Raw genomic sequence first — 288,358 nt, forward strand, 5'->3', positions numbered from 1 at the left:
AAAAACTTTTATACTTTACATGAGGGGACCTAGGTTAAAATCACAATGATGCTATTAATAAGATGTGAGACCTTGGCTAAGTCACAGCTTTCCTAGGACTCTATTTCTGTCAGTTGTGAACTGAAGAAAGTGGGTTGGAAAACATTCAGATTCCTTTCAGTCCTCACAAATCCCATAATCAGCCTGATGAATTATATATCACACAATTTCTTGCCTGAGTTCATGTGCCATAACTTATTACTACATTCCATCTAATACCTGAAAAGAGTGAATGAGTCATTGTTTATAATTCCAAAGAACAAGAATACTTGACCTTGTTGCTTATGCTCAACACCTTTCACACATCTGAATGTACCAATTCTTGCATTTCATCATCAGATAGCCCAAAACCATTAACTCTATAGCAGGAAAATATTTGCCATCATGGTAAAAAGCACATGTTATCACAAAGCTTTGTGTATTAAAATATCATTTTTGAACCACCAAATCTTGCTTCCTTGATAAATGGTCTTCAGAGTAATACTTATAAACTGTAAGTATTAGGAGGATATAAAGAGAACATTTTATTTGAGATGATACAATTATTGACATCTTTTTGAAAGAGGTAAATATGAAGCCAGATCTTGAAGAAAGTTATATAGACGGCAGCAGGATGAAAGAGAAAAAGGGAAGACACTCCATGGTTCTAGAAGAGCAATGACAAAGAGTACATACGGTGAGGAAGACTGCATTTTGTGAGGTGGAATGGATAACTCCGTTGGAGATAAATGAAGTTGTATGTATGTGATGTTTAATAAATGCAAGTTGAGATACCATTAGGATAGATAAAAGCCATCTACTTGCTCCTTAAGGGAAATAGTTGATTCAAGTAATGTTTAAAGAAGTCTGTTTTGTTAGTTGTGTGGTGAGTAGTCTAAAGAATATAGAAATTAGAAACAAATGATATAACCAAGAGCTACTTAACATAGTCAAGGAATGAAGTGATACAGCATTAGACTAGGATAATGACTACAGAAATGGAAAAAAGTGGTTGAAATCCAAAAAACCCAGCAAGAAAGAATTAATGACTTATGAGAACTGATTTGACATGGGAAGCCAAATAAGAAAAAAAAAGAAGTAGGAAAAAATTAACTACCAGATTAATGTCCCAGAGAATTAATTGGACAGTTGAGTCATTGAAAATGGAGTATAGAAGGAAAAAGTTTATTTCATTAAATTCAGAGCATAAGTGTCCCACTGAAAGTATAACTAAATGAAAACATCTAGCTAATAACTAGCTATAGAAGACTGGTGAAAGGTCAGGGTTTGTGCATCATTCTTTTATTTGGTAAACATTTATTAAATATTTATCAGATACTTTTTATGAGCCAGGCACTGTGCTTGATGCCAGGAATAATGGATAACTGGCATAATCCCTGTACTCTAGAAATTTTGTCTAGTTGAGAGACAGAAAATTACCTAGCTACTTATAACATCTTATAATCAGAATATAGCGTCTTGTAACCAGAACTATTATATAATCAACAATATTCAATATGAGCCAGGAGGAGATGCCCATAGTCCAGATGACTATGTGAGTGTGGAAAAGAAATTTGAGATGCTGCCTGGAAGGAAATTCTTTACTTCGCTTAAAGGACAAGTCAGAAGGAAAATAATATAGGGAGTATAACGTATGTATAGCTATTAGGTGGATAAATAAAAAATATTTACAAGAAAACAAGGGAGTACATTATTATCACTTCAATTAAAAATTGTACTAGATAGTCTATCCTGTGAAATAAGGAATGTAAAAGAAATAAATTACATAAAGATTGTAAAATAAAAGTAAAGCTATCATTATTCACAGGGAATACAATTCTGTGTAGCATAAACTAAGGGACTACATACAAAATATTAAAACTACTAAGTCAATGTAGCCAGTTTACTACATTAAAAGTCAAGGCACATAATTATGTTTATATACTTGTAGCAAAAATTGGAAAATAAAAATTTTTAAAACAGTATTGTTTAAAATTGCAACAAAATGTCAACTATGTAAGAATAAATGTAATAAAAGATGTGCAAGCCATTTACATTGAAAGCTATAAAACAATGCTGAGATAAATTCAAGACCCAAATAATAAAGAAATATACCATGTTCATGGATTAGAGGAATCAATATTTTAAATATGACAATTCTTTTCAAATTGATCTATAGATTGAATCTAATCACAATCAAAATTCCAGTGAGATTTTGCAGAAATTGCTAAGCTGATTCTACAATTTACACGGAAAATGACAGTAGTCTTGAAGAAGAAGAATAAATCTTGCTCTACAAGATCACAAGACTTTTATGTATCTAAAGTAATTAGGACACTGTACAAGGCTAGAACACTGGAACAAAATAGAAAGCCAGGGAACAGACCCACACATATGCAATCAACTGATATATGGCAAAGGTGTCACTGCAATTCAGTGGGGAAAAAGATGGTCTTTTCAATAAATAATGTTGTATCAACTTATCTACATTTAAAAGGATGAACTTTAAATGATTTTTCATACCATACACCAAAATTAATTTGAGATTCATCATAGATCTAAATTTCAAATGAAAACAGAAGTTCTACAGGAAAACATAAGAGATAATCTTTATAAACTTATTCTTAAGATTTCTTAAATGGGGCATTAGAACACAAGTCATATATGAAAAGATGAAAAAGGTTCATGTTACTAAAATTAAAAATTTCTATATATTCAACAAAGAACTCATATCTAAAATATATAAAGAACTTCAATTTTTAAAAAAAGCTAGACAAACCATTTTTTAAATGTAGAAAGACTTAAATAGCTACTTCAGAAAAAAGGATATCCAAATGGCCTACAAACAGATGCAATATGCTCAACATTGTTATTCCTTAGGGAAGTACACATTAAACTAAAATTAGACATCACTATATGCCCCCTAGAAAGACTACAATAAAGACTGATATCAAATATCGGAAAGTAAGTGGAACTTTCATACCTTGTCAGTGAAAGATGAAATTGTTATATCCACTGGAAATATTTTTGGCAATATCTACTAAAGCTAAACATTCTCATACCCTATGACTCAGAAATTCCATTCCTAAGTATGTGCCCAGCTGAAATTATTGCTTATATCACCAGAAGGCAAGAATGTTCATAACAGCCTTATTCATAAGAGCAAGAAACTGGAAATAATCTACAGATTCGTCAACAATCGATTGGAAATGTCCATCAACAATAGAATGGATAAATAGATGGTGCTATGTTCATACAATGAAATAATATTTAGCAAGGGAATAAAAATAAACTACTGGTACACACAGGAAAATCAATAAATTTCAAAGACATAATTTTGAGCAAGAGAAGCCAGACATATTGCATGATTCCATTTATAGGAAGTTCAAAAATAAGCATAACTCGTCTTTTCAACAAGTTATGCTAGAACAATTGGGTATCCATATGCAAAAAAGAAAACACAGAAGAAATTCTTTGTGACCCTAGAATAGGCAAAGATTTTTTTAGACATGACACCAAAAGCACAATCAATGAAAGAAAAAAATTTATAAATTGGACTTCACCAAATTACAAGCTTCTGCTCTTCAAAAGACATTGTTAACAGAATACAAGAGAAGCCACCGACGGGAAGAAAATATTTGCAAATCCTATATCTGATGATTTACATTCGGAATACATAAAGAACCCTCAAACGTCAATAATAACAAAATTTCTAAAAATGAGGGAAGAATTTCAACAGATATTTCACTAAAGAAGATATATGGATAGCAAATAAGCACATAAAAAGATGCTAACATCGTTAGTCATAAGAAAAAAAAATCCAAGTAAAACCAGAACAAAACCCACCTATTAAAATAGCTAAAATTTTTAAAAATCAAATACAATAAGCATTGACAAAGATGTGGAGAAATAGAAATTTTCATATACTACTAATAGAAATGGAATAGTACAACCACTTTGAAAAAGTTTGACAGATTCAGAAGGAATGGTACCAGCTCCTCCTTGCACCTCTCATAGAATTCGGCTGTGAATCTGTCTGGTCCTGGACTTTTTTTGGTTGGTAAGCTATTAATTACTGCCTCAATTTCGGAGCCTGTTATTGGTCTATTAAGAGATTCAACTTCTTCCTGGTTTAGTCTTGGGAGGGTGTATGTGTCCAGGAATTTATCCATTTCTTCTAGATTTTCTAGTTTATTTGTGTAGAGGTGTTTATAGTATTCTCTGATGGTAGTTTGTATTTCTGTGGGATCGGTGGTGATATCCCCTTTATCATTTTTTTTTTTTTTGCGACTAGTTGATTCTTCTCTCTTTTCTTCTTTATTAGTCTTGCTAGCGGTCTATCAATTTTGTTGATCTTTTCAAACAGCCAGCCCCTGGATTCATTGATTTTTTTGAAGGGCTTTTTGTGTCTCTACCTCCTTCAGTTCTGCTCTGATCTTAGTTATTTCTTGCCTTCTGCTAGCTTTCGAATGTGTTTGCTCTTGCTTCTCTAGTTCTTTTAATTGTGATGTTAGGGTGTCCATTTTAGATCTTTCTGCTTTCTCTTGTGGGCATTTAGTGCCATAAATTTCCCTCTACACACTGCTTTAAATGTGTCCCAGAGATTCTGGTATGTTGTGTCTTTGTTCTCGTTGGTTTCAAAGAACATCTTTATTTCTGCCTTCATTTCGTTATGTACCCAGTGGTCATTCAGGAGCAGGTTGTTCAGTTTCCATGTAGTTGAGCAGTTTTGAGGGAGTTTCTTATTCCTGAGTTCTAGTTTGATTGCACGGTGATCTGAGAGACAGTTTGTTATAATTTCTGTTCTTTTACATTTGCTGAGGAGAGCTTTACTTCCAACTACATGGTCAGTTTTGGAACAGGTGTGGTGTGGTGCTGAGAAGAATGTATATTCTCTTGATTTGGGGTGGAGAGTTCTGTAGATGTCTATTAGGTCCACTTGGTGCAGAGCTGAATTCAATTCCTGGATATCGTTGGTAACTTTCTGTCTCGTTGATCTGTCTAATGTTGACAGTGGGGTGTTAAAGTCTCCCATTATTATTGTGTGGGAGTCTAAGTCTCTTTGTAGGTCTCTAAGGACTTGCTTTATGAATCTGGGTCCTCCTCTGAAACTATTCCAATCAATAAAAAAAGAGGGAATCCTCCCTAACTCATTTTGTGAGGCCAGCATCATCCTGATACAAAAGCCTGGCAGAGACACAACAAAAAAAGAGAATTTTAGAACAATATCCCTGAGGAACATCGATGCAAAAATCCTCAATAAAATATTGGCAAACCGAATCCAGCAGCACATCAAAAAACTTATCCACCATGATCAAGTGGGCTTCATCCCTGGGATGCAAGGCTGGTTCAACATACACAAATCAATAAACGTAATCCAGGATATAAACAGAACCAAAGACAAAAACCACATGATTATCTCAATAGATGCCGAAAACGCCTTTGACAAAATTCAACAGCGCTTCATGCTAAAAACTTTTGATAAATTAGGTATCGATGGGACATATCTCTAAATAATAAGAGCTATTTATGAAAAAACCCACAGCCAATATCATACTGAATGGGCAAAAACTGGAAGCATTCCCTTTGAAAACTGGCACAAGACAGGGATGCCCTCTCTCACCACTCCTATTCAACATAGTGTGGGAAGTTCTGGTGAGGGCAATCAGGTGGGAGAAAGAAGTAAAGCTTATTCAATTAGGAAAAGAGGAAGTCAAATTGTCCCTGTTTGCAGATGACATGATTGTATATCTAGAAAACCCCATCATCTCAGCCCAAAATCTCCTTAAGCTGATAAGCAACTTCAGCAAAGTCTCAGGATACAAAATCAATGTGCAAAAATCATAAGCATTCTTATACACCAATCACAGACAAACAGAGAGCCAAATCATGAGTGAACTCCCATTCACAATTGCTTCAAAGAGAATAAAATACCTAGGAATCCAACTTACAAGGGATGTGAAGGACCTCTTCAAGAAGAACTACAAACCACTGCTCAATGAAATAAAAGAGGACACAAACAAATGGAAGAACATTCCATGCTCATGGATAGGAAGAATCAATATCATGAAAATGGCCATACTGCCCAAGGTAATTTATAGATTCAATGCCATCCTCATCAAGCTACCAATGACTTTCTTCACAGAATTGGAAAAAACTACTTTAAAGTTCAAATGGAACCAAAAAAGAGCCTGTATGGCCAAGTCAATCCTAAGCCAAAAGAACAAAGCTGGAGGCACCATGCTACCTGACTTCAAACTATACTACAAGGCTACAGTAACCAAAACAGCATGGTACTGGTACCAAAACAGAGATATAAACCAATGGAACAGAACAGACCCTTCAGAAATAATACCACACATCTAAACTATCTGATCTTTGACAAACCTGACAAAAATGAGAAATGGGGAAAGGATTCCCTATTTAACAAATGGTGCTGGGAAAACTGGCTGGCCATATGTAGAAAGCTGAAACTGGATCCCTTCCTTACACCTTATACAAAAATTAATTCAAGATGGATTAAAGACTTAAATGTTAGACCTAAAACCATAAAAACCCTAGAAGAAAACCTAGGCATTACCATTCAGGACATAGGTATGGGCAAGGACTTCATGTCTAAAACACCAAAAGCAATGACAACAACAGCCAAAATTGACAAATGGGATCTAATTAAACTAAAAGAGCTTCTGCACAGCAAAAGAAACTACCATCAGAGTGAACAGGCAACCTACAGAATGGGAGAACATTTTTACAATCTACCCATCTGACAAAGGGCTAATATCCAGAATCTACAAAGAACTCAAACAAATTTACAAGAAAAAAACAAACAACCCCATCAAAAAGCAGGTGAAGGATATGAACAGACACTTCTCAAAAGAAGACATTTATGCAGCCAACAGACACATGAAAAAATGCTCATCATCACTGGCTATCAGAGAAATGCAAATCAAAACCACAATGAGATATCATCTCACACCAGTTAGAATGGCCATCATTAAAAAGTCAGGAAACAACAGGTGCTGGAGAGGATGTGGAGAAATAGGAACACTTTTACACTGTTGGTGGGACTGTAAACTAGTTCATCCATTGTGGAAGACAATGTGGCGATTCCTCAGGGATCTAGAACTAGAAATACCATTTGACCCAGCCATCCCATTACTGGGTATATACCAAAAGGATTATAAATTATGCTGCTATAAAGACACATGCACACATATGTTTATTGCAGCACTACTCACAATAGCAAAGACTTGGAACCAACCCAAATGTCCAACAACAATAGACTGGATTAAGAAAATGTGGTACATATACACCATGGAATACTATGCAGCCATAAAAAATGATGAGTTCATGTCCTTTGTAGGGACATGGATGAAGCTGGAAACCATCATTCTCAGCAAACTATTGCGAAGACAAAAAACCAAACACCGCATGTTTTCACTCATAGGTGGGAATTGAACAATGGGAACACTTGGACACAGGAAGGGGAACATCACACACCAGGGCCTGTTGTGGGATGGGGGGAGGGGGGAGGGATAGCATTAGGAGATATACCTAATTTAAATGACCAGTTAATGGGTGCAGTACACCAACATGGCACATGTATACATATGTAACAAACCTGCACATTGTGCACATGTACCCTAGAACTTAAAGTATAATTAAAAGAAAAGAAAAAGTTTGGCAGATTATTTAAAAAGTTAAACGTAGTATATACTGAAGCCATTCTTCTCTTAGATATTTTCCATGAGTAATAAAAGTATATATTATGTTCATTGCAGCATCATTTGCAATAGCCCAACACTGGAATTGACTACAATATAAATGGGTAAATGGGTTAAAAAAATTGTGGTATATCCATACAGTAGAAGCCTACTCAGCAATAAAAGGAATAAAGTAGAGATACATACTGTATAATAGATGGATCACAAGATAATTATATGAATGGAGAAATCAAGTAAAATAAAAGACAAACTGTATGATTCTATTTATATAAAATTCAGCAAAGTGTAAACAACGGTTGATACGGTGCATAGTCTATAAGTATGTGCCCCAGAGGAAAGAAGCTTGGGAGGGAGGAATGATAAAGAGGCCTGTGGGAACTTTGGGGAGTGATGGATCTGCTCGTTACTGTGATTGTGTTGATGTTTTCACAAGTGTATATATATCAAAACATCAAACTGTATACTTTGAAACATTTATTATTTACCAATAATGTCTTTTAAAAGCAATTAATTTTTTTTAAAATAGGCCAAATTGCTACTCATGGTAGTATAGTCATGTGTCACTTAGTGATAGGGATACATAAGGAATGTGTCCTTAGGCAATTTTTTTCGTTATGCAAATATCATAGAGTGGACTTACACAAACCTAGATGGCATAACCCACAACACGCCAAAGCTATCTGGAGTAGCTTATTGCTCCTAGGCTACAAACCTGTACAGCATGTTACTGCACTGAATACTGTAGGCAATTGGAAGAAAAGTCACTAGGCAGTAGGAATTTTTCAAGTCCGTTATAATCTAATGAGACCACTGTTGTTCATGTAATTTGTTGTTGACCAAAACATTGCACATGATTATATTTTCTCAGAAGAGAGCCTTCTGATGTAATAGGAAGTCTTGCATAGTTTGACGGAGTTGTCTACAAACACAGAGACACACACAAATTAAGCTGTATACTTCAGATTTGTGCATTTTACTGTATTTAGGTTGCATTTTACTCTATTAAAACCTTTTTTTTAAGTAATTAAAAGACCTAAAACATTGAGTGTAGAGTAGAGAGCCTAGAACCATGACTAACCTTCAGGAGACAGAAACAAAGAAAAGAAGAAATGACAGAGCAGGATATACAAAAAGATGCAAAAACAAATCTTTAAAAAAACAGGAGGAGCAAACCTGGGGAGCAACAGTTGGATTTTACTCCAGCAACGTAAATGAACCCATCAAGACCACATGAAAAAGCTGGCACTGTTGTCTACACTCCAGTCATAAGATTACTCCAGGATACATTTTGTTAGCCTTTTCTTTCACTCTGTATTGCCATGCTTTATTATTTTTTTTTAAATCCCTTCTCCTTTTCTATCTAATTCTGCTGGATTAAACACTAAACTTGTTTTCCCTTTTGGCTCGGTCCTGTTCCATGGAGTCTATCTCCCCTGCGTAGGATTCTGGTCTTTATCTTGTGTGTTCATGCAGTAATACCTATAGAAAGGGTGATCTCTTCCACACAGCTTACCATATTTCTATAAGACACTCCTCAGATGGGATTGGTGTGGTCTCTTACCTGCCACTTACTGTCCATTGTGTGGGATAGCAGGAGTAACAGGTGAAGGGAAAAGGGAGCAAGAAAGGACAGTACATTAAAAATAAGAAGCAGCTAAAATAGCTGTGAATAAAGGAGTAAGAACATTTGACAACTGGTCATTAGATTTGCCTCAGGGCCTCGGAATAATCTAGAAGAAACCAGCAGCACAAAAGGATAGATTACAAAATATTATGGTAACATAGGATGATAAGTAGAAATATTCAATGCAATTATGTAAGAAACTCATACATTTTGGAAATATTTATAGAGAAAGCAGAATTAGGCGAAGGATTTTTATTTAAACATGTAAAGGTCATGAATAGGAAGAAGAGAATATTTGAGAAGGAGTTAGTATAATTTTTCCTCTAGGTTTCCAGGAAATAAATTAGGAAAAGAAGGGGGTTTATGCCTCATTTCAGCCCCACCCAATTTAACTTCCAGCATAAAATGAAGAGAAACAATTTTTGTGTCTTCCAGCTTTGTTTTCACTGTACAAACCTATAGTGTGTGTGTGTGTGTGTGTGTGTGTGTGTGTGTGTGTGTGTGTGTGTGTTGGAAGGTGTCCAGATAAGCTTTGTTGCCATGAAACTTGAGAAAGGAGGTGATATGGGTCAGAGATAGCCACGTTGAGGGTGAACAATCTCAAAGCTGCTAGAGAGCAAGTCGATGTTCTGAATATTGAGTACAAAGCAGGTAACAGGGACTTTGTGGTTCAAAGCAATCGACCTCTCAGTTAATACAGAAGAAACCAAGAGCTCAAGGCACATAGTACTGGAAGTTTACATGCTCACTGAGAGAGGAATCCCCAAAGTGAGCAATATTGTAGCACCTAGATAATCTGCACTCTGACTTCTTTAAAACTTTGTGTTGAGTGGGTCATGCTGAGCCCACAGGTGCATGGGAGGCAATGGCTGCCAAAGGGAGAATAAAGAATTATGGAAAGTTGTTACATTATTTCATATATTTCATTCTTGGTTACCTTCCAATCAAAATTATCAGCTTTCCAAAGATGCATAAAATGATATAATATGATTAAAGGCTTTAAAATTACAAGGTTAAAAAGTCATCACACATTTTAATTGGAGCATATGTGAAATGCCCCTTTCTAAAGGTAAAAAATTCATATATAAACATCACTCTGATGCCCAAGTCAACAAGACAACCTAAGACTCCAATCCAAGAATTGTGATTAAGGTTTTATATATATATATATATATATATATACACACACACACACACATATATACACATATACATACACATATATACATACACATATATATATACACATATACATACACACACATATATATATACACACACATCTATATGATATCCATAACACACATATATATGTATATATATGTATATCAAGCATGCTGGTGAATCTAGTAATTCCTATACCATAAACTCAAGGCAAGAAGAAAGAAGCTGCAGGAGAGCAAAGAAGACAAGGAAAAGCTACATATTCTAGTTGAGATGGTCTTCAAGGATTCTCTACACCCCACAAAAAACCTGAATCCCAGTATTTACTCCTTTGTGTAGTCCCCCTCTCCTTGACCCCAGGTTGGCCTTGTGACTCATTTTTGACCAATACAATATGGCAAAAGTAAGCTTCTAATGCTACATTACAAGTCTTGTTGATTTGGCTTGAGTCTCCTAAAACTCTAACCTTTGAGATGCTTTCTTTCGGAATCCAGCCACCAAGCCATGTGCATAGTCTGTATGTATGTGCCCCAGTCAACGACTTCATCTAATCTCTCAGATGAAAGCCAGTATCAACTGCAACCCACTTGAATGAACCAGCTCAGAAATTCCAGTCCAATCTTAACTCCCACATAACATCAACATCCAATGTCATGTGGAACACAAGTACTGCCCAGTTGAGTCTAGTTAACTTACAGAATTGTGAGACATAATAAAATCGTTGTTTAAGCCACTAAGGTTTGAAAAATGATCAATGAAAATGAAAATGATTGCAATAATAAACAACCAAAATGACTTATCAATCTCTTAATGTGATGGTGTGCTAGTTAAATATTACTGTGTAAATCACCACAAAACTTAGTGATTTTAAAAAGTAAGTTATCAAACTTTTTCTTAAAGGGACAGATAGTAAATATTTTAGTCTCTGTGGACCATAAAGTCTCTGTCCCAACTAATCGACTCTGCCGTTGTAGGGTGAAAGGAGTCATAGACAATACATAGACAAATGGCTATGGCTGTGTTCCGATAAAACTTTATTTACAAAAACCGACAGCTGGCTTATGGGCTTATAGTTTGTCAACCTCTCTTTAAAAAAAATAAGCATATTATTGCTCACAATTCTATAGGTCAGATGGGTGGTTCTGCTGATTTGAGCCAGTGTTAACTGATCTCAGCTTGGCTCATTCATGCACCTGCCATTAGCTGGCAGGTTAACAGGGGGCTGGCTGGCCTATGATGGCCTCACTTACATCTGGTGTTTTGCTGGCTGCCAGCTGGAGCCACAGGGGTAACTGGGCCACATGTCTCTTATCATTCATCAGGCTAGCCCAGGCTTATTCACATAGTGGTGGCAGAGTTCCAAGAGAATGAGTAAAAGCACACAGACCTTTTGAGGGCTAGACTCAGAATTAGCACATTTTCACTTCTATCCTATTCTGTGGACTGAAGTATGAGCAAGTCATAAGATCAACCCAAATTCAAGTAATGGGGAAACAGACTCAACCCCTTGATGGAGGAGCTATAAAGTCATCATGCAAAGGGCACGGATATGGGAAGGTGTGAAGAATTGTGGAACTTTGTGCAAATCTTGAGACTATTAGTATGTGAGTTGAAGAGCTAGCCTTCTAAATGGGAGTTGTTCCATTTCATTTTGTAAGTAAAGAAAAGGAAGCCCAGGTAAAGGAATTGACTCACCCAAGTCATTCTTGTTAGGTAGGTCAGCTCTGGAGACAGAAGAATAACTCGCTAATTGTGTCAGAAGGTTGTGGTTTCCTGATTCTTTAGAATGTCCATACAGGAACTTCAGGGTTTCCTAGCACAACTGTGAGAAGTTTCTCTTCTACACACAACCCTTCTCAGATGCCCTCCATACCAAAGTCTTCAATTACAGTAAAGAAATGTGATGATTAATATTGAGTGCCAACATTATTGGATTGAAGGATGCAAAGTATTGTTCCTGGGTGTACCTGTGAGGGTGTTTCCAAAGGAGATTAACATTTGAGTCAGGGGACTGGGAGAGGCAGACCCACCGTCAATCTGGGTGGACACCATCTAATCAGCTGCGAGTGCAGCTAGGATAAAGCAGGCAGGAAACAGCGGAAAAGCAGACTTGCTGAGTCTTCTGGCCTCCATCTTTCTCCCGTGCTGGATGCTTCCTGTTCTGGAACATCAGACTCCAAGTTCTTCAGCGTTTAGACTCTTAGACCTACACCAGTGCTGTGCAAGGGGCTCTCAAGCCTTCGGCCACAGACTGAAGGCTGTACTGTCAGCTTCCCTCTACTTTTGAGGTTTTGGGACTCAGACTGGTTTCCTTGCTCCTCAGCTTGCAGATGGCCTATCATGGGACTTCACCTTGTGATCATGGTGAACATATATTCTCCTAATAAACTCCTCTTCACATATACATCTATCCTATTACTTCTGCCCCCTTAAAGAACCCTGATACAAGGAACAATGAAGATGAGAAATATTTATTATCCACTCAGATCCCTAAGAAAAATTCCTTATATCCGGAAATTCCGTCCTTATTATACTCTAAGAATCTTAATGCCTAATTTAGCGTATCTTCAACCTAATATGTCTCCAGACATCCACATCACTTGGCCACATGCCATAAATACGGAGTGGCCTGGTAATAATAGGTCCAGTGAGAATGACTCTTACTCAAACAGTTAAGCCAAAGACTTGCTGTAAACATACTTAGAATGAGGTGGCTACAGGCTACAAATTACTCACTAGCTGCCACAGTTTTGGGCAACATCCCTACTAGTCAGTTCATAATCCACAGGGACTTATGAGAGAATGTTCAAGCTAAAACCATCCCTCCTATTTTCAATTGCTATGCTGTTGGAAAAACAGAATTATCTTTCCCACCCTGATTTAATGGTTTCTCATAATGATACTGCCCTGTATTAAGTTCAATCTCCTATTCACCATTTAATAGCTTATAAAAATAAAATTTTCCATCCTGCTTTACCCTATGGACAGTGCTGACTTAAGCCAGAGCATATGTTAAAAGAAGCTCATCCCTGACCCCAGCAACCTATAATTTGTCCTAAAATGTGATCTATACCCTACTTGGCTGCATTTAATTAAGCTAATAAGTTATTCTAATGTTTTGTTTATGTTCTTATGGCTCAAGAAACTCTAAAATGCCTTTGTGGCTTACTTGTAAAGTAGCATTCTAGTATTTTTATCTCTACATCAGACATCTCTTATGTAATTCAAAACTTTCAAGAGTCAACCCCGAATTCAATATTAGGCACCAAAGCATCTCCTAAACATAACCTGAAACTAATTCCCATGCCATGCCAATAAACTGAGCTATAAGACTCCAACGTATGTAATTTTCTGAAATTAGACTCCAGTCATTCATCATTTCTTTATGGCTTCAATGGTGATGCTCTAGCATCACCATTCACCTTCTGTTCTCTCCACACACAACAACCCACACATTAATTGCCGAAGCCTATAGATTCTACCTTCTTCACTTCTCAGCAATAGTTTTCTTCTTTCCACTACTTTTACCCCTACTTAAATGAACCTCTGGTCTAGGCAAACTCTGTGCCCCTGCTCATGGCTCTTCTTTATAATAAAATATCTTCTTTCACCATCTACTTCTACCAAAGTCGCACTTACACTGCAATATCACTTGCTTTTGTTTCCCTGACCAAATCTGATTTCTCCATTTATAAAACCTGTATCTTCTTATGCTTCAATTACAATAGAATTATTGTCTATATATTTTGTATGATCATTATTTATATATTTGTTATAGAATGTCCTCTTTCTGTACAGGAAGCTAATTTTCATCTAACTTAAGGTATGCCTTTAGCATTTTGACATTGACGTTTAACTTTCTAAAGCAAGATCTGTAAGGGGCCCCACAGTAATGCTTCATCTTTTCTGTTGATATAGCAGCAGTTTTACCAAACACAGCAATAAAAGCCTCATGGGGAAGTAGAACCCACATTTCCATAATCATGTAGGAAGTGTAAAAGCAAAATTGTTAATAGCCTCCCCGGAGTTTAAGCTCTTGTTATGATGCCTTTCATAATTTCAACATGGTTTAAGAGTAATGAAATATCTCAATTCAGATTTGAAAGCATGAAATACAAAGTAAGGGTGATTTAGTCATCTCTTTCAAAGCCTGGTTTTGTTAGCTGTACAAGTTTCTTTAATATGTAACCTGATTACAAGACAGCATGAAAATTCATTTCTAAGTTAGGTAGTACTACCATGCATACATTATATAAAAGCATTATATAATGCTTTTAAAGCAACTCTGCACAGAAATATCAAGTGCTATATCTATTGTTTTACATCTCTTTTTTTTCTTCAGTGTAAGATAGGACTTTTTTTGACCAATTCACTAAATTCTTTAATAAAAATGTTTTATTTGGTCAGCCAAATTACTACACATTTTTCTGAACTTCTGATATCTTTACATGTGCAGAGATGAGAGGCAGGAGAAACTCAGTGGTCTCATAGTATTCTCAAAATAGAAATATTATAATTAGAATAATTAACTTCTAGAACAGCAATATCTAAACAAAATCCAAACAAAGTTTGTGCACATGCCTTTGGGTACATATTTTTCTGCTTGACAAATGTTTACTTTAAAAAATAACTTTGTTCCCAAATAGTGACTAAAATCAAGTGTACAGGTTTGATGTGCATGACATAATTAGGTTTGTACCATGCCATAGTTGCTTTCATTTATTGAGTGCTTACTCTGGGCCAGTCATCATGATATGCTCTTTCTACATTTATCTCACAAATTCTAAATCTGATTCTCTACTAGCATTTCTTCTCTCAGAAAACGGCATCACCATCTGTCCAGTTAGGCAGGCAAGAAACGGCCTTGTTGCCTCCCCTCTCACAACCCTTATATTCAATTCACACGTTCTGTGAATTTTACCTGTTCAGTATATCTAGAGTTCATCCACATCTCTCATTTCACTGCCATTCTCCTATTTCAAACCGAGATCATCTCCACCTCAACCTACAGAAAGTGCCTATTAACTAGTTTTCCAGCATTTACTCTGGGGTTCCTCTTATCCACTCAACACCCTGAAGTGGCTGCTCAAGTCTTTGCCTGTCAAGTAGGGTAGTTTGTCTTTTTATTGTTGAGTTAAAGAAGTTTTTGTTTGTTCTGGATACAAGTGTCCTTTTCAAAATGTACAGCCAGTTTCTGGCACATAATAGGAACTCAATCTTTCTTGTCAAATAGAGGAGTAAATGAACCCCTTAGAGCACATATCGTTCCAGTTTATGGCCAAAGAAACAGATTCTCAGAGAGGTTGAGTTACTTGCACAAGGTCACCCAACTAATGAATTGAAGAGCCAAGATGTGAAACCAGGTCTATATGATCTAAAAAACTGAACTCGTTCCACTGCGCTATTCTGATTCCCAGTTCACTGTCACAAAAACATTCCTTTAAGTTTATTGAACTATTTTACAAATACGTATCTTTGCTAACTGCTGAATGGGGAAAGGGGGAAATGTCAAGAGTGTGTAAATGAATAGAAACATAGATGCTATCAGTAATAGAAAAGTTATGCAAAGCGTATATCTTATTGTGATTGGATCTGCAGCCCTATCATCTATCTGTCTATCTATTTATCTATCCATCCATCCATCTATATCTATCTATATACCTACCTACTTACATACTTATTAACATATACCTACCTATCCATCAACCACTTTATAATCTATCTATCTAAAAGGAGAACTATCTATTTATAAAGTGTATGGTCTAAGGAATATCCCATTTATCTTGATAAAAGAATCTAATCTTTATTAAGCATATGTATCAGGAATAGTTTTTTTTGTTGTTTTTTTTTTTTTTGACAGAGTCTCGCTCTGTCGCCAGGTTGTGCCATGGCGTGATCTCGGCTCACTGCAAACTCTGCCTCCCAGATTCAAGCAATTCTCCTGCCTCAGCCTCTCGAGTAGCTGGGATTACAGGCGCCTGCCACCATGCCCAGCTAATTTTTCTATTTTTGTTAGAGAAGGGGTTTCACCTTGTTGGCCAGGATGGTCCCATCTCTTGACCTCATGATCTATCCGCCTCGGCCTCCGAAAGTGCTGGGATGACAGGCGTGAGCCACCGCGTCCAGCAGGAATAGTTAATTTTTACAGTTCATTTTTTTTGTTGTTGTTGTAAAATTTGCCTTTGGAAAATGCATACATTTTAAGTGTTCAATAAGATAAGTTTGACAACTGCATGCAGACGTATAACACACCTCACTATCAAGGTAAAGAATATTTCCATCACCTAGAAATTTCGTTCATCCTCTACCCAGTCAAGTTAACCCACCCCAGAGGCAACTATTTTTCTTTATTTTTCTATCATAGTTAGTTTTGTTTGTCCTAGAATTTCATATTAATGAAATCATAGCAAATATGCTTTTGTGTCTGGCTTATGTATCTAGAACTAATTTCCTTGAGATACGTCATATTGCTATATTTATCTGTCATTTATTCATATGTATAGATTAGTAGTATTCCGTTACATTTAATGTTGTAGAAAAAATATACCACAACACTTGTCCATTCACCTTTTGATTGAAATTGGGGTTATTTCTGGCTTGAAGATATTAGGAATAAAGCTGTTATGAATCATTTGAACAAGTAGTTTCACGGACATATGTTTTTCATTTCTTTTGGCTTAATACCTAGGAATAGAATTCTAGGTCACAGTGGAAGTGTAGGTTTAACTTTATCAGAAATTGACAAAATTTCTTCCAAAGTAGTCGTACCATTTTCCACGCCCCCTAACAATGTATGAGAATTCTGCCTGCTCTATATTCTAACCAATAGTTTATGCTGTTAGTATTTTCCATTTCAGCCATTCTAGGAGTAAATAGTGGTATCTCATTTAGTTTGTAGTTTGCATTTCCTCAATGATTAAAGATGCTGAGTACTTTTTCATGTGTATATTGGCTATTTGTATGTCTTCCTTTGTGAAGTGTTTGTCTCAAGCCTTTGCCAGTTTTTAAATAGGAGAGTTTATCTTTTTATTAATGAGTTCTAGGAACTCATTATATATTCTGAATACAGGTCTTTGTCAGATACATGTTTTATGAATATTTTGTGGCTTGACTAATCTTGTTTTTTAATAGAGACTTTTGCTGAGTAGATTTTAATTAAGTATAATTTTCAGTTTTTTTCTTTATGATGATTGCTTTATGTGTCTTGTCTAAGAAATCTTTGCTCCTTGCCAAGTTTCAAAAATATTCTTCTATGTTTTCTTCCAGAAGCTTTTTAATTTTATCTCTAACATTTAGTTCTATGAGACATCTCAAATTAGCATTTGTGTATTATGAGATAGAAATCAAAGTTAATTATTTTCCATACATTTTTCAGTTTTTCATTGGTTGAAATGACTTTTCTTTCCCACTTTTTTCTTTAGCACCTTTGCCAAAAATGAATTGGATCTTTTTCTGGACTCTCTATTCTATTTTATAAATCTATTTTAACATCCTTGTGCCATTCCCATACTATCTTAATTAATGTAGCTTTATAGTAATTCCTTAAGCCAGGTAATGTATTTCTCGTTTTGTTTTGTTTTGTTTTGTTTTTGAGACAGAGTCTCGCTCTGTTGCCTAAGCTAGAGAGCAATGGTGCTATCTCGGATCACTGCAACCTCCGCCTCTCAGGTTCCAGCGATTCTCCTGCCTCAGCCTCCCAAGTAGCTGGGACTACAGGTGTGTGCCACCAAGCCCAGCTAATTTTTGTATTTTTTTTTTAGTAGAAACGATGTTTCACCATGTTGGCCAGGATGGTCTCTATCTCCTGACCTTGTACTCTGCCCACCTTGGCCTCCCAAAGTGCTGGCATTACAGGTTATCTTTTTTTTTTTTGAAGATTGTTTTTATTTTTCTGGGAGCTTGGATTTCCATATATATTTTATAAACATCTTGTCCATTTTTGTTATAAAGCATACTGGCATTGCATTCAATCTACAAATTAATTTGGGGGAGAATAGACAACTTACTACTATTAAGTGTTGCAATTAATGGACATGGTATAGCTCTGTATTTATTTAGATTATCTTAAATTTATATTAGAATTTTTATTATATTTTATTGTAGAGGTCACACATATTTTTTGTTTTATTTTTTCGTAAGTATTAGTGTTTTCAACAATATGGTAAATGGAGTTTTTAAAAAGCTTGTGTTCTTATTATTTGCTGTTAGTATTTAAGAACTATAATTGAATTTCAAATACTGACTTTGTGCTTTGCAGCCTTGGGAAATTTACTTAATATTTCTAGTAATTGCTCTGTAAACTCTTGAGGATTTTCTAAGTAGACAATTGTGTCTTCTGCAAAGAGGGACAATTTTACTTCTTTCTTTTCAGCATTTATACTATTTCTTTCTCTTGACTTATAGAACTAGCTATGACTTCCAGTTTCATGCTGAATATAATTGATGAAAGCAGTAATCCTTGCATTGTTATTCATCTAAGGTGAAAAGCATCTAGTCTTTAGCAATTAAATATGTTAGCTGTGGATTTCACATAGATGTCCTTTTATAGGTTGAGGAAGTTCTGTTTCTAGTTTGCTGGATATTTTATTTCAAATTAATATTTATTTTTATCAAATATCTTTTTCAACAAACATTGAAATAATTATATGGTTTTGTCATTTATTCTGTTAATATGGTGAAGTACATGCATTGCTTTCTCTACGTTAAAGCTCGCATTGCTGAAATAAGGCCCCTTTGGTCTTAACATGTTGTCTCCTGTACACATTGCTTGACCCTATTTACTATGTTTTGCAAGAATTTTTGCATTTATGTTCTTGAATAGTAGTTATTTTCCTTTCTGAAAATATCTTTTTCAGGTTTTGTTATAAAGATTATGCTGGCCTCATCAAATAAAAAGTTAGTGTAATCATTGTATTATTTATTCATTTAGTGAAACCATCTGGGTCTAAAGTTTTCTTCATAGAAAATTTTAGATAATATATTGAGTTTCTTCCATGGATGTAGTGTTAATTGGAATTTTCTATTTCATCTTGTGTCATTTTTGGTAAGTTGTGTTTTTCAAGAAATGTGCCTATTTCATCTACATTGTCAAAATGGTTTGTGTTAACATTGCTCCTAATATTCCTATATTTTCTTCCACATCTTTAGGACCTACACTGAAATTATCCTCTTTTATGATTAATATTAATAATGTATGTGTGTTTTTTCTCTTTCTTGACCTATCTTGCTGATATTTATCAATTACATCAATATTTTCAAAAAAACAAAGGTGATCCTTCAACTGATTTCCGCTTTTCCTATTATCTTCTTATCTTGCTCACTTTCTTAAATGGTAGAAACTTAGGAAATTAAAATTGCTTTCAAAGCACTATTATTTTTCAAAATAAGCATTTAAAATTATAAATGTTTCTTTACATGCTGCTTTAGTTCTATGCCACAAATTCTGATATGTTGTGTTTTCATGATTGTTCAGTTTTAGTATTTCTCATTGTCCCTATAATTTCTTCTTTGACCTGTAAGTTATTTACAAGCAGATTGTTTAATTTACAAGTTTTGGGACTTCTCTTTATACCAAGATATTGTTGACATTTAATTTAATTCCATTGTTGCTCAAAGATTTTAGTTTGTTGAAATGTAGTGAGATTTATTTTATGTTGTTGAGTTTTGTATTAAATAAATGTTAAGCAGGTTAAGGTAGTTGATAGTGTTGTTCAGATATTCTTTACTATTTTCTTGTCTACTTTTACTATCAATTATTGAGAATAGGATACTGAAATTTTCAACTATGATTGTGAATTTGTCTCTTTTCCCTTTTGTTCTACAAATTCATGCTTCACATAGTTTGACACGCTATTAAGAACATATATATCTACGATTGCTCTGTCTTCCTGATGAATTGAAATTGATCTTTTAATCATCAGGAAATGTCTGTCATGTCAATGAGGCTCTATTTTTTTTCAGTCTTTTTTCTCTCTGTTCTTCAGATTAGATAATTTCTAACAATATACCTTCAAATTCACTGTCCCTTACTGCCATTTTAACTCTGCTATTAAGTCTACCTAGGGATTTTTTTTTACTTTCTTTTTTTACTTCTTTTATTGTATATATTTTAGTTGTACAACATGTTTTGATATATATGGCGAAATGGTTATAAGAGTCAAGCAAATGAACATATCCATCATCTCCTATAGCTACCCTTAGTTACCCCTTTTTGGTGGCAAGAGCACCTAAAATCTACTCTCTTAGCAAAAATCACAAATACAATAAAATTTCATTACCTGTAGTCCTCACGATGTACATCAGATCTCTAGACCTGTTCATGCTACATATCTGCTACTTTGTATTCTTTGACCTACATCTCCCCATTTTCTCTGTCTCACTCTCTCACCCCTGGTAACAACCATTTTATTTCCTATTTCCACTTATTCTACTTTTTAAAAAAGATTCCACATATAAGTAAAATCATACAGTTTGTTTCTCTGTGTATGGTGCGTCTTGGTGTGTGTGTGAGTGTATCACAATTTCTTTATCCATTCATCCATTGATGGACACTTTGATTGTTTCCATATCTTGGCTACAGGAAATAATGCTGCAGATTAACTTGAGAGTGCAGATATCTTTATAAGGTAGTGATTTCAGTTTCTTTATCTACTCAGAAGAGGGACTGCTCAGCCCAGTAATTTTTTTCTTTTAAATTTCAATTATCATGTTTTCAGTTCTAGAATTTTCTTTTGATTAACTTTTCATAGTTCCTAATTCTCTGCTGAGATTTCCTTTCTGTTCATTAATTATAATCACACTTTACATTTAGTCCTTAAACACATTGATAATAGCTATTTTAAAGGCCTTGCCTACTAATTCAAATATCTAGATCATCATAGGATTTGTTTATAATGACTGATATTTCTTTTGACTGTGGGCCACTATTTCATGTTTCTTTGCATGTCTAGTAATTGTTTTATCATCGTGAATGATATGTAGTGGAGAGTCTGGATTATGTGATCTTTCTTTAAGGGATGTTGAATTTCTTCTGAAAGGCAATTAAATTATCAGCAGAAACTTTTGGTCTGTTAGGTTTGATTTTACTTTTTGTTATGACAGATTTATTCCAACTTTAAGCTTAGTCCTGGCACATGCTCCTTACTCTAGGGTATGGAGTCTCAACTGAACATCTAAGTCTTTTAGCAAAGTCTTTTTATGTTGGCTGGGCTGAAACCCCCAAATCTCCCATCGATGTATCAGAAAATCTCTGCTGGAACTCTTGGTAACTTGTCTTGTGCACATGCATCTCAATCATTTGCCAACAACATGCAGTAAACTCCTCCACAGACTTTTAGGCACCTTCATCTGTGAAGCTTTTGCCTTTCAGGTAACTTGCTCAGCAAATTTCAGGAACTGAGATAGCCTAAAATTCCAATCTCCTTCTCTGCAGAGTGAGACAGCTATTCTACTTAAGTTCCATAAGCCTCCTCTGTGGCAGGACAGTGCCTGTAGGAAAAGCTGGGGGTGATCATAACCATTTCTAGACCTCATCTCATATTTTTTTTATTTTTTCTCAAAAATTACAATCTTGAGCCAAGTGCAGTGGCTCGTGCTTGTAATCCCAGCACTTTGGGAGGCCGAGGTGGGTGGATCACAAAGTCAGGAGATCGAGACCAGCCTGGCAAATATGGTGAAACCCCGTCTCTACTAAAAAATACAAAAATTAGCTGGGCGTGGTGGCAGGCGCCTGTAGTCCCAGCTACTCAGGAGGCTAAGGCAGGACAATCACTGGAACCTGGGAGGCAGAGGTTGCAGTGAGCCAAGATCACACCATTGCACTCCAGCCTGGATGACAGAGCAAGACTCCGTCTAAAAAAAAAAAAAAGAAATTACAATCTTGAACTACCTGTTGTTCAATTTCTAAATATATTTGCCACATTTATTTAGCCTAGTGTTGTTCTTTTAGGTAGGAGAGCAAGTCCAGTTTCATTCTGTCAAGATTGCAAGGGGAAGATGCCAAAGTATAACCCTTTAAAATATATACAATTCACTATTTGTTATACATTATTCTATTAGCTGCACGTTTCTCTTAACCACTGCTTCAGCAAATATACAGTAAACTGAAAACTGAAATTACAGATGGTATACTGAGACATTTTCTTGTTAACTAAGTGTGCTTCAGTCTATACAAATGCAAAATGTAGAAGTTGGAGAAAAAAAAAAAGCTACGTGTGTTTCCTGGACCTTAAGATTCATGGCAAGAAGGAAAGACTGGAGGAGTTGGCCCAGACAACAACTCTACTATCTTAAGTGGTAAAATCAAAACTAAATTCTAGGACATACTTCAGAATATTTCTGTATAGATAGGAGAACATTGTCCTGGCACATGTGACCTTAAAGTTAATTATGGGAATACCAACCAACCCTCCAAACAAGCAGCGTGTGCCACCTTTGAGGCAGTTTAATTGAAGACCAGGCTTTTGAGAAGAGTCAGACAAATTTATATGTTTTCTCCAGCTGAAATTTCAGATTGCTTTCTCCATGAAAAGAGAAAGAACAAAGTATCCTCTAACAAAAGATTTTCCCAGAGGTATCACAAAACCTAGATATTCATGATAATCCAACTATGATTTTTGATAATCTAAGTATACATTAGAGGCCCAAATGTATGCAAAAGATAAAACAAAAGGAAATAAAAGAGAATATTAATAGTTTTTCAAAAGTTAGAGAAAATATCCTAAGAAAAAGGTAAATGTCGATTATAAAGAACAATTGCTGAGTTTCAAGTAGTAATATAGGGATAACTATTTGAGCATCATAAGAAAATGTGAGGGAGGAGAAGAAGGAAGAAGAGAAAGGAAGAGGAGGAGGAGGACGAGGAGGAGGAGGGGTTCTCTATCCCTAGTTTCTATATAATGGCTACTGTTCTAAGCTTTTCACCTAGATTCATTAATTTAGTCCTCACTGCAACTCTACAAAGAGGCGTTGTTAAAGAGGCGAGCTGACCGCCAAAGGACCCTATTTCCCCTCTTTAGTGTAGAGTTACTGCTGGAGGCAGCTGCCCAGCTAGGACTACATTTCCCTGTTCCCTTATATCTAGGAATGGGATGTGCATTGTGCTTGCGCATGAGGTGTGACGTGTGTCGTTTACAGACTGTAGCTGTGTGTATCAGTTCTTTTCCCACAATGTCATTCCCCTTCCTCAGTAAATTTGGAGGCCATATGTGAAGATGATGTAACCAGAATATGGAAGCAACATGGGTCCTAAACTACTAATTACAGAGGATATACTCAAATAGGAATACTTATGTTGAACAAGTACCAGATTTTATTTTGTCAGGCCATTGAGAATGTGGGATTTATCAGTTATATCCACTGGCATTACCTTAATAAATAGAGCAATAAGGTGACAAATCAAATATTGTATCTCCATTTTACAAAGAAACTGAGGCACAGGGAGAAAATACCATCAGTAGTAGAATAAGGAAATTTTCTATTTCATTTAATTCTGCAATTAATATAATTTTCCAAAGCATAGTCAAGAGAAATAGTGAACTCTACCCAGTGACCTGATTTTTCATTAAATATAGAAGTTAATAAAGTCTATTGTCCTCTATATAAATTGTTAAAAAACATGTTGGTTCATTGGAACAATTACAACAAAAATGATTGAGTAATACAATGATTAGCTCAGTAATGGTGTCTATAATTTTAGAATTAACATTACAAGTTTCTTTGTGTGTGAAATCAGATGCGTGGGTTGGAATGACTCAGGTTGGGATAGAAAGGCTGAGCTGGTGGCAAAAGAGGAGCCTAACTCACAAGCTTGGGCTGAATGAGCCCAAACAGAGTTTAGGCACTGGCTTTGAAATCACTCTTACAATTCTGTCCAAGGGCCAAAAACAGTGATTAGAACCTGTATATAAATATGCCTCTATTCTAGGTTTTTTGGTACTGTTTCTCTTTCTATATTAAATATTAAACACACAAAAAAACTTAGAGAATATGTTAGCGAAGAGTAAAGACGTCAAGGACAATGAGTTCTAGTTTACAATGAAATGCAGATTTCCCATTAAAAAAACAAATATTTCATTTCCAATTAAACAGGTTAATACTTAACAGAAAGAATCCCACTAAAAAAAGCATCCAGTCCAAACTATTCTCGAGTACTCTGTCCACTGCACTTTGTTGATTATTTATTAAATACATTTTTATGCACTTTTATTCTTTGCTACCCTGTCCCATATTGTTCTCCTACAATAGGTTTTTACAGATCTAAATGCGATTTTGCCTTCCACAGTATGTGTTTTACATAAGAATTATGTAAGTATTTTACATAAGTATTATGCTTATTCTTATTTTAAAATAAATCAATGTTTGTAGATGTGATTTTATTAAATAATTGTGCCACTAAAATTTACTGGGAATTTGGTCATTTAGTTCCCTGTCCTTATCCCATGGTTGGTTGTTTGTTTTCAAAGTGTCTCTTATTTTTTAAGCTGATGGTTGGACAGAAATCTCTGTGAAAACTCAAGTTTTCACTAGTCATTGCTATTTTTTTTTTGTGGTTGTTTTGTTTTGATTTTGTTTTTGTTTTTTGAGATAGGATCATGTTCTGTTGCCCAGGCTGGAATGCAGTGTGGTGCTGCAACCATAGCTTACTGCAGCCTCAGACTCCTGGGCTCAAGTGATCCTTCTACTTCAGCCTTCCAAGTAGTTGGGATTACAGGCACCCTCCACTGCAGCAATCTGCCTTTGCTACTATTTCGGTACTAACATGGTTATAAATTCCCATTTCCCACCAATGTTGCTCTAAGCTTTAATTTTTTGGACATATACAAATAATCATATAATTTGGGAAAAAGACAAAAAGCTATTTAAAGGACATACAACAGAAGAATAGCATAGGTAGCTAATATCCAAGTAATTCCCAACTGTCATTTCTAAGAGTTTCTTAAGGCAAAAGATCACTGAGGCCTTGAGACCTGGGGGAACTATGTAATCCAAATTGGCAGAAAAAAAAGTATCTCAGAAGAGAAGAAGATTATATTTTATAATTTCATTCAACAAATAAGATATTGCTCTTAGGTGTCAAGACCTGTCCTAAGATCTGGGGAAACAAACTGTGCCCTGCAAAATATGCTCAGTCAGTGGGACATCAGTGGGCACATTTTCTTATCTTGCCAGAGCTCTTGGTGTTAGAAGAAGCCTTGATTAAGACAGATATGGTCCTGCCTTCAAGTAGGTTGGAGGAAAGGAGATAGACATTAAATAAATAAACAAAACAATATAAAGGCACAAATTGTGGCAAGGTCTGGGAAGGAAACATACAGGGTGCTAAGAAAGAATTACAGGGGCCAAGTGAAGTTTTCGTAATGTTCCTCATCACTTCTCTGGTGAAGTGATATTCAGGCTGAAACCCAGTGGAGGAAAGGGAGTGTGGCAACATGGAAATGGGAGGTGTGGTGGACAGCCCAAGCAGAGGAAACACCCTGCATCAAGTTTCTCAAGTTGGTAAGAACCCCATGACAAAGAACCTGAAAGAAGACCAGAGTGACCTCAGTGTTTATCGGGTTAGTCCAAAACTGACAATAAAAGTACAACATTTTTGGCAGAGCCCTAATGTCAAGTATATTACTCTTCCATTTTAACACCAACTCTTCCAACTTCTCATTTTCTGTTAATTCCTTGGCTAGGTCACATTTTTCTTAGAAGCACTTGGAGGCAATGTGTTTTGTGAGTGGGGGCACCGGTTCACAAATTCTGTCTTATTGCAGATTGGAAAGCCCTCTAAGAACAACACAAACTAAAGCACAGCAGGAGCCCCTGCTTAAGAGCGTAACCTTGAGTCCCCTGCAGCTCACAAATTCTGAGGTCCAACAGGGGCCTAATATGCAAGAAACCTCAGAGGCACATGAGAAAGATTTTCCCTTCTAATGGCAGAAAGAGTTGAAGAGGTCAAGTTTGGTCCATTGAGATCATAAGGAAAGGGTAATATTGAAGTCTACCAAGGCAGGTCCTACTAACATCATCCCATAGTTTCACTTTCCTCACTGGAGACTGTGCCTGTGGAGAGGCCTGGGGTAGGGAGATGGCTAAAATAAAATAAAAGAGCTGTAACAAAACTCCACTTAAGATATAAGAAGAGTCACGGGAAACTCAAAAGTCCACATTTCCTTCTTTAATGTTACCATCGAAGTCATGGGAGCAGAAAAATGTGGGCGTATATTACCATGGCCACTTGAATTGGAGGCAGCTATAGGCAAATGATAAGGAGAATAAATGAATAAGCAGCTATAATGTGCTAGGCACTGTTCCAGGCTCTAGGTGTAAAACTGATACAGTCCCTGCCCTTACAAGATAGGAGAGAGCCACTAATCAATAATTATGTCAATACATAAATACAAACTGTGACAAATCCTATAAAAGAACTATGTAAAGTATCAGGTAATCCTGTTAGTTGTGTAGCTTTGGACATGTTACTTATTCTCTACAGGCTGCAATTTTTTAATTCTCTTTGTCTTTCTGTTATGGTAATTAAATAAGATAATGCATATAGACCACCTACCATGCACTTGGTCTGTAATAGACTCAGTTAATGGAATCTATTATTAATATTTGGGAAGAATATGAGGAGTCAGCAATTATTCAGGTTGTGGCTGATTTAGAGGATTGTTCTTTTGAACCTTGTTACTATGATCCTATCATGACCCAATCTCATTTTTGTCTGGGGAAACGTAAATTGCCCTGATATTAATGGATGCAGTAGCTCTCAAATTTTTCTTTATATAACCCCGTGGTTCCCCCACCTTGGAGCACTAGAAATGGATACAGATCCAGATCTTTGGACAACTGTAGGTATTCTACAACTTCTCAAGGTAACAAACTAAAATTTGATAACTTAGGTTGTGTTTCAAGTCTACATCAAATGGTCCGTTAGCAAATTGCATACTCACTTCCAGAAAGTATTTGGAGTTACAAAACTAATCTTACTGGAACAAGGTATTGAAAACACATTTAAACTGAATATTGAAGTGCTTTTAAACAGATATACTGTGGGGTTTTACCACATGCATTACTTGGGAAATGGAAAATTGTCAACACTTTTTTAGTCTGTCTTGTGGGAATTCATCCAGCCTCATACTGTGCCTATCACTTCTCATTAAACAAGTGAAAGAAACCCTATACCTTTATAAATTGTGCATTATTCTTTAAACAGATGTGGCAGCCTTGAACTAGCTTTAAGCTATCTTCAAAATATAAATCACAAAAAGTAGAATGTGAGTGCAATATATTAATCACAACACATTGAATGTGAGAACACCTCCAGTTTCTCTTTTTTTTTTTTTTTTTTTTTGAGACGGAGTCTCGCTCTGTCACCCAGGCTGGAGTGCAGTGGCGCAATCTCGGCTCACTGCAAGCTCCGCCTCCCGGGTTCACGCCATTCTCCTGCCTCAGCCTCTCCGAGTAGCTGGGACTACAGGCGCCCGCCACCTCGCCCGGCTAATTTTTTTGTATTTTTAGTAGAGACGGGGTTTCACCGTGGTCTCGATCTCCTGACCTCGTGATCCACCCGCCTCGGCCTCCCAAAGTGCTGGGATTACAAGCGTGAGCCACCGCGCCCGGCTGAACACCTCCAGTTTCTCTAAACCAAATCAAAGACTAAAAACCGAAATATTTCCACAAAACAATTGCACTGTAAGAAACAGGCTAGCAAACTAGCTAGTTTTGAAGAAGAGAATGGCCTTAGCCATGAGTCCTACCACAAAATGCCTACTTCAGTTCCTGGCACATAGAATATGCTGTGTTCTTCTTGCTCCATTATTCCTTATACTCTAATGACAAATCCAAATGTCTATACAGGTTTTACTTGTGTACATGGCTTTGTTGAACTACCCATCCTTATATCCCTGCATTCTCCAGATAACTGAAACATTGACTTTGAAATTGATTTGGGGGGCAGGGGAGTAAGGAGCATTTTTTAAATGTAAAAGTATATCCTGTTTTGTTTTTTTTTTTTAAATATGGTAGTTTGAATGTTATTTGAATCTTTCTTCATGAATCAGGCTATTTTTATGAATATCATATCCTGAACTGTGCAGTACCTTTGGGGATCATCAATTTTCTTATCTGTGCTCTATCCAAGAATTCTGGAAATCTATTATGCAAAATGCTATTTCCTTATGAACCACTGCATTTTTAAACATAAACATACCAGTTAGGTTATTTTTTTTATTCATAAGGCTATAGGTAATGCCAATTCATATGCAGACTATGACTAGATAAAATAATTTGAGCCAATGATGAAGTGCCTGGGTGAGATGAAGTACCAACCATACCACCAAATGCTCTCTATAATATTAAGGGAAAAAAAGGCCTATTTTTGGCTATAAATCCAAGGAACAATGTCTTCCCTCTTCCCACTTCTATTTGGTGATCATTAATCTCATTCATTTACTATTTTCCAATGTTAGACCATTCAGAGATGCTCATTAGATAGGTAATTTATCCAGTGCACATGAAATCTTTGAAGGCCAGCTGCCATATTGGAGCCAACCAATAAATAAAAGTTAGCCAACTAGCACAAACTTTATCAACCCACAGAATTATTTTCCTAACTTCCCATCCTCTTGAGCTATACAGGCAATTCTTTTTTCTTGTAATATAAAAGAAGAAAAAACAGAAAAAGAGAGAAAATAACCAAAACCAAACAAGTTAAAAATTCTCCCCTATAACAAATTGGTCTCAAACACATAAGCAAGTAGTTTGCAAAACTGCCAGTGGTTTTTTTTCTTTTCTGTTATTTTGTTTTCTTTTGTATTTATATCTTTAATAAGTGTTGCTGCAAAAATTGTACAGGCTATTTTCTCTTTTAGAACTCTTTGGTTACCTAGGGCATCTGCATAAAACATAAGAGGGTATTTAGTTTTCACTCATGTTGAGTGGCAGCAAAACTTTTCTAACAGCTACACTTTGCAGAGCAGTTGCAGAAAATAATTACCAGGTCCAGCAGACCCTTTATCCTCAGAAACCAGCCATCCAAAGTCCCACTGAAAGATCTAAAAATTTTTAACTTTCATTCTGAATAGTCTCTTTGGATGCAAACCTTCTTAAAGTACACTATGAAGAGTCAGTTCTAAGAGGCCTTCCAGTTATGAAGTGAATGAGGCAAATTATTACTCCTAAGCTTATATTTCTCTGTTAGATATTATCTCATATCCTTACCTAAAGTCTGATTTATACAAATTGGCTCACTTTCTGAGGATTTGCTTTTATTTTTAATGCAGCTTTTCAGTCAAACTTCACTTTCGGTGGAAACACATTTTTGATAGCCAGGGCTGAACATAAAATTCCATTATTTAAGTGGCAAAGAGTTGGTAAGTCAAGTCCACCAGGCCTGTGGTAGTAACTTACTCTGTTTGTGGTTTCTACTTTGTTAGACTCTGTGGAGCCATGAATCTATCTTGTCCTTAAAAAACTGAAAGAGGGGGCTTTTAAAATGAATGTAATGCTAAATTTATGTGCCCCAGGAGCAGCATATGAGGGCTTCTGGACTGATTAGACCCAGATGTTGGTAACAATGTTAGTGTTATGGACCAACTGCAGGTGTGGGAATAGATCCCCTTCCCTGGGACCCTCAGCAATCAGACCAGTGGTTTCTTCTGGCTCTCAGTTTGGAGTTTTCAATTAACACTACAATGGTATTGTTGTTCTCCAATATTAGATCGTATGTCATGTAAATGAAGTTGAATATACAGTTGAACTTGACAAGGTGATTTAGGCCAAGAATACATGTGTTCAGTATTATAATTTGATTGAGGTTAAATAATAATAATAAAAAAGCCCTGACATGCTATAAAGTTTTTATTATTTGGCTTATCAGTAGATTTTCACATTATACTTTCATAAAACAGAATGTCATTTATAGCAGGGCGAGACGCTTATGAAAAGGGAGACACAAACCTGCTTATAAGGGACTGAAATGATTAATTCCAGATTGGAGGCTTTTATATAGTCAGTATGGCAATTGGAAGTTCTCTGAGTGCTTTTTTATTTGCTTATTTCTATTTTCCAAAATTCTGTCTTAGTTCTTTATCCTCTCCCTTAATGTGAGTGATCAGTACCTACATAATCACCCCCATTGGTGACAGCAGCAGTGTTTGGGATGGTTCTGAAATATTATTTGGCTAAAGCAATGAATCCAGCTCATCTTGACCAGGACCATATTCCACTGTCCTGTGGGTGCCATGATGCTTGGGAGAATAACCCAGCTCACTAAAATGTATTATGATAGCTGTCATAACTTTGAATTAGATTCTAAGCTTCTCAGGGCAGGAACCTTATCTGTTCAATGTGTTTATAAGTGCCACAGAACTGATTGTCTCATTAATAAATACCAATAAAAACAACTTCAGAGGTCCATTTTGTACTTCATTCGTAGAACATTTATAATGCTCATTAATGTTGATGGACCATGCACAGTACAGAGCTCTCCCATTTTACTTATGCCTTCGTTTGTTGCTGCAATCTCTTAGAGACCAGACCACGTTGTAAGTCAGCTCAGTAAAATGTACATTGGTGTGCCAGCACCTAGGGAAAGCTTTATGTCCTACAAATGCATGCATTACAAATTCAAGGAAAGACAAAGCTCATTTTTTTTCTGAGGGCACTAATAAGCTAAAGCTGATGGACTAATTCTTTACAACCAAATGCCATGACAACTCAGAAGCAACTTCTTTCAATGAATGATAAATAACTGTAAAAATGAAGTTAGTTCTGAGAGTTAAACCTAACCTCTCTGTCAAGATCAGAAATGGTGAACAGTATTCCTCTCTTTTTATCGCAGCCTATATTTTGGTACACATAGTGTTTCCTCTTTAAATTTATGAATTTTTTCACTATAGCTAGGAACATTGATCCCTGATATAATTACAAAGTCTGTGGCAAATTACTAGTGAGTCTCAATTTGCTTATCTGCAAAATGATCATAATGTGAGATGGAATGAATGAGCTAGTAATCTCTGAGGAAAAAGTCAAGCGTTCTTTGTGCATGAAATCTTTCAAGACACTAAAAAAACTCAGTCAGTCCAGCATTTATTCAGCAAATATTGAGGGTCTATAATGTGCAAGGTACAGTGTAGGACACTTGGATACAAAGATGAAGAATGCACAGTCCTTTCCTCAAGGAAAGACAGATGCCTAAACCTAAGTGCCACAAAACAATTCAACAACAAAATTAAGAAATGAATCAAACACCTATGACTGTATGATTTTTAAGGCTGCCCTATTTGTTCTTAATACAAAAGAGACTGTAAATTGAAGCATTTACGTTGTGGAAAAATGTGATTCCAGTAATGTAGTGAAGGACACTGTCAGCACTGATTAAAACAAATGAAAAGGTTTGACATGGCAAGTGAAGATGTTAGGTCACTGACATAAAAGAAATTCTTATTCCTTACTGTTCCAGGACGTTCTAAGTATACTTGTTGTTAATTTTTAAACTTAATTTTTACCTAGATATTCCTCTCTAGCTTTTCCTAGGGTCCCATCAAATGTTTATAATCTATAGAGCACACATAACTGTCCCCATGTGCAGTGATAAAATGCAGCCCATTGATTTTTCTGCCAAGTAGGTAGAAGAGTTATGAATTCAGTTATTTCATATTATATGACCCCCACATTACAGTAATGTACTCTTTCCCCACCTCCAATGGTGTCCAAAAGCATGAAGAAAATGAGAAGTAATGATGTTAGTGACTTAAATTGCCATTCCAAAAATAATGCACTGTGTCACTTAACTTTCCAGGGCAGTTTCTAGAAGCTAACACATTCACTATAATGCAAAGTGGAAGCATGCTGCAAGTAAACATTTTTGCTACAAAGAAATCAAAGGGTACACTGGTTTAAGATAGTCTGTATTATTTTCAAACCACTTTCAAACAAACAATAAACAATGACTGTCTATGAGAAACATCAATACGCAACTAAGGAACTACTTATATCATAGACATGTCATTGGAATCTTAGTATATTTAACAACACTTCAACAAACTATTCCAGTATTACTCGTGACTCTATAAGGAAAGGTACTATTCATCCTGCATCACTGATGAGAAAACTGAGGACAAATTAGCAGTGCAACTTATATATCGCCACATCGATCTTAAATTGACTAAGAAAGCAATGAGAATTGTAAATGCCCCACATTCAACATTTAATTCACTGTTGCAAACACCTTGTGAGCCCCCTCAGAGTAAGCCATTGTACTATGTACTTATAGAGTAGGACATAAACATGAAGAAAATCTTGTCTACTTTAGGGAACTCAACAAAAAAATTACTCTAGACATCTAAATGTTAACAAGGTTTGGGGAACTCTGATAACATGTGAGGCATCTTGAGCCATCTGTTCTTCATGATCGGAATCTCTATGAAATGCTGAGCCCAAGGTCTACCCACATATTACCTGCAGTGTTTCAAGGTGAGCTGCCTTCAGTCAGTCACACAAATGGTTCTAATGAGCTGGTGCTGCCCACCCTGTGGTTAGAAAAGGACTCTTGTCTAAAACCACAGGCATCAAGTACCTGTTTAAGAAAAGCAAGTCAGCATTTTGGATCTTTATTATCATGAACAGAACTTTTGGGCCCATGATAAAATCCAAATTCAGTCTTTTACCTTATTCAAAATGTAAAAAGACAACCTATTTCATGAGCTATATATATCAAAAGTGCAAGCAAACAATCACAATTTCTTTAAAGGGATTTACAGATATGATCTATTCTTCCCCAGAATAGATATGCAAAAAGGGGTGACAAAAGCAAACCTTGCATTATAAAAAAGGAAGTGATCACACTTTATTAGTTGCATCTGTTCCCATAAGAAGAAAAAGTGACCACTTGGTGGTATCAAGAGTCTCAAGCACCGTAAAGCTGAAACTGGATCCCTTCCTTACACCTTATACAAAAATTAATTCAAGATGGATTAAAGACTTAAATGTTAGACCTAAAACCATAAAAACCCTAGAAGAAAACCTAGGCAATACCATTCAGGACATAGGCATGCGCAAGGAATTCATGTCTAAAACACCAAAAGCAATGGCAACAAAAGCCAAAATTGACAAATGGGATCTAATTCAACTAAAGAGCTTCTGCACAGCAAAAGAAACTACCATCAGAGTGAACAGGCAACCTACAGAATGGGAGAAAATTCTCACAACCTACTCATCTGACAAAGGGCTAATACCCAGAATCTACAATGAACTCAAACAAATTTACAAGAAAAAAACAAAGAACCCCATCAAAAAGTGGGCAAAGGACATGAACAGACACTCCTCAAAAGAAGACATTTATGCAGCCAACAGACACATGAAAAAATGCTCATCATCTCTGGCCATCAGAGAAATGCAAATCAAAACCACAATGAGATACCATCTCACACCAGTTAGAATGGCGATCATTAAAAAGTCAGGAAACAACAGGTGCTGGAGAGGATATGGAGACATAGGAACACTTTTACACCGTTGGTGGGACTGTAAACTAGTTCAACCATGGTGGAAGTCAGTGTGGCGATTCCTCAGGGATCTAGAACTAGAAATACCATTTGACCCAGCCATCCCATTACTGGGTATATACCCAAAGGACTATAAATCATGCTGCTATAAAGACACATGCACACGTATGTTTATTGCGGCACTATTCACAATAGCAAAGACTTGGAACCAACCCAAATGTCCAACAATGATAGACTGGATTAAGAAAATGTGGCACATATACACCATGGAATACTATGCAGCCATAAAAAATGATGAGTTCATGTCCCTTGTAGGGACATGAATGAAACTGCAAATCATCATTCTCAGTAAACAATCGCAAAGACAAAAAACCAAACACTGCTTGTTCTCACTCATAGGTGGGAATTGAACAATGAGAACACATGGACACAGGAAGGGGAACATCACACTCCGGGGACTGTTGTGGGGTAGGGGGAGGGGGGAGGGATAGCATTAGGAGATACACCTAATGCTAAATGACGAGTTAATGGGTGCAGCACACCAACATGGCACATGGATACATATGTAACAAACCTGCACATTGTGCACATGTACCCTAAAACAAAGTACAATAAAAAAAAAAATTCCCCAAGAGTAGGGAAATAATTTATTCTTAAAACTTTTAAACCATTGATCCATTCTTCTGCTTTCTAATGGATCTCATATTACATCTCACTGGTGAAAAAATTCTCTATACTCAATCTTGCCTTTCTTAGATGGTGGTAGGTGAGGAAAAGAAGAATGAACTGTCTGAGAAGCTGCAGTTGTTCTGTCCCGGTAAGTACAGGAAGAAGAGTGGATGGACCATCCTCCAACAAGTAGAGCACATCCATATAGCCCTGAATATGCAAAAACGAGCATTAAATAACACAAAAATATGGGCTGATGGTAACTGAGAAATAAGTAGATTTGAGCAAACAAAAACTGGGCTTCTGCCAAAGACGATCTACAAAGAGGTCACTATACATCCATAGATTATAAGAAGGAACTTTCCAGCTCTTTCATATTTAGAATTAGAGAAGTCCAGTAAATACAGTTTGCACACACTTGGAAAGAATTCAACATTAAGGTGGTTGAAGTATTGTGCAGATGTGCAGATCTTTGAGAATTTCTTGTATGTACACATATCTGTATGTAAAAATTATGAAAACAGATTTTTCTGGGAGAATATAGAAGAAATAAAAACACTGGGCTCCTGGGAAATGAGACTAAACAATTGAGTTGAGGGAGTAAAACATTCACTTAGAAAAAATACTTCTGTGCTATTTAATTTTTTTTTTTTTTTTTTTTTTTTTTTTTTTTTTGATACAGGGTTTCACTGTGTCACCCAGGCTGGAGTACAGTAGCGCAAACATGGCTGACTGCAGCCTTGACCTCTCGGACTCGGGTGATCCTCCCACCTCAGCCTCCCAAGTAGCTGGGACTACAGGTGTGCACCACCACCCTTGGCTAATTTTTGTATTTTTTTGTAGAGACGGGTTTTTGCCATGTTGCCCAGGCTGGTTTCAAATTCCTGGGCTCAAGCACTCCTCCTGTCTTGGTCTCCCTAAGTTCTGAGAATATAAGTGTGAGCCACCGTGCCTGGCCTGTTTGATAATACTATATTTACATATCTAAAAAAATAAATAATTACCAAATTTGATTAAAACTAATTGTGCCTGAAGACAAAAAAAAAAAAAATAGAGACAAATAACACAAGGAAATCTACCTCTGAGCCTTGAAACTAGTTTTAATTAGGGTCTTGGACACATGGAATGATTTTGCCCATATGATCAGAAGGGTATATCTCTTTAAAATAGGATAATAATCAATACTGGTTTTTCCATCCCTAGCTTCCATCCTTCTGTATATGCAAGCAAATATATCCAAATAAGTATTTGGATTCTGTACTATAAGTATAATAGTACTTATTAATACAATATTGTTTTAAGATTAAATCAAAGAAACAATTTGCAGAAGTTTTCATCAGAAATTGTCTTTAAAATCTTTTGTTTTGTCTTCTCCTCTTCCTTTGGTTGATTTCTCTTCTTTGTCCCACCCATTTTGATGTTTGTTCCCATCCTTGCCATGCTTATTTTCTCAATCCACAGCTCCTTCCTGGGCAATCTAGTTCATTTGATGTCTTCAGCTAGTCTCACATATGTCAATGACTCCTAAATCTATAACTGTTACCCCCAAATTCTCTCCTGAACACAGGATGCAACTTCTCTCAGTTAATTGACTGCCTCAACTTTGATTTCCTGCATAATATTTAGTACACCTAAAACTGAACTCATCTCTTTTCCTATTTCGACCAGCGCCATTAGTAATATTGTCATCTCCCAGTCAGATTTAACTTCATTATCTAATTCTTCCTCTCTCATTTACCCTTAACATCCAATTCTGTCAATACGATCTCTAAAATGTCTCACAAGAAAAACAAAATAAAGTCCCATCTTTGTAACTGCTTTAGTCCTGTCTTGTCTAGTCTCTTGCAACAGATTTTTTTTAACTCTCACCTCCATCTTTAATGCTGTTCTCTTAAGTTTTTCTTCCTCAATGCCACTATATATTGAAACTCTCTGTTAAACAATCTTCAAAGGCTCCTCACATCCTAGAGGATTAGCATAGATCCACCCTCTCCATGCTGGCTTATGTCCATCAGTCTGTGTTTTAGCCAAACAGAACTTCTTGCTTTTTCCTTAGACTATGCCATTCACTTTCATGCCTTTGCATCTTTCGTCTTCAGCTTCTTCAGCCAGAAATACGACATGTTCCATAGGGTCACATAAGGTGATACCTTTTTCTAGGCTTCACCTTCCTTCTCCCACCTGGGGGCAGTGCTGTGTCAGAGGTGGGAGAAAGAGCCAAGAAAGTGAAGAAAGACCTATTGTCAACTCATTGCCAGGAAGTGTTTTGTCAAACAATGCCTAAAACGTGTTAGACACCATGACAATTGTTAGTCAAAAAGTTGAATAAAAGTCACAGGTGTTTCTGAGGACTATCCAGCATAGAGGAAAAAAAGACATAAAGTTGGAAAATAAACTGTCATCTCTTTGCATCAGTAGAGCTGAGAAATAATGACAGTGGTCTCTGCAGACTCCGAGATGCCATCATTTTATACATCTTACTCATATAGGGATAACTAAATGTAATTGTCTGATGACAAGAGCGGGATTGTTCTTTGTAGTTAATGCATTCTTATGAGTAAATAAAACACTAACCAAATGTTAAAGTAAGCATTCAGATATAAATAAACTACAAAGCAACAGAAATAAATTATACTTAAATAGAGTGAATTGGACACATGGAGTATACCCACTGTAAACTCACCCCTAAGAATACTGCTAAGCCAAGCCAGTCCAAGCTCATTTATCCTAAAAACCATGTGGTACAAGTACACAGCACTCAACAATAATACTTCAAGAACCTGAGCAAATATATGTTGCTTCTCAGCAAAACCTTTCTATATTAATGCTTCCCTGGAGATGAATTTTGTCTCTAAAAAAATTAGAAAAAGAAAATATTGTTTGGCCCACTATGTTTCCAAGTCAGTGAGTATGGGTAACTAAAAGGATGAAACAACAGAATAAAAAAGCATTTTATTTCTGAAGGCAAATCAAATAGGTGTGCATACTAAACAAGAAGCAACGATACCTTTAAATTTGTGAAATAGCCTGCGTTGGAAACATCCCAGCATCACTACCACCACATGCTACATACCTTTGAGAAGTCTGCAAATAGGTGTCTACCTTCAGAGATCTATGATGAAAAAAACTCCTTTTGGTGGCCAATATTCTTTATCTGTTTGCATCTACCATCCAGGTGTTGTGGGTCCCACAGAACTCCTGGATGAAAGCCACTCAGAATATTCCTTATAACTTCTCTTGCCTTTGAAAGCCAGGATGAAAGTGGGAGCAGTCAGGATGATCCAGCTGAACATCCAGAAGGAGAAGGCTTGGACTCTACTTCACGTACACTTCAACTCCTATCTTGCTTATTTCACTCACCAGTCATTTCCTCCTGTGGCACTGCTCACAGCTCTCCAGGCTGCACTATAGGGTGATGGAAAAATACCATGTTAGTCTCTGTATTAGTCCGTTTTCATGCTGCTGATAAAGAGATACCTGAGACTGAGTAATTTATAAATAAAAAGAAGTTTAATGGACTCACAGTTCCACGTGGCTAGGGAGGCCTCACAATCATGGCAGAAGGCAAAAGGCACATCTTACACGGTGGCAGACAAGAGAAAATGAAAGCCAAGCAAAAGGGGAAACCCCTTATAAAACCATCAGCTCTCATGAGACTTATTCGCTACCACGAGAACAGTATGGGGGAAACCACCCCCATGATCTAATTATCTCCCACCAGGTCCCTCCCATAACACGTGGGAATTATGGGAGCTACTATTCAAGATGAGATTTGGGTGGGACACATAACCAAAACCATATCAGTCTCCCTTCTCTCTGCCATACTTCAGGCTCATATCCCCACTCCTACCCAAGTCCAAGCTAAAGACTGTCAAGAAACACAATGTTTAATGGTTGGAAACCAATTCCCTATGGAAAACTGTTTGCAAATGTTGCCCCAGTTTTCCAGATTCCTAATTGTGACTTTGCAGCTACACTCTTCAACTTTTTTGCCCCTACTTCCCCTCTCCTTGAATCTGGACTGCCCTTGTGACTTATTTTGACAAAAAGGGTCAGTGAAACTGACACTGTCATAGTACAGAGCCTAGGCCTCAAGTATCCTTGCTTGCCTTCTCGCTTTCTTAGAAGCTTAGTACTGCAATGAACATAAACCCAGCTGACCTGCTTGCAGATGAGAGACTGTAAAGAAAAAAGCTGATTCAGTCCAGTTGTCCAAGCCTAAGCCCCAGACACATGAGAAAGTCCAGCAGAATCAATAAACCTGCCTTGTATGTGACTTGCCAGCCAGAATGCAACTCTCCTCTCCACCCAAAGACTCATGAGCTAAGTAAATGCTTACTGTTTTATACTGGGTTGTGTGTTATGGTTGCTTGTTACAGTGCATATTGTGGCAGTAGATAGCAGATACACTCTTTTGCTAAGAGAATATACTGACCTGGAGCCATCAGTCGAAGCACTCTTACACTGGCATAGACCCCCTAAATTATCTGTGAGTGCAACAGCAGAACTCTAGTAATAATAGCCATACACAAATCAAAGATAAGCCCAAGAACCCACAGCTAGGTCCTGGGGCAGAGGCCGATAAGGCAGGAGGTAAGCCCAGATATCAGGGTTTAAGGCCAAGAGTTGATGATAGGAGCCACAAGATGCAGACCAGGCAGAGTAAAATAACTAACCCAGTCAAGAATTATATCACAGCTTGAATCAATAGGGGAGGAGTCAGGATTCAAGTCTGTGGTATAAGTCAGGAAAAAGGATCCGTCTAGGGCTATGGAAGGCAGTTAACATAGTCACGAACCCCAGGAGTTCTTCAGTTGCAGCAACTAGTGTAATGCCTACACATCCCAACCGCCCAACAAATGTGTTGAATGAATTAACGAGTGACTGCAGTAAACTTATGACTTAAAGCTAAGTAATCCAAGCACTGCCACTGAGAAATTGATAGAAGGTTGATCCACAAGGACAATGAATGGTATAGAGCTTTTGGAAAGTGAACTCTTATGATTAGAGTGTTTATAATCATTTATTTCATAAAGTTGACTTTTTATCCCTGGACCTTTCGTACAAGAGGAATTTAATAATGTTTATTGAATTGTATTGTAGGGTATAATGGTGTAAAAATGTTCACTTCATTTATTTTAGATATCATGATATGATTGTGAGGGGTTATCCAAACTATCACCACCGCCATCACCTTCCTGGAGCAAGTGCAGTTTCTTGATACTTCATGTATTCGTGTTCGACTGCACTAGGATCTCAGCATAAAATCAGAGTAGATGTCCCAAGGAAGCTACTCACAGTCTCCCTTCAGGTTTGCCTTCAACAAAGCCCCACACTTAAAAGTATCCCCAAAGATTATCAAGAGGTCCTAGTTCCAGAAGTGGAGGTGAACAGAACCTGAAATTGTTGCTTGTTCTTAAATGGACATTCACCAGGTGGCACAGAGTGACTTTATCTGGATACTGGACAGACATGATTTCATGAATTTTGCACTTCCAAAATGCTAAAATACTATATTATCAACATAATTGAAAGGTAGAATTGAATATGTGCATCGATGAGATTTCGCAGACTATCATTAGGGGATATGCCAGCTGAAGGTTCCTTTACACAAAGGGCAGTGAGGGGCTGTCTTCTGCCGGTGTTAGTAATTATCCAGCTTTGATGAGTAATAATGCAAACAGGAAGGCCAATTACAGTCCTGGGATCATCAGTTGTAGAACTTATGATCCTCTGTGATAGGCTTCCTTAATTGATTGACTTTTTTCACGCAGTAGTCAAGGACCCAGGGAAGCCTTTTCACAATAGCTTTTTGTTAGTATTAAATGTGCCTTTTTCAGTGGCATAAAATGGAAAGTTTAACAATATGGTTTCAAGTAAAAGAATCGGCATTTCTGAACAATAATGCTGATAAAACACCTATCATTTTGTTTTGTTATTTTCTGCCAACTTACTATGGATAACACAATTAGTTCACCCAGGAAAAACATTATCAGGTTTCCATAGACATCTAAACTTCTAATTATATGCAACATCCTAAACATCAACCTCTAGAACATCTCGATATATAAAAATGTGGTATGGACTTTATGTTCATTGGATAATTTTAAAACAATCACCTAGTATAAATTTCACTACTCATTTTCTCTTTGGGTAGTTTTAGGAATGATTTTGTGTTTATTGTTTCTTGTAATACTATTTGTGTGTGTGTGTGTGTGTGTGTGTGTGTGAGAGAGAGAAAGAGAGTATTTAAAGCCTCACACATACTACATTCTGTAGCACTTTAGAAGCATCTCCAATTACTAAATTACTTTTGTAGAAATTAAGAAAAATCTTTTTATCATTTCCTTTGTATTTTGCTATAATCCAGCAAGGATTAAAAATGCTTAGTTAGACTCTCTTACTAAACTGTTTTAATAAGTGAAGTTACATTAGAATGCCTTGACTTTTCAAAAATGGACTAGAAAGTTTGTTTGAAAACCCATTCTTAACCATATTTGATTATTATTCTTTCCCAACTTAAAATCCCAAAGTGTAAAATACTCAAAATGGAGGAAAGTTAACAGGAGTATGGGTCTACATCTGTGTATTTTTCTAATTTTTGATTCATGTCAGGAAATCTGAAAATTGCTTCATCAGATTTTCATAAAAAGGAAATAATTCTGCCAAAATTGTAGCATTATGATATAAATGTGGGTATTGACAACTTGCGGGGGACTCTTTGAACATCAATCTAATTAATTACTTATCTTCTTGTCATAGCGATCACTTACTCTTAGGTGCCCTAACACAGAATTGCTGGGAGGGTTGGACAATGGAGAAAGCCAGAAGATTAAATGTAGCATGAATTTATGGAGGTGAATGATAGCACTTAAATGTGCCTAACCCCAAAATGTGAAATATTCTGAGCGTCTGATGACACATCACTAAATCAAGACATAAAGTTCTGATCTAATTATGGACTTGACTTTGAACCTAGACAGAAAGTGACAGAGAGACAGTGATAGAAAGAAGATATGATGGGAGTGGGTTGAAGAACTGGGAGAGAAACGTACAGATAAATCTAAAGGCAAGAAAATACATATGCATCATAGTAAAGTACCCTTTCAACCCAAAATTACAACAAGAAATAACATTACCTGATTTTAAATTTTACCAATATTAGAGTTCTCTAGTGAAATACAACCAACAGGATAGACAGACAGATTGGCAGAAAGACAGATAGATAGGTAAAGAGGGTTTTTATTATAGGAATTGACTGATAATCATAGAGACCGAGAAGTCCCACAGTATGCTGCCTGCAAGCTGAGAATCAGGGAAGCCAGTGACGTAATTCATCTGTCCAAAGGCCTGAGAACCTGTGGGACCACTGGAGTCTGAAGGCCCAAGAACCTGGAGTTCTCACCTCCAAGGGTAGGAGGAAAAGGATGCCCTCCTTCAGAAAGAAAAAGCAAATTCACCCTTCCTCCTCATTTTTGTTCAATCTGCGCTCTCAACACATTGGATGATGCTTGCCTACATGAGTGAGGATGGATCATTTTTACTGAGTCTACTGATTCAAATGCTAATCTCTGAAAATGCTACCCACCCCTCACAGAAATGTTTTACCAGCTAAGTACCCCTTAACCCAATCAAGTGGACACCTAAAATTAACAATCACAACCAGTTACCCCTGCTTCCACCCATGCTGACCAGTATTTTCTTATGATAAGAGTCAATTGAATGCAAGTGGGCAGGACGAAAGGGCAAAGCTAGAAACTTTGATAGTGCCCACACTAGTTAAGTACACTCTGCTTAATTCAATTTGGTAATTAACTTATTAGTGTCTCTCTTGTGTTTGGTGCTATGCTTGGTAAATAGAGACAAAGTTAAATGCCACAAGGCCCTTGACCTCAAGGAATTTGTAGTCTAGTGAGGGAGAGACACACTGAAACAAATAAACAAATATCCATGTGATACAAGCAATATCAGAATCACAGAAGTGAAACAGACAAAGGAATGAGTCATTCTGTCTAGAAGGGAAAGAAAACAGGAACTACCTCCTAAGCAAGGTTTTGAAGAATGAATATAAGTTCAAAGACAAAATAGGAAGGGACTGCTAAACGGATGGAACAGCATAGGCAAAAATACAGACACAAGGAGCAGCAGGGTGTGGGAGACAAGGCAGGTGGAAATTTTGAGTTCATTACATAGGGAGAGATAAGAATTGTGATGTGACCAGCCTTGAATTCTACGCCAAAGAACTTGCTTGGATTTTATCCTGTAGATAATACCCAAAATGGGAGGAGCTGAAACCTGGAATCAACAGGGTCAGTTTTGCCTTTTAGAAACAATGCCCACTACAGGAAGATGGACCACAAAGTTGTAAAAACAGAAGCATAGAGACCAATAGGAGTCTCTGGTACAGGAAAACGTCCTTAAGTTCCCACTTCACCAATTGTGATTATCTAAGTGGAGAACTTTCTCCTTTTTATAAAACAAGAAAAGGCTTACAAGGTAACTCATTTTGAGACCGATTTTTCAGATATGTATGCCTTTTAAAGATTTGGATCTGCATGAAAAGAGGAAAATGGTTATTTTAAAACAAAGTGATTGTGACACTTAAAGGCATCATTCATGGTCACTATTGCCTGGCATATAATAGGCACTAAACATTTATCTAATTAATTAATTAATTAATATAATTGCCCTTCATATTGGGTCTTTTTTGTATTATTCACAAATCATCCTTAGCAATTTGACATTTTAAATAAAAAACAGAGTTAGCTTAAAATACTTAAAAGTAATCAAACTGAATTTATTTAAATTTTTTCTATAAATCAGACTTTTATTTAGTCAGGCTGCCCTTTACCCCAATTAATCCAAATCAGTGAGCTTTTACTGTAATTGAAAGTTGTGCATACTTGCCATTTCCGCTGACCCTCTAAGAGCCTGTAATGGCAATTGGAAAATTTCCAAGGTGCTGGTACCTTTAGTTTCTCCTTTACTCTTCTTACAGACAATAGAAGTTTGCATTGTCAAATGTAAATCTTCTCTGAAAATGCCCCCTCATATCCTCAACACCTCCTTTAGAAGTTTTGCTATTTCTTAATACTGACTTTACCTAACAAATCCTTAAATGGATTTTATGTAAGCTGCTTCTATTTACCATCTCCATTCATTTCAACCACTAGCCACGGGGCCTGAGACCTGAGTCAGCCTCAGCCTACCTCTCCCTCACTGATGCCATCAGTTGTCAAACCTTGTTCAATCGACTACTGAAAAGCCTCTCAAATCAGTTGTTTCTACTTTAATTCTCCCCTCACTTCCTAACTTTAAGCTCTCACTATTTCTTGCCCAGATTGATATAACAAACCTCTTTCTAAAGGCTTCCCACCTCCAAATGTCATGGCCCTCCAATCCAGCCAGAACCAATGCCCATTCTGTTTCTTCTCTCACATGCCCATCTGATTGGCTCTCCACTATTCCCAAGCCCAAATCCAAGCTTTTTAGCATGAACCAAATGGCCTTTTACCATGTCGTCCCCAAACTCTTGTTGCCTATTTTCACACCTTTGTTACTTTTGCACATGTTTTCCCCACTGTGTCAAATTACTCTCTGCCTGGCACCCTTCTTCAACCAGCAAACTCACATGCATCCTTCGAAGATAAGCTTAAGGGCGAAGGAACTGTTATATACTTGTTAGGAGCATGAGCATCAGTGCACTTAAACGTAGGTGTGAATCTAGCACTGACTCCAGCTGCATCCCAGCTCTACCACTTCCGAGTTTTAGGACCTGTGGCAAATTACTCAGTCTTCCTGAGCCTCACTGTCCTCTGTAAAAGGAGAAACATTAAACAGCGCATTGTTGTGAGAACTAAATAAGATTGAGTCTCTGAGGTGCTCGGTCTAGTGCCTAGAACGTAGTAACTGTGCAGTAAAGAATGGCTTATTCGTATTTTACAATTTCATCTCTTCTATGAGTTTCTCTTCCAGCCAATCTTCATTTCCTTAAGATAGAATTGATTGATTCTCATCTTGTGCTCTCAGAGTGTTTTGTATCTACTTCTATAGAACTACCTTATTGTAGAATGCTTGTTTCTTTAATAATAATCATGGTTAATCATTTATTCAGTACTTTTAATGTGTGTCACTTTTGTAAGCCCCCTACATGTATTATCAAATTGGACCCTCAAAAACTCCATGAAGGAGGTATGATTATGAAATGCATATTAGTGATGAGGGAACTGAAGCCAAAAAGGATAAGCCACTGGCCCAATGTTACTCTGCCAGGTGGCAGAACCAGAAATTGAAACCAGGCAGCCTTGCTCCGAACATATTCCTTTAACTACTATTCACATGGGAATATAAGCTCCTTGAGTACAGAAACTGTGTCCCTCACATCTCTATGTCATTAGCACATGCACAACTTCTACAGACAAGAGGGGTTTATTATGAGCGTCTGAAGAGCTCTTGGAACAGAATGTCTGGCTGCCTCTGACCCAAGACATACTGAAAACCCAGCCACAAAGGTCATCCATTCAAACTTGGTTTGTTCTTCCGTTTCCATCTACAGACTCAATTCCTCTGCTTTGGTCCAAGGGAAGTTCAGGGAATCTTATAATATTAAATGTGGTCCAGAGTCCTGCCCGTCTACAAAGGAGGCAGTGAAGAGAAACTTCTGTGAGTTGAGAAGTTACTTCTAAAGATATGGACTATACCCAGTGAGCGTTCAGGCCTTACATGTGTTTTATCACGTGGATGAATACAAAATTGACAAAATTGTAATTGACAAGTTAGTCTCAAAGGATGCTGTGCTACTGTAGAGAATATTTTCCTACTTGGTAATTTTCCAAATTTAAGAAAAGAGCATTCTGGGGAAAGTATAACCTTCATATTTACATTCAGAGGGATGGGTATAAACAACCAATTTTTAAAAAATTATTTAGTGGGAAATAGCATGCTTGTGAAATGTTAAGTTTTTACCACCTAAAATTACATTACATCTGATATGGGAATAGGATGGTATATAAAAGCCCAGATACACATTTCATCATTTCATCATCTATTTCAGCTAGTTGTGCTCCTACCTCCATTTATAAAGTAGGCAAATATAAAATTACCCAGGATTGCTCTGTGTAGTTAGAAAAAAAATTGTGAGCATGTATATTTGGGGCAAATTTGTATCTGTGTTGTGAGCATCACTCAATGAATCTCTAGTTTAAACACACAATGCCTGCACACTTGCTGGGTCTGAGGTCGTATCATCAGCATGTACACATCCAGAGCATTTCATGAACTGTATGATGTCGGCAGGTCATTAATAAAAACTGAAAAAGTAAAAAGCCCCATAATTAGCTCCGGAGGTAACTTTGAATGTAACATTTTCACCTCAGACTCAACACCATTAAACAAAATGACTGGGGTTTATTCACTAATGTAGCCTGAGAACCATTCCACTGTAGTTAAACTTTGCCAAATTGAGGGACACTCAAATAGCAATATGTTGTGATTCATCGAATCAAAGGCCACAGACAAATCAATAGAGATAGTTGCTGCATAAAAAATGATAATGAACAAATGTAACAATATCACCAAGGTTACCTTGAGAAAAGCAAAGAAGTGGTTTAAAACCTTAAAACCATCACTAAAAATAGAGTCAATATATCTGGCTTGAATGAAAAGCTCATTGTTTTTAGCAGATTTAGGAAAAACCAAAATAAGGTAAATAAGTAATCACTGGGAGAAAATTATTTATCAAGGTACAGTGTAAGGGTCTGGTCTTTTAATAGTATAAGCAACCTGAAATGCAACAGACCTGCTAGCAACAGGTTAAGAAGGGCTTAACATGGCCATTATGAAGAAAATTCTGAGGAACAGAAACCTATTACAACAAATCACTGAGTCAATATAGATTCACATTTAAAATCTTGAAGGCACATATTAGTCAAATACAGATAAAGAAATACAGGATGTGAATTAGTCTAATTCTTTTCTTATTTTAACTCTATTTGATTATTTATCTTTGAACAAAACCCAACCCCTTGAATAGATTATGATGCTTACCTGAATTTCTCAAGTGCCTCTTTGGACAATTTGTTAGCATAAAGAATGCAGTAACAAGTTATCAATAAGCAACTCTTGTTGCTTATTCAAATAAAAAGCATTACACTGATGTACACTGAAGTTGGTGCTTTAGACAGTTGGTGGGAAACACAGCCATCATATTTTTTCCAGTGGTAAAAGTCTAAAATCATAAAGCTAGAAGCTGCCTTTAAGATTGTTTAGTCCAGGCCTACCATCAATCGCTTTCATCTTTTATAGTACCTGTTTCTCAATGTTTAAATATTAAATATCCAATAATGTGCTTTTCGTATTTACTGTTTTAATGAGTGAGTTTCAGTAAGTATTTTTTAAACATTATTTTAACAGTAACAACAATGGCAAATTTTACCCAATATTTAAACATTTTTCTAAACTACAAAAATCACTGTATGAAAAGCAACTATATCATAAACTAAATAAGCATCTTTAAAAAATAAAGATTGAACTTAAGGTTCTTCAAGAATCTGAATGTTAAATTCTTAGAAAAAGGCCACAAGCCATTAGATTAATATCTTCTCAGTTGTGAGAGTAGCCTTCTCATGTAAAATAAAAAATATCAATAATTTGCTTTGTGTTTGAGCAACACAGAATAAAAATAATTTCCTACCTTAAAAAAGTGTATACTAGAATGCTTTGATTTTGAGCCGCTAAAACAATATGCAGCTTTTGGAAATAATTATTTTATTTAATACACATACAAATATGAATTTCTCAACTATTTTACCTCAGAATCTCAGTTCAATAATCACATGGGTATAGTTTTAGGGAATTCATACCCCTAAACAGTCCTAAACAGAAAAAAGAAATGTAAAGACCTTCACAGCAAGAATAGACATGTTTATTTAAAATCTCAAAATAAAAGTTCTATAAATGTTATGAATCTGAATGATGATCCAAACGACGACCATAGTGAAAAGTTACAATTCCAGTTTATGGCATGGTTTCTATTCATCATCACAGAATCTGGGATGGTAAGCTTCCTTTTGTGTCGACAAACAGTCAAAGGTTATCTAATAGCTTCCAAATTATTGATAGTTTTTAATAGAGCCCAATTTAGAAAAGAAACCCTTTCATGAGGACTTTCTATTTTAACCTATGAAATCTAAAGAAGATGCAAGGACAGTAAGAGAGATAGACAAGTTTGTTACAGTGTAGGAAACAAAGACAGTGCTCTTGCACATGACTGGCCAACCAACCCTTGACCTGAGCAGGACCACCTGAGCACACAGTTTATTGAACTTACTAAATTTTGCCTTTGAAACTAATGCTTTTAAAGGATGGACTCCTAACCCATATTGCAGAGGTTCATAAGCTGGATGGCAACCTTGACGGTGGTGGTTCTTAATCATTAGAGAGACACAGACCCCTTTGACTACCTAGTAAAAGCCTCAGAACCACTCTCCTAAACATAAACATGCAAATCCACATTTTTGCACACTATTTCAGGGGTCAAGGACCACCCCACTTCACCCACTGATCCATGTTCTAGGCTGAGTCAGCAAAATTTGAAAACTTTCTTTTCAACTGAATATTTATTCTAACTACCATGGCACTGGAATGACATTTTAAATGTGTACTGGTTTTCATCAACATAATTTCCTTCATTCCACTTTATTTGCTAAATACATAAAGAAATGATGGTGCCAGGTATTTTGGTAAAGGTTCTTTGTACAATGACACATAAGCATTATTCTATAGATGTGACCTTTTTAAAAATATACCTTCCCTGGCATTGTAAATACATAATCTCATGGAAATAAAGAGAATCATGAGCAGAAAGAAAGTAGAGTTTGGTAAGTTTCACTTAATACCTCAGGTCTTGCAGATATTAAGAAATTGGTGTAAATTTTAGAGTATGGGCTGACTACCTATCTATATTAGTCTGGCTAGGCATAAAATGTTTTCAGTTTAGCTAGAAAACTCTTGTAGTAAACCATAATGTCACTACAAAGAAGACTCTTTCCCTGAGTTTCCAAGTTTTCTAAGCCAAATTATAATAGTTGCATCTACATCAGTAAGGTTTATATAATCCTCTCTCTAACTTGTGGATTCCAACATCCACAAGAAAAGGGTAGGCAAAGAATCTTTCACATCCAGTTCCATCTGTGTGAAGATTAGATAACCAGCAGTAGAAGCTACCAAAATCTCTCGACTGAGAATTACTGAGGACATCATTCTAGCACTAATGTCATTCCAACATAGATGCATTACTTCCAACAATCAACCAAAAATTACCTATTGTTTCTGTGCTAGACATTGTGCTTAAGAATAAGTTGATACCAATAAAACAATTAGGACAGTCTATCCATTGTTAGTACTCAACAAATGTTAACTATTATTATAATCATTAATGTTTTTATGGTTGTACAAATTCAAATAGCTTCTGCACTTAAGGAGCTGTAGTCTAGTAAGACATTTAAAATAGAGCATGGTAAGATTATGAGGGAAGTACAGTCATCCTTCGATATCCACGGGGGTTTTGTTTCAGGACACCCCAGGGATAACAAAATCTGTGGTTGTTCAAGTCTCTTATGTAAAATGGCATAGTACATGCATGTAACTTACGTCTATCCTTCTGCATGCTTTATATCATCTCTAGATTACTTACAGCTAATACACTGTAAATGCTATGTAAATAGTTGTTATACTGCATTGTTTTCTTAAAATTTGTATTATTTATTATTCTATTGTAAGTTTTAATTGTTTTTTTCCAAATAGTTTTGGTTTGAGGTTGGTCGAACCTGTGAGATGCAAAACCCATGGATGGAGAGGGCCACAGAAACCAAGAGGTGGGCTGTAGAAGTCATTCTAGTGAGTCAGGGAGCGTTTTTCAGGAAAAAAAAAAAAAAAATAGTGGCTAGCTCGGCAAATCAGAAGGGAAGTGTAGCCATCTTGGTAGGCAATTATAAATGCAAAGCAAGAAACAGCATATATTTGGGTAACCAATGGTTAGAGCAAAGACTACATGTGGAAGTTTTGGACTACATGTAGAAGATGTGCCAGAAAGGAATGAAGAGGCAGATTATGACAGACTGTTAAGTGCTTGTGACAGGTTGTTAGGTTATTGTGAATGCTGTGGAGAGCTATTTTAAAGACTTTCACAGAGCAGAGTCCTCCTGCTATTAGCTGTGTAACTCATTCACTCACTTAACCTTTCTAGGTTTTGGTTTACTTACATGAGGAAAATGGTTGTTCGGGTTTCTTCCAGCTTCCTTTTTTTTTTTTTTTTTTATGATCCCTTTGTTCTTGTATCAAGAAATACCAAGGTGAATGGAAGATTCAAAAGTTTTTGTTTCACAGAATCACATATCATTACAGAGAGACATTTGTATGACTTTTGAACTTTATAATTAGCTTTTCTAAGTAAATAAATCACTGTCTGATTTTGGCTTATGCCCTTTGCTCTAAAAAAACAAAAACAAGCTTCCAAAAATTCCAGATATCTCCTTTAAATAGTGATCAAAATGCATTTGGAAGCCTACTTAGAATTTGCATAAGATATTTTTCTAATGGTAATTTGAAAAAGGAGGAAAAACCACAAATTATTGCTCAATCATTAACACAGTCAGGTAGCACTCCAGAGGCTGATATTCAATCAGCCGATTAAAATCACCTAGTCAGTTACCTTATGATTTTCCAATTTTATAGTAGATCAGTTGGAGATGTAATTAATACATATCTAAATTATCAACATTTTTAGTTTTGTAGTGTCTCACTAAAATTCTAATTTTGATTGACAAGTATGAAATTTAAGTTTTCTTTCCACAACTTGAGTATTTCTATTGTTTTGTTGAAATTACAATAGTTTCCTCTGTGCTGCATCCATGACTCAAGCAAACACATGGCACCTGATGAAACTGATATATATATATATATTTATATATATAAAACTGATATATATATATATATATATATCACCTTCCTCTACATTCTTCCCTTGACCATTTTTTCTCACTTGAAAAATAGAGTGAATCAACCCAAACCAGAAAAGTAATTAGGTTTTTATGGAAGTGTAACATAGGTAGAAAATGTGAGTCATAACATGATATTGCAAAAAAGAAAGTTTAGAAGCAAATGAAAAGAAAATAAATGTCAATTTGATAATTCCTCTTTCCCGTGTATCTGTAAGTAAAACTTTGTTGTTCCTTAAGTCCTAACTCTTAATCTATTGCTGCTCTAACTTCATCTTCTAATTCCCAATTCACTATATTGAAAGGATCTATTTCAAGAATCAAGTTTGAGTGGATTTTGTATTGTACTGGAATATCGTCTCCCCTTTCTCCACCTTTCAATAAGTCAAGAGCTTTGTGGCCAAATGAAGTACACTTAGGTTGTTTACCTTCACTTTTCCCATTGTTTCAGACTTCTAGCACATTCTTCCATTCTATCTTCTCTACTATAACACTCTGTTTTCATCACTTGGCTTTCTGCCAAGCTCTCCAACTATGCCTTTCTCAAAATTGCTGTCTTTTTGGAAGACTTTAATCACAACTTGAATCTAAATATAAATGCTACACTGTAAGCCCCTTTATCTAGTAAATGTCACCAACTTTCTCATTTCATTTAATGCTCCAGTATTTTGGCTTCATTTATATTGAAATATCAGTAGGCAAAGACTAAGTCCATCTTGGGATATTCAGAATTGCTGGACTGGCTTCTCACAATGCTGAGCTCCCAAGCAGATTCGGAAGAAGACTGCAGGTCATGCTCACCCCCATCCTCAACCCATCACATATCAAGGATCTTTCTAAGCTCATGTCCAGATGCTCAAGTTTGCACCCCAGCCTCCTCAGACCATGATGCCAGCAGCTACACCCTCCACTACCAGATGGGCAGTGTGGATATGGAGTGCCCCCTCTACACCGAGTTCTAGCTCAAACTAGATTCTTGTTTGGAAATATGTTTTCCCCAAAGTTCTTTATGTCCTTTATGTGGTTTGTTTTCAAGAAGATAAAAATGTGCTTAAGTAAACCCAGAGCAGCCCAAGTGGGATTCCTGGAGAACCAATCCCTGGATAGTTTTGCCAGCTTCCTCTGTGGCTTCCTATGAGGACCACTTTCAGGATTATGCACAGATGCTATAAAGATAGAAAACCTCTCCTCTGGTAGTTTATGTGAGTCTATTACGCTAAAAAGTAAGGACATATCCCATAAACCACTCACTGCCAATGTAGAGTCCCTCATCTCTTTGGTCCTTATCACCTCTGCCCTCTTAGAACTTGCCTGGCTGATAAGAGACTTGTGTACATGTTTTGTGTCTCCTTGAGGGCACAAGGTTTCTGTCTTAGGCAGCTTTCTGTTCTCTGCAGTCTCTTCCAAGTGGTACATAATATATTTTAGTTGCTCATTACATTTGTTTAAAAGAAACATACAGAAAACTGAACACTAATAGAAAGAGTATGTGCTTCCTGTTTGAAATGTGGGTCATCCATGGAAATAAAAACCTTAAGGAAAGAAAAATTCATTATCACTGGGGAATGCTTCTCACATGAAAAAAGGACCAGGGGGCAAGGGAGCACACATGTTAAATTACAATGGGCAGGAAACGATGCTGTATCACTGGGCTAAGACCTAAGGTAAGGGGCATATTTAATCCTGAGGATAAATGTTTCTCAGCTTCCATCCAAATCTAGAATGTTACTATATTTCCCTTCCTTACTTGCTCTCTCTTTTTTAAGTCCTTCAGCCTGACCTGAAACTTAAATATATGGAATGAAAGCCAAGTCAGCAGCCGGATTGCCTGGGGCCATGAGCAAGCCAAAAGTACTCTGTCCTTTTCTCAACACCTGCTGCTGAAAGCAATTAATAAAAATGGCAGCCCTTCACCTAATGTCATAATCATAAGATCATAATATGTCAGGCAATGGGTCTGTGTCATAGCAAATACATCAAGAGCCATAGCTACATAAAACTAAAATAAATTAGGGGCCACAACAAATGCAAAACAAATCTAAACAAGATATAATGGATGTTCATTAATACTATTGAAAGATAAATAAGAACTCTGGTACTATCCTGGCTGATACGGTTTGGCTCTGTGTCCCCACCCAATTCTCATCTCAAACTGTAATCCCCAAGTGTCAGGGGAGAGACCTGGTGGGAGGTGATTGGATCATAGGGGTGGATTTCCCCCCATGCGGTTTTGGTGATAGTGACTGGGTTCTCATGAGATCTGATGGTTTGAAAGCCTGGCACTTCCCTCTCACTCTCTCTTTCCTGCCACCTTGTGAAGAAAGTGCTTGCTTTTCCTTCACCTTCTGCCATGATTGTAATTTCTGAGGCCTTTCCAGCCATGTGGAACTGTGAATCAGTTAAAGTTATTTTCTTAATAAATTACCCAGTCTCAAGTAGTTCTTTACAGCAGAGTGAAACAAACTAATACACTGGCTTAAATTAAAAAACTGAAAGCCAGGCAATTTAATAATATAATCTGTATTTTAAAAACATCCATTAGAACCACATTTACTTTGGGAGGCTGAGGTGGGTGGATCACGAGGTCAGGAGTTCAAGAGCAGCCTGGCCAAGATAGTGAAACCCTGTCTCTACTAAAAATTAAAAAAATAATAATAATTAGCTGGGCATGGTGGTGGGTGCCTGTAGTTCCAGCTACTGGGAGGTTGAGACAAAGAATTGCTTGAGCCCGGGAGACAGAGGTTGCAGTGAGCCAAGATTGCACCACTGCACTCTAGCCTGGGTGACAGAGTGAGACTCCATCTCAAAAAAAAAAAAAAAAACCACACATTTATTATTCCTTAAAATTAAAATGGTGATAAAAGTGATTGCAGGTATGGAGTTGGGGGCTCTTATTTGTCTATATTTTCTTTAACTTACCTCTTCTTGCTCTGAAATCTTTATTCCTGGTAATGATGGGGGAAATGGAAATAACAGCATCCTTAAATTTGACAACTAAAGGTATTTTAGTTTCTTGTGAGGGTCTCCTTTCCCTGCCTTTCTCTTCTATATTCCCGCCTCTCCTCTTCACCTAGTAGAAAGGGTGTTTGAGTGAATGGATATTTCCATTGAGTTGAACCTGAGTTCTTCTTCACTCTGTGATTTATTCTATGTTAGTTCTTAAACATTGGTTCTCAATATTTAAAGAGAAGTTCTTTTAGAGTTTAAAACATCCCTTTGTCTTGTTGGCAAAGTTGCCTTTTGAGACAATTGGGCCAAAACAAAATCAACTTAGGAAATTGATCAAGCTCAATTACTATCCTTTTAGTTCTAGGTAGTATCCATTTTCTCTTGAAGCAGTAAATGGGCAACCAGGCAATGTATTTTATGAGAAATTTTAAAAAGATGTGGATTTTTTAATGGATAAACGGTAAGTGGGGGACTGGAAAACACAATGAAGATGGAAAAGAAGAAAAATAAAAAATGAAAGCTGAAAGAAATAGAAGAAAAAGACGAACACTGGAAAGGAAACAGACACCAAGGAAGGACACAGAAGGAGAGGAGCAAACTTAGGAAGGAAGGAGGGGGAACAAAAGAAGGCCAGAAGATGGGTCCTAAAACACTGATGTGCTCCCACTCTACAGAAAACTGCTCTCCCTGCACTGTTCACATTGAGGCTAGAGTGCTCTTTCCATTAAGCAAGTCATAGTGTGGCCCATGTGCTGCCGACCTGTAGTGGCTTCTGTAGCTCACAGGGTCCAGTTGACTCTCCACAGAGTTCTGCAGAGCCATGCCATTACCGGTCTATGCACCACATACAGAAGCCACCTTGATAACACGCATTCCCTCTCCACTTAATCCCTCACCCTACTGAGCTGTTGTATGTTTTGTTACCAATTTCTCCTCCCCCTTTTTCTCCCTGAATAACTCCTAGTCAACCCTTAGAGACTCTGTTTAAATGGCTTCTGCCTCTCTCTTCATTTGTTTATATGCCCTTATGACAACCTACGCATACTTCTTTTTTTATTATTGATACATAATATTTATACATATTTATGGGGTACATGTGATACTCTGTTATATGCACTGACTGTATCATAACCAAGTCAGGGTGTTTGAGATGTCCAACACCTCGAGTACTTATCATTTCTATATGCTGGGATCATTTCAAGTCCTCTTTTCCAGCTGTTTTGAAATACACAATGTATTTGTTGTTAACTACAGTTACCCAACTCTGCTATTGAATATTAGAACTTATTCCTTCCATCTAGCTGTGTTTCTACCCATGAATCAACCCCTCTTTATCTCCCCTACCACCCACCCATCCTGGCCTCTCTTTATCCCCCCCAACCTCTCTTTATCCCCCCAACCCACCGTTCCTGGCCTCTATCATTCTACTTTCTAACTTCATGAGATCAGCTTTTTAAGCTTCCACATATGAGTGAAAACATGCAATATTTGCCTTTTTGTGCATGGCTTATTTCATTTCACATAATGACCTCCAGTTCTATCCACGTTCCTACAAATGACATGATTTCATTCTTTTTTATGGTTAAATAATATTCCATGGATATTTCTTGTAGTTATAAATCTGCTTGTCTGTCAAACCCACACAACTAGGCTGGAGTCACTTTATTCTGTTTAGCTACTCAGTGCCTCACTCAGTGACTTATACACATATAGTAGGTACTAAAAACTTGATATGTAATTTTTAAATAAGCTTATTTTAATTAGTTTTCTTTTCCTTTAAACATCCTTAAGAGTTGGCCCTGCTAGCCTGGGCAGCAAAGTGAGGCCCCATCTCTATAAAAATAAATTTTTAAATTAGCATCATAGTGGTGATCACCTATAGTCCCAGCTACTAAGGAAGCTGAGACAGGAGGATCACTTGAGCCCAGGACTTTGAGGGTACAGTAAGCTATAAATGCACCACTGCACGCCAGCTTTGGCAACATCAAGACCCCATCTTAACAACAACAAAAAAAAAAACTGGCCCTACTGCACTATGATAGTAGTTAAAGACAGGAGTAGAGGATTACAACTACCCTGCTACTGGCCCTAATCCTTTAATCCTTTTCTTTGTCTACCATCCTGATTACTGTCATTCATTGACTCTTGGTTTTTTGGTTCTGATCCCACATCTTATGCAGGTCCAGGCTGACATACAGTACTAGTCATTTTCTTGCATTGGACCTGAAATAGAGTTGTAGCATTTTATGCTTAGGCTTCACTCTTTAAATTACAGACATTTTGACATACGAACACTTTCTGCCTCATCTACAAAACTGTACCTTTCATTGCTACAACCATTTTTTAGTGTTCCTATGAATCATTTACATGCACTGTACATTTTCATCATCAAAACCTCTCTTTATGTACAATGAGTCTCAACCAGAGGGGCCTGCACATCTCTGGGGAAAATGTTTCAAAATCTTAAGAAGACAAGGTAAGGTACATATATTTTGCAAATGCCTCTCCTATGGGCTGAATGTTTGTGTCTCACCAAATTCATACGTTGAAAAACTCTAATTCCTACTGTGGTGGCATTTGGTGAAGGGGCCTTTTGGAGGTAATTAGATAATGAGGGTACTCTCATGATGCCCATATAAGAAGAGACAAGACAGTTTGCTTCCTCTCTCTCTTTCTCTTCGCATTATGAGAATACAACAAAAAGATGGCCAGGAGGAAGGCCTCCATCAAGAACCTAATCAGGCCAGTACCATGATCTTGGGCTTCCAGTCTCTAGAACTGTGAGAAACAAATATTTGTTGTTTAAGCCACCCAGTCTATGATATTCTGTTATAGCAGCCCAAACTGACTATGTCAGTGCCCCTAAAAGTATAGACCCAGCAGATTAGAACCACTGACCAATAGGACGACAACCAGAGTAATGCAGAATGAAGCCAACCTTCAGTTCAAAGCTAGATATAGGCTGGGTGGAACCTGGTGCTGATACTTATTTAAAAGTTGCTAGTACCCAGGAAAAACGTACTGAGTTGAAAATAAAAACCCATTGCCTAAACTGGGTCCCTTCAAAAGGTGCCACTTTTTTAGAAAACAGAACAACCAAAAGTCCTTAGATTTTGCTGGCTGTCATGGGATTGAAAAAGCAAGGGATATAGTGTCAGGAGACACTAATTTCCATAAGGCAAATCAGTATAAGTGCTGGCAGTTCAAGATGTCCAACATCTCAGTGAATAAGACCACAGCCTAAAACTTCTGTGTCTACAAATATATCATGCAATTTCAACAACGAGGAGGAAAAAAATATCCCTGGCTATGAGTGGTCCTAGAATAATTTCAGGGCTTACTGTTACATGAATAAAAATACAGTCTCTACTCTCTATGTTCATTTTCTGTATCTTACCATCAAAAGTGCGCATATTCCCCAACTTCAAGTCACAGTAGCTATCTTCTTAATATAAAATAATGCCTTACAAAAAGTTACTTTTCTACTGCTTTGCCCCACTACATGGGAGTCAAGCTTACCTCAACACATCTAAGACAAATTTTAGAAAGGAAAGGAAAGGGGAGGGAAAGTGAAAAGAAAAGGGAAGGGGAAAGGAAATGGAAAAAGGGAAAAAGAAAAAGGAAAGGAAAGGAAGAAGGAGGAAGGGAGGGAGAGGGAGATAGAGAAGAAAGAAAGAAAGAAAGAAAGAAAGAAAGAAAGAAAGAAAGAAAGAAAGAAAGAAAGAAAGAGAAAGAAAGAGAGAGAGAAAAGAAAGAAAAAGAAAGAAAGAAAGAAAAGAAAGAGAAAGAAAGAAAGAGGGAGAGAAAGAAAGAAAGAAAGAGGGAGGGAGGGAGAGAGAGGGAAGGAGGGAAGGAAGGAAGGAAAAGAAAGGGAAGAAAAAAGAGGGAGGGAGAAAACGAGGGAAAAGAGAAAAACAACTATTAGATAGTACTCAATAGTTTAAAAGAGGAGGAGGAAGAGGAAGAGGAGAAAGGAGCATTTTGGAGTCCTATATTTTTATCAAAGATTTCCCCATCTCTTTTATATGAAGATTTTCAGAAGAGAATAGTCATTCTCAGATAGTCTCCCTCTGCTAGTAGGTTCCCTATTCTGATGCGAAGGAAGTCACCTGTCTTCTGATCTGGGAGTTATTCCAGATGAATCTGGAGTGATCTGCAGACTAGGATTGTCAGATAAATTACAGGGCATCCTATTCAATATTAATTTCAAATGAACAGTGAATGTTTAGTTAGTATAAGTATATACTATGTAATATTTGGGACATACTTATATTTTTAAAAATCTGTTGTTTATCTGAAATTCAGATGTAACTGGGCATCTTGTGGGGATTTTACTAAATCTAGCATCCCTACTCCAGACAGTCTGGGGATTTTGGACAACTCAGCCAAATCATAGCTCAACACTTAGATAAAATTCATGCCAGCCCTAATATCTTTCAGATACATAAGACTATTCTCTATTTGGCCACTGATCAAGTTTGGGCTTTCCTGTGATAAATGTTGCAAACTATTGCTCATCACAGGGAAAGCTTCATCCCAACTGGTCTTTAAAATTTGCGCACACCATTGGAGTCTACTTTTACACATGGTTTGAGAGGAATGCTGGGACCACTTCTGTAGGAAAGATACAGAAGCTCATGATTCCTATTCCCAGGAGCTGAAACTACTTATACCAACAAAAAAGCAAACTCAAAACTTTTCTAGGCAAGTCTTGTGCTTTTAAATAGCTACCCCGTGACTTCAAAATCCTGTGAATTCTGGGCTCCTCCTCAGAGATGGCACCTCATGTCAAACAAAAGCCAATGAGAGAAAGAGAGAGAGAGAGGACTTGGGAGGAGGGATTGCACTTGCTCTCTGCTTCTTCTCCTTTGGCAAGGAGTGTCATGAGCCAAAGGACAGCTGCCTAACCATTATTACATTCCTTGGTCCCAAAGAAAAAGACTCCTGTCTCCCTCCTGGAGCTATAGGTGCCAAATGGAATGTTGAGCCAGAGAAGCACTAAAAGGAGGAGGACCAGAATCAAACAGCAGGACAAGGAAATCAGAAAACTGAGTGGGGACCAAAGCAAGGAATATGTTCAACAAGTAATCTGCGGTCTTAGGATGATTACACCCAGCAGGTGTCTCCCCAGTGTGTCTTTTGTATCCTCCAAACACGGCAGTGCAAGGAAGAAACAGTTGAGGATCCAAGGATGGAGCAAACAGGGGCCTGGATTATGCTTGATGTCACCCAAATGTTTGCCTCATCACAGGCTTATCCCAGCTTTAAAGATACAGGAAAGGAGCTCACTTCAGAAGCAGTCTTGTCAGGATTTTGTCTTGGAATATCCTTGTGTATTTGAGAATGAGCTTAAACTTCCTCCTGGATTACTAATTTTCTAATCTTCTCCCCAGACTAAATCCTATTTCCTAAGCCTCATATATAAACATTTTTGTTATTCTCCCCCGAGCTGTTTAATTCCACCATGGACAGAAGCCTTATCAGATACTGGGAAGCTGCTGTTGTGCAGAGAACACTGGGTTCACCAGCCCAGCCCTGATTCTAGCCAGGGTGTCGTGTCCAGGGTTCCCAGTGCACGAACTCTGCCCTGCCCCTTGCTTGCTGTATTATCTGAGGTCAATCACTTAACTCTTTCCGGCTTCAGTTTCTCATCTAAAAGTAAGAATACCATCACCACCACTAATAATAACAAAATTCACATTAATAACCATAATCTGTCAATGATAACAACAGTAATAAAAGAACAACAGTCTTGCCTTCAAATAGCAGATAAGAAATTCTCGACCTGAAGGAAAATAATTTCTAGTAGAATAAAAGAAAATGACCAATGCCCATGGCTTTCTGTCCTAACAATATTGACCCAAGGTCCATTAAGGGAACCTTCAGGGAGTCCCAGCCTTGGGAGGATAATTGAAGGAGGAGACCTGGACATCTGCAGTCTGTTACATTAAGGGCCCTTTAAGTAGCTTTATGAGTGATTGATGTTGGCCTTTGACTTTGAACTACTGCCAGACATTTCTTAGGTCCTCTTGTTAATATATTTTTAAAAAAAAAAGAAAAAAGGAAAGCACTATTCTACTGAACTACATTTTATTAAAATTTTGTGCTTTAAAAACTTTTTAAAATTATATTTTTGTCAATATTTAAGTTTTTCTCTTGTATAGCTTCTGCCTTTTCCTCTAGTTTTCTTTGCTTAATGGTAAAAGGTGTTTTTCATTTAAAAAATACAATTTTTATTCATACTTTAATAACTTAATTGTACTTATCATTACTCATTTTATTGATTATATAATTCTTTTTACTTTGTTATGTATTCCAGTTTTTTATTTAAACTGAAGTCCTTCAAGTTTTAGTTATTAGTTATTTTCATGTCTTTTATATTGTATCTCCCTTATTTTTAATCTCCAGAGTTCTCTCCTAAGATTTGACTATATTCTTCTTTTGGATTTTTTTTTCTTTTTTTTTTTTTTTTTTGAGAGGGAGTCCCACTCTGTTGCCCAGGCTGGAGTGCAGTGGTGCATTCTCAGCTCACTGCAACCTCCGACTCCTTGGTTCAAGAGATTATCTTGCCTCAGCCTCCTGAGCAGCTGGGATTACAGGCGCCCACCACCACGCCCGGCTAATGTTTTTGTATTTTCGGTAGAGACGGGGTTTTACTATGTTGTCCAGGCTGGTCTCAAACTCCTGACCTCAGGTGATCTGCCCACCTTGGCCTCCCAAAGTGCTGGAATTACAGGTGTGAGCCACCGCGCCTGGCCCTCCTTTTGGATTTTTAAAATTCACCCCTCACCCAAAAAAAAAAAAAAAAAACAAAAAAAAAAAACCCACGAGAAGGACATGCTGCTGAGATAAAGTGGACACCTGTGACGCTAATTTAAATCCCAGGTTCAAGAGGCTGAATTTCTCTTTTTTTCTAGTTAAACCAACAGTGATACTTTTAAGCTCCCCGTTATCGTTTCTTCCAGAGTTCAACTTTGAACTTTAAAACCTTCAGGCTAAGTAAACTAGTAGACCCACAGACTAAAGTTTCCTGGATAACAAATCTTCCCCTAGTGGCAATGCAGCTGACCTGCTGGCACGGTATTGTCTTCTCATATTATGCTTTTAAGAGAATCCTTGGGTAAATCTCTGCCTGGGGACTAAATCTCCAAGCTCCTGACAGGCAATGATTTTTCCCTCCTAAGGAAACACAGACTGTAGCCATTTTTCCAACTGCAGTCACTGTATCCATCCCCGTAAAATATCTCCACTGAGGGAAAATAAATAACATGTGAAAATCACCAGCTTCAATATAAATTTCTCTAATCTGCTGAAAAAGGACTTGCCCTTTTGTTTGAGGTCAAATGAGACTTTGCCTGAGAGTAGGACTTGAAGGAGACATTTTATTTTTAAAAGACCAATTGGCTGGAGCGGGGAGGATTCAGATCAAGTCACCCTCTTTGCGCACTGAATGGTGGCCCCATATTTCCCTTCAGGGGCTCAGCTGTAGACATGGTACCACTCTGTCCTCATTCACCCTTAGTTATGGCTGAGCCATGCCAGGCAGACAGGGAGGTTCCCATCATCAGACAACAGAGCTTGAGCACATTGATGGAGTAACAAATATTACATCTTAGCAATGCACACAACCAAGAAGAAGAGGACATAAATCCTTTTACTGTCTTTTTCACTTTGGATCTGAAAATACATTTTTATATATATGATTTAAAGATCCTAAACATTACCTAGCCCAGAGAAGGAAAGTTCCCTAATTTTTAAAAATCCTAAATTCTTTTTAATTTCTTTATAAGGTTATATATGACCTAATCGCCATAAGCTCTACAATACAAGCCCGAGCACACCAACTAAATAAAGGCTGCAGAGAGTGGAATCTCGTATCAAAACAGGAACAATCAATATTATAACTTAGGTTTAATCTTAAATCAACCAAAACACCCTGAACCTTCCAATAATACCTATTAAAAGGAGCTACATTCACGAGTCTTTAGTTCAGCTAAAAGATCATTTTATATCACCCTGCTTTCCTCATGACCAGTTTTTTTAAAATGATCAATTCTTTTCAGTATGTAGATTTCCCCACAACCCCCTTTCTTTATCATAAGAGAGAAGAAAATTGTGACAAAGCCAGAGATTATACTCAAGAAGACTTTTAGAACTGAGAAAAATACAAATAATCAGAACCCTAAGTTGATAATCCAGGCATGCTTAGAATTATAGGAACCAGAAGAAAGGAGCACTTTCTAAAGCATGTATCTTTAGAAATCTCAACTTGCTATAGAAAGAATTATCTAACTCACTGGTAAACAGGCTCTGCCCTGTAACCATTTCACTCATAAATTCTTGGGGATGGAATTGTGACCCCAAAAAAGATAAGTCCCATTCTGAATGTGAGCTTACTTGGAAATAGGGTTTTTGCAGATGTAGTCAAGTTAAAATGAGGTCACTAGGGTGGACCCTAATCCAATATGACAGGTGTTCTTACAGGAAGAGAAGAAGAGACAGAGACAGACTCACAGGGAGAGCGCATGGGATGACACAGACAGAGATAGCAGTGCAGAAGCAGCAAGCCAAGGAAGTTCTGGATTGACACTGACGCCTCCACCAGATGCCAGGGAGAGGCAAAGAGGGACTTTACCCAGATCTCAGTGAGCGCAAGGCCCTGCTGACAGCTTGGTTTTGGACTTCTGGCCTCCAGAACTGTGAAACAGTACATTCTTGTTGTTTTAAGTCACATAGTTGGTGGTACTTTGTTATAAATGAATACACCTGCCTAAGAGAAAATAACTTTGAGGGCAGATTTAAATTCTTCATAAGTGAGTTGATTATACATGGATTAAGGCTTTACAAATATTATACTATCACCAACTAAAACCCTCATTCATTCTGACCTGAGGTCCACCATGGACAGCTTATCTTTCTGCTCCGACACCTGAATGCTTGCAGTCTAACAGTCACAATGCTCAACAGTTTACACATATTGTTCCACCTCGTCCTTACAGTAGCACTCTAAGATATGCGTTATTTTCCCTGTTTTGCAGATTTAAGAAAAATGAGGGTTGGAGAGGTTAAACAAGTAACTTGCCCGAGGTCATAAAGCCAGTAAGTAGAGAACTGTGATTTAAATCAGGTCTGTTTGATATTCATTTCCAGATTCTTGGCCATAATGCTTATTGATTTTACTTCACACTTTGTCCAACAATCTTTAACTCTTCAAATCTTCTTTTCTGTTCATGATATAGAACATCACTTTAAACTGAAGATGAGGAGGAAACAATAATCATCTGATGGGGCATCTCTTCAAACTTTGTGATCCCCTTTAAAAAATACTAGCACAGAACTTCAGATATTCTCTATGTTTCTGTCTCTCTCTCTCTCCTCTCTCTCACATCCTGCATGACCCCATCATCCTATCCCTTTCTCAGACTAAATACCACCCACCTGTCCTCCAAGTGTTATTTATTCAGTGATCTTTCCTTGATGTCACATTCTAGCAGGGGACAATAATAATGCACCCTCACAGCATCCTATATTTCTCTTGTGTGGCAGATATTACGATTAAAATTGCATAATTATTTTGATAGCAGGATTGACCTGCGAACAGGTCTAAGGACTGTTGGTATGACTCGAATGGAAGCCTGTGTAGCTGACTGTTGTAGTACCATTGCTCTAAGACTGGAAAATATGTAGGCTTAGGCTGTGTCAGCTTGGGGAAGCTGTGAATGATCAATAAGGAATGTGCTCATGCTCCAGCGTGCTCTCAGTGCTGTCCTCTGCCAGCACGTCATACATTTACAAAAAGGAAATGGGTCCATTGAAGGGTCCTGATCACATCCAGATCACATCGTGTGTAGAGCTGCTCTTGTCTTAGGTATGGAAGCCGTTTCTTGGCGGGAGGTAACTGGTCCCAGAAGATCTGATGTGGCCCTCTCTCTCACTCAGTCTTTTGAGGAACATGCAAGTTTCTGTCTCTGTGATTGGAAGTTATTGACATTCTTTCCCCCTGCTTTAAGTCTGCCTATGCTGATTTCCTCCTGAATTCTGCAGCGAAGTAAATATTCTGTAATTCCCCCAGGTGATCTTAGCTGTGTAAAATAAACTACTGTATTTCCCAAGACTTAGTAAAGCATGAGATATTTCTTTCAATAGTTAAAATTGCTCTTTTAGAGTGAAGGAGAATGAAGAGTTAAATATGAACATTAATCTTCTAACTTTTTTCGGGAACTCTGAAAAACTTTGACTGACAAAAATGGATGACAGAAAACAAATTCCTTCCCTAAGAATTTGGCCTATACGTATAAAATAGTGCTGACAGAGGAAAATGTGGCTGATCCTGTTAATCCCAGTAAATGACAAAGAAAATCTCTCATTTCACTTCATTTTCAATTAGTTATATATCTTCTTTTATATGTCTCTTCTGACAAGGAGCACAGACATTGTTTAGGTGTCACTTCTTAAATTCACAGCTTTTTTCTTTTCCTCTAAATATTCCATGCATCCAACATTTGGCACAAGTTTTTGTTCTTGTTTTTGTTTTTAACCCAGAGATCTAAATGCTAGAATTGGCAATGATACTGCCAAAGATCCATTTTACAAATTTCAGGCTGGTGGCCCACAGGCTGCATCCAGTCTGCAGCTGTATGTAATTTAAGCTGTTATTTTTTTTTTATAAAAATGTTTTAATTTGTCAGGTTTTGCTGAAATATTACTGCATAATAACCCCACATCTCCATTACTTAGAAACATCTATTTCTTATTCACAGGTTTGCCTATTGGCTGGGGCTCTGCTGGGCTCAACAGGAATGCACTGGCATCTGCTGGGATTGACTGAACTTGGATCCAAGCTGCGGGTCAGGTTCCAGTCTGCTCCACGTGTCTCCTCCATCTGGGGCTGCAGAAAAATCCTCTCTCAAGGTAAATGCAGGAGCATAAGAAACACGGAAAATAAAACGCACTTCTTAAAGCCACAGGTCATTTTTTTTTCCTCATATTTCACTGGGCAATCCAAATCACATGGCCAAATCCAAAACCAATGAGGCAAGCAATGTCTACTCTATTCGTTCTACTGGGAAGGCCTAAAGAGTTACATGGCGAAACGGTGTCAATGTAGAAATCTACTACAGGAGGAATAAAGCATTGAGAACAATGACCCAAACTAACACAGTTGCTAACATTTAAAAATTGGGACAGTTTCCATGAAAATCAGAAATTCCAGCTTTTCTTATAAATTTAGAAAATTTACTAATATGAGCCCAGAGCTCAAAATATAATCTATATGTATTAGTCAGGGTTTCCCAGAGAAACAGAACCAACAGGACATAGATAGCTAGATAGCTAGCTAGATAGATATCTTTCTCTCTCTCTCTCTCTCTCTCTCTCTCACACACACACACACACACACACACACACACACGTGAGAGAGGAAGCAAATTCATCCTTCCTCCACCTTTTTGTTCTATTCAGGCCCTCAATGGGTTGAATAAGGCCCAAGCACATTGGTGAGGATGATCTCCTTTACTCAGCCTATTAATTCAAATGCCAGTCTCTTCCAGAAATACCCTAACAGACACATCCAGAAATAATATTTTACCAGCTATCTGGGCATCCCTTAGCCCGGTCTTGTTGGTGCATAAAATTAACCAACCCAAATTCGCCACTTATCAACTTAGCATCCATACATATCTTCTTGAACCATGGTTAACTTTCCAAATAAAGAAAATAATATGGTTGTAATTTTACCTAATATGATAGAACTGTTCTGCATACAACTGAAACACACTAACCCTTTTCCCAGAAGAGGAGGTAAGGTCCTTGAATAATGTTTACTGGTATCCCGTAACTTACATACTATTATGTAAAATTAACAATACTTAAATACTGATATGAAGTCAATACATCTTATGTTACATAATAAGGAAATAAGTAAACAAAAATATTTGCTTAATATATGTGCATATTATATATAAACAAATATTTTCAGAAGAAAATAGGAAGGAAATACTTACGACAGTTGCAGTCTCATTTTGGTATCTGGTCATGTAGTCATAGCCGATATTTGTAACTACTTTTTTCTTCTATTAATTCTGTATTCTCTCTGCCTTCAGCAAGCACTTCAGCTTGTCACACTATTCTATTTTCAAAAAAAGACCTATAGAAATAGGACCCCCAAAAGAAGACAAAGCAGCTTGATTCTTTGAATCAAAATCTATGAATCAATAATCATCTGCACTAGCAGTCACTCATAGTCTAATGGGAGCCCACTGTGTCCCTGTGTCTGTGTTCAAATCCCGGCTCACCACTTACTACTTGTATAACCTTGGGCAAGTCACTTAATCTCTCTGAACTTCCATTTCTTCATCTCATAGAGTTTTAGTGAAGACTAATTGAGATAATATGCATAAAAGCTATTCCATGAATTGAAACATACCACACAGATGTTGCTTGTCATTATTAGCAGGGCTCACCTAGTGAAACTCAAATTACTATTTAAAGAAATGACTAATTTGCATAGCCACCTGGATTTTTACTGTCAACGACTTTGACTGGGATTCAAATGCTTTAACAGCAGGGTTATTTCATTCACTGAAGATCCAGCTGGTGTAGCAGTTTGGGATATGCACTAAAAGATGCTTGGAAATACCTGCTGGTCTTTCAGCTATTGTGCTATAAAACCAGGTAGGAGAATCCTTTTATCATTTCCACAGCTGAATATGCTTTAAACCCCCTAACAGAGCCAAAATTGTCAGACCAAATTCCACTTGTGATGAAATCCAACCAGGTTAACATGTTCTTTCCTTGTTAACCACCTAGGCTTTTCTGGATGAAATCCTGCAGCCCTAAAACAGGCAAAACTTGACTTAACTTCAAGGAAAGTTTTGGATTTCAATGGACTTTTGAAGTCCCTTCAAAAGAGATAAGGACTTCAATGACAGGTTTGCCTATACAGAGGACCACAGAGGCAGGCCATTTGTAGAAATTCAGTTCATCTAGGAGCAGAAGTTGTCTGGTGAAAATTGGTTCAGTAAGGAGGGGCTAAGTGAGACATGTAAGTTCAAACTCAGTAGAATGAAAATGAGTCAATTTCAGATGATCGAACTTTGTTGCTTTGTATGTTTCCTCTTGAGTTTATAAAAGCAAGTCTTTTATATTTACTGTACTGAAGGCCAATCCATTTGATGATTGTAGTAAATTAGAACCAACATATACTATACGAAACTTAGGAAATGCCTAGTACATAATACATTATCTATATATATTTATTCAATTATTTAATTAACAAGCAAGTATTTTAAAGATTTCCACAAAGGCTATGAATTCAGACTTTTATTCATGAATAAAGAACTTCAATTCATATTAAGTGCATTCTTCAACACCAGATAAGCTAAACTGGCAATTTTTCAAACAGATTTTATTACACAATATTTTGCAAATCAAGCTAATAATAATTGCATTTTAGGAATCTTTATCTCAAAACATTTGTAGCAGGGCACATTGTACTGTAGCTAAATCATTTTATTGTGAAATTTATTGTTTTCTAAGCTGCAAGAAGTGTCAAATGGTGCCACAGGAAGTTAAGTATAGCAAACGTATTTAACCGGAGCTTACTGCAGAAGAGATTCCATCAAGTAACGGTAATAGAGTTATAGATAGATAGATAGATAGATAGATAGATAGATAGATAGATAGATAGATAGATAGTAGATAGACAGAATTGACACTCCATAATTAGAATTTTCTTATTGGAAAATGTGATTCCTGAATATGTATTGGGATTTCCTGGAGTCCTTTCAACTTAGAAGACAGGAACTCTATCAGGTATGAACCAAAGAATGTTCTCTCTAGCTAAGAAAGGTCTTACTATAGCAATCCATCTCTGCTAGAGATTATTAAAATGTTTTCAGCTGGAAGTTGTTACATAAGATTTAGCAATGGTTAAAATGGGAATTCTAAAACACACTTTTTTTCCAGAAAAAATATATTGTATTCTTTGCTGAATTCTAATACTTCTTTTGAATCTAAGGGTTTTATTTAGTCCACAGATTAAGATTTTAGTGTAAATATAATAAAAATACTTTAAAGGTTATGTATCAACAAGGTTTCAGTGTGCATAAGGATGAAGTATTCCAGTCATAATTAAATTTCAAATCTAATTATAATTTGAGGCGTCCTTTTAATTACATTGCAATATTTTCTTTTCCTAGGAAGATGAGTGGTATAGCATCTTTTATCTGTAATTTTCATTTAATTAAAAATGTAAATAAATCAAACCTCCTTCTTAAAAATATTTACTTTGCACATAAAAAAGAGGATTTATAAAGTTGGGTTTTATCTAGTTAATCATATTTACTTTGAGCCATAAACATATGATGTATGAATATATAGGCACAGAGGTCTAAATTGTCCTTAATATTATGAAGCAGGAAAAAAAAAAAGGTTGCTAGTAATTATCTTTCTTGCCAGTGAGAATTCTTATGCCACTTCTGGCAAAGTCCTACTAATCCTTCAAATCCAGGTTCAAATGTCACCTCCTTTGTGTGAAGCCTTCCCTAACTCCCAAAGCCAAATTCAGAGATAGGCAACTGAGCCACAGCCAGCGACTTAAATCCGTAAGGGTCACTAAAACATCCCTGGAATTTTATAAACCTCTGAAGAAAAGAGCCTTCATCAGAGTTCCCTCAGAAAGAGGACTGCACAGTTAAAAAGTTGTAGTGGAGCCACTTGGGGCGGTAAACTACCCCACCCTGAGCCCCCAGTCAGCAGATATGAGTATCAGAAATCACTAGCCTGCCTCCTAAGGACCCAGCTCTTTGGCAGGCTTTGGTTTTCTCCTGTGGGACAGACAAGCTTACAACCAAATGGGATTCTTGGACAGTAGATGAGAAACTGAGAACAAGCTTGAATATTTCTCTCTTGTCCTACCCCCCAACCCAGTAATCTGCTCTCTAAATTAATGTCAAATAAACACTTGCAAACCCCACCTGGTCCCATTTTCTTACACTACTTCTGATGACATCAGACCCTGGAGTATAAACTAGGAAAAAAGAAATGTGAAAACGTGGAAGTGTAAGACACAGGAAGCAGCTGAGGAGATCAGTGAATGGCAGGCCAGGCGTGGTGGCTCACGCCTGTAATCCCAGCACTTTGGGAGGCCGAGGTGGGTAGATCACGAGGTCAGGAGTTTGAGACCAGCCTGGCCACCGTAGTGAAACCCTGTCTCTATTAAAAATACAAACATTAGCCAGGTGCAGTGGCGGGTGCCTCTAATCCCAGCTACTCAGGAGGCTGATGCAGGAGAATTGCTTGAACCTGGGAGGCGGAGGTTGCAGTGAGCTGAGATCACACCACTGCACTTCAGCCTGGGTGACAGAGCAAGACTCCATATTGGGGGAAAAGAAAAAAAAAGATCAGTGAATGGCAAAACCTATGGTGTGGGTGGGAGGGATTTTAGAAGGAGAGAGAGTTGGAAACTTAGGAGAGGGTAATCAGAGAGTGGGAACTTGAAATTGAGATAACAGAGAGGTTGTAGTTATTGGTAATAATGAGGTTTTGGCAAAGGAACCAAAGAGTAGAGGATAAGGTCATTTGAGGAGAGGAGTCCCAGAGAAATAAGGCACATGAAGGATTGTCCTCAAGAATAATAAAATCCAGCAAGCATAGTGGTTCATGCCTGTAATCCCAGAACTTTGGGAGGCCAAGGCAGGAGAATCTCTTGAGCCCAGGGTTTCGAGACCACCCTGGGCAACAAAGCGAGACCTTGTCTCTACAAAAAAATTTAAAAATTAGCTGGGCATGGGGGCGCATGCCTGTAGTCCCAGCTACTCAGGAGGCTGAGGTGGGAGGATCACTCAAGCCTGGGAGGCTGAGACTGCAATGAGCTATGATTGCACCACTGCACTCCAGCTTGGGTGACAAAGTGAGACCATGTCCCAAAAAACAGTAATATAAAAAGAATACTAAAATCACCAAAAATTATGAAAGACAATGTTGGAGACAGTGATAGCCAGAAACTCAACTGTTCAAGGAATTAGAGCGAGTGGCTCCAGGTGCCTCCTTGCCTACAGTGAGGAGGAGGTAGCAGGTGGTTTACGGTTTGATGACTTGGACTCAAAGCTGAGGTTTATAATCAGAAATAAGAGAAAATGCCTAGAAGTACTAATGAGGAGCAAGAAGGTATCTATCCTACATTCACACAATAATGAGACAGGAAAAAACAGGGAACAACTGAAAGAGGAAGCAGTGTCTTCAATAGAGAACCAGCTGTTCCAGCTAGTGAAGTGAATGATAGGGATCTGATCAGAAGTAAAAGGACTGTTAAAAGACGAGGTGGAGCATATAAGAGATTTCTGCTGAAGGGTGATCCAAGAGGCAGAGTGGACGGGTTGCAAGGATGGGAGAGAGATAGGAAATGGGATCATGGAAAAAGATGTGCACAGCTATATGGGCAGTCTAAGAGTGGAGTTCTATCACCTCACCATGTTGGGCTTTTTGAGGTAATGAAATAAATAGGATTAAAGAATAAAATTAGATTAGTCCTATGGTCCCAAGACTGATGGTGGTGATGCGACTCCAGTTGGGCAGGAAGAGGGCACATGGATTTGCCATGATCTATAGAATCTTAGGGCCCTTCCAGTTTAGAACCCACGACAAGGCAGTTTCAGCCAGAACACGCAGATCTCCATGGCACCCTCTGTTAACTCCTGGAGCACTCAGAGCTTCCAGGACCTCTTGTCATGCTTATAAAAGGGCATCTAGAGAATGGGGAAGGTGGACCTTATCTTGAGCACCTGAGACTCTTAACTCCTGCTATATTATGATTTTGTTCCTTTAAAAAATAGAGATTCATTGAATTTTTTGAGGATAAGAATGATAAAATTCAGGTTGTATTTTAGGAAAATCCAGTAGCTTTTAGAAGTTGGTCTCAGAGGGCTAGTGGGCAATGGTTATGGGTAGCTTCTAAGGATTCATCCTGGAATGAATATCTTCTGATCATCCATGGCCCAGATGCTGTCCCTGAATTTTCAAAGGGCTATCAGTAATCAGAAGATATTCTCTCCAGTGTGAAACCTTAGAGTCTCCAGATTTTATTTTATTAAGAGGTCATTATTTCTTTAAAGGGAGCCATATTAAAAACCACTAGACTCACTGATCTCTCTGTGAGAACACCCTTTCCTTAGAAATACTTCCTCAGCTCCATCAAGTCATTGATCATAGGTTACTTTCTCAGCAAGCATTCCTGGACCACCCTATTTGAAAGTAATACCTGCTTTACTTTGCTCCATGATATACTCTGAATGTTTATTCTTTTCTAATCTGTTGAAATGTAATCCCCAATGTTAGAGGCAGGGCCTGGTGGGAGGTGTTTTGGTCATGGGGGTGGATGCCCCATGAATGGCTTGGTGCTGCCCTCACAATAGTGAGTTCTCATAAGATCTGGTTGTTTAAGTGTGAATGACACTCCCCCAACCTCTCTCTTTTGCTCCTGCTCTTGCCATGTGATGTACCTGTTCCCTCTTGGCCTTCTGTCATGATTATAATCTCTCTAAGGTCCTCATCAGAAGCAGATGCTGGAGCCATGCTTGTACAGCCTGCATAACCATGAGCCAATTCAACCTCTTTTCTTTATAAATTACCCAGTGTATTAGACTGGTTTCATAATTCTATAAAGATACTACCTGAGACTTGGTAATTTATAAGGAAAAGAGGTTTAATTGACTCATAGTTCCATGCAACTGGGGAGGCCTCAGGAAACTTACAATCATGGCGGAAGGCAAAGCAAGCACCTTCTCCACAAGGTGGCAGGAGAGAGAAACACGTGAAGGAGGAACTGTTAAACTCTTATAAAACCAGCAGATTTCATGGGAACTCACTATCATGAGAACAGCATGGGGAAACCGCCCCCATGATCCAATCACCTCCCTCCCTCCACATGTGAGGATTACAGGTCCCTCCCTCAACATGTGAGGATTACAGTTCAAGATGAGATTTCAGTGAGGGCACAGAACCAAACCATTTCACCCAGCCTCAGGCATTTCTTTATAGCAACACAAGAATGGCCTAATACACTCCATAACATAAATTTATAGCTCATTTATTTCTTTTGTGGCAGTCCTGTCATCCCCATCCCCAAACTAGAAGAAAAACTCTATGGAGGCAAGGATGTTTGCCAAATGACATCACTATTCATACTGCTTAGTAGCCTGATTTTTTACTTAATTTATAGAAAACTACTTTCCATGGAAGAAAACAATGGAGTACAATGATTGTTCAATAAATACTTGTTAAATAAATCTGGCTTCATCTCTATTTTTTCAGCCTCATGGTCCTCTCCACATCAAATGATTCAACCACAGCAGACCAGTGAGAGCTTTTTATTTGCTGTGCCCTGCCATGTCTTCACACTTTTCCTCAAGTAATTCCCTCCACCTGCACTGCACCTTTCCCATATTCCCCATTTACAGAACTTCTATTCATCTTTCAAACCCCTATTTAAATACTACCTCCTTTATTAGTTATATTTGATATTAGAATCCTGATGTCAGTACTGAGAACAGTATTCTGATACCACCAATCAAAATATATTTTCTTCTTCCTCAGTGCTTCCAAAATACTTTATTTATATGTCTACTTATTATATTTTTGTTCTGTTCATTACTATAGCTAGTCATTCATGTGTCTGTATCTCCAATTAGAATTTATAAGCCCCTTGAAATTAATGATTATATCCTAATCATGATTATATTTTCAAAGGGCTTATCATAATGTCTGACATATAATCACACAATAAATGCTGGATTGGACTGGATTGAATTACTTTCTTACTTTGAGTTGCCTATGTAATCACCTCAGCCATGGTCTTCATTCTTATTCCATGATCCCGGTTCTGGCATTAATCAGCTCATCACTTCTACAGAGGCTCTATTAAAGGTAACATGTGAAAAATAACTTTAAAATTGTTCTATATATTTCATTACCTTAGAGCTCCCTCACTATCTGACTCTTCTGGATATGATAACAGCCGGGTCATGCTTGGATTCAAAAAGGGAGTTCATGTTTCTTCATGCCTCCATTGAGAATGGGAAAATATGAGAACAGTTACATGTTATGGTGTGTGCAAAGAACTGAGTGGGGGGAGGGGATGGTTGTAGTTTCACTAAAGCATAAATGGCTAACAGTTTGATCACATTTTAGCTGATCTCCCTGTGGTTTTCGAGGTTTTTTTATATTTTTACAAAACAGAAGAAATGAAAGAGTTAGAAGTAGAGTTTGTACTTTGAATTGAGATTGCTGAAACTACAGCAAGTAAGAGGATTCTTGATGTCCTGCAGCCCATAAATAACTATGCCTCCTGCAGTTTCCTCTTAGATGCCAAGCTAGAGTAAAAAGCTTCAGGTTCAGATTCTGGAAAAAAAAACTCTCTTCTTTCCTTCTTTTATACAATCAACAAACTTGTATTAAGCCCATTATGCTCTAATTTATGCTCTAATTTTGCACAAGGAAGCTCTATGGTCACAAAAGTAAACAAAGTGAAGTCCCTTCTTTTAAAGGACAGTGAATGATTGGTGCCAAGATGCAACCATGTAGAGAAAATAGAAAAGAGACACATCTAACCCACATTTGCTGAACATCTGCTGTATACTAGGTCCACTCATAAATGAGATAGTCCTTGTCCCCAAGCTTATAATTCAGTGAGGAAAATAGTTTAATGCCATTCTATATGGAATGATAAGAACACAGTCTACAAGTGCACTAATCTTATTTGTGGGGGACATGGAGAGGTTGGGGGATGGGTGAGGAGAACAATTCTACCTAGTTTGGGAAGAAAGAGAGGCATGTGCATTTAAAAGTTCAAATATGATGTAGGGTTTAAGTTCAGGTTAGAAAATGAAGAATTTACTGTGTACTTCAAGACAACAGTTACCCAAGCCTGCAAAAGTCACTGTGTGAAAAGGTCTCCCCCCAACCTATAAGGAGTATCACAGAAATACTCTTGGAAAAGATTGCAGAAAATATCTTTAAAGTAAAAGCACCTAGAGGTGGACATCCCAATTAAGAGATGATAGGAATACTTTCTGAGGGTCCCAGATATTTTGATTTGGGCCAGTGAAATATTTTTAAATCTGAGGGTTTCACAAAGGATTGACAAGCTTTATTATGCTAAACAGGGCAGTTTACAAAAGCACTATCACCCAAAGTTATCTTATAGATTTTTTATGCTTTCAGGTCTTAGATTTAAGTCCTTGATCCATCTTGAGTTGATTTTTGTGTAAGTTGAGCGATAAGGATCTAGTTTCATTCTTCTACATGTGGCTTGCCAATTATCCCAGCACCATTTGCTGAATAGAGTGTCCTTTCCCCTCTTTATGTTTTTGTTTGCTTTGTCAAAGATCAGTTGACTGTTAAGTATTTGGCTTTATTTCTGGGTTCTCTATTCTGTTCCATTGGTCTATATGCCTATTTTTATACCAGTACCATGCTGTTTTGGTGACTATGGCCTTATAGTATGGTTTGAAGTCAGGTAATGTGATGCTTCCAGATTTGTTCTTTTTGCTTAGTCTTGCTTTGACTATGTGGGTTCTTTTTCTGTTCCATATGAATTTTAGGATTTTTTTTTTCTAGTTCTGTGAAGAATGATGGTGTTATTTTGATGTGAATTGTATTGAATTTGTAGGTTCTTTTTGGCAGTATGGTCATTTTCACAATGTTGATTCCACTCATCCACAAGCATGGGATGTGTTTCCGTTTGTTTGTTCTACCTATGATTTCTTTCAGCAGTGTTTTGTAGTTTTCTTTTGTGGAGGTCTTTCACCTCCTTGGTTAAGTATATTCCTAAGTATTTTAGGACATTGGCTATTTTTAGACATTGGCTTAGGCAAAAACTTCATTATCAAGAACCCAAAAACAAATGCAACAAAAACAAAAATAAATAGATGGGACTTAATTAAACTAAAAAGCTTCTGCACAACAAAAGAAATAATGAGCCGAGTAAACAGACAACCCACAGAGTGGGAGAAAATCTTCATAATCTGTATGTCTGACAAAGGACTGATATCCAGAATCTACAAGGAACTCAAACAAATCAGCAAGAAAAAAAATCCCATCAGAAAGTAGGTTAAGGACATGAATAGAGAATTCTTAAAAGAAGATATACAAATGGCCAACAAATATATGAAAAAATGTTCAACATCACTAACGATCAGGGAAATACAATTCAAAACCACAATGCGATATCACTTTACTCCTGCAAGAATGGTCATAATCAAAAAATAATAGATATTGGCATGGATGTAGTGAAAATGGAATACTTTTACACTGTTGGTGGAAATGTAAACTAGTACAACCACTATGGAAAATAGTGTGGAGATTCCTTTAAGAACTAAAAGGAGACCTCTCATTTCATTCAGCAATCCTCCTCCTGGGTATCCACCCAGAGGAAAAAAAAGTCATTATACAAAAAAAGATACTTGGATGCACATGTTTATCGCAATACAATCTGTAATTGCAAAAATATGGAACCAGCCCAAATGCCCATCAGTCAACAAGTGGATAAACTTATATATATATATAATATATGAATATATTATATATTTATATATGAATATATTATATGTTTATATATGAATATATTATATATTTATATAATATATGAATATATTATATGTTTATATATATGAATATATTATATGTTTATATATATGAATATATTATATGTTTATATATATGAATATATTATATATATGAATATATTATATATTTATATATAATGGAATAATATGAATATATTATATATATAATGGAATACTACTCAGCCACAAAAAAGAACAAAATAATGGCATTTGCAGCAACCTGGATGTAATTGGAGACCATTATTCTAAGTGAAGTAACTCAGGAATGGAAAATGAAATATCGTATGTTCTCCCTCATAAGTTAGAGCTAAGCTATGAAGATGCAAAGGCATAAGAATGATACAATGGACTTTCGGGACTCAGGGGAAAGTGTGGGAAGGGAGCGAGGGATAAAAGACTACAGACTGGATACAGTGTACACTACTCAGGTGATGTGTGCACCAAAATCTCAGAAATCACCCCTAAAAAACTTATTCATGTAACCAAAATAATTTTTTTTAAAAAAGCACTATCCTCTAGTGCTACAATGAGCTCATAAAATAAAGGCTATTTTTAAAATCTTTTCTACGTATAATGTAAATAGTTGATATCAGCCAGGCACAGTGGCTTACACCTATAACCCCAGAGACTTAGGAGACTGAGGCAGGAGGATCACTTGAGCCCAGGAGTTCAAGACCAGCCTGGGCAACATAGTGAGACTCCCTTCTCTCTGAAAAAATTAAAAACATAGCTGGATGTGGTGGCATGTGCCTGTGGTCCTAGCTACTCGGGAGGCTGAGAGGGTAGGACTGCTTGAGCCCAAGAGGTCAAGGCTGCAATGAATCATGATCACTCCACTGCATTCCAGCCTGGGCAACTGAGCAAGACCTTCTCTCTCAAAAAATAAATAAATAAATAAAAATTAAAATAAACTAAAAAGAAAAGAAAGAAAGCAAACAAAGGAGAGGGAGTTTGGTTGAGGTAAAATAAGATTTTAATTCAAGACATAATTGATTTGAGGCTTATAAGGAATATTTGCCTAAAATGTTTGGTTTTTTAAGATTAAAAATTGGCCTATGTATTGTTGGGAAACAATTCTCCATGGTTCCCTCATGTTCTGGCATGTCTTATAAGCAAAGAGCTGACTTCTGTTAGTTCCAGACTATTTTTTAAGGATGTGCGTATATTAAGTAGCCTTAGAAGAGAGAGAATGTCTCCCTCTGGAGTGAAGAGCAGAATCTTATAAAAGATTTAGTTTCCCTGCATCCAACATTCCTCTCATGTAACACAACCCATTAATTGTTCAGATGTCATCTGACCCTCTTTACATTACCCTGTGGAAACTGGGAATCAGTGTAAAAATGCTGATACTCTGGCTACTTACAGCCATTGCAATAAGTAATAAACTGTCCTTTGTCTCTGACCCAGGAGTCCCATGTCTTCAACCAGCATCCATGAAACTGTAGCAAGTTAACATGTTAACTTGCAAGTACAGTAAAATCTTATACCCTTCACAGTTCTTGACATTTCTTTAAAATATGGCAACATTTTAATTTATGTAAATCATTTTACTTTTATCAGTTTCAGAGACCTCACCACATTAAGGTCTTAACAATTAACTGATGGTTTCTAATATTTTTCAGACTCCTAACAGGATTAATGCATTAATTCTGACAGTTAAAGGAAATGATTGTCAGTATTATGTGAAAGGAAAAATCAAGAAACCACTCATACATATATGGTTGGTTGACTATTACAGTTATTTGACATTTAAAACACTGTTTTGTATCAGGGCTCAGTAAAATGTGAATCGAATCTAATTGGTAAAAATTTGATCAAATATTAACTAAATCTCTTTAGAATTCTAGGATCTACATTATAATATGAATCAATGGTATAATAGAAGTCCAAAGAAATTAAGTAACAAAAAGAGCCCTGTGGTAGACAGAATAATGATCCCCCTTGACCCAAAGATGGTCTGAATATGTCCCTCCAAAATTCACATGTTGATATTGAATCCCCAATGTGTTGGTATTAAGAGGTACCCCACCTCTTTGGGAGATGGCTAGGTCGTGAGGGTGGAACCCTTGTGAATGGGATTAATGCACCTATCAAAGAAGTTTGAGGAAATGTATTTGCCCCTTTTGCCCTTCACCATGTCAGGATGCAGCAAAAAGGCACCATCTACAAAGCAAAGAGTCCTCACCAGCCACCAAATCTGCTGGCACCTTGATGTTGGCCTTCCCAGCCTTCAGAACTGTAAGCAATAAATTTCTGTTGTTTATAAATTATCCAGTCTCAGGTATTTTGTTATAGCAGCCCAAATGGACCAGGAGAGAGGCCCATATTTCAATCTCAAGAACCTGTGAATATGCTATCTTGCATGGCAGAAAAGACTTTACAGATATGACTAATTTAAGGATCTTGAGATTGGGAGATTATCTTGAATTATCTGGGTGGGCCCAACGTAATCATAAGAGTCCTTATAAGGAAAAGAGGGAAGCAAGAGAGTTGGAGTCATAGGAGGAGATAAGGTGATGAAGCAAGTTCACAGACAAAGAGAGAGAGAGAGATACAGAGAGAGAGAGATTTAGGTTTGAAGATGCTACACTGCTTGCCAAAGCTGAAGAATACTGATGGCCTCTAGAAGCTAGAAACTACAAAGAAATGGATTCTTCTCAAAGATCAGATAGTTGTAGGTGTGCAGGCTTATTTCTGGGCTCTCTATTCTGTTCCATTGGCCCATCTGTCTGTTTTTGTACCAGTACCACGCTGTGTTGGTTACCGTAGCCCTGTAGTATAGTTTGAAGTCAGCTAGCATGATGCCTCCAGCTTTGCTGTTTTTCATTTTTGTTAGGATTGCCTTGGCTATTTGGGCTCTTTTTTGGCTTCCTATGAATTTTAAAATAGTTTTTTCTGGTTCTGTGAAGAATCTCAATGGTAGTTTAATAGGGATAGCAGTGAATCTATAAATTGCTTTGGGCAACCTGACAAAAACAATGGGGAAAAGATTCCCTATTCAATAAATGGTGCTGGGGTAACTGGCTAGCCATATGCAGAAGATTAAAACTGGACCCCTTCCTTACACCATATACAAAAATTAGCTCAAGATGGATTACTTAAATGTGAAACCCAAAATTATGAAAACCTTGGAAGATGGTCTAAGCAATACCACTCAGGACATAGGCATGGGCAAAGATTTCATGGTAAAGACTCCAAAAGCACCTGTTGTTTCCTGACTTTTTAATGATGGCCATTCTAACTGGTGTGAGATGGTATCTCATTGTGGTTTTGATTTGCATTTCTCTGATGGCTAGTGATGATGAGCATTTTTTCATGTGTTTTTTGACTGCATAAATGTCTTCTTTTGAGAAGTGTCTGTTCATATCCTTTGTCCACTTTTTGATGGGGTTGTTTGTTTTTTTTCTTGTAAATTTGTTTGGGTTCATTGTAGATTCTGGATATTAGCCCTTTGTCAGATGAGTAGGTTGCGAAAATTTTCTCCCATTTTGTAGGTTGCCTGTTCACTCTGATGGTAGTTTCTTTTGCTGTGCAGAAGCTCTTTAAATTAAATCCCATTTGTCAATTTTGGCTTTTGTTGCCATTGCTTTTGGTGTTTTAGACATGAAGTCCTTGCCCATGCCTATGTCCTCAATGGTATTGCCTAGGTTTTCTTCTAGGGTTTTTATGGTTTTATGTCTAACATGTAAGTCTTTAATCCATCTTGAATTAATTTTTGTATAAGGTGTAAGGAAGGGATCCGGTTTCAGCTTTCTACATATGGCTAGCCAGTTTTCCCAGCATCATTTATTAAATAGGGAATCCTTTCCCCATTGCTTGTTTTTATCAGGTTTGTCAAAGATCAGATGGTTGCAGATATGCGGCATTATTTCTAAGGGCTCTGTTCTGTTCCATTGATCTATACCTCTGTTTTGGTACCAGTACCATGCTGTTTTGGTTACTGAACAGGTGCTGGAGAGGATGTGGAGAAATAGAAACACTTTTATACTGTTGGTGGGACTGTAAACTAGTTCAACCATTGTGGAAGTCAATGTGGTGATTCCTCAGGGATCTAGAACTAGAAATACCATTTGACCCAGCCATCCCATTACTGGGTATATACCCAAAGGATTATAAATCATGCTGCTATAAAGACACATGCACACGTATGTTTATTGCGGCACTATTCACAATAGCAAAGACTTGGAACCAACCCAAATGTCCAACAACGATAGACTGGATTAAGAGAATGTGGCACATATACACCGTGGAATACTATGCAGCCATAAAAAATGATGAGTTCATGTCCTTTGTAGGGACATGGATGAAACTGGAAACCATCATTCTCAGCAAACTATGGCAAGGATGAAAAACCAAACACCACTTGTTCTCACTCATAGGTGGGAATTGAACAATGAGAACACATGGACACAGGAAGGGGAACATCACACTCCGGGGACTGTTGTGGAGTGGGGGGAGGGGGGAGGGATAGCATTAGGAGATATACCTAATGCTAAATGACAAGTTAATGAGTGCAGCACACCAACGTGGCACATGTATACATATGTAACAAACCTGCACATTGTGCACATGTACCCTAAAACTTTAAGTATAATAATAATAAAATTAAACAAAAAAGACTCCAAAAGCAATGCAACAAAAGCAAAAACTGACAAATGGGATCTAATTAAACTAAAGAGCTCCTGCACAGCATAAGAAACTATCAACAGAGTAAACAGAGACAACCTACAGAATAGGAGAATATATGTGCAGACTTTTCATCTGACAAAGGTCTAATATCTAACACCTATAAGGAACTTGAACAAATTTATGAGAGAAAAACAAATAACCCCATTAAAAAGTGGGCAAAGGACATAAGAGACACTTCCAAAACTAGGCATACATGTGGCCAACAATCATATGGAAAAAAAGCTCAACATCACTGATCATTAGAGAAATGCAAATCAAAACCACAGTGAGATACCTTCCCACACCAGTCAGAATGGCTATTATTATAAAGTCAAAAAATAACAGACGCTGGCAAGGTTGTGGAAAAAAAGGAACGCTTACACACTGTTGGTGCAAGTGTAAATTAGTTCAACCATTGTGGAAGACAGTGTGGGAATTCCTCATAGACCTAAAGATAGAAACACCATTGACCCAGCAATCCCATTACTAGGTATGTACAAAAAGGAATATAAATAATGTTATTATAAGGACATATGCATGCGTACGTTCACTGCACTATTCACAACAGCAAAAACGTGGAAACAACCTAACTGCCCCATCAATTATAGAGTGGATAAAGAAAATGTGGCACATATACACCATGGAATACTATGCAGCCATAAAAAAGAATGAGATCAAGTCCTTTGCAGGGACATGAATGGAGCTGGAGGCCATTATCCTCGGCAAACTAATGCAGTAACAGAAAACCAACTACTGCATGTTCTTGCTTATAAGTGGGAGCTAAATGATGAGAACAAATTGGCACATGGAGGGGAACAACACACACTGATGCCTATCAGAGGATGGAGGGTGGAAGGAGGGAGAAGATCAGGAAAAATAACTAGTGGGTACTAGGCTTAATACCTGGGTGATGAAATAATCTGTACAACAAACCCCCATGACACAAGTTTAGCTATGTAGCAAAACTGTACATGTACCCCTGAACTTAAAATAAAAGTTTAAAATAAAAGAAATGGATTCTTCTTTTCAGCTTCCATCTAGAAGGAATGCAGACCTGCCGACACCTTCATTTTAGCACTTCTGACCTTCATAAATATAAGAAAACTACTACATTCTTGATAATTTGTCACAGCATCAATAGAAAATGAAAACAGCTCTCAAAGCATCCCATTTCATTACAAAAGAATCACTTATAAACCTAACTTTCTTGGTTATTTTTTATTGTTATATCACTTTCTATTTCTAAGCTATGCCCTCAGCCTACACTAGGCTGACATGAATTCCCCTTCTTATACTTGAATTTTCTTAGTAAGAGATAAATCGCCTTCAGAAATGTGAGAGGAGGAGGAGTTGAAGGGGAAGGAGATGGAGTTGCCTTAAGCAGTAAAAGAAAACCATCCCTGAAACTTTCGTAGTTAAAAATAATAATAAACAAAGCAAAACAAAATAATAACACCAATTTCCAAGGACCAACGACAGACCTACAAGAATAAAATAAATGAAATAAATGTATCTGTACCATGGTTGAAGAGAGATACAGATTCCCCAATTCCCCTAAAAATCTGCTTTTCTAAGTTACCCATCTAGGCTGTGGCTCCAACCAATCTGTCTGATCAATCTCTCCCGTAGAAAGGAGGTCTTAATATAGGGAGTAGAAACTGAGGTCTAGCCAGGGAACATATACTGGGTATATTAATGCACATGAGTCTATTATTTATATTGACCATAGGGATAAGAAGACAAAGTTTTTAATAGAAATTCAACTCACATGTTGTGATCTATCCAACTCTCCACTCAAAGGAACTAGGTCTATAAAAAGAGTGCAGACATGACTCTTCCGGATAGAATGCAGGACAATGCCAGAATTGGGATCTGAGAATGATGTTGAAGGGAAAATGTGAAGTAATTCTTATGCTGACGTAGTTTTATAAAGTGTCTGTGGTATCAGATGAAGGCTTAAAGGCAGAGCTTAGAGCTGGCCTGAGCTGCCTCTGAATGGTAACTTAGCCCAGTACTGGAGCTGTTAGTATGAATGCACTAACACACATTCCTGTGCTACCTGTCCAGGCAATCCCCAGATTTCAGCTCCTCCCACTTAGGCTGCCCTGAAAGTGCCCTATTGGGAAGCCACTGTCCCTGTTTGCCAGCATGCACCACCAACATCTCAGGAGTGGCTTTTAGCTCCAGTTATCCCATTGGGCCCTTTGCTTACCTCCTTGGAAATGGTCAACACTCACATAGTTTCTGCCCTTCTTGGTTTCAAAGTGTGGTGCTCATTTCAATATGTGACACTCCCAGTGGAGCCCAGAAAGGTTACCTAGTTCAATTTAACAACAACCACTTACTGTGTGCCAGACACATACTAGACATGGAGACAAAAGCATGCTCTTTGCTCTTAAGGAATTGACAACTGCACTATATTTCAACTCTTTCTGGATCATGCATCCCCTGTCCCATAAATCGGAAGGCAAGGTAACTATAGCTCCCCTTCCCATACTCCTGCACAGGAAGCAGTTTATCATCCCTTAAGTTATGTGGTGGAGGGATCTTCTCCAGCCTCCTTGAATTTTGCACATTCCATGACTTACCCATGGGACCAATGCCTGTGGGGTCTACCTGATTTCACTGTGCAAACATTTTTTTCTTTTTTCTTTTTTTTTTTTTTTAAGACAGGGTCTTGCTCTGCCGCCCAGGCTGGCGTGCAGCGGTGAGATCTCGACTCACTGCAACCTCCGCCTCCCGGGTTCAAGCGATTCTTCTGCCTCAGCTTCCCAAGTAGCTGGGACTACAGGTGCACACCACCACGCCCAGCTAATTTCCGTATTTTTAGTAGAGACAGAATTTCACCATATTGGCCAGGCTGGTCTCGAACTCCTGACCTCAGGCAATCCGCCCACCTCAGCCTCCCAAAGTGCTGAGATTACAGGCTTGAGCCACCATGCCCGGCCACAAACATTCTTTTTTATTTTATTTATTTATTTATATTTTTATTATACTTTAAGTTCTAGGGTACATGTGCACAACGTGCAGGTTTGTTACGTATATATACATGTGCCATATTGGTGTGCTGCACCCAATAACTCGTCATTTACATTAGGTATATCTCCTAATGCTATCCCTCCCCCCTCACCCCACCCCACAACAGGCCTCGGTGTGTGATGTTCCCCCTTCTGTGTCCAAGTGTTTTCATTGTTCAATTCCCACCTATGAGTCAGAACATGCAGTGCACAAACATTCTTTTATTATACAGTTTCTCTATTTGGGGAAGGTGGAAAGTGTGAAATCATATGCTCCACTTTGCCTTAATCAGATTTCACTTTTACCCTAGGCTTCTGGGTCCAGTGAGTAGTATCCAGTTCTCCATTTTTCCCAGGGATAGCAACACGAGAGGCTGTCACAAAATCTCTGGCATTTTTATTTTCTTTAACTTTGAGTCAAAATAGGTATACCACCATTGTCTTTAGTCCTAGAAATCTGCATTGCCAAATTTGTCCATGACAGCGCTCAAAGAGCTTGCAAGTATATTAAAGGCAAATCTAAGTGCCCTGCCCCTGCAAAAAAGGGAAAATTTCTAACCAAACAAGCCCATTCGTAGAAAAAAGCACTTACATTTTTGCCAGAATCATAAGACTCTAAACCTTTCCAAAACAAGTGGAGGGGTCATTTCATGTCCTGTTTGGGGTTTGACATACTCACCACAAGCCGTTAGTTACACCTGTGCCTGAGGGTTTTTCTAGCCTTTGTCTTCTAAAACCCCTGAAGTATTCTTTCTTCAGTTGGCACCTTATTTTTGCACACGAAGCGTTTTGGATCGGAAAGACCATGATGGAAGCACTCAGTGGTAGTGTTCTTTTTCTAACTTGGCATGCGTAGCTACCATTCCTCTCAATTCTCATGAAAACACACATGATTCCGCGGTACTTCCCCCTCTCAGTGTATAGTACCGTCCTCCAGGCCTCTCAGAGAGGAGCCCAGGACTTTCCTACACTAATTGTCTCCCAGCCAGTTGCTGCCTTTCCTACAGCAGCCCAAGTCAGACTTTGTTGCAGCCTGTGAATATTTTCCACTCCAGTGTGTGATGCCAAAATCATTCCACAAGGTCTGCTCCAAGTTTTCCTGTCAAGATAAGCTTCCAGCCTGATGTAGAATGGATTAGCATACAGCATCAAGACCAGACTCATAATCTTATAAAACTGGCAGCACAGCTTTCTAAGTCAAACAATGAAATGGATATACTCTTTTAAATTGAAAGGTAGAATACATTTTCAGAAAAATGTATCTACTTCTGTAAAACCGACTTATTTGAAGATTTCCAGAACTTAGTTAAAACATTTTAAAAAGTGATCATTGTATGTGCACAAAAATATAGTAAATCCTGCATTATATAAGGTTACTAAGCAGCAGCAACATTTGCAAATTTGCGCTTTGTCCATCAGATCTTATTTATTTCTACTGCTTCTTCACAAACATTTAGAAAATAGATGTCTACATGCCAAGGTCCTTCTGTTAGTATGCAATATTTTAGTAATAACCAAGAAGAATCATACTGGGTTAGAACAACCTAGAAAAATAGGACTGATTTTGACAATAATGCTAAGGGACCATTGTGGCATAAGGTAAATATCTTCCATAAAAGCAAGCTATAGATCAACAAATGTTTATGGTCAACCTGCTAAACAAATTTTTCATTTCTGAATCCTCAGTGTCTAGTACTACACCTGGAAAAGAGCATGTTTATTTATTGAATGAAAAAAAGAATGAATAAATGAATGAACACACCCAATTTCCCTAAAGCTGTTAATTTACCCATTCATACTTGAGCATATTGACTCTTGAAGACATTCCAGTTCCTTGGATCACAAGTTCTCTATGCTGATTACTCTCAAGAAACCACTCGAAATCTATGTTTCAAAACCTGTTGAGTCTTCTTTCTGTTTAAATTATATTGCTTTGTGGTTTGTCTTGTTTTTTTTAAGTAGATACACATAAGGGCTTCCAGAAAACAATCATGGCAAAAGTTGAGATATTAGAGTCTCCAAGCTCTATGAAAGGAAGCATTTGAGTTGGTAAGAAAACGAGGAATGACACACCCCTCAATATCTGTATCACCTCCTCCAGGAAGCCTTGTAGAGCATCTACCACTTTTTTCCCCTCCCTCTCACTCTTGCCTTAGGTGTCCCCTCTTAAAGCTCCCTAAATTCTTGTGCATAGTATCACCATTTCGTAATCATCTCCCTTCCCTAGACTGTGGATTCAGTACAGGCTATGACTGGGAATTTTTCCTGGTACCTTCAGTTCCTGGCATAGATCCTGACATGTAATAAGTGCTCAGTTAGTATTTGAACAAATGAAGGAAGTAGTGAACCATAGTATTAAATTTACCTGAGACATTTGTTCTTCTAGAGGCTGGAAAACATTTCAGAGTGGGAGGGGTACTTTCTCGTGTTTGGAGAAAAGATCAAAGGATTTCAGCCAGAGAAGAGGCCTCTATATGGTTTTTATTGTCATCTTTCATCTTTCTTTTTTTCTCCCACTTATTAAAAAGAGAGAGAGGGAGTCCAAAATAATCTGGGAGACTGGCAGACTGCAAAAAGACTATGAAGCCATATTTTGTAGGGCCTTTTGGCGATCCCTGTCAACCCAGGCAAAGCTGGCCCCAGGGCCAGAAGCCCTCAGTTCCTCAATGCATGGTAGGATAGCTTGTGTCTTGCAGGGCATTTCAGGAGCTACTTGAAGGCTGCCCTGTCAACCCTGCTTTCTCTTCCTGCTAGTTCTACAGCCCAGCATGCAGCAGGGCTCACAATGCTTTCTTGCTATGTGGGCTTTCCAGCTAAGGTTAGACTTACCACTCACTCTGCTGACTCTCATTATGGATTCTACCCGAGTGTTTGCCAACCTCCTGTCCTAGCCTCTCTCTTATTTTGTCTGTCTGCCTCGTCCCTTTATTCCTTGATGAGAGTTTGACACACATCCTGACCTTGAACTGGATCTATCCCTTCCTGCTCCAAAGATTTCTTCTACCCGAAGAATCTGACAGAAGTCACTAATCAAAGCTGAGAGTAAGTAATCAGACAAAGCTCTGTGCATTGAGCACGGATTGAAGACCATAATGGCAAATAGCCCAGCATCTAGAAAAATAACCAGGGTAGTAGGGAATCTAGAAGACAAGCAGGGAGAGTATGCTGTGGGGAATTAAAAGCTCAAACAAAGAATTAGCATTACGGAGAGCCAGGAAGCCAAAGAGCATGGGAAAGGGCTACAGGGTTACAGCAACAAGACCTTGTTTCTGTACTAATTCATTGCCTCTACCAAGTGAGTTTGTATCTATGTCCTATTAGTGAAAGGAAAAGAATCCAAAAGTAGGACTGTATATGGTTTTGAATCAGGACTCTCTACCCTTAGTCCTTTGTTCGACTAAGCCTTGATGCCTCAGTTTCTTCTTCTACAAAATAGAGCTTATCACAGTACCTACACTGAAAAGTTTTTTCGGAGCATTATATGAGATAATACTAGGTAAATCACTGACATATTTTCATTCAGCAGAAAGCGCCCAGTGAATATTAACTGTCATTATTATTACACTGAAGAAGACAGTTTTTAATGTGATTAGCATGGGGCATGCTGATAAAGGTTAAGGTTTTAGGATCCCCTTAGAAATTAAAAAAGCCAGCAGAATGACTTTTGCTGATAGGTAGCTTTGAAATGTAAAAATATTGAGTGTAAAAATTAATTATTTTTGTTAGGAATTTATATAGCTTTATTGAGGCATAGTTGCCATGCAATAAATTTTGCATTTTTAAAGGGTGTAACTTGATGGTTTTTGACATATGCCTACACTCATAGAGCCATCACCGCAATCAAGATAATGAACATATCCATCACCCCCAAAACTTTTATCATTCCCCTTTACAATCCCTCTCTCCCACTCCTCCTGTTTCCAACCCCCACCCTGCCATTATCCTCAGGCAACCACTGATCTGCTTTCTGTCACTATAGATTAGTTTACATTTTCTTAGATGTTATATACATGGAATCGCACAGTATTACTTTTTTTGAGGGGTTGGGGGAGGTCTGGCATCATTCCCTCAATGCAATTATTTTGAAATTAATCTTCATTGTTGTTTGTTGTCAATAGCTCATTCCTTTTAATTGCTGAGTAGTATTCCATTGTATAACATGATTTGTTTACCCATTCATCTGCTTATGGAGATTTGGGTTGTTTCCAGTTTGGAGCTATTACAAATAAAGCAGCAGTAAACATTCATGTGCAAGTCTTTGTGTGGACCTGGACTTTCATTTCTCCCGAGTAAATATTCTAGGACTAAAATGGCTAGGTCATAAGTGCATGTTTAACTTTTTAAGACACTGCCAAACTGTTTTCCAAAATGGTTGTGCCATTTACATATTTAACAGCCAAAGACTATCTTTGCAATTATTTTTATAAGGGTATGAAACAGCCTTGGTTCTTGTCTCTGCCTGCAGCTGAGATTGCTGGCTAAGTCCCACCTTTTTTTGGAAACTTAACTTTATTTGTTTTGTTTCTCTAGGAGAAGAAACTCCTTATAATGTAAATTTATAAAATTAAACAAATCAAATGATAAAAGTAAGTATCATAACAACTATTGGATAAGTCACATTTATTGGTTTCACCTCAATCTCTTTTAAGAGTCAATAGGAGATGCCTGAATCTAACAGTTCACCATGTGATAAATAAATCACCTATAAACTCTCTTTACATACATAGCTTTTGAGCCTATTGCCCTGGGTCATTGTCATCCTCTCACACTGGAGTCATAATATAGTACCAAGTCCATCAATCATATCTACAAGGTCTAAGGACACCCATTCCATATTCTTATTCTCAACTCCCAGCTTTCACCTGTCTGGATGCCACATGTGACTGTCCAAAATGTTACACAACAAGAATGGAAGAAATTTTCATGTGAGTCTCAAAAAAAAAAAAAAAAGTTTAGATTGCTAGCACACAGTATTTTGTTTATTTGTTTGAGACAAAGTCTCCTTGTGTCACCCAGGCTGGAATGCAGTGGCGTGATCATGGGCTCACTGCAGCCTTGAACTCCTGGGCTCAAGCAATCCTTCCCCCTCCACCTCCTGAGTACCTAGGACTAGAGTATGTGATATAATGCCTGGTTAGTTTTTATATTTTTGTAGAGATGGGAGTCTCACTATGTTGCCCTGGCTGACCTTGAACTCCTGGCCTCTAGCCATCCTCCTGACCCAGCCTCCCAAGTGCTGAGATTATAGGCATGATCCATCACACCCAGTCAGCAAGCACACAGTATTGTTCAAAATAATTTTTCATCTTAATTCCAAAAGGTTATAAGTCTCTGTTTTAAGAACCTGGTTTGAAGAGAAAGAGGAAAAAAAAAAAAAAAAGTGCCAAATAGATGTTCTAATAATAGAACCATCAATCCTACTGCATTTTTGGTGGTCAACTGCTCGTTTAAATCAAATTCCACTCCCTCCACATTCTTCTCCCACACCTAAATCCCAATTCTCTCTCTGTATCTCTCTTTTTTTCTCATATGCATGAGAACTCTGGTTTCCTACCTAAAAAAATAAGAGGACATTTGGTTATAAAGAAGGGTCAGGAAAGTTGAAGAGGAAAATGGAAGATAAGAGCCTATCAAATGAGTTTTAGCACCTTTGGTTAGAGGAGTAAAGGCCAGAAGCTATTCAAGCTTGGGGCACTTGGTAGAATTCTGAGTATAAGCCAGGTTACTTCAGGTCCAGGGCACATATATGTGCACAGACTTGACTCATTGTCAGACATGAAAATAAACATGCTGTTACCCCGAGGATGGGACATGGGAAACTTTCAAAGGTTGCTCCCTGGGCATGTACATGGGCCTACATAGCAAAAAAGGGACTTCACCAAGCAACTTTGCAGGCAGTGGGTGTGGGTTGTGGCAGCAACAGTGTCGACAGTGGTAAAAAGAGCACCTAACATCTAGTAAGCTCTACTCTGTATTTGGTATCATGCTAGCTGTCTTATAAATATAATTTCATTGTATCTTCAAAATCCGCATATTGTTCCAGGTTTCATAGATGGAGAAATGAAAGCCCAAAATGGTTAAGTAACTTGCATAGGCCATACAGCTGGTACATGTTGGAGCCAGGATTGAGTGCAGTCAGTCTGCCTCTAGAACCCATGGTCCCAGGGAAAGGTGGACAGTCTGGGGAGGGGAGTGGATTCATGTGGCATTGAAGCTGGCAGCCAGTTGCATAAGAAGGTTTGAGGCCTCCTTTGGAAACTCTCAGGAACAAGGAGAGGGTACTCTGAAGAAAGACGGGAATGTCCCACTATTATGCAGATGTGGGCTATCCAACCTGGCAAGCATCAATTCTAACAGAAAGTTTTAGATATATGCTATGGTCTGAATGTCTGTGTTACCCCAAATTGCATATGTTAAAACCAAATCACCAATGTGATGGTGTTAGAGGTGGCACCTGTAGGAGGTGATTAGGTCATGAGGGTGGAACACTCATGATAGGGATTAGTGTCTTGTAGAAGAGGCCTCAGAAAGCTGCCTTTTCCCTTCCACCAGGTGAGGAAACACCAAGAATGTGCCATCTGTGAACCCTTGCCAGACACCAAATCTGCCAGAGCTTTGATCTTGCACTTCCCAGCCTCCAGAACTGTGAGAAACAAATTCGTGTTATTTATAAGCCACCGGGCCTAGGGTATTTTGTTATAATGGCCTGAACCTACCATAGAACTGTGTCCATTGGGGTTTATACCTTATGAAACCATGTCACGATTTTCAAAGATGTTTGCGGTGAAAGGTTCAGCTCAGTCAGTTACCAATGTCCCAGAAAACAGACATGCAAATGTATGAATCTCAGGTACGCTAGCACAGGGGGACACTGGCCGAAGTGCAGTAACTGTGAGCATGTTCACGCGCAGTTGATTGAAGAAGGCAGCTACCTGAGCCTGTCTGAACTGAAGGCAAGGCGAGACAGGAGTTATCAAAAGCTCATTTCCTGAAAAGGATCTCTTTAACCATAGGAGTCACTACCTCCCAGAGAGATTTGAAGGTTTGGGTGGCTACAGATTACTTTGAGGCCTGCAAAGAAATCTGCCTCTGGCCTGAGAGTTTTTCCAGCTTCAAGTCCCGACTTCAGGCTCAAGGAGAAAGCAGGCAATTAGGCTCTGCCAAGACCTAGGACCGAGCCCCTCCCACTCCCCAGTGCTTGCCCTCACTGCTGCTGCTCTTGGCTGGGAATGCCCCTGCCCCCTTGTCTACCCAGCGGGCATCGGCTTATTTTTGAAGACACAATTAAGCACCTTCTCGGAGAAGCCTCTCTGACACTCTCCTTTGTGCCCCACTATCCCCAGCCCGTGGTTCCCTTAGAGCTCCTCTAACAATGGAGTGGATTAATTTGTTCTCAAGCCTGCCTCCTCACTCTAGGCAGAAAGTTTCTTAAAGGCAGGCAAGAACCCTGTATTTTTCATCTCCAGCTCAGCACAGGATGCATTTCTTTTTTCTTCTTTTCAGAATGAAGGATGACAACAGGAGTAGGTAGAAACTTCAGCAAAGAAAATCTGGCTTGTTGGAAATCTTCAGCTCTTTTCTGATTTTCTGTACCTTTCCCTAGGCCAGAATTGCTCCTCCCTAACTACAGGGTTTATTTAGGAAAACTGGTAATAACATATGACAGATGGACATTGTCCTCAGAACATCTTCTGCAAGCCCTGGGCCTCAAAGGCACCCAATTGACAGCTCCCATGATGGACGAGATTGCTGGAAAAGGAGGGGCTAGCCAGAGCTGGCAGGGTTGGAGTTGATGCAAAGGGACCAGGACCAATGGGAAATTTAGGGATGTCAGAACAGGAATCATCACTGTAGTCCCCATCCCTGTCTCATATGCCATGGAACAGGCAAGAGCCATGTTCAGAGATGATTTCAAATTTGAGATATAAAGGTTCTCTTGAAAATAAAAGTGGGTGCCATAGCATTGTCACTGTGATTACCAAGAGCTTGGACATTGTTCTGACACGAAGACATATCTTTCAAGAACAACTTTCTTCATCTCTTTCTTAAGGATAGGGTGACAGAGGTGTCACAAGAAGAGGATTTGTTTTGGAATATTTATCCTGGCAACTTTTAATTTTGTTCTGTCCGCTTTGCCAGAGCCCTGTCCATGGTAGTAAGAGCTGTAACTTCCTAATCGTTCAATTTGTAGGTTCATTACAGCCTGGGCCACTTCTGTGCAGCTTCTAGCTTTTAGAAATATTTAATAAAATGTAAAATACAGTAAAAACAAAACTAATGTTAATGATATTTAAGATTTTCTTTTAAAGAGAGTATAGGCCTTCCTAAGGCTTAATTATACCTAAAAAAGATTTTGTTGTGAAGGGGGTGGGGGAAGTGAATTCACTATATTGATTCCTCAGAGACATCCCTTGAGCTATAAATTGACATTAATTATTCATGGCCCAAAGAGGTTCTATATTAGGAGAAAATTTTTCCATTAAGACCTAATTCACTAGCTCAACATTTTAAAAAGTTGATGCCTGGGTTATCAGAGGTACAAATGTGTTCTAATTGTGGCAGCGTGGGGGTGAGTCAGGCATGCCTGCCACATGATGAGGGAAAATAGAGTGCAATTGATGATAAAGAGAGAAACAAACCAGCAAAAATCCCTCTTTTGCCTACATTATTTACAGAGAGAATCATTATCATTATCACCATCCAGATAAAAAGACTCTTGGCTAAGACCCCAAGATCATCTTCCTCGATAATAAAGGACTTTGTTCCCTCTCCTCAGACATCTTTTGTGCCCACCCTTCTTGTTTTTATTATTTCCCTACTAGGACAAATGTGCTTACAAAAATATTGCCCAATCTGGTCCCTCCGTAGGGAATTGACCACAGGTCGTGGACGATGGAATGACATACTACATTATCATCCAATCCAACAAAAAATAATAAACAGGAGGAACTAGCTACGAGGTCTTGAAAGCATAGACCTCATAGCCAGCTCTGCCTTTGATGTTTCACTTTTTTATTCAATACTGATGTGGTGTTGTTCTTAGCCTATGACCTGCATGCGGCCCCCTGCAGATGGTGGAGATCTGAGGGCCATTGTTGTAGAGCGTGTTCATTAGATATGAAAAAAGAGACTGTGAATGAATGAAACAAAATGTCAAATCCCTTCAGATTCTTTAAGAATAAAAGCAAACACACCAGATACTGAATACTGCTAGGTTTTACATGTGTTAGGGACCTGAATTAATGTTATCTATTAAATGTATTCTATCAAAGGGGGAAAAAATCTGGGAACTGATCACCAAATTAAGTTTTTTATGATGTTTGCCAAATCTAGGTGATACTGTTGCATCGTTTTAAAATAAAATACCATGTGTGCCATGTGCAGAGTATATACCAAGGCCTCCTCATGTGACTTTGAAAGGAGATGAAATTCCTCAACAGATGGAAGAAGAATGGATGCCACAGACAGAGATAATCCATATGCTAGAGAATGTTGCTAAATAGCTCACTTCATGAAATGGAAAGGTCAGTTGTTTGGATGAAAATTCAAATTTAGCAGGCCCATCTCTGAGTTTATGTCTTCCTTCATTTATTCTCTCAGATGTTTATAGAGTGCCTGTTATCTGCCAACACTGTACTCTGCCCTGTAGTTACAGCAACGAGGAAGAACGCATTCCTACCCTCAAGAAGATGACAGTCTAGTCTGGTTCTAACTGCTCATGACACCATGGTCACCCTGATTATCTAGTTCCTCAAAGAGTGAGGAAGAAAGCATACCTATTGAGGGTGTACAATAAAGCCTGGCCCTAAAAGAACCTGTAGCCCCCATAGTTACAGTGTGCCAAAATTAGGTAGTCTACAGTAATTTTGTTAAGTAAGGTTATTGTTTGTTTGTTTGCTTTTAATTACATATAAGGTAGGATTGTTAAATGGTGCAGCCACTTTGAAAAGCAGTTTAGCATTTCCTCAAAATGTTTAACATATAATTGCCATGTGATCCAGGAATTCTATTCCCAGGTGTATATGCTCCAGAAAATTAAAAAAGAACCTAGGTCTACACAAAAACATGTCCATGAATGTTCATAGCAGCATTATTCATAATGGCACAAAAGCGAAAACAACCCAAATGCCCATCAGCTGATGGATAGATGAAATGAAGTTCATCTACACAGTAGAAAATTATTTGGCCATTAAAATGGAATGAAGTACTGATACCTGCTACAACCTGGATGAAATATAAAACATCATTATGCTCAGTGAAAGAAGCCTGACACAACGGACACATATTATATGATTCTATTTGTATGAAGTGTCAAAAATGGGCAAATCCACAGAAATGAAAAGTAGCTTACTAGTTTCCAGGGATTAGAGCAAGGGAGACACAGTGGGGGTTGCCCATGCGCATGGGATCTCTTTTTGAAGTAATGATGAGATGACAGAGATCCCTGACCCCTCCATGAGACTTGTGATGGGGAGTGGCTCATTTTGCTTGGCCACGGAGCTCAAGCCCCTTGCAGGAGGGGGAGTATGCAGATGAGCGGGTGCAGGAGCCTGGGTGAGTACCTTTAGGCACTGGCAGGTATAAACCCCATACCAGCCCTCAGCAGAGTCTAGCAGTTGCCTGCAACCTCTGAAACCCCAGAGGGCATGGGTTACAAACAATATTGTTTTAGCATTTGCCATTTGCAGACAGCTTAGTGTTGGCCAGCTCAGTGAAGAGTCAGGGAGACATACACCCTGCCTTCTTGGTACCCAGGTTCTTGTCTGGCATCCAGGAAGAATCAGTTCACATGAACTTGAAAGATGGTGAATGTAGAGGTTTTATTGAGTGGCGGAGGTGGCTCTCAGCGGGATGGGGAGCTGGAAAGGGGATGGAGTGGGAAGATAATCTTCCCTAGCAGTTTGGCTGTCCCTGGCTGCTCTCCAACCATCCAGCTTCCTCTTTGATGTTCAGATACTTCCTCTCTTCTCTCCTTTTCTGCCGTGCCACTCTGCTGCTCTGTGGCTCTTCTGCTCATGGAACCTGGGGTTTGGGGTTCTTATAGGCACAGGATATGTGGTGGGGTGGGCCAGAGTGGTCTTGGAAAAGGCAACATTTGGGCATAAAAACAAGAATTCCTGTTCTCATTTAGGGCCGTGGGTCCAGGCTTGAAGGTGGAGCCCTCACCAGGGATCCTGCCCTTCTGCCTCCTGTATGTATCAATGAGATGTTCTAAAATTAGATATTGGCAATCACTGCACAGCTCAATGAAGACTTTTTAAAAAAGCACTGAATTGTGCACTTTAAAGGATGAATTTTTTTGTGATATATGAATTATATCTCAGTAAAGCTCTTATACAAAAATAAATAAGCCTGACCCTTGCTTTTAAGACTGAATGCTATTCCTTCCTTAATTCCTTCACTCACCTTCTACATGACTGCCCCTCTCCAATGCCTGACTGCTCAGGAAGCTTACTCCTGTGCCCTTCACTTCTTCCCCTCTCCCATCCATAAGAAGTAGCCTAGCAGCTGGGCATGGTGGCTCACGCCTGTAATCCCAGCAATTTGGGAGGCTGAGGTGGGTGGATCACCTGAGGTCAGGAGTTCCGAGACCAGCCTGCCCAACATGGCGAAACCCTGTCTCTACTAAAAATACAAAAAATTAGCTGGGCGTGGTAGCAAGCACCTATAATCCCAGCTACTTCGGGAGGCTGAGACAGGAGAATCGCTTGAACCCAGGAAGCGGAGATTGCGGTGAGCTGAGATCGCACCACTGTACTCCAGGCTGGGCGACAAGAGCGAAACTCCGTCTCAAAAAATAAGAAGTATCCTAGCTTTTTTTGTGAAAAATAATTGGGAGAATGTGTAGAGAGTGACTAGGGGCAGAGACTGGTCCGGGAAAGGGTGAAGCAGAGAGGAACAAAAGATGAGTGCCTCATACCACAGCCCAGGGACCAGCTGGAGGCAGATTTGAGTGGGGATGAGAGCATGCATTGCCCTGGAACACCAGCAGCAGGGGAGAGATGTGGACGAGAAAATGAAGGACAGACTTCAAAATACAGCTGTGGGTTATAACTTAAATTCCACCCAACACTATCTGAGAGATGCAATAACAACTGGAGTAACGTTCTCACTCCTTTTTTTTCTTTACCACATCATGTGGGGACCAAAGGTGTTTAAATTAATAGTTCTTACTCTCACTTTTCAGTTGAAATATAAAAGGCTCAGAGAAATGGGAAGATTTATAGGGTTACATAGCTATTTAGGTAAAGGATTCAGGCTGGAATCTGGATCTCCAAACTCAAAGTCTTAGACACTTTTCACTAAGAGCAGAGACTTGGGAATCAAACTGCTTCTATTTGAATCACAGCCCTGCCACTTACTAACTGTGCCTCAGTTTCCCCAATTATAGTCCCTGCCTCAGAGGATATTTATGAGGACTAAGTGGGTTAATATACAAAAAACTTTTAGAACAGCTAAACACTCCATAAATGTTAGGTAGCAGTTGCAATCGAAGTAATAATTAATAGTAATAGTAATAATAGTGATAGAAATAATGGTAGTAGTAATATTAGTAGAGACTATTTGTTCAAAAAAAAAATTGTGGTTCTGGCTCCTTATACATAGGAATAGTAAATGCCACTTAGGCCCACTATAGATACATCATGCTTTTAAAACATAATTCATCTCCCTTTGGAAACTGCAGGAACACGTAAACTCCTCAGCCATTGTATCAGAACAGTCTCAAGGAAACCAGGAGAAAGGTCTTTCTAAAACTCCTCCATGCCAGTTGTAGTGGCTCACACCTGTAATCCTAACACTTTGGGAGGCCGAGGTGGGTGGATCACCTGAGGTCAGGAGTTTGAGACCAGCCTGACCAACATGGTGAAACCCTGTCTCCACTAAAAACACAAAATTAGCCAGGCATGCCCGTAATCCCAGCTACTAGACAGGCTGAGGCAGGAGAATCACTTGAACCTGGGAGGCAGAGGTTGCAGTGAGCCAAGATTGCGCCATTGTACAAATAAATAAATAAATAAATAAATAAAAACCTCCTCTTGACAGAATATATGAGGGGCTCCGTGGTTTGGTTATGTGAAACATGATTTCCTATTCTGCTTTCCTGAATAGGATGATGATTATGTAACCCAGGATTTGGGGTATGCACTGTGAACAATTATCCACTTATAACTGCACTTTGAGTTCTTGTTTCCAAACCTTCCAGGGAGAAGCTCAGCCCTTGAAAAAGAAAAATGGGTTGGATTCAGAGATATCTGAGTTGGAGATGAACTTTGACAAACTTCCTTTCCTACCATACTAAAATCCCTGCCCTGGGAGGAGCTTATTCTTTATTTTCTATACATGCAACGTATGTAGAAGTGTGGTCAGCAACTGCATCTGCAGGGTCTTTACTCCACCTCTATGTACAATGACCAATAAAAGCCCTGGTTCTACCCTTGTTCAGGGAGGCACTGCTTTGGGAACCATCCCGTGTCCTCCTTACTCCTTACTTGTTGCAAGTAATCAAATCCCCTTATTAAATCCTTCTTGGTTGTGGTTATTGGACTGACACCTCCGAAGCAATTGAACTCACTCATTTTGTGGGTAACAATAAGAATTGGTGATCTTGATACATGTGAAAAGCAACACAGTTTATATTAATTTTCTCCTGGAAAAAAAAAAAAAGAGGGAATTTGCCCCCTTGTTGGAAACCAGGACCCATAGCCAGAGCAAGTCTTACACTGACCAAACTCCCATGATGGTAAATAACACAAAGAGAAAGCTGTTATTCATCCATCTCTTCCAGCATATGTGTCCCCCAGTTCGAAAAGGTATAAATTATTCCCTTCTTACTACGGCTGCCATCCACAGGCCCTCTCTCTGGGAGTAGGGCTCAGACACTGTTCCACACTAGCCAATTTTATGCACACCATCTCTTAATCCTCACACTGCTATCACATAGGCATTGCTTATTCACACTGTAACGTGGAGGAAACTGAGGCTGAGAAAAGCATAAGTGCCTACACCAAGGTCAAAACCATACTTGGATTTGTCTAAGATCACAAAGCTGGAAAGTGGCACGGAGTTCAAAACCTGACTCTTATTCAGGCCTCTGCAATACATCATAGCTTCCAAGGATGGAAGTAGAGGCTGGAGCGGGACTCACACAAAAGTACAAAGATATCATATCATTGGCCTCCAAGCCATCAGAGCTACCCCAAGCTCTGGTCTTTTTGCTAGCCTTCATCAAGTCAATTCTTCACTCTGAACTCTAGGCCTAAATCATCTCTCCCAGGTTAACAACGTTTCCCTGCTCCCAACCCATTATTTTATAAGCTATTTGATTAACTAATTTGAGTTTTACACCCTCCTCACATTCCCATCTGGGTAGCATATGTTCATTCAGTTACTGAACATTTATTGAACAATATCATGTAGAAACATCTTTGCTAGGTATCGATAATATAGAGAATAAAAATGGATAAAGCAAGATCCCTATCCTAATGGTATTTACAATCTGGTAAGGAAGAAAAGATGAACAGAAATGATTACAGCAGAAAGCACTAAGTGCTGAGTTCCTAAGGAGCATGAGACAAACATAAAAGCATGTGAACAGTAATCTTTCTGGAAAGAATGCTACTCTAACATTTTAAGGCTCACAGTCAGGGACACCCACAGATCAAGTCGAAAGCAAGTCAATAAAAAGTCAATAAAAATCTGCAATTATGCAAAAAAGGCAAGACAGACACAGAAAATCTACCGAACGTGTGCAAGGCACATTGCTATGGGAGCTGCCAATCTTTCCAGAGATAGAGCTTTTCTGGGGAGAAAAAGGAAACATACAATAAAATAGAGCTTGATATTGATCTAGCAACACGGGCCATCCAGGAACAGCAGGTTATTTTGTCCTAAAAATCTATAATACAATCAATTCCTGATGAAGATTTTATTATTCTTATAGAGATAATTTAGCATTTCTATAGCCATACTAACCAACTAATTTTCACTTACTCAATTTAAAAAGAAAGGTCAACTATAGATGTCTAAAGAATAAAGAATGTAGAGATGAAGCTGAGGTGCTTTTGAACCGGTGTAGTGCTGTTTTGTTATGAAAGCATATTGCTCCAGTGCCTAAATTTCATCTTTCCTTTTTTAACCTACCACACTTGAAAAAGTCTATAGAAATGTGAATCTATTTCCATGATCGTGAAGTATTTTTGTTTAGGCCAATTAGGGGAAACTGATGAAGGACATAGATACAATGATGCAGGCATAATCACTGAATTATGGATCTCCTCTTCTACCTGCTAATTCATTCCTGCTGATAGTCAGGGTTCTCCAGGTCTTAACTTTTTTTCAGGTCCCAATTACTCAATGTAAACAAATGAAGAGGAAGTATGGGTATTCAATGTGATTCATTTGAACAGAAGGTAGGAAACATTAGTATCGACGTATTCCAGGACTTGCAAGCAAAGCACAACTAAATTTAGCAGCCAGTGATATTGATTTGATTAAAAATGGTTTAAGACTTGTAAATGTCACTGGAACTTAGCAAAATGAATATTATTAAATCCTTCTGGTGATGGGGAAAACTAACAAAGGGATTTGCAGTGGTTTCTGTAATTAATTGCTCTGTCATGATTTATATTAACTTACAGTACAACTCCATTAGCTCAGACCTGTCATCTCTGCTCAAGGAACCACCAAGTAATCACTAGCACATTAAAGAATAAATTAGTTTTTGGCTTGGAGCCTAGTTGTAGAATGTTTCATTTGTGTCTGCTGTAGACATATGTACCTAATAAAGTTGGGACGAATGAGTTAAAGTACATATATATCAATGTCAGCGGGTTATATTTGAGAGACAATATGCTCAGCATTGTTCATTAGGTCTAATGAATCATGGTATTTCAGCTACATCACCTTGTGTTTAGCAAATGCCTTCAGGTAAGCTGAGATGCAAAAGATTCCTTGAAAATAGGTATGTCTCCAGAGAGTTTACCCTCTTAGCAGTCTGTGGCCTGTGGTTGTAATAATAGCTTCATGTGGTTTTTGTTAACACTTCATTACCCTAAAGTTGGATAAATTATCCTCCTGCTTCTGCCCTACATGCAAAGGCAGAGCCAAAGCCTTAGCTACTACTACTTACCATAGATTATGAGGATTTGTAAGGTTCTATCAAATCATCTTTGACTTTGATAGTTGGATGACGCCTTAAGCAGTGCTTGATAGAGAACTGTTTTACATTTCAAAGAAAGCTACAATTGCCTTGAGGGTTTGTAAACGAAAACTTGAACCACTCCCTTTTCATTTCAGGCCAAGGAAAGCTCAGCTGGCACTCCCAGGATGATAACTGACAGAGAGAAGAGGACCTGTGGGCAATGTCCGATGGAGGCTGTGTGCAAGAAAGCTTGTGGCCCCAAGAGTTCACCAAATCTGCAAGGCTCCAAGGGCAAAGTCATTTCAGCTCAAAATCTCTGGGCACTACCCAGACGTTCATAATTTGTCCTGGATCATTTCTGCAATTTGAATCATCAGATGTCAGCAACTCCTTCACAGATGCTATGCCTGCAGTGCAAGGAGCTTGCTACACAGGGGCTTCTCCTGCCTGGCTGAATAGAGTGACAAATGTCCAAAATGCAGAAAGATTGCAGCCTTAGCCAGCTGGAAAATGCATACATTATTGAGGATAAAATATGTAGAGTGTGAGTCAATTTGTGAAATATGGGGAAGCTTATTTTTGCTCTTCTAATATGCTAAATGATTAGATTTCATATTTGCAATGATTGGTGCTGATGGCTTTGTATTTAATTGGGGGGAAATCTGGAAACACCCCCAAAATAATTCCATTTGTTTCCTGCATATTATTACATAGTCCTGACTTCATTTTAAGTAACTAACCATCTAAAAAAGAAACATTTGCTCCTGAAATAAAAGAAATTAAAAAAAAAAAAAAAAAAAAAGGCAGTGGCAGGGGAGGAAGTGAAGAGAGACAAGACATCAGAAAGGAAGGGGATGCTGATAGGGAATATGGTAACAGAGAGGCAATGGTTCAAGGAGAATATACAAGGATTTTGTAAAATAGAAAAGATACCTCTAAATATCGGTTTCAGCTAACCAATAAGCAAAGAAGGAAATAAAACTAGGCTTTCTGTAAAGTTTTTTCCATTTATTCATGTTGTTATGATGCCCTAACTAAAATCATCCCAAGTATGGGGACAAGATTTAAAATAATGTCTGTGAAATAACTTCTCAGCTCCATAGTCTCATGTTTATTTTTATGGAGTATTTTTCATGATTTACCTTTGATCCTAACATATCAGCAATTAGATATAAAAATATGTCCCAAACTAGACTTCGATAGTAATAGTAGCCAGCATTTAATATTTGTTCAGCAGTGAGTGAATCATTTCATCAAAATAAGAATAAAGTGCAAAGAGGGGAAGCCAAGAAGAAAAAAATAAAATCAATTAATCAGCCAAAATAATTAGATTGGCTGATTACTTTTTATGAAATTGCCCCTTTGTTTTTTGGTCTCTCTTATTTTCAGTTGCTCTTGGAGCAAAGCCTCTGCGCTCAGAGAATTCGCAGGCTGGTGGGCAGATAGAATTAAGAGGGACTACGTGGAACACAAAGAGAATCTTTTCCTTAGGCGGTGCTTTGTGATTCCTGCCCTTTTGTTTATGTGTTTCCCAAAGGATTTGGAAATATCAAATATAGATTCTAAATCTATTAGAACAGTAGATTCCCTATGCACACACAAAAAGAAGCACAGGCAGATCAAACATCCGCATTTTTCTAATCTTTCCTTGATGGCTAACATAGAAGCAACTAGATTATCCAGTTATAAAAATAGGGGTGATTCAGAAAGCATGAACAATTCCCATTTTCATAGTCTTTTGTTTTGAGCCAACTAATAATCCAGAAAGATAAATTAAAATATCTCTTTTTTTTCTTGTTTCTCGCATCTGTTGGCCAGTTTTTTTGTGTGTGTGTGCTTGACAACTTCAAACAAATTACATAGCTTTCTCCCTTTTTTTCCCTCCACTTTGAGCTCTGGCGGAAGTTTCACATGCCGGGTTGAGCCCCAAGTCCTTCAGTAAAGCAAATGTTTCATTTTCAGCAGAGCCAACATATTCCATTCAGACTCGTTTCTTTCACTTCTAGATATAAAGAGCAGCTGTGTCTCCCTAGTTGCTAAAGAAGATCCTATGTACAAAGTTAACAAAACACAGCTCGGACAATGGATTTGATCTCTACAGCAGGGAAGCCGTACTTTTCAAATTCATCTCTTTCTGGCTCCAACAAATTACAGGTCCCTGAAAAGATCTGGTGACCCTTTTTAAGTGTGCTTGTTGAACAAGCTCAGAGGTGACCATATGATTTAGTGTAGCATGTTAACACTTTGCAAAGCACTATGGTCCAGGATAGACCATCTATGGAGTACAGGCTCCCTCAGTTGGTGGCATTAGGGGATCCATTAACTCTGCACAAACTATTTATTCAACCACTTTCTACTGATTGATGGAACTGTTTACCTCTCCACAGACAGGACTGGATGTTAATATATGGGTACCTCCTTTGACTCCCCACAAGATGCTCTTTTACCTCCTCAAAATGGTGTTGTTTAAACATTTGTTCTCCATTTATTTGATGGGACTGGGCAAGGCATGCTTTTATTAGCAAACTTAAATAGTCCTGTATTTACATACTTGGAAGACATATTCAAGCATTTGGAATATAAATAAGAAACAGGTCATTCTTCTGGAAAAGCATTGTGCTATATATTAAGTATATTTCATGTTTTCCTGTGCAGCTTGTGGTCTCAGAGTTAGTGGTGAAGTCTATGCAACTTGCATATGTACCTCACCAAAGATATTCCACAAATTTAGGTCATGGCTAGAAAAAAGGTATCACTTGAGTACATAGCAGAAACAGTACTGATTCTATTTTTTTTTTCCAGTAAGGAACTGTGTATGGAAACACAAATTGAAGGGTGCTGTGTTTCTGACTGAGTGCACTGATTCTTTTTAACAGTCTCTTAAACAGTGGTGCTCTGACCAGCTGGTTGGGCAACCCAGTCCTTAATCTACCCTTCTGTCTTCAAATCCAACCAAAGTTGCTCATCTTCTCCTGTGTTGGACTTTTCCTGACTAGCAGAAAAGGCACATTCCTCCCTCTTGAAGAAATAATTCCTATTGCATAATTATTTCCACATCTTACCATCCACAGATACATGTTTTTAATTATTTTTGAGAACTCACAAGAGATTGGATTCTGAGGTCTCTATTCTCTCTCTGTTCCTAGCCTAGGCTCTTGAATTCTATGTAAGAACCATCTGGACATAAAATAAAGATCAATTACAATGATAATTCAATAAAGACTAAATTAGAATATTGTGACAAACAAAGGTCCTACCTCTATTCCATCTTTACTCACATTCCTACATGTTCTGTGAAGCCATATTTACATGTCTGATAATTATATGCTGGCTAAGATGATGCCCAAAAGTGGCACCTAGTTGACATGAAATTTGACTCAGGTGGTGTAATGCCAGAGAAAATGTTTGCCCCCTTTTAGGATTTAAAAAGAATCTATTCATGAGGATTATTTATGATCTGCACAATGAAAAATTGGTGCCCTTTGTCTAGAATTCATAGTAATTTGATGGCCTTAGACTCAGAAAATGTCAAATCAAACCGGAGCTGTTTCGAAATACTGATTCATGAAGGCAGGTAATAAATTTACTTATATAATAACAAAATAAAATTCAGAAAAGACTCTAAGTAACCATATTCAACTAATTAATCCTATAGAGAGCTTGACATGAATCAAACAGAAAAAGTGCAAGAGTAGAATGTTCTGATTTAATAAGCATATTAGAGTTTTCTCTCTCTCTCGCTATCTCTTTATTCCATGAAGAAGCTGTATATGGTAATATAAAAGATCCATTGTCTGGATCCATTTAGACAAAGGGCTGAGAAAAACAAAGTCATGAGTTTAAAATTTATGCAGGTCAATCAGCTTCTTCAGCTCCCATGACTCAGAAGGTGCCCTTACCCCAGAGGATCAAAGTATGGCCTATTGGCCAAATAAGAATGTCAATAGAAGAATATGAGTGAATCAGCACAACGTTTATTCCCACATTTTACCTTAAATCAATATATGATTTTAATTCTTTTTATGAGCTCATAACTAAAAGGAGAAAAACACCTTTAAAGCACATATCCTCTAACAATGATAAATCCTACATTAAATACAAAGGGAACAAACATATCCTACAGGGAGGGATTTGGTGTAACTTGGCATGGACTTCGGTGTTTATTCAACGTAAGACTAGCTACATGACTTTGGTCATGTTACAGTCTCCCAAAGCTAAAATAGAAAATATAATACCTCCTAGTGTTTTTAAAGAATAATTCAATAAGTAGTAATTAGAGGTATAGGTACAGATTTAAATTCTATTTTAAAAAGGAATACCTTGGAGATGCTCTCAACACAAGGCTTCGTGTCTGTCTTTCTTGTTGCTCCATTGAGTTAATTCTCCATATAAACAAACAGCAAGGTGATTCTTGCCTATGATTTCATTTTGTCTATTAATGTTTGGAAGAGTATTTTTGTTATGCACTACTTCAAAGACATAAAATATCAAATACAGGGTATTACAGCAGGTACATGTCTTCCCAATAATGACTCCTCACTTCAAGTCAGTCATTTGCTGTTTGGGATAACTGCCTACCTAGGGTCATTTTTGAACCTTAATCAAAAAACTTCTCCCACATAATTTTACTAGGATGACTAAAGTTTCCAGAATTATAACCATTCATCAACTACGCAAAAGATTTCTTAAGCAGCTAAAATGTTCTAGGGAATAGAGATTTGATAATAAATGACATGGTTTGTTCCTGCCTTCAAGGACTATACGATCTAGTTTAGAGACAAACATGTAAATTGCTATGCATTATACAAGACAGAATAAACATGGTTTATAATAGAAGAATAAGCTAAATGCTATTGAGTCACAGACAGTAGAGGGATGAATGATAAAAGAAAGTTCGGGAAAGGTTTCCCAGAAGAGGCAAAATGTGGACTTCAATAGTGAGTAGAAGTTTAAAAGTCAAAGAAAGGGATTTCTACAATGAGCAAAGATCTGGGCCATCAGTCACAGCCAGCAACTTGGTATGGTGACAACAAAACCTGAATGGATAGATGCCAGGGTCAATGAGGCAGGTCATTAGGTTAATAAGAAAGGGTGCTGGGCCCCATGGTAAGGAGCCAAGAATCCAAGGAGTAAATGTAATCAAAAGTTTTGGAGAAGAGTCATAGAAACAAACCTAAATTTTCAAAAGAAAACTCTTCAGCACAGAGCTGAATTGGAGAGGAAAGAGCTTGGAAGAATAGGGAATGTTAGGTGTGAACACCTAGAAAAAGAGACAAGCCAGTGAAGCTGGGAATTATGGTATGCATTGGTAGGTAGAAATTAAGAACTCTTAGCAATTTGGTTGGCTGTGGGCTGGAGAAGCTGAAGTGTGGAGTGATTCAGGGATTCCAGCCTGAATGTGGCCATTACCCAGGGAAGCTGAAAAGGAAGAGCAGGTTTGGGAAAAGGGAAATCACCAAGGTTAGCTTTAGACATTGAGGACAAAAGGATAGAAGAAAAAGAAAGAGGAAGAAAAGGAAAGAGAAAGGAGGAGGACAGAAAGAAAAGGAAAATAGCAAAACAAAGATAAATTAGACAGAGAAGGAGACTCATGTCCCAAAACAGAGTCAGTGTTTCAAAAAGCCAAATTCTTTGATATCATAAAGAGAGGAAAACCAGGTGATTTAATTTATCAATTGTATTTAATTTGTCAATTATAGGATTTACCACTATCTTTCTTGCAGTTTTATTCATCCATCACTAAACTACTTAAGTTTCAGATTACTCATTCAAAACCATAATGTAATGGGTCAACTATAAACGCATTCATTCATTTATTTATCCAACAAATATTAATTGAGTGTCTACTATACACCAGGCACTGTTGTAGTAAATCAAAAATCTTTGCTTTCACAGATTCTATCATTCTATCAAATGGGATTTTGAATCCTTTGAAAAGCAAGTTCCTGGAAAATAGAGTTGTCAAATTAAGGCCTCATTTCTCATTTTCACATGAAAGGAAATTAGACGCACTCATTAATATTTACAATGGAAGTTCAGGGACATGAGATTTTATGGCTGCAGGAACCTTCAATCCTTTTAAGGAATGTTGTCTTTTGTCAGTCATGGCTCTGTGCCTCGCCCTCACAGTCTCTGTACTCATTCATGAAAATGAGATCATTTAGATTAAAATGAGTGGTTTGCAACTGGCTGCTTATTAGGATCATCGGGGGAGTTTGAAACAAACAGGCACCGGACCCCACCCCAGACCAGTTAAGCAGAAATCTCTGGGGGTGAGGAGTTGTCATTTTAAACCTCTCCCAGGTGATTCTAATGGTCATTGCCATGGTTGAGAACCATCAGTTGGACTATAAATTCTTAGTTTCACAGAAAGGAAAAGAGAGACCCACACCCCTACCTACCATGTTCTACAATTCTACAGCTCTACATGACTAATTTTCAGCCTGTTAGGTTTGGATACACTCTTTCTTTGAAGGTGCACTTCATTTTACATTAGTGAGCTGTTCATTCCTAGAAGGCAATGTGAGCAATACAAGCTGAAGTGGAGAGCTGGAAATCCTCCAGGAATTTCGGATAATTGTACAGCCAAACTGGTATAAATCAGAATAAAAGTACATCACACATCTACTGACAATATATATATATTGTTAACCCTTTAAAAAAGAGGAAATACAGATTTTTAATCCTTAAATATTTGAAGAAGCCATTTACCTAAATATTTGTTGGGCAGGAGAACATCTTCAAATAAATATTATTGATGACCTAGTGCAAGTATAATATTTCCTAAATGTCTACATATGCAGTTGACTATTGCATTTCCTTAATAATTTATTTGCTTTTACTTCAGTTAATACTGGATGGATCTTTCCAGAAAGAACTGCCCTCTTTAAGTTTTCAACTGAAACCCCATTCAGAAGCCAAAGGTCATATTACCTCACCACTGAAAACTATTTTTTGGGGAAGATATAACAGACAAGGTGGCCATGGCCTTAATAAATGTGGAATTCTGTAGAATCCAAAGTAAAACTAAGTTTCCCTGACCATAACTCCAAGTTGATTATGTTACTTTGCAATTCATATAAAACGTCTTCTTTTATTCTTCTTTCAAATTGCCCTCACCGTCATAGGGCCCTAAGAACTCAGTGCCTCAAATGGTTTGATTAAAATTGATTGTTAAAAGTTGAGATCAGAGATTCCTCTTTATGCATTCACTCCCGGCTTCAGTGGCTTCTTGGCTTTACGGGAGGCTCATTAATAGACCAGCTTGCCCAGTTTGTCATCTATTTCATTATGCAAAATATATACTTTTCAATTACTTTTCCTGTGTGGAAATCTCTTAACTCTAACCTGATATAATGATTTCTTTGGGTTTCTTCTCAACCTCTGAATGGCACAGCTTTCCTAAAATCTCAACTGGGGGTAGAATACTTGGAAACCCTGATGGGAATTAATTTTAATGCAATGATCTTTATGTGCCCATTAAAATAGGAGTGAAATAGCTTGCAAAGCTGACCACTGGGCAAACCTAGTATTGACCTCAAAGGAAGAAAAAAATGTTTAAAGCTTTCTGATCATTTTGTTTAATCTATTTAACATGGAATGTAAAGAAACTATGCCTAAAATAAAGCTTTGGTTTGCAACACTAATTTTATTTCAGTTCTGTGAATAAAGTGCAAAAAGTTAGAATGGGGATCTTCTTATCTTCTGATGGTCTTATCTAAAGTTAAATATTTTACAACAGTAGTAATCACACATACACACACACGCACGTGCACACACACACACACGGAGCCAGAATGGTTACTATAATAACAGGTATTTGGTGGACAACTTTGCACTCACATTCAAAATACAGTTCTTTTATTTACCATATTTTCCTTTTTCTATACAAGAATCTAGATGCCCCAAGTTGCCCAAACATAGGTCTTCCTGGCTGTCTTCTAGGTAGACCCTGACGCATTTACTTGCCCACAACGCTTCTTACCAGGCCCCCATAATATATGATTATATCAACCTGGATATCTTGGTCCACCTGACTCAAAGTAGTTTACTTCTCAAAACCTTAGTGCATGATACATTTTTTTTTTTTTTTTTGAGATGGAGTCTCGCCCTGTTGCCAGGCTGGAGTGCAGTGGCCCGATCTGGGCTTATTGCAACCTCCACCTCCCAGGTTCAAGCAATTCTTCTGCCCCAGCCTCCAGAGTAGCTGGGACTACAGGCACACGCCACCACGCCCAGCTAATTTTTGTATTTTTAGTAGAGATGGGGTTCCACCATGTTGGCCAGGATGGTCTTGATGTCTTGATCTCATGATCCACCCACCTCAGCCGCCCACATAATACATATTTTAAAAAGTACTGATACCTACCAAAATTATCTAGGTATTACGAGGAGGCATGAAAAATGAGTCTAAAGATGTTCTTTTATTGCCATGATTCTTCAAAACAGGCAGGCAGTGCTGGCCCAAATGATGCCTTTGTGAGATTTAAGGTAAACTGCAGCTTCCTCAAGACTCTTTACTGTTATCTGCCTCAAAACTGTTGCCAATCAATACATAAAATCTGTCATACTATAAATGTGAATAATGTCCCCCAGAGGTAATATGCAACTTGCACAACTGTACATAGCTGCCCTGGGGAAGGAATTCTAAAAAGAAAAAACTGCTTCTAATTTTGCTTCTCTGGGGGTTTATCCTAATTCAATCAGGTACCAGAAAGGAGTGATTTTTATTACACAGTATGTATGAGAAATTGATTATATACATATAGTATGTGTGTGTGTGTGTGTGTGTATTCATCAGGAAGAAATCATACTTCTGAATTTTTTGATTTGGCACTTGTGACATAAAAGGACTAGGGTGTATTTAAAGCAGTTCTTTTCAAGCCAGTAATAACCCAGAAAAATCTACCCTTATGCTCCACATTGTCTGAATTGAAACTTGTTTGACAGCAGAATTGACCAAACCAAGGAGGGTTTGAAGTACAGAAAATAAATGTGCAGGGGAAGGAAAATTAAGCTTGGAAGCCTCCAGGAGCAAAAATGCGAAAAACTCAAGCTTGGCAAGTATGATCAAGGGATTGCAATGGGAAGGCCAGGCAGGCTATGAGTGTCACAGCAAATGCAGAAAGGATCATCTCAGAGACTTCTGGAATTAGGCGGAAGGCAGAGAGACAGAAGGTAAAGAGCTTTGACACTATACATACATCATTCAAATCCTGTATCTGCCTCTTACTCCCTGAGTCACTTACAGAAAATAACTTAATTTCTCTGATTTCAGATTCTCCTCTAAAAAAAATAGAAATAAAAGTATCTAACCTTCAGGGATACTCAAACTAGGCAAGCAGCAAATTCTCTGTACCTTTCTGCTTTGCTATGTGAAGTATAACAAATAATTAAACAGATCTAATGTGTGTGTTTATATATCTGATATTCATCATTTAGAAAGAAAGTGACATTATTTAAAATAAATGCTTGTCACTAAACCAACTTCATACTTCCGGTGCCTATTCTTGCTTCTTATAAAAAATTCACTTGACACTAGCTATTTTTTAAGTACATGGATTAGAGTATTTGACAAAATGTAAGGATATCCACAATAGAAATATTTCCCAGTAATTTATTAATTATATTTAAAACTGAATTACATCCATTTAGTGCTTTTCCTGTCACAGCAGACCAGTGTGCACCGGCAAAGTTACTGACATAAAGTCACTGTGGTCTTACATAAAGAAACAAGGATGTCAAAAATATCCTACAGTTGCAAATGATAAAATAGGCAATGTCTGGAAATGAGAATGCTATTACCAAAAGTGCCTCATCAGTTACCAGAGGAAGCTGGCAGTATGCAGAATGCAACGACTTCACTGTGATTGACTATGACACATAAAAGCTGTCAGAACCGGCACCCACCCAGGGATTAACCCTTTACTTTTCCAGCAAATTACTGATGGCACCTCTAAGCAGAATGAAGCTTTGCCTTGCATCGATCTGGCTGGATAATCCAGAAGATCTTAGCTGGGACAAGTCTGGAGGAAAAGTAGAAACCAAGTGTTTTACCAAACCCATTTCATATTGTCTCTGGGTAATTGGCACAGAGAATGTGCAAAATGGTTTGCCAAATCTGTCTGAGATTGACAGACTTTACCCAAATGACAGACAGACTCCTATTGCTCTGAGCTAAACAATAATGTTCCTAAATGTACAGATGTTTAGAAGGATATAATTAAAAATCTGCAAAAAAAATTTTCAAACCCCAGTACATTAGAGACATTTTGCTGGGATTTGTATAGGATTTAAAGAAAAATATTTAGTGCCCTGCCTTCAGAAACAAATTTTATACAAGCAAACCAACACTTAAATGTATAATCAAGGAAAGAGAATCATCAGTCAGTTTAGGGTAAGCCATGCTGCCTACACTCTTCAGCTGACTTTTTATAAAAGGCCCTAAGACAGTGCTTTCCAGACGAGCTAGAGAGAAAAGAGGGTGTATCAGTCAGCTCTCGCTTTAAAATACATTAAATCCAAGTAGCTTAAAACAACGAGCATTCATTATTTCTCATAAGTCTATGTGTTGACCAGGTGCCTGGATCATTTATTTTTGTCTTTGCTTATAAGTCTGAATTTGAAGCAGGATACTTCCCCGACACCTTTGAGTGTCTCCCGACGGGGGTGCCTCATTTACCCAGCTGCAGCCTTCAACTCCTCCGGGGAGGGAGAGTGTGAGCAAATGGGGCAGGAACTGGAGTGCGTGAATACCGGAACCAGCTGGCTGTTTTGGAGCTGGCGGGAGTGAACACTCTACTCACTCCAACCCGCTAGGCTCCGACCCTCATGGGAGGGAGCGTGCAGGTGAGCGGGTGCAGGAGCTGGGGCCAGTGCTTTTGGGCGCCAGCAGGAGCAAACTCTGTGTGGGCCCAGTGGCAGCATCTGGGGGTGCCCACAACCCCTGAAACCCCAGAGGGTGTGTTACAGGGCTCTTTTAGTGTTAACATATTTTAAGTGTTAACAGCTCAGTGGGCCCTTTTGTATCCGCATTTGTAGCTCCCGAGCTCTTGTCTGGCGTCTAGGAAAAATGAAGTCACAAGAAAAATTGAAGGATGGTAAATGTGGGAGATTTTCTTGCCGACGAAATTGGCTATCAGGGAGAAAGGGAGTTGAAAAAGGGATGGGGCAGGAAGGTAATCTTCCCCTGAAGTCTGGTCATCTCCAGCCAGATTCTTCTCCAAAGTTATGCCATCAAGCTGTCCCTCCAAAGTCAAGTCACTTCTCTTCAACGTCCAGCTGCTTCTCTCTGCTGGCTTAGTCTGGGGTCTTTATAGGCACAGAATGGGGGCAGGGTGGGCCATGGGTGGTTTAGAAAAAGGCAACATTTGAGCCGGTAAACAGGGATGTAAGTTCTCACTTTGGGCTGTGGTCTCAGGCTTTTCGGCTTGAGGGTGGGGACCCAGGGACCCACCCCTGTGTGCCTAGAATTTGCCAGGGACCCACCCCTGTGTGCCTAGAATCTCTCTGCTTCCTGACACTGTCAAATTGACAGGTCAGCCAAGGACTGGTCGGTCTAGGCTAGCTCAGTGAATTGGCTGGAATGGCTCAATTCTGTCTCAGGTGGTCTCTCCTCACTCGGCAGGCTATCCCACAGAGAAGGGGTACCATACAGAAAGATGTGTGCAAGGCCTCTTGAAACTTGGGCTTGATACCGGCATAGGGATACATCCACTGTATTCTATTTCTAAAGCAAGTCACAAAGTCAGTCCAGATTTAAAGGGTGAGGAAGAGGCTCTGCCTCTTGATGGCAGCAGCTGCAAAGTCACATTGTAAAATATGTGGAAACAGGGAAGGGTGAAGAACTGGAGTTCTTTTCACAATCTATCACAGTATGCTCTCTGGCCACAGTTATTCATATTCTTCCCATATGTTAAATGTACACACTCCCTCATATCAATGAAACACCTGCTCACTGAATTGTCTATTAACTTATACTAAGATCACTTTTTAAGCTTATAATCCAAGAAGCAGAATAACATCTGGCACAACAAATAAGTTGGTTTAGGAAGAACTCTGCATGCATATGGAACTAACTATTCATAGCCCCTAAGTTTGATCTGTCAGTGAATAATATCTGCCAAGGAAAAAATAAAGGAGGAAAAAGCAACACAACCATGGCCAGCAGTCATAGTCCTGTTTTTTTGTTTTTTGTTCTTTTTTTAAAATATATAAGTTTTGGAAGATGATAGAGAATCTATATACATATACATTCCCAGTGCATCCAGTCCATGGTGGAATCAACAAGCTTCCAGGTAACCTTTTGGGAGTGGCCAGGGAACTAAACTATAAATGATCTTTGCTGATCTGTCCTTTCATGTCACTGAAACACTTGGCAAATAATAAAATTATTTTACAATAGTAATTTAACACAAATTGGAAGATTGTGTTTCAATCAGAGAAGTGTAAATGTGGCTAGCTTAAGCAAGTTTAATTTTCTGGCCAAACATTTGGCCACCCAGAGACATGCAATGAAAAGCAATTGAACTTGCTTCTATAAAACTATTTACTCCCTTCAGTTGCAGGGTTTAGGGACCCATTGTTCAATAGTTCTCTCTTGGATTTCAACACATGCTTGATTGGTTGCTAAGTAAAAATATAAAGAATGCCAAAAAGTATACTAGATATTTGGACAGATTAGGTGATAAAGTACCATAATTATGTAATCAACAATTAAAAGACCAACTTAAACATTTAAAAGGCCAAGAGCCCAAGTTTTTGTTTGTGCTTATCATTCCAGTACGTGCTTGGAAAAATGTACACCAACAAATGTGGGCAGCCAATTTAAATCTTTCAAATTGTGCCACCACTGTATTTTCCCTGTCTAGAATGCACTAAAATGTAATACATTCTAATGCAATTTAATAACATTTATATCATAGAGGAGAGCTACTACTTATTCCAGGTTTATACGCAAATTTATGGCTGGTGAAAATGAACTTTCTGAAACATTACTGAGAAGGTAGTGAGAGGAGCTACTACGTAAGACATAATTTGTTGGACTCAAAGTTTAGCTATATTAATTCCAAGTCCTAGGAAGTCTCTGGGAAGTAGAAACAACAATCAACAAAACTTTTGTCACACAATATAACAGCTGCGGAAAATTGGCATAGCAATGATCCTTAATGAATGATACCTCCTTCATCTAGACCCTTGTACCATTCCCTCTGACACTGCTTCTGAGCTTGGCCGTGGGTCTTGCTTTGGCCAATGGAACATTAGCCAAATGACATAACCAAAGACTTGAAAAGTGCCTGTGCACTAGGGCTTGTTCCCTGGTAATGCAGGCATCACGTGAAAATGCCTGAATTAGCCTGCTAAAGATGCTCAGATGAGAAAACAGGCAGCAACAATTGCTAGGCATGCAGTGAGGCCATTTAGACCATCCAGCTCCAGTTGAGCCATCAGATGACTGTAGTCACATGAGTGACCCCAGCCAGAGTTGCAAAAGAACTGCCCAGCTGTACTTAGCCAATGTGATTAATATATAGAATTGTGAACAAATATAATGGTTGTTGTTTATGTGACTATATTTGGTGTGGTTTGTAACACAGGAGAGAGAACTGATACAGCAGCAAAGTGTCACATACTCCCTTTGTTCTCTTAAGGTCTGATCATGCCTTTGTTCACATCCTGCCAGTTTCTTCAGCTTCCTAGACTGGCTCATCCATCCTCTGTCATGACTGTCCTTAGTCTCTGAGCTGCTATCAATTCAATTCAATCCAATTCAACAAGACTTTTTTGAGCACCCATTCTTTCTTCAGCCTTCTATTAAGTTACTAAAAATAATATCAGTTTCACATTCACTAAATGAGCTTCTATTCTGGGATAGCCTCTTTGTGCAAATATGTGTTGGATAAAACAAGTATTACACAGTTAGGTTATTTGAAAAACAGTTGATTTTTACGAGAGTTATAGCCTATCAAGGGAGCTTAATATGAAAGTGAGTGTTGGAGAATAGGATATGCAGTGAGTGCATGAATGCATAATTGTGGGTGGTGGGACTGAGGGAAGGATGGTTGGAAGGAAAATGAAGAATCTGCAAGAGAGCCATGGGAATCAATCAATAGCAACAAATGTCATGCCTTTGCTTTATGTCTCCAGAAGTCCTCCTTCCTGACCTCTCTTCTTTATAACTCCTTTTTCTTCAAAGCGCATTCTAAATATCATGCAGCTTTGGCATAAATAGAAAAGTTTGTAAAATATATTAATTTAAAAAAAAATGCTTACAAGAAAAAGCACAGTAGTCCACTGGCATCTCCCCTACCATAGTGTTTATATCCTCATTAGCCACAAAATCTGGTTGAAAGTGCAACAAAAATAAAGTGGTGGGTGAGGATGAGACACATGGCTGGACATGCTTTCAACAGCAGGCATCTGGCCAGCCATGTCAACAAATGTGGTCCACATGGCACAGAGTAGTGTGGTAGGAATAGGCCATGCAGTAAAGAGAGGAGAACGAGCCAGTCCTCTTCCAATGCACAGGCTGCCCCCAAACAGACATGCTTCTACTTAGCACCACCACATTACTCAATTCCAGGTGGACTCATCTGGAACTTTGCCATGTGGCAGCTCTATTCTGCCTTAGGAATGAAAATTTAAACATGTTTCTTACATTTTATGCCTATCTCTTTGCTTGACTGGGCATGTCTACCCAGTAACTATGCAGAAAGATGCTGCTTCTAGGTAGAACCTAACTTACATTGGGTCTTGGACCGCAGCACAATAATTTAGGATGAAGGAGGGCATTGCCATTTTGGAGATGGGGCAACGGAAACATGCCACCAAATTTTATTGGGCTTCTATATATCCAGTCAAGGAGAGCCACAATCACCAAAATCAATGCAGGACATGGTTAGAATGTCTCAGCACAGCAAATGAAGGACATTTTACTGAGAAATTCTCAAGTGAAATGAAAAAAAGTTACAATTCAAAACACAGTATCTTAATCACATTTATTTTCTCTTTTTTTCTTTTTCTTTCTTTTTCATTTTTAATTTTTTTTTTTTTTTTTTTTTTGAGACAGGGTATCCCTCTGTCACCCAGGCTGGAGCACACTGGTGGGCTCACTGCAGCCTCAACCTCCTAGGCTCAAGCGACCCTCCCACCTCAGCCTCCTGAGTAGCTTTTGGCAGAAAAGTATGAAAATATTCCAAAGTAGTTCTTCCTTTATGCAAGAATAAACAAGTAATTTTATTCAAGAAAATTTATGAATCGAATGATAAATCAAAATCTATAATGAACTCTACTACTATGCTGTGTCTAAAAGAAAACTAAACCCACATGTGTTTATGAACCAAAATTATGTCAAAAATCACTTTAATTTAAAAATGGTTTACCTTCCCTAATTTCATTTTTTATTTGCTATTCTTTCCTTCGCCTTTCTCTTTAACTCTATTGTTACAGTTAAGATTTTCTAGTAACACTTTGCATACATTTTGCCCATTATAGTTAGGCAAACAATTTCTGAAGTATTTTCTTATTTAATAGACACGGACCTGTTAGGACCTGTTACATATTCAACACATTTTCCAGAGGAGGAAACTGAGATTTGGTCCATTTCATTGATTTGGCCACACCCATGGGGAAAATGGTGGGCATGGGTCCCTGTCCGGGCTAGATTCCTGCTCTTCCTTTTGCACCATGCCTCTGCCCTGGAAAAATCACCAGGTTTTCCCCCAGCCTGGTGATAGGACTGCTTCATGTAACAGAAGCAGACAATGTTTGCCCACAGGTATTGTCTTTAGAGGTTATCTTTTCATTTGCTCAAGTTCTATTCCTGTTGTTTCTACTATTTGTACTTACTGCAGTCTGTTTCCCCATCTTATAAATAAGTTGTATTTGAAATGCTCGGGTATGGAGGCCTTTGTAAGAGAAAGACCTTTGTGGCTTATGTCAAACTTGACATGTAAACCATTGTGAAATATCTTTTCACTTTAGTATTTTATGGTTTTTCTGGAAATTGAATATATCAGCAATTTCAGTGTCTAAAAGAAATATGTGAAGAGAATGTGCTTTTTATCATTATAACTGTACCCAAAATTCCCAGAATGGAAACTTGAAAAATACCTTAAAACATAGTTTGGGATTACATATTTGAATTACTTTTTTAAAATGTCCTATTTTAAAAGAAAGTAACATATTTAAAAGAAAAAATTCCTATAAAGTTCTCTTTATATTTAAAAATACATTTTTTCCCATAAAACTAGTGGTTTTTATAGGTCATCACAATATTAAATAAAAATAGTTGGGCAATAGTAAAAATATAAATTATCAAAGAATTTGGATTAAAAGATCAAAACAACCTTTCTACACTTAAAAAAATTATTTTCCTTTAAGAACGTTTTTGCTTACCTATTCATAATATGGAATTAAAGTATATATTTCTTATCCAACTTACCATTACATGTGTTAGAATGATTAAGTATATCTAATATAACTATTAAGTATTCTCCTTGTACTCTTTGTTATCCTTTAGAGATTTTAAATCCATAGTAATATTTAAATCACAAAATCAAGCTGAAGATATTAGGATTTGCTTGTCAAATTTTTCCTTGAGAGTAAACTACTTAAAACCTACACTTTTTTCAAGACTCTAAATGGTAACATGAAGATATTTTCATATACAAACTTGAGTTGGATTATGTCACTTAAGCCCTATTTAATACTAATATGTAATATTCTCATAGTACTTTATCACTTACAAAGTACTCATTTTTTTAAAACAGCTTGTTTTTAATTTAAAATCAAAACAAATATTTAATTCCAAATTATTATTTTTTCTTCTTAGTGAAAAAAATGTACACAGAAACATTTGAACTGTCTTCAGCAGAGGTGACAGCTAAATGAAGATGGCAGAGAAAAGAAATGAAAACGAAAACAGAGATCATAAAAGAAAGAATACTTTTAAAAGATGGAGAAATAAGGAAAGAGGTTTAATGTAAATGTGATATAGTCATGTTGATTTAACTCATACATAAGTACACCAGGCAAAAAAAAAAAATGGCCACATAAATGTGCTGGGTAAACTTTAAGAATCCAGAAAGGAGCCATTTATTGCTCTGTAACCTCAGCGGCAAGCTAAAATTATTTCCTAAATAACAGATTTCCAGTCTCGCTGAATTATTGTGTAACTGAGGGGCAATAACTTTTACCTAATCTCTCCCTTGGCTATCTGTAAAATGAACAACATGAACTAGATCCAGGTAATCTTAGATGCCATTTTCAGAAAATTCAGTCTTGGAAACTTTTCTATGGAAAATCGAGCCACCCAACAATTCAGGTTTTGGGAGTTTTAATTAACAAAGTGGTTAACATCTAAAGAACAAGAGAAAATAGTATGTTAATTTAGAAGTTTAAAGAGCATATGTTATTTTCTTTTTCAGGCCCCATTATCATGAAGAAGTAAGTTAAGTTTGGCCAGATATTTTTGAGAACCGCTATTGCTAGAAAAGTTTAACTCAGATGTCACATAAAAGTTTCTCTTGTGAAATACTGAGATTTCCAAATAATTCTTACATTTTCTAACAAAGTCATAAGTCAATTTTAAAATTTGCTTGTCTCTTAACTGGAACAAGGAGTGGAAAATGACAAATTCATATTGCTTCTTATATGCATTCATTCATACATATGCTTAATAGGTATTTTACCTAACTCAGATATGTAGATTTGACCAATGGAGCTTTTTTCTTTTAGTATTTATCCAGTTTCAAATTTAATACAACCTACCATTATGATTTCACCAGTTGATGGTAATTTTGTCAAGCATTACAATTCTTATGTGAGAATTCTTATGAAAATAAACTAGATATCGATTTAGATAAGTTCAGGTTATGCTTATTGATATATAGGACTTGACGATCTAATCAATATTTTTTCTCTGTAAAGATTTCAACTTGTTTTATAGATCCATATTGATACATTGTAGTTTTTAAATAATGCTTCAAAAAGCTGAAGAAAATGAAAAAAATTGTTTTGATCATATGACTTATAATATGAGATTAAAAAATTAGAGTTCTTTAACCTGGTAACAAGTTAGTAATTTAGGTGACTAAGTTTGAGCCATCCTTTAAAGAACTGGGTAAGTGTTAAAATTTTAAACCCCTTAGTCTAGTTCTAGTTCAAGAAGGTAAATTGGGCACACACTGTAGCCAACTATATACTCTGAGAATATATTGTCATATAACCTAGAAGTTTTTTTAAAAAATCCAACAATGGAGAAACACTATACCCAAGACTGTCCTATCTTCAAATCTGCAGAGAAGGTGGATGCTGAGCTGTTGAAATAATAGACAGACCCTAGGTTCAGAATTGCAAAAATTCTATGGAGGGAAGGAGTTATAAATAAGGCGAAACATTGAGAATTAATTGAAGGCATCTTTACTGCATCAGGCAATTGGCATTTACTCCCAGGCCAAAAAAAAAAAAAAATGGTTACTGGGGGGTGGGGAGGGCAGAGGGCAGGGTGAGTAAGAGGTCCTGAAAATAAGTGGCAGAAAATGCCAGAAGAAAGCTGAGGATTCAAGTGAAGATATTCATTCTTGGAGTAGCTGTAGTTCTAGAATTTGGAGAGTCCTTAACTTGTCAATAAGAGTTTTTGCCCACTCATTCTAAAGTGAAGTCTTTTAAAGAACACGACTCACCCCATTCCACTGTACTTCACATAGAATCACCAGTTATTAGAGGGACTTAATGGGAAAACTGTCTTACATATAGAACAGTAGAGGAAACCCACACCATTCTCTATATAGTATTTCTTCTTAAAATATAAGTGGGCAAAACAAGATATTTGAGAAGCATTAGTAGCATAGAAGAAAAAGACTAAGATGAACATAGGTAATTCAGGGAATGGAAGAAAACATACAACACGCAGCAAATATTCAAGGAGATTGAAGAGATGTTACATGCATGAAACAAGAATGGTTTGCAATAGAAAAGGTTTCATCAGAGACCAAGGCAGAACTCTCAGAAATGAAAACTAACTGGAGAAATTTAAAATTTTAATTAGAAAATTAATACAGTTAAGAAAATATTACAGAATGTAGAACAAAGAAACAGAAAACAAATTAGTGAAAAAAATTACACACACATACACACACACGCACACACATATCTATCTCTATATATATATTTAGTTCAGTACTTGCAATATAGGCATCCTAGAGAGAAACAATGGACAAAGTAGGAGGAAAAATGATCAGGGAACTAATAAAGGAGATTTTCCCAGACTAAATGCAGTCATAAGTCTGCAGTTAGAGTTTGCTTACTAAGTGTCCAGCACATTAAATAATAAAAGGCTCACAACCTAAATGGATTTTTGAGAAATTTGAACATCCAAATGAAAAAAAAAAACAGAAAATCCTAAAAGCTTTCAGAGACAATAAGTAACTACAAAGGAAGAAAAATATGATAAGCATTAGACTTTCAGCAGCAACATGGAGGCTAGAAGGCAATGAAGCAATGACTTTAAAGTTCCAAAGGAAAATTATTTCCAACCTAGAATTCCATACCCAACTAAAATTTCAGTCAAGTATGAGGGGAAATTATAGACATTTACATATACGCATGGGCTTCCAAAATTTAAACCCTTTCACCTTTCTCAGAAAGTTAGCGGAACATATACTTCTGTGTAGTAAAGAGGTAAAGAAATAGTAGACAAATCCTGAGGAATGGCAATACAGCATGTCGTAGAGAGAAACCCTGCCAAAGGAGAGTAGGAGGAGAAAGGATAAGCTTCATAAAATGAAAAGAGTAGCTCTCAGATAAAAACAATTAATAAGAGCATAGATAAACTTCGGGATTAAAACAAAGTAAATTATGCAGAAATGATAAATCAAAACTTCATGAAATGTCAGAATGTTTTTATCAGAAACTCTCAGACTAAATATTAAGCAAACAAAAATGTGGTTTAATGCAGGGGTCCCCAGGCCCCCTGCCCGCACAGCGGTGGGCAAGCATTACTGCCTGATCTCCACCTCCTGTAAATCAGCAATGGCATTACATTCTTATAGGAGCACGAACCCTGTTGTGAACTGGGCACTTGAGGGATCTAGGTTGCACGCTTCTTGTGAGAATCTAATGCTTGACGATCTGAGGTGGAATAGTTTCATCCCAAAATCATCCTCCTCACCACCACACCCCCACCCTCATCTGTGGAAAAATTAACTTCCATGAAACTGGTACCTGGTGCCAAAAAGGTTGGAGATGGCTGGTCTAATTGATTACAAGAAAAGAAAATTCACTTGATCTTGATGCTAGCAATATTCTCCTTCTACTGGCTTGGGACATTGGACCTCACCTAGCCCAAGAGGGAATAATATTTAAAAACTTACAGATAATATATATATGAGTACATATATTATACATTATATTTATATATATATAATTATTTTATACGTGTATATATTTAACTATTTGTTTTAAAGTTTTAGGTGAACATAGAAAAGCTTGGAATAAGACTTCCTGGCTGTGATTACAGGATAAACTGTAAACGTTACCAACCCTGAGAATATAAAAGTAAAAGTGCAGCTGACAGAATATGGGATGTGGCAGGTCGGGCAAAATTACTCCCATCATTAAGTTTGCAGAGTGAGGAAATATTGTCAAAATTTAGTGAAACAAGAAATAGAAGTTTAAAGTTATAAATATAACAAAAGAATATAAGTATATAATGATATATAATGAAAATGTGATTAACAAATATTGAGAACAGGATTGACAGAAGTCAACATGCAGTGAGCTACATATGCACCTTTCACAGAAGGTGTTCAGTAATGTGGCATAAGGTTGATGAATCTAGAAATTTTAAAAAGTAAAAAAAAATTATCTAGAGATATGAAGATAATCAATAGGGAACTTAAAAATGAAAATGGTTGACTTTGCCTTTGTGCAAGCAGCATGGGGAAAGTTGTGACTGTTGTTTTGAATTGTATGTCCTCTGACAAATACTAATATGCTATTTGTTAAATGAACATTTGTTACTTTGAGAAAACTATTTCTTTCAAAAATAAATAATTTTAAATCATCAAGATCTTGCTTAGACATGAAAAAGAATAGTCTAGACAATATAATTCTGGACTGCTTCATCTACTAGAGAAAATGATCATAGCTGCCATTTCCTGAGCATATTTTATATGAGGCAGGATGCTGAGTACTTTCTATACTGCAGATCACAACAAGGTAGAAATTATAATGCTTACCTCAAAGATGTGGAAACTGAGCTTCAGGGAATTTAAATAACTGGTCTGAAGTCATAAAGCAGTTGAGTGGTAGATCCAAACCTATTCCAAAGCCTAAAAATATTTAAAAACCGAATGATAGAGGTCACATTAAGTGGTCCCTAAAAGTATATTTCAAGTCTGACATTCTCTGATTCCAAAGCAAAATAAGATAACATTCTACTCAATTTTTTCCACGTTAACCTAAAAATCAATACAGAAACCCAATATAATGTGGGTAACTAGACAGTTTCATTTTCAGGGGTTGCGTGTAAGGGCCAAAAGGTTTATTATCTAGCACAAGTGCCGGAATGTTCACTTGCAGGCCCTTCGTACATCTGGTGTGCCTGCGTCATACTTACACATACTTTATTTGATTAATGTTTTCTTGAGCCTACAACATTTCTGCATGCAAAAATATTACACTGTTATAGGAAAACAGTAAATCAAACAAAAAAGGGGTCCCTTTATCAAAGCCTAGTTTATGTTTATTTTAAGAGCGTTCAAAAATCCACTCCATGCGGTTACGTTTTACGGCTCGTGAAAACAAGCTCCAAATTTACAGATATTTCATAACATTCCTATCAGCATATAAGAGCTTCTTTCACAGCTGGCACAGAGTGTCCTTTCTTCTGTCTCTTCTAAATCGGTAGGAAGCTCCTTAGATCTCCTTTTGCGAACATTTTCTCTCCTGGCAGTGGGGAATCACAAAGGGGACGCTATTGATCTGGCGCTGAAGGGAAAATTTCCACACGATGAGATAGCTAACATAAGTACAAGTTCAGGCAGGAAACCAAAGATTTTATTAATTATTGCTGGTCATGTCATTATAAAAAATACTCAGGCTAGAAGGAAAAATACAGAATGTTAGTATGAGTGTGTGTGTGTGTGTATGAGAGAGAGGAGAGAGAGGAGAAAGAAGGGACGGGAGATGGGAATGAATGCCATCCTGTAGACGCCCCACCAGCACTCACCAGAGGAAATCAAGTTGCCGCCAGTTTGGCTGGGGTTCAGCGCCATCTGCATAGTATTTAAAAGTGAGAGCCAAACTCTGAGCTATTTTATTGGAGTTAGTAAGGAAGCTCTCCAATCTATATCTGAAACTCAACCGTTCCAGCTTCTGAGCATCACTAAAAAGAGCTTATGGAGGTCAAGGAACTTAAAAACAGCACGAGGAGCCGCTTTGCAGTCCATATAAAACTAGGAATCAGGAGCCTGGGCGTTTGCAGAGACCATTTGGTCTCTAATGAATGGTGGGAAAATCCTGAGATGGCTCTTGGGTAGAAGATTGTGAGCTAGAGACCAATAATAGTACAGTATTAATAGGTAAACTAGACACAGAGTACTTACTCTGAGCCAGGCAGGCTTTTGAGGTTTTTACGTTCATTAATTCATTCAATATCGATGGTAACTTCATGGAGTATTATTATTATCGTCTGTACTTTTGCTGAAGAATCTTCCAGGATGAGTTCCTACATTAGGAATTCTCTTCCTAATGTGATTTTTAATTTTTGTTCCCTCAGAATCCAAGACTGTACTTATTTTTTGTTTCCAAGTGACTCAGAAGTATGCAAATTGGATTCTCAGTTTCTTTCAATATCCATGAAGCCTTTAAGAAAAACACAGATTTGAATGCATTAATAAGATTTATTGACGGATATAGTTAATAGTAATAATAGCTATTTATTGAATGCTTTCTAGTGCCAAACTCTCGTTTCCATATAATAAATTAAATTAATCCTTATAACAAACCTACAAGGTAAATGTTGTTATGACACCCATTTATAAATGAGGAAACTAAGTCACAAAGTATTAGGTAATCTACTCAAGAACACAAAGCTAGTAAGAGGCAGGAATTAACCCAAGACAACTGACTCTAGGGTCTATTCTATTGTTCTGATATCTATTGCTACCCCCCCAAAACTTAGTGGCTAAATCCAATACTTTGTTATTATTTTTTTCTCAGCTCTACAGAATAACTTGGCTCAGTGAGTGGCCTCACTGGGGTCTCTCAAGAAATTATAATCACATGGCAGCGAGGGCTGGAATCCAAAGAAGACAAAACTGGGCTGGATGTCTAAAATGCCTTTTCACTCACAAGCCTGCACCTTATCAAGGATGGCTGGAACTGTTGGGAGTTGGTTAGCCCTCTCCCTCTCTCCCCATGTGGCCTCTCAGTGTAGGTAGCTTGGACTTCCTCACAGTATCACGGTCTCGGGTTAGTCAGATATCTTACATAGCCTGTGGTTTTCCCCATGTGAGCAATCCAAAAGACCCAAGACACCGTAGCAGAGTTTCTATTCACTTAGCTTTGGAGGGATGCAGCATCACTTCCACTGCATTCTATTAGTTGAAAACAAGTCACAGAATCAGCCCAGATTCAAGAAGAAGGGATTTCACAACAACAGTGTAAATACTGGGAAGCATGATTCGCTGGGGGCTCATCTTTGGAGACCAGTACCATAGCTCTTAGCTACATTTATTTGCTGCTTATTCCGCAAACTGGAGAACTGGAGTTTTGGTTTTAGTTTGAACGAGGCAAAACAATGCTACTGAAAATAAGTACGTAGGAAATCCTTTCCAAAATAATAATCTTTTTCCACTAGAAAAATCTGCAGAGGTGGCACTGAGTCGGCCTCAAGATGATAACAGTGAGAGGAATTACAAAAATGTCTGGAAAGACTCTAAGCCTCATTAGGTAAGATAAAAATTAGCATTTTTTCTAACTCCTTCACTCTTTGGAGCAAAGTTTAAAGTCTCCCTAGAATGCAGGCATTTTCCTATTGAGTTCTTGTCCTGGCTCTGCTGCTAATTAGCCTTGACCAAGTCACTCAACTTCCCAGTAACACTTTCCTCTTCCTTTAAAAGCCAATTATAAGTATTTGCCATCATGGAATTTATGGGAGGATCAAATGAGATTACGTACATAAAAGTGATTTGAAAAGTAAAAAGCAAAGAACTTCTTACTATTGGATCTTGCTATTAGCAGATTATTGGTTTGAAGGCTGTATCCTCTCTTGGGAAGTAAGCTCTGGGATATCAGGGACTCTCTTGTGCAATGTCCTCATTGCCTAGAACAGAGAAGAGCCCATAGTTAAGGAGAGCATATACTTTATCATCCAAGTAGGAATACTTTTAAGGGTGAAGAGGACATTTTTAATAATTGTGCTATAGAACAGAAGGTATAAAACAGATGTATGGAATCCTATCCTAGTAGACACTCAATAAACATTTGTTGAATATAAATATTATTTGTATAACTTATTTTTATTTTTGTATCTTCCTCTTTGTAAATTTCTTGTTGTTCTCTCTTATCTCATCCTTCCTTCACTCTCATCCAAGTTTATCTTTATTTCCAAAGTCAGAAGTCAAAATTGATCCCATATCTACTAGCAAGGTGGCCCTTTCATTAATAGATTTTCACTACTCTGAATGTCAACCTACCTTCCAGAAATTAGAGTGACATTTTATTAATGCCATATGTAATTTTTTTAGCACCTATGACATAGCAAGCTCTGTCATAGCTGGCCGTGGGGGAAGCAATGGCCAAAGACAAGCAAGATTCCTGCCTTCGGAGAACCTACATTCATGTGAAGGCAGACAGACGATATACATATAAAGATAATGATCTCAGATTCTCCGTGTTGTAAAAGGTAATAAAACAGGAAGATTTGGTAGTCAGTGATGCAGGTTTTAGAAAAGGCAATCTAGAGAAAGAAGGCATTTCAGCTGACATCTGAATGAGCGAAAGATCTAGGCATTTGAAGGGCAGAGGAAAGTGTTCAAAACAGAGCAAGCAGAAAATACACAGGCCTAAGGGCGGAGGAGCTGGACAGTGCACTGAGGAAAGGAGAGCTCATGTGGCCAGAACCTAGGAAACCAAGGGGAGAGGTACAATTGTGATTGGAGAGCGCTGGCTTTGAATTCACATAGACCTCTGTTAGACCTCCTTGTTCCTATGGTATTACCAATTACACCCTCCAAGCCTACTTTTTAGAATTAATGTGAGGATTAAACAAAAGGAAGCCTCCTACACAGTGTGGATGTCATACAAATGAAGAATGCCAAAGAGTTTCAAAATTATCTTAAGTTTCTCAAATGAATGCTCCTGAACTAATTCATAAAGGGCTGTATTTGTAACCCACTAATCCACTAATCCAAGGACTAGGTGTAAAAATTAAAGCTAATGTCATCTATAAGGAATTGGGGGTTATATGTTTACATTTTTCTTGATGGTTATTGAAAATTTATGTATGTGGTCGATCTGAATACAGATTAGCAGAATACAAATTTGAATAAGCTGGCAATCACTTACGGGAAACTCCTCTTGCACCCTAGCCCTGGTGCCCCTTTCCTGTTTCCTAATCCCCTTGTCTCAGTGTTCCTTACACATACTATTAATTTTCCCAATAATATAACCAGAGCTCAGGCATGAGGTTCCCCATCTTCTTTTTAACCTTCACTACATCCTACTCTGTCTCTTTCATATAATAAAATACTGCTGTTTCTAAAGAAACCTCAAGCTAGTCAGTCCCTACTGAAAGGGATTAAGCTTTCTAGTTAGAACTTGGCCTTTTTGTCTTGTCCTGTGCTGCACCTGTTGTGCAGGTGCCATTCCAGCCGCTCTCCACTGAAATGGACAGTGTGTGAAGTTCTTTGTGCAACTCTGCAGGTGCATTAATTATAGACTACCTGGATGCATCTAGAACACTTGGCAGTAGCAAGACTGCAGTTAATGTTCTGTTAAACAATGTTTCCAATGGTGTATATTGTGGAGAATTATAAGACACAGTCAGATAATGGCTTACAATAATCCAGGAGCCATCTGATCCCTTCAATTGCATCCCTACTCAATTTTGTTGCAAAATAAATCTTTTTCTTTGATAATGAGTCTTCAAAATTGATAATAGGTATCTGCCTTGGAATAAGGTATGAGAGAGTAATATTTGCTGCCACAAAAATAATTTCTAGTCAAGGAAATTCATTAGCATTACTGAAATGTTGGCTCTTGTATGAATGTGCCCTAGTTCTTCTCTGAAGCCAGAAATCCCAAAGGCATTTTCTTACTTTGATTTGAAATGTGGAAAAACTCAGTACTGCCAAAGATTGCATTTTTTAAAAAAGGTGAATCTGAGTGGATTTTCCACCAAGTGCATAAGAAACCAAAGCAATATGAATAACCCGTATTGAAAATTTAAAAGCACTCATGTGGAAGAGTCAGCATGTAGATCTCTCATTTGAAAAAGAATAAAGGTAATTAAATCATCCTTTTTTAGTTAGTCCAAAGAATACCCACTAAGATGAAACCAGTTTGCCAGCTCATTAGGTAAAGTACATAAAGGCAGCCAAAATCATCTTAGCTCCCTGGAAGCTCAGAGAGCTTCAGGGAATGGACCAACCAATATAGAAAGATTGGTCAGGTATGTGTCCTCTTACCCAGGGAGAACAGCATCTCCACCAGAGGAATGGCCTATTTCCCTAGTCTTTCAACTAGATAAGAAAATGTTTTCGAGTGCAATGATTTGACTCAGGGAGGAAGGTGCAGGTGATGGCAGGGAGGGGCTGGAGGTTTCCTTATTAGAAGGAAAAGAAACTTAAGAAATCACGCTGTTGAAACTCACTATTTTCAGAGAAGGCAAGTTTTCAGTTACTCATGTTCAGTCATCTTTTAATAACACTGAAGGGATATCAAGAAAGTATTCCTAAAAGAAAGTTATTTAAGGCTAAGTTTGGGCAGCTCCTTCAGTTACATTGGGCCATTAGTGCCTAATGATAGAAGCTGTCTTGAATATAAAAAGGGATAAAGTAGAAAAAACAAGAAAGGAACTCTGGGAAAGAACCACACATAAGTCAATACTTCAATTTCATACTTCGCTAGTCCCTCTGCTTTTGTTTCCTCTTGTTCTTCCATGTTTACCTCTTCCAAAAAAAAATATAGCCCAAATCTCACCAGAAAAAAAACTAACTTTCATGTCTCTCAGTAATTTTATTTAAAATACCATCACCACAGACTAGGAAAAGCTATTTAAAGGAAATAGCATAACGGTATTCCATTTACCTCTGGAATCATGAAATCAAATATAAGAAAACCATTTTTCTTAAAGTTAAAACGTTGAAGTTTCCATGGAAAACCAAGATCATATTCCCTAATCATTAACATCTATGTTGTATCCCAGCCTCATTCTCAAATTTATTGAGTCCCATGTGTACAGTATGGGATACCACCACTGTGATCCCTTCAAAACCGGCATTTATACTGAACCTATAACCTCCTCTTCAGATTTCTTCTTATGGCACACACAGATTCCCAGATTCTCACACTCCTACCTCCGGGATCATTTTGGAGCTACTGCTACTCTCCTTCACAAATAATTCAATCCCATATACTTTACTAAATATGTATTGAACTCTATTAAGTGCCTGAGAAATAAAGCTAAATAAAAGAACAATCCTACCTTCCAGAGACTCAGAGTGTGGTGTGAAAGAAAGACACATATGCAAGTGACTACAACACAAGTTGGATTAGGATCAGCTCTAGCGTAGACATGCAGAATGAAATGACTGAGGAGTAGAGTTTCAACAGGCAGAATGTGAGGGAAAGCATTCGAAGCAACTGTGACAACATGAGCACAAGCACAGCGTGAGAGACTAGTGAGTATATTCAAGGAAATGAAAGCGCTCGGTACATGGCGTGCCTGGTGGAATTTGGTGAGAGAAGAGGCTGGAGAGCTAATCCACGCCCTCTGCCCATCAGAGCACAGATCACACCAAATGTGATCCTTCCTTACCCTGCGTTCTTTTAACAAATTTGTTCCTATTCATGTTGCCAGGAGATTTTTCAGTCCGTTCATCTCTTCATGTTTGATCTGCCTGATTACATTATAAATCCTTAAGGAAAGAAATCATGTCTCTTTCCATGTACTCCAAACAAAAGCAAGTATCGTGCACAAACATCATGCCTCATTTCTTGGAGATTCTACTGGAGATACTTGGCGTATCCCTCCAGAGCCCAGGGTTTTTAAGGCAATTTTCTTCACATGTGAAGACTTCAGTAGAGAAGAAAACATCCTTAGGAAGTATCATGAGTTACCAACATGGGGGCAAGGAAGAGGAATCGAATTTTTGCTATTTAGAAGCAGGGCTGGGAGTGTATAATATTCATGATTCCCTGATTATTACAAGATGGGAAGAATCATAGAATGCTAAATGAAAAAAAAAAGAAACCTCCTACTGCCTATTTAAACAACCATCTCAAGCTAGATACAATAGATTATGAAAATCAAACTTCAAGATCTAAAATCATCAGCCCGAAACATCTTATTCTCTTTTTATCTCCTCCCTATAACAATATTTCACAGTTCAAGTTTTGTCATCACTTGTCCTTTTTACAATCTTTTTCACAATTTTAAAGAATGTAACATGCGTTCTGTAGAAGAAAAAAAAAGACAGGATTGCACCAGATTTACTCTGACCTTTTTAAGGTTCCAAATTTAGTTAGTTAGCCATTTCTATCCTCCTAGCTTTTCAGAAGCTCATGTGTTAGAACTAAAAATGGCAAACCTCTCCAAATTACCAGCATTTAAAAGGTTAAACAGTTTATTTTTATCCCACTAGCAGAGCATGAAAGCTCCAGTGTGTTCAGACTTGCTATGACAAAGATCACAGCAAGAATCCAGAAATTATCTGTTTTTAACCCTTTCCATTTACAATCCTCAGATCTCACTCTGGGGACTTTCTTCCCAAATTTTGCAAGCTGTTAGACGGTGGCTCTCAGAATCAGTCAGCTAAAGTCCTGTGGTGCAAGGCTACTACCTTTCTTCCTCAGAGGTGATCATCTTGGTCCGTAGGAGTCCAGAGTGCAGAATTCAAAGACTCCTAAGTATGGAACTCTCACTGCAGCATATGGACTCCACCCTCTGGGCTACTTCAAGGAACATCTGATTTTTCTATGTAGGGCAGTTTTCCCTCAAATGAACATTCTGATTTAGGTAGATAGATTGCTTTTTTCACGGCCAGAAATAAACATTTTCAACGATATTGAGTGAAGCAAGAACCAGACTCACATACCTTTTGTATAAGGAGACACAATTTCATAGAAAAAAAAACCAGGAACTTTGGAAATAAATACCATTTACAAGATATATATTTTGCTTCTCTCTCTCTCTCTCTGATTACTTCTCACAATTGCTTTTTTAAATTCACCATTTTAGGCCACACAGGCAAAAAGCGAGAACCCCAACAGTAATAGCAGAGGCTTTGTCTTGTTACCTATGAATTACTCCTGTGTAAGACTTCTTGTTAAAGATAAATGGGGGTCACCAGACGGGAAGGCTTGGCAAAGGAAGGGAAATTCATCTACAGGTGCTCCTCGACTTCAGATGGGCCTGTAATCCCGATACAGTACTTAACAGCCTTGTTTCTTGATTCCCTTCCACCTGAGTACTTTCAATTTTCTACCAAAATAGCCATGGCTTGTCTTTTCCTACCCATTTCAAAACCTGCTTTCAGAGCACATAAATGGGTGGCATAATTTTCAAGCATGAGAAAAGTGAACTACCCACTCTCACAAAACAAAGAAAGCCTGCTGGGCTGTTAAAAAATGGAAGAATTAAAACAGAGTTTTTTGTTTCTGATACGAGAATGCTTGGCCTGGCCTTCGGAGGCACGGCTTAGGCTTTTGTGACCTACGCTCTGAAAGCCAAACTAGAAAGCAGAGTTAGGATGTGTAGTTAAAATATAGGTATTAGATAAAGAAATTCACGACTTATGCAAAACTGATTCTCTCTGGGGTCCTAAAAACTACGCCTCTATTCTCAGAAAACGAAAATGTAAGTGATAATAATGTGTTACATTCCTTGAATATATCAGCCGTACAAAACCACTGCTAGCCTAGGTTTTAAAAAATGTATTTGCTCTCTTCAAGGAATCTTTCTGCATAATATAAAAGTTCTCTTTTTTGCCACCTTTTTGGACACAGGGATGATGAAAACGCAGAGGAGTCAAATCTTATGTGGAGTTAAGTTCTAAATTCAGCATATAAGGTGAAAATTACATAGTTGAAATTACCCTTGAAAATCCCTCAAATTATCCATAAAGAGTATACATATTTTTGTATATACAACATTATACAGTAATTTTTATTCATGCTAAATTATGGGAACTTCAACACTGGATTAATGGAAGGAATAAAGAAGAAAATCTACGCAACTCTCTGGACATTCAAAATATTCTGTAGGAAAAGATAGAGCATTGTAAATCTTTTTGCTTGCTTGATTTGCTCTATATCTCCTTAATATTTATCTTCTATAATTCTAATACATGTTAATAGATTTTTTGTGTGTGCGAGGATTATATTAAGTTAGTAGAGCCAAATCCTACCCCAAAACATATGTATGGAGGCTTGATATCATCGCCTGTGATCAATTATGATTTTATAATCCTAATAATACTATAAAATGTATTCAAATCCATTACATTATCTGACTCTTACTAAGTAATGGGGACAGGTATGAGCATTGTCGATTGTAGATGAAGAGAAGATGACCCGGAGTTTAAGCTGCTTGTTCAAGGGCACGCTGCTCATTAAGGGCAGAACAGGGGATTAAAACCAGATTATCTCATTCCCAGTTTAGTGCCTCTGCTAAAGGATCAGAAGAAGGCAATTGACACAGAAACAATGTACCTTCATTTGGGAGACTGTAGGGTATTTAAAAAAAAAAAAAAAAAAGTCAAGAGGAAGGAAGGAAAAGCAAAGCCTGTTGTGGTCACCCACTTTAAGGTCCATCTTTTGGAAGAGAAAAGGATTTGTGAATTAACAAAGACAAAATAAAAAATATGGGTGATTTATGAGGATTCTGGAAAAAAGAGGAAATAAAATCCGAGTAATCTGGCAATGTGTGGAAGGTCAATTATCTAGAAAGATTTACACTGACACCAACCACAGCTAAAATACTTTTTGCATGCACCCTTAAAAACTTTGCAAAATATATCAAGGGAAAAAAAGAAAAAGAAGGAGAATAAAGAAAAGAAGGAATAGAAGAAAAACACAGAGATATATCCTCAGGGATAACCCACTGAGAGCCTACACCCTTCTCTCAACTACTGTCTTCTCTCAACTACTCCTTACCCCAACACTCACATGCAAACATGCAATAATCATCCACATTTATGTTTAGGAAGTGTGGAGAAAAGGGAATTCCACTTTTACAGTATTGAGTAAAAATTGGCATGATTACATAAGCATCCAAGGGGTTGGTGTTCTACAGGAAGGTTATGTTTTAAAGCTGGATGAGAGAAAGGACTGCTCTTTGGTATTGAGGAAATCCATTCTGATTTTATCCAGGTTTCCATTTTGCTTTAATCTAATAAGAAAATAGTCCATGCTGGTAGTAACCAAAGGAGTTACTGTTTTCCAGATTAGAATTACCTTGCCCAGTTTCTTGAATTAGATGCAGATATTCTCATTTCAGTTTCCATAATGAAATAAAAAACCCAAATTCTTCTTGGAATAATGGTACAAAATGATTTGTTTTGCTAAAAAATAAGAAAATTATTTTATCATCCAAATAAACAAATGCATTATAATTAGTATGAATCTGGACTTGAGGGGAGCCAGTGAATCACACAAAGAAATGTTAACCACTGATATTTGGAAGGAGGTAAAGAATGCGTTGCTTTAACGGAGTGCCACAATTCTTGTTAGAAACTTGAAGGAAAGAAAACATGGATGAGAATGCTGAAAACAGAGGAGGAGAGAAGAATCAGCAAGACGGAATTCTAAGAGGAAGCGGCCAGTGAAAATTTTACTATGGTGGAGCTACTGAAGAACATTTTAAGAATGAAATTTTCTAATGTTAATTGTTATCATTTAAACTACTTCTTTGATTTAAAGCTTCCCACTCTCTCTCCCCATTCCAATATGTGTATGCATGACCCTGTGTGTGTGTGTGTATGTGTGTGTGTGTGTGTACTGCATGGTAGTTAAAGTGTATTATCTTTACAAATGTTTTGTATAAAAGAGATTTTGGTGAAATCAATTAGTTTCTCATTTTTGTTTTCTAAGAGTAAAGATAAAGGGAAACAGAGAAGCAGAGGCCACAGTTTGCACTCATTCCTTCATTTAATCAGAAAAGAGTAATTGCATACTTGCTATTCTAGGCAAAGAGGATGGAAACACAAGTTTCCTTTCCTCATAGGGCTTAGATTCTAGAAAGTAAGAGAGCTAACAATAAATCAAAATATAAAATAATGCCAGGAAATACTAAGAAAGATAAAAACATTTTTAAAGCAACTAGATAAAAAATGGTATGTTACATACCAAGGAACAATAAATATTTCCACTGACTTCTCATCTGCAAAAGATAAATTCAGAGGCAACGGAACAATACCTCTAAAGTGCTAAAAAAGAGTAATTGTCACTTCAGAATTTTATATCACAAAACTATCTTTCAAAAATAAGGGTGAAATATAAACTTTTTCAGATTTAGAAAAAGCTGAGCTGCTGGGAGATCTACGTTAAAGGAAGTTCTTCAAACCAAAGGAAAATGAGACCAGATATAAAGCAAAATCTACAGAAAAGAAGGAAGAGCAACAAAAATGGTAATTAAGTGTGTAAATTAAAGACTTTATTTTCTTCTGGAAATTTTCTTAAATGATCATTGAATTTTTTAAACAAAACTATGGTGATAAAAGTGGTTAGAGAGCAGTGGCATCTTATGTAGAGGGATAGTGATACAAATGTTTTCTATCTCGATCTAGGTAGGATTATACAGGGTATACATAAGTTAAAAATTCATCAAATTTATGCAAGTTATACCTCATTTACTGCATGTAATTCCTCTTCAGTAAAGTATTATTAGAATAAAAGACCATAAGGACACAGAAAGATTTAAAGTTTGGTGATAGAAAAAGATGTAACAGGAATATATAATAAAAGAAAGCAGTGTGGCTGTGTTAATATTAGTCTAAATGGTCTTTAAGGAAAAATTATTATAGCTAAAAAAGATGCGTATATAATAATAAAATATGTAATGCACCAAGAAGATTTTAAAACGTAACCTCACAATATAAAGCAAAAATGAATAGAACTATGAAATAAAAACAGAAAAATCTGCCTCCAAAGTAAGATACTTCAACATATCTTTCTCAGGAATTGATAGATCAACAGAAACAATTTTAATAAGTTGTATAAGATGTAAACAATAGGCCAGGTGCAGTGGCTCACACCAGTAATCCCAGCATTTTGGGAGGCTGAGGTGGGAGGATCACCTGAGGTGGGAAGTTCAAGACCAGCCTGATCAACATGGAGAAACCCAGTCTCTACTAAAAATACAAATTAGCCACGCATGACGGTGCATGCCTGTAATCGCAGCTACTCGGGAGGCTGAGGCAGGAGAACAGCTTGAACCCGGAAGGCGGAGGTTACGGTAAGCCCGAGCCAAGGTCGTGCCATTGCACTCCAGCCTGGGCAACAAGAGAGAAACTCCATCTCAAAAAAAAAAAAAAAAAAAAGATGTAAACAATAAAATTAGTAAGTTTGATCTAAAGGGCATATGTAGACTATTCAACACAACAATTAGAAATTGTATTCGTCTATTTTCATACTGTTTAAAAGAACTGCTCGATACTGGGTAATTTATAATGGCAAGAGGTTTAACTGACTCACAGTTCAGCATGGCTGGGGAGGCCTCAAGTAACTTACCGTCATGGCGGAAGATGAAGAGAAAACAAGGCACCTTCTCCACAAGGTGGCAGGAAGGAGAAGTGCCCAATGAACAGAGAAGAGCCCCTTACAAAACCATCAGATCTTGTGAGAACTCACTCGCTATCCCATGAACAGCATAAGGAAAACCACCCCTATGATTCAATTACCTCCACCTGGCTCTCCCATGACATGTGGGGATTATGGGGATTATAATCCAAGATGAGATTTGGGTGGAGACACAAAGCCTAACGATACCAGAGAAGCACTTTTTTTTTTTTTTTCAGGTACAAAGGGTACATATACAACAATTGACTATGTGTCAGGCCATAATTATAAGAAGCCTCAACCAATTCCACCGATTGCAACATAATTACATTTAAAAGTCAGTCATCTAAACCCTAGTAGTTAAGGAATCTTAAAAAACAGATTTCTAAAGTACTCATGCATCAATAATAATAATAATAATAATAATAATAATGGAAATAAGGGAATCAAATTTGAGACTTTTGCCATCAATTAGACCAGAGAATGGTGTGGTAGTTAAAAAAGAAAGTGGAATTCATTAAGGCGTTCATTTTTGTCTGAAGACGGGAGATATAATGCTGTATTTGTGTAATGATGAGGGGAAGCATCCTCAGAATGCAGGGAGAAATGATGATGCTGGTAGGGTAACGGGAAAGGCAGAGTCCTTAATCCTTAAAGTATTATTAGGATAAAAAACCATAAGGAAACAAGAAGACTTCACTTCAAGGCAAAGTGAAATGGAATAGAATTCGGCCTGCAGGTGGAGAGGTTTCCCTTACCGTCCATCCATTCAAACAGGAAGAAAGGCAGAGACTTTGGGAACACATATAGGTAGATGAGGACATTAGCAGGGAACAGATTAGAAGTGATCCTCTGATTTTTAAAAATATTTTCTCAGTAAAATAAGCAGCAAGGCAATCAGCTTCTAATGAACAGTAGAGAAGGGATGTCGGAGGCTTGAGGGGAAAGACAATGTGTGTGATCTTTGTCTTGGAGAGTGGGATAAGAAATTGGCCAGGGAAATACAGTGAGGCAACTGTAAGAGCCCTCTTGATTTTATTACTCATAAATTTAAAGGGAATCCAGTCAGCCAGCCAGTCTGTTTCTTTCTCTAGCTGTGATAAACTGTTCTGCTGCATTGCGAAGTGTGCAGTGACCTGGACATATGCCCAAAGGATGGGATTTTGTCAAGGGAGGAAGGAGGAGAAATAAACCAGCAAGAGAGAGGACAGAAGGGATCACAAAGATGAACAGAGTCTAAACTGGGTAAAAGGAATGTAAGACACAAGGAAGGAAATCAGTAGTGTAACAGCAACTGGGTCAAATGTAATATGAATGTGTAACTCCACTAGTCCATTTCAGAAGTCTTTGGATATTTTTTTTAATCTCTTGAGGTCATGGAAATAGGTATTCTAGTTTATTTTCACCATATTTCAAGAAGCAAGGGTGTCACACCTGGCATCTAAAATGGAAGGTTTTAAGCCACATTATGTATTTTATCAAATTTGATTTTCAGAACCTTAATAAATTAGAGTTAAAATCCCTAGTGAGCAAGAACTATTGTTTATCTTGATCACCGCCATATTTTTGGCTCTTAGTCAAGTTCCTGGCCCAGTACGTGCTTCATAAGTATGTATTCAACATATTAATTAATCCCAAATTTACAGATTAAGAGATGGAAGTCAGAATGGTTACAGAACTTTTCCAAGGTCCAAGAGATTAAAATAAATGAAGCCACTCTAGGACTCAGTCTTATGACTCTAAGACCAGCTCCCTCTCCACTTGCTGGTGCTACTCTCAGATTATACAAGACTGAGAGGAGGGTGGAGAATTGCCCTAAAGAAACCAGCTTACCCTCCTACATTATCCCTATGTACTCCTTGCACTGCCTAGCTAAAGTATGAGGCATCTGAGGGACTGGGGTAGACTTGAAGGGGAAAACACAGCAGATGATCTGACACAGCTGCGTCATACAGTGGTGGCTTTCAAAACTTTTAAACTGTGATCCACTAATTGCATACACATATTACATCACAACCCAGCACAAGTTTTGCATACACACACACACACTGAAAAAAGTTTTCTGAAGTAATACTTACCCTGACTTTTGGCTACTAACTCTTACTTATGAGAGATAAACTCCGATATTTTCTGTCCTGTTTTATTATTTCTATATTATTCCATTCTTTTAAAAATGATGGTAGCAACCAACATATGATTTCACAACCTTAGCAGGCGGCAATCTAACATTTGAAAAATACTATATAGAATGATTTACGTAAGTCCATGCCATTCTTTCCTCCTGCTTTCCAAGTTGAAGGAGTGGTCTCAACTTGGTTGAGTTTTTTACAGACTATAGGATAGTTTTTTAGTTTTTTACAGACTATAGGATAGCTCATAGTCATCATCATGATGCAGTCATTCTACATTTGTAAAATACTTTGTCATCTTCTGAATGCTGATTCCCACTTTCTTTTCCATACAACACCCCTAGCCCTGTGATTTAGGCAGAGAGATGCATTATCCATATTTTATAGCTTAGGAAAATAAAGTTCAAAGATGCTAAGTAACTTGACCACAGTCACACAGTCAATTAGCAGCGGACCTATAACTGGTAACTGACTGTTCTGCCCCCAAACCAGTACTCTTTTAACTGTGTCTCTATCACTGAAACCCAAATTGTAACATAAGGAACACTGAATTCTACCAGATTTCCAGATAAAGTAAAAAGTGGATAAAACAAATTCAAAAAGGAAGCTGGCTAAAAGTCAAAGGAGTCAGGAGAGGCCTGCCCTAAGGCATCTGGGAGGCCAAGTAAATGCAATACTCTATGGACAAAGGGATATCTTAATGTATATGTATATGAATACATGCAAGGTGGCTAGTTTATTACCAAGATCATTTAAACCTGTAAGTGCTTATCCTTACTTGTTGCCTAATTTATGTGGGACTGGCATTCAGATTTAAAACGAATCTCTTTGTACCAAATACAAAGTTAATGGATGTTTTCAACAATAAAACATGAAAAAGAAAAGAGCTATTCAAAAAAAATCTTATTCTATTTTTTTAAAAATCATGTCTTCATCTTCCTTGGCATCTGGAGAAATATTCCCTCAGGAAATTAAAAATCATCCACCATTGTATGCTTATCTTACTACCCTGTTGCAATTACAGAAGTGTTAAGATTCAAAAGACAAAGGCTTAACTGTTTTTAGAGACAAATTTATTACCTGTTAGAATATAGACTATTTCTTGTATTCATATACACCTTTCAGATCCTAGGTAAAATAGATGGTGATAACAAAATAAGCCCCAACTTAGACTGAAGAATCGCAGAATATGAGCAAGCACTGGTTCCAGATAAAGAACAAAAGGAAGCACATGTGTTTTCCTCACAACATTGTCTGATGTTGCTAGAAAGCTCACACACAACAGGAATACATTTTAGGAGTTCTTTCCATTGCCAACCTTGGTGAAGCAACTTCTCTTTAAGATTTATCAAGCATAAAGTGAGGCCGCCTCTATAAAGGATAAACTACCCTGGAAATGCAGATCAAAAGGTTGTCTCAAGGAAGGTTTTAAGAATGCTCATTGGAAGCCAATGGATGGGTCAGAACTTGGAAACTACATTGAAAGAATCTTGAATTTGCAATTTTAGGAAACACTTTCAAGGTGACATAAGGACAGCCCTTTGGAATTGATTTTAGAAAATGAAAAGCAGGTTTGGTGCCTCCATATGGGAAACCAAAGATTTAATTGGAAAAGAACTTAACATTGTCTGCTACGTTATAGTGGTTCTTTTGTTATGTAGTGTTTTTATTATTTTTAACTACTCTCTTTGTATAATCTTGTCCTGTGTTTACTCCACAGTTTCCTTTTGTTTTCTTGTCAACACACTGACTACAGACAAGACTATTATTTTAGCTTACTCAGTGGCTCTTACATTGTTCATTGAGAAGATCACATCACATCTTAACACAGATGTTGGCAACATGTTTTGCCTGAAAAACGCAAACTGATTTTACTTTTTCATTATAGAGTTCAGTTCATTTATTTTGTAAGTGAACTCAAATGTCCTTTTAAAAATCTGAAAGTTTTGAAATATAAGATGATGTGAGTATGCCAGTTTTTCTTTTTTTTTTTTTTTTGAGATGGGGTCTCGCTCTGTCACCCAGACTGGAGTGCAGTGGCGCGATCTTGGCTCACTGCAAGCTCCGCCTCCCGGGTTCCCACAATTTTCCTGCCTCAGCCTCCCGAGTAGCTGGGACTACAGGCGCCCGACACCACGCCTGGCTAATTTTTTTATTTTTTTAGTAGAGACAGGGTTTCACCATGTTGGCCAGTATGGTCTCGATCTCCTGACATCGTAATCTGCCCGTCTCAGCCTCCCAAAGTGCTGGGATTACAGGTGTGAGCCACCGAGCCCGGCCATAGTATGCCAGTTTTAAATGTCCTTTATTAAGGTTAGAAAAGAGACATAAATATCCATGATACTATTAAGATATACAAGCCATTTTCTAAGATTAGGAAACACTCTACATAGACTCCCCCTTCCCTTTCTTTCTTTCTTCCTGCCTTCCTTCCTTCTCTCTCTTTCTTTCTCTCCTTTCTTTCTTTCTTTCTTTCCTTTCTTTCTTTTTCTTTCTCTCTTCTTTTTTTTTGACAGAGTCTTGCTCTGTCACCCAGGCTGGAGTGCAATGGCAGGATCTCAGCCCACTGCAACCTCCGCCTCCCAAGTTCAAGCAATCCTCCTGTCTTGGCCTCCCAAGTAGCTGGGACTACAGGTGCATGCCACCACACATGGTTCATTTTTGTATTTTTAGTAGAGACAGGGTTTCACCATATTGGTCAGGCTGGTCTGGAACTCCTGATTTCAGGTGATCCACCCGCCTCGACCTCCCAAAGTGCCAGGATTACAGGCATAAGCCACCGTATTTTTTTTTTTTTTTTTTTTTTTTTGAGACAGGGTCTTACTTTCTCACCAAGGCTGGAGTACAGTGGCACAATCTTGTCTCACTGCAGCCTTGACCTCTCGGGCTGAAGTGATGCTCCCACCTCAGCCTCCCAAAGCTGGGACCACAGGCATGTGCCACCACATCTGCCTAATTTTTGTATTTTTTGTACAGAAAATTTTTTGTACACCATATTGCCTAAGCTGGTCTCAAACTCCTGGGCTCAGACAATCCAACCATCTTGACCTCCCAAACTGCTGGGATTACAGGTGTGAGTGACCTCACCCGGCCTGCATTCCATTTTCAATTACTAAGCCCCCACCGTGAAAACTGTTATATCATGTGGAAACCTCAAAGAGTTTTTATTTCTAGTCCATGTGCTTCAGGGCAGGTTCCCTGTCTGTTTCAGAAGTGACTGTAGCACTGCCCTGTGAACTCTGATTGGTTCAAAGTTGGGCATGTGACACAGCGAACCCAATCTGAGGGATTTTTGCTCTGCAGAACTTTTGTGGGGATGATTAGGAAAAGGGCATTCTTTCTTTTTTATCTCAGATAAAAGTGGTTCTAGACCTTACGGGTACCATCTCTACTAATGCATGAAGAGAGTCTGCCTGAGAAGGAAGCCAACTTGGAAAAAATCAAAGCCAGAGTTGGAAAGAGCAGCCCCCTAATGAGAGCATTTCACCTTCTATTAATGGATCCAGCTATGCTGGAAGCTGGATGTAGACTTTGAGTTCCTCGCTTTTTTTTTTGTTTGTTTGTTTTTGAGAGTCTCACTCTGTTGCCCAGGCTGGAGTGCAGTGGCATGATCTCAGCTCACTGCAACCTCCACCTCCCAGGTTCAAGCGATTCTCCTGCCTCAGCCCTTTTATATGCTCTGGATTCCTGTCACTTGCAAACAAAATGTCTCTGGGAAATGTTATAGATAGTCAAAAAGGTTAAGCGTTGCCTTTCATTCTATGCCACCTTCACAGAAAGTGATTGAAAACGATAATGTGATTTTTTTTTTCCGTTCCCACTGGCCCTCTGGGCTTCCTTTTCCCTAGTCTGGGTCTCCTCGTGGCCCCGTACCAACTGCCATTCTACAGTTCTGTGTGCACCAGTCTCCTCTTATCCTAATCAGAACCTGCTCACAAACAGAGCTCTGATAGAAATCATTTATATTTTAGTGTAAACATATTCACTAACAACCCTCTTAGGAGTATTTGCATGTTAAGATTGATCTCCAATTATAGAGCAAAAGTCATATTAGGGCATTGCATGTGATCCTATTTTATTTCTGTGACACAAATACCTAATTCCCAGGGCTATAAATCTCAGGTCACATTTTGCTCTGTTATCTTCTTCATCTTCAAGAATCTAATATCAAGTCATAATTTTTAAAAGTTCATTTGCATTATCTTTTGAACTTGCCTTTTTACCTCATTCAACTTCTTAACATTTAAGCCCTAGAGAATTTATTCTTATAGTTAATCTCCCCACCTTGCCTCCTTCTTATTTATCCTATTATCAGAATAATAATTCTCAATCATTCTCAAAGTGTCATATTAATGGAAGAGGTAGCCCATCTGGAGTGGCCACTGCCAAGATGCTGGCCGCAGTGGGGAGGCATGGCCAGAACTGTGTGCTCCACAGAGTGGGCAGGAGCCCTCGCCCTCGCCCTCTTGGGCACACCTACAGCCACTCAAGCCATGCTGTGGACCCAGACATCACTGCATTATCAGGGGCCCAGGAAGGATCGCCCTGCCCCTGCAGGCTTGGAAGTGCCTGCTCCTGCTGCCTAGCCTCTCCCCACTCCCGGCACCCACTCCAATCTTAGTGCAAAGTTGAGGCCGAGCCCAGGTGCTGTAGCAACCCAGCCGGGTGTGTGCATGCTCAGGGAAGTGCTGACACACTGGCTTCCTGACACCTTGGCTGCCCCCAGACTTTAGGTGCCAATAAGCACTGGAAGGAGGCCCAGGGGGTGCTGAGAGCAGCTCGACACTGACCTGCAGGCACCCCTTGGCATGAACAGCCTGGACACCATGAACAGTGGCAGGAGGCAGACAGGCTCAAGAGCAGAAAGAGACAGGGCCCTGATGAAGTCCCACCTTCAAGCCGGGGGTAGGCCTGAAACTTGGGGGCCAGGCTGCCCGTCCCACAGATCAGAGTAAGAACTTATGGTGCTTTTACCAGGTCCACCCATGGCCTCCCATGGACCAAACAGCACCCATTTCCTCCCCTCTGAAGCCCATAAAAACCCCAGACTCAGCCAGCCTCGAGCACTTGATGGAATGACCAGCTGTGGAAAGGAGCTACTCACTCTAGGGTCTCCTTTCTGCTAAGAGCTGAACACTCAATGGGAAGACCTGCCTGCAGAGAGGAGCTAAGCACTCCATGGTCTCCTCTCTGCTGAGAGCTTAACACTTGTTGGGACACCTTGCCTGCAGAGAGGAGCTACCCACTGTGGGTCTCCTCTGAGCTGTGCTGTTGTTTGATAAAGCTCCTCTTCACCTTGCTCATCCTCAACATGTCCACATACCTCATTCTTCCTGGATACAGGACAAGAACTCAGGACCTGCCAAGTGGTGGGGCTAAAGGAGCTATAACTCAAACAGGGCTGAAACACACTCCTTGCTTGCCACATTGCAGGTGACAAGAAGGAAAGAAGAGAGAAGGAAGGAAGAGCTGTGGCCCTTCAGGGAGCCCAGACCTAGGAGATTCCTGATACAGGGCTGTGACACCCTCTTTGGAGCTCTGCAGTTCCTGGTGTCTCCAAGCTTCTGGCCATCACCATGTTCCCCAGTGCCAGCTATGGAAGCTGCCTGCTTACAGTACACCTGGTCCAGCCGCAGTCTTGCAGGGAACAGACACCTATGCTGGCTCCTGGATGCCCAAGCAAAACTTGGGCAAAGATGCCACTGGCCACAGAGGTTTCCAGCCAAAAAAGCAATACTCCAAGAGTCCCATGACAGTATTAACAGTGATCTCATCTTCCCAGTTACACAGGCCTAGAAACTAGGATGAACCACCCATTCTTTTGTCATTCTTTGCATTTAGCTGGGTACCAAGTCCTGTCCAGTCTACCTACATAAGGTCATCTCTAAGTATGTTCATTGGAGGGGCTGACAGATGAGAAGATAATTTAAAAAAAAGAAATGCAAATGATCCTTAGCCATATAAAATCATACTCAGCTTCATTAATAATAAAAATACACATTAAAATTGCACCATTAAGACCTACTAGAATGGCTATATTCACATACACACACACAACAGAAAATCACAAGTGTTGACAAAGATGTGGAGAAATTGAAATTGCTGTTGGGAATGTAAAATGGTACAGCAGCTGCGGAAAACCATTTGGCAGTTCCTCAAAAAGTTAAACATAGAATCACCATATGGCCCAGCAATTCTACTCCTTTTGGGTATGATATATACCCATAAGAATTGAAAACACGAACTAGACATTTGTACGCCTATGTTCATAGCTGCATTATTTACAATAGCCAAAAGGTGTAAACAACCCAAGTATTCATGAACAGATGAACGAATAAACAAAATGTGGCACATAGAATACATACAATAGATTATTATTCAGTGATGAAAGGAAAGAAGGTCTGATACAACATGGATGGACCTTAAAAACATTAAGCTAAGTGAAATAAGCCAGTCACAAAAGGGCAAATACTGATTGCGCTTTTACAAAATATCTAGAATAGGTAAATTCATAGGCCCAGAAAATAAAGTGCAGATTAACAGGTATAGGGGAGGGAAGATTTATAAATTATTGTCTAATAGTTACAGAGTCTCTAGTTGCAGTGATAGAAAAGATTTGGAAACTAATAGTGGTGATGGTTACATAACACTGTGAATGTACTTAATGACACTGAATTGTATACTTAAAAATAGTTAAAATGCATATTTTATGTTATATATATTTGATCACGTAATGTTTTGAATTATGCTGTGACAGTTGTCTGCTGTTAAATTGGTGAAGGTCTAACAGTTTGACACTATAGTTTTGTTGTTGAAGCCACATGGAAATTGGTAGTCCACGCAATGCCAGTAGGGATGTAAAAAGGCTACAACTCTTATATACGAGAATGTTTAAATATCTAGCAAAAATGTCAGATGCCCAAGGTGGCTCATGTCAGCACTATTAATAACAGCAAAAGACTGGAAACAAGCCCTGAATGGCCATGAATAGGGAATGTAGTTGACTCTTGGGTTCCTAAACTTTCTTGATTCACAGGATTCTTAATGAGTCAGTATTTTTTTTCTTTTTAATGGCACACTTTGACCAAAAGAAATACTTAACAGTTTTGTTTATTAAGTAGCTGGACCCAAACAACTTAAAAAATATTTCTCTCTTAACATCTTAGTAGCTATTTGAAAAAAATACACATAAGTTGAAATAAAAGACAATATTTCTATTTCATTGTTAAATAACCAGAATTACTTAGCAAGACGGTGTGCGTACCATTTGTATACTACACAATTTCTTAAACCTTGAACTCAGATTAAATCCCACCTGATTTTTATGCCACTTTGATTTTCATGTATTATTTGCTTTCTACCATAGTAACAACCAAAAACCCAGCTTTGCAAAGATAAGACACCATCAGAAGGAAGAAAGCACAAACTAATGTTGAAACAGTGATTTACCTAAAGCTAGTTGTTTGTGCAGTTCCTGACAAATATTAAAAATTACTGTGTTTGTTTCTCTAAAGAATTTGAAATACCCCAAATTGCCCCTGAGAATTTGCTGTGGCACCCCGGGGATCAATAAAAGGTACATCCACCCAAAGGAGTCACATACGGCTTTCACAGGTGTGAGGGATATCTTTATGTTCTCCTATAAGATAGTCTTCAGTATATGTTGTTAAATAAGTAAGGTGAGAAGAAAAAGTATGTAAAGCATGTTAGCAAAAGGAAGTAAAGTTATGAATATAAATGCATCTTTCTTATATTTAAGAAATGGAAGGAGAAGCCATAAAACTGTTTCTAATATTTACCTATAGACACAGGAAGGTAACAGAGTGGAGAGATCTGAAATAAAAATTAGACTTTTCTAAATATACCTTGTTTTGCACATTTGACTTAGGAAGCTTACACGTGTTTTACATAATTATAAAACAATTTTTGGAAGCAGTCTCTAAAAATAGAAAGCTAAATGAAGCAAATGATCTTAACTGCCTATTGATTTTGTGACATTATTACACAGAGTAACTATTTCATGTGATTTTAAAATGCAAAAATTAAAAACTAGTGGGAAGTTCCTCAAGATAATAAGAACTGCAAAAACATATTAAGCTGTTGTCAGTAATCACATTATTGATGATTGTGTTGGTATTGTTATCCTGAGACTATTTTGTGTATATTATGGGTTTGAATAATTATGTTGATGTCATTAAGAACTAGGATTCTTAATATGAAAGAAAGTGGATACAGATTTAAGCTATATGAGAATAAACAAAAGGTCTCTAGCCCTACATTTGTCTTGGAAGAAGCCCTGCAGTTGTCCTGAAATATACATACAATTCTTTACCTCTGTAGCATCATCCAGAATCAGTCTTGCCCTACAGAGGTAAGCAAATTTAACACCTTGACTAGTTCTTTCTTTTCCACTTTGATGAAAACGGTGTTTTCTGGGCCCTCTTGAGAAACAGTTAACTAGTAGTTTCTCTATATTTTATATAATAAATCCACTCTAGCATCCCCACTTCTATTAGTCTTTTACCTCCTTCCCAATTCTGAGTCAAGATAGTTCCAGCATCTCAATCTCATTTACTGTAAGCAAGTTTTATTCCAAGCTTCAAGGAATCATCCCAGCAGTATATTAGGATTCGTTCCAGGTATACTAGTCAGAACACTAAGTCCTGAGTCACAGAAGGGTGTTCATATATCAGTGCACTCTTCCTTATCCAGCTTTACATTCTGTCCCTCTACTACAGCACCGTGAAGTGTATTCCAAGGCACTTTACCTTGGTTTCTGCAAGTACATATTAGCCAGGTCCTGCAGGTTTTTCAGTGGCTAAGCCCTTTCCTTCCATAACAGGGACAATAATTTTTAATAAGGTCAAGCCAAGACCTTACCTTAGTTATTGGGTCAAACTAATATTGGAATGTAAAGGCAGATCCTAGGAGGATGGGTGTTATTTTCTAAGGCTACTGCCTTAGATGAGGACTTTGCATGGTCTCCAGGCAAAAAGAAGCATCTGTCTTCTAGAAATTAGGAGTGGGTGAGTGGGTCAACAGAATTGTTCCAAAGGATAAGGAAAATCTCAGATTTGGAGGTTTTTTAGGCACATCCACCCAAATATCCCTCTTCCTTCTTAAATTCTCATCTCTTCCCTAAGGGAGCAAACTTTACTATAAAAGACTGTTGGGCTGTAACTATAACCTTCCTTCTAACTTCATTAATCTCACAACACGGTGCTGGCTTAATTTTCAGCACTGTCTGCCCTCTTACTTCAGAATGTGAGACTCTCTTTGAATGCCACCCTAGGAGCCTTCTGACTTTCACAATGTACCCTATGTTGATAGTTGGCTAATCAGAACCAGTCATTTTCTTTCTTTGACACACTGGTGACACTTAACAGCAACCAACCAAATTTATATTTTTTTAAAATCATGATTGCCCTCATATTTGTCAACTAATAGAAAAATTGTATAAGCAGTGCATTTCCTTCCATATATTCTCAAGACAATTAACCAAAGGTAATTGTGATGTTACAGAATATCAAGCACTATCATTATCTATTTTCATCAGAAATGTGAATTATCACCATGTGGTCAACAGTTATGCAATTCTAGAATCCCACTTCCATTATCAACTGTCTTAGTTAGTCTTCCCCAGAAGCAGACATTCGTGAAAGGATATAGGTACAAGCATTTTATTTTTGAAGTGATCCTAAGAAATATCAGTAAAGTGGGGATATAAGATGTGAAAGAGAAAGAAAACATTAAAATGTACATTATCAAGCAATTTAAAACTGTGGGCAACTGTAGCTTAATCCCACTGGGAATCACTGAGAAATGGTGTAGAGTCATGCCTCAGAGTATTCTCACCTGAGGGCCAAGGGTTCTGTCATTCATTACTTGTGGGCTGCATAAAGAGAAGTGAAGCACATTTATTTCCCAGAATTTTCATCCTGCCCACAAAGGCTCCTGTGACCAGAGATAGTCCCAAGTCAAAGAAGTATAGAGGTTCGCACTTGGAAGCCACCAATCATGAACTGAATCTGTAAGGGAATAAGAATACGAGTGCGGCATTTCCAGGTCTATTTCTTTTTCTCACCTACAAAGCATCAATGACCACTCTCTATTCCTTAAGACAGAGAGTTCTCCACACTAGTAGTTTTTCTCAGGCTGATTTCAAGCTCTCATTAACCTATCAAGTCTTTCCTTATCATTTCAGTTACAATTAGTTTGCCTGTTCTCCACCTTCCCATACCTGTCACCATAGAACTTTGTTCATATCTCTATCTCATAAGTTTGTACATTTTGTACAGTAATAGAATTACTTGAAAATATCTATGTTGCCCACTAGATTTTAGCTACTTGAAAGCAAGGTGTAAATTATACTGTCATTTCAAAACTTCATAAAACCAAAATAATACTTAAAATAGAGTTTTATTTAATAAGCAGCAATTGAATTTTTCCATTCATTCATTCAACAAATATTTATTTACTGTCTTCTATGTATCAGTCCTAATGCTAACCACCTGAGAGATAATGAAAATCCAGGAAGACATGGAAGCCACTCTCTCCCCCACCAAGAGACTTCAGTTTTTCTCCTATTACATACTACAGTAAGTCCAGAAATTTTTGGCCTTTTATGATGTGTATTACCTCTTTTATTTTACTACTTTTGCCCCACTTTACCCTCTCCCATGTAATTATAATAATTGGTAATATGTATTGTACACATACTCCTCTTACCTCCATCCACCTAAACTCTTGAGCTAAGTAATTGCAATAAATTGTATCTCTCTTTGACATTGTGTTTATATTTTTTATTGAGAGCATCTTAAACATTGGCTTTCTCTATTTTGAGCTATAGAAAAAATTCTTACCAATGGTGAAGTTTTGATATTAAAAATTTCACTCCCTCATTATCTTTCTTTGATGTTCTATATGTCTATGCAAAAGCGTTTAAACTTTTCTTTGAAATACGGATGGAAAAAAAATTAGCACCATCACAATGGGTAGCCTCTTTCTTTCTTCCTTCACTTCAGATAAATTTTGTTCAGATATTGCTCTAATTTCCTCAGGTTAAATAATAGGTCATGGGGGTGGGGCTAAAATGTTATTAGAGAAATAAAAAGCTAAGTGTTCTCAGGAAAAGAATGATTTTGACATGTAATCAAATGGAAAGCAAAGTACTTTATTTGTAAGGAGCAATGATAAAATTAAAAGAAAAAATGTAAAGTGAAGGGCAATAAAAAATTTTACAAGAAGAAATTTATATTTTATTTTAAAAACTTAAAACATATAGCTTAGCAGAAGTTATTAATGATTTTTAAAGCCCTAATATAATTTATAATAATATTTAATTAATTATCAAGTTCTAAATTGTACTGGTCAATGAGGCAGCCTCTATATCATACATATATTAAAACTTTGTTAAGTATTCTTTTTTTTATTATTATACTTTAAGTTTTAGGGTACACATGCACAACGTGCAGGTTAGTTACATATGTATACATGTGCCATGTTGGTGTGCTGCACCCATTAACTCATCATTTAACATTAGGTGTATTCTTAAGATTCTATTGTAATGCCTGATATGGAATTGACAGTATTTATATGATTCTGGCCTGCAGCTCATAATCCCAGGCTGTGCATTCATTAAATCTGAAAAGAGGCAGGGAATGATTGATTTTGGATAGGAACCATCTAGAAGAATTAGCAGGTTGGCCCAGGAGTTCTGTTTGGTGCCTTTAAAGAGTGATACCACACCTTTTTCTAGGTAAGAAGTGAGTGATTCAGCATACGGTGTCTACAAACCCACATGCACTCTCTTGGTTAAAAAAGAAAACAGCCTTTAATCACCTAAGCTTTCCAAATGGAAATTATCTTACTGTCTTATCCATCAATGCCATATTATTTATTTCTTATTCTTGGGCTTCTATATAACACAAGTGCTATGCCATATTTAGTATTTCAGGTTGGAAATGTGAAGTGATGCGTAAACACTGTACTTAGTTTGTGGGATGATTACAGGATACTGTGACTTGTAAAGGGTTCTCAGAAGTAAGTAAGTCCATGAGTTAACTTGAAGCCTTAAAGATAAAAGAATGACAGCCAATGAAATTGTCTGCATTTTCTGAGGATGTGGCTTTCTGGTGAGACAATATTGGATGTTGAAGCTTCTCTTACTCACAATGAAGTACACTTGAAACTGGCTTTAAAGATTCATTTTGTAGGCTTAAAAATCTACCTTTAGGAAAAGTGGGACTAGCAGGTCACCTAGTGTAGAAAAAGAAAGAAATGAAAAAATATATATTCACTCTTCCTGTGAGAATTCCTCGCCTAAAAAGTAATATGAAGAGACAGTTTGCTTTCCTTTTCTTCCTAAAATGACCATAAAGTGGTAGTGACCTCAGGAGTCTGTGTGTGGCCCATTTGATGTGGTTTGGGCGTAAGGAAAAGCTAAAGGCTAAATGTATTTTAAGTGGGCTAAAACCAAGATAAACACATCCCTGAGGTCATTATTTCCATTAGATGACAGTGCATATACAATATTAAAAGCATTGTAAAAACATTATACATTTTTCCAATGTTTTACTTTTGAAGGTCATTTATCCACACCCAGTTTCTAAACACTGACTCAAAGTAAAAGTAACTTTCATTTCACTGGGGAAGCAATGTTTAAACAAACAAACAAACAAACAAATTTAAAAACCATGGTTTACACAATAGAAGAGCAGGCTAATCATAGTGCACATTACATCTATCAAACACGCAGAGAAGTTTTTAACAGTTTTTAGCAGATGGTATAGTTACTGATCTCTATAAAATCTATCCCACTTATTTCTAAAATCAATTTGATGAGGCAGGCTCAGTGCTCAATATAAAAAATAACTGTAGGATGGGTGCAATGGCTTATACCTGTAATCCCAGCACTTTGGTAGGCCAAGGCAGGCTGATCAGCTGAGGTCAGGAGTTTGAGACCAGCCTGGCCAACGTCAGGGTGAGACTCCACCTAAAACAAAACAAAAGAAAAAACTCTAGGGTTTCTCATTTTTATTTTATTCACGTCTCAAGTTAGTTTGAGTTAAAAAGAATTTTACATTATGATTTTAGTGTGGTCCTTTAAAAATCAACAGATACTGGCCAGCCATGTGTAAATACAGTTGTGGAAGCTGATTCTACAAGTCTAAAAGCTGTAATCCCATTATACACATAAGATTTATTTGATATCTCTAACTCAACAATAAAGATAGGTCAAACATAACTATTTATCCCTTTGTGAGGATTTCCTGTATCAGGGAGTATATTTTCATGTAACTCAATATCTCTGTGCCACATGTACAGTTGTAGAGATTTAAATGGTTCACGTGACTCTGAAATGGAGCCTAATAACCTCATCAGTCACCTTTTCTTTTTGAGCAACTAGAGACCTGTTTAAACTTATATATTAGGCATTTCCTGTTTTTGTTTTCTAAGAAATTTAAGAAGACTGTATTGATTTTGATGACATTTATTGTATTTCTAATATACTTAAGCTAGTTATATTTGTGACTAAACATGCCATTTTTCAGAAAATGAAGGGCAACTTTTCTTCAAGTTACTTATGTGTACATCAGAATGGCTAAAAAAATAAGGACTAGAATGCCAAATATTGGCAAAGATAAAGAACAATTGATGTATTCATATACTGCTAGTAGGAATGTAAAATATTACAGCCACTATGAAAAACTATTCAACAGTTTTCACTAAAGGTAAATATATGCCACAGTGTGACACAGCAGTTTTACTCCTAGGTTTATTCCTAACAGAAATGAGTACACGTTTAGAAAAGGACATTTACAGAAAAGTTTATAGCAGCTCTCTACTTAATATCCACAAACTAGAAACAACCCAATGTCCCTCAATAGTCGAATGAATACACCCAAGAACCAGGTGAGGGACTTGTCTATCTGTGACCCCAATAACAGACCCACTGACCTCACTTCCAACTGTAGACCCTGAAGCAGCCCTTTGACCTTGCCCCAGCCCTGCTCTACCTCATTCCAGGAGCAGTTCTACCTGCTCAGGAATCCAGCAAGAGCCATGCCCTTCGTGCCCCAACAGGTCCACTGACCTTGGACCTGAGTGTGGATCTGAAACAGCCGAGTGACCTAGCTCCAGCTCCACTCTACAGCAGTCCTAGAGGCAATCCTCCTATCCAGGAAACTGCCCAAGGACCTGGTAGAAACCCATCCAGGGACCCATGGGAAACCACACAGATTTATACCTCGCCATCTGCAAACCTGATTGCAGACCCAGCAGCAACCCTATGACCAAGCTCCAGCCCTGCTCGATCACAGTCTCAGAGGCAGGCTCATCTACCTGGTAACCTGATGAGAATCATACCCAACTATGACCGCAATAATAGGCCTACCACAGACCCTACTGTGGACCTGGCAGCAGCCACATGGCCCAGCTCCAGCCCTGCTCAACTGTGATCCCAGAGACAGTACCGTTTGTCAAGGGACCTGGCAGGAGAAGGACTTTACCTGCTTAAACCAGTCTGTAAACACTGGAAGAGGAGTTTTTCACCTTCATATGCACAGACACCAATACAAGGCTACATGGATCATAAAGCATCAGGAAAACATCACATCACCAAAGGAAACTAACAAAGCTCTATGTATCTGTTTGTTCTCACATTGCTATAAAAAAAAATACCTGAGACTGGGTAGTTTATAAAGAAAATATGTTTAATTGGCTCATGGTTCTATAGGCTGTACAGGAAGCATGGCAGCTTCTGCTTCTGGAGGTCTCAGGAAATGCACAATCATGACAGAAGGCAAAAAGAGAGCGAGGCATCTCACATGGCCAGAGCAGGAGGAAGGAGTAGGGAGGTGCCACACACCTTTAAACAACCAGAACTTATGAGAACTCACTATCACCATGACAACACCAAGAGGGATGGTGTTAAACCATGAGAAAACATGATCCAGTCACCTCCCACCAGACCCCACCTCCAACCTTGGGGATTATAATTCAACATGAAATATGGGTGGGGAAACAGATCCAAACCAAATCTCTCTAGAAACCTACCCTAAAGAAATTGAGATTCCTAAACTGCTTGACAAATAATTTAAAATAATCATCTTAAAGAGCTCAATGAGCTTATGAGACAACAAAGACAAGTTAACACATCAGGGAAACAATACATGAACAAAATGAGAAGTTTAATAAAGAAATAGAAACCATAAAAAAGAACTAAATGGAAATTCTGAAGCCAAAGAATACAATGACTAAACTGAAAAACTCAACAGAGCTTCAACAACAAATCAATCACGTAGAAGAAAGAATCAGTGAATTCAAAGATAGGCCATTTGAAAATAACCAAAGCAACAGAAGAAAAAAGAGTAAAAGAGTGAACTCATGGGACTTAATGGGATGCAAGCAACCAAACCAATATGCAAATTATAGGAGTTCCAGAAGGAGACAAGAGAGAGAGAAAGGGCATGAAGCCTATTTACAGAAATAATGGTCGAAGCTTTCTAACTCAAAAGATAACAATAGATATCTTGATTCAAAGCCCTGAAATAGACTGTGCTCAAAGAGGCCTACAAGGAGACAGATTCTAATTAAATTGCCAAAGATCAAAACCGAAGTGCATTTTGAAAGCCAAAAAGAAAAGCAACTTGTCACAAGGAAGCCATTATAGACTATAAGCAGATTTTTTTATATCAGAAACCTTGCAGGCAAGAAGAGGGTAGGATGATGTACTCAAAGTACTGGGAGAAATCTTCCAACCAAGAATACTTTACCTGTAAAATACCCTTTAAGAATGAAAGAAAAATAAAGACTTTCTCAGACAAAAAAAAAAAAAAAAAGGACTGAGAAAGTCATCACCACCAGAACCATGTTACAAGAAGTGCTAAAGGGAGGCTTCAAATAGAAATAAAAAGATGTTAAACAACAACATGAAAGCATATGAAACTATAAATCTCACCCTAAAGGTAAATGTAAAACAGAATATTGTAATACTGTAATGGTGACATGTAAATCACTCTAAACACTAGTATATAAATTTGAAGACAAAAGTAGGATTAATTCCAACCACAGAAATTTATTAAACAAAACAAAATATTTAAAGTAAAATCTGACATCAATTACATAATGGAGGTGAACAGTAAAGTACAGAGTATTCCTATGCAGTTAACATTAAGTTGTTATCAGCTTAAAACAGCATGCTTTGGGAAGCCAACACAGGCAGATCACCTGAGATCGGGAGTTCAAGATCAGCCTGACCAACATGGAGAAACCCCATCTCTACCAAAAATACAAAATTAACTGGGCTTGGTGGCACATGCCTGTAATCCCAGCTACTTGGGAGGCTGAGGCAGGAGAATCGTTTGAACCCACGAGGCAGAGGCTGCGGTGAGTCGAGATCGTACCATTGCACTCCATCCTGGGCAACAAGAGTGAAACTCCATCTCAAAAAACAAAAACAAAAAAAGCAGCATGCTATTACAGTTGTCTGTTCTTTGACAAGGGTGCAAAAAACACACAAAGGGGCCAAAATAGGTTCTTAAATAAGTGGTATTGGGAAAACTGGATATCCACATGCAGAAGACTACAATTAGAACCTTATCTAACACCATATAAAAAAAAAGTAGCTCAAAATAGAAAATAGTACGGAGGTTCCTCCAAAAACTAAAGACAGAGTTATCACATGATCCAGCAATCCCACTACTGAGTATATATCCAAGGGCAGTTAAATCAGTATCTGGAAGAGATATCTCCACTCCCATGTTCATTTAAGCATTATTCACAATAGCCAAGATAAGGAAACTAACAAAATGTGATCTACAGATCACTAAATAAATGTGATATAAAGATAGAGGAAGATACACACCATGAAATATTACTCAGCCCTTACAAAAGGAGGAAATCAGTTACCCAGGAGGCTGAGGCAAGAGAATCGCTTGAACCCAGGAGGCGGAGCTTGCAATGAGCCAAGATTACGCTGCTACACTCCAGCCTGGTGACAGAGCGAGATTGTCTCAAAAAAAAAAAAAAAAAAAAAAAGAAGAAGAAGAAATCCTGTGATTTGCAACAACATAGAAGAACCTGGATGATATTATGCTAAGTGAGTAAGCCAGACACAGAAAGATAAGTACTACATTATATCACTTACATGGTGTCTCAATCCATTTTCTCTTACTGTAACAGAATACCACAGACTGGGTAGTTTGTAAAGAAAATAAATCTATTTCTTACAGTTCTGGAGGCTACAAAGTCCAAGGTTGAGGGCCACATCTGGTGAGGGCCTACTTACTGCCTTATAACATGGCAGAGGGCTAGAGTATGCCAGCTCAGGTTTCTCTTGCTCTTTTTATAAAGCCACTAGGTTCCATTATGGGTGCCCTAACCTGATGGCCTTTTCTAATTCTAATTCTAATTACATGCCAAAGGCTCCACCTTCAAATGTCATCATCAGATGAATTTGGGAATTAAGGCTGCAACCCATGAAATTTGGGGTACACATTCAAACCATAGTATTCTACCCCAGCTGCCAAAGTTTATGTTTTTATCACATGCAAAATACACATATCTCATCCTAATAGTCCTAAAGTCTTAACTTGCTCCAGCACCAACTCAAAAGTCCAAAGTCCAGAGCCTCACCTAAATCAGATATGGATGAGACTTATGACACAATTCATCCCATGGCAAATTTTCTACATCTGTGATCCTGTGAAATCAAAATAAGTTATCTACTTCCAAGCTACTTCCAAAATATGATGGTGAGTCAGGCTTAGAATAGACATTCCCATTCCAAAAGAGATAAATAGGAAAGAAGAAAGGAGTAACAGGCCTCGAGTAAGTTCAAGACCCAGCAGAAGAGAAATTAAATCTTAAGACTCCGGAATAATCTTTCACTCCACGTGCTGCCACCTGAGGAGTTGGGACCCCAGGGCATCAGACAGCCCTACTCCCAAGGCTTTTGTGGGTTTAGCCCATGTGGCTGCCCTCAGAGTTTAGAGTCGCACACTGGTGCCTAAAGCTTTCCCAGGTGGGCATTGCATGCAGATGGCTGTACAGTTCTGAGGCCCCAAGTCAGCTCCACCTCTGACCCCACATTTCTGCCTGGCACTGGCCTGGTGGAGGCTATCAGCAGTGCCTCTGCCTCTGTAACAAGCCTCTGTCTAGGCACCCAGGCTTTTTAATGTTCACTCTGAAATCGAGGTGGAAGTCACCGTGGCTCCATAGCGCTTGCGTTCTGCTGCTCTGCAGAATTAGCACCATATGGACCCCTCTGAGGCTTACCGCTTGTGCCCTCTGGAGCAGCAGCATGAACCCCATCTGGGCCTGCTTGAACTATGATGTGGTGCCACCACAATGTGCAGCTTGTACCTTTTGGAGCCACAGGTCAAGCTGCACCTGGGGTCATATAAGCCACAGCTAGAGCAACCAAGTAGCACTGCATCAGGATCCAGGGTACAGAGTTCTGAGTCAGCCCTGAGCAGCAAGCTTATACAGGGTGCCCAGGCCCATCCTGTGAAACCATTCTGCTCTACTAGGCCTATGACAGGCAGAGATGCTTTAAATATATCTGAATTGCTTTCGGCATCTTTCTCTTGTTGTCCTGATGAATAGCCTCTGACTCCTTTCTATTAGTACTAGTCTCTTTAACAAATGGTTGCTTTGCCACACTCAAACACTTTTTCATTCTTTATGTGGCCAGGCTGTAAGTTTTCCAAATTTTTACCTTCTGCTTCTCTTTTATTTATAAATTCTGCATTTCAGCCATCCCTTTGCTCCTGAACCTCACTGTAGGAGCCCAAAAGTAACCATCCAGCATCTTGAATGGTTTGCTGCTTAGAAACTTCTTCCACCAGATACCCTAGCTCATTCTCAAGCCTTTCACAAAACCCTTGGGCATAGACACAATGCAGCCAAGTTCTTTGTTACTTTATAACAAAGATGGCCTTTCTTCCAGGTTCTAATACTTTGATCTTTACTTCCACCCAAGACCTCATCAGAATAGCCTTTACTGTCCACAATTCTATCAGCATTATGGTCATAACTGCTTACATAATCATTAAACAAGTCTAGACTTTCCTTAGTGTTCTTTTCCTTTTTTAAGCCCTCATCACAATCACCCTAATGCTCCTTTCACAACAATAGAGGCTTTTTCTAGCCTGCTCCTCCAAATTCTTCCAGCCTCTACCCATCACCCATTTCCAAAGCTGTGTCCACATTTTCAAGTATGTGTTATTAGCAACAGCCCCACTTCTTGATGCCAATTTTCTTTCTTAGTCCATTTTCTGCTACTATAACAGAGTACCACAAACTGGGTAATGTTTAAAGAAAAAAATATTTCTTACAGTTTGGAAGGCTGAGAAGTCCAAAGTTGAGGGGCTGCATCTGGTGAGGGCCTTCTTACTGCATCATAACATGACAGAGGGCAACACATGGCAACAGAGCAAAAGCATGCCAGCTCAGGTCTCTCTTCTCCTTACAAAACCACCAGTACCATAATAGGGGCCCAATGCTGACTACATTATCTAAGCCTAATTACCTCCCAAAGGCCCCACCTCCAAATACTATCAACATATGAATTTGAGGATTACGTTTCTAACATATGATATTTGGAGAACACATTCAAACCAAAGCATATGGGGAATCTAACATAGTTGAACTTATAGAAGGATAAGTAGAATGGTGATTTCCAAGGCATTGGAGTGTTTAGAGAAAATGAAAAACTAGTGATCAAAAGGTCCAAAGTTTCAGTTACGCAAGATGAATAAGTTCTGGAGATCACCATGTACATCATGGTCACTACAGTAATCACTACTGTATTTGTAGAGTCATGGATTCCCCACCCAGGTTACTTAAGGGTGTAAGTCCACGGCTTGGACCCTGAAGACTGGATAGTAAGCCAAGGCCTTGGTGCCCAGCTGAGGAGCAGTTGTCCCTGAGCACTCACACATCCTGGAGCACACCTGGGAACATACCAGGAAAAACAGTATCATTGCATACAGTATGCAAAGAGACAGAAAATCAGCTTACACACAACTTAGAGATGGGTGGTGGGGCAGATCTGCAAAGCTGTCCTGTTGCCACCCAAGGGTGCCCTGCACGAGTCCTAATAAACGCATGTACTCTCCAAGCTGGACTTGTCTGAGTCGTTCTTTGGTCCCTTGGCTCCTTCCCAGTTTGGAGGGATGTTTCTCTATATAGTGCCTGGTTTTTCCTGTAACAGGATTATATACTAGAAATTTGCCAAAAGCATAGGTCATAAATGTTTATAACACAAAAAAAAGTTTAAGGTGAGTCTGTGAGATTATAATATGTTAACTAGTTTGATTGTGGTGATCACTTCAAAATGTATATGAATAGCAAAACATCAAGTTGTATACCTGAAATATATACAATTTCTATTTGTAAATTATACACAACCAAGTCAAAAAAACTAAACTGAAGATCTACCTTTTTTTGAACAAAGAATATAGTAGTCTCCCCTTATCCACCGATTCACATTCCATGGTTTCAGTTACCCCTAGTCAAATGCAGTCTGAAAATATTAAATGGAAATTCCAGAAATAAGCAATTCATAAGTTTTAAGTTGCACATCATTTTGAGTTGTATGATGAACTCTTATGCCTGCTACGTCCTGCCTGGGACATGAATCATCTCTTTGTCAGGCATCTCTACACTGTATACACTATCTGCCATTCCTCTAAACATTTCCAAACCTCGGAAATCACCTTTCAACGCTCTTCTTCTACGAGTTCAACTATTTCATTTAGTAGCAGTGTCATTATCAGATTCACTGATGTGATAGCACAGTGTTTGTGTTCAGTTAACCCTTATTTTACTTGTTTTTATTATTGTTGTTGATCTCTTCGTGTGCCTAATTTACAGATTGAACATTATTACAGGTAAGTGTATATAGAAAAAAACCATAGAATATATAGGGTTTGATACTATCCACAGTTTCAGACATTCACTGGGGATCTGGAATGTATCCCTTGCACACAAATAAGTTACTGTAGTAGAATGGATATATAAATTATAGTATACTAATCCAATTGAATACTACACAGCAATTCTCCCTACTAATCCTATTAGTTCTGTATTTCTGGAGAACCCTGAGTCATACACCATCTGACTCTAAAATCTGTTAAATCCAACACCCATTTCAGAGACTGTGAAACTGGGAGTCTTAAGTAACTTGCCTCGGGCAAACCACCAGTACATTTGGACTCAGCCTGTGCTCTTTCCACTAGGCTACGTTACCTCTCAGCTTCCTCATGGAGCAAGCACCATGCCCCGTGCGTCCCTGTACTGCCCCTCAAACACACTGCATACTGCTCTGAACATAACGGAGCAGCAAAGAACATTAGAGCTGGTGGGCAATTTCAAAACAGAGTAGAAATCTCTCATTTTGCACATGTGAATACTGAAGCGAAGCTACATAGCAAGAGCCAGCTCCAAGGCACATCTCTCCCAAAACCACGATCTGCATTCTTTTTCCTTTCTTCCTCTACCCAATAAATGTTTGTTTATTTTGTCCTATTCCAGATCTGAAGAGAAGAGAAACGTGAGGGAAGAACAGGCGGTGGCAGCCAGAAGACAGTGGGTGGAACAGTCCCTGCAACTCTTCAGAGAAAAGAAAGGGGCACTGGCCCAGGCCCAAGAAGTGTCCCTGGGGGCCGATGTCGGCAGGAATCCCCGCGTCTCCACATGCGGAACCGAGAGAAGTGCCTGGCAGATTCAATCATACAGTGACTCAAATGTCACAGCATGACTATAGAGAAAGAATAATAGTGGAAGCATCCCGGCCAATTTTCAACAGAAGGGCTCGGGATAAGGAAGCTTAAGAAAATTGCCGAAGAGAATGATAATGACAATAATAAAAACAAATAGCTACCATTTATTGAGCACTTATGTGTCTGGCGTTGTGCTACACACTTTACATATCAACCTGATGAAGTACAGTTATTATCCCCATTTTATGAGGAGGAAACTGAGGCGTGGCAAGGCTGAGGAAGTTGCCCAAGGGCACACAGCTTGTGAGTTTAAGTCTGGGTACCTTAGCACATAATCACAAGGGCAGGCGTTTCGTATTTAAGGCTGTAGTGAGTGCTTGGAGTACGTCATCTCCTTTCCTTCTCACAGAAGCCCTGCTAAGTGTGTATTAGTCTTTTCATTTTATAGGCGAGGTAAATAAAGCTCAGAGAAACTAACTGTTCAAGGTCACACAGTGAATGAGTAGCAGGGCAAGATTCCACCTCCAACTGGTTTTATTTTGACGCCAATCATAAGCGTGGAAATAACTGCCACAAAAAGTTAACATACCTGGCTACTGAAATAAAATTTTAGTGGAATTTGTCCATTTGATGTATTACGTATAACTAAATCCCAGTGACTCTGATAAGCTGCCTGCAACCCAGGGCCTAAGGTACTGAAACAAGAGAAGCATGAGTTTTATTTAGCCATTTTTCCTCTAAATGTCAAACCACCTCTCTCCACAACCCTCACCATCCTAAGTGACAACAGCAGACACTTGTGTAATCATCAGCACTCTTAAAATAAAGGCATTCATTCTTTCCTATAAGATCTTGATCTAACCCAAAACCACTTTTGATAAGAAAAAAAAAGACATAATAAAATATAGAAGATACATACAGCAAGAACCAGAAAGAATTTCTACTTCTGGAAAATTATAGAAATTATCTTAAGGAAGATCCACTTCTATGACCCCAAAGACTTCTGCTCAACTAGTGTTAACATCTTTCATGTATAAACAATTCAACAAAAAGGAAATATTGATACGGCTCTTAAATATCTAAACAAATGCTCCTCCTCAATCATAAAAAGAAAAGGGCAAATTAAAAGCACATAGCAAGATTAACTTTAACCATAAAGTAGTGGCAAAGTTGTGGGGGGGCGGAAATCACTCTTATGAATCGATGGTAGGAGTATATAATTGACATGACTCCGGGGGAGGGCAACTTTGCAGCATTTATCAAATATAAAATGCATGTACCATTTGATCCAGCCATCCACTCCTAAGAATTTATCCTACAGATTTACATACACAAGTACAAAATGACCTGTTTACAAAGTTATTTACTGCAGCACTGGTTTTAATAGCAAAATATGTGAATCAATGTAAATGTCCATCAGTAAGGGACTGTTCACAAATCATGGTTCGGCTGTGTAATGGAACACTGCACACCACAGAAGCAATGAGAAACTCTTTACATACTGAGATTGTACAGATTCTGACATCTATTATTAAGTAAAATATGCAAGGTACAAGACAGCGAATGCTGTATTCTATAATACAATATGTATAAAAGGTTAGGGGGATAATAAAATATGCACTCATATATGAATAAAATACATTTGAAAGATATATAAGAAAGTGCCAACATGCATTGGCCTTAGGGAAAGGAAGCTGTTATTTGGGGAACAGAGATGGAAGGGAGATTCATCTATCCCCTGTACTATATGAATTGTTTTTCCAGCTTTACTGAGGTATAATTGACAAATAAAAATTGTATATATTTAAGGTGTACAACTTGGTGTTTTGATATCCATACACTATACCTTTGAAAATTTTAACCACGTGATTGTATCTCCTGTTCCAAACATTAATAAGTTAAATTAAATTTAAAAAATTATTATTTTAAACTTGCTTTCCCCACAGTGGGTAAGGTGCAGAATAAACAAAGAGTAGGAAAAGATAAGTTTCTTAATACTTTCTGAGTTGCTATAAACATTTACACTTTTTAATTTTTAAAAATCCAATAAAGATTAAGAAGGCAATTTTTTTCATAATTCCTAACAGAATTTTTGACTATTAAAAGAAAACATAGACTATTGTGCCCCTACATTTTCAAAAGAAGCTGAACCAACTATATTTCTTTTTCCCTCAAGAACAGATTTTCCTTATTTTCCATTTGGTAAAGATTTAGAAGTGTTGTTTTGCTTTTTTCACCCCCCTAGAGCAACTTAAAGCCCAGCTCAGTACCTCCTCAGCAAAACAGTGATGCCTGAATCCAAACTTAAGATGTGACTAGAGGTTTCAATGCTCCCATTTGTGGCTTTGTACATGACAGTGTCCTGAAATTTGGTCACCCTGGCCATGTTCTGATCATTCCCCTTCTTAGAAAATGCATCACAGAAATTTCTATATTTTCTCTGTCATTTGGGAACATGGCTCCAGAAAGCTTTTCAATTCTTTAAATGTTTCCAAATGTTAATTGAAGAGCACAACAGCTGTACCAAGTCATAAGCAGCATATCTTCAAGACACTCTATCCTTTATGAAGTGACATTTCCAACACTTCCAGGAAAGTATGAATAGATAGAAATTACATGGCTACTAAATCAATAAACAAATAGGTGTTTTTTGATATGTGATTATAATGTACACAAAACATTAGAAGCTTCCCATTAGAAATGAACCTGGTAGAATAAAAACCGAGTTAGTGGCCAATAACACTACTATCCTAGCTGAGTTCCATGGAGGAAGTATGTCCTAGTTCATGAGGGCTGCTATAACAAACTGCTATAAACAGGGTGGCTTCTAAACAACAAATACTTATTTATCACAGTTCTGAAGGCTGGGAAGTTCAAGATCAAGGGGCCAGAAGATTCCACGTCTGGTGAGGGCCTGTTTTCTGTTCATAGATGGCACCTTCTTGCTGTGTCCTCACTTGGGGAAAGGAGCAAGGCAACTCCCTGGGGCCTCTTTTATAAGGGCACCAATCCTAGTCATGAGGGTTCCATCCTTACAACCTAATTACCTCCCAAAGACCTGACCTCCTCACACTATCACACTGATGATTAGGTTTCACATATGAATTTTGGGGGACACATTCAGACCACAGCAAGGTATAAACAGAAGTTAAAGAAACTTCAGCTTCTGTTAATGTATAAACACATGAAACAGAAACAAATCTAGACATGTTCACATTTTGGTCCCATACACAGACTAAATATTCTTTAAACTAATATTAAAGGGTACTAAATGGGACAGGAGACCAGCACACAAAGCCTATTAGAAAATGGTTCTTGAGTAGTTTATCAAAAGCTACTAAGAACTAAGAAGAGTAATGAAAAGATAAAACCACTTCACAGGTGTCGTGGTAGAACTGCATCTGTAGTTAGCAGTGAAACGGAAACCGTGGTGGTCCCCAACGCTGGTAATTGCAGCCCTACCCAACTATCCAAATGGCTAGTAGGAAATCAGATAAAATGTGTTTTTAACTAAATATGTATTGTGTCACTACAGGATATAGATCTTTTATATTCAAAGTGTAGCCCATAGAGCAGCAGTACTAGTATCACCTGGTAGGATGTTAGAAATGTAGAATCCTAGTCCACCCTCAGACTACAAAGTTAGAATCTGCATTTTAACAAGATCCCTAGCTTGTGATTCACATACACATTAAAATTTGCGAAGCACTGGTATAGAGTATGAACACAAAAGGCAGACAGATCTACATTGAAATCATAGCTCCGGCACTTAGCTTTGTAAATGAGCAAATTATGGAACCTCCTGAAGCTCCAACTTCCTCATTTTAAAAATGGAAATTATAATAGCTGGCTTACATGTGTTATGACAACTAAATGGGAGCACATATAAAAAACATCAAGCAGAGTACTAGGCACCAAGTAGCTGTTCCTTGAACATTAACTCTCTTCCTCTACACCCCTTCCCATTTTAAAAGAAAAAAAAAAATGTTTTTACCGTACAAAAATTGTAAAGTTTAGAAATTCTTAAGTCCCCTACAATATTATTGACAACTAACTTTAGGCTTCAACCCACATTTAAGCTAAATGTCTTTGACTGATTCCATTAATACAGCCTGGAGTTTATAATCTTACACAGCCATCATGGAATATATTCCAGGTTGCACTATATATATATATATATATATATATATGAATTAGCCAAGCACAGTGGCACATGCCTGTAATCCCAGCTACTCAAGAGGCTCAGGCACAAGAATCACTTGAGCCTGGGAGGTGTAGGTTGCAGTGAGCTGAGATTGAGCCATTGCACTCCAGCCTGGGCCACAGAGGGAAACTCTGTCTCAAAAATAAATAAATTAATTAATTAATTAATTATAAACTTATATGGAAACAATAACATAAGTGAATCATTAATATTACAAAATAATTCAGATTGCAGGTCCTGTTGACTTATTTTCGTTTACACAGAACAGTCATATGTCAAATTTAAAAGCAAGTTTGTATATACATACTTTTTATCTCCCAGTCATCTAATCAAGTGCAACTGTTGCTATAACTATATATATTTATCTTGAGTGACTATAAATAGTAATATTAAAATAATAATAATGGACTAATTGTATTGTACACCGACTCTTATATCAGGAACTGAGCTAGGCTATTTATATATTTGCAGGAAAACTGTAAAGAGAAATGTAGAGTCTTAATTAGGGAGGGGGAGTTGGGCTGGCAGGACTGAGGAAAGCAAAAACAGAAAGAAGCTAAGCTGTAAGTCTGCCTTTCTTCATGATCCAGAACACATAGCCCTCCTGCGCATATAACTCACAATCTTCCTGCACCCAGCTATTACCAGTCCCTCGGCTGATAGAAAAATGCAAGTTAGTTCACTGCAACCTTGGCATTATCAGTACTGCACAAAGCCCTCTTCAGCAAACAGCACAAGAACCATCCTATAAAATCCCCAGCAAGCATCTGTCTCTTTGCAGTTAGCTCCTCTCTTGCTAACCTTCCTGTTCCTTCCTTACAAGGTATTTTCCCACTTTCTTTAATAAATCTGCCTTTCTTTCCTTACTGTCTTGGAACAGTAAGTAAAGAAAGAATGGTAAGAGTTCCAAGACAGTAAACAAAGAAAGGCAGATTTATTAGAGAAAGAACAAAAAGTTCTTTTCCAAGAAGAACTGTCTTGAAAAATTCTTCTTACTGCCTGTGCCACCAGGCCAGATATTTGCTAATCACTTGAGACAAGAAACACTACAATGGGTTGTGACATTTTGAGAGGCACCTTGGTGGGAAAAGTGTGAAGTTGCTGAGGACATTGAAAACGTCTTTCTTCACAGTAAAAATGACACTAGCATAAGTAACTGGCTGTCTTCCCATCTACCCCTTCCCCCAGTCCAGTCCTGGAGATGCCACCAGAAAGTGACCAGCTTGAGGTTGGGGAGGAAATAACAAACCTAGAGGAGTTTGGCACTGCTAACCAGGAGCCCAGGAGGGCAAGAGGCTTCTAGGAGTACCCACTGTTTGAAACCACATGTCATGATTGGGCCATTGCCTGTCCAGTCACAACTGAATTTTGAAAGGATCAGGAATAGCAGCCAGCCTAGCAGCACTGGACATGTAAGCAACCGAGTGGGAGCAGTGATCAACAGATTCACCAGGCCCTGAGATTTCTCCTCCTCAACCAAAGGGCAAGGTGATTACAACTGAGCAAGACAACTCTTAAGAAAGAAAAATGCCAGGTTGTAGGCTCTCAATCCTGAGGAAATTATGCCTGAACCCATGAGAGGGACATAAACTCGGGCTAGGCTTTAGCCAGAAGAAAAGGGGAACACCTCTAAGGAGCATGGGCTCCAGAGAAAATTGTGGGTCTGTCTTAGAGGAATAACAGCTAAGAAAGACAGGTAACGAAGTAGAAAATCCATGCAAAAGAAAGAAAAAGGAATGGACCAGGCTGAAGAAGAATGTTAAATAATCTTAATACATAGTCTTGAGGAGATAAGGAAAGATTCGTAAATCAAAGCTAAAACTAGAAGACATAAAGAAGAACTAGCTGGACAGACTATGCAAAATATAACAATTAAGATAAAATGAGGCCAGGCGTGGTGGCTCATGCCTGTAATCCCAGCACTTTGGGAGGCCAAGGCCGGCAGATCACCTGAGGTCAGGAGTTTGACACCAGCTGGCCAACATGGTGAAACCCCAACTCTACTAAAAATACAAAAATTAGCCAGGCGTGGTGGCACATGCCTGTAATCCCAGCTACTCGGGAGGCTGAGGCAGGAGAATCGCTTGAACCTGGGAGGTGGAGGTTGCAGTGAGCTGAGATTGCGACACTGCACTTCAGCCTGGGCAACACAGTGAGACCCTGTCTTAAAAAAAAAGAAAAAAAGATAAAATTAGCTTAATAGCAGAATGAACACAAAGTAACATACTGCTGAGAAAAATCACCATAAACAACATACCCACCTAGCAATGTATAAACCACCCAGGAATCTGCGAAGTAAATATCAAACTTTCTATTCAATGATTTTAAGATGCCACTTTTAGAGACTAAAAAGGTGACTCCAAAATAAGCAATTGTATGGAAGAGCCAAATAACACATTATTTTTTGTTTTGTTTTGTTTTTTTGAGGTGGAGTCTGGCTGTGTCACCCAGGCTGGAGAGCAGTGGCAGGATCTCGGCTCACTGCAACCTCCACCTCCCAGGTTCAAGCGATTCTCCTGCCTCAGCCTTCCGAGTACCTGGGATTACAGGAGCCCGCCACCACGCCCAGATAATTTTTGTATTTTTAGTAGAGACGGGGTTTCACCATGTTGGCCAGGCTGGTCTTGAACTCCTGAGCTCATGATCCACCCGCCTTGGCCTCCCAAAGTGCTGGGATTACAGGCGTGAGGCATCGCGCCCAGCCTAACATTAATTCATAATTTATTGATATATATAAATCTTTGTAACCCAAAATAATGCCACTCTTTTAAAACACACACGAATATTTACTAAATTAAATGTACCAGGTCACAAAGGAAGTTTCAACAAATTGCACAGAATCAGCTTCACGGAGGGTTTGTTTTCTGATCATGATGCAGTAAAATTTAAAATCAACCCCAAATGGCAGATTTTTAAATCTCATACATCCAAAAACAAAATATTATGCTGCTGAACAATCATTACATTTACAAGAAAATTAATTACAAGAAGGATTATAAAATATTTTGAATGAAATAGTAATAAAACATCAAACATTTGGTATGCAATTAAAGTAGTACTTCAAAGTAAAGTTACAGCTTTAAATGCATTTATCAGAAACCAAGAAAACATGAAAACAAATTAGCAAAGCATTCAACTCAAAATAAAACCAGAAAAAGAATAACAAGTAAACACAGACTCATACAGAAAGGAAATAATAAAGATAAAAATCAGTGAAATAGATCATTTTAAAAAATAGTGAAGTCCCTCATAAATATATATACATACTATGTACTCACAAAAATTAAAAATTAAAAAGTAAAGTTTAATAAAATTAAAAGCTGATTTTTTTTGACAGGATTAATAAGATACATTTCTGATAAAACTGTTTAAAAAAAAGCAAAATGCAGGATGAAAGGGGGAAATAACACAGACACAATAAGTTTTTTAAAATACAACAACAAAATAATGAATTCAGAAAACTCTGACAAAAGGGAATTTCTGGGAATGTGTAAGATGCCAAAAGTGGCACTAGAAATATATTTTTAAACTTGAGTTTAAGTTCAAAGGAGCTTATCTTAGACAAAGCTAAAAAAAAGTGACAGATTAAGAGAAGATATTTGCAATGTCAAAATCAATGAGGAAATTCTATTTAGAACACCTAAGGAACTTGAGCAAGCAACAAGAAAAATACAAGAAACCCAGTAGAAAAAATAGGCAGAGGAAATGAATTGTTGGTAATTCACAGGAGAGAAACCAAATAGTTAATAATACTTGATGTTTCCGGAATTTTTAAAAACCCCACATAAATTACACAAATTAAAACAATATTTTACTTTTATAACACTTTATACCCTTCAAATTGCTGAAAAAAAAGAGAAAGTCAGAAATCGCTAAATGGAAGCAAGCTTTTGGGGAAAAAGGAACCTGCATGTGCTGCTGCTGGGACTGTAGACTGGCAAAGTCATTCTGGAAAGGAATTTGGCAATATCTTCTGAAAGTAAGTATGCGTATTCTAAGATCTAGAAATCCTATCACTGAATACATACAGCCTCAAGAAAACCCAGGCATAGTTCCACAAAGGTATATGTACAAGAATGCAGCCTCTTTGTGCAAGTGGGTTGTCAGATACCACTCAGATGTCCACCTTCAGCACTGTGTATGAGTAACATGTGGCGGATGAATATCATGAAACTAGCAATGCATACAGTAATATGGACTGATAATAAACATATTGCTCACACATGCAAGAAATAAAACCAGCTCTACAGTACTAGAGCATTTAAGTACAGTTGACCCTTGAATGATGCAGAGGTTGGAAGTGCTGATCCGGCATAGTCGAAAATCTGCATGTAACTTTTGACTCACCAAAAACTTAACTACCAATAGCCTACTGTTGACCAGAAGCCTTATTGATAACAGTCAATTAGCACGTATTTTGTGTGTTACATATATTAGATACAGTACTCTTATAATAAAGTAAGCTACAGAAAATAAAATGCTATTAAGAAAATCATAAGAAAAATATATTTAATATTCATTAAGTAGCAGTGGATCATCGTAATACTCTTCGTTCTCACTCTCTTTAGGTTGAGTAGGCTGAGGAAGAAGAGGCACAGGAGGGGTTGGTCTTGTCTCAAGAGTGGCAAAGTTGGGAGAAAATCCGCATATAGGTGGGCCTGTAGTTCAAATCTGTGTTGTTCAAGGGTCAACTGTACATTTGAAAACATTCACAGAAATAAATACAATTATTTTTCAGGGTACATACATATCTAAGTGCATATATCAAACCCACTACACTGGGTGCCTTAAGTAGGGAGTGAGGGAAATGGAGGTGAGCAGCAATACACTGGAAAACATGCAGGTTAATAGAGAGAGATGGCAATGGGATACAAAGGCAATCAGGTTTCCTGGTCAGCATGAATCCTGCTCGTGCTCTGCATGTGAACCATGGGTTTCAAACAAGGCAAGATAAGCAGACTCTGGCCAGAGACATGAGCAGTTTACAAATCCTGAGAAATTGAACAGTAATACAAAAACCAAAAAGGAAACCCCTTGGGGATGAAGGATGAACACTGGCTATTGTAAACTAGATGAAAAAACCGGTGTGATATAATAAAAAATAAATATTTGGCCTTTGTCCCCAGTTCCTGGCACAGAGCTCATAAAACCCTTTGAATCTCCTAAGTGATAGAGTGTCTTTTGTATGCTAATGAGCTGACTCCTGGCTGGGCCCCTGGATAGCTTCAGGATGGGGGATAGTCGCCAGAAAAACCCAGCCTTCATTATGGAGTTGGAACTTGCACCCCTCTCCCCACCTCTGGGGAGGGGAAAGAGGTGGGAGATTGAGTTCAATCACCAATGGCAGTGATTTAATCAATCACGCATAAGTAAGGAGACCTCCAGGAAAACCTTCAAGCAAAAAGTCTGAAGACCTTCCAAGCTGGTGAACATACTGATGTTCTGGGAAGATGGTGAGCCTGATGAGAGCATGGAAGCGCTGAGCTACCCAACCCACCCCATACCTTGCCCTATGCATCGCTTCTGTTTGGCTGTTGCTGAGTTATATTCTTTATAATAAACCAGGAAACATACATAAAATGTTTCCCTGAGTCCTATGAGTTGTTCTAGTAAGTTACTGAATATCCTATTTGTAGCCACTTGGTTGGAAGTACCAGTGACCAGAGACTTGCAATTGGCATCTAAAGTGGGAAGGGTTGTTTGGGACTGAGGGCTCTGACACTAACTCCAGGTAGATGGTGTCAGAATTGAATTGTTTGACACCCACTTGGTGTCAGAGTATTAGAGAAGTGGTGCCAGGACCAGACAGATCAGTAATGGCTTGGCTAATTGAAGGATTTACCAATTTCCTATAATAATCACCAAATTAAAATAGTTCAATCAATTCAATTTATCTTAATCAAATGTATGATGAAACTCTAGGTTTGAAGAGATAATGCATGTAGATCTCTACCAGTCCTAAATGTGTCACATAAAGGTGTAGCACACCAAAGTGAAATAATCCTAAAATTCTATCAACCAAAAGAGTCAATCTCAGGAAAATATTAGAAGAGATTTATTCTGAGCAATGGCCAATATAAATGACCAATGGCCTGTGACACAGCCCCCAGAAGATGCTGAGAACATGTACCCAAGGTGGTTGGGCTACAGCTTGGTTTTTTACGTTTTAGAGAGATATAAGGCATCAATTCATACATGTAAGATGTACGTTGGTTCAGTCCAGAAAGGCAGGACAACTGGAAGCAGGGCCTCCAGGTCACAGACAGATTCAAAGATTTTCTGATTGGCAGCTGGTTGAAAGAGTTTTATCTAAAGACCTGGAATCAATAGAAAGGAATGTATAGGTTAAGATAAGGGGTTGTGGAGGCCAAGGTTTTATCACGCAGATGAAGCCTCCAGGTGGCAGACTTCAGAGCTCTTATCAGACCTAAAAAGTGCCAGACTCAAGTTAATTCTCTCCTGACCCTGGGAAAAGGCCTGGAAAGGAAATGGGATTCTCTACTGAATGTAGGTTTTCCCCCACGAAAGACAAGTCAGCTTCATCCTTCAAATTGCCTCCAGGGCTATACTCATTTATTCAGTTTTGCAGGGCCCTCTCAAAATATGTCAAAGAAATATACATGGGCCTAAAATACTTCTTTCAGGGCCTATCGGTCATGTGATGCTGTAGTAGAGTTAGGCTAGAATTTGGTGTCTCATTGCTATAAAAAGTCTGTTTTGTTGGTCTTAAGATCTCTATTTTAATGTTAAAGCTGTTCAACTGTGCTTGAATTCCAAAGGGAGGAGGGTATGGCCAAAGAGGGGAGGCATGTCCAACCCTCACTTTTTATCATGGTCTGAACTAGTTTTTTCAGGTTTACTTTGGAATGCCCTTGGCCAAAGGAAGGGCCCATCAGTCAGTTAGGAGGCTTCGAATTTTATTTTTCATGTACAATTCTAATTCCCTTTTTTTTTTTTTGGCAGCAACAAGAGGCATAAGAGTTACTCATTAAGTACAATGTGCTCTCCAAATCAGTTTGCACTGGATTAGACTGGACAGGACTTTCTTCTGACCAGGAAGTTCACTAACACACTGTTCTATCTGCATACTTTTTAGTGGGATACAGAAATAGCAAATATTAGCTGGGCTGGTCTAATGCTGTTAGAGCAGTTTGTTTTGTTCTGTTTTTAGTCAAACTCCTTTCAGGATAGCAAAATCGCCTCTCTACATCTCAACATGGAAAACCTAGTCTTGGCCAAGATTTGTGCATTTACTTAATGACCAGGTGGGCTGACGCCTGCTTTTCCAACAATAAACATTTGTGGGCGTCCATCAGAACTATAAAGAGTCTTTATCTACCGTTACGTCCTCCTGTAACTCCATGGGAATTCAGTCATGAAGAAAAGAAAATAAATATTCCACACAAGGTATAAAATGCAGGCCACAAACACAGGTGTGAAAAATGCAACTTTCTTTATTATTGTGTAATGATTTAATTTCTAGTTTGGGCTCCCAGTTCTCCAAAGTTCAGTGGGGGTCTGATACAAGGGTTAGGCATTGAGAAGGGGGTAGGTGATTCTTAATGTTGCTTGCTCTCACATGCATCTTCTGAGCCACCATGGGCCCATCGGGTTGATAGGATACACTGAGTTATCAGCACATGCAAACCGTTATACTAAACCAAATGGCTCCATTAGGTCCAGCTGTGCTCACTGCTATTTCCATGTTACTCTAGAAGACACAGAATCATTTTGCTGGAGCCCAGGGATCTCAGTGCTGCAAACTGTTACGGCATATAATCTAGGGACTTGTCCTCCTCCCCAGAATGCCAACCTAGCAAACAGGCCACAAGGCTCCTATCTTTAGGACACTGCATAACTCCGTTCTGCTCACTTCTCCTCTACCAACCTAAAAGAATGTCCTCTGCTTGAGGGTCAAGGGAGCCTGCTCTCCCTCAAGGTGCTTCCTGACAACATTTCACCTATGCCCAGACCTCCACTATTCTGAGAAAGGGAAATCAGCAAGAACCTTTTTGCTGTTTTCCAATCTGTCATAAACTTTCCCTAAGTTAGTACAGAAGATCTTGCTCGAAGGGAGCAGGGAAAGGGTTAGCTAGAGAAAAGGGAAGAGGGAAAAAGGTGAATTTCCAGGAGAATAACTATAAGCTTCCCTCTCAAAAATTTTATTCCACAACATTATTACCACTTCTCTCTAGATAATTCACTATATTTCATGTTCAAAATAGCAACATGCTTAAATAAGCACTTAATAGACAATAATGATCAAAAGGAAGAGCAGGCATGTCACAGAATATTGAATTTAAGTCGGTGATTTGATAAGGATTAGGCATGGAATCCTTTGCATTCCAAACCACATAACTGGCAGTTAATTTACATTTTGAAATGTATACCTGTGAGCACTAGATTCAGCTGTCAATATCTAAAATTAGGTTGCTGCTTTTGAAACACCACAGATGAAGGAATTACACTAAAACTTCCACCTAATGTATTATCAGTGGGACGGAAATATGAAGAAGCCTGGTACTTAGCCTAGTTCCAAGCTGACAAAAGTGCACAGACTCAAGATAGAGAGTGCTGGTTAGGACTCATTCCTGTGTGACCAGCAGAACTCTACCTCAAATTGGCTGAAACCCTAGGAAAATTTGTTTTTCATGTGACTGAAGCACGTAGGGCCATCGCAGATTTCAGAGGTGGTTTGATCCTAAAATCATAATGTCAACATAGCTGAGGCCTTGCTTTCTCTGAGGGTCCCTTGCCTCTGCCCTCCTCCTTGTGTCAGCATCATCCTTCAAATTGCTACCAGGGCTATATTCGTTTATTCAACAAATAGGTGTTAAATATCTTTGCGATGGTCTGAATGTGTCCCCCCACAAACTCCACATTCACATGTTGAAATCAAATCCTCAGTGTGATGGTATTATGAGGCAGGGCCCTTCAGAGGTGTTCAAGTCAGGAGGCTGGAGCCCTCAGGGATGGGATGAGTGCCATATAAAAGGATTTGAGAGGAAAAGTCCATTCTTTCTATTTCTTCCACCATGTGAGAATGTACTGTTTGTCCACTCCAGGGAACCAGCAACAAGGAACTGAGGAACCACCTTGAAACAGAGAGCAACCCTCATCAGATACTGACGCTGCTGGCATCTTGATCTTGAGCTTCTCGGCTTCCAAAATGGTGAGAAACAAAATTTCGTTCTTAATGAATTACTCAGTCTCGGCATTTTGTTATAATGGCGTGAAAGGAATAGGACACTCTCTAATATGTCAGGCATTGTTCTGTTTTGTGAATACAGAAGTGAACTAGTGAGATAAAGCATACCTTCTAGTAGGAACAACATGCCCTATACACAGAGGAAACAGATATAAAATATGGCATTATTTCAATAAGCACTCTGAAAAAAAACAAAAAACAGAGCAAAAGAGAGTAACGGGAATGCTGGTTTACCCAAGATGATCAGGGAGCCCTCTCCAAGGAAGAAGCATTACATCTGAGTCCTAATTATCGTGTGGGGGCTGGCCATAATACTTATAGGAAAAGAGCTTCCAAGCAGTTGGAACAGCAACTGCAAGGACTCTAGGGAAGGAGTGTTTGCGGCGTGCTGGAGGAAGAGTGAGAGGGCCAGTACAGTTGAAGTCCTCTGAGCAAGAAGGATAGCAGTGTGAGATGAAGAAAGAGCGGAAGCTAAGAAACAATGGTAGGGATTTGGGAGACCATGCTACAAAGATGGAATATTAGTTTAAGGCTCCCAGGAAGTCATTGGAGGATGTGAGCAGGGGTTATCTGCCATGTTTTAAAAGGACCATTACACTGTGGGCAGAATAATCCATAGGGGTGAAAGGGCAGAAGTGGGGAGTAAAAGCAGCAGGTGTGGTGGTTGGATAGGGTCCCCCAAAAATATGTTCAAGTCCTAACCCATGGCACCTGTGAATGTGACTTTATTTGGAAAAAAATTCTTTACAAATATAATTAAGAATCTCAAAATGAGATTATCCTGGACTTAGGGTGGGCCCTAAATCCAATGACAGGTGTCTTCTGAGAGAAAGGCAGGGATAGATTTGGCACATAGGAACAGAGAGAAGCAAGTCAGGTGAAGACAGAGGAAGAGACTGGAGTTATGCTGCCACAAGCCAAGAAACATCTGGGCCATTCAAAGCTGCAAGAGGCAAGGAAGAATTCTCCCCTCACACTTTGGGAGAGAGCATGGTCCTGCTGACACCTTGATTTCTAATTTCTGGCCTCCAGAACTGTGAAAGAATACATTTCTGTTGTTTTAAGCCACCAAATTTGTGACAACTTGCATAGCATCCCTAGGAAACCAGTACAGGAGCTATCACAGGATCCAGACAAGAAATGCTAGTGGCTCAGACAAGGATGCGAGTAGTGCAGATGATGAGATATGGTTGATGGGGTTTACAATTTGAGGGTGAAGCTGAAAAAGCATAGTTTCCTAGAACTAATAAGATTTGTTATTCTACTCTCTTTCAGGAGAAGAGAGAGGCTCTCTTCCCACCATCATCAAGCGATCTGCCCCTCTTGAAGGCAGTCCACAGATCTCAGGAAAAATGAACCCCGTCTCTCGGTCTGGGGTAGATCCAAGTCATTCCCAGACAAAATTTCCCACTAATACGCTGCAGAAATGGGCACTTTGAGTGCTGAGTTACTGACCTCCTCAGCCCTCACAATGGCCAGGAGAACCTAGGTCAGTTGCGGTTCCCAGGATTAGTCACTTTTAGCCCCAAACCTTCTTCCCCCATCCTTGCTCTACAGTGCCATCAGATATTCTCATTTCAAATGTGTGCCGTGATTCCAAAAAGAAAATGGGACTGTGATTATCTGTTTCACGGCTATGCAAATGGTCTCCCTCTCTTTCTCAACATGAACAAAGAAATGTGCTCCTGCTTCTACTGATAGCCACCTTGTGACCCAAAGAAGCCAGCCAAAGATAAGTGGCCCTGGAGAATGATACAGAAATAGAACTGGAGCCCTGATCATACCATTGGCCTTCAGCCCACACTTTTCTCTGGACTTTGAGCTACATGAGCTAACAAATTGCCCTGTTTTAAACTGGTTTGAATTATGGTTTCAGTTCCTTGCACCTCAAAGCATCCTGACAATCTAGTACCTGTCTCAGAACCATAGAGGCACAAGGGACAGATTCACTCTAACTGGCTTAGTCTCATCAGGGGCCACTTCTGGAACTGGAAAGGGGTCAGTCTCAATCAAATCACATGGCTAAAACGTCCAGCTACAGTGTGAATTAATTTGCAGATCATTTAAATGATACATTACTTTATCAATTTTTTCAGTTAGTGGAGAAATTCACAGGCTTGAAAGAAGTGCTTACTATGGCAGGTCCACAAAAATATTGGGAGCAAGAGAGCTAACACAATTTTATTATCCTAATTCTTACCATCTAAGGAATGGATTTAGGTGATCGCTTTAGGTATGTGAGCACCAGATCCTTCAAAATATAATACACAGACTGAGTGCCTTCATGTTAACAGTTGTTTCCCTGGCTATTAACCTGAGAGAGGACAATCAAGTCAGTAGAGGAACTGTTTCATGGCAAAACAAACCGACCAACAAATACAGAGCTACCAGCAGCATACTTGATATAATCCAATGCGACCTCCATCCTCAAGTCACTTATTCCTGTTCAGACACAGAATGAGGTTTAGGGGCTTATGACTCAAAAGCACCATAGACACTATTCTGCTCTGGGAAGGAAGATCTAGCAGATGTCACAAACTGGCCATTCAGAGATAAATTCAGCCCACAGACATGACTTGTTTCATATGCACAGTGTATATTATTAAAATTATCATTACTATTGAGCCTACACTAAAAAACAGATTTCACATAAAAATCTAGATTTCTGGTTTCTCTTTAAAAACTGAAAGCTCATTTGTAATTGAATCAATATTCCCATATGGTAACAATGGCTAGAGTGAGGATACAAGCTCAATTTTGCTATACTCCCAGCCAATCCCTGTTATCTCTCAATAAGTCCTCATCTACATTTTCTTTTTAACCCATGTAGGCATTTGTGTTTGTGACCCTGGTCTTGAGGCTGCTGGGAGGTGGCAGCTACTGCTATGTCTCTGTGATTTTGAAAGACATTTGCTTATACTGCCAGAGCTTCTACCACATTTGGTCAATGTTGTCACTATCACGGTTACCCTGATCTTTTCTTTCCTCTTACCTCAGATGGACTGACTCTTTGCAACATAAGAATTCTTACTGATACATTGAAGAAAATAGGTTCTATGAGCTTCCATGAGGATAAGCATTGGAGCAGAAGCTGCACCAAAATGTCACTCTAGGGCTGTGATAAGGAGAAATCCATCCCAGCCTCAAAGGGAAACATGTGCCTATTCACACTGGTTCTGCCCAAGACCTAGTGCTAGGGATATGGTTTCCTTCCCTAGATCAAAACAGATCCTAGAATGGAAATTAGCACCGCTGACAAGGGGGAGCAGAGAAAGAATCCAACAAGATGAAACAAAAATATGCAATACGCGGAAGGACTAAAGTAGGTCCTTCCCAATTTTCCATAGCGGTTTTCCTTCCTTAACAAATAGACAGGTTTCATCTTGGTAAGGGAGCCATTCTTAGGCTGGAAAATTTGATTTCTCTTCTTCCTGGGGGCTCAGGCTACAGCTTTCACATTTATTCTTTTATTAATCTTGACATGAAATTCTGTAAGAAGCCAAAGCCAGTTATCATTACCCCTTTGCAAAAGGAGAACTTGGGGACACAGCAGTCAATTGACTCACCCATGATCTCATGTTCTAGCAAGAGAGGCCATGTTGGAACTGAGTTCTGCAGAATTCTATTCCATTGCTCTTTCCTCTAAAGCATGCCATGCTCACTCACTCCACCTCCCTCTTTAAATGGAACTTCTGTACTGCTTTTGTGGCTTTGTATTTAAGTAGTGACATTCAAGGGAAAAGAACATGAAATTCTATGATTTTTACTGATATGCAATGATTGAATTTATGTGTGAGGTATATGTAATATTTTGAAGTATGCATATAATGTGTAATAATCAAATCAGTGTAATTGGGATATTCATCACCTCAAACATGTATCATTTTTCTGTGTTAAGAACATTCTAAATCTTCTCAGCTATTTTGAAATATACAATACATTATTTTTTAAGGAAAGAGTGATAAAATCTTGGCTTCTTTCTAAATGTTCCTGATGCTGTAATAAAACACTAAAGTATATGGATGTGCCATCCTTAATATATGAAAATAATGCTCCTAAAACATTTTATGGGAATAAGTGCTTTAAATTATATTTTTATTGGTACTATCAAATTTGTCTTGGCTTAGCCACTTTATTCCACCTTATTCAGAGGCAATGGCATGCCAGAGTTTAAGAGAAATTTCAGGTGCAAAGCCACAATACTAGCTCCATTAACATAGTGATTGAATGGACTAAATTGGTCAGTTACAATATAGCATTGAGTAAATTTTTTAGCAAAGATGATTTAGAATAGGGAGCAAAAAATTATATATTTAAGTCTAAGGAGTAAAAGAATAAGAAAAGAAAAACAGTTACCCACACCAACATTTGTTCAGAACTGTGATGCAATTACTACCTGACTACTAGAATGATGGCTGCATGGACCACAGAAAGAAGAAAGGCCACTGACAGAGGACTGAATCAAGGTCTTAGATTTCAATTTTATCTCAGTAATACTGTCATGTATATTGAGTGAAGGGCATTGGCTAGAAATGACTACTAGGCTAAAGATTAATTCTAATTCAAAAAATTTTCCACAGAATTAACAAACTATCCAATTTTAGCTATGATTTCTAAGACAGTTTCCTTCTGTGACACCACATTCAAAGATCCATAAAGCAGCCTTTTTTGGATTTATTTCACATTCCCCTAGCAGATCCCACAGTGTTCAAAGGAGCCACAGCCAGAATTGGCACAGTGGTTTGCGGTATTTTCCTTGTATCTGAGGAGAAACAGGTTGCAAAGGACTAATCAAATGCTGTCCTCGCAAGAGCAGGGGACGGAAATGCGGGGAATGAAGGCACTTCCTGCCAGTCTTCACTCCCCATCCACTGGCCCTCATGCACCTGCAGTGACCCCCAAACCCCAGAGGCTGAAATCAACATGGAGAGAATCCAATTAATATTTGTGAGTAGACAAAGTAAAATCTTAATAAAATATAAGAGCAACCTGGATTCGTGCTTTTTAGTGGGGAAAAAATCATTAGGATAATTGACTAATATATGACAAGCTGCAGCTGGTTTGCCTCCTGCTAGGTCCTGGGTTTGCCTCGTGCAGAGAAAACCCCAAGAACTCCTTCAAATATGTCACTCATCCCTCTTGTGACAGCTTTCACTAAACAGTTGGGGTAGAGAGGCTCTGAATGGGGCTTTTATTTTTTCCCTCAAGTCATTCTGCATTTGCAAGATCGAGTTGTTTTCAAGTAAGTGGATTTTAACTTTTTAGTAAAAGTCATAGAGAGCTGTCGCCTGGGAGGACTGAAACTTCCCTGGAATTAGCCTAGTGACTGAAAAGGTGCTAGCCAATCCTTTTCACACCTGTTTAGATACATGGTGATCTCCAGGGAGCAGAAAGGCTAGGGGTGAGAAGACGAGCTCAGGGTGTCCCCATAAACACGGCTGAAATTTGGTGGGTGCCTGATAGAAAAAGACTAAGATGGGATTGAAAGGCATGGAGTTGACTATATACATTAAAGGAATGAAGAAAAGACCACAGAAAGGAAAAACACTAGGGAACTGGAGACCGTATTAGACTGGGTAATTTATAAACAAAAGAAGTTTAATTGACTCACACTTCCACATGGCTGGGGAGGCCTCAGAAAACTTACAATCATGGCAGAGGGCAGAAAGGAGGCAAGGCATGTCTTCACAAGGTGGCGAGAGAGAGAGGAGAGTGCAGCGGGGAACTGCCAAACATTTTTAAAAACCATCGGATCTCGTGAGAACTCACTCACTATGACGAGAACAGCATGGGGGAAACTGCCACCACAATCCAATCACCTCCCACCAAGTCCCTCCCTTGACTCTTAGGGATTACAACTCGGATTACAATTCAAGATGAAATCTGGGTGAGGACACAGACCCAAACCATATCAGAGAACCTGTGTAACTTCAGCGAAAATACCAAAGATTGCCCATTCTCCACTGAGACATGAAATTTAGAAGATTAAATGCATTTATGGAGGAAGAGCAAGAAAAAATCCCATTGTGCATGACTAGTAGTGAGGGACTGAAGTGTAAGAGTTAAGCCTAAAGGGTTTCCATCCAGTGTGCCTTCATGTGCTGAATTGGAAGAGCTAGGAGTGTCCCACAACAGTGAAAACTTCTTTAAAATGTCCTCTCCATCACAGACTGATACTTTATTTTTCCTGTCACCCAGGCTGGAGTAGAGTGGCACGATCTTGGCTCACTGCAACCTCCACCTCCCAGGTTCAAGCAATTCTCCTGTCTCAGCCTCCTGAGTAGCTGGGATTACAGGCGTGTGCCACCATGCGTGGCTAATTTTTTGTAATTTTAGTAGAGACAGGGTGTCAACATGTTGGCCAGGCTGGTCTCAAACTCCTGACCTCAGTGATTCACTGGCCTCAGCCTCCCAAAGTGCTGAGATTACAGGTGTGAGCCACAGCGCCTGGATGCAAACTGATACTTTTATAAAATAAATTGAAAATGAATTATTAGGAAAATAACTGCATACTTAGATGCTGTGGCAATTCCAGATTGCTATAAGATTGTGATATTCTTACTCTTGATTTCTTTACTGTCTCATTTCAGAGCAGTAACGTATAGTTGAAAGGTGGGCACTGGTTTGTGGACCAGACTTTGACCAATACTGGCTTGCTCCACAGAGACTCTGATCACAAAGGACTACACATTCACTTCATCCTTCACCTTGGCTGATGGAAGCTTCCATGGCATGACCCCTTTCAAGCAATAAATTTGGAGTCCCAGCTTCTCCAGAAAAGCCTGGGCACTGAAAATAGAGGTAAAGCTTTAAATATGGGGAGAGCGGTGGTGCAGAAAATAAGACAGAAATTTGTTAAAATAGAAAGGATACCGTGAAAAATAATCAAATGACCAAAGATGCCCAGAGAGGTGCTAGGGAGGGCAGGCAAGAAGCGTAAATCACAGGTGAGTAGAGAGAAGAGTACCCATAAGAGCAATTTCAGGGGCAGGAGGCAGATGGCCACCGAAATTGCCTAGGTGGTGGTTCTGCCTAGATCCTGCCCTTAAGCCGTAGTCTGAGCCTCCATGATTCAGAGCAGGGCACTGTTGCTCAAGGATCAGCAGAAATGAGGAAACTACCCTCACTGCCTGCCTGGAGGCTGAAAAGGGGACTCTGTGCATCACATCTACCCATGAAGGTACCCATCATTGCGCTGTATCTCCTGATATCTTGAGTCACATCTTGTCTCTTAATTTTACTTATGTGTTTTGGAAGCTTCAGTTTCTCCGTTTATTAAATCTTCTTTCGGCTTCTTCCCAGAAGCTCCTCTTTAAAAACACATAAACAGTTCAATGTGAAAATGTGCTGTTGTTGATTTATAATTCATTCTGGAAGAGCAGCTTTTAAAAAGACAGATGGAATTAAGCTGAGAGTTAGGCTTGAGATGTATGCGCCTCCCTCGGCTTTTGAATTAGATGTGTTTAATGGGAACATGGACACTAAGGCTGAGCGTAGTGGAAAAATCTATTGGCCCTGCTGATACTAAACATTCCAGCTGCGAATGGAATTCATTTTGGAATATATAAAGCGAATGAACCTGGACAGGCTTTGAAGCACTGTTGAAAAGATGTGGCCTCTCCCTACCTTCATCAGTCCACCAGGTAGCTCTTCTGTTGAAACACTGCTCTCTCAAAGAGAAGCTCAAATCCCAGAGCCCTTCATTGTAGCCCCTGGTGGAAAGTAATTTTGAAGTTTTCATTATAGTCCCTATTGAGGACCAATACTCCCCCCAAACACTGACAGTCGGGGCTTTCCACCTGCTTAGCAGGTGATGCTTCTGCTGATCCATTAGCCCCAGGTGAAGAATGGATACCTATAAGGACTCCGAGAACTCAAAAACTTGAGAGAGGGAAGGAGGCTGCATTGCTCCTTCAGCTCGATTGTTTTAAGTGGTATTAACAAAACGACAAAAGCACATAAAGAGAAAGTTTTTGCAGAATTCTGTTGGGAGAGTGGAAGTTGAGCTGGAGACAAGAAGGTGAAAGGAATGTTTAGAAAGTAACTTTAGAGAGTCTGTTTCAGCAATTGCCCTTTGATTAGAGTAAAAACACTTCCAACTGCTATGCATGAAGCAGCTTCTGATAAGTTTATTTAAAAGAGGTTCAAAATGATGTTAAAAGACAAAATCAGTATCTAGAAGAAAAAGAACAGCTTCTATAATAGGGTCATGCTTTCATATCTTTAGTTGAGAACAAATGCCCCAAAGGATGGCACTCCTGGTTCATGCAGTCTAGTATTCTGTGTTTGAAAGTGACCCCTAGGGATGTACCTGGAAGAGCTTGGATGTGCTGTTTAAGGTCACCCTACAAGGGCAGAGCAATCCCAGCTTCTCCAGGGAGCCTCAGTCATCGAGAAAAGCATGCACAACCTATCAGAGTTCATGTATTTCTCTGCCCATTACCATCTCCTGGTGTTTCACACAGTGAAAAGATTGGTTTCTGCTCTGGGTAGTAATTCTGGTTCTTACCTGCTTATTTTTTAATGTTTTGAGATTTAATAAACAACTCGATTTTTTATCTTGGACATCCATTTCCAGACTTATAAATTTAAATCATGTCTCCTTCAAATCTTCAACTCCCCGGGGGGGAAAAGCAGTCTTTTTAATTCTTCCACACATTACATCTGTCTTCTCATTTTAGTTGCCTTTCTATGGAAATTCACTGGCTGCAGTACTCAGAAATTAAATATACACTTTAACATCATAACCATACCTCTTATTAGCTGTATAGTCTTAGGCAGTTCTAATTTTAGAGACAGAGTTGAAAACTTCCTCACACTGCATTGGATCTGCATTTCCTATAAGCAACTTAATTTTTCTCCTGAGCACATCACTCTCTGGTGTAGTAAAACACACATACACATGCACATGCACACACATACACCCCACAGTGCCTTCTACTATGCAGCTTCACATACAGTATCTCTTTTAATTCTGAAAACATTATGTGGGGCATATACCACATTTTGTTTATATATTCATCAGTTGTTAGACATTTAGGTTGCTCCAAATTTGGGGATATTATACAAAATGCTGCTATGAACAGCATACAAGCTTTTATGTAGATGTATGTTTTTATTTCCCTTAAGTAGATAACTAGAAGTAGGATTGCTGGATCATATGGTAAATTATTGTTTAACATTTTGAGGTATTTTAACTCTTCATCAAAGTGGGTGAACCATTTTACATGCCCACCAGCAATGTTTAAGGATTTCAATTTCTCTTAACTACTTGTCAACATTTGTTATTTTCTGTCTTTTATTATAGCCATTCCGGTAAGTGTGAGGTGACACCTCATGATTTTGATTTGCACTTCCCTAATGATTAATGATGTTGAACATCTTTTTATGAGCTTATCAGACACTTGTGTATCTTTGAAGAAATGTCTATTCAAATCCTTTGCCCATTTTAATATTTACTTCTTTTTATTTTCATTTTTATGATGTTTAATTACCAAGTCATAATTGTATTACATTTATAGCATACACTGTGATGTTTTGATACATGTATACAATCTGAAGTAAGTAAATCAAACTAATCAACACAGCTAGCACCTTGCTTGACATCTTTTGTGGTGAAACACTGGAAATTTACAATACACGGTTATTGACTGTAGTCGCTGCTGTGCAACAGAGCTCAAAACTTACTCTTCCTGTCTAGCTGAAACTTTGTACCCTTTGTCCAGTAACTTTGCACCCCCTTGTTCTCCCAACCCCATCCTCTGGTAACAACCATTTTCTCTCCACTTCTATAAATTTAACTTTTTTAGATTCCATATATAAGTGAGATCATGAGGTATTGGTCTTCCTGTGCCTGGCTTATTTCACTTGACATAATGGGCTCTAGATTCATCTGTGTTGTCCCAAATGACAGAATTTCATTCTTCTTGAAGACTGAGTATTTTGTTGTGTATATATAACACATTTTCTTTATCCATTCATCTGTTGATTGACACTTAGGTTGATTCCATATCTTGGCTATTGTTAATAATGCTACAGTGAACATGGAAGGGCAGATATCTCTTCAAAATACTGATTTCGATACTTTTCAATCTATCTCCTCAAGTGCGATTGCTGGATTACATGACTGTTTTATTTTTAGTTTTCTGAGGAACCTCCATACCATTTTCCATAATGGCTGTACTAATTAATATTCTTACCAATAATGTATCAGTGTTCCCTTTTCTCCACATCCTCCCCGACACTTGTTAACTTTCATCTTTGTGATAAGAGCCATTCTAATAGATGTGAGATATCTCATTGTGGTTTTAATTTGTATTTCCTTAATGATTAGTAATTCTGAGCATTTTTCATGAACTGTCCATCTGAATGTCTTCTTTTGAGAAGTGTCTGTTCAAGTCACTTGCTTATCATTTAATCAGGTTGTTTTCTTGCTATTGAGTTAGTTGAGTTCCTTAAATATTTAGATATTAACCCTTTATCAGAAGTATGGTTTACAAATACGTTTTTCCCACTCTGTGGTTGTCTCTTCACCTTGGTAATTGTTTCTTTTGCTGTGCAGAAGCTTTTCAGTTTGATACAATCCCATTTGTCTATTTTCACTTTTGTTGCCTGAGCTTTCAGGGTTATATTCAAAAATCCTTGCCCAGACCAATAGCATGGAGCTTTTCCCCTGTTTTCTACTAGTAGTTTACAGTTTCAGGTCTTACATTTAAGTCTTTAATCCATTTTGAGTTATTTTGTACATGGTATAATATAGGGTCCAATTTTATTTTTCTGCATGTGGATAACCATTTTTCCCAGCATCATTTATGTGAGACTGTAATTGCCCCATTGTGTGTTCTTGGCGCCTTTGCCAAAAACCAATTGACTGTAAATGTGTGGGTTTATTTCTGGGCTTTCCGTCTTGTTAAACTGGTTGATTTGTCTGTTTTTACACCAGTACCATGCTGTTTTCCTTATAATTGCTTTGTAATATATTTTGAAGTCAGGTAGTATGATGTTGCCAGCTTTATTCTTTTTGCTCAAGATTGTTTTGGCTATTTGGTGTCTTTGTGGTTTCATATGCATTTAAGGTTTTTTTTTTTCTGTTTGTGTAAAATGTGAACAATTTCCAGTGTCATTGTGAAAAAATAACAGAGTGAAAAATGGCATTGGAAATTGCATTGAACCTGTAGATTGCTTTGGGTACCATGGAAATTTTAACAATATTAATTCTTCCAATGCATGAACACAAGATATCATTTCATTTATTTGTATTTTCATCAAATTTTTTAGTGTTTTATAATTTTCAGTATATCTTTCACCTCCTTAGTTACATTTACACTTAATTATTTTATTGTTGTTTCTATTAAAAAATGGGATTGTTTTCTTAATTTTCTTAGCTTGTTATTAAGTGCATAGTAATGCTACTTTTTTATGTTGATATTGTATCCTGCAACTTTACTGAATTTGCTTATCAATTCTAGTAGATTTTGAGATTAGGATTTTCTATACACAAGATCACATCATCATCAAACAAGTTTTCTTCTTTCTTTCCCATTAGGATGCCTTGTCTTTCTGTTGCCTAATTGCTCTGGCTAGGACTTCCAGACTATGTTGAAAAGAGGTGGTAAGAATGGGCATGGTTGTCTTTGTTCCTAATCTTACAGGAAAAGCTTTCAACTTTTCACTGTTGAATATGTTAGCTACAGGTTTGTTATATATGGCTTTATTTTGTTAAAGTACATCACCTCTATATCTATTCTCTTGAAAAATTTAATCACGAAAAGGAGTTAGATGTCAAATGCCTTTTCTGCATCTATTGAGATGATCTTTTTTTCTTCATTTTATTAACATGGTGAATCATATTTATTGACTTGCATATGTTGAACCATCCTTGCATCCTAGGAATAAATCCCATTTGATTACAGTTAATCATTTTTTTAATGTCATTGAATTTAGTTTGCTAGTATTTTGGTAAGGATTTTTGCATCTTTCTTCATCAATGATATTGACCTATAATTTCCCTTTCTTGTAGTGTCCTTTTCGAGCTTTGATATCAGGGTAATGTTGGCCTCATAAAATGTGTTTAGAAAATGCCAAAGCCAAGTATGTATCCATAATAATTAAAATTTTCAAAAAATTAAAGAAAGTCAAAATAAAATGAGTTTGAAAGTATTCCCTCTTCTTCAGTTTTCTGGAAAAGTTTGAGAACTATTCATATTAGTTTTCCAAATGTTTGGTAGAATTCACCTGCGAAGTTGAATTCTTTGATGGGAGACTATTACTGATTCAATCTCTTTATTCATTATTAGTCTGCTTAGGTGTTTTATTTCTTCATGATTCAGTTTTGGTGGGTTGTACAGGTGTAGAAATGTATCCGTTTCTTCTAGATTATCCATTTCTGTTGTCTAAATGTTTATAATAGTTTCCTATAAACCTTTGTATTTCTGTGGTATCAGTTGTAATATCTCTACTTCCATTCTAATTTTATTTGTTTGAGTGTTCTTTTTTCCTAGTTAGTTTAGCTAAGGTTTTGTCTATTTTATCTTTTATCTAAATGAACTCTCAGTTGTATTGTTTTCTATTGCTTTTCTAGACTCTATTTTATTTATTTCTGCTGTGATCTTTGTTATTTCCTTCTTCCTACTAATTTTGGGCTAAATTTGGTATTCTTATTCTTTTTCTTGTTCCTTGAAGTAAAACATTAGATTTTTTATTTGAGGTTTTTATTCTTTTTTGATATTGGCATTTATTGCTATAAACTTCCTTCTTAGGAATCCTTTTGCTGCATCCCATAAGTTTTGGCATGCTGTGTTTTCATTTTTATTTGTCTTGAGGTATTATTTATTTCCTTTTTCATTTCTTCTTTGACTCATTGGTTATGTAGAAGCATGTTATTTAATCTCCATATATTTGTAAATTTTCCAAGATTTCTCCTGTTATTGATTTCTAGTTTCATGACATGTGATCAGAAAATATACATCACATAATTTCAGTCCTTTTAAATTTGTTAAGACTGGATTTGTGGCCTAACATAATCTAGCCTGAAGAATGTTCTGTCTGCACTTGATAAGAAAATGTATTCTGTTGCTGTTGAATTGAATGTTCTATATATATCTGTTAGGTTCATTTGATCTGAAGTATAATTCAAGTCCAGTGTGTCTTATTGATTTTTTTTCTAGATGATCTGTCCATTGTTACGAATGGAGTACTGAGGTGCCCAACTATTACTGTATTGCAATCTATCTCTCCTTTCAGAGCATTTAATAATTTATACACTTAGGTCCGCCAATGTCAGGGTATGTATTTATTTACAATTGTTGTTTCTTCTTGACGATTGATCCCTTTATCATTACATAATGGCCTTCTTTAACTCTTTTTATAGTTTTTTTTTTTTTTTTACTTAAAATCTATTTTATCTGATATAAGTATAGCTATCACTGCTCTCTTTTGGTTTTCAGTTTCATGGAATATCTTTTTTTATCCCTTCACTTTTAGTCTATGTGTATCCTTACTAGTGAAGTGAGTCTCTTGTAGGCAGCATATGGTTGGAGCTTCTGGTTTTTTGTTTTTTTTTTTTTTTTTTTTTTTTTTCTTTTTTTAAAAAATCCATTCAGCCACTCTATGTCTTTTGACTGAAGAATTCAATCCATTTAGATTCAAAGTAATTATTGATAGGTAAGAACTTGCAACTGCCATTGTGTAATTTGTTCTCTGGTTGTTTTGTAGATTCTTTGTTTTTTCTTCCTCTCACTGTCTTGTAGTCTGATGGTTTCTGTGGTGATCTGCTTTAAATCTTTTTTATATTTTATGCATCTACCATAGGTTTTTGCTTTGTAGTTAACATGAGGCTTATATAAAACATCTTAAGCTTGGGTGCGGTGGCTCAAGCCTGTAATCCCAGCACTCTGGGAGGCCCCGTGGATCACAAGGTCAGGAGATTGAGACCATCCTGGCTAACATGGTGAAACCCCATCTCTACTAAAAATACAAAAAATTAGCCAGGCGTGGTGGCATGCACCTGTAATCCAGCTACTTGGGAGGCTGAGGCAGGAGAATCACTCGAACCTGGGAGGCAGAGGTTGCAGTGAGCCGAGCTCACGCCACTGCACACCAGACTGGGTGACAGAGCAGTGAGACTCTGTCTCAAAAAAAAAAAAAAAAAAAAAAAAAATCTTAAACTTCAAATAGGTTAAGCTGTTAACAACTTAATTTTAATTGCAAACAGAACCCTACACTTTCATTCCTTCCTCCCACATTTTATGCTTTACTGTCAAAATTTACTTTCTTATAATTTGTATTTCTTAACAATTTATTTTTGTTTTACTTATAATTGACACAAAATAACTATAATATATATGTAGTACAGTGAGCTGTTTCAATACATGCATATATTGTATGATGATTATATCAGGGTAATTAGCATATCTATCACTTTAAACATTTATCATTTCTTTGTGGTGATGGCTTTCAAAATCCTCTCTCTTAGCTCTCTTGAAATATGCAATACATTACTATTTTCTATAGTTGCCCTATTGTGCAACAGAACACCATAACTTATTCTGTCAAACTATAACTTCACGTTTTTTGACCAACCTCTTTTCATTCTTCCCTCCTCCCTACCCTCACCAGCCTCTGGCAATCACTATTCTACTCTACTTCCATGAGATCAACTTTCCTGAATTCTATGTATGAATGAGAACTGGCACTATTTATCTTTTTGTGCCTGGCTTATTTCACTTAATATAATGTCATCCAGCTTCATTCATGTAACTACAAATTATAGTATTTCATTCTGTTTTATGGCTGAATAGTATTCCAATGTCCAGTTGCCCCTTAAACCACATTTGAACTGTGCAGAGACAGTTATACAAGGATCTTCTTTTGCCTCTGCCACCCTGAAATCACAGCAAGACCAACCCCTCCTCTTATTTCTCCTCCTCAGCCTACTCAAGATGAAGATAATGAGGATGAAGACCTTTCACTTAGTGAATAAATATATTTTCTCTCTCTTATGAATTTCTTAATAAGATTTTATTTTCTCTAGCTTGATTCATTCTAAGAATATAGTATATAATACATATAACATAAAATACGTGTTAATTGACTGTGTATGTTATCAGTAAGGCTTCTAGTCAAGAGTAGGCTATTAGTAGTTAAGTTTTGGCAGAGTCAAAAGCTATACAAATTTTTCTACTGCATAAGGAGTCAGTACCCCTAACTTCCCCCATGTTGTTCAATGGTCAATTGCATATATATAAAATATATTCTAGCCCCGTCCAATGTAATGAAGCATTTCCCCTGTGCTTTCTTCTAGTAGTTTCATAGTTTTGGGTCTTACATTTCAGTCTTTAATCAATTTAGAGGTTTTTTTTTTGTATATTCTGACAGATAGGAGTCCAGTTTCATTATTCTGCATGTGAATATTCAATTTTCCTAGCACCATACTTAACAATTTATTATAACTACAGTTGTTTTTAATAGTTTTATCTTTTTAACCCTACTAGTAAAAATAAAATTGTTATACACACCATGCTTATAGTTTTAAAGTATTCTGAATATGACTATGTATTCCATATGCCATTTAGTTTTTTTTTTTTTTTTTTTGAGACGGAGTCTCGCTAGAGCGCAGTGGTGCGATCTCGGCTCACTGCAAGCTCCACCTCCTGGGTTCCCACCATTCTCCTGCCTCAGCCTCCCAAGTAGCTGGGACTACAGGCCCCCACCACCACGTCTGGCTAACTTTTTTTTGTATTTTTAGTAGAGACGGGGTTTCACCATGTTAGCCAGGATGGTCTCGATCTCCTGACCTCGTGATCCACCTGCCTCGGCCTCCCAGAGGGCTGGGATTACAGGCGTGAGCCACCACGCTGGGCCAGTTTTTTTAATTTTCCTTTGTTTTACATTATTAGTTATCAGCTGCTCATTTCAACTTAAAAAACTTCCTTAGCAATTCCTGTTGTATGGGCCTAATGGTGATGAAATGTCTTAGCTTTTGATTATCTGGGTGAGTTTTTATTCGTCCCTCATTTTTGAATGACAGCTTTGCCAGGCAAAGTATTCTTTGTTGCTAAGTTTCTTTCCTTCAGCACTTTGAATCCATCATCCCACTCTCTCCTGGCCTCCAGTGTTTCTGCTGAGAAATCCTCTGATATTGGGACTTCTTTAAATGTGATTGTGTTTCTTATCTATTGCTGCTTTCGGTATTCTTTCTTTGTCTTTGTCTTTTGATAATTTGATCATGATGTATCTTTGTAAATTTCTCTTTGAGTTGAATTTGATTGGAGACCTCTGAACTTTCTGTACCTGGATGTTGTCATCTTCTTTTTCTGGTATTTTTTCTCTGTTGTTTTAGTGACTCTTTTTATGCACAGGTTAGTTCTCTTGATGTTGTCTCATAATTCCCATGAGATCTTTTCTTTTTTTATTCTTTTTCTTCTTTTGACCCCTCTGACTAAATAATTTTAAACATCCCATCTTCTAGTTCACTGATGCTTTCTTCTGCTTGATCAGGTCTGCTCTTGAGTCTATTAAATTTTTCAGTTCAATGATTGTATTCTTTGCCTCTAACATTTCTATTTAGGTTTTTAATTGTTTTTATTTCTTTGTCAAACTTCTCTTTTTGTTAATGAATTGTTTTGCAATTTTATTTAATTTTCTATCTGCATTTTCCTATAGTTCCCTGAACTTCTTTAAGAGGATTATTTTGAATACTCTGTCAGTCATTTCATAGATCTCCTTTTCTTTAGAGTCTATTATTAGAGGTTTATTAGTTTCTTTTGCTGGTGTTGTATTGTCCTAATTTTTTATTATGTGTCTTTCTGTTGTTGTCTGCATATTTGAGGAAACAGGCACCTCTTCTAGCCTTTGATAGCAGTAGATATTCACTATTTAGTCTAGCCTGTAATTCTAATTGAGCCAGTTGGTGGCAAACCCAGACAAACAGACTTTGCTGTGGTGTTCTCTAATTAGGATGAGCTGTTAACTATGTTCTGGGTCAAGTGGAAGTGCAGGGCTGTGCTCCACAGTCTGGTGAAATCACAGGCTGAACTCTTGCAGTGAGGCAGAGCTACTATCTAGGATCTGCTATCACCCCTGATCAGGCTATGTTGTAGGTTTTCTTCCCTGGGCAGCCAGTACTATCATTTGAGATCTGTAGTTTGGTAGGGCCATGTGCTGGACTCCAAGGCAGAGCAAGATCTCTGGGATTGCTACTCAACCACTCAGGGTGGGTAGGGCAGAGGCTATGCTCCACAGATACATGGAGGGCTTGCTTCCTTTTCTAGGTAACCTTAAGCAGATCATCAAGGCTTGATATTTTAGCCACTTGGCCACTGAGCTTGGGCAGGGCCAGATGCTTCCTCCATGGCTAATCAACACTTTCCCCCTGTTTTCCAGGCTAGGGAAGGGTTGAGGAGCTCACTAGGGCTTGGCTGGGTTGAAGCTTGGCAACTGAGACCAGGCAATACTAGAGGCTCCTTGTGCAAATAATCACTGACTTGCCCCTATCTTATGTATGGCCTGGGGAAGTTTCCAGGAGAGCGCTAGGGCTGGGTGTAGTAGCAGTCAAGGATTCCAGCCTGGGAGAACCATCAGCTGTGCTTCCCGCAACACAATATTGTTGGCTAGCCTCTCTGATGTTATGCCTCCAACTGACTGGAATGCCAAGCAACTGCCAATATCCTTGCATTAGTTTCTGTGAGCACCATCCCTGTACTTTGATTCTAACTGACCCCAGGTGGTCTAGTGCTGCTTGTACCACCAATGTTTCCTATGTATGTGGAAGGGAGACAAGGTACCTCCTGAGAAGGGTCCCAGACTGGTAGGGAAGCTGAATGTTCACCTTCAACTCTCTCCTTCTGTAAAAACAGTGGAGTCCCAGCAAACTGCTGTGGTGGATTGAGGGAGGGGCAGTATGGTCAAAGTGAAATCAAAGTTGCTCCTCTTAACATTTATGTGCTGCTGTTCTCAGTTCTGTCATCCATGGAGGTATCCCAGCCTTACTCCTGAGTTCTAAGATATTCACTAGGGTATTCTTGTCTGTGGATAGTTTCTAGCTGGATTTCTGTTGGGGGAAGTGGAACTGGAGAATTCCTTTTCCACCACCTTGCTGAAACAGCCCCTGACTTCTTATTGTTTAGCTGTAATAATTCTTTTTTTTTTTTTTTTTTTTTGAGATGGAGTTTCGCTCTTGTTGCCCAGGCTGAGTGCAATGGCATGGTCTCAGCTCACTGCAACCTCTGCCTCCCAGGTTCAAGTGATTCTCCTGTCTCAGCCTCCCAAGTAGCTGGAATTACAGGTACCCAACATCACGCCTGGCTAAATTTTGTTTTTTGGTAGAGATGGGGTTTCACCATGTTGGCCAGGCTGGTCTCGAATTCCTGACCTCGGGTGATCCACCCACCTTGGCCTCCCAAAGTGTTGGAATTATGGGTGTGAGCCACCACGCCTAGCCAAAAATTCTTTTTTTTTTTAAATTACACTTTAAGTTCTAGGGTACATGTGCACAACGTGCAGGTTTGTTACATATGTAGACATGTGCCATGTTGGTGTGCTGCACCAATTAACTCGTCATTTACATTAGGTATATCTCCTAATGCTATCCCTCCCCTCTCCCCCCACTCCACAACAGGCCCGGTGTGTGATGTTCCCCTTCCTGTGTCCAAGTGTTCTCATTGTTCAATTCCCACCTATGAGTGAGAACATGCGGTGTTTGGTTTTTTGTCCTCGCGATAGTTTGCTGAGAATGATGGTTTCCAGCTTCATCCATGTCCCTACAAAGGACATGAACTCATCATTTTTTATGGCTGCATAGTATTCCATGGTGTATATGTGCCACATTTTCTTAATCCAGTCTATCATTGATGGACATTTGGGTTGGTTCCAAGTCTTTGCTATTGTGAATACTGCCGCAATAAATATACATGTGCATGTGTCTTTATAGCAGCATGATTTATAATCCTTTGGGTATATACCCAGTAATAGGATTGCTGGGTCAAATGGTATTTCTAGTTCTAGATCCCTGAGGAATCGCCACACTGTCTTCCACAATGGTTGAACTAGTTTACAGTCCCACCAACAGTGTAAAAGTGTTCCTATTTCTCCACATCCTCTCCAGCACCTGTTGTTCCCCGACTTTTTAATGATGGCCATTCTAACTGGTGTGAGATGGTATCTCATTGTGGTTTTGATTTGCATTTCTCTGACGGCCAGTGATGATGAGCATTTTTTCATGTGTCTGTTGGATGCATAAATGTCTTCTTTTGAGAAGTGTCTGTTCATATCCTTTGCCCACTTTTTGATGGGGTTGTTTGTTTTTTTCTTGTCAATTTGTTTGAGTTCTTTGTAGATTCTGGATATTAGCCCTTTGTCAGATAAGTAGATTGCAAAAATTTTCTCCCATTCTGTAGGTTGCCTGTTCACTCTGATGGTAGTTTCTTTTGCTCTTTAATTAGATCCCATTTGTCAATTTTGGCTTTTGTTGCCATTGCTTTTGGTGTTTTAGACATGAAGTCCTTGCGCATGCCTATGTCCTCAATGGTATTGCCTAGGTTTTCTTCTAGGGTTTTTATGGTTTTAGGTCTAACATGTAAGTCTTTAATCCATCTTGAATTAATTTTTGTATAAGGTGTAAGGAAGGGATCCAGTTTCAGCTTTCTACATATGGCAAGCCAGTTTTCCCAGCACCATTTATTAAACAGGGAATCCTTTCCCCATTTCTTGTTTTTGTCAGGTTTGTCAAAGATCAGATGGTTGTAGATGTGTGGTATTATTTCTGAGGGCTCTGTTCTGTCCCATTGGTCTATATCTCTGTTTTGGTACCAGTACCATGCTGTTTTGGTTACTGTAGCCTTGTAGTATAGTTTGAAGTCAGGTAGCGTGATACCTCCAGCTTTGTTCTTTTGGCTTAGGATTGACTTGGCAATGTGGGCTCTTTTTTGGTTCCATATGAACTTTAAAGTAGTTTTTTCCAATTCTGTGAAGAAAGTCATTGGTAGCTTGCCTAGCCAATAATTGTTTATATATTCTGGATATAAGTCTCTTATCAGATATACAATATGCAAATATTTTCTTTCATTACATTGATCATCTTTTCACTTTCTTGATGGTATTCCTTGAAGCAAAAGTGTTTTAAATTTTAATGAGGTCCAAATTATCACTCTCCCCTTTTATCACCTGTGCTTTTGGTATCACATCAAATAAATTATTACCTAACCCAAGATTATGAAGATGTACTCCTGTATGTTTGTCTAAGGTCTTTATCATTTTAGCTCTTACATTTAAGTCTGTGACCCACTCTGAATTAACGTTTATCTATGGTATAAGGTAGGGGTCCAAATTTGTGCTTTTGCATTAGATATTCAGTTGTCCCAGCACAATTTGTTTAAAAAACTCTTCTTGGCCGGGCGCAGTGGCTCACGCTTGTAATCCCAGCACTTTGGGAGGCCAAGGCGGGTGGATCACGAGGTCAGGAGATTGAGACCACGGTGAAACCCTGACTCTACTAAAAAAAATACAAAAAATTCGCCGGGCGTGGTGGCGGGTGCCAGTAGTCCAGCTACTCGGAGAGGCTGAGGCAGAAGTCTGGCGTGAACCCAGGAGGCAGAGCTTGCAGTGATCCGAGATTGCGCCACTGCACTCCAGCCTGGGCGACAGAGCGAGACTCCATCTCAAAAAAAATAAATAAATAAAAATAAAAATAAAAAATTCTTCTTTTTCCCCATTAAATTGTATTGGCCTTTACCTATAATATTTTGTAATGGTAAATTTGAAAGACCATAAAAAATGCTGCTTATGAGTGTGGTTTTATTTTTAGATAACCAAAAAATAGAAATTTATTTATATTATAGTATATATGTACACCTAAAATGTTTTCATAGAATACATATATACATATATGCATACTATGCAAACTAAGATGATAAAAGAGCCTTTGTTAGAAATGCTATTTCCAGTGGTTGGTGTGGATGGGAGAGCTATTAAGAAATTATCCAAAATACTAAAAGAAAATTTGCTGTCAATGCCAGAAGCCCAAATTACAGAGAAAATGGAAGACCCACACATTGATGGGGGAAGACAAGACCCCCATCTTTGGTAAGAGTTTAACAGCTAGAATGGATAGATCAAGACCTATCAGTTAATAATTCAGGCTACATTCAACTGAGAGAATACAAACCTTAAGTAGGCCAACACATACAGATCTGTCTCACTGATTATGCTCAAGTGTTCCATTCATTCACCTCTGAGCCTAGGAAAACTGTACAGGTTTGTAATATTAGCTATCAGAATTGGAATTTATCACGTCAAGAACCAGCTAAAACAGGCGTAAGTTCCCTCCTTTACACAGCTTCCTTTTCTGGTGTTAATTTTCTGAACAAATAGAGCTGGAGAGAGGAATGAGTAATCTTTTAAAGACTTCTTTTGTCCTTGTTCTTTAAGTAGCCTTGGTACAAAACGCTCAGTTAAAAAGGAAAAAATTAAGAAGTTTAATTAGGGTTTTTGAAATCCAAATGCAAAATAATCCTTAGGAGTATTATCTCACCCTTGTCTGCATTAAAATTCATCTGCCACTTGTCAGCCCACTTAAATAACCTTTTAAGATCTTTCTGTCATCTCCATCTGCTTGGCACTTCTAGTTTTACAACTTATGCAAACACGAAAACTTCACAATTTTGGGATCCCAGTAAAGTTTTTCATTAAGAATAGTCCTACCAATAACGAGACAAACTGAGTACTGGATTGGAAGTAGGGAGGGACTGTAAGCGACATTGGGGGGACAGTTGGGAACGTTGTAATATGGCCTATTAACTGTAATTTTATTTATCCTAAATATCTTGATTTTGATAATTATGTTGCACTTATGTAGGAAACTATCTTTGTTCTTAGATAAATGCTAAAGTACTTAAGAGTGAAATATGTCTGTAACTTACTTTAAAATGGTTCAGCAAAAATAGATTGAATACACACAAACAAATATCAAAAGTGCTACAAATGTGTAAAATGTTTCATTTGAAATTGACATTGTTTCGCATCTAAAATAGTTGTATATCAACAATTGTATATGGTTCAACCTAATAGAGAAAGACTATATGAGTGAATCTAAATCTGGGTTTCTGAACTTCGGGACTACTGACATTGTTTTAATTCTTTGTTGTAGGGGGAGGCTGTTCTGTGAATTGTAGGATATTTGTTAGCACTCATGGTCTCTGCCGACCAGATGCAAGTAGCACCCTCAATTGTGACTACCAAAAAATGTCTCCAGACATTGCTGAATGTCCCCTGGGAGGCAAAATCACCCTAGTTGAGAACCACTGATCTAGAGAAATATATAAGGACATATAAAGGAAGAGTACTTTTCTTTCAACTTTTCTGTAGAGTTAAAAATTCTTCCAAAAATAAAGAGTTAGGAAAATAATAATAAATGAAGTCTATATAATATGATTTACATATTAATAGTGAGAGAGGAGTAGGAAGAAACTGGTGCAGCAGGAAGTTAGGGTGGATCCTCAATTGAATTCTTTCCAATGAAAGAACAGCCTGCAGGCACAGATAGGGGAACTTGCACAGGGGGGCTTGCCTAAGACATGCCTATAGCTTCACAGATAGGAAAGGCTACACAGGTGACTTACCCAGACATGCTTACAATGTCTGGGTAAGTCAAAAAATTCCATCCTCTGACACATGCACAGTGAGAAGAAGAAAGCAATATGAAGTAACTCAAGCCAAGGGCCAGCATGTGCATTACGAGGACAGGTTGGAGCTACCAGAAATTTACACCTTATGCAAATGAGACACTGAGCCCTCTCATGGGTTTCTTATAAAAGCCTTTCCATTAAACTGTAAAAACAGCAACCCTCTTCTGGACCCCCTCTCCATGGCGGAGAGCTTTCTTCTTTCACTTATTAAACTTTTGCTCCAACCTCACACTTTGTGTTCATGCTTCTTAATTCTCTTGGTCACGAGACAAAGAATCCCAGGTGATACCTTACGATGAGGGACTGCTACACTATGGTGCATTGGCAGGACTATAACAATAGTATTATAGTTTCTGTTAATTAATAATTTATAAAACTAGATCTGGCACCAAATTTTGATGAATTTTATATTTTTTACACTTTTGAAACATCAAAGTCCTTGAAAAACTTAATTCATACACTCCTCCAGTACTTTCACTTGACTCTGCACCCCACAAGGAAACCCTTCACTGGGCTTCGATTCACCTGAATTATACAGAATACAAAATAACAGAAAGGGAATGAATATTTATTGAATACTTGCCATAGAGCAGATGTCACTTGATGCCTGTCACTTATTAGAATTATTATAAAATGTGATTTCACTTGTATACATCTAAGGAAATAAACTTACAGAAACTGAGCAACCTGATCATGGTGACATGACTTATAAGAAGTCAAGAATTGGAATATGAGACTGGAACTCAGGACTCTCTAACTTCAAAGTCCATGTTATTTCATAATTTCAAGGAAAGATATTGACCTCTGGCCTGCCTCTGATTTAATAATAACAAAAATGCCTGTTGTATCCAAACAGGTTAAATTGGATATTAGACAACCTCATTTTTTAAATTCTTACTTTAATTCTACTTTATGGTTTGGTCAATTCTTTTTTCCCTCAGTGTCCCTTCATTTCTCTTCATTCTTTCTTACTTCTACCATTCTTCTTGATATTTTCATGGAAGCCTGCTCTCTCTCTCTCTCTTCTCACCCCCACCCCCCACTTTTTCCCTCTTTGCCTTTTTCCTCTTTATATCATGTTCTCAAGGTAGTTATAATATTCTGAAACCTCCACCAAAAAACACAAACTAAAAAAAAGAAAAAAATTCTCCTTAAGAGGAATGCTGGTATTAGTTGCTAAGACTTTTTGATTTTATGAACATGTTTTCTTTCAATTCTTTTGTAACTTTAAAATTTTTCAAAATAAAAAGGAAAATAATTATGCCTTGCACATAGTAAGCACTTAATAAATGTTAGATGTCTCACTGTTGTTCTTGTTCTTATCTCAGCGTATCCAATTTTCCAACAGGAGTTTCTTCAAACATGAAGAAAAGCAAATATAATACATATTTTGTAATTATAGAATTAAATGTTCAATTTGACTGGCTTCTATTTGGCATGGTAATTTTTCTATTTTGGCATATTATTTGGAAATTGGTTTATCCTTTAGATTCTATTCCACAAAAAGTAAACTAGGATTTTAAAAATACTTGTCCATTGAAGATCCAAGATCACATTTTAGAAAATGTCTTTTTTCTCTCTTTTACTATTTTTGAATCACTCATGTCATTCAACCTGCCTCTTCTCCACTCCGTATTTCTTTCCACACACTATGTTACATATATTTACCAAGACATTAAAAATGGTGTCAATTTTAGGAAAAGATGGCAAAGAGAAAACAAAACAGAAGCTGTTTCCTTACTTGCTTTGAACTTCAAGCAATATGAAGGCCCTCTGGAGAGGATATAAGACTTAGGAGGGAACTATCCAGGGCTCCAAAAGCAATGGCCAGAGAGAAAGAGTTCCATCTCCGGATGGGAGAAACCCCTTCAATCCTGGACATCAAGTTTCTTTTTTTAGAAAGTCTGAAATCTGTATAACATTTTCTCATGTTTGTATTTAAAACTGACCAGAATGATTAAAAGTTCCAAAGGGGCATTTCTTTCTAATGATATATACATACAGATGCATTTATCAGACCAGAAAAGACAGAAAAGTGTCTTAAAGGATAAGGTAGTATCACAGCTTAGGCAGGGTAGGAAAGCCAGGGTGGTGTAAGGAGAGAAGAAAGTGTGTGCCAAGAGAACTGGGCATGTGAGAGAGACCAGAAAATTGGAATAGAAGTGGGAAGCATGCAATGGAGTAAATATCCAAAAGCATGATGCAAAAACCTTACTTCACTTTTTTGTCTTTGGAAGGAGTGCTTTGTTAGATTTCTCTCATTTGGAAAGCTCTATCTTAAATCGACCTCAAATAGACAAAATGTTTTTACCTCATGTTACGGTGTCCCAATGTGTTAGTGACTCCTCTTTGCAAATCACAGGATTCCAGTCCACAGTGTCCTCCTGGACTCTGATGAATCAAAGCAATGATGAATAGTTGGAATTTCTGCCTGAATAAAGTTTTATACTTCATAGGTTTTCTGAACATCATCAAGAAAAAATATGAAGAAGAGGAAGAAAAAAGTAGCTGAATGCCAAGAACATCCCCAAAGTAAACAGCAATTCTCTTTAAATAGGGAGAAAACAGTATTTTACTGCTCAAAGCTCTAGGTAGCTTCCTTCTTTGGGGAAAGATATTTGAGCTGTAAAATATCTGCCCTGGCAACAAATTCATGAATCACAACAATTACCTGTTTCTTTTGGATATTGGATTTGCTAATTATCCACCAAAGTTTAGATTAGACAGCTGCTACCTGACTTCGTTTAGTATCCAATATGGAATGCTTTTGGCAATGAATTGCTTTCTCTTTTCCCACCAGGAAAATGGAAAATGAATTGGAAGACTTTACTAAGAATTAGTAAAGTATTAAAAGCAGCAACAACAACAACAACAAAAACCCTGTAGCTCTAGGTGTTTGAATCTTGGATTAACTGTTGAGGGTTTAATCGCTGGGTCAATGGAGAGTGCTGCTATAAGTGGACGATTAGTAGAAGGTGGATTAAAGATGGAAGAACTTATCAGTAAGAACTAGAAATGCTTGCAGATTAAAAGAATAGCTTGTATGTTTTAGCGAAATCTGTATTTAATTTTGGCATGTATCTGAAAGGAGACATCTGGAACTTGGGTGATGGTGTTGAAATTACCAGTAGCATCTGTTCATCCTTAGTTTTAACTCTTAAATCAAAGGAAAAATGCATTGTATTCCAGAAATCTGGGTAAAACTGTAGATAAAAATATGACGTGATCCACTTAATATGCCAGCGTAAAAGTGTATGCAAGTGTACTATAATTTTCTAATTTTAGTTTTGGGTTCTATTTTTACCCATTAACACAATTAATAAATGCTTTCATTTTCTATAAAATTTATTATTTGTGATATATGGAAGTACCAAATATAAAAGCTAAGTTTTCTACTTGTCTTTTACTGAAGTAATTATCAGCTAGGAAAAGCTACCTAACTTGGAAATTTGAGTCAGCAAATGCCCAATAGGCTGTGTAAAAATTAGCTACTTAAATGTTTTGAAAATCCTGAAAATATTTAGCATAATTCAACTGGATAAATCACATCAAAAAAGACAGAGTGGGGGAGGGAGTTCACAAAACAACTGTGGGAGAATAATTACTTTAGGTGTGTGTCAGTTATGAAATTTCACTTATTAGTGGAAAAATGTTGATTTCCCCTAACCTTTAGCAGAAAAAAAAGTCTTGTCCATGAATGCCCAAATAACCAGTTAATTTGCTTCTTAGAAGTGAATTCTTGCATGAAAAAAAAGAAACACACTCTTTGTTCCAAAAGCTCTGCCACCATAACGACAATTGAACAAAAGCAAAGTAGAGGCTACAACAGTAATTGTGTTCCAACAACTATATACAAACTGGCAAAACGATGAAAACACCAAATCAAGATTTTCTAAGTGGCCCTTTCTTTCTCCTTCCCTCCCTGTCTTCCTAACTTCCTAACTTCTTTACTTCTTTCATTCCTTTGTTCTTCACTTAAGTACATTTATTCTTCTTCTATTTTTTGACATTTTAAAAGTTAATTTCATAGTTTATTTAAATCTCAGAAAACAATTTTCAACCAACTATAGAATTTGAATGCATTAGCGTTTAAACACTCCCTCCTTATCATTTCATAATTGAAGAAACTGAGGGCCAGAGAGGGTCCCACTCCACAGCTTGTTGCAAAGCAATGCTGACTTACATTATAATTACTGCTGAGCTGTTTTATTTTATTTCTAAAAACTTTTTATTTATACGTATATACACTTTATTCTTTTATTTGATGTCTTCCAGCAAGTTTACACTTTTTCTAACAAAATCAACAATATAAGGATAATTTAAGTGAAGACATTATCTTTCCTCTCCACCCTACTCTATTCTCCACTCCACTCATGTCAGGTTTCCAATTGATTACAAATCCAATAGATTTGTATGGACTCCTTGCAAAACTTTCTTGTCATTTATAACCATCTACCTATCTATAGATAGATATCTATAATAGATAGATGATAGATAGATAGATACATAGATAGATAGAAGATACACACACATACATCATAGACATCTACAGGGTATTTGTTTATATTTTCTGTGTTTACTCCAGTATTGAATCATAATATATACACTTTACACTCTTTTCTCTGCTGTTTGCCTTTTCCACTTGACAGTTCTACAAATATATGTGTTTCATACATTCTACAAATTTATGCATATACATAAATATGTGATTTTATATTAAGGGGTAAAATCATACATATTGGGGAGTTGTCGAAGCAGTATTTTTTTGTTCAATACTTCTTTCTTTCATTTTTTCTTTTTGTTGTTTGCCTCTCACTACCCACTCCTGCTCTACTCTGAGGTCATCTATTTTAATATAACCATAGACATATATACATATATTTTGTGGATTTCTACTTCTTACATCACACACACACACACACACACACTTAATTTTCCAGAAAATCAGTTCTCTTGATTCCCCACTGTTAAAGTATAATTCTCAAAAAATTAAAAGCAGGGCTCTCATACAAATTTAGAATGAGCACAAATCAAAGATTTATTTAATTCATTAATGAAGGAACCAGCAAGATAGTAAAGCTGCATCAAACATAGAATTGAAGAAATAAAGGTTTATACAGTCAGTTAGGAAAGGGATGTTAAAATGAACTTGCCAAGTTGGACATGATACCAGTTAGTATCCTGCCAGGCAATACAACCATAACCTTTGGGATCTTCTCTACCTGGCAGAAATCATTTGCTTCTAATGGACCAAAAGCTACAAGTTAACAATTAACTTCGCAGTTTCTGTGTTCTAATCAATAGTAAATAGTAAGTAAAACAAACATACATCTCCTTGCCTGGGCCTATTAGGCAATGCTCCAGTGATATTGAAAGGACATACAATCATGTTTTTGCCTTGTTTCCTGGTTTTTAATAATTTTTCTTAAATCCAGGCTAGTATCAGGAGACTATCAAACTGTGCCAAGCTTGAGTCACACTCTAAATAAAATTAGAGACTCATCAGAATGACCACTTTATGTTCTTTTTCCTCCTTACTTATGATGACAGCCTAGACTTGTCTTTTGGGCCATTTAATTATGTATAAGCTAAACTATTGCTGGTTTCCTTTAAGACCACGGGCTCTTCTGTCATCCTTAGCGGACATGAAAAGTAATTGCTCTAAATATTTCATATAAAAAGTCTTCATATAACTGATGAATTTATTATTACTGCAACTAAATTTAATAGTTGTAATAATCTAAAAACACGAGTGTTAATTAGCACTTCTCACTAACCAGCATAAAAGAACTTTGTAATATGAGGTTTACATTTCAAAGTTGCACTATCTTACTTCATTTTTGTAGCAAGAAATGAGTGTTCAGACTCTTTTAACATATAAACCAAGTGGTTATGTTCATTGTCTTTCTTTGTTGCACTAGAAGGATAAAATCAACTATTTCTTCTTACTTCGCTGTTTGTAAGGCAATTTGTAGGTTGAGTGGTAGTTTTTAGATTGATAATAATTTGGCCTTTGTGTTCAAGGGACATTAACAGTCTATTGTGAGAAATCAGAAGAGATGCCAGTTTAAGGTAAGAGAGGTAGAGAAGAAGGACCTCAGACTGGAAAGGAATTAAAAACCATAGTTCCCTTTGCCCCTGTCTGTGGCTACTCTCAGAGGAAATGGGCAGCCCCAGAGCAAAGAATAGTATAGTTTGCCTAGAAAGGTAAGACCCATGCACTAAATTGCTCAGCTTTGGGAAAGCTTCTCTTACCTGCAAAACAGCAGATGCAGAAGACCCCCCCACCAACTTCAAGTGACTGCTACCTATCTGAACAGTATCTGTGGCTACTATAATAGACTAGAAATCAGAGACCCTTTTCTTAGGTTCTAGGTATGTTATAAGCCCTCTGAATTCTGATGATACTCTTGAGGACAGAGGGAAAAAGGTAGAAAGAGACAGCAAGAGGAAAGACAAGGAAATGAAGAGGGTTCAAATAATAACTGACATAGAATGTCTTATCTACCTGACAGGATCAGGTACCAAATTCACCAATTAGGCTGTGTTAAATTAAGAAACTGATATTTTTCAGTAGCATTTCTATACATCATTAATGTCCAAGCTGAGAGCAAAAGCAAGAATGCAGTCCCACTTACAAAAGCCAACAAGAAAATAAAATACCTAGGAATACATTTAACCAAGGAGGTGATAGATCTCTACAAGGAGAGCTAAAAACACTGCTGAAAGAAATCATAGATGACACAAACTAATGAAAAAATATTCCTTGCTCATGGATTGGAATAATCAATATTTTTTAAATGGCCATACTGCTCAAAGCAAGCTACAGATTCAACTCAATTACTATCAAAATATTGTCATTTTTAACAGAACTTGAAAAAACTATTCTAAAATTCACATGGAACCAAAACAGGAGCTTGAATACCCAAAACAATCTTAAGCAAAAAGAAAAAAGTCAAAGGCATTGCATTACCCAAATTCAAACTGTACCATACCGCTACTGTAACCAAAACAACATGGTACTTGCACAAAAAACAGTTACAGAGACCAATGGAACAGAATAGAAAGCCCAGAAGAAGAAAAAAGCCACACACCTGCAGCTATCTAATCTTTTACAAAGTAGATAAAAATAAGCAATAGGGAAAGGACTTCCTATTCAGTAAGTGATGAGCTACCTAGCTAGCCATATGCAGAAGAATGAAACTGGACCCCTACCTTTCACCGTATGGAAAAATTAACTCAAGATGGATTAAAGATCTAAATGTAAGACCTCAAACTATAAGAATCCTAAAAGAAAACCTAGGAAACATCATTTGGGACATCAGCCTTGGGAAAGAATTTATGACTATGTCCTCAAAAGCAATTGCAAAAAAACAAAAATTGGCAAATAGGACCTAATTAAACTAAAGAGTTTCCACACAGCAAAAGAAACTATCAATAAAGTAAGCAGACACCCTACAGAGTGGGAAAAAATATTCACACACTTTGCACCCAACGAAGGGCTAATATCCAGAATCTATCAAGACCTTAAACAACACAAAAATCAAAAAACAAATAACCCCATTAAAAAATGGGCAAATGACATGAACAGGCACTTCTCAAAAGAAGACATACAGATGGCAAATAAGCATGCAAAAATACTCAACATCACTAATTATCAGGGAAATATAAATTATAACCACAATGAGATACCATCTCACACCAGTGAGAATGGCTATTAATAAAAAGTCAAAAAACAACAGATGCTGGCAAGGCTGCAGAGCAAAGGAAATGCTTATACACTGTTGGTAGGGATGTAAATTAGTTCATCCACTGTGGAAAGCACTTTGGAGATTTCTCAAAGAACTTAAAACAGAACTATCATTTGATCCTGCAATTTCACTGCTACATGTATAGCCACAAAAATAATAAATCATTCTACCAAAAAGACACATGTATTTGTATGCTCACTGCAGCACTATTCACAAGAGCAAAGATATGGAATCAACCTAGGTACCCATCAATGGTGGATTGCATAAAGAAAATGTGGTACATATACACCATGGAGTACTATGCAGCCATAAAAAGAATAAAATCATGTCATTTGCAGTAACATGGATGGAATTGTAGGCCATTATCCTAAGAAAATTAACACAGGAACAGAATACTGCATGTTCTAACTTATAAGGGAGAGCTAAACATTGGGTACTGATGAACATAAAGATGGGAACAACAGACACTGGGGACCACAAGACAGGGGAAGAAGGAAGGGAGGTAAGGGTTGAAAAATGAACTGTTGGGTATTATGGTCAGTGCCTGAATGATGGGATCATTTGTACCCCAAACCTCAGCATTGTGCAATATACCCATGTAACAAACCTGCACATGTAACCCCTGAATCTAAAATGAAAGTTTAAATTATTTTTCTTTAAAAGAATAAAATGCAAAAATAAAGGAAATCGATGGTTTTTTTTTTTTGCACACCTGAGTTTATGTACTGTGATTTAGATCTGCCCCTTTTCATCCAGGTGAGGATGCTGGATCCCAATACTGAACCCCCATAGTCATCTAAAACCAATCAGTGCCAACCTCAGCATTTGATTGCTTGGTCCCAAATTCTTTCTTTAGGAAATCTTTCTGTAGTGAGATAAATGAGTCTTACTTCTCTAAACCTATTACGGAGAGTAGGGAGGAGTGTTGAAGGAAGCAGCATGATCTAGTGAAATAGCACCAGATTAGAAGTCAGGAGACTAGAACATTTATACTGTCACGAATGCTACATGTAAATTTGGAAAAATGACAACCTGCTTATTTTCATCCACAAAATATCTTTTCTGGTTTTAGAGTTATATGTTTCTCTGTCCCTCACGCTAATAACTGGACTGTCTCTAATTATTGAGCATAGATCCTCAGGCTTTCCTCAAGATACTGGATCTGACCACCAGTTGGAGAACACCCCACTACCATCAACATCACCACAGCAACTTTTGTACAACCCCCAGAGGAGTCTCAGAGTTTTAAATTGCTCACCAGAATTGGGGAAGAGTGGTTAGACAGGCTTTCCTAGAACTGTAATAAAGTCCCTACTCTTTCATAGTCCCCAAATGCTCCAATATTAGAAAAGGATAATTCTGCTTACATTTCTTAAAGCCTCTTTACTTATAATTGTAAGAGACTCAAGTTGTTTGAGAAAGCTTCTGCTAGCTGGAACAGAAAGAAAGGTCAGAATAATATACATGAAAATCATAAAAATATTATCAGTAAAAATTGTGGAGGACTCATCAAATGCCATCAATGTATTGAGAGCTTATAAGCATTATTTTATCTAATTTTCAAAGAAACTCTATAAAGCACATTCTTTTACCAACCCTACTTTACAAAAGAGAAAACTAAAAGGAGGCAAGGGTGAAAATCTGTGTTTATGGCTCATAACTGGCAACTGTAAGAGGCAGGCCTCAAACATAGTTTTATTTTAGGCCATTTTCTGTTAAAGTACATAGCCCAATGGGGTAAGTATAGTTGGACTTAAATAGAAGTAAATGTAAAGGAGGTTCTGGAAAACACAGAATAGCTCATTCAATAGTTGGCAACATAAATTACAAGTGATAGGTTAAAAACAATAAATATTTATAGAACTCTCATCCTTCTAAGAAGAACAGATGCTTAAGAAGGCCTATTATTTGTTCAGATCCATGTCATCCTTCATAAAATGATCATTCCCAATAGTAAAAATAGTGTTTAGTGATGTATATAAGAAACGTATAGTCAGACACACTGAAACAACATTGTTCTGTTTAAAGACAATATCGAGGGAGAAAGAGCTCAATTACTCGAGTGCAAAAAAGGAAACTTAGCTGAACAGAAATGTCTGCTAGGTAATATTATTAAATTTCTGGGTAATGTGATGTGGATCTTTGTCTCTGCCTATCTATGAAACATGCAAAATTAATTTTACTGGCCAATTCATTTGTAGTTGGGATTTATTTTGATATGTGACAACAAATAACTGAGTTTTCCTCAAAGGGGAAGGGAGTGAGATCAAAGATGAGCCAAAGGTGTCCTTCATTACATGCAGATTATAACATAATAGAACACATTAAGAGATCAAAGACATCTTAACACCATAAGCAGACTGACTTAATGAGACAGAAGTGTCAAATACTTCTACAGAAAGAACTATTAAAGTTGACAAATCATTTAAATAAATGGAGACATATACCATGTTCATGGATGAAATGATTTAACATAGAAAACATTTCAATTCTCCTAAAATAAATCTATCTAAAATCATCCTTACAGGATACTTTAAATAGAAATTCTGTTGTTTTAAAGAATTTAACGAACTGTACGTTTTAAAATATGAATTAATTTTTTATAGTCAATTCAACATTTTAAAAAAAGAACAAAATGTCTTAGTCCATCTTATGCTACCATAACAGAATACCACAGACTTGGTAATTTATAAACAATAGAAATTTATTTCTCATGAATCTGGAGGCTGGGAAGTCCAATATCATAGGAGGTGCTGGCATCTGGTGAAGGCCGTATTGCTGCATCATCCCACAGTGAAAGGCAAAAGGGCAAGAGAGGGAAAAGGGGGAGAGAGAGTACACAGGAGATTGAACTCACAGCCTCAAGCCCTTTTATAATCGACATTAATTCATTTATGAGGGTGGAGCCCTCATAAATGAGCCCTCTGCAACAGTATTGAGAGGTGGGGTATAGTGGGAGGTATTTAAGTTTCCAATATACTTTTTGGGGGACATATTTACACCATAGCATAAGGTTTGGAAATTTTCCCTGCCAGATACTAAAACAAGTGTGTCTAAAATTTACAGTGACAAAAACAAGGTGATAATTTACAGCAACACAAAAATACAACAATGAAAACAAATATAGAACACAGACACAGGACTATATGGGAATTTGAAACATGGTTAAAATGACAACATCGAATTGTGAGGAAAGCTAAGTTGTAGATGGCACTGGAAAAAAAAATCTCACTATGTAGAGAAAAACAAAGCTAGGCTTCTATCCTGGCCGCGCATACAAAAAGAACTTCAAATGAGTTGAAGATCTAAATGAAAAGGTGAAAAAGCCAACAGAATAAAGGGTAGAAAAATACCTCCTTGATGTATTAATTTTCTATTGGTGCTATAAAAATACACAACAAACCTAGTGGCTCAAACAATACAAATTTATTTTCTTACAGTTATATGTATTAGAAGTTAATCACAGGTCTTACCTGGCTAAGATCAACATTTTGGAAGACTGTATTTCTTTCTAAGTGCTTTACAGAAGAATGTGTTTCCATGCCTTTCCCAACTTCTAGGCACCACCTACCTTCCTTGGTTTGTGACCTCTTCCCTCCATCTTCAAAGCTGGCAATGTAGCATCTTTCTGCCTTTGCTTCTGTTTTCTCATCTAGGTTACAGAGTCAAGATAAATATTCACAAGTCAGTTGTATTTTTATACAGTAGCCATGAATCATTTGGAAATAAAATTAAGAAAGCATTCAATTAATATTAGCATCAAAAGGAATAAAATCCTTAGAAATAAATCTAACAAAATATGTCTTGGACCTGTAAACTATAAAACATCACTTAAAAAAATGTAAGAAGACATAAGCCAAGCATGGTGGTATGTACCTATAGCCACAGCTACTTAGGAGGCTGAGGCAGGAGCATTGCAAGCTTAGCAAGTTTTAATAAAAATTTAAAACACCCAGAAATTAAAGATGAAACATAAATAGAAAGATGTACCATATCCCAAGTTTGTGGTTGAAAACGTAATATTGCTAAGGTGATAATGTTCTTCAAATAACTAAAATAATCTAGAAAAAAAGAAAAAAGTTAGAGAAGTCACACTTCCTAAATCCAGAACTTACTCTAAAGCTACAGTAATCAATTGTGTGATACTGGCATAAGAATAGATATATAGTTAAATGGTAGAGAACTGAAAATCCAAAAGTAAACCCTCATATTTATGGTCAACTGATTTTCAACAAAAGCACCAAGACTACTCAATGGGAAAAAAAATAGTCTTTTCAAATAATGGGACTGAGACTATGGGATATCTACATGCAAAAGAGTTAAATTGGATCCTTACCTCCCACCATACCCAAAAATTAACTCCATATAGATTACAAACCTAAAAGTAAGATCTAAAACTATAAAACTCTTAAAGATATATAGGGTTAAATCTTTGTAACATTGAATTGGTCAATGGTCTTTTAGATATAATACCAAAAGTTTTGAAATGATACCAATTTTCTAAAATTTCTTTCAGGATAGAAGGAGAGGAAATATTAGTAGTTCCTAACTCATTCTATGAAGCCAGAATTACTCTAATACCAAAACCAAGACAGTACAGGAAAATAAGACTATAAAACAATATCTGTTATGAACATAGATACAAAAGTCTTCAACAAAACATTGGCAAATCAAATCCAACAATATATAAAACAAATTAAACACCACAACCAAGTTGTATTTATCCCAGGTATGCAAAATGTTTGACATTCAAAAATTAATGTAATCCATCGTATCAACAGGCTAAGAAAAAAACTCACATGATCTTATCAATAGATGCAGAAAAATCATTTGACAAAATCCAACACCAGTTTATAATTAAAATTCTCAATAATTTAGAGATTAGAAGAAATGCCTCAACTTTAAAAAATCTACAGAAACCTACAACTAACATCATACTTAATGGTAAGAAATTTTCCCACTAAGATCAGAAGTAAGGCAAGGATGTCCCTGGTTACCACTTTATTTCAACATTTTACTGTAGTTCCTAACTAATGCAGCAAGACAGGAAAAAAAATAGAAAGCAGACAGATTAGGAAGGAAGAAATAAAACTTCGTTCACAGGTGACTTGATTACTATGTCGAAAATTTGAAAGAATTGACCCCCCCCACCAAAAAAAAAAAAAAAAACCCTGCTGGAACTAATAAGCAATTATAGCAAGACTGCAAGATACATGAAAAAATACAAAAGTCCATTGCTTTCCTAAATACCAGCAATGAACAAGTAAATTTGAAATTAAAAGCACAATACTGTTTATGTTAGCACTTCCAAAAATGTAATATTTAGATATAAATCTAACAAAATATCTACAATATCGATGTAGGGAAAACTACAAAATTCTGATTAATGGAATTGAAGAACTAAATAAATAGAGAGATGTTCTATGTTCATGGATAAGAAGATTCAATATTGTCAAGATATAAGTTCTTCCCAATTTGATCTATAGATTCAATAAAATCCTGATCAAAATCCCAGAAAGTTATTTTGTAGATACCAACAAATTGATTCTAAAGTTTATATGGAGAATCAGAGAACTCAGAAAAGCCAACATAATACTAGAGAAGTACAAAGTCAGAGAATCAACACTACCTGAGTTCAAGACTTACTCTAAAGCTGCAGTAGTTAAGACAGTGTGGTATTAGTAAAGGAACAGACAAATAAATCAATGGAACAGAATAAAGAGTACAGAAAGAGGCCCACATAAATAAGGCCAACTGTTCTTTGACAAAGGAGAAAAGGCAATGAAATGGAAAAAAAAAAAGTGATCTTTTCAACAAGTGATGCTGGAACAACTGGACATCCACATGCAAAGAAATGGATCTAGACAGACCTTACACCCTTCATAAAAATGAATCATGGACTTAAATGTAAAATTCAAAGCTATAAAACTCCTAGAAAGAAACATAGGAGAAAACCTAGATGCCCTTGGGTATGGTAATGACTTTTTAGAGACAACACCAAAAGGCATAATCTATAAAAGAATTAATTGACAAGCTGGACTTCATGGAAATTAAATTTTCTGCTCTATGAAAGAAAATGTCTAGAGAACAAGACAAACCACACAATGGGAGAAAATATTTGCAAAAGATACTTCTGACAAAGGACTGTTAACCAAAATATATGAGGAACTCTTAAAACTCAACAATAAGAAAACAAACAAACCACTTGAAAAATGGGACAAATGCCTTAACAGATACCTTAAGGGTACAGAGTTTCTTTTTGGAGTTCTCAAGTTAGATAATGTTAATAGTCACACAACTTTATAAATACACTAAAAAATGTTGAATTGTACACTATGAAAATGTAAATTTATGGTATGTGAATTACACTTCAGTAAAGCCACTATTTTAAAAGATCCATTAGACAAAAAGGTATGGAACCTGGATTCTAACTAAGCAAGTGCTATCATATTTCTATAACATGACTTCAGACAGGTTTTTACACTTTCTGGCCTTGGTCTCCTCACCTGTACAATAAAAAGCCCTTTCATTTCGGAAATTTATGGTTATATACCTCTAGCACTTTCTTCATGAAACAGTCCTTTGCTGATCTGAAAGTGACCACTCCCTGCTTTGAACTCTAACGCCATTAACTGGCTTATATGACTATTACTTGTGCTTCACCTTATCTCCTCTCCTAGAAATGTGAGCCAGTTGAGGAAAGACACGAAACTGTCTTGTACATGATGGGGATTCAGTGAGTTTTTACATGACTAGATACATGAAATTATTTATATTTAGTACACATTGTATGGAATTAAACAGAGAAATCAACAATTTTTAAAAATTTTCATTCCACCAATATAAATTTCCCTAAATTTGCGAAGATTTTATGTTAATTTTTGGCATAATAAAATTGTAAACTTTGTAGAGTTTGAACCACCATATTAACTCTCGTTATACAGATGAGCTTCTATGCTATTCCAAAATAAATTGTGTATTATGCCATGGCAGCTTCACTGATGTTGCTATTAAACATGATGAAAATAATCCAAAATGAAAAGAAATAAAATATTTGAACCAGTGTTATTTAATTGTAAATAATCAAGGTTTTAGTATTCTAGTAGGTGTCCTGAACTACATTGTTTTTAAGCAATAAAATCTTCCAAAAAGAGACCTCAGTAAAGTACACTATTATTAAATCTGCATTGAGAGTTTAGGCTACTGTTTTTCTGCAATTACTGAGTTTGCAAATTCTTATTATTATTATTATTATTTTTTTTTTGAGATGGAGTCTTGCTCTGTCACCCAGGCTGGAGTGCAGTGGCGTGATCTCAGCTCACTGCAAGCTCCGCCTCCCAGGTTCACGCCATTCTCCTGCCTCAGCCTCTCCGAGTAGCTGGGACTACAGGCGCCCGCCACCACGCCCAGCTAATTTTTTGTATTTTTGGTAGAGACGGGGTTTCACCGTGGTCTCGATCTCCTGACCTCGTGATCCGCCCGCCTCGGCCTCCCAAAGTGCTGGGATTACAAGCGTGAGCCACCGTGCCCGGCCTGCAAATTCTTAAAAAACAGAAAATTATACAGGCCTTGTTGCCATATATATAACTTTCCATAGTGTGTGTTTGACAAGCTGAAATTTTTCGACAAAGAAGAAAGTTGTGTATAAATGTAATCAACTGCTTTCTCTTTTTTCTTTAAATATAAAAGATAATTATCTGAAAACTAATCTTCAATTTTGAGTTCCTTCCTCCACTGATGAACTACATAATTTAACCAAAAACATTTATCTCTCATTAATAACAATACAAAGGGAAAAATTATGAAAAATTAGTCCTAACTTGCTATTATTCAACTATAACCTCATAATCCTACTACATTCCCGTTTATTGTGCATAATTACCAGTTCAGAACAAATGAATCAATTCCTAATTGTACAGTTTAGAAAAATTATTTGTAATTGATAACAAATTAAGGCAGCATCAAAATACTTAAGAAACTATGCAAATTAAATTCTGGGTAGGTAACTGGTAACATCTGAGAACATTTTTAATTCTACACTACATTTTGCACAGAATGTACTTGAAAATCATGTTTTACATTATTAGAGGTGCATTCAGTTAAGTACCTACATGTCTCAAGTGTATTGAGGTAAAGTTTCTATATAGAATTATTATTCTTCATTTTGGACATGATGCCTTCTATATTGTGTTATTATAATTTTCAATTTAATGAATATTAACTATTCTGCTGGTGTAGATAACAACACACACACACAGATAAGATTTATTGAGTGCTTACTATAGCACTAAGCACTATACTAAATTCTTTATAGACTTATCTTAACCTTAAGAGCAATTCTATGAAGTGGTAGTTTACTCCTTTACATGAGAATATTGGCCAGGCATTGTGGCTCATGCCTGTAATCCCAGCACTTTGAGAGGCCCAGGTTGGCAGATTACTTGAGGCTAAGAGTTCGAGACCAGCCTGGCCAACATGGCAAAACCCCGTCTCTACCAAAAATACAAAAATTAGCCAGGCATGGTGGTGTGCGCCTGTAATCCCAGCTACTTGGGAGGTTGAGGCACAAGAATCACTTGAACCCAGGAGGCGGAGGTTGCAGTGAGCCAAGATTGCACCAGTACACTCCAGCCTGGGCAACAGAGGGAGACTCTGTTTCAAAAAAAAAAAAAAAGAGAAAAATTAAGACTTAATGACATGAAGTAATTTGCCTAAAATCCCACAGTTAATAAGTGATTCATTTCCATAATAGACAGTTTGTAGTTATACAGATTTTTAAAAACACCCAGATATCCTCAAAGAACTTGCCATGTAGGGAAACTGTCAGAGAAGGACCGAGTAACAAACATGAACTATAAGTGAAGATTCACAGTTGAATACGGAACTAATTAAAGGCTGCAATTTAAAATATTAGTGTTACGGTATGGGCTGTGTATGACAGTGTTCTCCAGAGAAACAAAATGAATAGAATGCATATATACATATTTGTTTATAGAGAGATTTATTTTAAGAATTGGCCCATACTACTACAGAGACCCAGGGAAGAATTGATTTAGTACAAGTCCGGAAGCCATCTGCTGGCAGAATTCCTTCTTGCACAGAAGATGTTAGTCTTGTAGTCTTGATTCTGTTATAGACCTTTAACTGATTGGATGAGGCCCACCCACATTATGAAGGGCAATCTGCTTTACTCAAAGGTCACTGCTTTAAATATTAATCTTATCCAAAAACACCCTCACAGAAACTTCCAGAATAAGGTCTGACCAAATATCTGGCAATAGTGATCCAGCCAAGTTGACACATAAAATTAACCATAAGGGGGCGCTTTAAAAATATACAAAAACTCATATCCCAAACATCCTGCCCTGTGGTGGTAAGTCCTAGAGATTTGTCTTCCCCAACAGAGCTAACTCCCTTGAGTTGAGGACTGCATTATATTTAGTTTTTTTTTGCAGGTTCTATCACAATGGGTTGGCAGGGGAATATAGAAAGTTTTCAGGAACTCTTGTCGAATGGAATTAAATAGGCTTGGCTTGAATTGAATTTAATTGAATCTAGTTTCTGGTCTTTTAAAATCTCTAAAAAAAAGTACGTCCAGAATAATTTAATGCCATAGGTCCAAAGGTTTAGGAACTCATAACTCTTGTCGACTTCCTTGGTTGCTCAATTTGTGGCAAAAGTTATGTATTAACTTTACATTGCTACATAACAAATTATTACAAATTAAGCAGCTTATTATCTCACAGCTTCTGCAAATCAGGATTCCAAGTAGCAGTGTAGGGTGTTCTGCGTCAGTGTCTCTCACAAGCCTGGAATTTCAACAGAGGATTGACTGGAGAAGAATCTTCCTCTAAGTTCATGTAGCTTTTAGCAGATTCACTTCCTTGCAGGCTGTTAGACTAACAGCCTCAGCTCTTTCCTGGCCATTGGTCAGGGCTGCCTTTAGCTCCTTACCAGGTAGGTCTCTTCCTATGGTGGTTTTCTTTATGAAAGGTAGTAAGAGAAACTCAATATGGAAGCACTACTAGCAATATACATGTTACAATCTTATAGAATCATGGAAATGACATCACATCACCTTTGCCTTATTCTGTTGGTTAGCAGCAAGTCGTACGTCCCACTGATAGCAACAGAAAACAGCCAAATGCCTGGGCAGATAGGGGCAGGTACCTGGTGAAACCCCACCTCCAAGCCAAAGACACTTTAAAGCCTGAAAACCAAATTACCAAGTTAAATACTTGGACTGGATTGAGAACTTGTCCTCCTGTTTGGCACAATTTTCTCTAATTGATCCCCACCCTTCACCTATTTTACACATATCTACCCTTTCCTAATTGGTTTTCTGCACCATCATGCCCAGCTTTGAGTGGTGTCGTCACTTTAACCTTTTTTGCATACTCACAAACCAATCAGCACACACTCCCCATCCTGTACCTATAAAGACCCCAGACTCAGTTGGTGGAGTAGGGGAGACAGTCTGACTTCGAGAGAGAGACAACCTGACTTCAGGGAAGATGACTTGCCCTTCCCATCCCCTTTCCAGTTCCCCTCTGTGCTGAGAGCCATTTTCATCACTCAGTACAGTTCTCTGCCTTCACCATCCTTCAATCGTCCACATGACCTCATGCTTCTTGGATGCTGGACAAGAGCTCGGGCTCACCAAATGTAGGTACCCAGAAAAGGCTGTCACACTGGCCCTTTGCCCTCGCCAACAGAGGGCAGCCACCCCACATGATAAGGCAAGGGGCCAACTGAGCTAACACACTGCTGTCCACTGGAGTGCAGGTAGCAGAACTGAAAGAGCACTATAACACCCCCTCTGGGGCTTCGGGGTCACAGGCACCCTGTGAGGCCTCGGGGTCACAGGCACCCTGGGGTCCGCTGCATTCCCCTCAAGGCAACATGTCTGGTCTGGTCATGGGCCCCACACAGAGCTTGCTCCTGTGTCAATGCCCAGAGCAGCCAGCTGGATCCCGTACTCACTCACTCACTCGCTCCCTCCTGCAAGGGGCTAAGCACGGTGGGCCAAGTAGATGGGGTGCCCCTGCCGTGAGTTCGGTGAATGGGGGCGAGAAAAATACTGCATCACCACTAACATTCAAAGGGAGAGGACTACACAACAGCATGAATACTAGGAGGTGGGAATAACTAGGGCTTTCTGGGAGTCTGTTCACCACAAGTCATTTCTCAGGATTAGACTTTGAGTTGGTTTTTCAGCAATCTCAGGGCTGCCACAAAAGGAGATTATGATTACTTCTTAGGGCGGACATAAAAGCTTTCAGATCCTTCAAGGGCACCTAAATGAATCACTTCCCAGGGGTTGTCAGTCCAGAGACGAGACCAGATGAGCAGGAGAAAAACAGAGCACGATCCAGCTACCTCATTCCTATTGTCGGGTGGAGTCCTGAGCTTTTCCCTACACTCAGACACCATCTGGCAAAGACAGATCAGCCTCAATCAAGAATTGAACACTCAATTTTCTGAAGATTTAATTGAAAGAAATTGTGTAAACTAGACAAAAATTATTTAGTATTATTTAGCAAGTTAAAGGTTTGAGTGATCAGTTAACATGTTTATGTGGCATATGTGTGCCACCTATGTGTATGTGTTTCACTTACTACTCTGTTCCTCTTACTATGTTGGAAGTTACTCAGGAGGGGATTAGCTTGGTTACAGGAAATAAAGACCGAGTGCAGTGTGAGTGAACGTTCAACTCTGGAAAATCAGAACAGTCTGTAACTCTAAATAATTAAGTAGTCACCTATGCACCAGTAGACTGCCACTCTACAAAACTCCCAATCCATTTTTGTATGGAAAGGCAGGCAAAAACGATTATGATTATGTTTCTTAAAGACCAGCATTAAATGTCTGCATTACCTAGGAGTGGGCTGGGGATTTATCTCCCACAGGCATACAGTGCAGGATTAATAAAAATAATAGCTAGCATTTATTGGATACTTACGATACAAGGAAATGGACTTTGTTTTTTCCCAAATTTTAGTTTGAAATTTCTATAGAATGTTTCTATAGAATATTTCTATAGAATGTTTCTATAGGATATAGAATATTTCTATAGAATGTTTCTATAGGATATAGAATATTTCTATAGAATGTTTCTATAGGATATAGAATATTTCTATAGAATGTTTCTATAGGATATAGAATATTTCTATAGAATGTTTCTATAGGATTAGTATTTTTTTTTTTTATGAATTTTTTTTTTCTATAGGATATAGAATATTTCTATAGAATGTTTCTATAGGATATAGAATATTTCTATAGAATGTTTCTATAGGATATAGAATATTTCTATAGAATGTTTCTATAGGATATAGAATATTTCTATAGAATATTTGAAAAAATGGCACAATGAACTTACAATGAACTTATATATACTGCTCACATTGATTTCCCAGTTATTAACATCCTACTGTATTTGTATTGTACATATGTGTGTGTGTGCAAAGTATGTATTTGTATTTAAAGTATATTTGTATCTTAACATATGTATAATTGGTTGAACTATTTGAAAGTAAGTTTCAGACATTTTGAACTTTTTATATTTATTGCAATGAGTTGTCCAAGTTTTCAAAGCTGGCCAGGTAAAGTGCTGGGCCTGAAACCCTGACAGTCAAATTTGGAGTCTACAGTCTTCTGATTCAGTTAGTGGAAGGTGAGAGAAGTGCTGATAGTGGGTTAGATACGCATAGTCAGCATGAAAGCAGCACCAGAGAGCTAAGGGATGAGGGGTTGGGGGAGAGCAGAGGAATTAAAGATCATAAAGAAGGGAGTGGCAAGAGAGGAGAATTTTTATGAGGAGAGATGATTATCAAATGAGGGGTGCCACTAAGACAAAAATCTCCCACTTTGCCTTTTATCTGGGGTGAAAAATATTTATTTTGGACTTGATATCGTACAGTATAAACCTCCAAAGGGCAGAGAGTAGGTTCTGTTTGCTTTGAGTCTAGCACTATATTGCATACAGTCAGATACTTAGACACTTAGTCACTGCTTCTGATGTTAATGGGCACAGATTTCTGAATCACTGAGTTCTCCAGTCATTAGAATTATCCTTAACGTTATATGAACACTAAGCCAATCCTCATGAAAGCGTTTTAAATTTATCCCTTTAACTGTCATGAATATAGCCCTCGGGATCTGTAGTACAGGAACGATTACAGAGGATCCATTTTACAACATGAATATACATTAACCCTTGTTCATCATTGCTGAAAAAGCAGTCCCAAAGTGTTATTTAAAAATTATGATTCCTTAAAGATTATGTACACAAGATTATATCAAAGAGTTATTCATTATGCTTAAGATCAAGAAACTAACTCCACCACTGTAATCAACACTTGACATAGCTATTGTATGTCTATAATGTGATTGGAGGACTCAAATCATTCTTGAAAAAAAAAAAAAAGTTGAGGGAAGAAAACAAAAGCAATCCTATGGGTTTGCCTAATAATTAACTAATAGAAACTAAATACAAATAAGTTAGGACTGCACATTGTATTTACCTACTTGCCTCTGAAGGCAAGTTTCAATTTTTTGGGGGGGAGGTTCTTATTTATTTATTTTTACTTTAGGTTCTGGGATACATGTGCAGAATGTGCAGGTTTGTTACATAGGTATATGTGTGCCATGGTGGTTTGCTGTACCTGTCAACCCATCACCTAAGTTTTAAGCCCTGCATGCATTAGCAATTTATTCTGTTGCTCTCCCTCCCCTCGCCCCCTCTCCGATAGGCCCCTATGTGTGTTTTTCCCCTCCCTATGTCCATGTGTTCTCATTGTTCAACTCCCACTTGTGAGTGAGAACATGCAGTGTTTGGTTTTCTGTTCCTGTGTTAGTTTGCTGTGGATGATGGCTTCCAGCTTCAACCATGTCCCTGCATGATCCCATTCCTTTTTGTGGCTGCATAGTATTCGATGTGCCACATTTTCTTTATCCAGTCTATCACTGATGAGCATTTGGGTTGGTTCCATGTCTTTGCTATTGTGAATAGTGCTGTAATACACATATGTGTGCATATATTTTTATAATAGAATGATTTATATTCCTTTGGATATATACCCAGTAATGGGATCGCTGGGTCAAATGGTAGGTCTGCTTCTAGATCCTTGGGGAATTGCCATACTGTCTTCCACAATGGTTGAACTAATTTACTCTCCTTCCAACAATGTAAAAGCATTCCTATCTCTCCACAGCCTCGCCAGCATCTGCTGTTTCTGACTGACATGAGGTGGTATCTCATTGTGGTTTTGATTTGCATTTCTCTAATGATCAGTGATGAGCTTTTTTTCCATATGTTTGTTGGCTGCATAAAAGTTTCAATTCTTGGCCGGACACGGTGGCTCACGCTTGTAATCCCAGCACTTTGGGAGGCCAAGGCAGTTGGATCATCTGAGGTCAGGAGTTCAAGACCAGCCTGACCAACATGGTGAAACTCTGCCTCTACTAAAAATATAAAAATTAGCCAGAGGTGGTGGCACACACCTATAATCCCAGTTACTCGGGAGGCTGAGGCAGGAGATTCACTTGAACCTAGGAGGTGGAGGTTGCAGTGAGCCGAGATCGTGCCATTGCACTCCAGCCTGGGCAACAGTACAAGACTGCATCTCAAAAAAAAAAAAAAAAAAAAAAAAATGTTCAACAGTTCACTATTTTATGGCAATTGCACATTGAAAAACATTGCAGTCTATGGGGGCACGAATAACTCCCCTTAACTTTAAAAATATTTTATTGTAATATTCATAGTGTTGGAAATTTTCATTATGTCACATCTCAGTTTCTTACCCTCTAGCTCAGAGAAAATGAGTTTGAGAAGTGTGACTCAACAATGTGAAGCTACACACAGGGCCATGTTGAAGTATGGAAAAAAGAAATCCGAATTATGATTCTCCACTCATCCTTAGACCACTGGCACAGAAAAGATAGACAATATAGCAAATACCACAAAAGCAACACCACTTGTTGCTTACACTTGTAAAGAACTACCTATGAGGGAGGATCCAAAAATGTCCCATAGGAGGCAAGACTAACTTGCAGCTCCCACTGGGAGAGACAAGGCAACATGTGGAGACCCACATTGTAAATTTTTGCTCCAAGAACTACTGCAGGAATATACCAGGAAAGCCGAGAGAATCCACAGACCCTTTGAAGGAGGTGGATTGCTGCTGCAGGACAGCCGAAGAACTGACAGTCCATTTGCTTTCTCAGTAGGGAGGCTTGTAGCCTAGGGCAAGTTCTCAGCCCCCCTCACTGGCTGCCTGGAAATAAATTTGGTGCTGTTGTTGGGGTACGGTCAGAGTGACACTGGCCTTTCAACTGTGTGGAAGCTGGGTGAGGCCTGTGGCTGCCAGCTTTTTCCCACTTCCCTGGCCACCTGTGTGACTGCAGCAAAGGCAGCCATAATCCCCCTGGGAACATAACTCCACTGGCCTGGGAAACACATCCCCAACCCCCACAGCAGCCGCAGCAAGACCCGCCCATGGAGAGTCTGAGCTCAGACACGCTTAACCCTGCCCCCACCTGGGGGTCTTTCTCTACCCCACACCCCCAGCCGAAGACAAAGGACATAATCTCTTGGGAGCTCTATGGCCCTACCTACCACCTGACCCTGAGCAAGCTGGTATCCTCCCTCTACTACTGCAGCTGATGGGCTCTTGAGACTGCCACCTCCTGGCTGGAGGCCAACCAACATAGAACCACCGCACTTAACAAAAACACAACCAAGGACCCTCTCAGAGTCCACTTCACTCCCCTGCTACCTTCACCAGAGGAGGTGCTGGTATCCATGGCTGAGAGACCTAAAGACTGATCACATCACAAGACTCTGCAGACACTCCCCAGTACCAGCCCAGAAACCAGTAGCTCTCATGAGCAGCTAGATTCAGAAGAGAAATAATAATCACTGCAGTTCAGCTCTCAGGAAGCCCCATCCCTAGGGGAAAGGAGAGCGTACCCAATCAAGAAAGCACCCTGTGAGACAAAAGAGTCTGAACAGCAGCTCTTGAGTCCCAGATCTTCCCTCTGACATAGTCTACCCAAATGAGAAGGAACCAGAAAAACTACCTATGGGGATTGAAATATTAATATATACTAAATATACTAATATTAATTCAAATACTTGTATTTACATTTAAATTAGTATTTAAACACTAGTATTTAAATTAAATTAGTATTAGTAATAATTAGTATTAGTATTTAAGTGAGTATTTAAAATACTAACTAGTATTTACATTTAAATACTAATACTAATTTAAATACTAAATATACTAATAAGAAAATATTACCTATTTCTATATTTGACTCAAATACCCTAACTAAGCAACATTAATTCTCTCAAATTTGAGATCAGAAATGTCTGTTCTCAGGAATAGGAAAAATATTTCCTTTTTACTTATAAATTTAGCCTACTTTCACTAGCAACAAGTGTCTATGATGACAGCCATTGTAGACATCTGGAGACAAAGATCTGCAGAAAAATATAACCTGAGAACGTGGTCCAAGGGAGGATAGCCTGACAATTGGAAAAATTTAATAATGAAAGATAAATAAAATTTTTTAATCCTGTTATTAAAAAGGCATTTTTATATGCCTATTCCCTGAATGTGTCAGTACTTTGAGATGGAAGTTTGGAACAATAGGAAGAAGTTTTTAGTGAGGTAAAGGTTTGAACTGACTCCTTAAGGTCATTTTGAGCTTTTTTTTCTAAGAGTAGGGATTGTTAAAGTAAAACCAAAATGAAAATAGCAGTTCACATTGAAATAGTTCACAGCAGCTAAACCAAGAGATAAGTAGTGCATTGAATTGGGGTCAGATTAGATTACATAATGACTTTGTTCCTTTTCTAATAATAAGGACTTAAAAATAATCCTTGATAATTGACATGGTACATCAGTCAGTTGTTGTCAGTAAGCAAAACATACATGAAAGTAGCTCTTGGGGCCGGGCACGGTGGCTCACGCCTGTAATCCCAGCACTTTGGGAGGCCGAGGCCGGCAGATCACAAGGTCAGGAGATCGAGACCATCCTGGCTAACATGGTGAAACCCCGTCTCTACTAAAAATACAAAAAATTAGCCGGGCGTGGTGGTGGGCGCCTGTAGTCCCAGCTACTTAGGAGGCTGAGGCAGGAGAATGGCGTGAACCCGGGAGGCGGAGCTTGCAGTGAGCTGAGATTGCGCCACTGCATTTCAGCCTGGGAGATACGGCGAGACTCCATCTCAAAAAAAAAAAAAAAGAAAGAAAGAAAGAAAGTAGCTCTTGGCTTTTGTATTCAAAGCTAAGAATGAATTTTGGCACCGGGTAGTACTGCGAGTCAGCTTTCTGAACAGCATTTTCACCAGCTGAATCATAGAGTGCAATATGCATTTGCTCTTGAAAAGACAGTCCCATTAGTATTCCTACCCCAGAACACCTAACTTTGGGCTATAACTGCACAGGAGAAGGGTGTAGAGAAAGAAGGAGGAGGGAGAGAGATAGGGCAAAAGTTTCAAAGAACCAGCCAGTGCCTTGACACAGAACTTTGTACATGGTAAAATAAAAGACCAAATTTAACTGAGGACCTACTAAGAGAGTATAATAAGGAGAACTATTGCCCAAAAATTATTGCCAGCTTTTCTTTTCTGTTTTAAACACAACTATAAAACAAGATATTGAGTTGCCAAGCTTTCTCTCTCAGTATCCATATACAGAAATAATGAAAGAGAATGGGAATTCCAAAGGGTTGCCCTTCCCATGATTAAAATATATTTTTCCATTATTTCTCAATATCTGTGCTCCAATTAAGTTTGTATCAAGAAGGAAGGTCCTCCTAGAACCTTCCACTTAATCTCCAATTACCTGTTAGCTATAGATGTTTTACTTGTTAATGATGGTTTAGTATTTAAAAATGATGCTTTCTTGCATTAACTGAAGAGAGCTTAAAAGCATAGAAATACTATGAGAATTTCTCTAAAACCTAGGGGAGGGAAAAGGAGAAAAGCTACTACAGTCATTGTTCTCTCCAAATGTCTTGTCTATTGAAAGCAGTATGATAGAAGAAGTAGAGAAGAAAGGGGAAGGGGAAAGATAGGGCAAAAATTTCAAAGAACCAGCCAGTGCTCTGAGACAGAAGTTTTTTTTTGCTCATGGTTAAAAAAAACCACAACACTTCACTAATGAGCTGATAGGTTATTTTTTAGTTATTTTCTTTTGATCTAAATAACATTATTTTTCTTATTAGGATTTAATTGATTAAGCATGAAGATATTAGCAAGTTACTTCTGTTTTAATTACGTATTAAGCAGCTTGATCATTTTCAGAGTGACAAGCTGTAGTGTTCACTCATCTGTGAAAAAAAATTACATTACAGTGTTCAAACTACTTAAATGGGAGTGGTGAATATTATTTAAATATTTTGTGTAGAGGAAAAATATTTAACTACAAAATAATAATCTGCTATTATATAAAGTTTAATCTCCTGTAATGGAATCACTTGTAATAGAACAGGCAAATAATTCTCCATGTCACCCCAGCTGAAGAAGAGGTAAAAATATGACCTAACCCTGTCTAATGAGATGGCCTCTTCTGGGACTCTGATACTTGACCAAAAACAGAAGAAACCATTGGATATAATTCATTCATCTCCAAAGGGCATCAAGACCAGACTGTTCCTGAGGTTCTTATATCCTCGTACCTTTTAGGAGTTCATCCCCCAAAAAGATGTCAGGCCACCAGGAAGCTACGGCCATTACTAGAGTAAACAGATATAGACTGTCCCTCAGAGAAAAACATGGTTTCGCTGAAGCCACAGGAGTCTGCTGCATTCCTGTATAGGAACATTTGGAAAATGCAGAGAAGGGAACATCCCCGTGGGAAACCCTCAGTAAAGAAGAAGAGCCCCAGACTCCCATCCTTCAGTAGGACAATTCTGGGATGCATTCTGTTTGCTTCTCTGAAATGCTAGCCAGATAAAGCCACAAATGCCTACATCAGCAACCACAATATTACATCCTTACATTTGTTATTCCTCCTTCTCTGGCTCACTCTAACCATTCTCTCACTCTTGCCTCCTGGGAGCACCTCCATAACTAACTATCCTGTCTCAGACTCTGCTTTGAGTGAAAACCAAACTGAAACGTCTCTATATTTTGTTTAATTATCACAACAGTCTTGTGGGGTGGTATTATTTTCCACATTGTAGAGGCTGAGAGGTTAATTTGTCCATTCAATTAGTGAAATAGAGGGGGCTTGAACTCTAATCTTTCTGATTCTAAAACCCATGTTCTAACCATTATGCAAAACTATCCAAACACTACCAGGTGAATGACAATAAGAGTTGGACATATTACTATATAAATGATATTTAATGTGTTTTGTTTACTACTTATACATGTTCCTTTGCGTGACGGCACAAAAAAAAAAATTCACCAATCATTTCATTTCACTAAATGAAAAGACAAAGCCATGACTAAGAAGGTTAATCAGATGCTCAGCTTTTACTCCTCTTTCAATTAAAATCTGTTTTCAAATTGCCTGTGAAGACATATCATAGTGATTTTTTTTGTTGTTATTGTGTATTACAGCAGACAATTGTTGTTTTTGTCTTTCCAGCTTCCATTCTACCTTCTTTTAGTGAATACACACAAATTTTCTTTGGAAAATTCTGTTCCATTTTCCATACATGAGCTTTAAGTGGCACGGATCCAAAGCCCGGCCAGTGACAGCTAAGAGATTCAGTTTCAGAGGTTTGGGGTTTTGTTGTTGTTTTCTTTTTTTTTTTTTAACCATTAGTAAAGACTGGAACAGCTGAGGGCCACAATGAAGGGCAGATCTGACTGCAAATAAAATTAAGTATGAGGGAAAAGATGATGGAGACGGAGGTAAACTTTTTCAATTCTAGATTGAGATAAGCAACTTCACACTTTTTTTTCTAAATTCAGTTTAATTGGACTTTTGTTGCTTATAACTCTTTTCCATTTTATTCTCCATGACCAGTCTTCTAAAATCTCAGGCTAAATATGATTTTTAAAATCACCTGGTAAAGCCACCTAGGTAAAATTTGGATGCTCAGTTCTCGTTCCAGTGTCTGCCTTCCAGTAACAAGGAGTTCACAACCTCTAAACAAAGATTATCCTTAAGGTGCTTGAGAGTTTTAAAAATCCTAGTGAAATCTTTGAGTGTCAAGCCATGAAAGGAACAAACAAAAATAATATATACTAAATCTCTTAATTATAGAGTACATTAATACAGGTTGTTTTATACTATGTTGGCCAGGTGAGCCTTACTGGGAAGATGAGATTTAAAGGAAGACTTAAAAAAGGGCTAGGGAACTAGCCAGGAAGATACCTAGAGGATTGAGTTACTTCATACACAGAGAGCAGCTAGAGCAAATGCCTAAGTGGAGTATGTACCTGGCATGTTCTAGGAATTGCCAGGAGACCACCATGGCTGGAACTGAATGAACCAGGACGAGTAGTAGTAGGAGATGAGGCCCAAGAGCTAGAGGACGGCTGTATATTATGCAAATGTAAAAGTCATGTATTAATTAGCTATTGCCGTATAACAAATGATCCCACACTTTAGCAGCTTTCTTTTTTTAATATAATGTCAACTTTAGATTCAGGGGTACATGTGCAGATTTATTGCATAGGTAGATTTCACAATGCTGAGGCTTTGGGTGAGAATGATCTCATCACCCAGGTAGTGAGCATAGTACCCAATAGGTAGTTCTTCAGCCCTTGCCCCCTCCCCCTCTCCCCACTCTAGTGGCCCCCGGTGTCCATTGTTGCCATCTTTATGTCCATATGTCCCTAATGTTTAGCTCCCATTTATAAGTGAGAACATGCTGTATTTGGTTTTCTCTTCCATCTTCACTTAGGATGATGGCCTCCAGCTACATTCATATTACTGCAAAGGACATGATTTTATTCCTTTTTATGTCTTTTAGAAACCTTAAATAGTAGCAAGCACTTATTATCTCACACAATTGCTAAGGTTTCAGAATTTGGAAGGGGCTTACTGGTGGTTCTAGCTCAGGGTATCCCATGAGGATGCAGCTGTAATATTGACTGTGGGGGAAGTTATTTGGAGATTTGACTGGGGCTGGAGGATCTCCTTCTAGGATAGTTCATTCACATGGTTCTTGTCAGAGGGCCTCAGTTCCTTGCTATTTGGACAGGTCCATGGGGCTGCTTGAGTATTCTCACAAAATGTACATGGTTTTCTCTGAAAAACTGATCCAAGAAAAAGAGGCCAATGATATAATGTACTTTGCAATCCAGCCTCAGAAGGCACACATTATCATTTCTTCAACATCCAATTATTTACATAGGTAAGGGCCATTCAATGTGCAAGGAAATTACATATCAGGTTCCAGGGGTCTGGGATCACTGAAGACCATATTAGAAACTGGCTACCCCAGGTCATAATAGTTAGGAATATGGATTTTACTATGAGAAAAATGGGGAGTTTTTACAAGGTTTTACATAGAACAGTGATGCAAACTTACTTTTATTTTAAAAGAATTACTCTGGCTGCTCTTTTTGTTTTGTTTTGTTTTGTTTCGTTTTTGGAGCATAATTTTATTGCTTGTATTATTTTTAAGCAGTAGAATTTGACTATGTCAAAGAAACTGAAGCATGGGAATTACACAGTTCATTGCTTAGAAAGGTGTTGAACCAATACTGTCATTATCCCACACAGATAAAGAAGAAAAAACCAGGAGGATAATCCTGCTTTCCAAGGCAACGGGAAATGGTCATTTCTAACATTTGGGTTCGGTTTTCCATAATGGCTACTCCTACTGAAATTAATTATAACAACTTATTGAGCATTTACTGAATTTGTAGGTACTAGATTGAAAAGAAAAAAAAATAAGATCCCTGTTCTTAAATATATATATATACGTATAGACATACATATATATACACATATATATATACATATACGTATGTGTGTGTGTGTGTGTATATATATATATATATATATATATATGGCTGGGGTCAGTGGCTCATACCTGCAATCTCAGCACTTTGGGAGGTTGAGGCAGGAGGATCACTTGAAGCCAGGAGTTCCAGACCAGTCTGGGCAACATGGTGAAACTCCATCTCTACCAAAAATACAAAAAATTAGCCAGGTGTTGTGGTGCACACCTGTAGTCTTAGCTACTTGGGAAGCTGAGGTGGGAGGACTGCTTGAGTCTGGGAGGTTCAGGCTGCAGTGAGCTGAGACTGTGCCACTGCACTCCAGCCTGGGCTACAGAGTGAGACTCTGTCTCAAACAAAAACAAAACACATAAAATTATAATACATAACATAACTGTGTAATCAATATGCAAAATTAAACAAAGAAATGAAAACATAAGAAAGTGTTAAGTGATACAGTAAGTACAATTGAGGGAGGCAGTTGGAGGTGAGCGGCTGCATTGGGTTCAAAGTGTTCAATGGTATGGAATGAAGCTCTCAGCAGCCCTTGCTAGACCCAGACTTCTCCTCGCCACAGTCTTCTCTTGGGGCACTGCATCCTGGGTCCACATTTCTCCATCTACTAGGGTCCTGGATGCTATTTTGGGGGGCTAGCATTTAGGAAACAGGGCAGTAGCATGAGACATATTAGAAAGCCAAGTAATCGAGGTAAATGATGATAGTAATCTGGTGGTAGCAGTAGAAAGAAGAGGTTAGATCATGGATATTTTTGAAGGTTGAGCACAGAATTTCATTTTAGGTGGGGTCTGAAAGACTTAAAGGAATCAAAGACGAAGTTTTGATGAAGCAACGGGAAAGATGGAGCTGCCATCAGCTGAGAAGCAGTTAGTAAAGCACTTCGGTGGGGCAGGAGGAAGGCAAGTCGAGGAGTTCAGTCTTAGAAAACTGAATGTGATGTGTCTGATAGATGTTTGACCACAGTAGTCTAGAATTTGAGTGAGAGGTTTTTTCCACAGCACTATAAATACATGTGTATATAATATTTCAAGCCATGAGGCTGAATAAGATCACCAAGAGAGTGACTGTGGAACAAAAAGAAAGGAGGTCCAAGGGCTGAGCCATGGGGCTCCCCAGCATGAAAACATGAAGGAGAAGAGAAAGAACCAAAACGGAAACCCAGAAAGAGCTTTCAGTAAAGCAGGAAGAAATCCAAGAAAGTGTGGTGCCTGGAATAGGGGTGAAGAAAATATATCAAGGAATATGGGTGATTCAAGTGCCATTGATAGGCTAAGATTAAAGCAGAGGTTTGATCACGATACATGGTGATCCAGGTGAGCTTCAGGAGAGCAGGTCTGCTGGAGCAATGTGGGCAAAGGCCTGATTGAAGTGGGTTAAAGAGAGAATATGGAGGGACAAATTGGAGATCTGACTATGGATAACTTTTTCAAGCAGTTTGCTGCAAATAGAAGCAACAAAATGGGGCAGCAAGCTGGTGGGAAAAGATAGATCAAGAGAAAGTTTTTTACTTTGAGAGAAGTAACATCATTTTTGTGTGATGATACAGTGGAGAAGATGGATAACATAATATAGAAAGGGAGAATTTCTCAAGGAATCCAGTGAGAGAAGATGAGTTCTAGCACACAGCAGAGGGGTTGACTTGAGATAGGGACATGGATGGTCCACCCATTACCATGACCTCCTACTCAGCAGGAGGTCAAAGTGTGCAGGGGCAGGTGCAGCAGATGGATTGAAGTGGTGATGATAATCTCTGTAGATTCTCCTGTGAATGTTCCAATTTTCTTATTGGGATTTGAAAAGAGAAAAGTATTTTAAATCCTTATCAAGGGCGTGGGAGAATGAATTTTTAAAAACATCTAGTATGATTGCCTTGCAGAATTAAGGGCCCACTTCTAATTTAAAGTCTGTGTGGCTGTGAGTTTTTCTCCAGACAGTTTTAGCTTCAGGGTTGCAGACATAGAGTAGGCAGAGAGTTGGATTTAACCAGGATTGTGGATCTGCCAAGTGAGTGAGACAATGAGGCAGAAGCATGGGAATGGAGGGTATTTTCAAGGGAGTGACTACAATGATTAACCATAAAATTTAATCTGGAAGAATGTGAGGTCAATAAAAGGAAGGTAAAATCAAAAGATCAGAGGTCCTATTAGGGCCAAGGGACTGTTGAGGCCCTAATACTAGAGACAGTGGACTGAAAAGGTAAGACACAGCGGTCAGAGAGTAGAATGTTTGAAATATCGGTTATGAAGGGGTCCAGGGTATGACCACGAAATAGTACCTAATAAGGTGAAAGACAAGATCTTTGGAAGAGGGATAGTTAAGGAACCGAAGGCCAAAGTGTAGAAAGATCATATGTACGTCCGTTGAAATCTAGCATAAGTAAGGCAGGGATATTATTAGAGAGACTGAACTTGAGTCTTCTATCACCAAGAAATCAAAGGAAATATCCCAGGAATCCATAACTGACAGCAACGATGAGGGGAAGGGTTGACATCATGTGATAGCCTAAGATTCGTGGTTGGCTGTTTTTAGGAAGGAGGCAGAGAGAAAGGTCTGAAAGCAGCAATGAGGACACAGGACAACATCTACCCCACCTTCAGGTCTTTGGTATAGAGCTGGGAGGAAAAGCAGCCACCATTATAGAGGCTGTTGGGAAAATGTGACCTTAGGGAGGAGTCAACTTCTCCTTAAAGCAAAAAGGTGAAAGAGGATGAGGCTATCAGGGATTTTGCCTTCAACAGACTCTGAATTCAGAGAGCACAGTGGATGAGTCTTAGGACTTGGGTAGGAATGAACTAAATAAGGCAGTGGTTTTTCACTGGGACCACAAACATCAACATCACTTGGGAACATGTCAGAAAAAATTCACATCCTCAGGCCTGACTTCATGCCTACAGAATGAGAAACGAATTCCTGCCGAGCAACCTGTTTTTAACAAATCCTTCAGGTGATTCCGATAAACACTAAAGCCTGAGAACCACTGAGCTAGGGACAGATGCTCTTGGGACTTAAAGGATAAGAGAGGCGGCTGACCTGGGAGGTTTTGTGGTAGCTGACATAATCACGGAGAGAGGACATATGAGATTATTCCTGGATTCCAGGCAGATAGTTGGGACAAGTCCATGAGTGTTGGGGAAAGGAAGAGAATAGGGAAGAATAGGTTTCCGGGAGTCTGTCTTCACCCTTGAAGGCCTAGAGAGTCATAGTCCTCCCCTCTTTTCTTAAAGGGTTTCTATTTGTGCATATTCTCACCATGCTGAGCTTACCCGCTCCAGTATCTCTCTCTTCCTTCTTTCCATTTTTCTTGATCAATGATTTTGTTGTTGTTGTTGTTATCAGTAACAGAAAGCCATTGGAAGCAGCTTCAATGAATAAAGGAGATGTATGCTACGGGCATAAAGACCCTGAGGTAGAAAGCCCAGTGGTACCCATGTGTGCATATGTGTGTGTGTGCATGTGTGCACGTGTGTGCCTGTGTGCGTGTGTGTATGTGTATGCCTGTGTGCGTGTGTGCGTGTGTGTATGCATGTGTGTGCATGTGTGCATGTGTGCGTGTGTGTGCATGTGTGTATGCATGTGTGTGCATGTGTGCTGTGTGCATGTGTGCGTGTGTGTGCATGTGTGTATGCATGTGTGTGCATGTGTGCGTGTGTGTGTATGCATGTGTGTGTGCATGCATGCGTGTGTGTGCACATGCATGGGTGCGTGTGTGTGCATGTGTGCGTGTGTGTGCGTGTGTGTGTGCGTGTGTGTGTGAGAGAGAGAGAAGGAGAGAGACTACATGGCTTCCACTACATACTCTTTTTTCTCTCTGGGCGTCCTCAAGCTGTGCTTTCCTATGCTCATGCTTGACTGATAACACTCTCCTGAGCTAATGAACATTCCTGCATCCGAGTTGCAGATTGCCAGGACAGCCTCAGCTACGGCTTGAGATGTGGTGTCAAAAAATGCAGACATGGCTGCCAGGGGCCACAGTGTGAGCAGGGTTAGGAGGGGTCATTTGCCAAAGGAGTGTGGCAGGCTGGGCAGCCACTCGAAACATGCTTACAACTGACACTTTCGTCTAAATTAAGGAGTTAACATAATTTAGGTGGATAAATACCTGGTAACTTTTTTTCAAATGGTAAGTGGGATAGCACTTCGGCTAAGCATTGCTTTTCTAATAGTTTTAAACACTGATTTAATAATTTGGGAGAGAAAAGTTCCTTTTTGTAAGATAAAAGGTACCATTTATCTGAAATTGTAACATACATATTTAATAGACTAAAGTATTTTCTCTCATTGACTTAAATAAGCTAGGCCTATCATTCTGGGTATTTATAAGGCTGGTGTGTGTGTGCATGCATGCACAGGTATATATTTTACATTGTTACATGTGTGCTTCACCAACTTTATCTGCATGTTATAGAACTTCTGCAAGGTAGATTACAGTGTATTTCATACTTCCAGCATTATCACACAGACACCTTTCCCAAGGAAATCCTCCAAAAATGAATTTTAATTACGTAAGCCTTTCTTCTTCTCAGGCTCCCAAAATATTTAATTAAATCAAATTTTCTGAATTTCAGAAACACTTTTTATTCTTTTACCAATTATTTCTGAGTATATTTTACAAAAATTCCTTTACAAATATTTCTGAGACAAAAGAAAGGCATGGAGGCCCAGTATAGCTGAAGACAAATGATAAAGCAGACTCAAAACATGATATGAAAACTAAGCTTAGAAGAGAATCTCTATATGATCAATTGCCTACATCTAATGTTTAAGATCTTTTTTCCTTCCTGGTCTCTCCCTCTCTGTGTTCTCACTGGGTCTGTCCAAATGAGATACTCCCTTTTTTTTTTTTCCCTGATTCACTTTCATTACTTGTGATGATATTTCCTCTTTTATGTGTCTGGAAAATATTTGAACAGCATTTGTAATGTGAGGCATGCTCATGTTTTTCCAGGTGAAACGTCTGAGACAACAGCCCAATATGTTTATGCAGAACAGATATTGGATGTTTCACAGATTTTTTAAAATACAAATGTACTGCCCTCATTTTTTATCTTAACATCCTTTTCATGAGATATTTGAAGAAAATAAAAACAGAAATAAAAGCTTCAAAACAACAGTCTAGTCGTGTGGTGGATTTTTTTTTTCAAATTGATCGTGTGTCATTGCCTTGATGAGGCTAGACAGAGTGAAGTACATAGGTGTTTCTGATATTTTTATAATGTTCTGGATTTGGATAACATTTCTGTATCCTATTTATTGGGAAAATACTTGGCCTCAGGTTATTTAAGTTATTTTTTGTGATAGTATTACTAAAGGGGGTAAAATTCCATGGGGAATTTCTTTATTCATGGTCATTTTCATTTTCAGTGTATTTCCATTTTATTTGTTGTTCTCTCATAGAGGGGCAGTGAGGTGAAGAATTTATTCTGATTTGCAAAGACCTGAATTTTTCTATCATTTATGCAAATAGATGAGGTTGAGGGCAAGCCCTTTGGATCAATCATGCTTTACAAACACAAACTTTGAGAATCTAATGCTAAAACAAAGGCTTGCTATTTGAAAGTTTTAAGTGACTGTATTTCTTGGTAACCCTCTCTTCACACACCTACACACAAACTAACACAATGAGTTTCCTTTCAGACTTTGCCATCATTATAGATACATCACTTGTATTGTCTGTCCATTCTGGACATGGCAGACGTGATACTACATGAAGTCAAAATCAATTAAGGCTTATTGTGCTGTCAGTTGACATTTTCCTTATGTAAGATTTGTTTAAAACCACAATGCCAGGAATGAATGTTGAATTAAATTGTGTATATTTTGCATAATCACACTATTTGCCACTAACATAAGCTCTTCATACAGAAAGAATTCACAGGATGTAAGTCTCCCATGCACTGAAATGTATCTATAGGAAGAGGGACAAATTTGCAAACAAGAGGAGAGAAAGAGAGAGACAGAAAGAATAGGTATCAAGTTTTGAGGGTAAATATTTTACAGTAATGCTTTACACAGGATAAAGATATTATAAATCCAGATAGTATCATTGTAGCAGAAAAACAAAAACAAAAAATGAAAAGCAGAAATAGGCAGAGATAGACAGAAACCCAGTGGATGGAATATTTCATTCCCTCAGAGGCTTAGAGAGAGGGGTAAGGGAGAAGTAGACATAAAGAAGTATGAAAGGGAGGATGTGAAAAAGAGAGAGAGCCTCCACTTCACGAATGGGAGGGAGGGGTTCTTCCCTGCCCTTCCAGATCTTCAGAAAATTGAGAAGAGAAAGGAAACCAGATGGCCCTTTCCCTCACTCTCCACATCCATCACCAAATCCCATCAGATCCATTGGAGAATACTGTTCATGGCTGCCCCCTTTGCCCCATCTTGTGCCCATAATGCCAGTCCTCCCTGGCACGGGGTAGCTCTCCATCAACTCATCGCCTCCACCCTGGATTCCTGCAGGTACCTCCCAGCTAGGCTATCGGTCCTACCACCCCAGTCTGTTCTGCACCTAGAAGCACTACTCGTTTTCCAAAAACAACATCTAATCTTGCCATCTCCATCTTTTGTCTTCAGAGTAATATTCACACTCCTTATCCTAGCTTATAAACTCTTTCCATTTTTTCCATGCCCACCTCTCCGGCCTCCTTCTTCTGTTGCAGTGAGGGGAGGCAGGAAAGTTGTATCTTTATCCATAGTTCTGATACTAGTTGCATCTCCTGGATCACACCACACTCTCCTCAAATTTCTGTACCTACCTAGTCACTGCTTCTACAGCCCAGCAGTCTCCCTGACTTCCCCTCCACCTTCTACCCCGAGGTGTCACTTAGTTCAGACAACTCCCTGAAGTCCTAGTCCCCAGATGCACTTTAACTTGTCAGAGGAAGAAGAGGATCCACTGAAGAACTTCTTATGGGCAGACTAAAAATGGAAGTATGTTGAAGTCCGCCCCTACATGTAGGCATTCTCCTTGTCTGGCTCACTCTTTTCCTCTTTTGAATCAATTGCATTTACAGAAGAAGGCATTTGAGTAGACCTCAACCCATGGGGGGATAAGCATCCAGGTGGCTTTCTGCCATTGCCCCCACAAGACACCAGCCAGTTGCCCAGGGTTCAGTCAGCATTTCCTGATGACTTGGAGCAGTTTACCCCATGGAGCGTCTCAGGGACTAAGAGCACAGACCTCCACCTTCAGCCTGACAACCTGTCTCCGTGTTGAAAAACAGTTCAAGGTAGCACTTGAGACCAAACGTGTCATTTTCCTTGTCAAAATGAAAGCTGTAAATTTTAAACCTAATGCTTAATGTATCCAGATATTGAACACAGGGACTTTTATCCTCAGCTTAATGGTCTGTCTAAAAACATCAAAAAAGATTACTTAAAAACTCTGGACCTCAGAGGTCCTATAAAATTACATGAAGCACCACCGCCCCCCACAACCGTCTCCTCCAAGTTTTAAAAAATGTATTGAAAAACACTTGTGCAAGAGATGAACTCCTTTTTTCTTAGCGTCAGCTGTTAAGACGATGTACTTGATTGCTGGGGGGTGGTTAAGAAAAGCAATAGGATAAGATGAAATTTTATTAAATTACAATCTAAAATTTTAATAGCATTCATGCTCCTGGGAAAGATGGCTAACTTTATTCAGCATATTCTTGAACAGGAAAATGTAAACGTATGGCTTTCTCTCTCTAATATCATGCAACAATAAAGAAGAGCAGCATTTTTTAATTTTTTAAAAAATATCAGATATTCGTAGAGACCTGATTGGAATGGAAAAACGGAAGAAGGCACATGAAAGAAGTAGAAAGATAGATGCAATTATTTTCTCCAATAAAAGGAGACTCGAATTAAGAGGTAAAGGGGAATTGCAAGATTTTAGGGATGAGGAAGTTACAACACTGGACCCTCGGAGTCTTGTCAAAAACTCAACCACAAGTACACATTAATCTGAGACCTTAAAAATCCACCCATAGCCAGAGTATCCATGGTCAGTTATGTGGCACAGTTTGCTTCCCAAGTCTCACTGCCATCACTGCAAAAAATTTTTGTTGGCACAAACAGAAGCCTCATTGCCTCTGGGCTATAAAAAAAATAGTGGTGTTTAGTTTTGTTGTTTAGTTTTGCTTACAATCATTATTTTTCTATCCAGAGAAAATTGTGAACCCAGAAGTTTAGAGGATCAAGAGTCCTTTCAGTTGTGATATGAAATCTGACTTGATTCTGTACATTGGTGCCTATTCTAGAGAACAGAGTTGCTAATTAGGGGGACACGATGTTTGGGAAAATGACAAGCTTCCAAGTGCCTCCTGAATTCAAAATTTCCAACATCTTTAAAGCACTATAGATTCACAGATGGTAATAGTATCATTTGCTTTACTTGCCTTAAGACTGCTCTCTGATGTATCTGTTTCTGACATAAAAACAACCCTATTATAGGCCCCACATTTAAGAGTCTTAATTTAATGCCCCAACATTTTGGTGCATGTCTGGCTTACCTGCAGCAGCCTCATTAAGAAAGACTCCTGGGCGAACGCAGCATCTAATGGGTTAATGAGGCTGGGCAGCCTCAGCCTGTTAGCAGCTGCTTAAGCAGCAGGCTGGGGAAAGCTCTGTTGATTTTCATTCTTCACTGCTGAGTGATGAAGGGCAACCTATATGCGAGAAATCTAGTCAGGCCACAACCTGTACTCACATACAAAAAAAAAAAAAAAAAAATGCAATTCAATTCATGCCCCAGGTCAACAATTCCTCCGTGATCTCTGATATAAGGGTAAGGTCAATGCATTTACAGTATATATGGGGCTAAAATCAGGAGATTTGGGAGGTGAGCCAGTATTTTGATTATCCTCTACTGTGGAAAATCAGGACTCTAGGAGCTGATCTAGAATCCAAATAGCTCTTTGAGCAGTGATGTATATCCCAGTGAATGCTATTGACACCTTCAGCAATGATATTTCTTAGCTGATCATTTTGGATCTCTGAACTCATTTTGGGATACAGATTCCCAAATTCTATTCCTAACTAAATACAGTGCTCTACTGTCTAACAAAAATATATATTCAAAGGTGAAGACATTTTAATGTTTCATATTGAATAAATTGAAGTATAAAATAAATTTGATATTTTAATTAAATAAATTGAAATGAGTCCTTCGAATAGTGTTCCTTTGTTCATTTGATACACCTGAAACACATCCTTTGGTTTGGCTTCACTGGGTAAAAGAATCTCCTGGAGAGCTTGTTAAAAACACAGATTCCTGGTCAGGTGCAGTGGCTCACGCCTGTAATCCCAGCATTTGGGAGGCTGAGGCAGGAGGATCACTTGAGCCCAGGAATTCAAAAACAGCCTGGGCAACATAGAGAGACCCCATCTCTACAAATAAAAAATTAGCCAGGCATGGTAGTGCATGCCTGTGGTCCCAGCTACTTAGGAGGCTGAGGTAGGAGGATCACTTGAGCCTGGGAAGTTGAGGCTGCAGTGAGCTATGATCGTGCCACTGCACTTCAGCCCAGGTGACAGAGAGAGACCCTGTCTCAAAAAACAAAACATAGATTCCTGAGATCCACCTCTAGAGTTTCTTATTTAGTGGGTTTGGGTGGGGTCTGAGTGCATTTCTAAAGAGCTCCCAGCCCCTACCTGCTACAGGTCCACAGACCACACTTTGAGAAGCACTGTTCTAGGCTCCCACTTTCTTAATGTTCTTCTTGCAATGTGTCCTTTGCTGGGTTTTCCTTTTCCTCCTGACATCTGACTTGGCATGCGCTAAGGCTCCACACCTCTTCTCCCTTTCCTCCCAAGTTATCTCACTCAGTCCCATGACACTATGTGATATCGCTAAACTGATAAAACCTGATTTTGTCCCTAAATTCATAATTGTACATTTACAGTCATCCCTCCCTTGTCTGCAGACAATACCTTCCAAGACCCCCAGTGGATACCTGAAACCAGTGCCGAACCCTACATATACTACATTTTTTCCTATACATACAATACTGATGATAAAGTTTAATTTATAAATTAGGCACAATAAGAGATTAATGACAATAATTAATACAATAGAACAATTTTAATATACTGTAAGAGAAGTTATGTGAATATGGTCTCTCTGTCTCTCAAAATATCTTATTGTACTGTGCTGTGGATAACTGGAAGCACAGAAAGTAAAACCGTGGATGATGGAGGACTACTGTACTTGCCCCTCAATATCTCCTGATTCTTCCTTAAACTCCCAAAACTGATCCTCTCCAGTGTTCCCCAACTCAGCAAATAGTACCAGCACTTAGGAAGTTGCTCAGGCCAAATCCTTAGTCATCCTTAACTCCTCCCTTCTTCTCATCCTCTTCCAACCCATCAGCAAGTCTTGTTGGCTCTCCTTCAAAATATAGCCAGAATCTGGCCATGTCTCCCTAGCTACACTGGCAAAGCCACCATTATCTCTTGCCTGGATTATTGCAATCATTTCCCAGATGAGCTTCTGATTAGTACCCTTATCTCCCACCTCGCTACCTTTACAGAGCAAACAGCAGTTCTTTAAGGTGTAAGTCAGTTCTCTTCACTTGTCTCCGCTGAGCCCTCTCCAGATAACTAAGAACAAAAACCTGGAGTTCTTACGCTATCTCATAAAGGTCTACGTCATCTGACCACGTTCCCTCGTACTTTTTCCACCTCATATGGCAGAAGTTTCCCCTCACTCACGTGCTCTAACCACACTCACCTCTCTGTTCCTCTTTTCACACACCAAGCCTGTCCCTGCCACAGGGCTTTACACATGCTGTTTTCTCTGCCTGAAATCCTCCTTCCCTGGTTAGCTACAGGGGCCAGCTTAATCCCTTTTTCCGGGTTTCTGCTCAGACGCCTACCAAAGGCGCTTCTCTCTAAATGAGCACACAACCCTAATCTGTATGCTTTTTTAGAGACAGCCCCTTACGGTAGACATCCGGGAACCCCATTCTCTAACCCTCGACCTGTTTCACCTTTGTTGCCTCAGCACATCTCACCCCTGATGACTTATTTTATATGTATTTGTTCATTGTCTGCCTCCCTTCACCAGAATGCATGCTCCAGGGAAGGAAGAAACTTTTTTCTCTCCACTTCTATATTCCCAGTGCGAGAAATAGAACCCGGCCTGTTGCAGGAGCTTGATATATATTCAGTGACTAAATAAATAAACTGATGGAAAAGTGAACATTTTAGTTCGTCAAAAGAACTATTTTTTTTTCCTCTCTAGATTTGATCAGTTATTTTATTTAGCCTTAGTCACTTTTAGATGCAACATTTTTACAATATTTACTTCAAGGGAATTATATGGATAATTTGCCTAAGTAAAAATTATCCAAAATACTAGTCACACAAGTTTTCAACAAAATTCTAAAAGACTATTTTACTCCATCCCCATTTCACCACACCCAATTTTTGCTTGAGCCCGTGGTCCGCAGAAGCATTAGCCTGAGAAACAGTCTTTTCGAGTTACCCTCGGCACAGAAAAAGCTGCTGAGTCTGTGGATCAAATTGATTGGCCACAGGTGGTCACAATGTTGGACAAAGAATGTAAATTTTTAAACACTGGTAACTGCATTGAGTAATACTGCCTGTTTGAAATGCCACCGCAGCTGATTAATGCAGCTCAAGAGTTCTCACTGTTGATAAATAGAAGAGATGGTGAAAGTCTGAGAGTTAGGTAAAGGAACCAGTATTAAAATAGCTTTGGAAAAATACACTGCAATACACAGCTACCATTCATCCCTTGCAGTGAAAAACTGTATCAGCGCTCAAAATGACTCCTCTCACTAACTTTCCACCCCACTCAATTTAGTTTAACTGGATTTAGGTTTAAATGCTTTATACTCTGAATTCAACTGTCTTTGAGCTTTTTAAAGAGTAATGACATTGATAGTCGAACCTATGGACCATGTTGCATGTTTGCTCATGTTATTTGTTGGACTGAAGCTTGCAATGAAAAGCAACTATTAAAAAAATAAATGTGTGTAGAGATTAGAGTCCACATTTTGAAATGTCAGTAAATACAGTATTTATATGACAGATCATAATGACTTGTAAAAGGCAGCCATATGTGTATCAAGCTCTCAGTCTTCCTAATGTTTTTTTCTTAAAAAGAATATTTTATTTTTAAATCTGAAGAACACGACACTAAATGAAAACTATCTTCCAATTTTTTTGAGGAATTCGGAGTATGATCAGAGGTCCTCAGCCCATGGACTTATCCTTTTCAAAGAGAAACCAGGGAGACATGTCCAGTTTGTGCACTCCTGTCATATCACAACATTTAGAGCAATAGATTTAAAAAAAGGAAATCAGGGATAGAACATTAGAGTCAGCTCCTCAGTCTTTAATGTACTGTTTCACTACTTAACTGTGCCTAAAGGTAGTTTGCTGGTGTACTTTTACAGATTGCACCATTAACAGAATTTTACATGCTTAGGTCACTTTACTTTGATCCCAAAGAAGTCTTAAAACATTGTACAAACAACAGACTGGAGGCTACATCCCTGAAAGCCACTTCTGGGGAGGAGAGGTGGTCCCTGACATAGCAACAGAACATGCGGGACAGTTTCAAACAAAGAACAAAAGCAAACGAGGGTCCTTCTGAAAACCGCCAAGGATGTTAAGTGTTTTCAGAGAGTGAAATCAAATGCAACAGCATTAAGGCCAGTGGAGAATTTTTCTAGGAGATAGAACCTCTGCTTAAAGTGATTAAGTACTTACTGGTCATCATAGACCTCCAAATTTCACGTTCCCATATACATAAACTGAATCTCCAAATGCACTGAAATTGTATCTCAGGCATAAGCTTTCTTTTGTTCTCATGCCAGTTTGTAAGAGATCTTTACATGAACAAAAGCTTCTGTCTTTACAATAACCATCTTTCTTTAAAAAAGGCAGGCAATATACTTTCGGGATGCCAAATCGCACAATAGAGAAAACCAAATAATTCCAGTGAGGTTTGATGAGCCCTCAGCAAATCCCACAACAATTCTAGTCACCTGTCAATCAGGAAGTAGCTCATAAAGAATTGTGTGGCATTGCTACGGTCTATTACCTGTGATATTCCTTTTGGTTCACTTGAGATTTTTTAAAAAATATATAATGAATGCATTCAATAATTGTTTGAATTGCTGCTGTGCATCTGTCATAAATGGTTTATGGATAACCATCAATTGGTTCTGCTCATCAGTCTAACAAGTTCAATGTACTACTCAGAGCAAAGGATGACTATTTATTTAACAGCTCTTGGCAGGAAAATTTGTTGCATGCCACAACTTTACAAAGAACATTAAAATCAATGACAATTTATAAACCAAAGGCTGGGAATTATGCTTTGGATTCCCATAATTCATCAGAATAAAGCTGTCAGATACCTTTTATTATAAATTAATAGCATGTTGTCTAAGAGCAGCATGGCACAGATGTTTTGCCAGTTCAGTACTGACATCTAGTGGACAATAAAAAATATTTCCCTATCTTTTCTCAGCTCGATTTTCCTTCTTTCCCAAAAGATGTTTGCTGTTGCTTCATTAGTCAGATTTTTGTCGTGCAAGAAAATATATTTGAGTTGAAGTTTTGTGTATTTGTATTTGAGCTAACAAATATGTCACAAATTTGAACTTTTACTAATAAACATTGGCAACATGTGCTTAACGTAATTCAAAAACTACTCAGCTAGCCACACCTTTTTTTAAAAAAAAAATCTTCCCCTATATTTTAAATATATTAGTACTTGTTATACTTGGGGACTTAATTATTTCCAATTCTTTACTACTAAAGCAACTATACTATATTAAAGTAACACACTTGTAACTCTAATATTCTCATAAATAGAAACATAGATAATAAGATAAGCATTTACTTAGCCAGCATTCGATTAAAATCTAGGATCAATTTACTTTTTGTGAACTTGTATCTTCAGTTTGATGCAACTTATGAATAACCAATGTAGTGCAAAGAAATGACTTACTTAAATGCATCATTTGTGGATCTTGCTTTCTTAAACAGTACTTTCAGGCTGATCTACACAATAGCATTCCATGGTCATTAACACATTCAAAAGCTGAGAAACATCCTACTGTGCGCTGGCAACCTCTCAGGCACACGGTCTTGGCACGAGTCCCACCCTGGAACATGCTAGGATTTTTTTATGCTCCAAGTAACGGACAAACCCGAGGCTTTCCAAGCTTTCCAGGATATCACCTGATCTGAACTCATGCTGGATACGACTTTCCAGGGAGCTAAGGAGGCTAAGATGTGCATTCTCTTCAGAGTCTTTTGGTATTTAGAGTACCTGAAAGTGGAGCAAGGAGAAATGAAACTAGAGTTTATGATGTCCTTGCTTTTGTATCTGGCACTGTGATCGGCACTTTACATGAGAGATTAATAGAGTACGGGTCAGGGATGAAAATTAGTGTTCCAATTTTATACGCTTTAAAAGGAACATGAATACATGCTCTAGTGCTGGCATCAAGCTGAAATTTCTAGAAGACAGAATGGTATCTCTTTATAACTTGATTGTTACTAGAAGACAACTGGTGAAACTCAACTAAAATCATAATCTGCACTATTCCACTCTACCAAACTATAAAATGGTGAGAATGGTATTTGAAACCACCTTGTAAATTTTGTGAAATTCTATATAATCTATTTTAGGCTGCTTTGAAAGCAGTGCATTACAATTATTTCAGAAGACCTATGTGATTATTATGAAGGTGAATAAATAGAACGTAATATCCTCCTGTGATAAAGAGAAATCAACTCTTTATAGTTCTTTATATGAAAGTGGGGTGAACCTGCTCAAAGCATAAATCCACAATTTTTTATACAATAATATAAAAAGAACTGTTTCAAAGTTTTCATATGTAAGAAACTCTATAATCCTAGTCCCTACCTCCAAATTATTATTGGAACATCTTTCTAAATAAGCTTTTCCAAGTCATTAAAATAAAGACAATGCATTAATAAGGGCAACTGAATAGCATTTTAACAACTAACATGGCTTCTCAATGGGTAGCTTTTTACATTACTAAAAGACAAATTAGGCTGCCTTCTGCTATCATAAATAACCAGTTCTTTTAATAAAAGAACTATTGTCATACTCAAATAGTCTTTGGCCAACATTTCCTTATTTTTAAAATAATTTTAACTCGCTAGTTATTCCAAATCCTATTTTCATCTTAGCTATTGACCTACTCAAACTATCTCTCAGAAACATTTGAAAGATCCTCATTGACAGAGAAATCCCTAAATGCTTAAGTACACCTGCCACAGTCAGACCGGGAGGCTAGAACATGAAAGCACTGGACCATGTATCAAATGCAGGTCGAGAAGCTCAGGGTGGATTTTTTAAGTGAAGAAGAAAAAGGTTAAGTTGAACTAAAGAAGAAAGAAAGAAAGAGAAGAAAGAAAGAAAGAAAGAAAGAAAGAAAGAAAGAAAGAAAGAAAGAAAGAAAGAGGAAGGAAGGAGAAAGAAAAAGAGAAAGAGAGAAAGGAAGGAAGGAAGGAAGAAAAAGAAAGAAAGAAAGAAAGAAAGAAAGAAAGAAAGAAAGAAAGAAAGAAAGAAAGAAAGAAAGGAAGGAAAAGAAAGAGAAAGAAAACCACTTATTTGGAAAACATAACAATAAAAAGGGACCCATAGGTGTTGAAGGAAAGATCATGAGCAGGAGACTCAAAGCTGAACCCTAATCCCAGGACAAGTCACTCACTGTCCTTTTCTATACCCCCTGCTGTTCAGGCAAGTCAGGACCAAAAACATAGCAGGAAAACCATAGACCCACATGGGCGCCTTCTCCTGATCCACACAGGATAAATTTCTTAGTTATAACAAGTTTTGTTAAAGCCTTCTCCCCATTCCTATTATTTTAGGTTGTGATTGAAGTAGATAGAATCATCATTAGAATCATCATGCATTAGATCTGGAAGGGACCTCAAAGAACACTAGTCTAACCTCAGTCACAGACAAAAAAAAAAGGAGCCTCAGAAAGATTAGGGGTGTTGGAGGCCAGTAACATGACAACTGAGTTCCATGATGCTGTGGGGTATGGGGCTACCAGGGTTGAGACCATAGGAAGCCATCAAGCCCAGAAGGACTCAGGCCAAAGGGATAAGTTAAGGCTAGGAATAAAGACTGGATGATAGCCACAGGAACAGGGAAGGCCTGTCCCAGAAGTATGTGGTCGGGCAGAGGTGAGATTTCTGAATAAGGAAAGCATCCAGGAGCAAGGACTCATCCAGGCACCAAATTCCAGACCAGACTTTATTTCAGAATTCAAACAGCATGTGAGAAGTCAAGGTAGGCAGCACAAAAATAAGGACAGCAGAGCAAGGCAGATGGATAAGAACCCAGAGATCCACAAAAGGAAAAAATACACTCAAGCACACAATCAAAGCAAGACTTAGCCCCACTTTCTGCTACCTGAAAAGGACTTCAGAAAACAAAGGTTACTCCCACCCAGGCTGAGAGACTTTATAAAGTTCTATGGAAATAGGATTCAATCCCAGCCCAGCTGAATTGGCAGGTGTGGGTGGTAATTGGAGGACCTGGACAAGGCGATGAGTACGGTACATAGGCATGAAATGACTAGAATGTCATTTAATTCTAGTCAGGAGGGTAGATGCTAAGAGAACCCAGCTTAGTCTAATACACTATAAGCACTGGAAACCTCAAATTAATAAGGTATGCAATTTATACATATGAACAAGTTTGTGTTTGCACACACATGCAAAAACTACAACTTGATAATCTGGGAACATTTCATGTTCAGTTCTTATTTCCTCTCCCTTAAACTTTCAGTCATTTTATTGTTTGTTAATAGTCTTTCCACCACCAATCCCCAGTGCACTTTAAAATTATTTTCCTGGGTAAAATCACATATTCTATTTATTTTTCAACTTTGTTTATAAAAATGTCTAATTTAAGATATCATTTGCTAAAGAGCCAGGGTACATATTTATTTAATAAACGTGCTTCTTTGAGTCTGTCTTAGTACTCTGTGTCCAACCAGGAGCTCCAGAAAAGCATGTGTGGTGCATTCAAATCAGTCTGTGATCCAGCTGAGGATTTTGAATCTAAAGATTGAAATTTTACCTGACCACGTCAGACACCATCTTTTTACTGAATATTAAAAAACTGAGTACACTTCTAATTAAATGGGTTAGTTTAAATGATGAAAAACAAAATTAAACTTGTAGGGATTTTTAACTGAATGATTTCAGGTTAATTAGTGACTAGCAGCAGAAAGGAAACTGGGTGGTTTATTAAAAAATGTATTTAATCAATGATTTATAGTTAATTAACTTCATTTAAATCTCTTCTTCAATCTGTCGCAAAGATTTCTATCTTTGAATTTCTTAATTTAAAAAGCCAAACTATTATTTGGAGAAATGGGTGGAGGTGGGGAGCCAATTGAAAACTCCAACAGCTTTCTATGTATTCTTTTTGATATTTTATCAGCAAAGTTTTAATAGTTACAAAAGAACCACATGTTGATGTTATGTGATAGTCCCAAGCAGAGATATCAATTACTGTAACTGATGAAATAACTAAATATCAACAGTAAAAGGACCTCCAAGATGGCAAAAAAGAACATCACAAAGGGGGGAAAATGAGTTGCTGGCCAAAATGTAAACAAGAATTTGATTCTGTTTATTTCTTTCTTCCTTCAGATATGTTGAAGAATTTCTTTGTGCCTTGTACCTCTCATGGTCCAATTTAATATCTTTCTGCTTTTTAGAAGGTATTCTATGTAATCCATTGGAATATTTCCAGGAGAAGAATGAGAAGGAGACAGAAGAAAAGTGGGGAGAAAGAAGAGAATGAAAGAGAGAAAGAGACACAGAGAGACAGAGACAGAGAGAGAAAGAAGAGAAAAAGATGGGGAAAGAAAGAGACAGAGAGAGAGAAAGAAAAAAGGAAGGAAGGACAGAAAGAAGGAAGGAAGGGAGAAGAAAGAAAAGAAAGAGAGGGAGGGAGGGAGGGAAGGAAGGAAGGAGAGAGAGGAAGAAAGAAAGAGTGAGAAAGAAAGAGAGATAGTACGGAAGGAAGGAAGGAAGGAAGGAAGGAAGGAAGGAAGGAAGGAAGGAAGGATGGAGGGAAGGAAGGAAGGAAGGAAGGAAGGAAGGAAGGAAGGAAGGAAGGAAGGAAGGAAATGATTCACAGGAATGTAAGGCTTAATATATAACAATGCCCTTGGCAAAAGTTTTGCAATGCTCCACTCCTGGCTTAACTTCTATTTATTTTTGTATTAGTAAATGTTATCAAAGTGGTGATCCTTGAGAAAGAAGATATATATTTTGCTCCAAGATCAGTATGTCAAAGATAGAACAGTAAAAATTTCCCTGAAGTCTTGTGTTTATTTTCATCCCTGACTTGATCTTTTTTCAGAGACTACAAAGCCAATCAAAAGAATTTCTGAAACTCAGTAACAAAAGGCTTATCGTTTTGCAAATCGTCAAGGCCTCTCCTGTGGTGCACCACAGCAGAGGTGTTGCTCAGGCACATTTTCACAAACTGTGAAATAAAGGAAAATTATTGGGAAGATGAGAATTTGAGCCCCATATCTGGTTGTCACATGTTGCGTCAACCCAAAGAATCTGCCAATGATAGAAACAGGACACAGAGAAACTCTAGGCAGACAGGGGCAGGTCCCTGGCAAAACCCCACCTTCAAGCTGAAAAGCCTGAAACCTGGTGGCCCCAAGTGAGGACTTCCATCCCTGTGTGCCTGCTCTCTCCTGATTGGTTCTTTCTGAATAGTGTCTTTACCAGTCAAATGTTGCCTTTTCCAAAACTACTTGTGGCCCACCCTGCCCACTATCCTGTGCCTATAAAGACCCCAGACTCAGCCAGTAGAGAGGAGAAGCATCTGGACATCAGGGAGAAGTGACTTGACTTCAGAGATGACGGCTGGACATCAGAATGAGGCAACTTGACTTTGAAAGAGAGGCAGAGAGGTGGCTTGACTTCAGGGGAGAGCAATCTACCATTCCCATCCCCTTTCCAGCTCCCTTCTCTGCTGAAAGCCACTTTGATCACTCAATAAAGTTCTCCACATTCACCATCCTTCAATTCATCTGCCTGACCTCATTCTTTTTGGACACCAGGCAAGAATTCAGGATGCACCAAGTATGGGTACCCAAAAAGGCTGTCACACTGGCCCTTTGCCCTTGCTGGTGGGAGGCAACTGCCCCACACAAGGAGGCAAAGAGCCCACTGAGCTGATAACACTCTACTGTCTGTGGACAGTGGAGCTAAGAGAGCATTGTAACACACTCTCTGGAGCCTTGGGGTCATAAGCACTCCGACCTGGACATTGCCACAGGGCCTGCATGGAGTTTGCTCCTGCTGGCACTAAAGCAGCTGGCTGGTTCCTGCACTTGCTCACTCCAGTTCCCACACTCATTCGTTCACACGCTGCCTCACGCGAGGGGTCGAACAGGGTGGGCTGGGTAAACAGGCCACCCCTGTCGCAAATCTCACAAAGGGGTCAAGAAAATATCCTGCATTACCAAGTCTCCTTCTGCTTTGAGGACAGAGAGAGCATCTCCCACTTCACTTGGCACTCAGTTATTACTACAGACCCTCACACAAGTAGCAACTCAAAATGAAGAAGCTTCCTCAGACTCTTGGGTTGCTTAGGAAGTGCTCTAACCTTTGCCCTTCACTCTATGAAATCTAAATGTGAAAATCTCCAGGCTATCCTTACATCTCACCTCTAAAATGTACCTACTGTCAGCAGTGTGCTGTGTTGATGCCTGTGTTTCTGGGTTAGTTTGTGTGATTTGCATGTACTTAACCTGGAGATGCCTGTCTACCTCAGCATTGCCCAGGGTCATCTCAGAGAGCAGGAACTGGATCTTTATTCAGATATATCTTGTTTTAAAAAAAAAAAAATCTAGCATGTAAAATTTCCAACCAAGATAAATCTGTTCACCAGAAGACATCTTGGAGATCATTTTGTTTTAATTCCTAATTTTACAGATTCATTCATTCATTCATCTAACAAATACTTATTAATCTTAGAATTTCCCAAAGACTTTAACGATTTAGCCAGAGAAATTAAACATGTTGCTCTGTGTAGCACAGAAATTTAAAGGGTGAAATTTTCCTAAATTATCATCCTGTTATTTAATTTCAATGTTGAGAAGTCATTATTGGTATTTCCAGGCGAATCAAAGTAAATGTTGGATATGTTCATTTTTAGTTCCCCAGTCTCACTCATTAAGAAGCCTCCCTCCATTATTACTCCTTTTTTTCTAAGCTCATCAGAGTCCCTATTCCCAATCTTTTTTTTTTTTTTTTTTTTTGTTGAGGAGTCTCGCTCTTTCACCCAGGCTGGAGTGCAGTGGCGCGATCTCGGTTCACTGCAGGCTCCGCCCCCGGGGTTCAAGCCATTCTCCTGACTCAGCCTCCCGCGTAGCTGGGACTACAGGCACCTGCCACCTCGCCCGGCTAATTTTTTGTATTTTTAGTAGAGACGAGGTTTCACCATGTTAGCCAGGATGGTCTCGATCTCCTGACCTCGTGATCCACCCGCCTCGGCCTCCCAAAGTGCTGGGATTACAGGCGTGAGCCACCGTGCCCGGCCCCCAATCTTTTTTATTTAGTGGCAAAATAAATATGGAATCAATCATATAAACCAAGAGCAGCAAACTTTTTCCTAAAGGGCCAGAAATTTTTGGCTTGCAGACAATATAATCTTCATCTCAACTCCTCAACTCTGACATTGAACTCAAAAGCAGCCATAGACAATAAGTTAATTAAGAGGCTATGATTGTGTTCCAATAAAACTTTACTTACAAAACTGGTTGAGGGTCAGATTTGGTCCATGGATTGTACTTCACTGGCTCCTGATACAGACTATTGCCTGGGAGTGATTACCAGCTAACTCACCATCTTTACCAGAAGATGAATTGCCTTTCCCCCTATTGTAATTCCCATCTCTTGATGAAATCTCTTAGGACAGTGCTCTTCAATAGAAATTTCTGCTGAGATAGAAATGTTCTGTATCTCTCCTGTCCAGTATAATCACCACTAGCCCACGTGGCTACTGGACATTTGAAATGTGGCTAGTGTGAATGAAAAAATGTTGATAAATTTTAAATTTTATTAAATTTGTATTAAGTGGCCGCATGTGGTTAGTGGCTACCATGCTGAACAATGCACCCTTAAGGAGTAATGAAGTCCATCAGGCACTATATTAGACAGATCCAAAATACTGGGAGGTTTATTGTCCCCTCAAATTACAACGTATACGTAGGTATACCTATGACCAGCCCTGGTAATTTCAAATGCATTCTTCTTTTTACAAAATAACTCTTGTAGATAAGTTTCCCAGTATAAAAGTCTGATTCCATTCATTGATTTTTATTTATAAGCAATCTTTTGGGAGTCCATCAGTTGGATTAAATATGCAGCATTTTTATTTCTTTTTATATAGCATCGTATTAAATTTGAGTTAATAAAAAATTGTACCTACAATTTTAAGATTTGAGGATATATCTTTCAGTGTGATCACTACCTGTCTGAAAATACAGATGCAAAAACAAATCAGTATACTACAATGTCATAAGTTCCCTAGTAAAGTATGTATTTCATTAATAGAACACAGAATAACTAAACTTCCTGAGGATGGCTGAATGGAAGAAGACTAAAAAGAGGAGGAGGTATTTGAGTTGGGTGTTGACCAGGAATAGGGAGGAAAAGCATTTCAGGAGAAGGGAATAGCATTAGCAAAGTCACATAAGTGGGTAATGTCTTCCAGTTTGGGGGAATGATGAGTAATCTGGTCTGACCAGAACACAGGGAGGCAGGGCAGCAATGTCCAGAGATAAATTCAGAAAAATAGGTTAGATTCAAATTGAAAAGGTCATTGTGTGTGTGGAAAATCTCTTGCAGGCACTAAGGAATCATCATAGGTTTTAGAACAGTTGGGAAAGACTAGATGCAGGAAGAGTGTGCAAATAAAAGCTTTGTATTAATTTTTAATGCTGAAGATAAAAAAAAGATTAAAAAGATCATAAATCACTGGATTAATGGCCATGAATGTTACTCCAAAACTTGTTAAAGCATATATCAGGGGTCAAAGCTGTAGGTCATCAGACTAAATTTCATCCATAGATGTGTTCTCTTTGTCTTACAACTTTCTTTTAATATTTTGATTTGGCTGCCAATATTTATATGTAAGAGGATTTTACATGAAAATCCAGACTTCTCTTTAGAGTGTGCATTTCCTTTGAAAAATCATAAGATTGGATTACACTGGGCCTGCATTCTGTCCTGGCAACAATCAGCTGTTGCTGGGTAGCACCCATTGCACTCCTGACAGAGCAGCAACCCTCGCTTTCCTTGGTTCCCACTACTTCCTATTATTTGACTTCTAGTCAGTTTCACTCATTTGTGACAACTGACTGGCCCTGAAGGCATTTGGGTTTTTTACCCCAATTCAAGATAGCAGGTCTAAAATTTCATTCAGTTTTATAAACGTCCTCTATAAATAGTATCTTCAACAATGCCCACTATATTTTTATTCTAACAACAATAGGACTTTAAAGTGTTGCTTTCTTGAAAATAGTCAACATTTTCAACCTTTTTGTTAACTTAGGCATACCCATCCTTCTTGAATAGCTTCATCTCAAAAATTTAGAAGAAAGAAACAATAAAATGAAGAACCAGCAAATCGCTATTAGACCTGAGCTTGAAGCAGTTCTGTTGTTTCTTCTGTTGGAGCTTGTGCAGTCAGCATGTCTTAGGCCAACTGGTTTTCCCAAGATGATTTGTCCTACATACCTATGTGTGCCATCTTCCCTGTGCTAGCTGGAAAGGCCTCTAACTATTTTAAACATCTGATCAACTCATCATTTTGAGATAACACCTCTAGTTGGAAATTAGAGGTTTTTATCTGCTTGTCATCAATAAGGATGTGAATAATTAGCAACATTGGTGTAGGTTAAATTGGAGTTAATTTTAACCTAGAGAAATTGTATTACACCAAGCCCTTGACTGTGTAGATGCTGTAGCTTTGTCAGCCTGCTACATGCCAAATAATATGTTCATATATGATAGTCAATGGCTGGTGACATTTTCTTCTTGGTTTGTAAAACTGTGAGTGTTCCTGTGTGTTTTTTGCACTATTACTATTATACAAAATATTAGGTGAGTGAAATGTGTTTCTTCTGTGTTTGTATAAAGCCTCTAGGACCTTACACAGAACAATATAAAACCACACTTGCTTTATAGGAAGTGTATATTCATCTTAATTTTCATAAAGTGGGAAGGAGATGAAGCTGTAAAACCATGAGCAATTTTCATTGTGATTATATGACCACAAGGACAAGACGGCAAGGATGGTTTATGAGGAACCATTTTCTCCTGTCTTTTACTAAGTGTTTAGAATGTCCCACTCTCCTAGTATTAAGTGGTGGTGGGGGTGGGGGCAGGGGTGGTATAAATTGTCTTATTGTATGGATTCCTTGCCTGGAACCACAAGAGGTCACAACACTTAAATGCTAGATCTTACCCTTAGGCCAAATTTTGTGAGAGATGAGTCTCTCCAGCCCCTCAATTCTATCAATACCTTCACAATGCACTTAAGAAACCCCCACAGAGCTGCTGAGTCCAGGAGGCCCAGCGTTAAGAGAGCTGCCTCCACTCTAGGCTCAAAACTGTGATCCCCTGTGGCTCTCTCTGAGCTGCTGAGACTCAGCAGACCTTAGGAAGAAGTTCATCTTTCTAGCTGGTAGTAAAAATTACCCCTTCATCAGCTTGACTAGCTAAGCTAGGATACCCAATCATATGCTAAGGCTAAAATTCTTGCCAAGGCAAGTAGCCAAAGAGGAAAAAAAAAACAAATGTCACGACGCTAAAAGGTCAGGGCTGCATCTAAGTACAATATTTATCCTTTTATGTCTGCCTTATTTCACTTAGTATAATGTTTTCAAGGTTCACTCATGTTGTAACACAAGCTAGGACACCATTCCTTTTTATGGCTGACTAATATTCCATTGTACGCATATGCCACATTTTGTTTATCCATTCATCTATTGATGGATACTTGGGTTGTTGTTTCATCACATTTTAAGAGTTGAAAGTTTTATAGTTTGTTGTATCTTGGGGCAAAGTCAAATTGTCATCAAAATGTTCATACTAAAAAAAAAAAAGAAAAAATCCCAGGTAGGAGTGGCTGAGTCAAAGCAGTCAGAGCCAGAGCCACAGATATAGACCCAGTGATGCATGGTGCATTATAAGCTGCATTGCTCTCCCCCAAGTTTATATGTTGAACTCATAACCCCCAGTATCTCAGAATGTAACTATATTTGGATATAGTGTTTTTAAATAGATAACTAAGTTAAACTGATGTCATTAGGGTGAGCCCTAACCTAATATGACTACTTTCCTTATAAGAAGAGATTATGGCACAGAGATGGACAGAGGGAAGACCATGTGAGGACATAGTGAAAAGCTGGCCATTTACAAGGCAAGAGCAGAGACCTCACCTCAGAAGAAACCAATCCCACCAACACCTTGAATGCAGACTTCCAGCCTCCAGAATTGTGAGAAAATAAATTTCTATTGTTTAAGCCACCCAGTCTGTGATAAATTGTGGCAGCTCTAGCAAATTAATGCACCATGTCTCCCAAATTTTACCAGTATGACTCTGCACCACCAAGACTTTGAAGGCTATTGGCAGTGAAATGTTGTTTCTCCATGAGGCCATTCCAGATCCCTTCCATCAGGAAGACTTTCTCTTCCTTCCTTCATTCTGCAGTGCCAGACACACATAACAATCTCTGAGCTCAGCAAGTTTACATTCCAGACAAGAATAGTAAATGGGTGGTGGAGATAGATGGAAAACACTAAGCACAATAGCCAAGTATATTATATTATATGTTAGAAGATGATGAGTGTCATGGGAAAATTAGAAGAGAATAAGGGGGACTGTTAATGTGGAATGCAGAACAATTATACTTTTAAATAGAGAAGCCAGGGTAAGTTTGAGAAAATGGCATTGGAGCAAAAACATCAAAGAGATGAGGAAGTTACCAATGAAGATATTTGGAAGACTAGAAATCCAGGTAGAAAGAGCAACAAATGGAAAGACCCTGAAAGCAGAGCATGCCATAAAATATTCAAGGAACTGGAGGAAGCTTGGTAGCTTGAACAGCACGAGCCATTAGAATAGCAGAAAGAGGCTGAGCATGGTGGCTCCTGACTGTAAGCCCAGTACCTTGGGAGGCCTAGGTGGGAGGATTGCTTGAGGCCAGGAGTTCAAGAGTTCCAGCTACTCAGGAGGCTGAGGTGGGAGGATTGCTTGAGTCCCGGAGTTGGAGACTACAGTGAGCTATGATGGTGGCACTGCACTCCATCCTGGATAATAGTGACAGGGAGAGACCTTGTCTCTTTAAAAAAAAAAAAAGGAGGGGGGAGGAGCCAAGATGGCCGAATAGGAACAGCTCCCGTCTACAGCTCCCAGCGTGAGTGACGCAGGAGATGGGTGATTTCTGCATTTCCAACTGAGGTACCAGGTTCATATCACTGGGGAGTGCCAGATAATAGGTGCAGTACAGTGGGTGCAGCGCACCGTGACGAGCCGAAGCAGGGCAAGGCATCACCTCACCTGGGAAGCACAAGGGGTAAGGGAATTCCCTTTCCTAGTCAAAGAAAGGGGTGACAGATGGCACCTGGAAAATCGGGTCACTCCCACCCTAATACTGTGCTTTTCCAATGGGCTTAAAAAACGGCACACCAGGAGATTATATACCACACCTGGCTCGGAGGGTCCTATGCCCACGGAGTCTTGCTCACTGCTAGCACAGCAGTCTGAGATCAAACTGCAAGGTGGCAGCAAGGCTGGGGGAGGGGTGCCCACCATTGCCAAGTTAGTTGTTTGATTACGTAAACAAAGCAGCCAGGAAGCTCGAACTGGGTGGAGCCCATCACAGCTCAAGGAGGCCTGCCTGCCTCTGTAGGCTTCACCTCTAGGGGCAGGGCACAGACAAGCAAAAATACAGCAGTAACCTCTGCAGACTTAAACGTCCCTCTCTGACAGCTTTGAACAGAGTGGTGGCTCTCCGAGCATGCAGCTTGAGATCTGAGGATGGGTAGACTGCCTCCTCAAGTGGGTCCCTGACCCCTGAGTAGCCTAACTGGGAGGCACCCCCCAGTAGGGGTGGACTGACACCTCACAGGGCCGGGTACTCCTCTGAGACAAAACTTCCAGATGAACGATCAGGCAGCAGCATTTGTGGTTCACCAATATCCGCTGTTCTGCAGCCTCTGCTGCCGATACCCAGGCAAACAGGGTCTGGAGTGGACCTCTAGCAAGCTCCAACAGACCTGCAGCTGAGGGTCCTGTCTGTTAGAAGGAAAACTAACAAACAGAAAGGACGTCCACACCAAAACCCATCTGTATATCACCATCATCAAAAACCAAAGGTAGATAAAACCACAAAGATGGGAAAAAAACAGAGCAGAAAAAACTAGAAACTCTAAAAATCAGAGTGCCTCTCCTCCTCCAAAGGAATGCAGCTACTCACCAGCAACGGAACAAAGCTGGACGGAGAATGACTTTGACAAGATGAGAAAAGAAGGCTTCAGACAATCAAACTACTCCAAGCTACAGGAGGAAATTCAAACCAATGGCAAAGAAGTTAAAAACTTTGAAAATAAATTAGACAAATGGATAACTAGAATAACCAATGCAGAGAAGTCCTTAAAGGACCTGATGGAGCTGAAAACCAAGGCACAAGAACTACGTGAAGAATGCAGAAGCCTCAGTAGCCGATGCGATCAACTGGAAGAAAGGGTATCAGTGACGGAAGACGAAATGAATGAAATGAAGCAAGAACAGAAGTTTAGAGAAAAAAGAATAAAAAGAAACTAACAAATCCTCCAAGAAATATGGGACTATGTGAAAAGACCAAATCTACGTCTGATTGGTGTACCTGAAAGTGACGGGGAGAATGGAACCAAGTTGGAAAACACTCTGCAGGATATTTTCCAGGAGAACTTCCCCAATCCAGCAAGGCAGGCCAACATTCAAATTCAGGAAATACAGAGAACGCCACAAAGATACTCCTTGAGAAGAGCAACTCCAAGACACACAATTGTCAGATTCACCAAAGTTGAAAGGAAGGAAAAAATGTTAAGGGCAGCCAGAGAGAAAGGTCGGGTTACCCACAAAGGGAGGCCCATCAGACTAACAGCGAATCTCTCCACAGAAACTCTACAAGCCAGAAGAGAGTGGGGTCCGATATTCAACATTCTTAAAGAAAAGAATTTTCAACCCAGAATTTCATATCCATCCAAACTAAGCTTCATAAGTGATGGAGAAATAAAATACTTTACAGACAAGCAAATGCTGAGAGATTTTGTCTCCACCAGGCCTGCCCTAAAAGAGCTCCTGAAGGAAGCACTAAACATGGAAAGGAACAACTGGTACAAGCCACTGCAAAACCATCAAGGCTAGGAAGAAACTGCAACTAATAAGCAAAATAACCAGCTAACGTCATAATGACATGATCAAATTCACACATAACAATATTAACTTTAAATGTAAATGGACTAAATGCTCCAATTAAAAGACACAGACCGGCAAATTGGATAGAGTCAAGACCCATCAGTGTGCTGTATTCAGAAGACCCATCTCACGTGCAGAGACACACATAGGCTCAAAATAAGGGATGGAGGAAGATCTACCAAGCAAATGGAAAAAAAAAAAGGCAGGGGTTGCAATCCTAGTCTCTGATAAAACGGACTTTAAAGCAACAAAGATCAAAAGAGACAAAGAAGGCCATTACATAACGGTAAAGGGATCAATTCAGCAAGAAGAGGTAACTATCCTAAATATATATGTGCCCAATACAGGAGCACCCAGATTCATAAAGCAAGTCCTTAGTGACCTACAAAGAGACTTAGACTCCCACACAATAATAATGGGAGACCTTAACACCCCACTGTCAACATTAGACAGATCAACGAGACAGAAAGTAAACAAGGATACCCAAGAATTGAACTCAGCTCTGCACCAAGCAGACCGAATAGACATCTACAGAACTCTTCACCCTAAATCAACAGAATATACATTCTTTTCAGCACCACACCACATCTACTCCAAAATTGACCACATAGTTGGAAGTAAAGCTCTCCTCAGCAAATGTAAAAGAACAGAAATTATAACAAACTGTCTCTCAGACCACAGTGCAATCAAACTAGAACCCAGGATTAAGAAACTCACTCAAAACTGTTCAACTACATGGAAACTAAACAACCTGCTCCTGAATGACTACTGAGTACATAATGAAATGAAGGCAGAAATAAAGATGTTCTTTGAAACCAACGAGAACAAAGACACAACATACCAGAATCTCTGGGACACATTCAAAGCAGTGTGTAGGGTGAAATTTATAGCACTAAATGCCCACAAGAGAAAGCAGGAAAGATCTAAAATTGACACCCTAACATCACAATTAAAAGTACTAGAAAAGCAAGAGCAAACACATTCAAAAGCTAGCAGAAGGCAAGAAATAACTAAGATCAGAGCAGAACTGAAAGGAAACCCTTCAAAAAATTAATGAATCCAGGAGCTGGTTTTTTGAAACTATCAACAAAATTGATAGACAACTAGCAAGACTAATAAAGAAGAAAAGAGAGAAGAATCAAATAGATGCAATAAAAAATGATAAAGGGGATATCACCATCAATCCCACAGAAATACAAACTACCATCAGAGAATACTATAAACACCTCTACGCAAATAAACTAGAAAATCTAGAAGAAATGAATAAATTCCTCGACACATACATCCTCCCAAGACTAAACTAGGAAAGAAGTTGAATCTCTGAATAGACCAATCACAGGCTCTGAAATTGAGGCAATAATCAATAGCTTACCAACCAAAAAGAGTCCAGGACCAGATGGATTCACAGCCGAATTCTACCAGAGGTACAAAGTGGAGCTGGTACCATTCCTTCTGAAACTATTCCAATCAATAGAAAAAGAGGGAATCCTCTTTTTCTATAAAATCCTCATTTTATGAGGCCAGCATCATCCTGATACCAAAGCCTGCCAAAGACACAACCAAAAAAGAGAATTTTAGACCAATATCCTTGATGAACATCGATGCAAAAATCCTCAATAAAATACTGGCAAACCAAATCCAGCAGCACATCAAAAAACTTATCCACCATGATCAAGTGGGCTTCATCCCTGGGATGCAAGGCTGGTTCAACATATGCAAATCAATAAACGTAATCCAGCATATAAACAGAACCAAAGACAAAAACCACATGATTATCTCAACAGATGCAGAAAAGGCCTTTGACAAAATTCAACAACTCTTCATGCTAAAAAGTCTCAATAAATTAGCTATTGATGGGACATATCTCAAAATAATAAGAGCTATCTATGACAAACCCACAGCCAATATCATACTGAATGGGCAAAAACTGGAAGCATTCCCTTTGAAAATGGGCACAAGACAGGGATGCCCTCTCTCACCACTCCTATTCAACACACTGTTGGAAGTTCTGGCCAGGGCAATCAAGGCAGGAGAAGGAAAAAAAGGGTATTCAATTAGGAAAAGAGGAAGTCAAATTGTCCCTGTTTGCAGATGACATGATTGTATATCTAGAAAACCCCATTGTCTCAGCCCAAAATCTCCTCAAGCTGATAAGCAACTTCAGCAAAGTCTCAGGATACAAAATCAATGTACAAAAATCACAAGCATTCTTGTACACCAATAACAGACAAACAGAGAGCCAAATCATGAGTGAACTCAATTCACAATTGCTTCAAAGAGAATAAAATACCTAGGAATCCAACTTACAAGGGATGTGAAGGACCTCTTCAAGGAGAACTACAAACCACTGCTCAATGAAATAAAAGAGGATACAAACAAATGGAAGAACATTCCATGCTCATGGGTTGGAAGAATCAATATCGTGAAAATGGCCATACTGCCCAAGGTAATTTATAGATTCAATGCCATCCCCATCAAGCTACCAATGACTTTCTTCACAGAATTGGAAAAAAACTACTTGAAAGTTCATACGGAGCCAAAAAGGAGCCTGCATTGCCAAGTCAATCCTAAGCCAGAAGAAGAAAGCTGGAGGCATCACGCTACCTGACTTCAAACTATACTACAAGGCTACAGTAACCAAAACAGCATGGTACTGGTGCCAAAACAGAGATGTAGACCAATGGAACAGAACAGCGCCCTCAGAAATAATGTCGCCTATCTACAACTATCTGATCTTCGACAAACCTGACAAAAACAAGAAATGGGGAAAGGATTCCCTGTTTAATAAATGGTGCTGGGAAAACTGGCTAGCCATATGTAGAAAGCTGAAACTGGATCCCTTCCTTATACCTTATACAAAAATTAATTCAAGATGGGTTAAAGACTTAAATGTTAGACCTAAAATCATAAAAACCCTAGAAGAAAACCTAGGCAATACCATTGAGGACATAGGCATAGGCAAGGACTTCATGTCTAAAACACCAAAAACAATGGCAACAAAAGCCAAAATTGACAAATGGGATCTAATTTAACTAAAGAGCTTCTGCACAGCAAAAGAAACTACCATCAGAGTGAACAGGCAACCTGCAGAATGGGAGAAAATTTTTGCAACCTACTCATCTGACAAATGGCTAATATCCAGAATCTACAATCAACTCAAACAAATTTAGAAGAGAAAAACAAACAACCCCATCAAAAAGTGAGAGAAGGATATGAACAGACACTTCTCAAAAGAAGACATTTACGCAGCCAAAAAAACACACGAAAAAATGCTCATCATCACTGGCCATCAGAGAAATGCAAATCAAAACCACAATGAGATACCATCTCACACCAGTTAGAATGGCCATCATTAAAAAGTCAGGAAACAACAGGTGCTGGAGAGGATGTGGAGACATAGGAACAATTTTACACTGTTGGTGGGACTGTAAACTAGTTCAACCATTGTGGAAGTCAGTGTGGCGATTCCTCAGGGATCTAGAACTAGAAATACCATTTGACCCAGCCATCCCATTACTGGGTATATACCCAAAGGACTATAAATCATGCTGCTATAAAGACACATGCACACGTATGTTTATTGCGGTACTATTCACAATAGCAAAGACTTGGAACCAACCCAAATGTCCAACAACGATAGACTGGATTAAGAAAATGTGGCACATATACACCATGGAATACTATGCAGCCATAAAAAATGATGAGTTCATGTCCTTTGCAGGGACATGGATGAAACTGGAAACCATCATTCTCAGTAAAGTATCACAAGGACAAAAAACCAAACACCACATGTTCTCACTCATAGGTGGGAATTGAACAATGAGAACACATGGACACAGGAAGGGGAACATCACACTCTGAGGACTGTTGTGGGGTCGGGGGAGGGGAGAGGGACAGCATTAGGAGATATACCTAATGCTAAATGATGAGTTGATGGGTGCAGCACACCAACATGGCACATGTCTACATATGTAACAAATCTGCATGTTGTGCACATGTACCCTAAAACTTAAAGTATAATAATAATAAAAAAATAAAATAAAATAAAAAAGAAATTGGTTAAAAAAAAGGAAAGAAGGAGGAAGAGGAAGAGGAAAAGGAGAAGAAGGAGGAGGAGGAGGGAAAAACAGAAGGAGTAGGAGAAGAAAGGAGGAGGAGGAGGAGAAAACAAAGAGGAAACAGGACTGTGTAGAGCATTTTAAGGACTTTGGCTTTTATTGTGAGTAAAATGGGAAGCTATTGCAAGGTTTTGGGCAAGAGTGACATGATCTGATGAAGAGTTTTAAATGGATCACCCTAGATGCTATGTTGTAAGGTGGGTGGGCAAGAAAATAAATGAGGAGATCAGCTGAAAGGCTACTACAGTAACCTGGGCAAGAAATGTTGGTGGCCAGGCACAGTGGCTCATGTCTGTAATACCAGAACTTTGGGAGGCCAAGGCAGGTGGATCACCTGAGGTCAAGAGTTCAAGACCAGCCTGGCCAACATGGTGAAACCCCGTCTCTACTAAAAATAAAAAAATTAGCCAGGCATGGTGGTGAATGCCTGTAATCCCAGCTACTCAAGAGGCTGAGGCAGGAGAATCGCTTGAACCCAGGAGGTGGAGGTTGCAGTGGGCCAAGATTGTGCCACAGCACTCCAGCCTGGGCGACAGAGCAAGACTCTGTCTCAAAAAGAAAGAAATGTTGGTGTTAGGGTGGTTTACAAGGGCAGTAGCAGCAATGGTGAAAAGAGGTGTAATTCTATAAATAACTTGAAGGGAGACCCAATAGAATTTAATGATTTGATGTAGAATGTAAGAAGATTGAGAGTAGTGAAGAATGTCTCCAAGGTTTTGAACTGAGTATATCAAAAGACTGAGGTGGCCATTACTTGCGTTAGGCAAGAGTGCAGGTGATACAGGTTTAGAGGGTGTGGCGTGGGAGTGGAGGTATTAGGAGTTCAGTTGTACAAGTTAAAATGTCTATTAAACATCCAAGTGGAAATGTTAAATAGGCCACTGGATACAGTGATCTTGATTTCAGGAGAGGGAACAGAAGAATTACTATGTCAGTCTTTAGCTTAAGATAATATTTAAAGTCATGGGACCAGAGGAAACCACCAAATAAATGGGTCCGGAGAGAGAATGGAAAACCTCCAAGGGCTAATCCCTGAGGTGCTCCAATTTTAAGACGCTGTCTTTGCCTTTTCCTCTTGCTTGATCCCATTTATAATTATCTCTAATAAATTGTGCATTTACCACAATCTATCTTACATGAATAGTTGTATATACTATACCTTCCCTACTAGATTATAAACTCTCAGAGTTCAGAGACATCTAAATATCTTCTTGCGCTTAGAATAGCAACATTACATAGAATAGGTGCCAAATAAATATTTGCTGAATTTAGCTCTCTTTTATTTTTCTCTCCCTCTCCTAACACACACATACACGTGTGTATACACACACACACAAGAAGATGCAACACTCCCCGACTATGCAACTTTGGACAGCTTATTTAACCATTTTGTTCTATTTTCTTCTTTTGTTCAACACATGTCATGAAGATTAAATGAGATACTAAATATGAATACATGGTAGCTAGTCAGTAAAATATAACCTTCTTCTCCTATTTCAGCTCCTATTTGGAGCTGACTTTAATTTCATTAATACATTTTTTTTAAAAAATCTATGGGCAAAAAAAGGGAAGAAATCAGCAAATAAGCAGTGTTTTCCAAGGTGTGCACGTCTCTTTCAAAAGCTCCTGGTCAAATGTTTTGGAAACGCTGAACACCATATTGGCCTCAATAAAATTCATAGTGCTTGTTAGGATAAAACCTCTCAGTCATTAGAGAAGAAATTGTTCATCCCAGGATATTTCAAACCATTCGGGCACATAATATCTATTAACATTCTGAGAACATTTTGATCAGTGTAGCCTTAAGGAATCCTCTATGCTTGATGATCCTCTTGTACATAAAGCAAGTTGTTCCTCAGTATCTGTGGAGGCTTGGTAGTGGGACTCTCCCTCCCCTCACGATTACCAAAATCCATGATGCTCAAGCCCCTAATATAAAATGGCATAATACTTACATATAAGCTACACACATTGTCCCATATACTTTAAATCATCCCTATATTACTTATGAAATTGAATACAATGTAAATGCTATGTAAATACATACGACACAGTATTGTTTGGGGAATAATGACAAAAATAATCTGTACATGTTCAGCACAGGCATAATCATCCTTTTTGAAAATATTTTCTATCCTCAGTTGGTTAAATCCACATATGTGGAACCCAAGGATACAGAGAGCCAACTCTTTTTGTTTTTGAGATGGAGTTTCACTCTTGTTGCCCAGGCTGGAGTGCAATGGCGCGACAAAGAGCCAACTCTTATCTCTTCCTGTGTCTTCTCCTATTTCTGTCAGGGATGGTGTCAAAGATGACATGGGGTGGGGATGCCCCCAGGTGATGACTCAGAGATGATGCTTCCTAGGTTATCTGGGGTGGTCCTGATTTTATAATCTGAACCTTGATCAGACTTCGTGTGAGATCATAAGTTTCAAAAACATGGTCATTGTAGCACATATATCTCAATCAATAAAGCAGGTGCAAAACACACCTGATCTGAAAAGAATTTATGAGTAAATGGTAGCAATCTTTGCAGCTACTGACTGTTGTTTCTGGTTATGATTGTTGCATGCATACTCATGCATACTTAGCTTCCTTTCACTAAGCTTTATTTGTCTTCAGCTAGAAAACAGGACTTCAGGGTCCTATTTAATCCCTTCATACCTTTTACTCTCTGAATAGATTCTCTAAGAAGGTCTAATATTCATAAGGTTATAAAAACACATAAACTTTGGAGTGTTTTATTAAAAAGCACACTATTTCTGTTAGCACAGTTTTTTTTGTTTTGTTTTGTTTTGTTTTGTTTTGTTTTTGAGACAGAGTCTTCACTCTGTCGCCCAGGCTGAAGTGCAGTGGCACGATCTTGGCTCACTGCAAGCTCCACCTCCTGGGTTCATGTCATTCTCCTGCCTCAACCTCCCGAGTAGCTAGGAGTACAGGTGCCCGCCACCACGCCCGGCTAATTTTTAGTATTTTTTAGTAGAGACAGGGTTTCACCATGTTAGCCAGAATGGTCTCGATCTCCTGACCTGGTGATCCGCCCACCTTGGCCTCCCAAAGTGCTGGGATTACAGGTGTGAGCCACAGCACCCGGCCACCACAGTATTTTCTATAGCTGAATAAGTGGGAAGTTTTCGGCAGTAAAAACCACAACAATCTTTCCACAATCCATTAGTTAAAAAGCTAGTTCTTTCCTGATTACAGTGAGCTATGATCGCACCATTGCACTTCAGCCTGGGCAACAGAACAAGACCCTGTCTCAATAAATAAATAAATAAACAAGAGATTTAAAAAAAGAAAGTTATCCTCATCTCTTCCCATTTAGAGAAGACGAGACTTAGCAGAGAAGAATGGTAGAAGGTCAACAGAACGGTTTGCTAAATCCCAGAAAAAACAGTTGTAAAAAGATAGGTATTTTTTGTGGGTGACAGAGTATCTCTGAAATAGGGGGCAAGATGAGGAACACTACTGAAATTTTTGAATTAAAATAATAACAGAAAATCTTAGAGCTATAACGGACTTTACAGATAAGCTCATTCCATCTCCTCACTCTGTAATGAGTGTAAATTGAGGACAATGAGGTAAGTGTAAAATATCTAAAGACATCTAGTTAGAGGTTGGGCATGGTGGCTCATGCCTATAATCCCAGCACTCTGGGAAGCCAAAGTGGGTGAATCGCTTTAGGTCAGAAGTTCGAGATCAGCTTGAGCAACATGGTGAAACCCCACCTCTACCAAAAAACACAAAAATTAGCCAGGCACGGTGGCACATGCCTGTAGTCCCAGCTACTCGGGAGGCTGTGGCAGGAGAACCGCTTGAACCAGGGAGGTGGAGGTTGCAGTGAGCTGACATGGCGCCACTGCACTCCAGCCTGGGTGATAGAGTGAGACCCTGTCTCAAAAAAAAAAACTGTTTTTAAGACATCTAGTTAGAAATATTCTGGATTATCTTTTTGTCAACCCAATGTCATCTTTTTATCAACCCAGGCTATCTACCAATGCAGGGCTATCTTTTCTAGTATAAGTCAGTACAGAAAGATAATTTGCCACTCTGGTTTAAAGGTAATTTTTAAGAGAGAGAGAGAGAGAGTGTGTGTGTGTGTGTGCGTACACATTAGACCCGTTAAAGCATGAGTATATCTGGGAAGAACAATGTATTTTTAAAGGCATTATTTGACATTAAGACAGTATATACATTTATCTTGATTAATTATTAAGAGTGGACTTGGGTATATTAGGTATATCATTTTCTTGATTAATTTGAACTGGACATGGCCTAAATACCTAAAAATCTAAATAATTCAGGGAGATACCTAGGAATATTTCCCCTGTTAAGGACAGAGACTGATTGGAATAACACCACTTCAACATGACGAGTACTCTGCCCAAAGGAAGGGGCTAGAGACTTGGTCCAGTTGTGAATCGGTCTTTTCCGTTCTGTAAACTATAAAAACAAACACACGAATGGGAACGATTTGGATTTAGATAAAAGAATTTACTCTATAACACTAAACTCCCCATGGCACAGTAGCATAAAAGTTAAGAGCAAGAGTTGGAATTAGACCAACATGGATTTGAATCTTGATTCTGATACCTAGCTGAAACCTTAGAAAATCTACTGACTGGCTCTAAACTTCATTTACCTCCACTGTGGAATAGGGATTATAATCTCTACTTTTAAGGGTCCTTTTGAGAATTAAGACAATGAATACAAAGTGCTAATCACAAGACCAGGCAGATAACAAGTACTTAGTAAGTGGGAGCTATAGGACTAGCAAGGGGCTTGTATCAGTCAGGGCCCACTGCACAAACCACCAACATATATAATCTCCTACTGGTTGTTTCTCCAGTGGACTCTGATGTGTATGTGTGTGTATAAAAGATTTATTGCAAGGACTTTAATCACATCCACAAAATACCCTCCCTGAAACTCTTAGATTAACATTTGATTGAATAAAACTGAATACTATCACCCAGCCATGTTGACACATAAAACTGCGCGTCACAAGGTTAAATGAAAATGAACAATCCACTGATATCAAAAACTGTAAGTTATCTATTCCAGAACCTTATTTATGTGACATTTACTGAACCCTACTGAAGAACAGGCACTGTGGCAGCTAAAGGTTACAAAAATGAATCACCCTCCTCCAAATAAGCACAGTTTAGTTGGAGAGACAAATATATAAATTCTCCTAATAAACTATGGCAAGCTCGGCATGGTGGTGCATGCCTGTAGTCCCAGCTACTCAGGAGGCTGAAGTGGGAGGATTGCTTGAGCCTAGGAGTTCCAGGTTGCAAGCTATGATCACACCACTGCACTCCAGCCTGGGTGACAGAATGAGACCTCACCTCAAAAAAATTGTTTTTAATTAGTACATTTTTATGTTTATAACCAATTTGTTTCTTGTTTTGTAAATTGCCTATCTTTGTTTATAAGGTTGATTGCATACACCTATCAGCTGATTGTTAAAGCAGGATCTTTGATAATATTTACTTATTTAAAAGTTGCATTAACGTATCTCAATCAATAGCTAACATCTCCTTAAACACACTTAAGAAATAGTTAATTGTTAATGATAGTGGATGTAAATTAATAGTTTAAATAGTCTTCTACATACTTTCAAATGTATTAAGCTAACTTTTGTCAATTCTGATTACACCATTTTTCTTACCTGAAGAAGAATTTGAACTGTGAGTGGAAGTTTTAAACTATACCATTTTCTAGTTGCTTATTTGTATTTGCATTATTTACATCACCTTCAATTTATGGTTTCTTTGTACAAATCTTTTGAAAGCACTTGTCCATTTTGTGAGGAGTGATCAACATAACCAGGCACATATAAGCTGTGATGCTTCACAATATGCTTACAGAAAACAAACGAGGAAGTCCATGCCAATCAACCGTTTATGTTTGGAATTTCCTTTCTTTCTTCGAGGCACCACTGTCTAATCATCTGCTGTATTTCACCTAATTTAAGAAACATAGCTGTCTGACATGTAGACTGGGTCAAGGCACCACTGTCCAATCATCTGCTGTATTTCACCTAATTTAAGAAGCCATTTACAACAGTATATGTATGCATGACTAAGAAATGAAGAATGATGCCAATTTAATTATAGAACAATGGATTCTTAGCACTTAGAATTTCTGTCTTACATTGATTGAAAGATCTGTTACACATATATAAGAAGGAAAATACAAAGAAAATAAATAAGCAATCCAGAAACATTCAGCTTCTGACCCTTTGGAATAACTTTTAGACCTAGTGTCATCAGTGTTCATGTTTTTCTATACAATATCCTGCTCCATTCCATCATGAGTGTTGGTCATACAGCAGATCTTGAGAGAGTGCTTCTGAGTACTCTTCCAAGCTGCATACCATCATTCTGTAAGTTTCTATGTGCATGTGCAGGTAGCAACAACTTTGTCAGAAATACTGCCTGGCCAACAATAATCATAAGACATAGACCAATTATAGAAACCTTGGAAGAAAAGAAAACAAGCACATCACAAAAAGTTTAGTAAAGTGTAATATTATTCTTATTTTTTATTTAAAAATGAATGTAAGTAGAAGTTTTCATCTTTTCTGTTTATTTGGCTCATTTTGGAGACAATGGATTTATAAAATAAGTTCAAACCTTTTGGCAATCTGACCTTAATCTGACTTTCCAAATTCATTTCCATGTATCCTCCACCTACCGTATGTTTTCATTACACCAAGTAATTCCTTGTTCTTTAAACAGACTGAACATTTTCTACTTTTGTGCTTCTCCACATAAATGGCATTCTTCTTTTTAATTACCCATGTTCTTCTCCTGATAAACTTTTTTTTTTTTTTTTTTTGAAACGGAGTCTTGCTCTGTCACGCAGGCTGGAGTGCAGTGGCGCGATCTGGGCTCACTGCAAGCTCTGCCTCCCGTGTTCACGCCATTCTCCTGCCTCAGCCTCCCAAGTAGCTGGGACTACAGGTGCCAACCACCACGCCTGACTAATTTTTTTTATATTTTTAGTAGAGACGGGGTTTCACCGTGTTAGCCAGGATGGTCTCGATCCCCTGACCTTGTGATCTGCCTGCCTCGACCTCCCAAAGTGCTGGGATTACAGGCGTCAGCCACTGCGCCCGGCCCTTCTCCTGATAACCTCTTACTCATCCTTCCAAGTTCTGCCCTCTAAAAGTATTCCAATGCCTCTTACTCTTAGGTAGAATTAGTCACTCTTTTGTCATTGGGCCCATATAACTTTTTACATATCTCAATGCCATAACTTTTCCTTCTGTTTCACAGTAATTTTTTGCACCTATCTTTTTCAAAGCTAGGCAATGGACTCCTTGGAATTTCATTGCCAAGGTAGGCAATGAAGAGGAGGAAACATGTGAACCCCATTTGTATCCCCAATAGCAAAAAGACAGTACATTGCAGATGCTCAACAAATGATCATTGTCACTACTAAATTATTTAACTAATTTTTTTAAGAAATAACATGGGTCCCCAGTAGATTAAAAAGCATCCAACATCATTTTCCTGAAATTCAAAAACCATTATTTTTCATCTATAGCCTTAGAATGTTCAGAACTATTACTACCAGTAACAGATGGATGGAAAACTGGATAAGAATGTCTCAATATCTTGCTGAGTTCAGTAATTAATTCAACTCACATTTATTGAAAACTTACTTTGTGCCACTCACAGAGGTAAGTAAAATAGTATCAAACCAGAAAGAGCCCATTTTTTTGGCAGAAAAGAGATTTTAAATGGATTTAAGATAAAACTCATAAGTTTTTGTAAATATATTTGTCTTAGTACATCTGGGCTATAACCAAATACCTTTGGGTAATTTATAAACAGCATATATTTATTGCTCACAGTTCTGGAGACAGGGAAGTGCAAGATCAAGGTGCTGGCAGATTTGGTGTCTGGCGAGGGCTCCTTTTCTGCATCGTAGATAGGGCCTGGTTGCTGTATCCTGACATGGCAGAGGGGCTAAAGGGCTCCCTCAAGCCTCTTTTTTTTTTCTTTACTTTTTTTTTTTTTTTTTGAGATGGAGTCTAGCTCTGTCCCTCAGGCTGGAGTGCAGTTGTGCGATCTTGGCTCACTGCAACCTCCACCTCCTGGGTCAAGCTATTCTCCTGCCTCAGCCTCCTGAGTAGCTGGGACTATAGGTGCCCGCCACCATGCTTGGCTAATTTTTGTATTTTTAGTAGAGATGGGGTTTCACCATATTGGCCAGGCTAGTCTGAAACTCCTGACCAGGTGATCTGCCCGCCTCAGCCTCTCAAAGTGCTGGGATTATAGGCAAGAGCCACCATGCCCGGCCAAGCCTCTTTTATAAGGGCACTAATTCCATATATGGAGGTGGAGCCCTCATGACGTCATCACCTCCCAAAAGCCCCATCTCTTAATACCATCACCTTGGGGGTTAGTTTTCAATATATGCGTTTTGCAGAGGACACAAACATTCAAACCACAAGAATATTTAAAATACATATTGTATAAAAACCCAATCCTTATCTCGTAATATTTTCCATCACTTACTCTGCTTAATCACACTAGTTCTGGCTGTTCACTTCACAAAACAAACATCCACCTCAAACTCTCACACCAGAGCCTTTAAGCTTTCAGTTTACCCTGCCTGGGATGCTCTATTCTCAGATTCTCACATGCCTGATTCCCTCACTTTATTCAAAAAGAATGTCCCCCATCATTTTGCATCCCTTTACTCTGCTTTATTTTTCTTCATAGCACTTATTCCTACCAGCCATAAAATTAGATATCTATTTGCTTATTGTTTTCATTGACTATATTTCCAACTAGTATGTAAAGTCAATATGGACAGGAACGTTGTTTTGCTTGCTGCCATGTTACCATCACCTAAAACTGTAGATGCTCAACAAATAAACAAACGTGTCTCTTTAGCTCCAAATGCAAGAGAGGTTTTAAGCCAGTAATTCATAAATTAGGCTTATTGAAAAAGATGTGAAGAAAATTTGCCTGATCCTCCCACTGACTGGCTGAATTTATTATTTCCAAGGTGAATATAACACAATTCTGACACCTCTTCCCATACTAGTTAGTAATATAATATTCATTAAATACCATGAAGTCCAATGATTAATAAAGCAGAAGAATTTTAATGAACTAACACTTGGTATTCAGGTATTTAATTTATTTCCAGAAGGTGATTACTTTAACAGTTCTGTACATCAGTGTGTATTGGGAGAACAGAGATAGGTATCCACTTTAATCTATCCATCTTAAGCAATTCTGCAGTCTTTTCAAAGTGATACTCATTTAAATTTCAATTAATAAGACACTAGGTCTGTTTAAATGAGGCCCTTGAAAAAGATCGGCCCCCAAATATGGCTTATTTGACATATCTACCTTGATTCTAAGGATGACTTCCAGTTTCAAATTAAAGTCATGAGGCACAGTTAGGCAGAGAAGGGGGCAATAAATTTCAAGTCAGAATAACTGGGAAACTTCCTTTGATTCCCAACATAACCTTGGGCAAATCATCTAATTACTTATTCTCAGTTTTTTGGTTCATCAATGTGAATAACAATACATACTGCCAGCATATTTATAGAAATTAGAAGAAATAGTGCATTTAAAAAAATTAAAAAACATGCGAAGCACAATGGCTCACCTCTATAATCCCAGCACTTTGGGAGGCCGAGGTGGGTGAATTTCTTGAGCCCAACAGTTCGAGACAAGCCTGGGCAACATGGAGAAACCCCATCTCTACAAAATATAGAAAACATACAAAAATCAGCCGGGTATAATGCATGCACTTGTGGTCCCAGCTACTTGGGGAGCTGAAGTGGGAGGATCGCTTGAGCCCAGGAGGTGGAGGCTGCAGTGAGCTGAGATGACACCACTGCACTCCAGCCTGGATGATAGAACAAGACCCTGTCTCAAAAATGCAAACAAACAACAACAAAAAAAAACACTTTGAAATCTATAGAGTGCAAATAAACACTAGGATGATATCAGTATAATACTAGTGATAGAGGCAAGAGACAGCCAAATGCCTAGGCAAATAGGGAAAGGCCCCCCAGGGAATCTCTGACTTGCTCCACAAATATATATACCAGATGTCTTTGTACAGATAAGGGAACCTTCACAGGGTCTTGCCCGGGCATGCCCACAACGGACTGGAGACCCACGTGCACTGGAGGAATGGGGTGGAGCCACCAGGAACTCACAGCTTATGCAGGGAAGGAGTCTGGCCTCTTCTGCTCATGTGTGGTTTTCGATTTGTGAGGTGGAAACCTGCATGCAGTATACCTCTTTTTGTTGAGAGCTTTCCTTTCACTACATAAATTCCATCCTCCTCACCTTTCAATGTGTCTGCATGCCAAATTTTTCTTGGTTGTGAGACAAGGACCTGAAAATCCTGTGTCACTAACAATAATAATAATAGTTTTTTCCTCTCTCTGGTATTGATTGAGAATTCAAATCTGTATTAGTTTGTTCTCATGCTGCTAAGACATACCCGAGACTGAGTAATTTATAAAGAAAAGAGGTTTAATTGACTCACAGTTCCACATGGGTGGGGAGGCCTCACAATCATGGTGGAAGGCAAAGGGGAAGCAAGACATGTCTTACATGGCAGCAGGCAAAAGAGAGCTTATGCAGGGAATTCCCACTTATAAAACTATCAGATCTCATGAGACTTACTACCATAAGAACAGTATGGGGGAAGACTCACCCCCACAATTCAGTTACCTCTCACCAGGTCCCTCCCACAACATGTGGGAATGATAAGAGCTACAATTCAAGATGAGATTTGGATGGGGACACAGTCAAACAATATCATTCCACGCCTGGCCCCTCCCAAATCTCATGTCCTCACATTTCAAACCCAATCATGTCTTCCCAACAGTCTCCCAAAGACTTAATTCATTTCAGCATTAACTCAAAAGTCCATGGTCTAAAATCTCATCTGAGACAAGGCAATTCCCTTCTGCCTATGAGTCTGTAAAATCAAAAGCGAGTTAGTTACTCTCTAGATACAATGGAGGTATAGGCATTGGGTAAATACCACCATTGCAAATGGGACAAATTGTCCGAAACAAAGGGGCTACAGGCCCCACGAAGTCCAAATCCAATATAAGCCACCAAGGCTTGTGGCTTGCACCCTCTGAAGCAACAGCCTGAGCTGTACTTTGCCCATTTTAGCCATGGCCGGAGCTGAAATAGCTGGGATGCAGGGCACCATATTTGGAGGCTGCATAAAGCAGGGGAGTCCTAGGCCCAGCCCACAAAACCATTTTTCCCTCTTAGGCCTACGGGCCTGTGATGGGAGGGACTGCCATGAAGGTCTCCGACATGCCCCTAGAGACATTTTCCCCATTGTCTTGGCGATTTACATATCGCTCCTCATTACTTACACAAATTTCTGCAGCCAGCTTAAATTTCTCCCCAGAAAATGGGTTTTTATTTTCTACTGCATTGTCAGGCTGCAAATTTTCCGAAGTTTTATGCTCTGTCACCTCTTGAATGTTTTGCTGCTTAGAAATTTCTTCCACCAGATACCCCAAATCATCTCTCTCAAGTTCAAGGTTCCACAGATCTCTAGGGCAGGGGCAAAATTCTGCCAGTCTCTTTGCATAGCAAGAGTGACCTTTACTCCAATTCCCAACAAGTTCCTCGTCTCCATCTGAGACCACCTCAGCCTGGATTTTATTGTCCGTATCACTGTCAGCATTTTAGTCAAAGCCATTCAACAAGTCTCTAGAAAGTTCCAAACTTTCCCACATCTTCCTGTCTTCTGAGCCTTCCAAGTCTCTATGAAGTTCCAAACTTCCCCACATTTTCCTATCTTCTTCTGATCCCTCTGAACTCTTCCAACCTCTGCCTGTTACCCAGTTCCAAAGTCACTTCCACATTTTTGCATATCTTTACAGCAGCACCCACTACCTGGTACAAATTTACTGTATTAGTCCATTCTCACACTGCTAATAAAGATATACCTGAGACTGGGTAATTTATAAAGGAAAGAGGTTTAATGGACTCACAGGTCCACATGGCTGGAGAGGCCTCACAATCACGGTGTAAGGTGAAGGGGAAGCAAGCCCAAGCCACATCTTACATGGCAGCAGGCAAGAGAGAGCTTGTGCAGGGGAACTCCCATTTATAAAACCATCAGCTCTCGTGAGGCTTATTCACTACCATGAGAAGAGCATGGGGGAAGACCCACCTCCATGATTCAATTACCTCCCACCATGTCCCTCCCATGACAAGTGGGAATTATTGGAGCTACCATTCAAGATGAGATTTGGGTGGGGACACAGCCAAACCATATCAAAATCCTAATGGTTTGTTGGATATTCTCCATTCAACAAGTGAGAACATGCTTTGCTTTAGAAAAAAAATACATATATTTTAAAATAACTCACAAAAATAAGTAGACAAAAATCTCCTATGCTGCTTCCAAACCACTTTTGAAAGTAACTACAATCTTGTGCTGCTTAACAATAGTGACATCTTCTGAGAAATGTGTTGTGTCACTGTGCAAACATTATAGAGTGTACTTACCCAAACCTAGTCATTTCACTAGTATGGTGGCAATTTTAGTGGTATAGCCTACTGCACACCTAGGCTTTCTGGTATAGCCCATTACTCTGATCACTGTAGTACATATGGTCTGTCATTGACTGAAACGTCATTATGTAGCACATGACTGCACTAAAACTGCCACCAGACTACTGAAATGACTAATCTGGATTAAAATAGTGGTTTAAAATAAAGAAACATTCATCCTTGAAATCTCAGAAAGAGAAAACTCCATTCATACAAGTATAATCAAAGAATGTGCCTCAAAGGGGAAAAGCATTTGGGGACTGTCTAATTCTTATCCTAAAAGCATCTAAACAGCTTCCTGGATAACATCTAGACCCTCAAACTGAACCATCAACCCTTACATTATATTTTATCTGAACATTATATAAGGCAAGAGAATGAAAGAAAATATTGCTAAAAGCAGCACATTTACATCCATCACAGAAGGATCATGCTACTTCCCTTACAGCCCAGAGTACATTTAATGTAATTGAAAGGAGAGGAAAATGGTTTTCTATCCATATTAAAAGGAATAAGGTGCTTTTTTCCTTTTCTTTTCAAAAACATGACAGAGGGAGCCTTCTACTTCTTTCCAAGACAGAAGAACAAGAACCAGATTTACCTTCCTGCTTCAAACAACTAAAAAGCAGACAAAATATATAAAGCAAGGTTTCTGTCAACAAAAAGAGTCAAACTGTAAAATATTTGAAGAGATTTATTCTGAGCCAAATATGAGGGACCGTGGCTCATGACACAGCTCTCAGGAGTTTCTGAGAACATGTGCCTGAGGTGGTAAGGGCACAGCCTGGTTCATACGGTTTTGGGAGACATGAGACATCAACCAATACGTTTAAGATGTACATTGTTTCGGTTCAGAAAGGCGGGACAAGTCAAAGCGGAGGCTTCCATGTTATAGGTAGATTTCAAAATTTTCCGGTTGACAACTTTTTTACTTTATCTGAAGACCTGGGATCAATAGAAAGGAAATGTTTAGGTTGAAATAAAAGGTTGTAGAGACCAAGTTTTATTGTGCAGGGGAAACTCTCAGATAGTGGACCTCAGAAGGAGTAGGTTGTAAAATGTTCCTTATCAGATTTAAAAGGGTGCCTAGCTCTTAGCTGATTATCTCCTGGGTCTGGAAGAAAAAGGGAAATAAAAGGGGGGAAAAGGAGATTCTCTACACAATGCAGATTTTTCCCACAAGAGATAACCGTGCAGGGCAATTTCAACATACAGCAAGGAAATATATTTGGGGTTAAAATGTTTTATTTCTTCCCTTATTTATTATGTGATGTTATGCCAGAGTCAGGTTAGAAAGCAGACCACACTATGTAGGGTTAAAATAGAGACTCCTCTGTTGAGATTTTCTGGTTTGTAGGGCATGACTCCTCAGGCCCTTTAGGTAGGAATTTGGACAAGAGAAGAAAATCAGAGTTTAGTCCTCATTTCCATAACATTGTATATTAATTAACAAAGGACAGAGATCCCTGAAAGATAAGAAATAAAGTGAGCTCTACGATTGTTTCAGTGTATTTTCTTTTCTTTTCTTTCTATCTTTTTTTTTTTTTTTTTGAGATGGAGTCTCGCACTGTCGCCCAGACTGGAATGCAGTCGTGCAATCTGAGCTCACTGCAACCTCTGCCTCCCGGGTTCAAGCAATTATCCTGTCTCAGCCTCTCGAGTAGCTGGGACTACAGGAACGTGCCACCAGGCCTGGCTAACTTTTTGTATTTTTAGTAGAGATGGGGTTTCACCATGTTGGTCAGGCTGGTCTCGAACTTCTGACCTCGTGATTCACCCACCTCGGCCTCTCAAAGTTCTGGGATTACAGGCGTGAGCCACCGTGCCCGGCCTTCAGTGTATTTTCTCAAGAGAGTTTCCAGGCCACAACACAGAGAAAGGGAACACAAGAGAAGCTTAGTAATTAGCCTGAGCCGAGGAGACCTTACTGAAAGCCAAGAGAGGCCAAGACAGTTGAAGTCCCCCGGGCAGAGCCTTAGAGAAGAGAGAGTTACACAATAAGAGGACCTCGAAAATCTGCAGAAGATCCTTCTCAAGACTACAGCTAAGTACTGATCAGAACATGAGTGTAAGGTCTGGTGAGATGAACCACCTGGAAGAATTAAAAGGAACAATCCTAGGAGCTAACTAAGAACAGAAAATAGTCCCTGTTCTCACTAGCCAGAGTGGAAAACCTTCTAATTGAGAAACAACAGATAGAGGCCTCAGAAAGATTTGCCTCAGTTATGGGACAAAATTAACCCTAGATTAAATGCAGCCTTGCCACCTAAATAAAAGTTCAAGAGCAAAACCGAAGAGGATCAAATTGTTTCCAAGTAACTGAACTACATCCCAGAAAAGGCACAAAAATATTGTAGGGAGACCAATGGAACAGAATAGAGAGCCCAGAAATAAAGCTGCACACCTAAAATCATCTAATTTTCTATAGAGCCAACAAAAACAAGCAATGGGGAAACGACTCCCTATTCAATAAAAAGTGCTGTGATAACTAGCTAGCCATATGCAGAAGAATGAAATGGACCTGTACATTTCACCGTAAACAAAAATTAACTCAAAATGGATTAAAGATCTAAATGTAAGACCTCAAACCATAAAAATCCTATGAGAAAACCTAGGAAATACTATTCTGGATATTGGCCTTGGCAAGCAATTTAAGTCCTCAAAAGCAATTGCAACAAAAACAAAAATTGACATGTGGGACCTAGTAAAACTAAGCTTCTGCACAGCAAAAGAAGCTATCAGCAGACTAAACAGGCAACCCATAGAACAGGAAAAAAATAACATTCACAAACTACACATCTAACAAAAGTCTAATATCCAGAAACTATAAGGAACTTAAACGACTCAATATACCAGCAACAGCCCTATTAAAAAGTGGGCAAATGTTTCTCAAAAAGGGAACAGATGTTTCTCAAAAAAAAAAAAAAAAAAGATACACAAGCATCCAACAAACATATGAAAGAATGCTCAACATCACTAATCACAGAAATGCAAATCAAAACCACCAGGAGATACCATCTCACACCAGTCAGAATGACTATTGTTAAAAAGACAAAAAATAATAGATGCTAGTAAGGCTGCGGAGAAAAGAAAATGCTTATTCACTGCTGGTGGGAATGTAAGTTAGTTCAGCCCCTGTGGTAAGTAGTTTGAAGATGTCTCAGAATAGTAAAACCTTAACTACCATTCAACCCAGCAATCCCATTACTGGCTATATACTCAAAGGAAAGTAAATCGGTCTACAAAAAGAACCCCACATGCACTAACACGTTCATTGCAGCACTACTCATAATAGCAAAAATGTGGAATCAACCTAGGTGCCCATCGATGGTGGATTAGATAAACAAAATGTGGTACATATACATATATATGCCACGGAATATTATGCAGCCGTAAAAAGAATGAAATCATGTCTTCTTCTGCAACACAGATGCAGCTGGAGGCTATTATCCTAAGTGAATTAACGCAGGAACAGAAAACAAAATATAGCATGTTCTTACTTATAAGTGGAAGCTAAATACTGAGTACTCATGAACATAAAGATGGGAACAGTACACACTGGGAACTACTAGAAGGGAGAGAGAAGGAGGCAAGAAAAAAACTACCTATTAGTTACTATGATCACTACCTGGGTGACGGGATCATTCATACTTCAAACCTCAGCATTACTTAAGATATCCATATAACAAACTGGCACATATACTCCCTGAATCTAAAATAAAAGTTGAAATTATTAAGAAACAAAAATTTTAAATACCATAGGATACAAAAAGTATACAGAACTCAACAAGGGGATATTCTCAATGTCTAACACCCAAATAAAAATTACTAAGCAAAGGAAATAAGACCTACAAAAAGGATAAAAATGAACTAATAAAAATAAAAGAAACAACATGGATGAGATAATTAGTAAATAAGACCATTAAAATAGTTATGATACATATTTAAGAAGCTAGAAGACAATAAATTAAACAGAGACATAATTTATATTAAAATACCCAAATCAAACTTATAAAAATCAGAACTACCAAGTATGAGTTTTAAAAAAAAAATGCAATGGCCTGGGTAAACTGATATTTAGTCAATGCAGATAAAATGATAGTGAACTTAAAAACAGAAAAAGAAACTATCTAAAATAGTAAAAACTCAAAAAAAATTTTTAACCACATGTAACAAGATAAAGATAAAATTTTAAAAGAAGCCAATGAAAAAGACATATTTGTACAGAAAAACAAAAATAGGGATAACAGCAGATCACTTGTTGACAACAATGCAAGCAAAAAAAGAGATGAGCAACATCTTTAAAATACAGAAAGGAAAAAACTCATACTGGAAATCTTGGCCTAGCAACAATATCTTCCAAGAATAAAGCAAAATAAAGACCTTTTAGACAGACAGAAAGTGAAAGAATTCATCAGCAGCAGACCTGCACAACAATAAGAGTTAAAAAGAATTTCTTCAGGCAGAGGAAAGATGATACCAGATGGAAATCTACATCTAGACAAAGAAATAAATGATACCGGAAACGGTAAATATCTGGATAAATAGAAAATAATTTTTTATTCAAATCCCTTTTTAAAATTATTGACCACTTAAAAGTAAAACAATGTAGTATGGGATTTATGACACATGTATATATGACACATGTGAATTATAGGACAGCAATAGGACAAAAGTCAGGAGGGGGAAGCTGAAAGTACCCTGTTAGGCATTCCTACCCTATACATAAGGTGGTACATTATCACTTCAAGGTAGACAGTAATGAGTTAATGATAAATTAGAAATGCACACAATACACCCTAGAGCAATCACTAAATTAACACAAAGAAGTGTTGTAGTTAATAAGCCAATAAAGGAAATGAAATGGAATAGTAAAAATAATTCAAAAGAAGGCAGAATTTTTTTAAGGGAACAAAAAAGAGGATAATTAGAAAAAAAAATAACAAAGTGGTAGGTAGATTTAAAGTCAACATAACTAACAATCCTATTCAATGTAAATGGTCTGAACACCCCAATTAAAGGCAGAAGTTGTTGAATTGGATTTTAAAAAGCAAGACACAGCTACATCTTACCTGTAAGAAACAAATATAACATATAAAAACACAAATAGGTTATAAAATAAAGGGATGAGGAGAGATAAACCAACCAAAAGAAATCTGGAGTTGCTATTTAAATACCAGAAAAAGTACATTTTGGAACAATTAATATTACTGAGGATAAAGAAGGTCATTTTACAGTGATTAAAGAGGTTAACTATCAAGAAGACATAACGATTCTAAATATATATATGCACATAATGACAGAGCTGTAAGATACACAAATCAAAAACTGGAAGAGCTACAAAGAGGAATAGTCAAATCCACAATTATAATGAGAAATTTTAACAAACTCAATCAATAATTGACAGAAAATCAGCAGCTATGTAGACCACTTGAACAACCTTATCAATCAGCTTGACATGATTGACATTTATAGGACACTCCAACAATAGCATAATACATGTTCTTTTAAAATTATTAACACATTTTATGTTAAATTATAAGGGGATAAGAGAAAAAAGAAAACAAAAATGTTAGGTTAATATATACATATATTCAAACATGTTAATATCAAAATAAGGAAGAAATACTCACAAATATTACAGCTCTTCTTTCTGTAACAGGGCACATGGTTATAGCTGTATATTTATAATGACCTTCTTTCTCCACCCATTCTGTATTCCCTTTGCCTTCTGCAAGCATCTCAGGTTGCCTGCTGGGTCTAGGCCCACTACAATTAAACCATAACAGCCCAATTGAGTCGTGTCTGACTTTGGTTATTGCAGTTTCCCATTAACCTATTCACAGGACACAGGAATGCTAAAGGAAATTAGAGAATCCTCTAAATTTTATACATATTCCTCCTTATCCCCATTGTGTAATAGTGACCCAAATTCCACTTAATAGTTAGGATCAATCACCTCAACCATTACAGTGACCTCCCTCTTTGCCTGTTGATTCAGATGCATGAGAATCCCAAAGTGGCCTGGTGGCAGTTTCAAATTCCAGTTCAATGGAGTCATTGTTTTGTCCCACTTGGAAATATTTTCCTTCGGAGCTAAGACCTCAGCAGAGTCTATGGTTGCAGGGACAGGAAGCAAACATTTTATGAGTAGACCACTAGTGGTTATAGTAAAGAGGGCCATCCCTACTTCTACTCCTTGATCCCTGGACCTGTGAATTCTGGCTATGGGAAGGAACAGTACCATATATGGGGCACTGATTTAGTGCCCATACCACATCCTGGAGAACACTGTTCTAGCACTGCAAGGTATTGTCATCTAGCTGACACCTTAAGTCTTCAAAAGTCCATTCCACTATTTTTTTAAGCCAGCTGCTTCAGGATGATGGTGAATGTGCCAAGATCAGTGAATTTCATGATTATGAACCTATTGCCATACTCTATTTACTGTGAAAACAAATTTTTTGGTCAGAAATGATGCCAAATAGAATCCCATGACAGTGGATAAGACATTCTGTAAGTCTGCAGATGGTAGATCGGCAGAGCCTTTGTGGACAGGGAAGGAAAATCAACATTCAAGTAAATGTTGATACTAGTAAAAGCAAAGCACTGCCCCTTTTCATGCTGGAAGTGGTCCAACATAATCAACCTGCCACTGAGTAACTGGATGATGACCCCAGAGATGGTGCCATATTAAGGGCCCAGTGTTGATCTCTGCAATAGCAAACTGGGCACTTAGCAGTGGCTATATCCACATTACCCCTAGTGAGTGGAAGTTTTGTCACTGAGTCCCATAACCCCCATTCTTCCCACCATGGCCACTTTGTTCATGAGTCCATTGGGCAATGATGAGAGTGGCTGTGGAAAGAGGCTGACTGTGGGATACACAGAACTGACCATCCTAGACATCTGATTATTAAAATGCTCCTCTGCTGAGGTCACCCTTTAAGATGTAAATATCTTCACATTCTGGGCTGATTCAGAGGGATCTATCCACATACCTCTTCTCAGACCTTCTTATTAATTTTCCAATTATGTTCAAGTCCCTGCTGATCCAGCCAAACCATTGACCACAGGCCAAGAACCAGTATATAATCTCATATCTGGCTATGCCTCTTCCCAAATAAAATGAACGACCAAGTACACTGCTCGGAGTTCTACCCACTGAAGGATTTCCCTTCACCACTATCCTTCAGGCCTGCCCCAGAGTGTGGTTACGGTGCTGCAACCATCAACTCTCCATTGGTGCTTAGACAGTATGCAATCAGGCCAGAGGATTTTTTTCCCCCTCAATCTGTTGATTACAGAGAATTATCTGTGAGAATGTAGATGTGGGCTAAAATGTAGCAGGAGTAGAGGCCATGAGAATTTGAGCACTTACTTGTGCCTTCGAGGCCTGCTTGAGTCAAACTGCATATATCACTTCCATTCAATAATGGAGCTCTACTGTGCACACTCAGCTTTATGGCTTGGTGGGTTAGAGAATACTCAGTTCAGGGTAGCTAAGGATGCGTAGTAATTTGGTGGCCCATGATTTGAGGTCATATGACAGTGTCTCAGATACCAAGGAGACTTAGGAAGTGAGTTTAAACCTTAGAAAGACAGGACTTACAAGCTAAGACATTTCCCAAACATCAGAAGAACGTTCCAAAAGTGGCTAACCAAAAAATCATGACAAATATCTACCATAACCTATTCCTTGACTTCCCAACATCAATCACACTCTTCTTCCATACCTAAATATAACAATATCATTACAACAACAATAAAATGTTCTCAACTATCATTAAACAACTATCTTTACATAAGAGAAAATGCCCTTACCCTCTGCCCAAAGACAGGGCCAACTAAAAAAATCATTTGTTCCTGCATCATAATATCTAATCCTCCTTTAGTATCATTGCAATTCCAACCTGACATTTTGCAAATTATAGGTTAAACCGCTAAGTTAACCACCACCAAAATGTACTACCTACATAAATACATGAAAATCAGCAAATGAAAAATTAGTTAAAATGCATACATGAAACAGCAAAGAAAATATGAAGAGAGACTACTTCTAAGTTCTCATTGCAAGTCTATATTGGTATTCATGAATTCTGTAGCAGTTGACTATGGCTACAATAACGCTGCATAGCAAATAACCACAACATTTTAGCAGCATTTATTTATTTAGTTCATGAGTCTACTGGTCAACTAAAGTCAGCTCATCTAGGCTGAACCCAACTGGGCAATTTTGCTGCTTTCAGCTGGACTTGCTCACATGTCTGTGGCTAGCTAGGAGTTGGCTGCTCTAGGCTGTGCTTAGCTGGGGTTGGCAATGCTTCATGTGTGGGTCCTCCTTGGGCTAGGCCAGCCCAAGCATATTCGTTTCATAGCTATGACCAAGGTGCAAGAATACAAGTGGAAACCTGTGAGATCTCCTAAGGCCTAGGCTTGGAATTTGTACCTCATAACTTGCAACTCATTCTATCGGCAAAAGCAAGACACATGGCCAGATCCAAAATCAAGGAGAAAAAGGGATGATGGAAGAAAGGCTGAAGAATCAGGGCCACTAATGCATACTACCAAAGCTGTTTTCTTCTACTACCCACTCTATGTTTCCTTTGCTCTTAGCCAGCACATCAGCAGTTTGGGGGTTTTGCCTGGTTGGGTGATGCAAACATCACCTCTGAGGGGCCTGAGCCCTTTGTGGTCCTGCACATATGAGATTCCTATAAATTCCTCTTCACTTTTAGCAGTGGACTTGGCTTCCCTTTTATGGAGCTTTTATTACATCAGGTCATCTGCCCGCCTCAGCCTCCCAAAGTGCTGGGAATACAGGCGTGAGCCACTGCGCCTGGTCTAAATTTCCAATATTTAATGTCTACAATGACACTAAGACACAAAGGACCCAAGAAAGAGTGAGAGGCAGGAAGAAAATTAGGAAAATGTAGTTTCAGAAGACAAAACAATATTTCAAAGAGAAGTACGTGATCAAAAAACAAGATAAATACTGAAAAAATACCCTTTGGATTTAGCTGCATGAAGGCTCTTGATGACTTAATAAGAGCCGTTTCCATGGGGTGATGGTGAGGTAGCCAGAAAAATTGTATGTAATGATTTATATCACAGTTCATGAGTATAAATCATGAACCATGATTTATATTCATGGTTCATTAAAAAATAGAAATGTGAGCACTTTTGTGGGCACAGCCCTTCCCATTAGATGCACCAGGCTCCCAGTTCTGCATGCCTCCTAGGTGTGGCCAGTGCACATCCCATAGGCACCAGTGGGCTCTGAGGTGCTCAGTTCACCCACCCAGCACCTGCCTAAGAGCCCTTTAGCTCTCCTCGTTCTCCCTTGACTTACAGCTACATAGAGTTAGGGATTCTGGTGGGATTCAGTGGCAAAGCTGCCTTTCATTTCCAACGCCTGCCATTCTTTCACATGCAGGTCACCCCAGTCCCTTCTTTCTCCTAGTTCCATCCTTTTCTTACAAACTTTCTTCAAAGTTGTGGTATATGGTTTTCACCTTTGTCACATTTCCAGTGTTAATACCATGTGTTTACTATTTATATTTTCCTTTAGACATTACAGTGGGAATCTAGGGAAACATATATATATACACATATTTGTATTATGTATTATGTATGTTTCTATATAAATATGTAAATTGTTTACATATTACATATTTTATATATAAGGCAGTTTAAGTATATTGATATAAATACTCTATATGATATCTAAATATATGTTATATATATAAATACTCAAGCTGCCTTATACCTGGAAACCTTAGAAGTTTAAATTTTTTCAATAGACAAAACTAGCAAGGGCTTTGTGATTCCTGCCATTTCTCTCAAGTTTAGAAATGTCTCCGTTGAGAGACAGAAAACGTATTTCCTTCTCACTTTTTCTATTGATATGATGATATTGCTTTTTCAAATGGTTTAACAATTATGTGGGATGAGAGGAAATTTGTAAGTTTTTAGGGAAGGTTATATCTAGGGAAGAAATCCAGTTATGAAAAGAATGTGGAAAAACATTATCATTCAAAAACCCAAATATGGACAATTTATTCTTACATAAAACTAAACATTTGTGTTCCCTGTGGTCAAAATACATTCATAAAATTTCTGCAGAAATAATTAAATATAGGAAAATAAATAGGCATTATTCGCCTTTGGCTTCTCTAGTTACCTGGCAATTAACGTTATTGCTTACTTCACATATTTTGTGGTAAAGACAACCATTAGCTTTGCAAACACACAGCTGGCAACATGGACACTCAATCATGTTGTGGCTCTGGCATCATTATTATTTCTGAATATACACTAACGCTTTGATCCATCCTTTGAATGCAAGCAGAAATTCTTTTCTTTGAAGAAAGGCAGTCTTAATTTACAGGTATGAAAATGACACAGAAAAACCTGAAATAACACTATTCTAACTAAGCCAAATTTATATTCTGCTGCTTTCTGCTTTAATGAGAACAAGGCAAGTAGTCCAAGTGGCTAACATTCCTTGAGGCTTCCTATGGGTTAGGCTCTGTAAAAGGTGATTTTTACACATTAACTTTCCTAATGTTTCTATACTAGCAAGAGTCAGGTGCTGTTGGTCACTCCATTTTACGGCTTAGAAAACCACGGCTCAGATAGGTTGCCTGAGATACTTTTAGTGAATATTCTTGCATCAAATATAGCATTGAATTTGCATGACATAGGAAGAGGTCCTGCACAATTGTGAACAGTGTCTCCACTATGACCCCCTCCCAGGACCGTTTATCTCTTTCATGATACATACTCTTTTATAAGCTCTCCTATCTGCTCAATAGTGAAGAAAGTGATTCACTTCAGCAAAACAAACCCATGTGGCTTTTTTAATCAAAAATGATCTATTTCATTGTGTGTAGGATAGTAAGATTCATACAATATATGGCATCGAATAAGTTCTCCTTAATTTTATGTGTTAAAATAGAAATTATTTAGCATTTTTACATTATACTTCAATGTTGGCTTTAAAGACATTTTTAATCTCAGTATTCTGCAATAAGACATCTTTTGCAATGAATATTAATACACTTGTTTCATGTAAATGTAATATATACATTCCTGCTTCTTTAAAATGAAAAAGCAGTCTTAAGGATGCTAAGACATATGTTTTAAATGAAATTCATGCTGGTGTTCTTGGTATTTTATTTTAACATGCTCCCTAAACCTTCCCTGCCACTACCGTCACCTAATCAGAGATTCTTCATTTTCAGTGTCCTCTCTGACTACCCCACTTCCTGACAGTTTGCCAGATTCTCACAGACTTCCAGAATTGACAAAATACACTGTGAAAAAATGTCTTAACAATGTGCAAAGTTTTTCATGTATTTTATTGAAATATGTGATATTACTTACAATATTGCTTAATAAGACATAAAACTGGAAAGTGTTCAAAAGTTAAAACCCAGGCTGCTGTCATCATCTTCATTCTTGTGAACTGAAATTACTTTCGTTGAAGAGAAAAAAAATAGGAAAGTAAATGTGGAGTTTACAAAGTATCCATCCTAGAGGCTAAAAAAAAAAAGTAAGGCAGACTTCAAAATCAACCCAAACTACAGATTCAGTCACCCAGTCAAGCTGACCATATCCTTCTCTTTTACACTTGGGTCAGCTGCAAGGCTCGGTAGTCCCAGCACTGAAGAGAGAAAAAAAGCAACTCACTTCTGCTGCATAGCATCAGAGATTTCAAGCTAGTATGAATTTTGGAGTACTTTAAATCTACCCCCTTTACCTTATAGATGTGAAAACCAAGCCTTCATCCGTTTTCAGTTTCAGGGTAGGTCAATGGAACAATCTAGAGAAATAAAAGTGCTCTGCTCTCACCCCTGTGCTCCTTATTTTATGATGTATGACCTTATTTGGGGACATGCAGTTCTAGGTATAGATCATTGCTTTCATTTCAGTGGAATTATCCACATTATTTCCATTTCAATAAACTAACAAAGATCTTAAACTAAGCCAATAATTTGAAAATTTCATCAATAAATGAAAAAATAAAAGATTTCTGAGCACCCTTCAGTATTAAAGAAAATTAAACCTACACGCCTCCCTGACACAATAAAGAATCTAAAATAGTTTATTTTCTAAAACATACTAGAAAATAAAAATAGATTAAAAATACCCACAAACTAAATATACCAGAAAGTCACGCTGTGTCAGGCTGGGTCATATGAAACTAGAAGGCAGGTATTAAATTCTACTGAGTTCCTATAATAAGGGCTCAGATTGAACTCTGAGCTTTTGGGTGGCCACAAAAAAAAAAAAAAGGGAAATGCAATTATATGAGTCTTGCCCTTTAAAAAGCAAAACTCTTTCTAAAACTTGATTAAAAATAAAAATCCTTATTTGTAGATTTCACTAGTATTAAGTATCCTTCGCAAATAGGTTAAAATTATTTGCAAGAAAATTTTACTATAGCCAACTTAATCCATTTAAAAGATCTGAACCAATTAAATGACATAGGGACTCTGGTAGAATGGCCCTCTTCAATAAATATCTTTGAAAAAAATCTGACTTATTTCCTCATTCTTTTTTTTTCTAAACTGAGAATTCTGATTTCTTGTTTATTTTTTAGATCATTCATTCCCTTCATATTCAAAAGGCTATTTAGAGATTATATATATGCATACATAGATATACATACATACATATAGCACACATATCAGAATCATAGATTTTTAGAGTTGAACTGAATCATACATATTTTAAGTTCAACTCATTTGTTTTACAGATATAAAAATCCTTCCTCAAAAAGGTATACTTTTTTACCCATTGCCTCAAAATTAATTCACTTCCAGGCATCTAGGAAATGTCTTTCCTCTCTCTTAGTGTCACAAAACTTTGGAAACTCAGGCTCAGACACTATGACAACTGTTATTTCACTGTTCTACAAACTATATTAATGTAATTGCTGAACAGTCACCCAGAATATTGCCAACATAGTACAGTGCTGTTTTCAACATACTATTAATGGCCATTTAAATGCGTACATTTTTTTCTAAGAGACCAAATGACACGTGACAGTTTGAACATGTGTCTGATTTGATGACCACTCTTATCTACGTTGTTAGTACAATCATCAACAAGGTAGTTATTTTTAAATAAAAAGATAACAAATTCTGGTACTCTAACTGCCAGCACTCATACCATGTAAATAAAGTATATCAGCTTTATTAGGGTCCTCAGTTGCAAACACACTCTTGATGAGGAATTTATTAAGAAGATCTTGAGTACCTCTCAAAATTGCCATGGAAGTGCAATTTTGGAAGAGAGAGAGAAACAAAGGATTTCCAAAAACAGCTCAGAGTGACATCACTAAACCAGTCTGGTGAGGACACAGATGCACCACCCCACACATTAGTCACCACAGCATGTGCCACCACCAACAAAAGAGCCCGACATTGATGATGCTGCTGTGGCCCTGCCACACTGCCCGCTGGACGCTGGTGTGGCTTCCTCTGCTGCCACCACCAGCAACATGAGTTTCCTACTTCATTGCATCACCTATGCCCAATTCAAAGTTCAAAGCAAGTACATCCAAACAGCAATTCAATTGTCCTATACCTTAGCAGCAAAGAAGACTAAGAAAGCAAGTAAGTAGCAATTTTGAATTCCACAGTAAGAGGCGGGATACACCTTCCACCAAGATTCTTTTTTTTCTTTTAAAGATGGAGCCTTGCTTTGTCCCCCAGGCTGGAGTGCAGTGGCACACAACCATAGCTGGCTACAGCCTGGACCTCCTACACTCAAGCGATCCTCTTGCCTCAGCCTCCTAGAGTGGCTGGGACTATAGGTGTGTGCCACGATGCCCAGCTAACTTGTTTATTTTTGTTTTTTGTAGAGTCAGAGTCTTGCTATGTTGCCCAGGCTGGTCTTGAACCCCTGGGCTCAAGCAATCCTCCTGCCTCGAGAGTGCTGAGATTACAGTCATGAGCCACCAAAGTGCTGGGATTACAGTCATGAGCCACCAGCCCTGCTGCACCACCAAGATTCCTCCTAAGAAATGGGGTTCAAATGCACACGGCTCCTGGTCCCCATAAGCAAATACTTCCATTCACTGTTCTAATTTTATTAACAGCAACATTGTTAATAGCATTAACAGCAATGTTGTTACTTCATAGTGATCAGCCTTGAAGAAGAGCTAGTGAATCAATGACTTTGTAAGTCACTCTTTAACCTGAAAAAAATAAAAATTAAAAAAAAAACCTGTAGATTAATTTGCCTTATCCAGATTTGGACTCTGCTGTGATGACAAATTTTCTCCATGAAGGAAAAAAACCTTCCAAACAGAAAATGTCTGACCAGTATCTACTAGTTGCTAAGTTAGCATACATTTTTGTGGTAAAAAAAACAATTTTATTTTCTCCCCATTTTATTACACAGTTGTCCTAAAAGATGAAATTTGAGTAATTTTCAAAATCTATTTCTTACTGAACACACTGAGGAACATTCTCCTCTGAAGAAAAATATTTTTTCTCTAAGCAATCCAATCACTTCAGGCATGTCAAGGGTCCACAATCCAGGGATGGGCTGCCCCAGACCTAGGTTTGCCCATTTCATCAATACCATGTTTACCAAAAACTAGCATCTTCTTCAAAATTTTCTGGACAGCCATCTGGACAGCCCACACAGGCTTGAGCAAGAATTTAATCTCGTAGGTATAATACATTCCTCAAGATTTGATTCAAATAAGAACATTTTTATGTCACACTCAAACTATAGAGATATGAAAGTTTAGAAATTCCAAATTTGGTAATTACACAGAAAACAAACTTTGTTAGCAATCGCTGAGACAGAATTTCACTCCTCTTTCTTGAATAATTTTCAAGAAGGCTTCTTGTATACCCTCCTATGAAAGAAATATCATTTCTCTATTTAAAAGTGAGTTCTGTAAAGTGCCCAAGTACAGATGGGGTCAAGCGGCTTCATCTTTATGATGTGGAACTGACTGAAATGAAGAAAAGAACTGAATAACATTTGAATGGTACAATTTAATTACCAAACTTCAGCCTTTATTTTGACAAGTTGATCTCTCTTTTTAATAAATGTAACTGGCATTTAAAGATATGTCCATGATGGCAAATTATGTGACTGGGGTTTTTAGGAAATGTTTTCCAATTTGGCAATAAGGAAATATAAAAGAATTTAAATATCATAAAAATACTAGTGAGCACTCATTCAGGTGTTTTTTTTTTTATTTTTCAGACACGAAATGGGTGGTGAAGGCCTTGATTAGAATCAGAGACTGTAAACATTTATTATAATGTTAATCCTATATCACTTTTGATTGTGTGTGTGTGTGTGTGTGTGTGTGTGACCTTGCCCAATTTATTCAACTTATTTGGTGATTTTATAATATTCTATGATATCACCACATTTTTCTGATATCTTATCTTTAGTAACTCAGTGAAATTTTACTAGAGTACTAGTTATAGAGTGATTTGAGAGTTTTCATTTCAATGTAAAATGTTGTTAGAACGTTTATTTATTCATTTAAGTTTTTTGATTGAACAAACCCTAAAACATGTTTACCTAGAAAAAATGTAGAACTCCCTTAAACATGTTTCCCTAGAAAAAAAGTAGAACTCTAAGGCCTTCTGAATTAACTGAAAGCAATTTTTTCCAAGAGCATTTAATAGTCTTCATTTCTTCTTGAGGAATTATACTGCCATGAGCATTTTTGTGATGTTTCATCCACTGAAGTAAAAACTTATGGCAGTTTAATTCCCCAAATAAAAGGGGCTGCTATAAACATAACTGAGTTATCAGGAAGCAGATGTTTTTAATTATCTACATAAAAAGCTATTTATATTGGGAATTTGAAAAAACAATCTAGAAACAATACTCATTGTAGAAACATACATTTAATTAATTTGGGCTTTAAAAAGGAATGACGAGTGATTATTATGTGTTACCTAAAAGTCAAATCGACATTAAAGGCTAGTTATGGAAAACTTGAGTGCCTCTGAGACCAGCCTTAAAGAACTGCGTTGCATATGTAACTGTACATTTGATCCCTTACAAATAAATTCAGAAGAAGAGGATTATTTTAAAATCAGCACAAGCTCACTTGCATGATAAAATAATAGCCTGTGCTTGATCCAGGAAGTAAAAAGGGCATACTATAGACTCTACAAAGCATCCCAAATTTTGGATCTAGGAACACTCACTGGGACTTCAGAACCAAGGGCAATTCATGCTGGACAATTTTTCTTTTTCCTCCTCTAAAGATTCCTTTTTTTTTTTTTTTTTTTTTAAGCTAGGAAACAGCATAGGGTAGTAGTTAAGAGCAAACAACCCTCAGGTACAGGGTTGCCAAGTTTAGCAATAAAAATACAGGACACTGAGTTAAATTTGAAATTCAGTATAAGTTCCATGCAATACTGAGACATACTTACACTTGAAAATTATTTGTTGTTTATCTGAAATTCAAATTTAACTGAGTGTTCTATATTTAATCTGGCAACCCTGTCTAGGTGCCAATCCTGTCTCAGTCACTTACTAGCTACATGAATTTGGGCAGGTTATTTAATGCCTCTGTACCTGGGTTTTCTCATCAGTATAATGAGGATAATAATGGCACCTAACTTACAGGTTTGTTTGACAATTAAATGAGTTAATGTTTATACAGTGCTTAGAATTGTACTTGGCATATAGTGAGTACTATATATTTTGTTAAAAAACATTATTCCTGAAATAAGTCAAAAAGAACAGCTTTGGAGCCTATGTGAAAAGGTCTTTTGCCTTACTATTTCTGAAAATACCTGTGTGTTAATTACAGATCCACGTGACTCAGTTCTTTCAGTTACTATTGATGCACAGGCTTTAGGGAAATCACCCCCCAGCCCCTCAGGATTACATAGCCCCAGACTACTTAAGTATTTGCCTATGCAGAACAGCCACTTTTATCCAGAACTGGATACACGTGCAAGTATAACTCAAAAGGCAGCGGGAAAAATCCTTAGCTGGGGCAGTCAAGCTACACGGGCATTCACTAAGAGTCTGTAGTTCTCCCTGGTGGTGACTCTTTTCTGTTCAACCTCCAAACAAAAAGCTATCTACCATTCCCTCTCACAAAAAGAATGAAATTTGGTCAACTGCTGCAATTGAAGCATGAAGGAACACACAAGTAGGACACCAGGCAATGGTGGGAGTGGGGGCAAACTCGGTGCTCTAATAAAGAGCAGAGTAATTAATCAGGGCAATATGCAAATAGCATTAGGAGACTTGGGACAGGAGGGGCAGTGGTGAAGGTGGAGAAAACCCATTTAAAATTCTAAGGACAAGACTTGGTTCTTAAAGGGAATTTTCGGCAGTATTTTCTAAAATTCCAAACAACATTAAGGATCCTATATTCACTTCCTGGGGCTACCGTGACAAACTACCACAAACTACGTGGCTTGAAAATCATAGAAATTACTTGTCTTGCAGTTGTGAAACCCGGGAGTTCAAAATCAACACGCTGGCAATTTTGGTTCCTTCTGGAAACTCTGAGGGAGGATCTTGCCAGTGATATTAGTCCATTTTCACACTGCTATAAAGATACTACCCAAGTCTGGGTCATTTATAAACAAAGGAGGTTTAATTGACTCACAGTTCTGCATGGCTGCGGAGGCCTCAGGAAACTTGCAATCATGGCAGAAGGTGAAGGGGAAACAAATGATATGGACAGGAGGCAGGGAAATACTGGGTAGAAGAGGGAGGATCCCTGGCAAAGGCTCCAGCCTCAAGCCTGGAAACCGTGGCCCTAAATGAGAACAATTATCCCTGTTTTCTAACCTGAATGTTGCTTTTTCCAAAACCACCCTGGCCCACCACACTCCAACATCCTGTACCCATAAAAATCCCAAACTCCACTGGCAGAGGAGCAGAGCAGCGTGGCAGAGAAGGACAGAAGAGAAGAAGTGTCTGAACATCTAAGAGGCAACTGGATGGTCAGAAAGGAGTTCGGCTCTTTCTGAGAAAGATGATTTTCCCACTCCATCCTGTTTCCAGTTCCCCATCCCACTGAGAGCCCTCCATTACTCAAAACCTCCACATTCACCATCCTTCAAGTCCATGTGACCTGATTCTTCCTGGGCATTAGACAAAAACCCAAGTACCAAAAGGGCAGGGCGTAAAGGGCTATCACCCTGACTCTCCACTGAGCTGGTTAACACTTAGCTGTTGTGGACAGCAACTGCTAAAAGAGCATTAGTTGTAACACACCCCTGGATGCTACAATGGGGCTGAAGCCTAGAAGCCCTCGCCCTGGCCCTACCACCCACTTGCTTGCATGCTCCCCCTCCCGCAAGGGGTTTGAACCCAGAGGCCAGGTAAGCAAGCCACACCCCTGTTGTAAGTCACACGAAGGGGTCCAGGGTCCTCTCGCATTTCACAAGGACCTTCTTCATATGGCAGCAGGAGAAAGAAGTACAAGCGGGTGAAATGTCAGACACTTACAAAACCACCACATCTCGTGAGAACTCACTATCAGGAGAACAGCATGGGGGAAACTGCCCCCATGATCCAATCTAAACACGTGAGGATTACAATTCGAGAGGAGATTTGGGTGAGGACACAGCCAAATCGTATCACCAGCAACTGACGTTCTTTGGCCAATAGATGCATCACTCTAATCTTTGTCTCTGCCTTCACATAGCCTTCTTTCTTGTGTTTCTGTGGCTTCTTTTCTGTTTCTGATAAAGACACCCATCATTGGATTTAGGGCCAAACCTAATTCAGGATGATCTCTTCTCAAGATCCTTAACCATTACATTTGCAAAATCCCTTATTCCAAATAGGGTTACAGTGTGATGTTTCTGGTAGACACACCATTTGGCGGGTGGAGGAACACCATTCAATCCACTAAGTACCTCAAGACAAGTAACTGACAGTTCAGAGTAGACTAGCTTAGAATAGAGCAAAATAGAATATGAAGAAGAAAATCAGTGGAACTTAGACAAAACAAAATCAGGAGTTTAGCATAGACCTGAATGGAGACCTACCTCTTAGAAATTCTAGATTAAGTGTTTTCATCACTTATTTAATAAAGAGAAATTAGAGACTGATATTTAAAATTTACCATCACAGGCAATTTGCCAAATACCCATTTGTAATGCACCTTATAAAGTTCATTTTTAGTCATTTTCAACAAATTGTTTTTTATTACCTTCAAAATTACCCAGCTTTCCCCAATCCTAGCAGAGATGGTTGTAAAATAAATAATGACAAGACTGTGGTTCTCACAGTCAGAACTAGGCTAGTAGAATAATTCAGGAAAAGAAAACTGCCTAGACTTCCAAGTTTGCTACATGCTACCCAAGGGCATTTTGGAAATAGCCTGAGGTCTCCTATAATCTAGTGATTTTAACTTGCATCTTTAAGAATCTATTACCTGCCAGGTTCTAAACCGGGAGAGTTTTTAATATTGTATATAACTCACAGCCACACTATAATGGAGGTGTTACCTGTTTTATAAATGACAAAATCAGGGTATGAACCTAGGTCTTTCTAACAACTAAATTCATACTGTTCCACTTCATCTTAATCCTTCCTACAAGGTTGAAGAGTATATTTTGAACATGGAAACCCCCTCCAGTTAAGGGGACCCATTTTCCTTCTTTGTATCTTTGCAACATGTAGCACAGTGCTAGATACTTCCTATGCTTTGTATAAATGGGCAATGACTTGTTGAGTGGAAAGTGAAACATCCTGCGACAAACCTGGGCTGAAGAACTAGGCTGAATCCAATTCATTATATAGTACTAAGAAACTAGTTACCCACTTCTGCAAATGTCTGGGAAGTTCAATTAGATAGAATGATGAAATTTTCACAGTAAATACCTACAGTCTGGTCAGACAACCTACAAGGGCTAAAACTTCTGACTCAGAAAAGTATCTTTTCCTAAAAATGCAAAGGAAGTAGCAAGAAGACAGCTGTGTTGATTCAGTTTAAGTAACAAGGCCATGCTGTTTCGAATACCATTTAAAGGTAGACCATATGAAACTCAGTATTTATACATTGCAATGCAGATTTTGTGGTTATTAAAAAAAAGTACCATGATTCTTTGTTTGAATTTAACAGATTAGTCTCCACCCATCCATCAAAATAATGATTTAAATGAACTCTTGGTTATTCCAAGGCAATTTATCCCATTTACCTAGACCCTTTGCTTCTCCTGCTTATTAATCATAATGATAACTATGAATTCCCGGTCAAAGGGTAGAAGGGACATGGGGATATAAATGAACTTCAAGCGAAATAATGTAGATACTTATTAGCAGTTAATATGAAAAGTTTGCTAGAGAAAAAATACATTACTGCCACAAAATAAAACATTAATCAAAAGTTTGTTTTGTGTTTTAATTTCCAAGTGGTCTGTATCTGTGATCTCTCTGTCCCTCAATAGTCAATACTCTACCATATAAAGAATTAGAAGAGCAGGCCGGGCACAACGGCTTATGCCTGTAATCCCAGCACTTTGGGAGGCTGAGGTGGGAGGACTGCGTAAGCCCACTTCAAGACCAGGCTGGGCAACATGGTGAAACCCCATCTCTACAAAAAAATTAGCCAGGCATGATGGCACATGCCTGTAGTCCCAGCTAGTCAGGAGGCTGAGGTGAGAGGATCCCTTGAGCCTGGGAGACAGAGGTTGCAGTGAGCCATAACTGTGCCAGTGCACTTCATCCTGGATGAAAGAGTGAGACGCTGTCACACACACACACACACAAAAAAATTAGAAGAGCAATTCATTTTTGCTCTTATTAGCCACATTGATGACTAACATCAAGGACTTCATTATTATGTACGTCTCAAAATGTTGAAAGTCTGTGATAAAATCTAAAGAATACGTTCTGTCCTGTTTTCGCTGCAAAAGTACAATTCTGAAATGATAAAATTATTCTATGGAAGAATGGTTAAGAGTTTTGCCTCCTATAATTTACCATGAACCCAATTGATTATATTTCTAAAGCAGGGATTGCTAGAATTTAGAAAGATTTGGTGCAGATTTTGATTATATTCATTTTGATATGTTTGTAGTGGAGCTTCAAGGCAATTGGAAGAGAACTACATAAGCAGCAGGGAGTTGTGAAGCTGTGTCGCCCACCAACATGAATGAGGGGTCTTTGGTTCTCATGGCCAGTGGAAGAGGTGAGAGAGGTGGAAGTGGGTGCGAGCACACTGTAATGGGAAAGGAGGTGATGGAGCCTAGTGCGAAGAACTAGCTCGTGTCACTTGAAAACCAATTCTTTGATCCTCTTGAGTTGTCAACAACACCTGATACATGCTCATTCACTCATTCATTCAGCAAGCAGCTATTGCCTCCATAGTCTATATTTGTATTTGGACACTTTCCAGTTGTTGAGGCCTCTTGTAGTCATAAAAACATGGTAAAATCAACACAAGTA

This window comes from Nomascus leucogenys, chromosome 23, assembly GCF_006542625.1.
Source record: "Nomascus leucogenys isolate Asia chromosome 23, Asia_NLE_v1, whole genome shotgun sequence".
Classification (NCBI taxonomy): Eukaryota; Metazoa; Chordata; class Mammalia; order Primates; family Hylobatidae; genus Nomascus; species Nomascus leucogenys.